This window comes from Hippichthys cyanospilos, chromosome 15, assembly GCF_059441005.1.
Source record: "Hippichthys cyanospilos isolate Australia breed blue-spotted pipefish chromosome 15, RoL_Hcya_1.0, whole genome shotgun sequence".
Taxonomy (NCBI): domain Eukaryota; kingdom Metazoa; phylum Chordata; class Actinopteri; order Syngnathiformes; family Syngnathidae; genus Hippichthys; species Hippichthys cyanospilos.
Window position 1 is genome coordinate 11,550,396 of NC_142383.1, and position 288,358 is coordinate 11,838,753.

A 288,358-nucleotide genomic window follows, 5' to 3' on the forward strand; every position below is an offset into this window, starting at 1 on the left:
TAAAAACGACCATGTAAATATTAAGGCAATATTTTTTTCATAAAAATAACCCAAAGACCTAAGAATACAAACATTTCACAAAAACTAACCACGTATAGTCAAGCTTTATTTATTTATTCATTTTATTTTTTTAAATGTACCACATATAAAAGTGTTATTTCATTGCTAAAAACTATCATGTAAGATGTTTTTTTTTACCAAAAAGGCAGTTTTGTTCCACAAAAAAGTAAGGCATTAAAAAAGGCCATTTATAGTAATTTTTTTTCACAAATACACAAACAAAAAGCCAACCATGTATAGTTAGGTGTTTTTTCACCTCAATTTTATTTTGGTAAAAAACAACCATGAATGTTTTTTTTGTTTTTTTTCAGAAAAAAAATGAAAAGTAAGGCATACTTTTTGGGGAAAAAAAAGACCATTTATAAGAAGGCATTTTTTTCTTTAAAATAAAAGAACCTATTTCAAAAATAAATATCAAGTAAAGTAACATTTTAAAAAATCATTTATATAGTTATTTTTTTCCGTCAAATAAAAATGACTAAATACTTTTCTTTCTTGATAAAACATTAAAAAAAGAAAAAAAATGAAAAATAAATATGATAGATGAAAAGAAACCTGTATTCCCAAAAAAATTACCACATATATAGCATATATTGCTATACATTTTAAGCCATTTTTCTTATAAAAAACGGCATTAAAAATGATTGCAATATTAAATTGCATGTGAGCAGCTGTGGAAAATAGAGCAAATTTTGACAAATGTAATGCAGCGTGTGTAGAAACAAACATTGTTGAACGAGCACAAAACATTACGTATATATGTATTTATACATATAAATTTTTTTAATATTTCACATTATTCAGAAAAAATGACAATAAAATCCACATATTACAGTTTTTGTACAAGTGTACAATGTACAATATAATTCCATTTTACATTTTATATAACATGAACTGAACATACCATCATTGGAAATCAAGGCATTGTCTAGGCAAAAAAAAAAAAAAAAAAGTATATTTTTCCAATTTATTTCTGCTTTGGGCATTTGAATCTTGTGTTTTTATGATTTTTTTTTTTAAAATGAAATTTTACGATATTATGTGCATAACCAGACTATTTTCTAGGGAGCCCCTTGGGTGCCAGGGTATGAGGAAAAAATATATACTTGCATTTTCCTAATGTGAACCCACAGTTTAGTAATCTGCACTCAAGTGTACAAAAACAGGTTACATTGCCATTCATTTTTTTGTTTTTGTTTTAATTATTTTTTTCCAAGATGGTGCTCCTGTTTTGTTTAACAAGGATTCAATGGGTGAATAATTTGGGCAATTTTGGCAGATTTTTTTTTTTTTTTAATTGTCATGCATGAGTTTACAGGATTACCCAATATTTTTTTTGTGTAGAGTGGCCATCTGAAGCCATGACGTTTTGATAATGATCCAGGATCCAAACAAGTCAAACAAAAATAAATAAATAAATAAATATAAACATTCACACACTTTAAATGACAGCATTAGGACAGCATCAACGAACTTTTCTGAAACCAGAAAATGAATTGCTTTTTTTTTCTTAAGAAAATGTGAATACTTAGCTACGAAAACATTAAAAAAAAAAAATGCTAAAATGGTAAATGAGAGGAACATTAAAAATTTAGCATTAGTGTATTTTTTTTTAATTGCACATTTACATTCCGCTTTATTCGTAATTGTTTTCTTTCTTTACGTCAGACCAGTCAAAAATGTTATTCATGTAAAAAAAAAAAAAAATACATTAATGACAATCTCTATAGCAGGTATACCTTGCAATTTTTTTTTATGTTTTTTTTGGTCCTAAGTCGGACCAAAAAAATATATATATGTATTTGTGATGTGTTTTCTCAAAATCAAAGTTCATATCTGTGAAATTATAAATTTTAATTGTAATAATGAAAAGGCAAACTGAGATATTGCTTTCTTCTCTTAATTCCATTTAAAATGACATATTCAAAGTTATTCAAACAATTTCAAAGTTGAAAATCTTTAAATCTTTAAAATTTTGTCACAATCATCTTTCATCTTTACTAATGTATTTTCATATACTTAATCACAATTTGAATCTTTTGGATGCTTGGAAATGAAAGGAGGTTGTTTTTGTTGAAAGCCCAAAATGGACATCTCAGTTGAAAATGTACATTTTTATCAAATACTCTCAAATCAATGTTGCTGGTTTTGTGAAAACACATCACTTAACTTACTGCATGTATTTATTTTTTAGCAAAAGTAACAAAAAAATTAGTAAAAAAGCAATGGGAAAAAAAAACACTATTTACTTTGGATTTCAGATACTGCAGATATTTTTGAGAACATTAACGCAAGCAATAAACGAGGGAACACTGTACATACATTTTTATTGTTGACTTCAGTTTTTTTTCCACACTTGCATTTATTAGTTAAAAACATTTGTTCAAAACATTTGACGTCAGGCCCAAAACATTGCATTTTCCTTGATGTCATATTTTCACTCAAAGCTTTTCCATGTTTCAACAATCATGGACACGTGTCCTATCTTTTAAGAATTGGCCAATATTTTATTCGGACTTGTAAAACGACAGCAATGCAAATGGCTTTAAAATTTCTCCTTTTAAACGTATGTATTTATTTTCAAAAGCAAACTTCAGATTTGTCTTTTTTCTCCCGATTTTCAGTGCTTCACATAAAAGCATGAACAAAGCAACTACAATGTTACATTCAACGCATTTGAACAAACCACTGGCTTATTATTGGCTGAGGACGATCTTGAATCATCCATAGTTATCTATCTACAAGTTCACGTGGCTCTTTCTTCTGTTTTTCTGCCCAACGTGACGTTTTGGGTTGTTTTGCGCCACACCTGACTTGTCCAGTGGATTTTTCGGCAGAGGCGCCCGCTACGGGGCGAGTCAGCGACGTCACGAAAGGCGAGCGCCTCCCCGTTTTTGTGTCTCACCGGAGTTTGGTGTTGCTGTACGTATTGCGCTGGACCGAAATGAGCTTCTCGGTGCAGGCGGTGCGGCCTTCGTGCAAAGAGCCGCTCCGGGCGCTGTCGCCGGGCGCCCGCCCGTCGTCGCTGCGGCAGTAGACGTACGCCATGGTGTCGGTTCGGCTCTGGATGTGCGTGCTGCGCAGGAGGGAGCGGCAGTAGTGGCTGATTTTGTCTACCCTTCGGAGGATCAGTTGGGCTTTCCTGTCACGACGACAAGATTAACAACAATGAATTAAAATGCGGTTTCGTTATCACTCGTCAAAATCCAAAAAGGAAAAGTGCGAAAATGATGTGTTTGTTGTGTCAATAAAAGAAAATGTAAAAGAAAACAATTTTTTGTTCCTCCATCCATCCATCTTCTAGTGCAACTTATCCTCTCAATGGTCACAGGTTTGCTGGCGCCTATCCCAGCTGACTTCAACTGTAGGTGGGGGACACCCTGAACTGGTTGATAGCCAATCGCAGGGGACACAGAGACCAAAAAATCACATCCAAGGACAATTTGGAGTATCAAATACACCTGCTATGTGTGTTTTTAGAATGTGGGAGGAAGCCGGAGTGCCTGGAGAAAAAGCATGCAGGCAAAGGGAGAACATGCAAACTGCACACAGGATGGCCAGAGCAAGCTGGATTAGAATTTGGGACTCTGAACTGTGAGGCAGATGTGCTAACCACATCGCCACCCCTAGTTTTGTTCCAATATATAACAACAAAAAATGCTCAAATGGAAGCCAGGAAAAAAAAAGAGGGGGTGTACTAATACAAAAAAAAATGTATATATATATATATATATATATATATATATATATATATATATATATATATATATATATATATATATATGGAAGCACTTTCCCGCCAGTAAAAGAAAAATAAACAGTTTAAACACACACAAGCACGCATGCACACAACACACACAAAAGTATTTTTTTGTGTCTAATGTCCTTTCAAACAAGGTCTACCAAAAAAACTGTGAAAAAAGGTTTCTGATTATGAAAAATATTGCAAAATATAGGAAATATATGCAAAATAATAATAATAATAATATTTTTCACTGGATGAAACATCCTTCTGAGAGTAATAGAATATATATATATATATATATATATATATATATATATATATATATATATATATATATATATATATATAATTTTATTTTTTTTCTTACTGCAGAGAGATGCGCTGAACATTCCCTGCATGCCAGACATTTGAGTTAACTGTAAATGCACTTGCCACGGGCACTCTTCGGCTGTCAAACTACTGCTGTACACGTATTTACTTAAATCTTAAATGATTAAACCTTATTCAATAACTTTACTATTCTCCTTTTCATGTTCCTTCCCTTGGCTGAAGTCAGGGAACACGGAGTGTACTTTAAGTACTGTCCTCAAAACAAAAACCAAAAAACTGCACTGTCCTCAATTGACTTGCCAGGCAATCCATCAATCAGCTCACAGGCACTCCTGCAAGACACGTGACTGGCTCCCAGCGCAACCATTGACCAATGAGGGCAGGAGTGGCTTTTTTGCGCACCTGTTATGGCCCCTATTAACCGGTCATGTGACATTTGCAAGCTGAGCTACGATTGGTTGTTACCTGCACCTTGAGCAACTGTGCCATCATTTTCATTCGACAGAAACGGCCACTCTTTGAGCTGCATATACAATAGGTGGATTATGCCGAATATTCATATTCCACATGCAATATTAATCAGAATGCTGCATTAAATACATGATATTTATTTTTAATCCACTTCCCCTTCACCAATGTGGTTTTCAACGTTAACCCAAAAGCCACAAAAAACAAACAAAAAACGGCTGCGCAAAAATGAACAAAAATGCTTTTCAAATACTCTTCTGGTGTTGGTGTTGTTGAAAAGCTCACCAACAAGAATGAGATGGAGTCTCCGGACACGCGTGTGCTCTTCTTGCCACTGTTTACGACGCGAAAGCTCAACAGAGGAAAGATGCTTGCCACGCAGAAAAACAAGCGAACACACCTACAGTCGGGTTTCAATTCAAGGTTGTTAAGCTAGTGGGGATTCTAAAATGAGTAAAACACACATGGAGAAGGGGGAAAAATTCCATTTGTTTTGAAAAGCAGTGTCTGCTGAGCATCAACATCTGTCTTTAGTTAAGCAAAAGGAGTACAGACATCCTTTTCACTTATTTGCTGAAAATGGGGGAAACATTTTCTCATTTCCCCCCTTCGAAAATTCTTGCGTCTGACACAACAGAATACCAAACACATAATCAAGAGAGACTCACAAGCGTGTGAACTGGAGACAAATGAAACATTGGGGATGCTGAAACAAACTGAAAAAAATAAAAACACGAGCGAGGAAAAACAAACCGGAGCGACTTTCGAATTGCGGCCCATTCCTTTAACTTTGCCATCGCGTGAAGACTTGCACTTGTGGATTTAAGAAACTCAGAATTGATGCTGAGGATAATGCGACTATAAGTAGAGATGTTAGAATAAAAAAAGGTCAGGAAGCTCCTTGGATTGCTGGAGCCTGCTTGAATGCTGATTGTACTCAGGTTTCATTTGGCCATTCTTCTTTCGGCCTTTCAAAAAAAAAAGAGGCACCACCGATAGAGCATGCTTGTAAATTACTCTCAATGAGGCTCCAAGCCTGCCAACATCAGGCAGTAAATAATCCCAAGAACGTGCCCCCTCCCCCCACATTTTTCCCCCCAATCTCTTTACCACACCCAAGACCACCTCCTCACCAGAGCCCACACACACACACGTATATATATATATATATATATATATATATATATATATATATATATATATATATATATGCATGAGTGATCAGTTGTAATTGATTGTTATTTGTCTTTTTTTCTTTTTTTTATTTTTACTGAAAACTATTATCAATATAATTCATCCCTGGCGGTTGTAGATGTAGGTGAAATTTTTGATTTTTGCTTAATTTGGTGCTATTTTCTTTATTTTTTATTTTCGCTTTTTTGGTGCTATTTTGTTGTTGGTGTTAGTACACAGAGAAAAAAACATGCCGAATAAAACATCCATCCATCCAACCAACCATTCATGAAATCCTGAACTCCAAAGCTCAGGGATAAATGTAAAAGAATATTTTGCAGCATAATATTCGGTTTTATTCTGTATTTCATGCTTCAAAACCGTTACATTTGTGGAACATTTTGTGAAAAATGAACAGACACTGCTTCACTATCTTAGAATTTATCTTTTCACCTAGTGATCCCCTCCGATTGTCCCAAAGCCAAATCAATAATAAGGCTGCTAGAAAACAAGCAAAAACAAAAACAAAAACTAAGTATGTTTGGTATCTAACTGGCAGTCATTTCCAATATTCCAATCCATTTTGGACTACCTTTCAAATAACTTATTTTTCTCGGATTGTGCCTTTTATATCCCCCGTATCCCTATGTTGCCATTTTTTGGTGTGATGTCATCGACAGAACTGGAGACTGGAGAATGTGAAATGATCATTTTCATCCTGCAAGTGCCGGGCAGTTATACTATAGTCATGTACAAATCCTCAGGATGACTGTAACGAATGTGAAAATGCGCGTCACACAAACGTCTAGACCTGAAAACTGTTAGATTACTCAGTCGTCTAAGTGGGCTTTACGTGAAGCCAAATCTTCTCACCTGGGACCCAGCTCGTCCTCGCTGCGCCACACAAAATCACCAAACTTCTCATAGAGGGAATTGTAGTGGTGCTGGACCCGGTAGAGCATCGGAGGAGGGATTTCCATCAGGGTGTTGTACGCCAGCTGCTGTTCCTTGCCGCTGGTGTAGCCGTTGTACAAGTTGTACACCTTATCTGCCAGCTCTTGAAAAACGAAGGAAAACACATTCAGTGTGTGCGCGTGTGGTGGGTTGAAGGGTTCAAAACAGACATTGAGATTTTTTTTTTTTTTTTTTGAATCCTCCGTCTACAACTCAGATTTTTTGAGGTTATGTTGGGTCAGATTTGCGCTGTTTTGTTTTGCTTTTTTTCCCCAAAAAACATTTGGGTAAATTTCTTCATTAGTTTTATTCATTTATTTTCCCACCATCACTTCAGTTCAACACCAAAGGTCGTTTAAGTCAGTGCAATGGCAGGGAAAACAAGTTTGTTGGTTTATGTCCTTCAGATGTGCGGAGCAGCAGACCGACTTCACATGATTTATTAGCATAAATTACAGAACGAAGAAAAACAAAACCACCCGGCATTTGAGAAACTGTAATGAGAAAATTGCTCAGTTGTATAATCAGAGTTTTTCTCCATTTTTCTTCTTTTTATGCTTCCCGAGAAAAAACAAAAAATGGAAGGCAACGATGATTCTGAGAATGTCGGTACCTTCAGCTCGGCTGTCGTCAACCATCGGACAAGACGTCCGTACGGAGACGTAGCTGGAGTCGGAGTGACTACCCCGGCTGTCCACTGCATAGAGTGTGAACCTGGAAAAAACAAACGGATGATGTCGTACTATTACAGGTATTAACACTCAAAGGCAAACATGTGACCAAAAAAAACATCTGCAGGATATTTAAACGTTATTATTTCATGTGTAATCTACTCCCCACCTGTTTATTTTAAGGGATTCTCAAAACCTTGACTGGTACCCTCCTATTTATTTGGCACAAAATCCATTAAAATTGGGCTTTTTTCTGAAATTATATCATAGTCCAACAAATGAATATTTTAAACACCAGGGATGCTAGCGAGTCGATCACGGTGGACCACCTAGCTAATTGTTGGTCACCCGCACGACACTGCCAACATAGAAAAAAATAATCCGAAAAAAGAATGTCAATCTATTTTTCACAGGACACAGTATTGTTTAGATCGAATGCTGCTTCTTCTAGCAGGTAAAGAGTATTGCTGAGCGAGTCTGACTGTCTCTCACTGCAGTTGGACAAATCTACAGACATGAGTGACACAGCCCAGATAAGTATTTTCATTCGCACGGTCTTGGCGATATCAATTTATGATCCCTCCCCACTGTCCAGTAACTAATTTAACAAACTTCCTCCATATGAGGAAAGTTTATGAGTACACTGCCTAGTTGACCTTCATTGACTGATTACTAAAATGCTTTGTCACCTAAAACCTGCACAAAAATCTCCTCTGTGATGACAAATCGCATTTAGTCGAATGGGAATATTCTAAATCATTTCTAATAGAATATTCGCTACGCAATCTGAGTCTGCACAGATTTTGACAGCGCTTTAACAGATTGGAATGAGCTGTATCCTAAACTCTAAACCTATGCTAACTCAGCAGTAATGTGATATCTACAGTAAATAGCTCAATAAAAACATTTCTAGGCCAACGCTATAAATCAATCTATGTAAGTAAGCGCAAATTTATGAATCAAAAAATATATACCAAAGTGTACCATTATGGTACAGTCAGACCAGTTAAGCACTGAAGCAAATGTAGCAGGATAGAAAACATCTTTTAAAAAGCACTCCGTTGCACAATAAGCGCGAGAGCAATTCAAGTGAGGACGTGAACGTCAAAACAAGCAACATGCAGAATATGCAAACTCCATACAAGGAGCCGAGACCAGATCCCCCAAACTCGGAACTGTGAGGCTGACAGCCTAATCACATCATTATATAAAGTCTGGAGTAAAAGAGGGCTTGACTTATCCACCCGTGAACTCTCCAGAGCAAAGTGTTTTCCTCTGGAAATGTCAAACATTACACAATTTTTGGTAGGGCTCAGTGACAGACTTCTGGACCGTTCAGTAGCCTGATCGTAAGGCAAGGGAAACGGTTTGAGATGGTCGAAGATCAGACACAAAGCACATCTCACCTTTAAATGGCCTTTTGCAAATGTCAAAGTGTGTCGCGGTGAATGAAAGGAAGTACGGGAAGAAACGAACCGTGCAGAAGTCACACACATTTAGACGGCAATATCCATTCAAGTGGCAAGGAAAAAACGTTTGCTAGCATAACCACGGAGAATCTTTGTGGTCATTTTCACTCAAAACCACAAATAGACTATCAACATATTGTATGATTTTTTTTTTTCCTTTGGTTTTATTAGAATTTCTGTGGGGAAAAACCATGAGTGAACAACAACTCCCTGAAGTTTCTATTTGTTTTGTCGCACCTGTGTCACCTCGTAATATCTTATATCCCAACGCGAGCGTGCCAAACCTCAGTCTGACCGCGTAGCCCAACAACCGGTATAAGTGAAAGCACCTGCGCAGATCCTCCCATGGAAACTGTTACTGAACGTCTGCTCGTTTATCCCGCGGCTGACTGGGCAGGGCATCTTATATTTTCAGACCATTGCGCTCATAGTTGCGGTTCAATATTTGCTGAAAAATGAACTGTATGCAAAAAACAGTCGGGGGTGGGGGCATGGATCCGCACACACACACAAAAAAACGAATCATCAAAAAAAAAAAAAAATCATTAAAATGCATATCAAAGAAACAGGAATAAAAGAGTGTTGAGCATAAAATAGTAGAGAACATTTAGTTCTAGAATAATGACAATGATGTTGAAATAATAACAATAATACAAATAATAATAAGGGAAAATAATAGGGAAAAATGAAGAAAAACAACATTAAAAAGAAGAAAAAGGTGAAAAGAAAACATACGAACAAGTGGAAAAAGAAAAGGAAGATATAGAAGTAAAAAAGAAAAAGAAAATAAGGAAGACAAGAAAAAAGTAGGAAAAAGGAAAAAAATAGATAACAAGAAGAAAGAAATAGAAGAAGGATTAAAAAAAAAAGGATAAGAACTTTCACATCACAGTTCTCCCACCCTAAGTGGCTTGTCAAGACTATAAATCTACCCAAAAATGATCTGGATTGAGAATATTTTTTTCAGTGTAGGCAAAAATAAACTTCATAATTTAGCTCTGCCGCTCTGGATCCTTGTCTCCTGGGGAGGACTAATCTTTTTTCGATGAATTATAGTAATTGTCGACTGTCAATTCTGTCACTCAAACTAGTTTCAAGGGATACTTTTTTTTGTATATAAGTCATTTGCACTGCAATACAGTTTAAGTTTAAAAAATTTATTTACAAAGCCATCCTTTCAAAAAGCATATATTTCGTGTATAATTGTGTAAAAGTTAGATGTTGTTTAAAAGCTTTATTAGTTCTTTATATGTCATTAACAATACATGGAAAACACATCCATGAGCACAGCCGCAATTGTTTTGAAGAAGCAAATTAATCCATAAGAAATGTTTCAACATTTTTATTCAATTAGTCTTTCTTCACAGAAGTGCCGCTATGAAAACAATCCAGACGACCGCAAAAACACATTGAAAGAGAACAACCAAGCCCAAATTCCAAGTAGTAACCATGCCTCATGCACAAATTCAGAAAACTTAAGAATTGGAATATTTTTATTGCATTTCTTCCGAAACCCATTTGCTATGTTTTAAATTATGTCTGGCGAGGTAGAGTCCAAGCGCTGCTTGTTTTGTTGGTAACGTGACCTGTTTGGGCATTGCTCGCATAGTTTGTCTGATCTTGCGAATGTGGTATTCCCCCAAGAACCTCACACAAGTTTGCATGGGCTTTGGTGGCTCTTCTGCACAGCAATAACAATGTCAGCCTGTGAGACTCACCCGGTATTACATGGAGATGCGCAGATGGCAAATTAGGACAACTAGACTTTTCCGAACTGCCAAAACCATCAAAGGCCCATTTTATTTACCTAGGTCAACCTGTCCCTCCAATGATGATAGTTAATACTGCTAGTTAACTTCCCAAAAGCACAGATACAGATAGACAGACAGACAGACAGACAGACAGACAGACAGACAGACAGACAGACAGACAGACAGACAGACAGACAGACAGACAGACAGACAGAGAGATAGATAGATAGATAGATAGATAGATAGATAGATAGATAGATAGATAGATAGATAGATAGATAGATAGATAGATAGATAGATAGATAGATAGATAGATAGATAGATAGATAGATAGATAGATAGATAGATAGATAGATAGATAGATAGATAGATAGATAGATAGATAGATAGATAGATAGATAGGCCAAACTGAATGACAGCCAATCAGTGACCACGTCAGGCTGATTGACATTTGTTTTTCAACCCCCAACAACTCCAAAACAAAGACACCAGGTGCAGCAAAACGGCTCTAAAAAAGCACAGTTAGAGATTAAAAACGTTGATTAATCAGTCAGTCCTTATTGCAGTTGGAGTGTATTAAAAAGAAGCGTAAAGTTGACACACATGACTTGCCTTTTTGCCTTTGCGGGTCACAACGAATGATGTGGCAGCCAGATTTGGTACCCAGGCCTCCAGTTTGCCACCTGTGACCTAGCACATATAGGCTCATTTTGTTCTATTGTAACAAGGGCAGCATTTTATCAAGGCAACCCGATGTGTATGTTTGCCAACATTTCATAGCCGCGTTTTAAAAGTTGGCTCGGTCTACCCCGACGGCAATTACAAGGTTGTTATGTGCAGTTATAAAATAGTTTCTGCCAGGACGTTAAAACCTCTCCGGGGACTCGACTGTAGATGTTTTTGTTTGCCGGTTTGAGACAAGAGTGGGATAACTGCTCTTTGTGCAAAGACATTAACATATTATGTGGAAATGGAGGGGAAACATTTTTGAGCTTCATTCGCGGATCACTGAAAAGGAACTTTTTTTGGCAGCGACGTTGGGTTTCATTCTTAAGATGCATTGAGAGCCGACACAGGGGGTCGAATAAACAGGGTGTCCGATGATGATAAAGATCGCCTGGGAGCACAAAGAAGCCAAAACGTGGTCTGGCCTGCCACGAGAATGTCAAACATCAAGTATGAAAATTGGCAAGGCACACACGAGCCTCCGTGGCCACCCACTTTCACTTGAGTCCCCCCCCCCCCCCCCCCCGTCTATGTTACATAGACGTAAACATAATCACGTGCGACTAAAAACCAAGCCTAACCTTGACCCCGAAAGGCAGCCGTTTCCTCACTAACAACCGACTTGGCCTTTGTCCCCGATTTAACAAGCTCCCCTGCAAACTAGCTGCTCTTTAGTGCCAAATGTGTCCTTGAAAAAGAGCAAAGTCAGGAACACACACATTCACACGCACACACTTTTAAGAGGCCGCTTGTCTGCTGCAACACTTTGGGTCCCCACGAACCTGTCAGAGCCCGCGGGTATATAAGGCATTCAATTTACCTAACACACACATGCAAGGACACACACATATGACCTTAAGATGCCACTACAAACACTTTGGCCCAGCAAACCTGTTAGACCCCACAAGTATAAAAATAAAATCACACACACACGCATTCTCACAAACATAGTCACACACATCATTTGAATTAACACGCGCTTAAGTAGACACTCGCTGTGTCAAACACTTTGGTCCCAATAAACCTGGATAGTAATTAATCAACCTAATACAAGTGCACACACAAATGACCCTAAAGGAATAGTTTTATTATACTAGTTATTCTAGTTTTTCAAGTACAATCTATAAAACCACATTTTTCTTAGCTAATCGCAAATGGCATCACACGTGTGCAAGGCACGGGTAACGACCATTCGCAGCTTGTAAATATCACATGACCAAATCCAGAAAATTGAGGAGCCAATAATTTTGTTATCATATCAACCACCGTATTTTCCGCACTATAAGGCGCACCCGATTATAAGGTGCACCCTCAATTAATTACATATTTTAAAACTTTTTCCATATATAAGGCGCACCGGATTATAAGGCGCAACCTCAATATAGCAATACTCAAAGTAATAACAATAATAACTCAAAATACTAACTCTAAACTCTCAATAGAATAATAACTCAATGTCAATATGACCAACCTTGTTCAACTATAAACACACAAAAGAAACAGGTAAAGTTTACTTTATCAATTCATTCCCCATTTACGGATCACAATCTCAATATCGATCCACATATAAGCCGCACCTGATTATAAGGTGCACCATCAGCTTTTTAAAAAAAATAAGGCTTTTAGGTGCGCCTTATAGTGCGGGAAATACGGTAATTCCTTGACAGAGACATAAAAAATCTATTACGACTGGACAGCTAAATAAATCAAAACACCTTCTGTACCCACATTCACGAACCGTTGCATGAGGGTAATTCTTTCCACATACACAGAGATTTGGCATCTGGTGTGACCTTGTGCCAAAGTTAGGCGAAAGCTCAGCAAGCAGCAATGCAAGGCAAGTGTCGGATTAGCGTGTAAATGAACTACATTGCCATTAAAGTGAGTAGTTTCCTCGTAATCCGAGCAGACAGTCATGGTATGTACGAACAAGAGATGACAAGACAAGAAAGCCCGAGAGAAAAGGATGCCTGGCACAAAGTGACAGCGAGAGCGAGCGAATCAATTAGGGCAGTATTTTTGGCATGCGGGTGGACACCAGGGCAGGAGGGGACGCCTTTTCCATGACATCAGCACTTTGGACGCACATCAGTGGAGCCAGCCCGCAAATCGAGCCGAGCTGCGTCGAATTGTTTCTCGTCGCCGCAAGAATTTGTGGCAGCTTAGAATATCTGACTGCTTGGAAATCCTCAAATCTTGCAGATCAGCAACAGCATCACGGCCCAGAATAACAGTGACAGCATCTTGACAATCAGCATTCCAAAACGTATCGGGCAGACCCTTGCAGCCTGTTGACTTTCTTCGACTCGAAACCGGGCCCCCGGCTTGGAAACCGGCACCATGCTGCAATCGGCGGGCAATACCTGCTAACTTTTTCGACAAGGCTTTCACATGGCTATCCGCTTATTACGTTTCTGGACAGGGAAGAAGACACTGGAAAGAAAAGAAAGACGGCATAAGGAAATGAAAACACAAGAGAGTTGATGTACTGCCGAGCAGAGCGGGAAAGAGCGCGGACAACATATAATAAACCCGATCCCCCAAATGCTCATGAGTCATTCTTTGGAAAAGTTGTATGGGTCATTTAAGAACTAACAACTGACCTTTTTTTTCGGGAGTCGTCTTGTGCAACAACTGGCGAAGAATATTTGACGAGGTCTCTAACCCGTTTTCTTATACGTGTCTTTTGACGATGGAAAGCAGGTGAAATGCAAGAAAGAAAATTGGCTTTTTTTGGTTTTACCGTTCATAGAACGGGGGTGCCCATGCGGGGTGCATTGATAGGACAGGAGGCGGTTCACCAAGGCCAACAATAAGATGGATGAAGTGGTAAAGGAATTCCAACAAATGGACTGTCTGGTCTGGAGACTGACTTTCGTAGACAATTAGAAGCAGCTGAAGAGTAATCAGGAAGATGTTGGGCAGTTTGCAGGAGATGAGGACATTGTCCAACAATGCACGCAGTCAAAAACAAATGGGACGTACAAAGACATCAATCAATGACACATTTTCGGGGTATGAATGATTCATGATTCAAGAGGCCGTCTGACTTGTGAACATAATAAACTATGGGGCATATAATGAGTTCCGCGGACGGCTGCCTTTTGTTCAGCATCATTGTCAACGAAGGATTAGAGATCCAAATTTATGAGGATTGTCTAAATTCAGCATATTTATTTGGCAACTGTCGTTTAGAAATGAGTTTCCTGTGGGTAGTAATTTTTGTAAAAGACATTTTCCCTCTTCCCTACATAGGATGAATCCTCTTGAGACCCGGCCTATTCAATTGTGCAGACTGTTGTGTCCATTTTGTGTGTCCATTTTTGTCCCGGCAATACAGCAATGGTAACTGCAAGCTACAAAACGAGACACTAGTGGAAAGCCTGTCGATTTGAAGCCTCTTTGCTTGCTTGTCCTTTACTGAGCACAGGAGAACTTAGGAGTTTAGCTACACTAAGCCAGATTTAGACCAAAATGGACTTTCACTCGGCTGGGAAACGACCACTCTCTCTCTCTCTCTCATATATATATATATATATATATATATATATATATATATATATATATATATATATAAGATAAAGATGAGAGAGAGAGAGAGAGAGAGAGAGAGAGAGAGAGAGAGAGAGTGGTCATTTCCCAGCCGAGGGGCATTACCCTAGGTAGAAAAGCGATATATATATATATATATATATATGCATACATATATATACACACACACACACACACACATATACATATAGCGTGTGTGTATAAATAAAATATTATTAATATTGAAACTGAGAGGCAGTAAATGTTCCTTTGCAATAAATATTTAAAAATATTTACGCAAAATTATGCCATAATTATATATTATAATTGGTTTTTATAATTAAATCAAATGACTTGAATGTTTTCAGAAATGAGCACTTCTCTTAATGTGAGTCTGACGTCTCCATTGCAAAAGAAATTCCTGCTGCCATAGCACGTACCTCCAATCCAAGCCCAGTGGAGGTTTTATCTGGCTACTTGATTTAGACAAGTGCATTTGGCCGCAAACAGATGTGAACTCAGACGTAATTTCGACGTAAATTTGCCCTTTATCAGTTCAAAAGAACGCTGAGAAGAATGCATAAACAAAGATAACGTGGCAACAAAGTTTGAAATTAGCCATGTTTTGTAAGATTTCTTTAGATTAATCCAATGGTCATTCCCCAAATATTTTTTATCTACTGATAATACTTTTGGGAAATGCATCATTGTGAAGCCAACATGTTGACTGTAATTCCCGAAATCTTTTTTTTTTTTTGCCTTAAGAAAAAAAAAAGAATGAAAAGCTGTAGTAGAAATAGAAATGTAACTATTCCTTTGATGTCGCATTGATGTCACAATTCAAGACATCATCGTTCCCATCCAATTAAGTCATGTAAACTATTTTTTTGTGTTTGAGGGTAACAATTGAGCTTCCAAAAACAGATCAATACCACAACAAAGCCACAACAACACATAGCCCGTGTCTACTTGAATCTCCAAAAAGCCGTCTTGAAGTCCACCTGAAGCCTCTTTACTTACTTAAATTTGAAAACACTGTAAACGGGACCGATCAGAAACATTATAGACTGCAACCAAACTGGTTTTTGAATCCATAGTATTTGCTTGGGTTCCCCACTGATGGTTTCAAAGACATGGGATTACATTGTTTCCTGTTCCATCCGTCCGTCCGTCCATCCATCCATCCATCCCAATTCCCAATCAAAGCCATGCCTAAACACACGATTGCCAAGATGCCGTCCTTTTTTTAGTTCAAAGGAGAATTCTCGGAGGTGAACGTCTTGGAATCTTGGCATCCAGTACAGCAGATTCCTCTATCATTTCCCAAACGCCCCTATCATTGTCCCCCCGCAGCAGAGTATTCAATATTACCACAAAATTGATTATGTCTGTTCTTGTTTTAGTATCTGGTGCATTTCACAGTATGATGCTCAAGCTTGGTTGTTGACTTTGGAGTTTATGGATAGCCTGCCTTCGTCTGAGAAACCCCACGGTTGTAGGAATCTGATGAAATATTGCTAAGGCAGTGATAAGAGACAGTTGGACCCATCTATTTATTACTACCTCGGAGGTACAGAGGTGAGTCAAACTGAAGCCTGTCCAGTTTGCTCTGATCTTCCGACGTTTGCTTTGGCAAACTTGAGAGCCGCCAAAAAAGTTGTTGAAGATCGTCACTTTCAGTTTGCGTTGCCAAATATCTGTTTTATATCAATGCGCCAGAGCTCTGAATATTGACCTTGTGTCCCTATTTCTGGAATCAATACAGTTACCAATTTCACTCTCAAATAATCCAAATCGCTCAAATTTGGCTAGCTTGGATGAAGATAGTTTTTCTTTGAAAAGACCTTCTTTAGAGTCTCTTAACATTTTGAAACTGGAACAAGAAATGTCAAAAATTCTTGGCTCCTGATGGAAGAACATCATAAACGCCCAACAGATTTGTTCTAAAATTTGGATTTGTTCAACACTGCAAGTGAGTTGACTGTAGCAAAGCCAGGGCCTTGTCAAGATCATCTTCATACTTTGTCCACTGACGTGTCACAGTTATGTCCATACTTCCAAGACTTAAATAATAAATAAATAAAGTCTGAATGACCAAAAATTAAATAAATCAAAACAGAGGAAATCATTTTTTTTCCAGGAAAACTTGTCAAAGAGCATTCAACTTACTTGTAGAGACTGTCAGGTTCCAGGCACTTGAAAACGACGGAGTAAAGCAGCGTGTGAGGATGTTCTCCGCTTCTTTTCCCGGGCACAACGCAGGATGAACCCAATCCCGAGAAGAGATCATCCAACAAGCTCAAAACTTCACCTAGCAGGGAAATGGAATCGGAGAAAAGCTTAATCAAAAGAAAGAATGAAAAGAGCTCCTACCTGAAAGGTTAAACATATTCCACTGTCAGATGTTATGATATAAATTACACATTCACATGTGTGGCATGGTTCCGAATATTTTGGAGGCCTAACTAACATACTAAATTTATATTTTCAACATTAAATGTCCAAGCTTATGGTAATACTTTGCAAATATGCTATAAGAGAGTCAGCACCCCCCCCCCCCCCCCTTTTTTTTTTGTGCGGACCCACATTGCTATTTTCCAGAACCCGAAGGGATGATGGAAAGGTGGGAGCTATCAAAACAGTTGAAAAAGTCTGAAAAGGTTAGATTTCCAACTATTTCTACACACAGGCAAAGGGCAGCTTAGTCGGAGTTTAGAATACAAGCGCCAACTTGTAAATACAAGACTAATCTGGCTGGCAGGCCACAAAGTAAGAAGAGAAGTTCGAGAGGGGACGGAAAAGAAGTCAATGAATGAGTGATTTGACCTTTCTGCTGAAACAAACCTGAGCACACAAAATCATTTCCTAAAAAATGCATCCTTGTGCCATTCCTCTTTCGAAGGTTTAGCCTTTTTAACGCATGCCTCAATCAATTCGTCTATTCCGTAGATTATGTTCATGTTTTCTGCCCTATATTGTTTTATGAATTGAAGTAATTGATCACTTTAGGTAATAATATACTTAAGTGATTACGTTAGGTCCCGATACTTGTAATAAATTACGTCAGTAATTGAGTACTTTAAGGACTAACGTACTGAAAGTAGTTAGTTACTTTAGGTACTATAGCACTAAAGTAATAAATGACTTTAGTCTGCCATTTTTAGACCTTCTGACAAATGACATTATATTTGGAAAAGAACCCAGCGTTAAGATTAATACCTTTAGATTATTATTTTGCTTTAATATGGTTTGTCGTTTCAACCAAACCAAAACCAACCGACCTACCTCGATGCAAACTATGGTCGAAACTTTATTTTAACTGTTGCTTATACTGCTGCCTGCGCTCTACAAAATAATAACTCTCACCACCAAAGTTACTCACGCCAGCGTTTTGTGGAACAGTAATTATCCCACTCAGACCACTTAATTAATCACAGATATAATTGTCAATGATCTATGTACCCCTTCTAAAATAATTTGACTTCATCATGCCTCTGTTTCCCCTTTGGCTAAGTGCAAATTTTAAAGTAAAGTCAACTTTGACAATTGACATCTCAGGGCAGTGTGTACAAAAACTGGCAAGAAAATAAAAACGATCGAAAAGAGGAAGCGAAAAATACGTTGATGAATGATTTCAATCATTGTTTCAATAATTAGAGTCATGCCTGTCTGCATAAGAAAAAGCCACTCAAGTGAGTATACGTCATTACCGCATACTCTTGACCCATATAAATCCAATGATAGGCCTACTGACTCATGTTCCACTTGCGTAAGCCTGTCCATGGCATCTGGTTAATCTGTTTCGAGCAGGATGCAGCTCATTGCTGGTTTGGCTCTGCTCCTTTTGCTTTTATACACTGTATATCATACATTCAGCGTAAACAGTATGTAACACTCAAGAAAAATACACATTTTTCAGAGTGTACTTATTTTGGATATGATTCCCCTAGATCTGTTTAGCATCTAAATTCAAGATTTCAACTGCCTGAAAATGAAATCATATGCATTCACACTTGATAAACTTTGCACTTTTTATCTCTGAGATGAAGACATCATTTCATACTTTTCTTGTTATACAGTACTTAGAAAACAATTTTACATTTGGATATGGGCCGAGGGAAAGTCCTTAACCAAAATTCATCACTCAGAGGTTTGTACTTCAACAGTCCAAAAGTTAAACTTAGCATTTGGGAAACTATTCCTCAAATGCTTAAGATTCAAACTTGGCATTTCAGAAACAGGTTCCTGGAAAGTCTACACCGCCCAACTTTTATTTTCTGAAGGCCAAAAACAAGCTTAATATTTCAGAAACCGTCCTTTGAAAGCTGAAACCATAACCCAAATGTTTCGAAAAAACTGTCCAGAAAAAGTCCAAAGTCCAGTCCTTCTAAACATTATGGAAACCAGCCATCAAATGTCTCCAACCTGAACCTAACCCGAAATAGAGATGGAAGTCCCAAACCCAAACTTGGAATTTGAGAAATCATCTCCTGAAAGTAAATGTTTCAGAAACCATCTCCCCAAAAAACAGAATCCACTCAATAATTGTGAAACTGCCCTTGGACAATGCGAAAACCAGAACCTAACATTTCAGAGACACTCCTAGAATAAGCAAAACCCCCCAAATTAAACCTTGGATGTCTTGAACCAAAACATAAAATTCGAGAAACAAACCCCTGAAAGACAGACACCCATGTTTCATATTAAGGAACCAAATCAAGGATTAAGCGTACTATTACTTGATATGGCAGCACAGCATCAATATAAGGGGTCGAATACTAGGTCCATTTAGTCAAAGGGAGTAAGTGGATGTCATGTGTCATGTGTCTGTAACAGCACGCAGACTTGACAGAATCCAAACAAGGGGCTGACGACGTCTCTCAATGAAGCTTGAAGCGGCTACTGTATTATCATCCATTTAAGCTCTTTATGTTTGTTTAGAATTAAAAGCCCTTACTGACAGAACCAAACCAGAACCAAACCAGCGCATTCCACGGGTCAACAGTTAAAGTATCGGATGTATCACCATGACCACCCTTGAAATGTACTTTTGGCGTTCGGTAAATGCCACTTTGTGACAAGCTAACCAAAATGAGGATAAAATATGGAGATCATTTTACCTTCTGCCTTAATCCTGGACTAAGTGATTTTGTGACTAAAAGACGTCAAATCATTTCCAGTTATATTATTCCAAAACAAAATACAAATGGCCCTTTTTGAAAATGACATTGGCAAACTGCAGCAAACTGTTTGTATAAAGTCTGATCTTGAGCAGCTCATCCAAACATAGGTGATTATTTGTCTTTTAAATCATTAATGAATAAATATAAGATGTTAAGACCTGCATGTTATACTATCAGTCATGTTACGCATCATAGGAAAAATGTACATGAAAAGCTGGATTTTTTTGGAGAATAAGTCTCAATTAAAAGTTGGATTGTTGGGAAATTTCCAAATATATAGTGTTCTACTTTTTTATTATTTTTTTGTGTGTGTTCATGTTTATTTTCCTACATGTTTGAAATAAAGAACTTGAACTGAACTGAATTGAACTGAACTACAGCAAGGGAAAAATCTATTTGACATCCATACAAAAGCCACAACAAATAACAAGGTGCACCATCATTTTTTGAGAATTTTAATGTGCCATAAAGTCTGAAAATGTGCTACCATTGATAGACCCCATGATAAGAAAAAAATCTAATTGACATCTATGCAAAAGCCACAACAAATAACAAGGTGCACCATCATTCTTTGAGAATTTAAGTGTGCCTTAAAGTCTGAAAAATGGGCTATCATTGATACGCCACATAAGAAATTAATCAATTTGACATCCATACAAAAGCCACAACAAATAACAACATGCACCATCATTTTCTGAGAATTTAAGTGTGCCTTACAGTCTAAAAAATGTGCTATCATTGATAGCACATAAGAAAAACATCTAATTGACATCCATACAAAAGCCACAACAAATAACAAGGTGCACCATCATTTTTTGAGAATTTAAGTGTGCCTTAAAGTCTGAAAAAATGTGCTATCATTGATACACCACATGACAAGAAAAAACAGTATTCAAGTACAACGGACATTCAAACTTGACCCATAGGCGGCGTTACTCATCTACAACCTCTCACTCGGTAGGTTGAAATGGCTTACATACCTAAAATTAGCCAAATAGTCAAATTGGGGCAATGTTTTGGTAGAAAAACAAACAAAACTTAACAAAAGTAACCTTAGTGTACCTGCGGTTCACATTTTTTTATCAATACAAAAAAAAAAAGCCAAAACAAACCACAGCTGGCAAAAATTACAGCCCCTGAAATTCTATTACGGTAAAAGCCATTTTGCGTGTTCTCCAGCTTACATGGTGATTACAAAAAGCTGATGCCAAGTGATTTTTTTTTCAAACAAATGATAGCAAATCACAAAGAGGTGCAGAGAGACAGCATGTAAGAAGATGCTCAAATGTATGATGTAATTCCTTTAAATCAACCATACAATATTCGCATCAGAACTTCCTGACCCAGATTGACCCAAATGTTGAAGGAACACTCTGGCAAATGGCCGTAACGGAACACAATATCGCACACAAGATGTATGAGGAGGAAATTCAAGAAGTAAGCCTCAGTTGGACGGTATCGTGCGCACGGGCAGCTGAAAGCAGGAAAGGACCAATTACAAATAATGAGCAGAAAAGCAACACATGTATGTGCAAAGCACATATTTTACCACGCACACTGCGCCCATTTACATGCATTGCGTAAATATTGGAGTGAGTCCCCCTATATTCACACTTTAGGGGCGCTTCTTTTAAGGTGAAGGCAAGTTTGAGTAAAGGTGGGACTTGTAACAGTTTGTGAAAACGTGTGTGTGTGTGTGTGTGTGTGCGAAACTGATGTGTTAATCCTCAAGTTCAATGGGTTGGAACAGTCATTTGAGGGAGTTTAGTAGGAAAAATATTTTGGTTTCACCAACCCCCATATCACATGTTTTGGTTGATGGTATATTCCTTTAAAAAAAAAAAAAATACATATACACTAGATGTGATGATGCATTTTCAAAAAATCTGGTTTATGTCTCAGAAATTAAAATTGAGATAATTATACAATTATAATTCTATTAATTCCCTTTAAACATGATATATAATACATGGAGGTAGCTCAAAAATTGATTATATTACAGATATTTGAATGATGCAGAATTTAAATCTATATCTATCTATCTAGTATGTCGAGCATATCTGTCAAGTGATATATATTTAAGAAATGATGACAAAATTTTCAATAGTAGCTGTGATTAATAGCATTATTTTAACAACTATTTTGTACGACGGTTGATAATAGTGTATACAAAATTAAAATAATGTGTAAATAAGTGTATTTTGTCAAGTATTATTTAATTTTTTTTTCCATTCAGTTTTTTGTAAACAAATGAATCCCCAAATTTGTCATAATAGTTGTGATTTTGTTGTGAAACAATTTTTACCAATTGTTTTTAGAAAGCTTGTAATATATGTACTTGATATTAAACATGGTGAAAACCTAAATTCAGTCCCAGAAACTAGATCAACGATAAATCCAATTTTTGTGTCAAAATGTATGTGTGTGTGCTTTTTGTTTTGCCAAAATGTTGTATTTATGTTTCCTTGGACTGATTTAAACGCACAACTGTGTTGTTTCTGGAAATAAATTCAATTTTTTTTTGGTCTCTGTTTCCTTCTAAATTTTCATGAGAATAACAGGCATGGATTTAAAAAAAAAAAAAAAAAAAAAAAAATCATAAAACACAAATGTGTGAACAGGACGCAACTGACCCCGCCCCCCTCAAAAAAAATAAACAAATCCTTGGACTATTCTTGGCTCTGACTTTTATGTTTATTGCCTGAGTGTGCTGCGTAATATGTAGTGAAAACCTACTACTGATAGGAATTAATTGCTCTTCAAAGGCAGCCAAACACTTCTTTCCCTTTTTCTTTTTTTGGCCAGCACCACAACAGCACCATCGCTCAGCGGCCTGGTTGTCATTATCATTGGTCTTCGCATCACTGTGCTTTTTAAAGAGTAGTCGCAAATATTCCACTCCACTTATCCTCTTGACTGTATTCTTTTCTTCCCCCTCCAAACATGTGCACCACTTGTGCTTGTCTGGATCCCAATCATCACGTAAAGGGGATTATGGAAATTACAATATCAAGAGTGATCATTAGGATTTCATAATAGAGTGATGTATTGCCCCTGGCAAGTATCTGGGTTTCATTTTGTTGTTACTGCACATGCCCTACTGGGTCCCTTTGGACCAGGCAGTGGCGTGGCAAGCTCGACTGATGACTTTAGCTATTCGCTCTCATTGTTAGTGTGGCGGTACCTCAAAGTTCGACCGTGGTGGTGGAACTTCAGCCTTTAGCATTTAGCAAAATTGTCCGAGGTTAAGCAGTGGAATATCATGCACGGTGAAGGGAAGAGGCTCAAATAGACTAAGCCTGATGAAACTGAAAGCAAATAGACAGCTCCAAATGTGTAGTATTAGTCATCAGATTCATTGTACACCATATTTTACCGTATTTGCCCAGATACAGGACACACCTGTGTATGGGATTCACCCTTGATTTTAGGGTCAAAATTTGGTATTATTACCATGCACCAACAAATTGGCCACATTGTAAAAAATCTAAAAATTTTTCATGTTTTCTTGTGTTCATATACACTACATTTTATATATATATATATATATATATATATCTATATATATATATATATATATATATATATATATATATACACACACACATGTAATATCACCTACAGTAGTCGGCTACCATGTGCAATATATAGAAATTGATTTAAATGCCACAATGTGTTTTTTTTTCTTGTTTTTAATACAGTACATTGAAAATAATTCACGCAAAATGGAGTATAGCATCTCGGGTTGTCCCTCGGCAAGAATTCCGTTTTCTCATGTGGCCCCTTTGCAAAATTAATTGTCCACCCCTGTTCTAAAAAATGGAAGGATGGTTTTGACCATAAAAGTGTTTTCATCCGTAATGTAGTGGTTAACATAGCAGAGTGTACAGCTGCAGTGGGATTGATTTACGCTTAACAACACGTTCACATTTTCCCCGCAGTTGACTTGCGACCAGTACAGGGTGTTGGTATTAAAAAGCACCAAGTTTGAATAGCAAGATTTCAGAGTTTAGGAGCATCTGGAATAATGATCAACATGAACTAAGCGTATCCAAGTACTACGTTCTATATTGCATGATGAGGAAGGATTTATCACTCGTGTTTTTGGATAGCACTGTTTCAACTCTGACGACTGCCAAATCTTAAGCATGAAAAAAAAAAGAAGTCATTTTTCTCCTAAATTGCTGCGTTCGAACCAACTTTGATTGAGAATTGAGTCTAGTTGGTAAATTCTTGTATATCATTTCAGCCCAAATATGACTATGAATGTGTTTCGCCATCCATAAACAAAAGTTGGGTCAGATTCGTCATGTTCAAAGATTATTCTTTCATTGCTGTAGCGAACACAACACTGAGCTTGCAAAAGACTGACTCTATATTGTATACCATAAGACAAGCGAGCATTAAAAAAAAAAAAAGGTTGATGAAGTGCCACTAATGACGTGTTTGTGAGGAGGCAAAAATGGAAAAGAATGGGCCGAAAAAAAAGAGAGGGAATGCAGAAACCCCTTGGCCCCCTGCCTGCGATCCGCAATCTGCTGATGGCGAGGCTCGTGATGAGGAGGTGCACAGCATCCATTTTTAGCGATGAGGTCATCTTTAATTAACAAAACAAAGAGAGTCAGCTGTGTCACTCCAATCTGTTATCTGCACCCGTGCTCAAGGACGCCGGTTATCTCCATATAATTCAATCTCTTTGAATAAGGGCTTATCGACGCAATTGTGCATTGACGGCGCGCTTACATAAAGAAGGGAGCGGGATACCTCGTCGGAACATAAGGAAAGGAAAAGAGACGTTCCAAATGTCATGGGCATGTCTGGCTGGAAATGGCAAAAGGAAGGTGCAGGGATCAAACAGTTGGTCGGCTTTTTACAGTGCAAAATTGCAAGTGTGAAATGACATCATCGCCTCTTTTCTCTTGCCCGTTATTCCCGACGGACGGCACGACTTTCCAATGTTTTCAAACAACCGCTTCACACACTTCCTACGATCCCCGCAATCCCTCCATCCTGGCTAGAAAAAAATCAAACTCAAGATCTGCTCTCATTCAGATGTAACACACGCAAAATGGTCCCGCCAGTTTTTAATTAGCATTAAACATGCGCACGTGTGCGGACATAAAAGTGTCGCCTCGGCAGAAGTGTGATTTAGGGACACCGAATTAGCGGCTGACAAAACAACGGCATCGAGGAAAGGTGATGACGGAAACCAGAAGCTTGTCCGCATTTGTCACGTATACGAGGCGCCTTCCACTTAAGCATTTTATTAGACACTTTTCATAACGATTTTGGCACCTTCCCCTTTTTCCTTTTGGGAACTCACCGTGCGAGACAGGAAACACAAACGTCTGACGTTACAGACTAGGTAAGCCGCTAATCATTCCCATGCAGTCAAAACAAAACACGCAATTTAGTGCAAAACAAACCCAAGTGGTAGAAACCATGTGAGGTGCTTTCCTGCATTTCCCAAAGTACCTGCAGAGTATCCCCGGCTTGACCTACATACCACTGTCCGATCAATGCGGCCGAGTCTTAGGAGGTCATATTTGGAAACTGCTGAAGGGTTTCAAGAGCGGGTTCAAAGGCTATGCCTAAAATGTCAATCTAACTATCATTTCCAGGTAAGAGGTTCTCCAGCTAGCATGCTTATAATATGATCACCAATTTGGGCTTGTATCACAGCTGCTTTGACGGGCCATTGTGGACGAACGCCCAAACTGACACTAATGCATCAGAGCTGCTTATTCAATGGCTGCTTGGTGAACGCTGCCCCTGACTTGGTGTGCCATCTAGAGGCCGTCAAAGTAAGACCCCTGTGATTTGGGGTTTTCCCCCCAGAGCAATCTCATGCAAGTATTTCTATGTACACTTAAAATATTTTGAGTGGGTCTGTCAAGAGATTAAAAATAATAATTGAGATCTGTAATTGATTGATCTAATTCATCTCACCTAAAAAAAATTCTGAGAGTAATACTCTACATTTTTCTTTATTTAGATACATTGTGTTATTTGGATCAAAAGACTAATATCCAACAATGGAAAAAGTGGTGTCACTCATTTATTTTCTTTAACAGACTAACAGATAAAATTATAACCTTGCACCTTTAGCCGTATTTGAGACTAGTACCAAATGCCGGCTGCGACCTTAGTTATTGACCATCAGGAGGAATGCTACAGTTTCATTAGCCAATCGGCAAATAATTAGGAAATAACATTATAATAAAAGATCATTCATCTTGTTCGTCGCTGACCTCCTCAAAATGGGCTGTCTAATTTAGTCTGTCAAAGAGTTTTGCTATGTCTCGTTACATTAGCCTCATTGTTGCTCTCATTAGCTGTGGCCCCAGTTGGATCTGGGCGCTTCGCATTTATGTATGAGGCTAAACTTGAGCTGCTTCTGTGGTAAGCGAGCTCCTTTTTGCAAAGAATGCATATCATTCGAAATCAAAAGTACTGTTGGGGCAATGTTTTAAAGTTACATTTTCCATGAATCGGACTGACAACTGTCAAATGCTCTTCCAATTACACAACTTACGCCGGTAAAGTCTAATGCATTTAAGACAAATTTAATTGGTGCACAAAAATTGTAAAGTTAGAGATTAAAAGTTTAGTTAAGGGTATTTAAAAAAATAGGCGCTTCAGTTATGACGATACTTTGCTATTAAGATGTAAATCTGACACCCCTAATTTTTAATGCTGCCATCATGACGATAGGGCACTATACCTCTAATATTGGAAAATAAAATTACGATTAATTTGAAAAGGACGCAATGTTATGCTGATAGGTACTGAGAACCACTGTTATAGAGTATGAAAACTTCAAAATAGTCCACACACACCAGTATATAGTCACACTTTTTTCCCCAAAGTTCAGTAATGTTGAAATAATTTTGCTGCTCATTCAAAGTCAATCTTAATTATCAAGGTATCCCCCACCCCTAAGTAACACAATTCCAATCCCCGAAATGTGTGAAATCCTTTCACATCATTTAAACTGAAAATGAAGGGTTTGTTGTATGATCAGCGTCCTGGAACACACCATGGTCGAACTTTGTAAGCCAGGCCTCAAATGACTTATCTTCCATTCCTTTACACAGGAAGAAACAGGCCGGGGTGACGTTTTTCTTCACTAACCATTTAAACACAGCTCATGTTTGGAGTCTTTTCACTTTTACACAGCCGGCACGCTCACTCCAGACTGCAAGCTGTGAATCAGCGAGTCACAATTTACATGCCAATGGGGATGAGTTATCATATTTGAAGACTATAAATGCCATCACAACTCACCTTTACATTTGCTTTTATTCAGCACTTGGGATGATCGACTGCCATCTGCGGTGACCTCATCTTCACCTGCACTTCATCTTTGTGAGTCAGTGTTCCTTTCGCTACACTTGTGGGAACAGGTGATCCCTCTCTGTCTGCTCCGAATCTACGCCTGGCTCCAGAAGTGTTTTTGTGTTACGTCAGGGTCTGTGTATTTTAATAAAAATGACCTCCGGCGGGCCAGACTAAATTTTGAATAAATACGATGCAACAAATACTTTTTCTTTTGTCAGATAAGATGAACTTGTTATGGTTTTCGGTTTCTTTTATTTTTAGAATCGCATGACAGTCTCTTGCTGCCCATGGGCCGAAGGTTCCCCCAGCCTTGGTCTCCATATCGTGCCTTTCCACATTCCTGAGCATCTGTACTTAATTGCTCAAACACTCACTTTCTTAGTGGTTTAGTGCAAGCAAGATGACTGCCTAGTGTCACACAATGTCCTCACCTTCAACTTTGCTGCAAGGACGGGTCGATTGTTCTTAGCTAAGATAGCTACAGACTCTCCATGGAAAAGCCTCAAAGAAGTGTGGGGGGATAATCGCAGCCGTGGGGTGTTACTTTGTGCAAAATTTGAATTAAGAAGAAACATCTATGTTAGCCATAATTTCATATATATATATATATATATATATATATATATATATATATATATATATATATATATATATATATACACACACACACACACACACACACACACACTGTATATACAGGGTGGCTATATACAGAGGTGCACATAACTGGTACGCTGTGTAACATTGCATCTTTCACGTACCTACCTACTACATTTACTATATTTTCTATAATTAATTGTGATTAATCACATTTTTCAAAAACTGTATTCCATTAATCTTGTAACAGATACTTGCGTAAGATCTTGGAACAAATGTAAAATCATCAAGTCAGCAAAATATTTTATATCAACTGTTGTAATAGCTTTCTTTGATTCTCTAATACTTGGTTTTAACTGAAAAACAACACTACCAAATCTGAATGATCTTTACAAGCAGTTTTTTTTTTCTTATATTACTCTCACAGAAAAATTGAGCTTTGTTTTTGAAACTGAGCAACTTTTTAAAGTAAAACAACGTAAACATATGTTTATGTTGGCTGTCTCTGGAAGCACATGGAATGGATTCATTTATTTTACACTTTAGAATTATATATATATATATATATATATATATATATATATATATATATATATATATATATATATATATATATGAACAGGACATAGTCACATCAGTGGCGTTTTTGGGATACTGCCTTTGGAATACACTGCATTCACAGTCAAGACACCAAAGGACGTGGATGATTGCATTCATTCATGCAGGAAGCTGCACAGATGAAAAAAAAAAAAAAAGAAAAAACACGGGATGAAAGAGAGACTTGTTAAATCATTTGAATCAGTATGGGGGTGAAAATGCATTCCCAAAAGCAAACACCCAATCAGTCAATCACTAAGTTAAAACTATAGACGGCATCTTGTCGACTTGACAGAACTGTATGTACTGGAGGACAGGTATCATTTCCTCCGCCTACTGTAGTCTAGACAACTCTGGCATTCAAAATACGGCTTGAGAATCCACTGAGTCGTTTCTGTGCACATTCCTCAAAGGGTGCACTTTTGACTGTGTGACTCATGCGCTGACGTTTGCATGAAAGTGCGAGTGCAGCTGCCTTCAAATCGCCAACCTCAAACCATTTTTTCCCCTAAATTCAATAAGATAGCAGTCACTGAATGCAGGCACTGCTCTTATTATTGACACTAAACACAGTCAAGCGACATGACCGGTGGTTTTTTGCTTCTATTAAAGAAACAGCAGAAAACACCCTATCGTCTTACACAATGTGAATGAAAGTGAAATAATTAAATTCAAAGTAGTATTTGAGGCACACTGTGGCAACCACTCGGTGAAGGCCTGATAAATCAATATACTTCAGTAGTGGGTGACTACCACACAACTCCTTCATACCTCATTGAAGGGTGAGCAAAAATTTTCTTTTCCACTGCAGACAGGCTGGAGGCTGTCAGTTTTTCCACTTCAAAATTTTACAGCAAGAAATTGCGCAGAATGGGAAATAATCATTGCTTCCACATTAACTTCCTGTTTTATTACACATCAGACGTGTCACAAAAGATTTGTTTGCATGGTCCTTTTTGGGGGAACTCACAGAAGAGGGACGTTAGCAACTCCGAACAGCACATTCAAGGTCTAATTGTGATTGCTGCACTTTGCAGAAATGAGAAATTAACACCAAAAAAATGCTGAATAATACCTGGGTAAAATGATTTTTGGCCCAATTTGGGTCATTTTTGACAAGGGATCTCACAACCAAATATTTCTAGAACTGATTATTCTATCATTTATTTCATCATATTGCATTAATGAATATTGCAAAAAAGAAATGTTTCCCTCAATAACAGTGTATTAACCAAAATCTGTTTATTTAGTATTGTTTTGTGAAAAAAACAACAACGAAATAATAGTTAACGAATGCAAGACAGAGTGATTGATGCTGTTCTCGCCAAACCTTTTGAAACTGATTCAGTTACTGGTTTGAAAATGGTTTTTCCAAGTAAAAGCAGATGTCATATTTGGATGAAACAAAAAAAGCTAATCAGTTTGCTTTCATGAAAGAGAGCACGAGGGGCTGAAATCAGGAGATTTTGACTAATAGTCTAAGTCAATTCATTTGATAATCGAATTCTTGTGGACTAATCGATACCGGTAATTTTGACAGGTCTATTCTTGACGCATTCTTAAGGGTGGAAAGCAATATTCATGAGTCAATTTCTAAGCCCCGCCCCTGCCCTAACCTAATTTCACACTGTTGATGCCCAGTGTCAAACGGGTTTCATAATGTAATGAACAGCAACCCAGAATGAGAATCACTTACCGCCAGGCGCGTTTTTTTTTTCTGGAAGAGACAAAGATGAGGGCATATTCTTTTCCTTAAAGCACATTCAACAACATAATGCATTTTAGAATTGGTAAAAATCCAAAACTGAGACAAAGAAAGCCGCCACTCAAAATAAGCGATGGAAATCACACACATTTTGAGCATTCATGTCTGTGGAGTTTGTGTGTTCCAGTTTTGCATGTGTTACACAGAGAATTACACGCAAAAGTGCAACAATAACGTCAAAGAGTCAGCCCAACTTAAATGCAGCAAATGAGCCAAACCCAAACATCGCGCTGTTTCTTCCAAGTATGAGCCTTGACTAAAGCTTTGGATCAGGATTTTTCCTTAGGATTGTCAAATATGGGTTCCTGTAAATCAGACGACTAATCCTTGAGTGCGTGAGTACCCACCCTTTAGATGTTAGATGTCAGGAAAAGGACCGACTGCTTGAAATCATCACTCAGACTTGGAAAATATGAAGAAGGAAAACGAAGAACTCCAGAAAACCACCAAGATGCCCCTGAGCAAAGAATGTATTCTCAAAAAAGGGGCTTCTCGTGGCCAGCGGTGAAAGCTTGCTTAGCCAAGGAATTTGTGTTCCCGTGTCCGTCAAAGTCCAACATTTCAAGTAGGAAACGGTTGTTCGGGCCTGTGTCCGAAAGGTGGGCAGGGCCCGCTTGGCTCCGGTGGACCCTATCTGGGCTTTCGGTTTCATTGAGCCGTCTTCCATTTTCCTAGGAAGCGCCTTGAAGATTATCCCTAGAGGAGATGCCAAGCAGGAAGATAGCCCAGTACCAATCCAGTAATTTCCAAATAAGTCAGTGTAAAGTGTGAGAAAATTATACATCTCAACACTGCACACCATTATTTGCTGAGTCCAGAGAACAAGATCTCATCATTTTAAGAGGCCCCTATTATTTCATAAATCTTCCCCTGAGATGCCATCCAAGTATGTATCAGCGATCTCTGTCCTGCTCAGGCCGGAGAACAATGGCGACTTTGAGCAAGCTGACGTTTTCAGCGTTTTCCCCTTGCGAGCGGCGCCCACTCGATTTGTTGCCGATAATTCACGGTGGTCAATGCGCATGGAAATTGTCCAAATGAGATGCTCCTCCATGCAAATTCACTCGCAAAACCGACATCATCCGGTCAGTTTTCCGAAGCCGCGGTATTGCACCGTATAACTCACATCCAGTATAAAGAGAAGAAGGGGGTGAAAAGGTAAAAAAATGAAGATAGAGATGTCTAATCTGTATTACACGCTTTGCAAGGACATGATTTATAGTGGTGACTGGCACATCGCAGAATGAGTCACCCACACCATCTGCCCCTTCCAACCACCTTGCTGGGGCCCATGCTTCATCAGCACTCCTCCCAGGGCTGATGGATGGCCTGTCCATACTTCCCAATGACTAAAGCCAACTCCTTCCCACACCAATATTACTCAATTCCTATCAGCCTTCCTCTGACTCACCCTTGGTGCCTTGGAAGCGCCGTGGCTACTTTTACAATTCTGCAGCAAATGAGGGTCAGCAACGTTCCTAGCCCGGATCAAATTTGCGGCATTTATGATTGAAATTCAAGCCACTTAACTCCAATCAGTAAGCATCTCTTTACTAGGACCGAATAGATTTCCAAGTTCATGCCCATCAAAAGTCCTCCTGAGACCCAGCCTCGTCATTTTGTGCACCATAGTGGACATTAGGGTTTGGTCTCCATCTTTTGACTCATTGAAGCTTCCCTACAAAGTCCTACTGTTCTCAGCAGAGGACATCTTGGCCTTGCAAATAAAGTTTCATGTGTGTGGGTGGGCTGCAATTAACATTGCTGTCTTGCTGAGACAAAATGGACACAACTGTGGACAGAATTGAACGCAGTAGGCTGGATTTCAAGAGGATATGCTGTAATTTGAAGAGTGAAGGCATTCATTTATTGAGATCTGCAATTATTTGTAATCAATTAATATCACTAATCTCATTTAAATCTTACCTAAAAGTTTGACTACTTTTGGTCATGAAATTCCAAGATGCACCATGGGCACGGAGTAGAGTCGTGCCCGAACACCTATTGAGGCAAAACGAGGTCTGCCAAAATCTCAAACAGGCCTCTACCATCACCGAATTTAGGATAAAGTGCTTTTTTTAAGCAGTGGACTTTTTGTTAACAAAATGTCAAATGCGCCGGGGAGCGTAGAAAACTAGACTTGCACCTGGGCGATATTGAATATGTGCTGCTATTCACAGTTCATATTATCTATTTAGAGCCCATAATCTCATGGACCCCATGAAGTGTCTTCACATACCTCCAGGCATACATACGCGTTCCTGGGAATTGCTATAATAGGATATTATCGTCTTTACATAACAAAGTTATCATATTGGCACTTGGCGAATTAGAAGCATGGGGCAAGTCTCCACACATCAAATCAATCATTTTATTAATTTAGATGTTGCCGTTTTGTTTAGTAAGTGAATTTTGTGCTCCACCTTCGGTACAGTCTCCATTTAAATGAGGTTGATCCAGTATTATTTCATACCTGTGTAGACCTCGGCCTCGGAGGGGTCCTCCACTCGTTTATGCTGGATGATGTAGTCTGAAACTTTGCAGCCAATCAGGGGCTCCACGTCTAACCACTCCAGGGCTACCATTGTGCTGGATGGCTCCAGGTAAGGAGCTAAGCGCAAGCTGAAGAAAACAAGTAGAACTATGACATGTATTATATAGCAAATGATCAGTAATTATCAGCAATCAACAGTTTTTAACAGAAAATGAAAATGATTTGAATTCCTTTTTTTCGTGTTTATATTTTTTTACATTCATTTTTTTATATTCTACTATAGTTGAACATGAGTTGGAGTGAGTGGATATGACTACTCATGATTCTATACATGAATCTTTTAACACCAAAACTTACAAATGACAAAACTGAGATTGGAGCGCCACATTATACACTAAGAGGTCAATAACTTGCAGTTCCCGGTCTTCTTCTTGACACGCAGGTTGGGCACGTATTGCTCTTGCCTGCCCTACTGGTCAAAATGTGAACACCTAAAAACGTACCATTATAGATGGTTCGCAATGACAGGTTGTATTCTCGGATAATACAGCCTTAGTGCTTTCATTGATTTTGGAAAGCTCCTTATTGTCATTCTTAATTGCCCTAATATTGTCTATAATCTTAATAACTACTAAATATGTAAATATGTAGATGTGGATATTTTTAGCTGACCTAGTTAGAAAATCAATTTACCGGACTTGGTCGACTTTTTTCCCCCCAGCCTTGCTTGAGATGTCGGGCCTCTTTCTATGTGATGTCCTCATGAGACTCAACCTATTCATTTCTTTTCCCTGTAGTGGACACTAGATTTCGGGCTATATCTTTTGACTTTTTCAAGCTACCCTACTAAGTCCTCATGTGTTCGGTAGAAGACAGCCTGGCCTTTCCAATGATGTCTCAAATGTTTGGATGACATGCAATTAACTTTGCTGTCTTGCTGTGACACAACAGTGGACACAAATGGACAGGCCGGATCTCAGGAGGATATTCTACAGGATGTGGAGTAAGTCGTTCATAAAATCACAAGTGTGTCATCCGAACACCTTGAATGGAGGAATGTTCCTGTCAGAGGAAGGGCTGATTGACAGCTATTAGGACTTGGGGAACCGTCCTTGTGTCTGGAACTTTCTCAACTACATGTGCAGCCATCCGTAAAAAGCACTGTGTATGAATGGCTTCAGCTCACACTTACACAGGCTGGCTGAGGGGACTGCAGTTAGGCAGGCCATCTCTGCTGAAGGCACTCAGGTCGCAGCGACACCAGTTATCGATGACGTCACCCTTTCCGGCACACCAGTATGAGCTCATTGTGGCGCTCTTGAAGGCCTGGAAAGGGTAACAGGTGAGAGAAATGCAATTATCTCAGGGAACATGCACTGCCTGTCCATCTAGGTGTAATCCTAACCTGCCCCACAGTCTGAGCACACTCACACACACACCCAGAGGAATCATTATACGTCTTCTGAAGTCATTTCTTTTTGATTGTTACCAAAATGAATCAAATCGAATGTGAGGCCTCAAACTACCTGAAATGTATTTTGGTGTATAAATATTCTCTTTATAAAAAGGTCGATCACTTGGATGGGGCTCACTAAGATAGTATGCACGGTTCACAGTCACACACACGTATACAGAAGAACCTTATCAATTTCATTGCTCCCAATTACCGGAAGCTGGGAAAATCTAACTAACATTGTCGCGCTTGTGATGCGTTATCATAAATGCACTGTGACTTTCATGATGAAGGTGTGCAAGTGCCCCTCCCCCCTACCCACTCTTTCAACGTCTATGTATGTGTGGTCGTCTGTCTACAGAGGCGGCGGAGGGAATCGGTATGTGTGAGGAGATGACATCATCTCTTAGCGTCTCCTTGTACTGCTTCATTAAGAACTGAAAGGAAAAAAAAAAAATCAAACGTAAGAGGCTCAGTCATTTTCTAAAAGGCAGTGAAATGCCAATGGGAGCGTCAAGGCAGTAAAATATAATGTCAGGGCTTCCCTTAAAGCCACAAAAGCGATAGAGGGTGTTCAGGGGTGTTCACAAGCACTCTGGCTCCCCCTGTCAAGCGGTTGGATCAATGGAGCACTCGGTTTATTTATGCACCCTTAACTTAACTTGGGACAAGTGCTTGATCACAGTCTCGAAAATAGGACACTGGAGCCACACAGAAACATTATCGCCGGGTAGCAGGCGCCCAAACAGAAAATAACAAAGAGGAGCCACTCCTTTGTTCACCATGAGGGTCACTTAGCGAAAATGCTTCTTGAAGACCACCGCGATTCTCTTGCATGTCGGCGGATGTACACACGCCAAATTAATTATTGATTTTCACAGCTATTTCATTCAATGGAGCGATGCCAAGGACACATTGGTTCACAGGCTGCTAAGGTAGACAAATGTAATCTACCACAAATGTAATCTCTTAAACTTTAGAACCCTTCAAACTTCATTTGTATTGGTCCACAAAAAAAAAAATATATATATATCAACCTAAAGTGTCCTCTTTTGGATCATAAAAGAAATCTGATGAAAAATAAATATCTAAATTATGAATAAATATTTTTCCGCAAAATATAATCACTACAAAGTGAGTAAAGTGAGTGACTGTTCTCAAAAAATAATAATTATAAATAAATATTTGTCCACAGAAAAATATTAAACATAAAGCATCCTGTTTTGGGATTACAGTAAAGATCTCTTCACAAAAATAAAGCATTAACTCATTCATAAATATTTGTCCGCAGAAAAATAATCAACAAAGTGTCAGACCTGTTCTCAAAAAGAAAAAAATCTGAAAAAATATTTGGCCTCAGAAAAATATTAAACTTAAAGTTTCCTGTTTTGGGATCGTAGTAGAGATATGTTCACAAAAATAAATCATGAACTTGACAGGTAACGAGAGGTGGTACCTGACAAGTTAGGTCGAATCATTCTAGGATGGGGGAGGGGGGATTCGGGTTTTTACAATAATGAAATTGAATAACCTACTGAACATAAAATTTGTTTTATGAGTTTATAATCTTGAAACTTGAAAATTTGTATGGCTCTCGCCACCTTGTGTCAGCAGGAAACTGGCTCCAAAAAGTCAAGAAGAAAAAAAACTGACTTGAATCCTACACAGCCTCACAGACGAAACAAATCGGAGGTATGACCTCAGCTGCTCCAGGGGAAAGAGAACAAGGGCCCACCATGCATTTAGATTCCTCAAGAAAAAAAAAAAAAAACAAGGAGCCCATATGGCTCTGCACGATTTGCTGCATATGTGAAAAATAGACAAAGTGATTACCACTGTGTTTATGTTTGACAAGTAGTGCATGCCAGCGCCACAGGGTAAACAGAGATTAGAATTGTGGTTTTTAGGAAGTTATCTGGCGGGGGTTGATAGTAGGTAAGGTGTCCATGATTTTTTTTTTTTAGTTCGAATAGGAATTTTATATTTCATTTTACATAGCTCTCTCTCATATATATATATATATATATATATATATATATATATATATATATATATATATATATATATATATATATATATATATATATATATATATCACAGTTAGATGATTACCTGGAATTTGGGAGGGTGGCGGAAGAGAGCATATTATAGAGTAATACTATTGTAGTTTTCCGGGTATGCATATAACTAAGTGGTTGGTCCTCCATCACTTTTTAACATAACAATAAATGTTAAGTGATAAGTCGGTTAAAAGGGGTTTGGGTTAGTAATGGAATGCATTGGAAGTGGGGGAAGTGAGTGTGTCCATTGCTGTTACTTGATAAGAGGGTGATATCTTTTACTTTATTGATTATCCATAGATACCTTTCCCAGAACACTATGGAGGCATATACAGTACATTGGGTCTTGGACTAATGGGAAGATAAGAGACAAATCATTATACATCATGTTTCATTTTGGTAAAGGAGGTTTGTGACAGACGCGACTAGATGTCCAGATTTGCTTTCAGTATCAGTTTCTGCCTTTTCCCAAACATACCTCCATTCATCCTCATTGCTCTTATCAATACCAACATGAATTGGGTTGAAATTGTTTCTCTGCATCCGTTGACGATGACTCTTGAGCGTCAGCGACAACTCCGGCGGCAAATTTCCGTGCCTTGACGTCATGTAGCCGCCCCGACAGACTCGCTGGCACCAAAACACTACTTGGACCTTTTCATTTTCATAGAAGCCTGACGTGACTTACAAGAAGGCCACGAAGGCCACCGTGACCTCTTTGATGTATTAATCAGTTTGCCCATGATAAGATGACCATATTACTGTCTACCTTTAGCGGCTAATACGAGAAAACACTGGCCAGCTGGCCTGCAGTATTGATTTATAAAGTGTTCACCAGCGATGGAACAGGGTCAGCTCACGCAGGAGATTGTCAACAGTTTTTGCCCAAACCTGTGTTAATGCGGTCATTCCAATCAATCAGAGTTTACGAGGGATACTTCAAGGAAACGCGTCAGAAGTAGTCTTTCCAAGAAAATGGACATTCCGGTTGGGTTGGTTCAACCAAACGTTGACAATGAGGTTCACAATTAGTCCGAACCTAGCAGCAACTGGCAAGAGAGAAATTCATCTGAAAACCCACAAAACAAGCTGCCTTTCTCATTTTTTGTACAGATAATGTGTCATCAATGTGAAAGAGGAAAACAAATAACAATGGAGCTGCGAGTAGCTCCAAAGTACCATTCGCAGTGTCACCTGTGAGTATCATTAGAGTCCTGGCGTACTGGCAAATGAGACAAGAACTTTCCAAAATACAAAACGTTATACAAGGGATAATGTGTGTGCAATTTTTATGAGTCTGAGCCTAGGTTATGACCGGAGTCCCCAATGACAACCTAATAACCTATGTATGGGTGGCAAATACAGCTCAGTATCAATATAATACATTAATGGCTTTGTTTTTACATTTTGATATTTATTAATTTATTCATAATTTAGTTATTTCTTTTTGACAACATATTTTAAGTTGATTATTTTTTTGTGGACCAATACAAATGATGGTTGAAAGGGTCTAAATTTGAATAAATCAGACACTGATGGCATGTTTTATTTGATTTTTGTTACCCAAAAATGTTTTGAACTAGTTAAGGCGTACTTGGCTAAAAACATATTTCAACGGGGATACGAAAGGTTGGGAACCGCTGGGTTAGATGCTAAAAAATAGCATAATTTTTCCTTGCAAACAGTGTGTCGCCCCGGCAACAGCAGGCAACAAAATAAAAGCTTTCAATAACTTCAATTCAACTATATTAAGGTGAACCACCCAAAATTTAAAGACAGTCAAACAAATCATTTTAGAGGCTAGTCAAATGACAGACTTCCAGTTAGATTTGGTAAATAGGATCGTTAATAAAAAGGATTATTTTGTATGGCTCGGGCGGGTACAGATGCCTCCCAATTTCAATAAATTGTCAAATGTACAAACAGGAATTTTTAGGGGGTGCTATGGGGTCATTTAAAAGAAAAATGCACAAAAAATCTCAATGATGATTTACACTATTGCTGAGTCATGTGGAAAAAGGACAAAAACTCAAACTTCACAAAAAAATGAGATGTATAACTAACTCTTTGGCACATACTTGTTGTTTTGTTTTGACCATTTCTTAGGGCTGCATTTTTGGCATTCCTGTAGTACTTAAAAAAAAAATGGCAACAGGCTTTTTTCTGGGAATTTAATGTGCCAGGCTACCTCGGTATTTCATCAAACACCCTCAGGGTTGGTTTGTGTTTGTATCTTCACGGAGGCAACCTGGGATTTCAAAGTCTTTAGAGCCAATTTTGGACATAAAGGGCACTTTTGCGCATGCGTTGATTGAAATCTTGATTTCGACAGTTCCTCTTTCAGACAGGTCCCTGTACGGGGTGCCACTTGTGTGCAAGCATGACAGCAGCCTTCCTTCACAACGTAGAGCATTATTAGCTGCTAAGCTCACTAGCATTTTATTCAAAAGAATCGCCATAACTCAGTCACGGCAACACGGGGCGACTGGCACGCCATCGCGTATGTTTGCCATGGTGTTTTTCCAAATCTGTCCGAGGATGCTTATTAATGTGCATGCCACAGATTTATGCTAACATTCAAGATCACCATTCCAATAGCGCCTCACTCAATGTTAAGGTCTTGTATTAGCAAGTCCAAGTTGAGATCTGATAAAATGAACAAGATGGAAGTTAGCCTACAATTATAATGTCTGCCTTTCTCATCATCTCCGGTAAAATGACGACCAAGCATATAAGTTTATGTAGTGCTCCAGCAACCTAAAAAGAAGGTGCAATGCCAGATAGCGCTGCTAAAGGAGGCACTACCTGATCCCATTTATCTTTAATGTTCTCTGTACAGTTTATGCACAAGTGCAAAGTAGATCATTTGTGACCTAGCTAAAAAAAAAAAAGGCACTTCAGATAGAAGCCTGTTAAGGGAAATAAAGTTTATTATCACACTAAATGTTCAGCATCGGGTAATTACTTTAAGTTATTGAGCAACTGCCAGAAAATTGCCCTCACTTACATAATTCTTCGTAAAAATACAAGACGTATAGACAAACTATTTTGTATTTTAGACGGAAACGTAGAGCTGCCATTTTTGACTATCAAACCCACTTGGACATTATTTTAAGTATGTTCAAAGATGTTTACTAGTACAGTATATTCAAATGTATTCAAATGTAAGAACTTTCAAACACATTTACAAATGAGTTCACACAAAAATGCATAAACATACTTGCAAGTATGTTTGAATGTATTTGTATGCTAATGCTAAAAGCTTAGCATTTGTTCCCATAATGCACCCTTTAGCATAGAGGGAACAAACACTATTTTTTAGCATTTGGCTTTCAAGTATGCTTGAGAGTATTTGCAAATGTGTTCAAACACATTTATGCAAGTAGGTTCAAACTTATTTGAGAGTATGTTCAAATATACGTATATTTAAATCTACTTGCAAATAAGATCAAATATGCTTGTATTTCCTATGATTTCTTACAGATATGTTCAACTGTACTTGAAAGTACATTTGAATGCACAGAATTTGTTAATATCTTTGAATGTATTTGCAATTACACAATCTTGTAAATATGATAACTATGATCAAATGTACTTGCAAATGTTCAAATAAGTGCATTCAAACATACTTGTAAATGCATTTGAACCTGCCTTCAAATAAAATCACACTTGTAATTGTAGCTATAATTAAACATACCAGCACTTGCAAATATGTTCAAATGTAAAGATGTTTTCAGGGCTTTGAACTTATTTTATATTCTTAAAATGAAGTCAAACAATTGAGAGCATATTTCAAAACTTATGACAAACATCCCCTTCTTATTCACCAGACATTGATTGAGCCTCTGGGAACCATTACCAAAAACTCGAGTGAGGTTCGGGTGCAGTTCAACAGCCTATTACAAGAAAAATCATTCACCTATCAAGTATTTAAAGTTATTCTTATTTATTTATTTACTTATTTTTGTGGGTCAGACTTGCACGTTTTTTGTATATCTCAATGCCATCCTACTACCACGAAAATGAAATTTTATTTGTACTTCAAGTCAGGAGCACCATTTTGTTCCAGACAAAAATGTCGGCTTTGGGCCATAAAAATCCACATTTTCACCCTTTGGAATTTCTTCCAACTGCAATGAAGTTCAAAAGGTTTCTGTTGATTCTGGGAACTTGCACAGAGGAGACTCTTATTTCTCCTCAAATTAGGGTTAGCTTTGTTTTTTTTGTTTTGTTTTTTTTTGGGGGGGGGGTAATGGTTAATGGCCATTGTGACTTTATAAAATGAAAAAAATCCCGAATGAAAAAAGTAAATGATAGGCAGTCATTTCACATCTTGCAGTTATTTGTTGGAATACTTGTCAGTTTTTAGTGTCAGTGCCAGTGATTGGTTGGTTCTGTCAATGATTTTCTTCAGGGCCCTCCTACATGCAAAAACTAACTGCTTGCATTTGTGCAGGATTGGTAAAAATAAATAAATAAATACATGTAATCATCCTGTGCATGACTTCCCTTTGTCTTTAGCACCTACTGTCTTTAAAGGTCAATTTTATATTTAAAAACATGCCTAACATCTCACTATCGATATAGTTTTTGGTCTGTGTACATGTCAGTTATTGCTAACTATTAATGGCTAGGCCAATTAAATCATTTTGCTTCGCTGTTTTTGATGCTCGGATTTGCCTTAAAAGGTGTTAAAGTAGACTTTTATGCTGTACTTCATTCCCATGCCCCCTACGCATCTACAGTTTGTGTCTTACATCATCCTCAGCTCCTGAGCAACTACTCTTCTGTTTTTTTTGTTTTTTTTTTTTGCATGGTTCAGCCAAAAAATAAAAATAAATAAATAAAATGAGAAGAACAAGCTCATCACGGAGAAAGCTTTTGCAACATGGCAGCTGTCTTTTCTGATCGAGGCAGCCAAGTAGAAAGAAGTCTCAAAGGTGTGTTTGTGGTGTGTGTGTGTGTGTGTGTGATGGACACACACACGAACACACAAACAGAATGAGCAGTTGTGTGCTTTTCTGTGGCTTTATTTAATACATGTTATATGTACCTTTTAATGTACCTTTCAGGATAGCAGCTGCTGCACTTGCAGAGGGGCCAAGAACAGAAGCAAAAGGAAGTTAAAAAAAAAAAAAGAAGAAGAAGAGGAGAGTGATGGACTCCCCTCCCTCCCCGGGGGTCGATGACATCAATAAGAAGCTAATAATCCTGCCCGGAGCTTCCTCACAAGAGCAATCCGCTGCAGTCCTCCTCCTTCACATACATCTCACTCTGTACATCCCCACAAGACCATAGCTATAGGCACGGTGATGGTGTGATGGGGGGCGCGGGGGGTAGGAAATAGAGAGAATGGAGACATTTTTGCTCTCCTTCACGTTTAGCTATCGATGAGGCCCACTAGGGATCGTCTGCTATCGACTGTGTTTTTCTTTGGGGCTGCGGCGCTTGTTATGGGAGGCGCACACTTTGCAGGGCTCTGTGTGCATATGCCCTGCTTTGATATTGTTCGGTTGAGATGATTAGATGCTTGATTAGGGCATGCATGAACTATTTGGAAGTACATATACGCAGGCATGAGAAAAGCACCCTGAGGTGCAGTTTTGCGATGATGAATGCAGAATTGAGCAAAAAGGAGTAAACTCATTTCAACGTGACATTTTAACCAGCAAAGCCCCCCCACACTTTCCTTTATTATGTTAAAAGCAAACTCTTATGATTGACTTCCACAGTCTAAACATTTGGCCATTATGCTGATAATATTACATATGGCTGTCCGGGTTTGTTTAGCGGTACGCACAAGCGCAACACACATGTAGAGGCTGTGACGTGCTCACAAAGAGAGAAAACCATGATGTCATCGTTTTTAGCCACTTGGGTTCCTTTACTAATAAAAATGACCATCCAATGCCCTCTAGAGGCGATGGGTTGAAACTGCCGATGATAAGCATAAAGACAAGGTTCATTGACGTATTGGAGTCAAATCAACTTTATAAGTGCTGATGAAGTGATACAGGAATCCGCATCATTCAAATTCCAATCAACCATATGCAAAAAAATAACATAAAAAGTTGTATCACGAATCGTATATCAAGTCTTGTAAATAAATAAATACAAAAATCAAGATTTGAAGACTGCTTGCTTGATGGAATGGCCCAAAAAAACATCTGATTTGTTCTGCTTTTTGAACATGAATTGTATCATTTTGTTGTTCCCTACATCGGATGAAATTTCCTGTCTGTAGCACAGTTGGAAATACATTTAAAGGAAGAAACTATGGCTTGTTCAATATTAATTTCAACTGTCAAGTATATAAATCCCTGCGATAACTGAATTCCGCAAAGTAGGATTTGTCTTTTTTTTTTTGCACAAACTAATTTTTCTGTTTCAACAAAACAAGAGTTACAGCTATCTCTCCACAAGTCTCATCCTCTCATGCATCTGCTCACATCTCACCCCCCTCCCCCACATGCGCAGCCAGTCCTTCTTAAATAGTGGGGCGACTCCCCCAAGGAAACCGGCTATGCTTTTGTACTGTGTAGTGTAATTCCACATCCATGGCACCAGGTGGTGCTGTGGTGCCTTTCATTGTCAAAGTCGGTTAAGAACTTTTTAAATTGCTGTCAACATTTTTTTTTAATAAATATCAATTAATGATTAATCTGACGAAAAAATATCTGCACACTTTTATATACCTTTTTTCAGGTTAAAAATATTTAAGATATTGGTTACCGTTCCAGATTAATTTACATTCATTATTATTGATTTTGTTTTTTTCATCATTAAAAAGTGCAGTTCTTCAACCATGGTACTAGTTTGAATAATGATATAATAATGATATTTTTTTTTAATTTCAGGCACTTTAAGCTATTTAGTTTTTTCAGATTTAGAATATGCTTCAAGCCAGTGGTTCTCAAACTCCAGGGGGTACTTAAGATTTCAAATAAAACAAACAAACATGCAAATATCCTTTAAATAGTTATTGAATTATTTACATGTTTCAGGAAAATAAGTTCATATAACACATATTATCTTCAGTAGGTTATTCAATTTTTTTTAAAAGCCAATTTTCTACCAGGCCTGAAGGGTTCGACCCAACTTGTCACTTGCCACGTCTCGTTTCCTGTCAAGTTAATAATTTACTTTTGTAAAAAATATAATAAATGGTGCAATGATGCAATGTTTTATTTATTTATTTACCCCAAAATGCTTTGCACTGGTCAAGGGTTACTTCCACTGGCGTACATCACTGAAAAAAGTTAAGAACCACTGTTTTAAGCTATATCGAACCCCTCTAAAAGGTAAAGTTAAAATTTGTTGAAAACGGTTTTAAAATGATTTTTTTTTCTATTGTTAATGTTAAAAAGGATACAATTTTAGGTATCCTTATACAATTTTCTTAAACAATCATTCGTATTCATCGCGGGAGGGGGAGAATGTTTTCTCTTTCCTTGAGAGGGCTTTGCAAAAAAACTAATTGAGAAGCACTGATCTAAGCACAGCTCTCTGTACATTGGGTTGTCGCAGCTGTAAAATATTGGTCTTTTGAAAAAAAAAAAAAAACCTAAAAAGAATTGAAGTGGCAAAAAGTGAAGCGCAAAGTGGAACACTTTGGGGAACACTGTTTATACACAGTAGTCTCACCTCTTTGGTGATGTTATCCTGGACCAAACTGTAGAGAGGCACCACCCGACTGACTTCCAACAGGACAGGAACAGGCGAGGGCTGCTCGCCGCCCCTGCCGCGGCCCCTCGCCGCCATGCCCCCCGCCGCCCCATTCTGGTGGTGGCACAGGTTACAGCTGAGTGGGCAAATGCCCTTCTCCTCACAACGGATCTCAACGCCGCTAACTGCGTCGTCAGACAGCAGTTGGCTCTTCTGCAATGCCGTCAGGTAGCTAATGAAGGGCACCGATTTGAGTTCATGACGCCCGCCGCCGCCAAGACTTTGCTCCGTTGCCTCTGGAAGAGGAAAAAAAAGAGCATGTCATAACAAATGGACATCCGGATTGTTTTTCTCGCTCAAAAAGAAAAACCTAGGGGAGTATTGCGAAAAATCCTGATGCATTTTCATAGGAGCTTGCCACATTCGTCATCAGCATAATTCTCATCATTTCTCTTTCACACATAACCTTTGGCACTCATCCGTGCTTGTCTTATGCAACAGTTGTCTGTCGATGTTCAGGTAGACATACACACGCAGACAAGAAGAATGGTGCCAATTTTCCCAGCCATTGATCTCACACCAGCTTGTGAATTAAAATGTCGTTGTTGGTTGAGGTATAATTACTCAACTGGGACACAACCCCAGTGGGTGGCTGGGGTTGCGTTGCCCGGGGCAACAGCAGACGAGGTGGCGAATATGTTCCATAGCAATGGAACACATATGTTGAGAGGTATGGATATGCATTTAAACGCTTGACTGTAATGGATATGCCACAGTCACGTATGTCATTTGTCATGAATTGTTTATGGTTACTGTTAATAATGTAATGCAATTTTCATTTAATTGATCTAATAAATCCATAGTATGAATAATGTTTATAATGTTTAATTTGTTTACTTTATCCATACAATATTATGTTATAATTAAGATCCACTATACCAATTACGCCATCGTAAAATATTTTGTATAATAATTAAGCGTGTTTGATAGCAAAGCTGACTACAACAAGAAAAAAAAAATCATTTTCCGCTGTTCTGTTACTTACTTTACTGTCGTTTACACAGTACGGTCATGCCGGATGAGCCATTTATATTAGAAGACTTATTCTGACATCTAGTGGACATTCACTGTAATTACTATCTTGGCCCCAAAAAAGATGACGTCACTTGTGCCGTCGTTCTCTCTCCCACGCGCAACCATGAATAAGAAATAGGTGGCATTGAAAAGGTTTGCCATTTGCAAACGAAGTAACATGTTGTTATTACAACATCTATAAAAATATGCTGCACAAAAACACGCTCGTGATTCATAAATTAAGCTTTGGGCACAAAAAAATATGTTTATTATTATTATTATTATTATTCCGATGTTAGTACTCTGTTTTATTTAATGATGTAAGCGTTGTAAGTGTGCGTGTGCTCATTCATCACTGTTACAGTGTACCACAGTGCGTCACGATTGCAGAATAATTTAGCTAAAGTAAAAATGAGACTTAAATTAGAAAATAAACGGTATGACAGTAGTAACACAACTATTACTGATAATAAATGAATACTACTACTACTACTACTTCTGATAATTAAAAAAAATAAAAATAATAATAATAATAGTTAAAAAGATGATCACTTGAATGATTGCAATAATAAATAAAATAGTAAAATAAATACAAACAGCAAAAATTTTGTGAAAGGCGGCATTTGCGTTTGGCGTGCCGACAAGTTATCGGCCAATCACGACAGACGCTTATGGCTACGCAATTACGTAGGCACGTATCCTTGCGTACGTGACGTAATCGTCACTGCAGTCTGACAGCGGACGCAGTAACTGAAATCGAAGCAAAGCGCGTCTGTCTCAGCACATCTTCATTTGACACCAGTGAGCCAGTTTACGAAGGTAATTTTTTTTACACAACGTTATGTTAGGAGAGCACAGTTTGCGTGTGCAATAATAAGAAATAGCCATTTTGTATGCGAGATTTGAGTGTCGTTTGCTCTAAAGGGAGACCTTTCGCTCTGGTGGCCTGTTTTGTTATTAGCCAAACATTATGAAGGTTGCTAAATAATTAGCTTTGATGCTTGTTCACACTGTCTGCACGCTTTTTCCTAACCCCCAAATAAAGAAAAAAAAATACGAAAGAACCGGCTAACTCCCTTTTGAGATAGGCTTGGCTCGTAAAATGTTGACGTCGAAACTCTCGAACATGCTTCGTACTGCAGAAAAATGCTCGTATTAATAGATATTATGAACTCTTATTGTAACCCGAGTAAATTATAAGAGGTAAGCATTCACATCACAGGACATGTACTAAATTCTTCTTTCAGGTTTGTGGTCCTCAATGTCATCCATCCATCCCTACCGAAATAACAGCATGCAAACAATAAACTGACTTGCATAATGTTATTCTTTAGTTATGTTTGTCCTCCTTTTTATCGAGCAGACAAAGAAAAAAGCATTTTGTATTCCTCCTGTTGAGCTGCAGTTATTGAGTACAGTATTTTGATATTTGCAAACAAACCTATAAATTATTTTGGCTTGGTGAAAAACAAATATAAACGCAGAAGACCTTGTAACACGTTTACATTTAATTATAAATGCCCACTTTTTATATATTTTTGACAATTCTTAGTTTTACATAGTTTGAAACTGACAACTCTTTAAACCATAGATAATGGTCAATGAAACCAAGTGACTACTACAGACATATTTGAGTCAGCCTGGGCTGTGAAAAAGTGATCAGTATGAATGGCAACAATGAGGATGTCAGGATCAAAGCCAGTAACTGGCATCTATTAACCTGCCTCTAAAAATATCCAGACTGCTCTCAGGAGCAGTTGAGCCATGCTAGCTAGTGGTTAATTATGCTAAACGCTGCCAACAGGTACCATACAACATATCATAAGTGTGGTTAAGTTTGTTTGTTTTTTTGTTTTTGTTTTTTGCATCCTGCATTACCAGTTGGACATGTCATTGTTAGTCATTGTCTTGACACACCTCTGGGAAAAACTTCAAAATAAAAACATTCATATCATATTTGGTCTGGTAAGGTTTATTTTGAAGTTTTCATCAGGCATTTTACTGTCATGTAGAGCATTAACTGTCAAGCACATTTGCCTGTATGCCCCACGTTAAAAAAAACAAACAAAAAAAATCTTGTGCTGTGCAGGGCCTAGAAATCTTTTAGCGTACTAATCTGACGAGATCTTGTCCCATCCCTTGTTGCCACGTGTAAACAATGTTCCAGCAACATTCTTCATGCCAAAGTAACTTGTGAGGGTTTTCTTCCTTTCAGGCAAAAAGCCATAATGGCCACAGCATCTTACCCACTCGATCCAGATCTAATGAGGGAGGTCCTTGAATGTCCCATCTGCCTGGAGACCTTCAACGAGGACCAAATGAGACCCAAACTTCTCCAGTGCGGTCACACCGTGTGCCGCCATTGCTTGGAGAGGCTGTTGGCCAACACCATCAATGGCGTGCGCTGCCCGTTCTGCAGCAAGGTCTCACGCATGAGCAGCATCTCACAATTGGCCGACAATCTCACGGTACTCAAGATCCTCGACTGCGCAACGTCGTGCGGAGCAGCCACCGCCGCGCTCATGTGCGGGTCTTGCTGCAGCCGCCTGCCGAGACAGTACTGCCACGACTGCGCCGTTGTCCTTTGCGAACTCTGCAAAGGCGAAAACCACCTACACCGCGGTCATATCGTTCAGCCCGTTCGGATAGCTGCCGAGCAACGTCGGAAAGACCTGGGCGGCAAGCTTTCCGGCCTGCGTGACATCATGGGCGAAATCCAAAAGAAAAAGACAGCTATTGAAAACGTCAGCAAACTGTTAAGAGCAAAATACCGAGCGGTGCAGCAGGATTACTCTGCGGCCGAGTTTCAGTTTCAAGAGGAGCTGAGTCGATCTCGGCGGACATTCAACGCGTCGATGGCAGAGGTGCAAAAGCTGAACGGGCAGGTTCTTGAGGAACAGACGTACCTCCTGAACATTGCTGAGGTGAAGGTGGTCTCCTGCTGTGACTATCTGACCATGCGGGTCAGGCAGAGCGACATCAGCCTGCTCCGGGATGATGGAGGCGGCTGTGAGGACGAGGAGCTCAATCTGAGGAGCAGCTTGCCCACCGTTTTTCAGCTTCACCAACCGGAGTTGATCCGACCGGAACACTCCAAACCGGCAGAAGTGGGGCAACTGACCACAAGCATGTACACGGTCAATACAGACAATTCGGAATGTGCTTTGGATGGTGCGCTCGAGGGCGACGTTCAGGGTCTAGAAGGGGCTGTAGGCGGCGCCAAGGAGCCTCCTATGGATCTTTATCGGGACGTTGACATGGTGGCAGCAGTAGATGACACTTTAAGTAGCTCACCTAGCACCTTTAAGTCAAAGTCGATGGATGCAGGGGGGGAATCGCAGGGAGGCGCCTGTGCAAGTCCCCCGGCGTGCCAATTTGTGAAGAAGATGGGCTGCAAAGGAGCTCTTCCGGGTTCTTTCAATTTACCAGTTAGCATCTGCGTAAGCCAGCAGGGCGAGGTCCTCGTGGCCGACCGTGGCAACTACCGAATCCAGATCTTCAACCGCAAAGGATTCCAACGGGAAATCCGCCGAAACGCCAGCAGCATTGACAATTTTGTCCTGAGCTTCCTTGGCGCCGACCTGCCCAATCTCATGCCCTTATCCATCGCCGTTACTTCGCAGGGCCTGATCGGCGTCACCGATAACTACGACAACTCGGTCAAAGTATACACCATGGACGGGCAGTGTGTGGCCTGCCACAAGAACCAGCTCATCAAGCCCTGGGGTATCACCGCAATGCCGTCGGGTCAGTTCGTAGTGTCCGACGTGGAGGGCGGCAAACTGTGGTGCCTCGCCGTCGACCGCAACGTCGGCGTGGTGAGCTACAGCCGGCTGTGCTCGGCGGTGCGCCCCAAGTTTGTAACGTGCGACGCCGCCGGAACCGTCTACTTCACCCAAGGCCTGGCGCTCAACTTCGAGAAACGCCACAACGAGCCCCACCTGGAAGGCGGCTTCTCAATCGGCTCGGTGGGCACCGACGGCCAGCTCGGCAAGCAGCTCAGCCATTTTTTCTCCGAGTCGGAGGACTTCTGCTGCATCACCGGCATGTGCGTCGACGCCAACGGGGATCTGCTGGTGACCGACAGTGGCAGGAAGGAAATCCTGCAGTTTCCCAAAGAAGGGGGGTTCAAAATTCTCATCCAGGAGGGATTAAACTGCCCTGTGGGCGTGGCCACCACACCTAAAGGCCAGCTATTGGTGCTGGACTGCTGGGACCACTGTGTCAAAGTCTACACGTACATTCAAAGAAGGCACTCGTCCACCTCCTAGAGGCGTGAACCGCAAAAAGGAAAGCGTAGCTTTGTTTTGCTCGGTGGTTGCAAAAGGTGCTGTGAGGACGAGGAAATTAACTTTCCAACAATTAGGTGCAACGATTAAGTTCCTATACCGCTTAGGGGCAACCGTTGGCAATTTTCGTCAAAGTTAGGGCCTCTCGATCTTGTTGGGATTCCTTCAAGTCGGAAAACGTTTGCCAATCATTTGCTAGATGTTTGCTTGTATTTCTCGTCGCTTTGTAACAAGAACAAACACTAAAACTTGACAAACATTTGGGACCTTGAACGGATCCTGACTAACCCCTCGCAACGCCAACACTCACGCTCACAACGTTCGCCCCTGAGAAAGGGACTCAAATCAATAATTAAATCTATCGCTTAGTATATATGATAATTGATCGTTTAGAGACTTAAAATAGTCTAAATTCTTAGAATTTCAGCCTCTTGACTGTATCATTTCTTTAGTCCTTGATGGAACAGACTGATTACCATGGTGTTAAATCAAAATAAAACATTTACAAACATCCGATTTTATTTTGGGAAACATTTTTGCCTATTTTCTGAGATAATGGACCAAAGTGAATTATTTATTTAAAAAAGCTAATAGCGATGCATCAAATTCTGGGCTGAGGCAAAAAATGCATATTTGGATTACCGCTGAAATACTATTAACATAGACACAATACATTTGAAAACGGATGTGACGACGCAAAAACCAAAGTGTCTGTCTGAATTACAACTTCTTTCCTGGGACTACAGGCAAGAAAAAAAATCTACAATGAAAGATCATTGTATCATAATCCAAAGACATGGACGTCAATGCGTAGCCGTGATTTTATGTAAATATGTTAGTGAGTTGTTTAGTTGAAGTCCTCCCTCCTCCATTTTTGTTGCTGTCACATCACAAAGCTACCGATCGCAATTTGCTGGCTTTGAACCCCCCCCAAAACATATTAAGGACTAAAACTGCTCATCAATTATGTTATTGTTTGATACGGCACAAGTTTCCAGCGTTAGACGCGGACAATGTATGTGGCGCATTCAAATGCAGTTTGACATTTTAAACTCAGACAAAAAAGGTCTGTCAATGCATTAATATTTAATTTCCACAAATGTCAAAATAATTCGGGCGTCCTATCACTCTAGAAAAGCTGACTTTAATCAAGAATAATAATTGGTTGTTGGTGTTAAAACACCAAACAAGAATAATATTCAGCGCCTTTGAGGTTTATTTCTTCTTCATAAATCATTTACAGACCGTGCTTGATGTCGATTGGCTGCCACAAGGGGATGTCATTTTTTTGCACTGTCAATTTTAAAAATGACCTATTATTTAATTGAGGTAAAAATTGAAAATACCTTTATTGAAATTTGATGTATCGATTACTTGAAAAAATGATTGACATTAAAGATCCATCTTTATTGAGCTGATAAATCCTAAATTAACTCATTCAATCCCAACGACATATTTTTATGTTTTTTTTAAGAGTCTAAATAGATACTAAATCCCAGGTACTTTTAAATATAAAAATTGTTTTTTGTCATAATTTTCTCAAATGTTTGGGTATAAATTGTTGAATTACTACAAGTAAAAAATTTGTAATCAATTTCATAAAGTAGTCAAGTATCAAAGTAGCCTATTACTTTAGGTACTAAGTAATTAAAATGATTGATTTCATGTAGGTATTAAGTAATTCATGAACATGTCATTGACTAGTAGTAAAGTCATTGAAAAGTTTAATATTTAATCAATTTAATTCAATCAGTTTAATATTCAACCAGTCATTTTTCGACAATGTAGCTAAAAACTTGAGGAGAAAAAAAAATCAAAAAGAGTACAATGCATGGGACTGAATGGACTCTAAAAAAAAACATAAATACACATCTTTGGGGTTTCATTTGATATAATTTAAGTTTAATTCAATGAGTTAATCTGGTTTAAAAAAACAAAAATCACTCGTTGCAGCCTCGCAAAAATTTGCATTGGAGATCAGAAATTCAAATTGCGTCAGCTCAAAATAACACAACAAAGCAGTCTTTAGTATTACTTAATGATCAGTCAATAATCTCTATATTATTATAATATAATTAGGCACAGTCTGTCATCAAAACAGGTTTGTCCTTTCATTATCGGTTATTTCTGATCCATAAACAGCAATGCGAGATGAACTAGGGTAAATCTCTGGGCTTCGAGCCCGTCAAGCACTTTATCGTGGACTCTTTTAATCGCACGTTGACAGCTTTAACGTTTTACTGTGCAGTTAGCGACCGAGTCAATGATTTTGGTAAACTGCATCCAGTAACATTCAGGGAGCGTGCACTTAATATGCTGTGTTAAACGCACTAATGGCTGTGGGAAAAGAAAAAACAAATCTGAAATTTGACACTAGTTGGTGTGGTTTTGTGGGTTTTCGTTTACACTGGCATAGGCAATGAAATTGATAGGAGCGATATAACTTGTGCACTTTTGTTTAGCAGAGTGGAAACGTGATAGAAATGTGACTGTAAAATGGTAACCGATGCTATGTGATTCAGAGGGCATTAATACTCAAATATTGTTTCCATAGCCAATTGAATTTATGGGGGTGACGCATCATTTCCTCGTCGGATCTTTTTGAAAATTGACTATAATTTCATATGACGGCGTATTTAGAAAACTAGGAATTCCTCCTGTACGTTTCATGCAAAATGGATGAAATCTAGTTTGTGATTTATGACTAAAATATTTAAGATTTAACAAAAATATGCTGCTTTGTCCATGTATTGGTGTTAAAAGTCTTATTTGTTATCACAAATGGCATACACTACAAAAAGCTACACACACAAGTTTCTGGTTCTTATCTTTTAAAGCATTCGTAGGCTATAGGATATTTATGTCTTCTCAATTCACCCGACATAAATGCATAGTAACTCTAATTGCATTTTTTTTTTCAGCAAAACTAAAAAATAGATTGCACACCTTATTAAATGAGCAATATGTTTCTTATTGTGGTTGTACCTTAGTATCTTTAGTTTAATAAAGAAAACATTAAAGGGATAACGTGTAACATTTAGACCGGTTTTCATTACGGACAGCAGGAGGTGCTGCATTTATCGTTGTCCGTAGCTATTACAAACATGGCCGCCTCCAGAGGAGTGCCACCCCTCATGTAATTTCATTTAATGATAACTAGACCTACAATACATTTAAAACATACTGTTGGTCCTCAAGAATGCATTTATTTGCAAGTTTCTGTAAATGTACAATAATTTAATGTATTTCTTTTTAATAAAAAACGGTCTAAAATTTACACATTGTTCCTTTAAACAAGAGTTCTATTACGATGGTGTATTACATCCACAATATATTTTTTGAAGTGTGCATAATTATTTTTGTAAAAAATACTAATGTTTTTGTTTGAACATAAATAGGTCATTTTTGTGGGGATATTTTTTTTCTTTTTTAATGGAGTATACATGTTGCTTACTTTTGTTTTATCCCCACAAAAAAAAAAAACAACACTATGTGGCACAAACAGCCATAACGATATGAATTATTTATCTCTTTTTTATTCATGTGTTTTTTTATTTTAATTTTGAGAACCAAAACCTAGTTCTTGTATAGGAAATACGCCTGACAATATGCACCTTCCAGCCCAGGTTGTGTTCGTAAGAGCACATTGTTTGAGCCTTAAAAATGAATGCACTTACAATAAATTGCTACATACCCTTAGAATAGATAGTGCACATTTTCCAATGAAGTGAATAGGAGATGAAAATAACTACATTCAAGCCATTGTGTGCTTTTTGAAATGTTTTCTATTTCCATTAGAACACTATAGCTTCATCCAAGTGGAAAGTATCTGTCGCCAGGCAGAAAAGTTTATAAATATAAAAGAAGAAAAAAAAAGCAAGTGTCCTTGTGTCAGTGTGCTGAATGTCGGTGTGTGTGTGTCACTTTCTTTTGACATTTCCTCCTGCAATTGTTATTGTTAAAAAACATTTACATTATGGTCCTTGAACTAAACTCCTTCCTCCCTGTTTCTCAGGTGCTCTGAGCATGTGAATTTTACAATGTTGAAAACATGGATTTAAAAAAAAAAACAATGTTGTTGTCCAAACTTGTGTTTGTATTGTTGACTCTCGAGTGCAATAAACATTTCTGAATTAAATCTACCTTAACATTGTCACAATATTATTTGAATGTGTTTCCTTTTTTTTTTTTTTGGGGGGGGGGGGGGGGGGGGGGGGGGGGCAGATACCTGATTTGAAAAGATGAAAAAATATCTAGTATTGCCGAACCCCCTCAGCTAAGAGAAAACACTCTTTGCCTGATTTTTTTTTGAGTAGCCTCAGTAAATTCATGATTAAAAATTCACCATTTATGTTACTTCTGATATTTAAATTTTACTGATGATCTTTGAGAAGTGGAAAACTATGCAAAACAAAACAACTAAAAAAAAAATGGCAGGTAATGTTTATCAGCACAGTTTTAAACTGTAACACTAATTAACAAGCGTTACTAGACAACATGGTAATGAAGAAAAAATAAAATTTTCAAGTACTACCGGTAATCCAGTTCAGTGTGACTTGTGAGATGTCATAAAATGATTAACTAATCAGTAAATCGCTAAAATATTGAGTAGATATCAGAAATCATGTCAGGAAAATGTTACTATACAAATAAAGAAAATGTATCTCTCAGCACCTCAGGAACAGTTAAACCGATTTGAAAAATAAATGAATTATAAACTTGTTTTCTGTTGAGTTCCTCCACAATTTTTATGCTCTGTATAATTTTCAAAGCGGTTTGTGTATTTAATTCATCTCACCTTTCTGGTACTGGAGCCAGAGCTGCTGCTGGGCCTTCTTGCTGGGAAAGTAGATGTTGCAGCTGAGTTCGGAACCGTACAGCGCTTCTGACACATAATGGCTGCCATATTGCCTGAGGAATTCCAGCAACTCCTCACGCGTGCTCTCGCCTGACAGCGTCTTTAGAACCTTGGCGAAACCTAAAGGATCAAAAACCGAAAAATAAACACAAGCGCCAAACTACAGTGGACTCTCGCCATATGCAATTAATCCGTTCCGGGATTGGAATCGTAAGGCGAAATTGTCATATGGCGGGCAACGGAAACTTATGGTAATTAGCTAGCGTTAAAAGCCCAGGTAAAAACATCAAAATTGTATATACACATTAAAAATTGAAAACAAAGTATAGTAAGCGCTACATATATGTAATTTACATGTACGCAATTATATAATATCAAATAAGAAAACATATAAAGGAAAAATGACATTTTATTTACCTTTGAGTGATGTTGACAAGCTACTTACGACCATAATTCTTATCGAGGGTAGCCTAGCCTAGCCTTTGTCATATTTCTTGATTATCTACAGCTTTATTTCCATACTAATTATCTTCTTACTTCTACCTTCAACACCACCAGCCATCTTGGGACCATGGTTAACCATTTCAACTTTGAATTAGGCGCTAAAACTCACAATAATTCAATATTGTAAGCACCCACACAAGATCAAATCTTTAGCAAGTCAGCACCTTAGTGACACCGTCATGCTGACCAATAGCAGACCAGCATCTTAGTGATGCGTTGCAGCGCAGGCAGTTTGACGCCAGCAGAAAATAAGAGCAATTATCTAAAAACGCCTGAAGAGGGAGGAAAAACAATATCAACACAGCCAACCCCACAGGTCATGACAGTTATTGATGCCGTAAAGCGGGAAAAATGCCGCAAAGACGGGATGAAAAAACGTAGTATTCCACTTTGTAACATGAAAAAAACGTAAGCCAGGGATGCTGTAACCTGGGGTTCCACTGTATTTTAGTGCTACAAATAGTTATAGTTAGTTAAACAAAATGACTGCTATACTACATGAGATTTCAAATTGTATTTTCAAACTGGAAGAAAAAGGCTCGTTATGGAGAAACACAGTCCAAAGGGAAAAACTTAAACTACGAAGCAGTAAAAGAGTGTTGGCGCTCCAGGTTAAAGAATGACTGATAATAATCACAAGAGATGAAAACAGAGTTGAACTGATGCACTTTCGCTGCAGTATTGCTTTTAAGCTGACCTGAAGCCAGAGTGATGGAACTGAGCTTGACTTTGTACAAATTGCTGCGCACTCGCCACTGTTGAACCATGGGGTAGCCTGACGCCTCGTTGAACTTGGCATCGCCTGAAAACAATGCACAATTTAAGACCAGAGATTTTTCAGGAAATACTGTCGGTATGCTTCAAGTGAAAATAACCAGGAAAAAAGGGAACACTTTAAATAAAGGTATTGATAGTGTGCGTTATAGAATGTGCTTGGTGAAAATGGCTTGGGAGGTTTTTGCATCTTTAATTCTATTGAAAGCGAATATCCGCATAAAAATATAGATTTTCTACTTTCAATATATTTAATTGAAGCGCTATAGAGTAGAATTCAATTCAACATTTGTATGTCGCTTGAATGTGTTTAATATTGAATTGCAGTAATTTGATGAATATTGCATTGGTGGAACAGTATCTAGATCATTCCATTCATTTTCATCAATTTCAGAAAAAAAAAAGCCCCTCCGTCTTTCCAACACCCTCTGCTGGCGATTGCAAAAGTCATGTGACAATACCAAAAAATTATTGTTGAATACAATAATAATATAATCGTGAATTAACATATGTCTGACAGATGCCCTTTAAGATACAGTTTTTTACAATATATGTATTGTAATATTTAAAAAAGTAATAGAAATGTGTATTAATTTTGTATAATCTTGACTCATTCAATCTCAAAGACATAATATATTTTAATAATCTCAGGTATATCAGTTATATTTTTTCTTTTTTTTTATTGGCAAAAGGAAGGTCTAACAGTGAGAAACGCAATTGTGATTCCTTTGTATGTTAAGCACATGTGAAGAAAATGACAATAAACTTGACTTTGACTAACAATGGCTTGCACTAAAGGAATTAATTAGTTTGCCTCACTAATTTCTAAAGTAAACACTTAAGTAAGTAAGCACTGAAGTAATTAAATACTTTAGTAATTCAAGTAATTAGATTTCTTTAGTACGTGATTTCGTAAAGTAATCGATTTCTTGATATATCTGTCTTTGGGATTGAACGAGGTAATGGAAAACGTTAAAATAAGAAATACACGTTTTTCTTAAAAAAAATGTTCTATCATTGTTTTGTTTTTCATTTATGTATCACAAGCATAATTAGCATCGTAACTTGTTAGCGGTAATTGTGAAATTGAGTGGACTGCTTGCAATGGTGCAAGGCTGAAGAAAAGTAGTATCTACTCGACTCAATAGGTTTAAAACACTTTTTTTTTTTAACCAATCATTATGCTTCCTTCACACTTTACTTTAAAAATGCATTTTTTTTTAAATGCCTACATGCAGCGTTGGTACTCCCGACACATCCACTTACCTGTGAGGAGGTCCACGTTTGGCAGCGGTTCTGACAAAACGCCTCTGCATTGTTCCTCAACTGGCAGGGGGAGAACCATAAGGCCGTCGGCTAGCTGGGGGAAGTCCTTAACGAAGTTGTTATCTCTGCGGGGAGGAACAAGGAAGATTAACCCACATCAACCTGTGCCGCATGCTAATTTACTCAAAAGTGGAGCTTTGGCAGAGGCAAGGGGGATAAAAAAAAAAAAATTCTCTAAGGAAGAAATCTCAAACAGAAGCGAGACTCAGTGCGGGGGCCAGACATGTTCTACTAAATTAATTATAGCGGATGTATGATGTGTTGTTGCAGCTCTGGCGCTGACTAGTGGGGGAAAAAGCAAAAATGAGTTTAGCAGCAGTGTTGTTTGTGGGCAGTTGCTCAGCAAAACACATTAACGGATGCTCCGAAAATACGGGGATGGGAATCGACCGTGTAGAGCGCTCTCTATAACAAACCGGGGGAACATCATCAATGCAAAACTGCTTCCGTTATGTTATGTTAGCCCCATGAAATATGAGCGAGGCCACATCTGGAAATAAACGGCGGTCATGGACTGTGTGTTTGTGTGCGGTACGCGCTACGCTTTTGTCCGATGGATAAACAACTTTGGGCTTTTTATGGTCTAAGCGAAGGCAGCTCAGTTTCATTTCCTCCGCAAAAAAAAAACGAGTCGTCCCACTGCATTGGGCGAGCGGCAGCTGCAGCAAACTCTTTGCCGTAATAATCCACTTTTATGGAAGTGAGCACGGGAGCTAAAACGTGTGCCATGGAGGCTTCAGGGACTGTGATTCACTCTTCGGGTATCAATTTTTCATCCTCTCTCATTGCCTTATCTAGCGCCAAGCCTTGCGAGTCTCACAATGAAGTCTTGATTGACTTCAAGGCAAGCAAAGTGAGGAGCAAAAAGTGCTTTGAGGAGATTACAGCGGTTTCATGCTCACATATAAAACACCAGTTGTAGAAAACATGGATGGTACTGCCTCTCTTGTCTCAGGAGTATTTTTTTCAGGGGCTTTTCCAGGATTTTTCACCTGCTGCAATTCAGCAGTTAATGACCGCTTTCTACTTACTGTACCTTTTCAAGTATGAGTCTTTTTTTTTCTTGTAAGTTTCAACCCCCAATCAGGGGGTAGACTTACAATCACGTAACTTGAAGACCAGACCAATTTTTGCCACACCTGTGAAATAACTCATATGGCAACCAATACAGCTCAGCACCCATATATTCAATTTATAGCTCCACTTTTGCAGTGATATCAGTAAACAGCATACGAATGAAAATATACTCACATGTCGATGGATTGGTCCAACTGCAGAGTCTGACTCACTCAGCATACTTAAAAACTCGTCACTTCTCATGTCAAGCAGGGAAAAATAAAATGACCCAGGCAGGATAGACACATTTAACTATGGGACAAGATCTGTTTTTTTTTTTGTTTGTTTGTATGTTTTTTTGGAGCCAGAAGTGCAACAAGACACACAGGAGAATGAACTGCATGTCAGGACATTGTATTATAGTAAAACAGCCAATGCTTCAAAATGAACTGTACCATAGGTAGTAATTTATAACACATATAGGACTCTTTTATTTTGAAAATCCTCTCAAAAGCATGCTTGGGACAACGGTCCACCTAAATCTTTTTTTTTTTTTTTTTTTTTGGTTTGACATTTTTTTGGCTGACTTTTTATGTTGAACTATTAAAGTTAGAATTTTTATAAAAATTCATCCAGAATGCAGTAAAATTGAGATTTGACATACTCAAGAGCGACTAATTGAAAATGTATGGTAATTCAAATTCCATAAACACAATAAAAATCAGAATGCTTGGTTTAGACTAGTGGGGAGTATAGAACATATAATAGAATAGAAATAGAATAGAATGCCATTATTGCTATTGCACAGTTGGTATATGAACAATGAAATTGAGAGCGCTACTCTGATTGGTGCGTATTGAATAAATATGAAGAATAAATACAATACATAAAATTGATTGTGTATTCAACTATACTATATTCATTTGAACTATAAAATAACATAATACTCAATAAGAAGACCCCAAAGCCAGCATTCTTTAACCTTTATAGATCCGTGGCACATAATCTACATGTCTTTCAAAAAAAAAAAAAAAAAGGGATGATGACAGTCTATTTTTTTCCAGCCTGAATTCTGGTGTGTGAATGCCAACAGGTGGCTTGATGATATCGGCAACGATCCATTCAATCTGCCATCTAGAGGAAGAATTGAATTGTTGTCTTGGCGCTACACAATGCTGACATGCATGAAGAAAGACAAATTATTTGGAGATAATGCACAATTTTCAGACCAATTAAGCAAGCTAGCACACCGCGCTGCCTCGATAAGACACCTTTGACAACAGGCAGCTGACAAAAGCTTCAGCATGTTTCATTCAGGACCCATGTGTGTTCATTAGAACCCCGGCTTTCTCCTCTAACAAACAATGTGGTCACTCAGTACAGCTAATTAAAGCTGTATGAATAATATTCTAGGACACAAATCCTATTTGCATTTGTATCTCCGTCTGATGAGGACGAGGTATCTTCAAGTTTACACACTCGTTATTCCTCCCTTGATGGAGTGTGAGAATGAGATGCTCAATGCTGTCCCCGGCCGCATCACAGCGCCGTCTTCATGCTCTATTTAATGCTTCTCAATAGCGTCCGGCATCAACAGGTCGGCACGCCTCGCCTGGCCTGGCGCAGTGTTTCAATGACGGCCGCGTCTCGGTGAAATGAATAGGTCTGCTTAACAATGCCAACACTGTAAGCCATCTCGGATCCATGTGTAGCGAGCGGTTTTCAAGGCTCCCTAATCCTTCCCCGCAGTCGCCCGAGTACTGAATACAAATCCTAAGCACGGGGCACCACAAAGGACTCATTGTCAAGTGTTTCAAATAGGCAACGGCACTCCAATTCCGCTGAGTGGCATTCACGATTGATCATGTAGCATTTACCTTGATGTGAATGTAAAGGGAGAAAAAAAACCACAAACAAAAGTCGGTATCTGTTAATAATGTTGTAATATACAAAAAATCAAATGTTATGCGTATTGGGCTGGGATTTTTTTTAACCCTTTCATCGAGCGCACATCAAAAAAGAAGTTATCAGTATACTATACCAACTCAATATATCTAATAGTTTTTTTTTTTACTTTATATATAATAAAAAGGACCAACTCAATATTTGCATCAATTTGACCAAACCATTATATATGACAGCTATTTTTAATGTATTTATTTACGTTCATATGTTTATTCTATTGGTCAGTGTGGATGTTATCTAATTATATATTTATTTTTTGTGATTGGCTGACCTCTCAATGCAATTGTAAAACAAATTTGACAATTGTGGACTCTCCTGAAAAGTGAAAATATTACATAAGATTCTTCAATATCCCCAAAATACATTCATTCAAGCATTTATAAAATATAGTTGTAAGTAAATCATTGATTTTTTTGCATTGAAATATGTATACTTCCAATTATCAAAACTGGCAGCAATGATAGAGAAAAGACAATAATAGATGTCACCACTAGAGGTCACTCTTTCTCTGTATCAAAAGAAAAGCTACATGCTTCCAAGAAGAATACACAAATGTGATCAGCTTTTTGTCTCTGCTTTGTACAAGACTGCAGCACATTCTGTTTTCTTTGATTAGGATGAACTGTTATACATCAAACATTTTCATGTGTGCGTAAAATCACGTGTAAATGACGGTGGTTGGGGGTGACAAGAACGGTAGCAGGATCAGAGGCCATTTGCTGCACAGAGGAGGAGTTCTGGAGGTGGTTAGGAAGTGATTATGTTTCCAACAGAGTTGGGAAAGATGACACCATGTGATTCCCAGACAAGAAGCCAAAAGGTCCTTCTAGGAAGTCGGGGATGTGGCAAGACGACGGCCGCTTTGCAGCAACGAACGAGGAACTGCTGAGTCTAAGCGTGGACAAAGCAGATCTCTCAGAAGGAGAGTGGGCGTCTGACGTGCCCTTGGTGGCTTCCTGAAATAATGATAGTGTTTTTAAAGTGTGCTCCAGACGCCACTGGGTGCCAGTGCAGTGCAGGTCAGAGGGATGTTATGAATAGTGGCTGAAGGATGCTGAAAGGGCTGTGGCATCACTGATAAGCAGTACGGATGCTTGAAAGAGTCTTTGCTCTGGGAGTAAATAAAGATACTTCACTATCAAGTCCATGTAACTCCAATGTGACGACAGTTATTCATTTTATTTACAAGCGACGGTACGTGCAACAGAAATACTTGGCCAGCTAACACCTAAGGTGTTGGCCAAGTAACACCATACTAGCACTAAACAGGAGTTTTCAAAGTTGGTCGCCGGACTCACAGTCATAACTATTGACTAAGATTGCCGCTCTGATAGTCGAACTTGGGGGAAGCGAAGCTTCCAGTGGCTATTTTATGCTGCCACTAGCAGAGCTGGCCTAACATGAATACATTAACAATGTCGCTATTGCCATTTTTTTTTATAGATTATTCCATCAAATGATCATAGTTGAATGGATGGTTGGAGTGGATATAACTACTCATTTTTGAAGTATCTTTTATGTATATAAATTTTCAGACATCAAAACTTGCCTATAGCAACCGAATAGCAATTGCGATTAGCATTAGCAAGACCAGTATGTGGTGTATGGTTATATTAAATTGTTTGGGAGAACCACTACATGCACATTAGCGGCTGAATTGGCCATCTAGCAAACAGGGCAGTTGCCTGGTGGGTCAACATGTTTTCAGGCCGATGGGATTATTTTTCTCAATTTTAGCCCCAAAAACCCACCTACAATTTAATGAATCATCCAATTAATCCATGTACAATATAGAAAATTAAAAAAGCTAAACTACGTAAGTGGTTCAGCTAAACGGTAAGTGGCAACATAATATGGCTAACATCTGCCTTTAACTGCCAAGGACCAATCATAAATCCATTCATAGACTTTGGGTATGCGTCCGTGGCAGCTAGCTTGGCGCTACCAAGGATGAGGCTGTTAGCAATGTATGGATTCATTATGGGACCAAAGACAAAACATCTGCAAGTGCATGAGGGTTGTTACAATACCAGTAAGGATCTCAGATATGGGTCACTGGAAAGTAATAGTCAAGAAAAAAACCAATCAGATAAAGTCACTAATTTGTAAGCGGGTATGAAAACCCGCAGTGACAACGCGGCCTAAGGCAAAGAGTGTCTCCAGATGATTCATATCTTGCTACATCTTCTTCGTGACGTGAAAACAATCCCCGTTCTTGCAAGGATTTGATCGTTTTTAAAAGATAAGTGGTAGATTTAGCAGCTGCGGGCAGATTATCATAATTGTGCTTTTTGCATGTCTCGGCGTAAAGAAGTCATCTCGCAATCTTCTCTTTCCAGGCATCCAGAGGTAGAAAAAAATAAATAAGACGAGCCACAAAACATCCAAAGCGCAGCATGCCGGCAATTTCTGCGACTGTCTCGCTGTTTGGATTCAACAATGAATGGGGTAATTAGCTGGTGAGTCAAAGAAAGACACTAACAAAAGAAAAAATGAACATATTCACAAAAAACAGCAGTTAAAGTTGCGCAAAGAGGTCATTAGTTCCTATCGGCAATTTTTCTAGACAATAGCATTTGTGTGAGTTGTCTATTTTTTTCCTATTCACAGAGCGTTGATGATTTGTAAATGTGAACAAATTTGGTCATTTTTGCGTCGTTTTAGAATGAACGTGAACAAAATGTTACACTCCACAAAAATGTTCATATTTTCCAGTTACATGCCAAGAGTCCATTGAAATGAAACTCTTCGGTTCAGGTTAGCAGGTGACCCTTACTGAACCTGAGTATTTGCGGATTTTTGGGGGGGAAATATCTGCTTGTTCTTTTGTTGAAAAACTTAATCATTGGAGGTTTTTGCACATAGGTCAAAGTCTAAATAGGGTGCTATAAAAGTTTAAATTGTAAAAAAATTATTTATAACTGAAATGCAGGTAAAAATTGAAAATTTTACATTGTGATTAATTTATTTTTTCGTCCCCTAAATATGTAGCAATTTATAAGGCGGCTAAATTATAAGATGCACTGTCAGCTTTTGAGAAAATTTGAACGCTTTTAGGCACGCTTTATAGAGTGGAAAATACAGTAATAATAATATAAGTATTTAAATAATGACACCAGGGGGTTACCTGTTTTAGTTTGAGTACATAAAGGTAAAAAGTTAAAATAATTGTCAAATATATACTATCTGGCCAATGATTTTTGGAAGATCTTTGGAGGGTCAATTAATCGGTCAAGCTCTACTTAAGTGAGTGGAATTGTTGTATTTTTACAAAGGTAGCCCTTTGCAGCCAAAGTGCGGTATTTATTGATAATAAAGTTACACACATCACAAAAATCCAGTTAAAAAGTATTAAATAGGGATTTGGTGCCCAAAAGCAAAAGACTAACAGTATTTCTCGTTACTGTTCTTTTTTCAAACAATGTTACAGCATTATACAAACAAATGACATCCCTCCCATGAATTGTATATACAAGTGAAAGGCAATGTAAATATGCATTCTTTATCCTGCCACATTGGCGGCTGCCTGCCTTTTTTCACAGTGTGGAAATGAACTCCAGTGGCCTGGAGCATTACCATAGAGATTGCGCTCCTGAATGCTGAGTGAGGAACGGAGGGGAGAGGAGCACACAAGGCAGCTAGCTGCGCAGCTAATTGGGAGACATTACATTTTTTTTTTTTTTTTTAAAGCTTCTTTCATGTTGGCATTGCAGAGAAAATCACAGAAGTAGAAATTGATGCATCGTCTGGCCAGTATGCATATTAAATGTATTTGCTCTGATCGGGTTTAGTTTCTGTTTAAGTGGCCAAAAGCAAGGAGCAGTTGCATTCAGCAAGGAGTTTGCTACGCACATTGCTGAAGCAACAATGTTTTTTCATCGTAATTCATAAATCTTTCCATTTTTTTTCGTCATCATTCAATGCAATCTGTGGATGGTCTCTCTCACTTTTAAGGACTTATTCATTTGATTCCATAAGCTATCATTTTAATCTTTCGGCAACAATGGCCAACCAGATACCGCGCTCATTTTTGATTGGATCGGCACAATTTATGCAGGGTACTAATTTGTGTTTCAAAACGGAGATTGTCCCAGAAAGGTAACTGATGTTCCTGTCTAAATATTAACTCGCCGGCGTTAATACGGGAACCTAATATTTGCAAGCATTTATAAATGAACGCATGGTGTCATTTTGAACGTTTATCTCAGGGGTCGGCAACCTGCGGCTCCGGAGCGGCATTTGGCTCTTTCATTCTTATGTTGTGATTCTCCATGGATTGGGAAAATACATAATGGTTTGTTCAGCTCAACTACGTGGACAGCTTAAACAGGTGACGCATCTGAATTGCACTCATTGCTATTTGAGATATGACTGCAACGGCAAAATGCTATCTTGGTATCATAAAGGTTTCTTTTTCTGCTGTTTGGAACATTGCCTCACTCAAAAGTAATGTATTGTAACATTTAATGAGATGTTTTTGAAGCACTTGGAATAATTTTCATGTAAAACACGACTCATAATATGACAAAGATCACGTCACGAAGGCCACTCTGGAGCGGATTGATGTTTCTTTGAAGCCCCCCCCCCCCGATTAGATCTTGGAGCAAAAAACGTTTGGGCACGGTCCCCACTTACTGTAAACTCAAAAATGACATCACATGTCCTCAAAGAGACGACTAATCGCGGCTCAGCTTGCGAACATCACATGACCAAACCCAGAATTTAGGTGTGCTGCGATTTTATTATTTGAGTCTTCAGCACCTGGTGTCATTTTCAGTTGACGGCAAATGTGAACAAGTATTTTTAAAGCTATATATTGTATGAGAACAATAATGTAGTTATCAAATGAATTCTAAACAAAAGATTAACCTTTTACTGCTGACAATGGCTAATTGAGGTAAGTATCGCTTCAATCTGTTGTCGGAGGGAAAATTATTTGAATTTATGCTACAGAGTGGGTTTATACTATTTGGTGACCCCTTAGATACAGGCGTTACCCAAAAGGAAGTTCCTTTTGGGTCCCAATAACAATAGGGCATGTATATCTGTTAAAAAAGAAAAAAAACAACAACATCTGTTTAATTAGTAAAGCCAATGTCTCATTAATCATTTCCAACTTTAGCGACATTAAAAAAAACCTTCCTGACTTGTTTGTCCATTATCCACAAAGCATCGTTGTTGAGGGCACTGCAGCAAACAATCTATTCTATCAATGAGTAATTAAGAATAGACATGAGGGACATTAAGGAACAATTAGCCGTCATTATGTTATCTGTCAACCCGCCAGTCAATGTCAAACTACCAAAGGCGATCATATCACAAAATAAGTCATTTGCCATTTCGCCTCTGCTGAGGTGTCTGAATACTAAATGCTGCCAACTTCATAAAGTTGGCTGAAAATGAGAAAATAATATATATATTATGAATAATGTATGAAAGGTACATGTTGGAAAAGTAGGATGAAAGGACGGAGACAGATAGCAGACCGGAGGGGGAAGTGAAATTGCAAACGGCGCCACAGAGAAGTTCACCGCCTCGCCAGGAGTTCATTAATCAATACTAAAACTATCCAGCTTCTAATTCCTTACTTTTTCAGCCCAAGTCCAAAAACAACTCCTCACAGGTCTTTTTTCTTCATTAAAACCTAGCATGCAGCTGAAGGCATCTATCAATGCCAAGCATTGTTAGCTACCTCCTGTGAGGCAACTCCATCAAATGTTGACGCTTTGATGCCTTATGCTGAATATTCTCATTTGTCACCCCGCGGTCCGCCGCTGGTTGGACTGACAGCTCCGCGAGGTGATTTTGACTGTGCACAGTCTAGAACGGGCACAATCGCTGCTTTTAGGATTGGATTGTTTACCGCGAATGGATGTTCAGTGAAACAATAAGAGTAAAATAAAAAAAAATAAAAAATCACTCTCACACTATCTTAATTTTATATCCCACATAGAGACACATTGAGCCCGAGTCTGCCATGGTATACTGTTAGATATTACTGTTCTCTATATTGTCAAGAAGAAAGTCTTTTTCACCCTTGTCTATTAACACTAGGGCTGCAGCTTTTGAGTATCCAACGCTACTTCAGGATACGTAAGTCCCAGTTTACAAAAAAAAAACAAAATCAATATACTGTACAAAACAACATCCAAAAAATGTTTTGACCCATAATACGAATTAAAAATTGAGGTACAAAATTTGAAATGTTGGGGTGCCACCAATTGTAGTGTAGAATGTTCCCGCCGACAATCTTAAATGTATTTTGTTAGTGTGATCATTTGTGTTACCAGAGACTATAAGATGCAGATAGTTGTAGATAGAGTGGGCTGATTGCAAATAATTGATTTCCTCGTGTGATTTTGTGCATACAAGGTGGGTGGGGCTCTATTTAAGCACGTCAGTGTCTAGCTGCAAGCGGCCACCTAATTCAAAGTTGGAACCGAGATGAACTGACGGTTTGGAATCTACTACTGATGCTGCTATTTGTTGCTTTTGCAAAACTGCTTCAACTAAACACATTAGTTTAACTAAAACTGGACCTTTAGACTTATTTCTGTCCTCCTGTTCTCTCATTGGTAAGCTCTTACCATGATGCTAGTTTTTTAGGTTCCAGTGACGTATGTGATTCCAGGTTTGTAATTGTGATTCAGATACCCTACAGAATTTTTTAATTGAGTATAGATTATTCGGTTATTTGCTTAGCAGCACACTATCCTCCCCACCCATACATTTTAGTCTTTCAAGAATGTGGCCGCATTTTCTTAAAATGTGATCAGTGGGAACGGCAACCGTGTCAGGCGGTCAATGAAGTATGCAGAGTCATTTAGCCAGGCTTTCTGGGGAACTCAAGCATCGCTAGCTAGCAGCTAATTTAAGTTGGATGCAGCTATAAGAGAGCCCGAGCAACCGTTAAACACTGGCAACAGATGGTCTATCTCAAGATCAGTAAAATTATGTTGATTGTTAGCACCATGAACAAATTGAAAGTGGTTTCAGAAAAATATTGTGTTGTTTGCATCATGAGTCAGCACCGGAAGTTGCAGTATAGAAAGACTATTCACATTGTTATGCTATGACATGTTGACAGGAAAAAAATACAAATAAAAGTAAACAGAAGCATTTGTGCCTGTACATACTCTTTGGTAAACAAAGGTTTATTTTAAGTGGGCCTTCTCCCAATTTTTCCAGCATATTTTACTGTCAAGAAGAACAGTACCAATTGTTGCTGTGATTGGTTTGACAGTTTTTTTTCTTTTTTTTCTGCCTTGTACACGAATAAGTAGTTATCCAGGAAAAGAAAAAAAGACCTTGAGCAGTTTTTTGAAGCAAGGTACTTAAATTACTCAAAGGCTCATTTCAGCCATTCTGCACGCCATTTTCGAACATATTGACATTTAAGACCTGCTAGATAGTGTTCAATGATTCACCGACACCGTATGCACCGAATGAAAGACAGCAATCTTTTCACCAGAAAAGTGTTGTACTCTACCTTTTTTCATTCTTTTATAATCAGCAGAAGGTTGCGAAACATTAACTTGTGAATTCACAAATTGTGTTTTCATCTAAAGCAGAGCTCCCCAACCACCGGTCCGCGACCCGATTCCTGTCCGTGGATTACTTGATTCCCTTGGAATCATTTTGGTCACTTGAGTGCCAACATTTCACTCACAAAGAAGTTTAATGAGTAAACAGAAATCTTTGGGAAGGAAAAAAGATCCAGTCAAGAGACAGGTGACGAGCCTACAACTTTGAAGAAAAATAGAGCTTTAAATAGCCAACCCACCAGGAGTCCTACTTAAAATAAGAAAATATGATTTCTCGCAGAAAGGAATTCGAGCTTCGTAGCCTTCGTAGCCATAAAAGACCCACAAACTGACAAGGAACGGATTCTCTACTTTATTATTGAACAAAATGAGCTTGCAAATCAAATCACTCGTTTTTCTGAATTTGCTCATCTGAGATTTACAAGCTGAGCTGTGATTGGTTGTTACCTGAGCAACCGTGATATCGTTTTCCGTCATCAGTAAATGGTAAAATGTCACCCTCTGATACTGCGTTTAAACAACTTGACTTCTAATTCTGAAAAATCACTAAAATTTCAATGAAATATTCAGAATAACAAAGAAAACCACCTCCCCTCAAACAGTCTCTGCATTTTCAGAAAGTTTCTCCTCAAACTTTTCACTCTTCATTCTGTTTCTGTTTCTTTTTTAAGTTGCTCTTTATTTCCAACTACACCCTTATCGCGGCCTCCTTTTTCCCTGCGGTCAAACTGGCTGTGAGTTTGCGGTAAGCCTCTTTGGCAACAGCTGTTATTAAGCCTGGTTTGCTTTAGGCATCGCCCAGCCTCATACAAGCTATTGACCAACGAACGAATGCCTCGGGAATGAACGCGAGTTCACACAAGGACAAAACATATCCACCTACCCAACGTTGTGTCAGTTCATCCAAACTGCAGGATTGACCGACACTCTCATCACGTAAGCAGAAAACATGTTGTGAAATAACATCTCTCTGTGAAATCGATATCTAAAATCGAGAATGTTAAGTTGTGATAAGGGATAGACTGACATGAAGTACATTTTACTTTAAAATGCATCTCCAAATTTCATCATGGTCTTTGGACAATATTGAGATTTGTGCTAGTGGAGTGGTTCTCAAATGGGGGTACTAGTACGCCAGGGGGTACTTAAAGGAACTTCAGGGGGTAGGAGATTCTAAATAAAACAAACATGCAAAAATCCTTTAAAAATAATAAAGGTCAAAATTAAGAGGTAGGTGATATTCACAACTAAAAATGGTCTCTGAGAATAAAATTTTATATCTTTGTACTTATCGAATGAAAAACTGCACTTTTTCCTTCTATTTTTTAATAATTTATCTGGAAGGAAAAGCAGGACTGCACACTTTTTTGTTTTCACAAACAGTAAAGATAAAATAAATAAATTAAAAAAGGGGACAGGTAATAACACCAAAATTAAAGTATTGGCACTTTCTTTGAAGATGAAAAGTAAATGATGAATAGTGTATAAACTGTGGCTTGGGGGCAATTTGTGGCCCACCATTCACATTTTCGCAGCCTGAAGAATAAAGGTTTCTTCAAGGCAATGTTCACTTAACACACTTCTTCACAATTTTGTTTTGCAAAGCCCCCCTCCCTCATGAAAGCGAAAACATTCCCACCCCCACTTGCTGCAGTGACTGTAAATAAGGTCACTATGTATAAAAAAAACCCCATTATACCTCACCTTAAACAAAAAGCCTTTAAATGAGTAGACTTTTAAAATAAAATTACATATATATATATATATATATATATATATATATATATATATATATATATATATATATATATATGTACACACGCACATACACACAATGTGTACTTTTTTGTTTGATTGATTTTTACCATGTTTAAGAAGGTAAAGTGCATCTTATGTCTTTATATTATTCTGTAGAGGAGTCAGTTCGGAGTCAGTCAACATAAATATATGAATTTCCAGCATGAATTTCAGATAAAAACAAATGCTTGGGCTCCTAAGTATTGTGTATGCAGCTATATGTTTGAAAAGCATCAAGATGGAAGAAAACATCTCTCTCTGCACTAAGCCACTTGCTCCTTGACATGATCGTGCTGTCATGTATGACATATTGACAAAATGATTACTGCTCTGGGAAGTGCTTGACAAGAGCTTCGAGATGAAGTATGACTTGATTTGGTTTGTGGCCATTGATTTTTTTCGAATGGGGGCAATTTTAACCTTGGATGGCTCCACTCAAGGTATTCACTTATGGAAAGTTGGCACAGAAGGTTTCAAATGAGTGTTATACAACAGCGGTTCTAGATGTTTCCCCTTGAGAGCAATCAGAAAACGCCAGCGCCATAATGAATTGTGAGCTAAAAAAAAACAACTTTCTTGTCACATTTGAGCAGTTCAGCGATCCTGTCTTGTCTCATGGCTACTTAATAAGGAAAGAAAAGAAATGACCATACAGTTTCCCGACTTGCTAATAATTACGACAAGAACATATGAGAAGCGATATTAAACAATTATTCCATGTTATGTGCCACCCTATAGAATTGTGCATGTGGACAAACCAACACGGACATCGCCTTTGTGCAATCGAACGTGCCCAAATGACAATGAGCGAAAATGAGATTCATGCACAGTGAATTTGTTTAGAGGCAGATTGAACACATATGCACCAAACGTTGATTTGAAAGATTATTCAAGCAAATATTTTCATGAAAAAGTCAGACTATAAACACCGTATTTATTTATTTTTTTAGAAAAATCATTCTAATTTTCATTTCAGCTTTTGAATACTCCACAGAAAAATTGACTTAAAATAATCATTGCCAGAGATTAACTTTTAATGATCATATCTTGAGTAAAACAGTAAAAGGAAAAAAAAATACACATTTCAGACTGCCTGATAAAGACTGAAATGTTCAAGCTTGTACATTGTGAATCAATCAAGACCTGAAAAATTAATCGGCCGATTTTTGTCCAAAATAAATCAGTGAACTGATTGATATTGGCTTATTATTTAAACTTTTTACTTTTACTTTCTCTGAAAATGTGCATCAGTTGTATACACGTAACTCTGGTGTCCTTAATAAAGTCACAATTTTGCGGATCTATCACTGAAAAGGACACAAATCATAACTTTTACAAGCAATGATTAGATGAGAAATTCAAGGAATTCTTACAAAGAATACTAAAAATTGAAAACAAGCTAAAAGACATATCAGCTGGTCCCTATTAAAATATAGAATGTCTTAACAATAATATTAGTAATAATAAATAAAAAAATGAAAGACAAATAAATTATTGTTTCAAATTTGTTGGGGACAGTTGCAAAGAATAGAACAACATTAATTGGACTTGAAATCACAAGTGATAAACATACTGAAGGCCGTAATTGAAGTATATTTTTCACTAATATAATTTTCAACAATAAGTGATTTTAACTGCAGTTAATGTAGAAAATGTTTTTCAACTACAGTAGATGTATTCTTGTTTTTCTTTTGACATACGGTAGTACGTTTAATTTTTCTCCTGTCATATGCTTCTACAAGTTTAATTCTTCTTGTCCTTCTTCTGACAAACGCTAATACACGCGACACATTTAATTGTTCTTCATACTCTGATACATATGCTTAATTTTTCTTCTACTGGTATTAAGACGCAATTTATACTTTTTCTTCCTCTACATTTGATACATTCTGTTTATTTATTTTCAATAAAAAATATCCATAATGGCCGATCAGTCAAGTGCATTATACTCTCTCTTTTTGATGTAAATTTAATGTAAATTTGATGAACCAAATGGTTCCTTCAAAGTCAGAAATAAAAAGTTTAACAAGTGATTTTCAAATAGAAATGAAATGTAAGATATGGACCGATTCATCACACATAAGTTTGCATCATAAGCTTCTGACTGATGAGTTTAGAAAACGTATTGAGCGTGACAAATCCCAAACAGGGTGTTTTATTACCAGTGAATATGTTATAAAATGGCAACTGACGATATTTTCTGTGTTTGGTCGGCATATTGTCGTCTTCCAAGTCCTCCTGCCTTCATTCAAGGTGTAATGGAATTGCGCTCAACCGTAACATTTACATTAACACGTGCAACTTTATCACATTCCTGGAATACGACGTATGGTAATGTTTTGTAATTCCATAACTGCAAAATTCATTCCTGGGGCCTGCTTGCAAGACACAAACTGAGATCAATTTGAGACAAAATGTATGCAATAGTTATAAATCATCGAGAGTTTTTTTTTATGTTTTTACATACAGCGCGGTGCCTGAGAGGCTATGACTGGAAAAGTCATAGGATTCATCTCCATCATCTAATATTTCACTTTGCATTGCCAAAGGCCGCTATGCTGATGTGGGAAACAGCGAAAAGAGGAAGTTGAAGGCTGTGGGATATGACGCTCATCTGCATATCAAAGTGCAACAAAGGGTGAGAAGGGGAGGGGGAATTAGGTGAATAATAACCTGCATTTACATATTGCTATTAAAAAAAACATATATATATATATATATATATATATATATATATATATTTTTTTTTAATGAGGGCATGTGCTCTGAGAGCAAGTGAGTCATACGACAAAGCTTTTGTTCCTTTAACAAAAAAGTCGCAGTGGATTTGATAAGCGGCATAAATGCTGTAGTGAGCTGACACACGGTAATACACATGTTTAATTAGCGAGGAGTGGGTGGTGATATTACACTCGTGTGCTCCGCTTATCTAGTTGGACTGGCAGGTATGAAAAAGTAAAAGAAAAAAAAAAATGATGGCAACTCAAGAGGGATTTGATAGAAAAAAAAAAAAAATAAGCAGTAACAAAGACACATGAAAAACATTGAATACTTAGAGGGCCATATTATCCATCCCAACAACTGTATTACAATGAACTTGATTACATTCTTACAGGTTCCAAATATATTTATAATAGAAAAAAGATGCTTACTTACATGCTTTAAAAACTATTATATACTAATATGGAATAAGGGTGTTGAAATACAATATTGTTGCAGTATTTAACTAGACAAATGGCGTTTCACTAGTGAGTTAATTTTCTTTCCATGCAGCAAAGCACAATGTATTCTCATATATATATATATATATATATATATATATATATATATATATATATGGATGTACATGATTCACCTTATTAATGGAATGATTGTACACAACAGTCATTCAGTTAATAAGGTGAATTTTTCAGTATAAGAATTTCTATTTCAGGCACAGATAGATTTAATTTGTTTTGCAGATTAAAAAGAAATAAATAAATTGAGAGTTAAAGCGTCATGAAATATTAACCACAGTGAAGCTATGTAAACATTTGTCTTTGTGGCGGTGACTCACCTCTCACTTAGCCGAACAGCTTCCACTTGCTGTAAATTTAATTGAGTTGACCAAGTTACATTTTTTGAATTTTTATAAAATTCAATTAAAAATATTCTTTATTTAACTTTGACCACCCTTATATATATATATATATATATATATATATATATATATATATATATATATATATATATATATACATATATATATATATATATATATACATATATATATATATATATATATACATATATATATATATATATATATATATACATATATATATATATATATATATATATATATATATACATATATATATATATATATATATATATATATTTGTGTATGCTGCTTTTCTCATTTAAAGTGAATTTGATGTAATGTAGACAGAGCAGGCAGTAATCAGAGGCTTCTCTAATTGGCCGCTTAAGTGCGCCGTCATCCCAGAGGTATTTTGTAAGGATAAGATGCAGACACAATTATGTTTCCGTGGCGAGTCAAACTACTGTTTGAAGTAATTTATATTGTTAACATTAAGTGATTCATTATTAAAAAGTTCAGGAGATCAGGGCTACTTGGATTTTTTCTTTAAAACTGTACAAACAGGAAAAAAAAAAAATGCAGCATTGAGAGTATCAGCCCAGAGCAGGGGGCACTAAAAGACAAAAACAATGGGAAGTGTCTGCTATATTTATATCAATTGAAAAGGAGCTATATTTTATCCTAGAGAGTGAGGTATTATGGAGCAAACAGGAATACTGCAGCATCCAAGCCTGAGATACATTTGCCTATGTGTTTGTTTTCACCTTTTCAAGATGTATCCATATGCACTAGATATTCATATTCTAATAAAGCTACAATCGCAAAGATGCTCATCCAATGAGGGACCAGCAGTGGTTTGTGTACACAACACAAGTATTTTAACCTAATTATATGGGTTATAGTACTCAACAAGTGGCAAATCTTCACCGAGGACCAAATAATAACATCAGAGGTAATAGAAACAGGGCAGAAAAAAATAAATTATACATCCATGTCATGACAATTCCACTATGGTACTTTAGGTGGCACCGATGCATGTTTCAAAGTCGTTAACAAATGCAAAGCAGCTTAAGGGGAACAGACAATGGTTAAATTACTTTTTAATTGATTGGATACAAAGAATTGGTCTCATGAAGTGCCTGACCACACATTCAGTGGGAAATTACACAGTCAAGTAAATCAATTGCGCAGGAAATGTGTGTATACGTGAACATGCACACACGGCAAAGATTCTCTGTAGCTTCAACGAACAAGCCAAGTTTTGCTACCCCTGACATACAATGCTTGTCTCTCAGTCAGGATATACTATGCCACCTTCATTCCTTTAAACCATTATATGACTTTTCTATATTAGAATGGATTTTGACGCCGAGGAAGCACTGTTAAGAGTCGGCGATACAGTTTTAAACAGCAGTCGCTGAATCAGTTCTATGTTCTTGAGGAAAAAAAGAAAAAAAAAAACAAAAGGCAGGGGAAATAAGACCCTCCATATCCTGGTCACTGCGTCTTCCGGCCCATACCCTCAATTAGCCCCCTATCAAACCATGCACATTAAAACCAGCTGACATTCAAACTAGAGCTGAAATGCAGTCCTCGAAAAAGGCTTAGGCCATTTTATTTCTTGCCAAGATTACCTGCTTATTGGATACACCTCATGTTAAGTAAATTGACGCAGAAATTGTTAATGTACTGCAGCACAGTAAAACATGCCGGAAACTTGGTAAGAAGGCCAACTTCACAAACATCCTAAATGTGCTTGTTAATATATACATGCATATATAACAAATTCCTTGGTTAAACTTATTTTGAAGTGGAACAGCTTGACGGCAACTGTTGCTCCTAACTCCAAATACAAACAAAACAACGTTGTGCTAAAATCAAGTGTGTGCTAACAAACAACTTTAATTATATTGACATTGAAACTGACATCCGTTGCCAGTGTTTACCGGTGGCTTGGGCTCCATTAGAGCTGTGCCTGACATCGATTAGCTGCTAGCTAGCAGCGTTCAAGTGCTTCACATAGGCTGGCATCAAAGACGGAAATGACTCTGCACACTTTGATGCCGACAGCTCAACAAAGTTGCCGTTTCTACTGATCACAAACCCTGCTGAGTCATATGAAGTGTTTCAGCTGGCACAATTGTCTCATAGGCCAACATTAATGGGGAGAAATTTGTCTTAAAAGTCATATTTCTAGAGAACTAAGCACAATTAAAAAAAAAATCTTGATAGAAAAATTATACTTGGTTATTCCTAATTAATTGGAAATGTGTTATTTTTAGCGCTGTAGAGGTCATTATCGTTTTATTATTATTTGTGTCTAGTAAAAATAAGACATTTGTTCAACAGGTTAGCGAAACAGTCTATTCAAAAACGATAACCAAACCAGTAATTGAATAAGTTTAAAATTTGGTTTATCAGTCCCTCTCGTGCATGCAGCATTGCTGAATTTGTTTTTTCCACAAAAAAATACTAAATAAACAGTAACCATTTAATAAACAGTAATTGGAGAGAAATTATTTGCAAGTTTAATGGCAAACGTTTTCTTTTCCAAATACTCAATAATTGAATACAATTTTCTGCAGGATATGCACATGCCAAAAATACACAATAGCTTGCACGTTTCTTCGTCATCAAAACGTGAACCATAGATAAGTCTGGGATTATTATACCCTGGTAATGTGCGGGGAAAAATGCAAATAATGTAACTTTAGGCTGGTTCATGAGATAAAGGTGCACATATGACCATCATGAATGTTTCAAACAACCCTGAATCATATCGTTGCATGACCAGAAAGCCTGAGGGTGTGTTTAGTCAAGCACAACTATCGTGACGTGGGAGGGCCGCTGATGCAGGGAGGACAACCCGCTGATGCTGTGTCCTTGAAAAGCATCAATGTAGTGTGCATGCGAATGAGTAAATAGACGGCAGTAGGAGAGAGAGTGCGATACGGGCCAGGCGGACTTCTGGATGGATTCTCTTATCACCGACTCGGGCATGCGATTACAAGAGCGCTTTCAGCACCTGATTCATCAATGCACCACACCTTGGAGAAGGAATATCTTCCCGGGACCCAGCCCATTCCTTTGTGTCCACTTTTGTCAAGACAGCAAAGTTAATTGTATCCCACCTAAACACATGAGAAATCATTGCAAAGACCAGGATGTCCTCTACTGAGCACACTAGGACTTATTGTTGGGTAGATCCAATCAGCCAGAAGATATAGAGCAACAAAAAATGAATAGGTTGCGTCTCAGGAGGATTTGACCTTTTTTACTTGGGGGATTCACCACAAGTGGTGTACGCACGTGCACAAAACTCTCCACGGCGAGACCGATTGTGAGACGTTGGGCCACTTTTCTCTCGGCTGAATCTTTAAGACTGATAAAAGGCGGCCGTTGCCTCCTGATAACGTCTCTTCAGAGACCTAGGGATAAACACCAACGATGTGAAGCAAGGCTCAAGGGAGGATCGTATACTCAATATACACCAGGACATGAATCTGACAAAGTAATGAGGAGCAATAGAATGCCCTGCGAGGTCTTACAAAATGGAACTTGATAAAAATGTGCCTCCAGTCTAAAGCCTAAAAGATAGTAACGCTAATGGAGTTCAGGTATATTGCAGGAAGACATCATTTTGAATACATGTCCCCAGAAGTGATGAAAGCAATAAATAGACTTGTGCATAGACACAATCTCTCCATTCGTATCTACTGCGGGGACATTTGTTTCTTTTTCTTAACTGTTTGAATCATTCAAGCTAACCTACCATGTCCTAGTGTGCTCATTAGAGGACATCCTGGCTTTTCCAATTATATTTCATGTCTTAGGGTGGGACGCAACTTCGCCGTATTGCTGAGACAAAAAGGAGACGACGGTGGATGCACAAAATTAGACTGGGCCTCACAAGTATATAACAGAAAGAAATTTTTTAACGTATGCCCACTACAATTCGGACGTGTGCGTGATATATTAAAACATATTAAAATACTATTATTATTAATAATATTAGTAATATTTGATAAAAAAAAATAAATAAATAAGGATCTAATTACCGGAAAGTCATCTGGAAGATCTGTCCAAGGTTGACCTGCTGACTTTTGTTGTCATATCCATGCAGCATCTCACCGAACAAGGTCACATTGAAGTGGACGGCCTGCCGCGGACATTTCGGACCCTCGCAGTTTTCGGACAGCAGCAGGCACGAGCGCCCATCTGCCGCCAGTTTATACTCCTGCACACACCTGAGGAAGCGATGGGGGGGGACAGATGTGTCAGCGTGACATGCATACATTGATGGGATAACAATATTTCACAGACATGAGAACGGCGCTTTGCGAAGCTTCGTGGCTGTCCCTCCGTTAGGGAATAAAGGAAGCTAATGTTGTGTGACGCCATCCCCAAAGCGAAGACCCGCTGGAGGAGGATTAGAATATCCTTCGCCTGTCATTTCCTTACTTTTTGCTGAGCCCCAAGCAGGTTTACAGTATGAGTTATGCAAATGGGCAGCAGATGGCCATCACCACATTATCCTGCCCATTTGAAGTGAGTAGAAACCGTCCAAACGATGACAGCCAATTAAAGGACTTTTCCACAAACTTAATTAACAGTCGCCATTAACGTACAGATCTCTGTCGGATGTCACGAACTGTGGCATTTATATCACGCTTGCATTGATTCATTCTACCTGGCTAATAGAGCAATTGTCAAAAATGACCGTCGCAGTGACAGAATCAAAAATGAATCAATTCACGTGTTGTTAAAGGGGGCCTATCATGGAGATTTGACTTTTGAATTGCTTATTTAACAGCTACAATTCATCACAAGTGATTGGGCGAGGGGCGAATTAAACCTCGGACCGTGTACGAATGAAAACCTATGGACAATCCTGAAGTTTTTTTACTGTACGCAACAATTCGATGGCTGAGTAGCTCTGAAATCAAAAGTAAAGCATAAGAGTTCGTTGAGTTATTGTTGACGTTACTGTGACAAAACAAACCTCAAAATGTTGCAAAATCTCAACTTTGTTAATTTTTGGAACTGGGTTGTGCAAAGGTAAAGAAGATATACATGTTTTGCTTTTGGGGGCCACGTAAAATGGTGTGGCAGGCTGGATTTTGCCCCCGGGCCTTCAGTTTGACACCAGTGACCTAAAGTAATGAATTACTTTAGAACTTCATTCATTCACAAATATGACCAACATGACACTTCAATCAGGAAAAAAAAAAAAAAAAATTGTCTGTAATTGTTTGTTCTGACTTGATTGCTTACTTATAGTCCTTAGTAATTAATTAATTTAGTACTTCATCATCTTCACCGCCTTTCTTGTGTGGATAATTTATTGTTCTAGTACTAGAATACCTAAAGTAATCGATTACTGTAGTACTTCATTCATTCAGTATCGGCTACAATTTAAGACAACCATTTGAAAAAAAAGAAACCACCATAAATAAGTACCTGAAATATACAGTCTGGATTTTAAAATCTATACATTTTAACAGTAAGTCATTCATATTGACTTTGACACAGGAGACCGTAGTATATTGGACATGAGAACAGAGGATAAAAAAGCTTTTAAAGCCTAATTTTGTGCAGGGAAATTCTCAATGGCTGAATGTTATACATATTTTTATAAAACAGGGAAAACCAATTTGAAATCCTCAGAAAGTCAAGGTTCAACTACTTAACAATAACCTGTTTTTTTCTGGAACTTTTTTCTTTTTCTTTTTGTGGGGAGGGGCCCAGTAAAACCACTCGGCGGTTCTTTTATTCTCACCCGCAATACATGAGCACATTGGTAGACCCGGGCTCGTCTTCGAAGGGCACGAGCTGCTGGTGACAAAGCTGCTCGCATCCTCCGTTAAAGCCGTCCGTGCAGTCGATGCCCCTGGAGTAGTCATAGCAACCGGAGCCATCCTTCATTGGCCTCAGCCCATTAGGACACTGCACGGAAGACACAGGCGAAGAAAAGGAGGAGGAGGAAGAGAAAGGAGAGGGGTGATAAGGGAGGCAGAAGAAGCGAGGAAGGCGCACAGGTCAGCGCATGCATTTTAATCAGGCGCCACTGAGGAGGCGCAGGTAGCGGCAGAGATCAGAGTGGAGGAGTGAGCAGCCAATGTCAAGAGTGGGAATCAAACAAGTCAAAAAAAGAAATGATACTAAAGTTGCGCACTTGAAAGCTGCTTTATATGGTAACAGAGCTCCATGTATTGTCGTTTTCTTTGATTTACATTCATGAAAGAGAGATCCATCGAACAAAATGAGATTCTGCAACAAAGAATAACTTTTTTTTTATTGCAAACGTGATTTAACTAAGAGACAAAATTCACATAGGCAGGTAATCACATAACAATAATCTCACCAAAATCGTCCCCCTTTTAGATCTAAGTCAGCAAAATCCCGATTGTGGGATACCTCTGAAAGATTACCTAAGGAATTGATTACTTTGGTACTTTAGTATCTTAGGGAATCAATTACTTTAGGACTTTAGTCCTCAAAGTAATTGCCTTCAGTACTTTTGCTTTAGTAATTTTTGAAAGGAATTGATTGCTTAATTCATTCATTTAGTACCAGTCATTTTTAGAATGTTGTTTACCAGAACACTTATGAAAAATTCTAAAATGACTGGTAATTAATTACCTAATATACTAAAGTACCTAAGTAATCAATCACTTTTGATACCTAAGTACTAAATTAATCAATTGCTATAGGTATGTAAGTAACCAAACAATTAATTTACTGTTGAATTACTTAAAGTACATGATTATTTTTTTGGTTTAGGACCTAAATTAATCAATTCTTTTAGTACTTTAAGTAATTGGTTACCCTAGTACTAAAAGTGATCAATCACATTCGGTCTAAATGCATTTAGTACCAGCCGTTTTACAACCTTTTTAAGCTTAACACTTGAAAGTAATTGGGAAAATTGCCTTTTATTTCATATGTGGAATCTCTTCGCTAGTGAATGAATGAATGAATGAATGAATTAATTCATAATAGATCATTGGATATAGATTAATTAGTAATGCATTTGAATGCAACACATGCACAACACAAAATGTCAACACGCTCATTAGCGGTTAGCCCCCAAAACTTGTGCTGTATCCTACATCGATGGTGTAATCTAATTATATGTATGCAGTTAATGCAGTCAGCACATGGTATGATCGAAATATAAGGCACACTGGACTATAAGGCGCACCGTCAGCTTTTATAAAAATGCAGGGCTTTTAGGCGCGCCTTATAGTGCGGAAATTACGGTACTCAACTATGTTGATTTTTATTTTACCCATACTTTGGGTACTTGTTTTCAATCTGACGGTATTTAGAGCGTTTGTTGAATACGAGTTAAACCGTTAAGTCCAACCATTCATTTTTGTCGAAGGGGATGGCCATTTTACCACCTGCTGTTGACTGAAAATGATTTCTCAAGGGCTATCGCAGCTAACCTGTTTTATGATTGGTATGGTGATGTTCGGAAAGTGTGCCTTGATTGTGACTGATGTCATTTTCAGTCTAAAGCAGATGGCAAAATGGCCGCCCCTTGAGATGGATTAAAAACCAGGTGGATTTTGTGGTTTAATTTACACCCCGGAACATTAATCAGAATGCTGCTTTTCCACTAGTGGAACAAGCATTGAAAAAAAAAGGACTTGACTTCCCTTTGAAACATGTTTCATATTTATCTTGGCAAATGTATAGACATCAAGTTGTGCTGACGCACAGATTTTGACATTTAATGTAACCATAGACAATCAGAAAGCAAGTTTAAGCTTGTGCCGTTGCCGGACTCAAAGAGAAAAGCAACTCTTTGTCCACAGCCAAGACATCTGATTTGGAGGAGGACACTTGCAATTTATATCGGAATATGTGTGAAACTCGGTGCTGGTCATCTGGAGTACACCTCCAGACTTCTTCCTCACCATGTGTACAGGTTCACATATTAAAAAACAAACAAACAGTTAAGAAGTTTGCGCTTGCTACGTATTTTTAACTCTACCACTTTGTAGTCACTAACACCTATTAAGTTCCACCAGAATAAACACCTTACCCAAGTTGGGGGGCGGGGGGGGGGGGGGGGGGGGGATGTTGACAGGGACATTTGGGTGCGGGCACATAGGTGGGGACCACTTGGTGAGAAGGCAAATTTTACATGGGAACAATAAAAGATCATCGCCAGGTGGACCCACCACGAATTCATTGACAGTGAACCAGTTTCCCTTAATTTTTTCACGCTATTTGACGAAATTCACTCATTTGAAAGATGAAAAACATAAAACTGAATTAACACTGCAAAAACATGTTTTATTTATTATTATAATTATTTATTCTTTTTTTTTTCCAAAATGGGGATGCTCAGAGCGATGAGTCCAAAAATTTGCAGGAAAAAAAAAACAAAGTGAGGTTTTGACCTAGCTCATTGTTTCTTTCTGTATTTATAACTAAAAAGAATAAATAAAAATTACACCAATCAAAAATTTAAGCAGGTGGCCTCATTCTTTTGGCCCATACCCAATTATGGACTACTATAGCAACTAAATAAGTAGTCTGACTCAAAATGTTCTACCAATAAATTAATTTAGCATAGAAATGCAAAGAAAATTTCTAAATCATATTCATGAAGCTTCTCTTTTTTAACTTTTTTCTTTTTTCCAGAGTAGGTGGCATCATTCTGACATTTGTCACATTGAACTTGCCTCGAGTCCATCATGCATGAGCACACATATAAAGTTACACAAGTAGAAACAAGGCAAGATTACACCAGGATTTCAACATCTTTACGTGTGTGTGTGTGTGTGTGTGTGTGTGTGTGTGGGGGGGGGGGGGGGGGGGGGGGCAAAGTGACTCAGATTCATTTTGTTTAATGTAATATCAACTGGGTTGCTCATCACGACGGGCTGTGTAATTTTGGGATTGTCCTGTGGGTTTTCTCCAATTGAATGAGATAAGTTAAAGTCAGTAAGTAATCATCCATTCTGCCTTACAAGCTCCTTTTTTTTCTTCTCCATCTTACATATGCCGATCTGTTCTCTGCAGCAACTCAACATATGCAGCAGGGAGAAGAGGCAAGATTTCGTGACGAGAGTCATTAACTGAGATCTTATGACTAATATTGAAGGAGCTGATGTCTAATTAAAGGGGTCTTATCATGGAAAATTGACTTTTTAATGACAATGACTTAATCCAGAATGGTTGCCATTAAATCAAGTTCATGCTTTAAATGAGTACGGTTAAGTAACCCAAATTTCGCACTGCGATGGAGTGCACACAGGTATATCTTGTCTAAATAAAGAGAGCTTTGCAAACACAAGAAATAAAACCCCATAGAAAAACCTTTGTTTACACCCTTGGCTGGCACTTCATGAGTTAATACAGTTTGATTAAATGATTACCACCTCCTTATACAGTGGACCCCCATGTTACAGCATTCCTGCCTTACGGTTTTTTTCATGTTGTGATGTGGAATACTGAGTTTTTTCGTCCCCACTTCACAGTATTATCCCGGCTTTGCGAAAAAAACAACTGTCATGACCCCCGATGTTGGCTGTATTTGTGTTTTGTCTCCATCTGCTGGCTTTTTTAGGTTATTGCACTTACCGTCAACCTGCTTCCACGCAACGCGTCACAACAATGCTGGTCTGCTATTGGTCGGCCTCACTCGTTTCAAAATGGTGGAATGGTAAAGCTTTGCTCAATTGTGAAGGGTTATAAAACCCTATTTATAGTGTATTTTACTGCTTAATTCAAAGTTGAACCGTTTAGCCATGGGTCTTGAAGATTACTAGTAATGATTTATAAAGGAAAACAAAGCTGGAGATAATCAAGAAATACGAATTAGGCTACCCTTACTAGGGAATATGGGCATAGCCAGCGCCACTCAAAGGTAAATAAATCCTTTCTATATTTTTTATTTATAAAGTTTTCTGATTGTATACATGTATGTTGTATATATGTAGTACGTACTATGCTGTTTTGGTACCAATTTTTAATATGTATGTACAATTTTGATGTTTTTACGTGGGGTTGTAAACGCATTGCCCGCCATACGGGCACCTTACGAGCCAAACCATGGAACTTATTAATCTCGTAGCACGGGGGCCCACTGTACTTCCATAACATTTCTCCCGAGTTAATATTCCAATGTAATTGGAACACACATTGCAATATATGTTGAAATTACACTTTACAATAACAGTGTGATTATAATGGCGAAAAAATAATCAGTTTTCCTATTAAAAGTTTTAAAATAGATTCCCGTAGACCCTGGAAACCAAGTCTGAGTGTTGTCATAAAGCAAACTTGGTAAGATGTTTACTATGCATACACTCTCTCGCAGGGCAATTACAAATGAGACGTTCACTACACCGATAATTACCGGCGAAATGATGTTTCACTCCTGAGTACACTTGAGGGGATTATAGAAAAAACACACACACTAATTAACTTTAGAAAAATGGAGCAATTTAAAGCAAAGCACACATTGAAAACAACCAAATGCACAGCAGATTCACGCCAACAAAAGTTTAGACGTCATTGCTGCTTACTGTAAATGCCATTAGGGAATTTAGATAAATCTCTTTGCTCATTTTTTGCTTAATTATAAAGTAATTCTCAGTTTTAATTGTAAGATGGAGTCAAATCTATAGAAAAGTCTACCAATGATCTTGTTAACAGGAGTTAGTACCCCTTTGAAGCCGTAAACCCGTTTCTGACCCATAATCTCGGCTCAAGTTCATCTCAAAGTTTGCCGGCCGAGGTTTTTATGACTCATCCAATCGACACAGAGGAACCGCCCAAGTTGCATTTAACAGAATGTCTTGCATTCTTGCGAGAGAAATAAAAAAATCTGAAAATGAGACACCAGCCACTCCGCCTAGCATGTTTTTCCTTGGCAAAATATATAGAAACAAGGGCCGGGAAACAAATAGAATTAATTAGATGAATTTGCCATTTGAGAAATCGACGTCATAACGTTTAAAAGCATGTTGTCTGAACAATTTGCACAGGATTTATTTAAAACAAGCAAACGTGTTGCCTTTGTTAATCGATGAAATCAATTCAAATTGATTGAAATTGTAACAGTCCACATTTTTTTGCGTCTTATCTTCCAGTCGTAGAAGAGACAAAATAACAAAACAAAACGGAACACTAACAAAGAACATACAAACACAATATGTATGCAAAAACATCACCATATGTTTTATCTTGATAGTAATGTAGTGAAATGTGTGAGGTTAATCTTTGACAGATCATTGCCATATTACGGTTGCAACTAATTATTTGAATCATCAATTGATCAATTGTTTTCTCAATTAATCTGAGAAAAAAAAAAGAAAAACAACAAATGACTTGAAACTACTTCAAGAATAGAACCTTATTTCAAAATGAGGTTAACAAATGGACAAAACTAAATAGTTTTTTTTCAGTGACTGATTTGACTCAAAATGTCAGAAAAAGGCACATTGTATGAAAATGTTTCATTTTATTTAAAACAAAATGATCAGTTTGCTTTCAAAGAGATTAATTCTGTTTTGCTTTAGTTTTTACATTGTTGTGAAAGTGTTGCGGCGTCTTATACACGGTAACAAATAAATCACCAGAATTTGACCCCAAAAATAAGGGTGCATCTTATATTTGGGTAATGACGATATACATGAAGATGGGGTTCTTTTTTGATGTCTTGAACATACATGTTAGGTTACCCAAAAGACGTGAAAAGAATCTTCTGCTAGTCACTTGGGCTCAAATGTTTTCAATAATCGAAGTTGGGATTTGAACTTAAGAATTGTGAGGCAAAAGGGCTAACCCTGAGTTCACAGAGTTGCCAGATAAAAAATCCATTACCCCCTCCAGGAAAACTGACTTGACGCAATACTGTAGCATATAGAATTGTATTTGGGGTAAAGCATTTCCCCAAGCCTCCTTTGCGAGTTAATACAAGTTAAATTAAGGCGCGGCGGCTTTTCTAATCGGACGAGGGCGCGAGACAGGAAGTCTCGACCCGGCGGTTGATTACACAAAATGGTGTTAACGCTTCTTTTTTTTTTCAACGTGCTGTGAAAGCACCGCCAAAGCTGATGGTGCTACTTTGCCCTTAAGGAGAGCGGGACTAGCTATTTCGACCCTCCGTGAGGATGACATGCTTACGAAAAGCAACGCTACATTTCATTGAGGAAGAAAAAAAAAAAGGATCACTTTGTCAGATTTCTCACAAACAAGCTGACTTCATCTTCATGTCTGTGCTCGTGGGAGTGACAATGCCCACTTGTCAGACGCATATATTTTAAGAAGGGACAAGATAACAAGAACAATTTGCGCATATGTACACTTAGCTAATGGCTCCATTTTGCAATCCCCCCCGCTCGCCGCCGCCACTTCATTGTGTGCCCTGAGGAGAGCGGCCGGGGCTTAAATAACGCCTCGGCTACACTCTGCTCTCTCCACCGGCGACAACCTAACAAATGAGGACTGAAGGTTGCTTTGTCCCGAAACTCCATCACTCTGTAGCTCAGCTTGATGGCTAAAGGTATTTAAAAGCTGCTTTCTCCGAAAAGGCAGACACAAAGCAAACAAAGAGAGCAAAAAGTGCTTTTGTTGTGCGATTTACAGTACAAATCCACTAAAATCTTCCAAGGTCAAACTCGCAATGCTCAAAGAATCAACGCCAGAGTGCATGACATCATTAAAACAACATATATTGTACACAGACTATCCAAAACATTACATATATGCGCACAATGTAATGAGGTCCAACACAAGAGCCTCCTCAAAAAATTTAGAGTTTTGATTGATATTTTAACCAAACATATGTTTCGAGTACGTTCTTTTGGATGACTAATTAGAACAAATGACAAGCAGCACTTTCAGTAATTGGGTAATCAGTGACTGTAGAAATGATGCCGCACTCCAGACTGCTGGTAGTCAGAAATGACATCCCTGCAAAAAAGTGGCAGGTTGAGTTTATTTACACAGCAGCGGATGAAGATGGAATTGAAAATATATTGTAAAAACATGTTTTGGAAACATTTAAACTGCAACAGATGATTAATTAATCAGATATGAAAAATAAAGAAGTCGTTCAATGAGTGTAGTTGGGCTTATGTGTATGATGTCCTCATACTACAACATTCAGATGCCGAAGCAGAGTAAAAATGACTCTTTGACGTCTGTAGCCGTCTGTGGCAGTGAATGCGTAAAATGTATGGGTGTGAATCTCTTGAATAGCCGGCATTTCAAAATGTAGGTAGAAAATAGGGCCAAAACTACATCTAATGTTTTTGACCAAATGTAGGTTTTCAGCAGAAAATAAACATGGATTACTGATTAATCAGTCAATTAAAATTAATGAGCTTCATTTATTTTTTTTTTTTGAATGACAGCAGTGTTTAAAGGGCCATAACTGGCAGATCTAAACGGCCTACCGAAGAATCGGTCAGCCCCTAGTACAACTCATTCACTACAAGCACTATATGAAATTGGTTCTGGTACTAGTTTGGTCTATGACATAAAAAAGGGGCAAACCTTGATATTTAAAAAAAAAAAAAAGAGGCTGTTTTTTGTTTGTGTGCATTTTGATTCAATACAAATATGAAACTACAAAGCATTTTTTTTCCTATGACATTAAATAAGGAGATGATTTCACTGTTTTATCACAAACGTTTGTCAAAGAACATTTGGCCAAAAGTGCAGATGCAAAGACAATGAAATACGTTATATGATGTATTTTATTTTAAGCGGAAAACTTTTGAATTTCAAAATAGCAGTGAAGGGAAAAAGAAAAGTGCATTGCAGCACAGCAGTCATAAACATACTGATGCTGTCAGATGCGCACAGGGGATTTTGGGTAATAGGTGATGACAAAACTTGTCATGAGGGAGGAATTGCGATTCATCCTCCCTGCTGAGTCTTTATGCAAACCGGATGCAGCCAAGCAAGTTTTGGGCCCCACGCTGTTCTCCTCGCAATTCTTTGTACAAACTATTTGGTCTTGTTGCACATTTTGAAAACTGGGGGAGTGCAGAAGCTGCAAAATGCAAAATGAGAAATTGCCTAAAAACAAGTCAAAATGATGGATTTGAAACCAGGGCTAAACAACTGTAGCTGAGCTGTCCCATAGGGTACACCGACTGATGAGGGATGCGCCATTAATATCACACCATCTGCTTCGGCATCTGAATGTTGTAGCATGAAGACACCTATGACAGCTGACTACAGCATAAACAAAAACAAGAGCCCAACTACACTCAGCTACATATACATATCAAGGCTCAAAATATTTTTATTTTGGAGAGCAGTTTTGTGAATCATTGGCTTGATTTGAGGAGCAATTTTCTAATTTTGTAGAGCAATTTTTTACAGATTTAGCCCAGAGAACTAAAGCAACTTTTTTTTAATTAAAAACTAAAATCAATTATTATTTCTATTATTACAGTTATTAATATTTATTGAATTGATATCCTTTTATTTTATATATAAGTCAAATGTTCAACAGGATTTGAATCCGCCATAGGTCTCATCCTCACATCAGCAGCTAGAAGGTCATTGGATGTGTCAAGGTAATTGGAACATAACCGGCGTTGTGAGGAAAACTTCAAAATAAAAGCATGATGAGGCATTTGGCTTTTAAATTTTGAAATTGGCATAATTCACGGGTTGGTTGCGTATTATGTTATGTCGCTCTGGCACTTGACATGACTACTTCTAGTCCTTCTCCTTGTTCTCTGACAGCCATGATACTGATTGTTGACTATTTTAAACCAGTTTAGCAGGTGTGTGGGTTTACGGCACGAAGTCCAAAATTTAAAAAGCAAACAGTGAAGCAAAACCGCTCATTTATACACACACACACACACACACACACACACACACACACACACACATACACTGCACTACAGATTTTAAACACAGAAAATAATACCAGCAACTGTTTTACAAAAATATAATGAGCAGCTCTCGTCCTTTGACAGAAACGACAACAGCTATTTAATAAACTCCACAGTCAACTTGGAAAGTTGATGCGAAAACTCTGACAAAAAAAAATAGGGCAAATCCTCCGGGAGCTTCATCTACTTTACTTGAGTTGTGTATTTGAAATGAAATATATCAAAGTAAATAATTATTTATTTTCCTTGTTTACTATTCAGTGTATTATTTAAGATTTGATGAGAAGAAGAGTTTCAAGCAAGAATCTAAATAACAGCAGCAACAATGTACTGTGGGGTCTGAGATCTGTGTGTAAACCCCCCCCCCGCTTGCTAAAACTTTGGACATTATATAAGGAGTACTGAAGATCACCAAGCAATCAACGGTTTTAAATGCTAACCTAAAACTATCAAGTCTTCTAGTTAAACGAATACAGCATAAGCTTGAACAAGAACAAAATACCTTGAAAACTTCTGCACCTTCTCCAACAAGAATTTAATTCCGGCAAATGGATTCCAAATGTCTTGAGAGCTGAAGACAGCCTTGAAGGACTCCCATAATGGATTTTAAGCCCTCCGTGTGCCATAATCACGGCTCTTCGAGCATCCACTCTGACAAGGGTGGTTGAAATAACACCCACCCAAACGAGTTTGGGAAAAAGAGAGGATGAGGAAAAAAAAATAACGCTGTGTGTCTGTCTGATTTTCTAAGTTAATCTTTGAAGACTGGCGCGCTTTGCCATTCGTTTTTTTTTTTTTTTTTTTTTTTTTGGTGAGGTTGTTTGGAAGTATTTCAACTTGACGGAGCCTTTCAAAAGTTAGTGTACTTGAAATTTTAACCTGATAGGATCAAGTGTTCAAGGCTTTTCTTCCCCTCATGAATGATGTTCAAAGAGAGCTTTAAATCTTTGGAAGCCATAAATTCATGTTTGCACCTTGTTTATGTCTACTATTTGCTCCCTGCTGGTCCTTGAGATTTGTATTCAGATGCAGATGGACAACATAGGATTAGATTTATCTATTTATCCATTGATCCAGTTCATTTTGTCCAAGGTTTGTGCCACATATCTCTATTTTTTTTTTTTTTAAGTCTGCTATGCTAATAATTATCCTACTACAGTACCAATCTGATAACCACAACTAGCAGTTAACGGATCGAGCAACGAGTTTTAGGGCCTCTACAATTGATCATTTCCATCAGTAAGGATTCTATTTATTTTGATTCATTGTTGACAACAGATAACCAAGTTACCTAAGATAAGGTCAGTTCATCATATAAATCAAAACTTAGTTAATATATATGGCAGAGAATAGCGTCAGAATTATTCACACACACTATTTTTACTTGTTTTGAAGATTCACTCACGTATTTACGGTTTTCACACGTGTTTGTCAGAGCCATAAATATATTCACTTGTTTTTCAGCATCACAAATACTTCTGCGATGTTCATGTTGGTTAATGCTGTGATTTCATTTATCATGACATTCAATTTGTAAATGCTCAGTTCCACTTGTGAGTTGTCCAATGCGCGTCTGTGAATCAGTGGCCATGTATGTACATTTTTGAGAAAAAAACATGTTTTTGGAAGACATGCACTCATGCAGGTTCTCAGATGTTTACTTGTGTCTTAAAGGGACTGTTCTTCCTCCGTCCACCAGGGGGCAGTGTTGCTCCCTCCATCGAACGAGAATCCCATTTCGCATTTAACCCATTATAGGGTTTTGTCCATTCCTTTCGTTTTGACATCAAAGGCATTTCATATCAAAGGGAAAGCATTAAAAAAAAATACATTAGGGAGCTGAAATTTCACACAGATGGCGACAACATGTCCACTTAGTTATTGCACTTCCAGGAGTGTGCCACCCCCTGGTTAAAATACTGTGAGTAGAATGTGGAAAAAAAATGACAGGAAAAAAAAATGTACAAGGGATTAAAACTGGAAAATAAAAGACGAAAAATGGGCATTTTTACGTTTTATACAATTTAAGAAATAAAATACCCAAATTTGTTTCCCTGGAGCTTACACTGCTTTGACAAGAAGACATTCTTCTTCTATTGTTAATGTTTCCTTTTCTGGACCACCAACGCAGCAGCGGTCAATAGAAGATTGTATTCCGCGGTAAAACAAAACATGAAAATAAGCTTGAGGGAAACAAATGAGGGTCATATTTTCTTTCCCGACTTGCATTAAATAACCACATAAGAGAAGGCCAGATAAAGGCTTGTTCCCTGCTTTTCAATTTCCATTTTTAAACGAGAAATATATTTGTGGATCTGAAAAACACATGAAAATTGCAGCTCTGTGCGTGAATAATTTGGACACAAATCTCTCCCAGTAAATATAGCTCTGTTTCTACCAAGCTGAATAATTTGTTTTAGTTCTGAAAACATATTTGGAGTTTCATTGGGAAGGGTCCCTAAACACCTCATTACCAATTGCTATTCTACACCCATTGATTGGGGGGGGCGGTTGCTGATGTCTTGTATTGCTTCTTTATGGACTAGAACATACTGTAGTAGATTAAATAAATCTTTTGAATTTCGTGTAGCAACGTTCATTGTCACTCACGGCTGGAGTGAATCAGCAATGTTTTTATTAGCCTTCAAATCCTGAAAATGTAATAATAAAAAAACCACAAATAATTTCTGCTCACCATGCAGCCAGATGAGTCCAACTGCCGGTCTGACACACACTTGAAATTCTTTTTGCAGCCACCGTTGTCTTTGGAGCAGTCGCGGACGGGCCCAAAAGATGCTAGCAAGTCCTCAACGGTCTCGAAATATGTGGACATCATGGCTTCGTCCCTGGATTTAAATATAAAAAAAATAATAAATTAAGAAATGCCTTATGATTTTTTTTTTAAAGTATAAATGACAAAGGGAAGGGAACGCTTAAGTAGCTGAACATAATCCCCAACCGTCTGGAAAGTTGTTTTTTTTTTCCCCGAACCTTGCAGTTTCTGGTGCAATTAAGATGTGAGTCATACAGCTTTGTTTCATGAAAAAAAAAGAACTTTTAATTTTTGGGAGAAAAAAAATAAATAAAAAAACATGACAACCACAAGAAAAGATATGCACAGACTTGTCTTTTAAAATGACAGCAGAGCTTTTCCCTTAAGCCATTTCTTTAGTTAGTCAATAAGAGGCACTGCTGTCGTTGACACACTTTAGGATAGATCATTACAGCAAGAACCTTTTTCAAACTTGAAGAAAGTTTTTTGGATAAGTATAGAATGTGTTATGCTACCTTTCAGATGATTTTCATTTAAAGTTAACCTAATTGTACACAATGGCTCAAGATGGCAAAACGCATGCTAACATTAGCTTGTTGCTAGGCCTGGAGAATTTTACACAAGTCTTCATTTTGCAGAGTGGCAGATTTTCTTGTTTCTCTTAGTCTTTTTTTTTTCAGAAAAACGGTTCTTTCTGAAAATACATGTTTTCAAAAACATGTTTGGTTTCCTTCAATGTTTGTTAGCTTGTCTCATCCTGATGAATGATTCACTGCCACTTAAATGTGGCCATATTATGAAGCCACCCTAATCACTGGCACGCTAAGTTAGCCGGGTGAAAAAACAGAGACAAAGCAAGAACCAATCATATCTAAGAGGTTTTGTAAATTCTACCCAAGAAAACGTCATTTTGACGGTGACTGTCTGCTTTCGCTTGCGTATTCACCACAACCCTCCATGGCGGCTGTCAGAGTGAATGACGGGGTAAGCGACCCCTGCATGTTTTATTTGAAAAGAAACAACAAATAATAGCGCAACAGAGACCGCCCAGTGTCCTCAGAGTGACTTGACTTCATAAACAGCTACGACATCGTAAATGATGACGAGACGGACGCACTGCTGAGTAGGGATGATTTCATGGTCTTCTGTCATATAATTTTATTGCCGTTAATTTGTCCAAAACAGTTAAGTTGTAAACATATCCACTGCATAATAAGAGTTTTCAAACAACACTTTAAACAAACTCTTGTGAGCAATTATTTGACAGTAGTGGCAAGTAACATACTTCAACAACAATACAAATTTATTGGGCTGAAGTAGATTTTTTCCAAGGTAATCAGTACATCGCTTGAGTATTTATTTTCGTCCACTTTTTTGCATTTTCTTGGAACGAGAAATCTGGACTTCCAACACATGTCAAATTATGCTTGTTATTTTTTCTCAATTCAGAATTGGGTATGGGGCGAGATTTCTCATTCCTGCCCAGCGTGATATACTTTTCTTTTGGCTGCTGTTTACCAATGGAGTACACAGAAGAATTTAAAAGCTTATTACTGCTCTGACAAGAAAACGCCAGCAATTGTGGTGAAACTTACCATACCGAATAATTTATGGGCACAAACGACGTAAATGGATCAAGCTTTTTACTCTTGAAAATGCACACCTGTGAACGGAAAGTCATTCCAGGTCAAGTTCTTTTACATGACAAAGCTAACTGAGATATATGATTATCAATTAAAAACGGTCGACTGTTCAAAATGTGCCGACTTTGAAATTAAATGATAAATAACATAATTTGTTTTGGGTAACATATATTTTGTTTGTTAAATCAAAATCCACTTTAAATCAATTTTAAATGAATTTAAAAAAAGTCTACTGTTCAAAATGTGCCGACTTTGAATTTAAATGATAAAAAACAGTTTGTTTTGGGTAACATTTATTTTGTTTGTTAAATCATTCAATCAATATTTATTAATATTGATGATGAGGTAAGAATAATTGGAAAAAAACTTAATTTGAGCTTGACTACAATTTCTCGACCGATACTGCAAATCGTTACACACACACACACACATTTATATATATATATATATATATATATATATATATATATATATATATATATATATAAATATACACACACACACATACACACACTGGATGGGAATGCTTCACCAGTTTGTGTGTAATCCTGTTATTCAGCAATTTGAAGGTTTCCGTGACCTCTCCAATAAATGTTTTTTTTTTTTTTGTTGGATCATGTACTTGCTTGATTCAGGTCCCTAATCCCTACACAAAGTCCCAAATATACATACCAGCTCCTGCTTACAATGTCGTTTGATTGCCTGAGGAAGTCAGTGCGCCAGACCCATATCATCATCCATGGCACCCCGAGGCCACATAAAGAGTATCTCAGTACCAGGTTGAGAACTGACCTTTCAGCCTGGTGGAACATATCTCAAAGCTACAGAACGTATATTTTGTATGGTACATCCCCACGGGATACTGTTGTGTGATGCCGTGAGGACTGATGGCCTTGGAGTTGGCCTTTACTAGCTGAATAAAATGAAAAGGCTTGGAAAAGGAAAATAAATAAATAAATAATACCAACTTTGGCAAATAGACATGTCTACTGCAACACCTGCTGTATCTGGAAAAAAAATAAAAAGCAAAAGAAATTAAATAAGATCGAACCACCTTAAAATCCGTCTTGGTATAGTGGTAATTTATGCCAATTGAACACACCTCCAAGATTATCAGGTAGGTTTTTTTCGTTTCTGGTTTGCTTCCCTAGCTCGGCATGAAGTTCATTATCTCTTTGGCACGATTATTATCTGGTAACAAGTTAGTGAGGTACTGTTTCAAACGCTTCACGGTGTGTTATGTGAAAGCCAGACTCCTTTTTTTAATTCTTCTTCGCAGCAAGTTCCCAGTAACACAACAGCGTTACTATCAGCTGCTAACAGGATGAAGCTAAGTGTCATTGATATGCTCCGACTAAGATGGAAAATCAATACGGTGATGTAACTAGCAAACAGATTGGACAGTTGACATCTTGCATGTTAGCAGAATTTCTTGACAAAAGCTCCAGTTTGTATTTTTGTTGCCTTATGTTTTTATCACTTGATTTTTTTGTTGCTATGACAAATAAGCGCACATCATGTGGTTTGTTGTATTTTCTGACTCTAATGCACACATAAAATTATTAAATTTTCTCAAAAATCTACAGTGTGCCTTATAATCAGGTGTGGCTAAAGTATGAATCTGACTGCATCAAAGCAGTATAGAAATTAAATAGTAGGTCCAGAGAGATTTGAAAATCTAATCAGATATGGATCTCCATTATGGATAATGACTTTGGGTTTGTGCGTTCTTCAAAGGAGACATTATGCATTTTAATTAAAATAGTTCCCAGGTGACTTAATGAAATGTCTGACACGTTTCAGTTTGAATGCCCCAAGGATCATGAATTACAACACACTTGTCTTTGAACAGCCATCTCGAAATGGTTTTGCTGTCTACACTGTTTTAATTTCACACAAATTTTACAGACAATGGCCTGGCATGTACTCCAGAGAATCGAAGATTTGAAAATAAACCCTTAAGCGGTCAGTTTTCCTTAAGATGCCCCCGTTAAGATATTGTTTTTGTTTGTTTTTCAATAGACTGTAAAAAAATAAATAAATAAAAAAAATAAAAAAAACTAATCGAATCGTAAAAACAACATGTTGCAGATTCTTGAGTGGTTGATTTTTAGAGTCCTTGCTGTAATGGTTGTTAATAAGGACCAAGAGGGCTGAAAAATCACCATGTTGCACTAATTGGAAGTCTTACTGTAGGTTGCTTTCTCAGTGCAGGCTATTTCTACCTTACGAGTCGACAACACATTTTGCAATGCTAAGGATAGAGAGTTTTGAAGCTAAATCCAATACAGTTTTTTTTTAACAAGTGTGCAAAGCCTTAATTCAATCTCCAAGCGCCCCGCAGTCTCTTTCACCAAGAACATCTCATTACTTTGTGACAAGTACTATGTCCACTTTCTCTCTTTCGCAACAAAACAAATATACGTGCAGCAGGAAGATGGTGCAAAGTTGCCTCTTGAAACACTTCTGTGTTGTTAATTGTGTACCAAACATGCATTTTTTGATTTACTTGCGTTTATTCATAGACAATGACCTAAAAATCTCTTGCTGGGTCAAGCCTATCTATGCTTAGCACAGCTAAAAAAAAAAAAAAAAAAAAAAAAAGAAAGCTTATGTAACCGACACAGCAGCCAAGTTGCATTCTCTGCTTTTGTGCCACTTCACCTTGTCCTTTTTGTTGGACTTCTCAATAGTTGCAAATTCAAAAAGGCAATATGTGACATCCATTCTTTATGCCAGGACCTCCCAGTGCTGACAAATGACTCCTTAATATAGAGGAAAAATGCCGGGTAGCGAAAGTGTGGCAGGCCAAAAAATAATGACTTTGGCTCAGCTGCGAGGTGCATGCTAACTGCATTTCTGCATGGTGACTCGAAGATAAAAACAATCAATCAGGATGCCTGTTAGAAGACAGTCCAAACGAAACATCTGAGCTGGGATTTTATTTGGTTATCTTAGCACGTCACGTAATACCTCAATCGGTCCGAAAACTATGTTGACTTAATGAATAAAGGCCTTAAAGACATTTATTTAACCTTAGACAGAGAACACACACAGTATAGGGAAACATCATCTATGGTGGGCCCAATTTGCATGATGGGAACCTTAGGGACATCAGTAAAATCACACTACATACATAAACGCTCCGATATGCACTTTGTATCATTCGAATAATATCATTCATTCAAATAACTGTCGGGATTCGGGATAGAAGCAACTGAAATGAGTCTCTCGGCGATAGGGCGAGAAGCTCTGTCATGTGGGAGAGGCTCAGAGTTGTTGAGGGGAGCCAGCTGAGGTGGCTAGGGTATCTTGTTACATTGCGGCCTAGACACCTCTCTGGTGAGGTGTGCCAGTGATTTACCACCAGGAGGAGGCCTGAGAGACAAATGTGTCTCAGCTGGTCAGGGAACGCTTAAGGATCCACCCGGAAGAGTTGGAAGAAGTGGCTGGGGAGATGGAAGTCAGGGAGTCCAAGCTTGACCACAGATATGTGGTAGATCATGGATGGAAGTAACTCACTCACTTTACTGATTGCTTGTTTGAAAACTTGAAAACTGATTACTTGATTTTAAAAGTCACAAAGGTAGATTACAAATTCCTTAGTAACCACACTGAAACTTCATTCCATTATACAGGAATATTAATTTGAGCATCCCTGCACTTTCTACTCATGAAAATTAACATTGTGTGCTTGCATGGCATTAGAAAATCAGGTTTGTTTGTTTGTTTGTGTGGGAGACACAACAATGTGGTGTTAGTTAACCTTTGAAATGATTAAAATAATCACGGCAGTATTTTAAACATGTATAATGATATCACAGTCAAATATATGCATTTAAATAATTAATTCTTACCTTTGGCACACTCACAAATCAATTTCTTATGAATTTTTTTTTTTTGTTTTGTTTCGTTTTGTTTTTGGTAGTGACCTTTCTAACTAGAAAGTGAAATACCTTGTTGACTGAAAGCACACCTATCAATGTGTGGCTGCCACGCCCCCTTCATGGAATTTTACTCAGAAATTCAATCTCAGGTACTTATTATTTTGTCAAATATTTCCAAGTGTTATTGTAAAGCAGTGCGTGAAAACGTGTGGTACAAAAAGAGTTAATTATACAAAAAATCCTAACTCTTTACAGTTACATTGGCTAAATCAGTGGACTATCCCTTTGAATCCCACAATTAAGCTTTTAGTACCTAATTGTAAATGTGTCTTAAGTGGTCCCCACTCTCGTGTCCCACGGTATTTCGTGATTGCTGTAAATAATAAAGGTATTCAATTTATTTGGAATAAAGGTTTTTCAAAACATAAGATATTTCAGACTGAGATAATACATTAAATGGAAATACAGTGGGCCCCCGGGTTACGAACTTAATCCGTTCAGCGGCTACGCTCGTATCTCGAATTGCTCGTATAGCGGGCAATCCAGACCCATGTTAATTCGTGAATGCGTGCAACGCGCGCAGAAGCCTTAGGTAAAATCATCACGCTGTATACATATATTAATATTAAGTGACACAATCTACTGTACAGTTGCATTAAATAACAAATACAAAGGAAAAATGACTTTTACCTTTGGAAAAACGTGACTTGTGCTGAGATAAGCAGAGATGAGCAGAGATGAATGCTCGAAGTCAATACGGTAAGTCAGATATGCTATTGGTCTTACAGTGTCAAAGTAACTTTTTCAGTCAGGGTTTTCTCTACTTCCTTCCATCCCAACCAGCTGTGCCATCAAGCTAGATAAAGGCGTTCGGCCAATAGCATATCGGCACTTCTGTGATTGACGTGTGACGCCGGCCAATAGCATCTCCGTGAGTGAGACCAGGTGACCTTAATCGACCAATAGCATATTGGCGTCTCCTTGACTGACTGATAATTATTCGCACTTTTTTTTTAAACGGTTGGAATGTATTGACATCTTATTGATAAACACATTTAAACCTGTGACGATTTTTTGTCCTGCAATCGGCACACTTAATTTCATGTCAGCTGTTTTTCCCGACGTGAATTGAGCTGGGTGGAGGCGGAGGGGAGGTTGTGTGTGTTGTATTTCCTAGGCACCACACTTGAGGCTTGTTCGAGCGTCAGTTCACCGTTGGTTACAACTCACAGAATTGCGAGATTGGCGCTGTCCCAAAGCATGTCGGGAGGTCGCCGACTAACATGACATGCAGTTTTGTCAAGCAACCATTATGTGGCACTGCAATAACAGCAGTAACAGGGTGCAGAGATTAACCTCTTGAGTTAATACGGCAACGCATATAGGCTATTGGTCTTACAGTGTTACAGTAACTCTTTCAGTCATGGTGCAAATCACGGAGATACTAAAACATCATCCTCTTATTTCTTCCTTTACCGCTGCTAGTAATTTTAGAAGCTATGTCTAACAGATAAAGTTTGCAAAGTCTTCAAAACATTCCGTTTTTCACTCATTTTGTCTACTTCCTTCCATCCTGTCCCATCAAGCTAGATAAAGGCGTTCGGCCAATAGCATATCGGCATTTCTGTGATTGACGTGTGACGCCGGCCAATAGCATCTCCGTGAGTGAGACCGGGTGACCTTAATCGACCAATAGCATATTGGCGTCTCCTTGACTGACTGATAATTATTCGCACTTTTTTTTAAACGGTTGGAATGTATTGACAATTAATTAAAAAAAAACACACATTTAAACCAATGACAATTCTTTGTCCTGCAATCGGCACATTTAATTTCATGTCAGCTGTTTTTCCCTTTAGCTGTACAAACACTACACTTAAATGGTAATATATTTAGACACCGTGAGTGAGACAGTCAGTGTGAGATTGTAAGACCAATAGCGTTCACATTACCGCCATAAGTACCTGTTGATGATTGTAGATGACGCAACTGCTGAATATGTTGACGCAGTTAGGCGAGGACATTTCTACATACACAATGGCTGGTTTGTCGGAATGCTCGCAAGACGAGAGGTTTGCTCGTAAGCGGAGGACAAAAATCTCCCTGATCCACGCTCGTAAGGCAAATTGTTCGCAAATCAGGATGCTCGTAAGCCGGGGGCTGACTGTAATTATTTTGTGCGTGCAGTTGATTCATTGAAAGTGTTTGGGGATCCCAGTTTTAACCCACTCATGAAGCATTTCACCATTGAGCTAATTTTAAAATCTTTGCTTTTTAAAATGTTGAATTAATCAAATTAACTTGAATTATGAACATGCCCTTGATAGTATCCCGTCAATTCCGCAGATTCAGGCCCAAAATGTACTTTACGCACTTACCAAATAGACTAAGACTTATTGCGGGTGGGCTTTCAAAATGGTGGCTAAACTGAGATCATTTCCATTGGAACTCTGTTGACCTCAAAGCATATTCACTGCATCTAAACAGTGACTAATGTACTACTGCCATAAATCTCCGTGCGTGCCTCTTGCTTGTGCAGATGATGAACGAGCGAAGGGCACTGCCCAAAGTTAGAGCGGTGCACCGGCATGATTACAGAGTGTGTTATTGGTGTGCCCCCTGCACTTGATTAATGCTCCAAGCAAATATGCTGACTGGTGTTGAATATTGCACATTTTCTTAAGAACTACGGGAAAAAAAAAAAAAAAACACCACCACCAAAATCTCATTGGCATTGAGGGTAAAAGCGGCAGATGAAAAACAGCAGTGAGATTGCGGTGATAAAATAAAGGAATGCACATTTTTGAGATTCGGCGGGGAAGATTTATGTATTTGTTTCTGGTGTCACTCACACTGACTAATGGCACATTTTGATGTCTCGCTTGATCGCACTGAGTGAAGTCATTCATCACACGATGCCACGCGGCTTTGGCCACTCTGGGGTATCTCTTTCAACTGACAAAAAAATAAATATACATGCTAGAGATGTCAAAAACACCTGAATCACAGGGGTGTTTGGTTCAGGAGGATGAAAGAGATGAGACACAGTGATTGATTGTTATGTTCTGTCATTATATAAGGTAAACAGGGAAAAAAAAGCAACTTTGGTGAGAGTCTGGATTGAAATTACCTTGCAAAGTTTTCAAACAACATTTGTCACATTTGACACGCCATTTGCAACGTTCACTTGCTTCTTTAGAGTTAATCTTCGACTGATGCACAAAACAATTTTGCAAACTTTAGAAGACAACACAAATGGGGGCATGGGGGAAATGAAAAGAAAATGTTTGATTCCCTTTAAAAGGGGAAGTCGAACAAAATCCATGTATTTATCATATGTTCTCTGCAAGCCTACTAGTTGTAACATGACATGATCAATAAAGCGTTTGCAGAATATGAATTAAGAAGCTCATTTTGCATTCTTATCCATCTCAGAGGGTGGCCAGTTTACCACTTAATGTCGACTAAAAATGACATCATCGTTGCTCAGGGCTTAAGTAGTGAGCAGTTACTTTTTTTTTGTGATATTTGCAAGCTGAGTCATGATTGGTCATTACCTGAGCAACTGTGATGTCATTAGTCGACAGCAAGGCAGAATGATTGCCCAATGAGAGAGAGAGAAAAGCTGGATTTTGCTACTTTATATTTCACAAAGACAATATTAATCATAATATCGTGTTTAGACATGAGGTTGAATAGAATCTGGTACTGTAAAATCAAATTAAAAAAAAAAAAAATCTGTGTAAAATTAAAGATCGGTTTTGTTAAGGGAAAAACAACAGGTATCCTGTCTAAATATGTTTACAAATAAGAAAATTCCCAATTTACGATGAATTCCATCATAATAAACTCATATAATATGCCCAGGCAAAACCTGTCTCAAGAAGTTGCTGCAAGAGCACAACTGGCCAATTTCAACATCAACATATTTATCATGTCAAAAGTAACATCAGTGTCTGTGTCAAATCCACACAAGCTCCAAAAATCGAAACACTCCCACAGGCCATAAATACCTTGAATGATGAGATGCAACTGCATTATTCATGAAAGTCTGACTGACTGATCTCATTTACAGATACTAATCACAAGGTGGTGCTACCTTAAATAAGTTTTTAATAAGCCATGAAAAAGCTGTTTGAACATATTTGTGTGTTGTCTGGAGGTTTCTTAATTTCTCATAATTTTAGTCACCTTAATAAGTCTATGCTGTAAGGCTGGTTAAAAAAAAAAAAAGCCATGGCATAACTTCAATAAACACCAAGCATTGATAAAAGTCTTTACCTTAATGTTCTTATTTGAACTCATCTCCAACTACATTTAAACAAGAGAATACGGTACATCAAACCCAACTTGATCTTCAACTACAATGTGCCTTGGCCGAATAAATACGACGATTTGACCTTACGGTCCCAAATCCGGAACCGATTATTGCCGTATGACGGGGGTCCACCCTATTCCCATGAAAAACATTTTCAGTCATTACTGTTGAAGATGAATGTTCTATGACGGCAAGATGACAAAAACAAGCCCATTCCGACTCACCTGACCTCTCCCGGGTCTTCGGTCACCAGCACGTCCGTCTTACAGCTGGCGATGGGGTTGATGGACAGCTCCACCGGAGGCACCACGAAGCTCTTGCTGACAGGCAGCCACAAGCCTTGGCCCAGACTATAGAGTGATCTGCGTTAGCAAAATCACGAGACGTACATTTCAAGCAAAAAAAGAAACAAATAAAAAGAAAAAAAACCCTTGACCGTGCAATAACACCAAGTTTAACAACAAGCATCCCAAAAAAATGCAGGCCATTTACAATACAGTGACAGATTGCATGCAGCAAAGTCATAAAGTCAGAACTCAGTTTTGCTGGTTGTGATAAATCCAAATGCCCTTAAACTGGTAAAATGTAGGATTAAATCAGACTGGTGTTGGGTATTTGAGACCATGTTTGACAAGAAGGAGCACTGAATGTAGACACAAGCTGCTATGTTCGCTCTAGCAATAGCCTCCTAATGAACCACTTAATTTATGGTTATATTTTATGAAAGTGTTAAAATTTTGCTTTAAATGACACCTATCCAGAGATTCCCGCAATTATAACAAAGATACAACCTTACACCACCATCATAAACTAGATTTGTGACAACAAGCCACATTCTATCACTTACACGGACTACCACAATAATAAGGTCATAACTAGAAATTTGCAATTTCTGGATGAACTGCATGTAAAGGCTGACAGACTGAGAAAAAAGTAGAATGATTTTTAATGCAGGATATTAAAAAAAAAAAAGAATTTTGGAGGATTTGGTAAAATGATATTCCATGTGCCATCTTTAACCCTTGTGCATTCATCTAGAAACAATCAACCTCGAGTTTATTGGACCAATGTGGTACCAAAAAAAAAAAAACTTACATTTTTAATGAATCCTTTTATTTCTTTAAAGCCATCAAAATGTTCATGTGTAGTTTTAGCTCATTGGGAAAGCATGGACAATTTTTCTCACCTAATTTGCGATGGTGAATTTGGAATGGAAATAAAGTGAATCTGTTTACCTGAATATGTCATTGAAAATAAAAAAAAAAATATTATAATTTTTTTGTGGGAACTGAAAAAAAAAATTCAATGTTCAGTAAATCAAAATTGTTGTTTTTCATTTTGGGGAACAATGCATATATGGCTTGTTGAAAAGGCCATTGGGATTGTTTTAGGACTTTTTACGGAAACGATAATTTTGTCAAAGTTTTGAGCAAGTTGCAAATTCTCAAGATGAATTGAATGAGCTAAATTATTTAAAATTCAAATGGGAAACGTATAAACGTCCTAAGTGGAAAGTGCCATCGGGAATGAATAATCATAGAAGCTGAGGAAAATTCCTCCTCATGAATGAATGAATGGGAACATGAGGAAAATTAGGATGTGTGAATGAGATTAATTATAATGCAAGTCAAAAAAGTGCATGGGCAGATAAAAAAAAAAAAAAGGAATAGCATTATGTTTTCACACAAATACCGTAATGTCCATAGGATATCTATGACATGAATATATAACAATCAAAAGAAAAAATATAAATACTGCTTGAAGTGAGCGTGCCTTCTTGTCTTGTGTATTTCCTCAATATGGGGGACCGTCATAAATTGTTAACTTGATGCATTTTTCATAAAATTCTATTAGTGTGGTGAAAGAAGACCAAATCAAGGAATTTTTACATATTTAAATGAGAAGGATGTTGTTTGCTTTTTCTGGGGGGGAAAAAAAAAACAAAAAAAAACATGAGGTGATCCAAAAATTATAATCCGCAGGAGTCCAACATGCAGGAGGAAGGAAACAAGATGAGCCCTCTCCATAGCACTGGGCATGACTAGACTGTTCATCATGTGCTGTTTGATGTCTATTAGCAGGTGGGAGACAAACACTTGAAAAAAGAAAAAAAAAAAAAAACATCAGCTCAGATGTTTCATCCAAAAACCTTGGAAGATATATTTAATTAAAATCTTCTCAGGTCACTGCCACATTATCACACAGCGTTATCATAATGTGCAGCTTCAAAGATGCCCCACTTGCCAAAAACGTCTTCTTAGATGCCAAATCTATGCAACTCAGTAGCATCGGGAAAACTACCGACCCCAAACATACTTCAATAATTCCTGGTTAATTTTCCACGGTGCTATTTTTCCATCCTTATACCCCAATGGGGGAAAGCACTGCTGGTTTCCTCCAAGGCTTCCTATCTATAAAGCTAAATCCCTGCTGAGATTAAACTATTCTTTTCAATCGCGTAGGGATTGAAGAGCAGGGAGGGTTTCCACGCCCTCATCTTAACATGCACTATACAAACAAACACATCGATCGATGGTTTCATCAAAGGGGAGTTGTAGCAAGCGCACCTAGTTCATACTAAATTTTCAATGCTGTTATGATATCAATTGCTTTGGGTATTTTTTCACAAATTGGTCATGTATCTGTCACCTTGATCATTTTTATGTATGTCACCTTTGATAAATAAATAGGGTCCTGCGTTTACTGTTGTGACTGGTGGTGACAGATTTTTGTCTTGATGCGTAAACTGGTACACATTTGCTAGGGTTCTTTAGTGTGCTTTGTTATGTTATGTAGGATTGCTGTCAGAGTAGTTAAGCTCCAAGTTCTCAGTGACATATTGTCAGAACATCTGTCATGTTCTGTTCATATTTGTTTTTGTTGTGGGTTAGTGTCAGGATTTTCTGTTCTTTTCTGTTGTGGGTTTTGGTGGGATTTTATTTTATGCCCCCCCTCCAATCAGTGTGATTGTGTCCACCTGTCTGCATTTACCTGCTTTCCTTGTGTTGGCCAATCAGCTGACTCTTACAATTGCTTCTTGTCCAGGTGTTTCATGTTGTCTTGTTAGATGTGAGTGTATTTAGTTTCCAGTTTCCTTTCAGTTCTTGTAGGGTCAAGCTGTCACTTTCAAAATATTGTTAGTACCTGTGCGTTTTTAGTTTTTGTCCCTGAAGTCTTTTCTAATCATTTGTAGCCACTTTATTTCCGAGTGTTGGTTTGTTACTTTTTATTCAGTTGACGACTTTTTTTTTTTAATTATCATCATAATTGTATACATACATTTTTCAGAGTGCAACCAGCTTCCCTGTATCTCCACATATTCGCATCCCCATACCTCTCTCCACCATGTCACAACAACGTAACGACATCAATCTCTCAAGCCGTTATGTCAAGCTGTTTTCCTACTTTCTTTTGTCTGGTTTTTTTTTAGTCTAGTTTCTCGAGTCTAGTTTCCCGAGTCTAGTTTTTGATGCTTACTGTGGTTACAATACGTATCCGCTTCTGCGACGTGTCCTCCTCCAGTGACAAATTCAGTTTTGTGTTTGGAATGTTCAAAAATTTTACTTTATTACAGTGTATTACAGTGACAAATGAAATTAGGGTTTATGTTTAGCATATGAATAGGGTATAAAATGTGGAAAAACAGTAAGATTGACAAATAAGTCTCCAAAATTATATTCACATGAGAGCTAGCTTATGCGTGGGTAAGTAAAAATGAACAACTGTGACAATGTTGCAGGCACTCCATCTTCTAATTGGGGATATGGCTGCATTCTGTAATAATCAATCACATTCAAACTCATTTTAAAGGGGAGTGGGCACACACCTGCCACTATGTAACATGCCTTTGATTAACTCCTAATTAGGTTTTGTTTATGTTGTAAGCTTTGGTGCCATTTTTGTTATCTGATCTTACAGCTCAAGCCATGGACAAAAAAAAAAAAAAAAAAAAAAAGCTTCCACAGCTTCAGACGGATCTCATTTTCAAAGGTATTGGCCGGAAGAAGGACACAAAAGAATTTCAAAGGCATTAAATGTACCAAGGAACACAGTGAAGACTGTAATCATCAAATGGAGAAAATATGGCACAACACTGACCTTACCAAGAAATGGATGTCCCTCTGAAATTGATGAAAAGATTACAAGGAAACCGGTCAAGGAGGCTGTGAAGAGGCTGACAGCAACGTTAAAGTAGCCGCAGGATATTCTGGCAAGTACCGGCTGTATTTTTGTATGTGTGACAAAAATCCCCTGTTTTCTTCATAAATCTGAGCTATGAGGTAGGACGGTTAAGTTGGAGGGAAAAACAGTCTCAACTTTTAAACAGCAGTTAGCGTTAGCCTGAAATCTTCAAGGTTCTGCTCGAAAAGCATTTTTTATCTGCTAAATTAAAAACGTGCTTTAATCTGACTAATTCTGAACACAGTCACTTCTCCAGTTCAAAAAGAGTGAAGAGTGCGCACACTTGTGGCACAACATTATTCATTCAAGGTTAGAAGGTTTTGAACCACAAAGTGAATCGATAGAAATCTTCAGGCATCTGCTATTAGACAAAAAAAGTGTTATGTAAAACCTACTACAAGGGCTGGATTTCATTTTGGGTACGATACAACTTATTTTAAATCGTGGCCTGTGTCGAGTGACACTAATTTGACCTGCTAAATTTCCAGTTTTAAGAGTATGGGTACGCATGTGCAACCACGCCATTCATTCAAAGTTACAAGGGTTTTGAACGTTGCACGATGAACGAGTTTGTGTATGTGGCGCAAGGATAATATATTAGTTTTATATTTATAGCCTAGAATAGTGGCTCTCAAATTGGGGCATGTGAAGGCCCTTCAGGGGGTACTGGAGATGTTAAAAGGGTTTCTGCAGATAGCAAATTTAATTTGATGGTTTTAATGCGGGGACAGAACCCGCAAATCTTATTTTCGAGTTAAGAGAAAATGAACCGGAAAATGCAGCAACTTATTGCAAAACAGCATTACGGCGAGTCATTTGCAAAACGTTGCATGCTTTTATAATGAAGTTGCTAAATAGAATATGCCTAAAGAGGACACAACAAATCTAGTACCAATGTATTATACAGACATGGGTGGCAGTGTTTTGTCTTTTGTTTTTTTGTTTTTTTAATGGAAGAATGCTTTGAGTTGATTTGCAATCAGGTATACCTGGCTGAAGAAGTCTTAAATTATGTTAGTGGCATAAAACAGACAAATTAACTCAATTTTACATCGCCGCTGTATGAATGGAACTCTGGGTGGGAAGCCAAGCAAAAATGATAGTCCCAAAAAATTTGAATGGACCCATTCAGTACCAGCCCTGAGGCAGTTTCGCCAGAGCAGAGGGCCCATGGTGGAAGTAGGACTACATTGCATTATCGTGTCCAGCCAGCTGTGTCTGTTCCTCTGCAGGCATCTTTATGCTCCATCACCCTCACAAACACAAGCTCAAAAACAACATACTCACAAGATGGCCAACGGAGGTCATGCACTCGTGAGACGTTCCACAACTCACCTGAAGATTCTCTCCGGGGCTTGTTCGCCCGTAACCAAGTCGTAGCCTTTCTCAAGGTTAGCGTACGGCCAAGGCCTTTGTAGAAGGAGGAGAAGGGTCGATGTCACCAAACAACTTACAACAAAATTACTGGAGCAGATGGAACGTGCATTGTGGCGCCTACGTAAATAAAACAGACGCGTCAAAAGATGTGTTTCCATGTGGCTAAAACTACAATCTTTCAGCCGGCCTTTTGACAAAACGGATGATGGGAATTCGATCCGTGGTCGGATGTCGGGCAGAGGTGAATGGCAATGTGAAACTGCGTGGCCCATTTCACTTGCTTTTTTTTTTTTTTTTTTTAACTCATTTGCTGGGTTCACATATGCTTTCCTAGGTTAGATTTGAGAATATATTTTAAACTTTTCGAAGATAATACAAGATTTCCAAATATTTGAAATTGCTGCTTATACTTTTTCCCTATTGACAAACAGTATATAGAAGAATTTTTAGTTACATAAAAAAACACACTCGTTAAAGAATAAACAAAAAATCTAAATGAATCAATTTGGTTGACTACTCTTGCTTATTGAGAGAGCGAGAGAGAGAAAGAAAGTGAGATAGCAGGCTGGAGAGTCAGCTAAAGTGGGAGAGAAAGAGAAAGAAGGCAAGATGACAGTGTGAGAGAAAGAGCAGAGCAAGAAAGATAAAGTTTGAGCAATAAAGATAGAGAGAGAGAGAGAGAGAGAGAAGGGTGAGAGAAAGAAAGAAAGACAGAGAAAGATAGAGCTAGAGTGAGCGAGCCAGAGTGAGCGAGAGAGAGACAGAAACTGAGCAAGCAAGTCGGAGAGCGACAGAAAGAGTGCAAGAGAGAAAGAGAGAGAGTGAGAGAGAGCTAGAGTAAGACACACAGAGAGACAGAGAGACAAGAGACAGAAAGTGAGAGAGAGAGAGAGTTAGAGTGGGAGAGAAACAGAAAGAAAGCAAGCGAGAGAGAGTGAGAAAGAAAGAGTAGAGCAAGAGAGAGAGAGGAGAGAGAGAGAGAGAGAGAGAGAGAGAGAGAGAGAGAGAGAGAGAGAGAGAGAGAGAGAGAGAGAGAGAGCCAGCAAAAGCAACCTGTATGCAAGGTAATGAGTTGCATTTCCATGTGCAGGCGGTGCTTACCCTTCATTCTGACCCCAGTCGCTGCGAACACAGAGGTGTTTATGGACAAGATCCGGGGAATAGCCATCGTGACAGCTGCATTCTCCTGAGATGGGAAGAAGAAAAAAAAAAGAGGCAGAAGATATTTGTTTGTTGTCAGCAGTTGAATAAATTACCATTTAGAACAGTAGAATTTAATTTCCCAGCTTCAGTTTTCCACAACAGAAACAATTACAAGAGCTGAGTTGATGTAATTTACCATATTCGGGAGAAATTATTGATATTTGCAAACAATGGTGATCCTAAACAAAGAACAATTATCTGCAGTAGTATAATCTATGAATTAAATGTCTTAGCTTGTATCAATCCATAATGGATCCCTTGCAGTATGTGTGTATATATATATATATATATATATATATATATATATATATATATGTGTGTGTGTGTGTGTGTGTGTACTTCCTGTAAGGTTTATAATGCATTATTGTGCTGGCTGTTACTATGTTTGGCTATGTAGTGGGTGGAAGGGCAGGAGGAAGACATGAAAATGGAAGAGCAAGCACAATTGTCGGTCCAACAAATGGTGAATTTAAATTTAAAAAATGCCTTAACCGCATTTAATAGAGGTAAAGTGATGTGCATATGCAAGAATTTAACGTTTTTTAAAGATTATTTTAAAGTTTAACATACCGCATAAATGCGAAGCACCCAGCTGCGACTGCTTCCACAGCTAACCATAGCAACATTAAGCCATAGTAAAACTCAACATAATTAAATCTAATATTTTAAAATCTCTTAATGAGAACAAAGCTTGAAATGTCAGTAAAATATTTCAAACTTAAGGCCCTGTGGCCAAAGCTGGCCCACTGCATAATATTAAATGGCCCACGAAAGCAACTGAAACATTTCAACTTTGATATTGCTTGCTGAAATTAGCACAAAAAATGTCAAATGTTCAAAGCTAATTAATAATGTATAGATAGATAGATGGTTAGGGACTGTGGATTGTCCAGATCTGTTATCCGAGGTATTAGGTATCATTTCGGGTGAGCAAATATGTGCTTAGGATATTTTTTGTTTGTTTTTACGTTTCCGAATTAAAGTTAAAATAAAACTGCCATCACTGTTCTTTATATGTTTAGAATTTTATATTTTATATATTATATGAATTTATATGAATTTTATATGTTACAGAATTTTATTCTATGAAATGCTATAGAGAACATATGGCATTTTGTTTTACTTCACCATGGCTGTAAATAAAAAATGATACATAAGATTCATGATGCCTTTCAGAAGGATGGCATTTGTGGAGTCTTAGGTCAGATTTCGCGAAACCCTTGACTGTTCTCGAAATAAATGGCGATTGCCGCACGCGCTCGGCCCGCTTTTGGAGGCACAACGGTGGAAAAATGCGTAATGGCCACGCGGGCAACACCATTCACATTTTATCACCTGCTGTTTAATAATTTACTGGCTGAGTTTATAGGCTCGCCGCTCGCTTGAGGGGAGACGTGGCAGCCATATAGGATGCAGTTAAAGAGCGGCAACAAATATTCCGATTGCCCTTTGTCTGGTAAATGATGCCTTGCTGAAAAGCAACATAAGCCGCAATAAAGTTTGGAGAAGGCAGGATAATAGTTGCACCCAAGACAGCATTCCATCCGATGAATAAAAGCTGCCGGGTGCGAAGCGTCAGTCTTATTTTTATCATCTGGGGATGGAATGCTGCCGCTAGCTTGAAAAAAATGCCAATGCAGATTTGTGGGAGAAAATAACACAGGTTACTGAATAATTAGTCGATTGATTTAAAAGGATGATTAAAAAAAATGGATGGCAGGATGGATGGCAATAATGCACAATAAATAGCAGAATACTAAATTTATAGCATTCTGGGTTCGCAGAATGCATTAAATGGCACAATTAATAAAGTTATAAGGGCATTAATAATTACGTGTTCCTTCCTAGTACAGTAGTTGAATGGGTGTCGTAATTGTCACATATATGCTTAATTTATGTAGCACCAACAAACAGCAACTTGTGTAAAGATTTGCTTTGTTTTGCAGACTTTGTCAACAAATTCTCTTATATACTGTATATAAAGGTAAACAATTATTGTTGGCTGATGTTTGAATGGTCATAATCACCTAATTAAAGCAACATTACTATTAACTGGTATAGCACTATTTTTTTTTCTGGCTCTATATGAGAAAAGAAAATGACACGCTGCTGTTAGAGCAAATACATTAATAAAGAAATAAAACACTATAGAAGAGCAAACATTACCATTTTTAGTTCATTGTGACATGCTTTTGTCAAAATGCGTCCTCAAAAAACAAAAAAAAAAAACAAACTGCGCCATGTTTGAAGCCTGTTTTGCGGAGGCATGTCTGTCAGTGATTCACTTCGGAGCAAGTGAAGAGATGGAAATATCATTTCTAATTAGGAAAACAAAGGAAGCAAGGAGGTTCACGGGTCTTTTTACAAGGATACTTATGATGATCGATGCTGCAATATATTCTTCCTTAGTAGGGCGTTTAACTGTGCGACAGAATGAATTGGCCAATAATGGGGACAGCTCATCGTAATAAAATGATAACTGGAGTCATCACATTATTAAGTCGACATTGTCGGTGTAAAGCACATGGAGATCCGTATTTAATTGCTGGCGCCCGCTCTGGGATGATTGCATGTAATTGTATGTAGCAAGTGATGACTGTATGTAGTGAATAGGCATGCGGAATTTTCAGAATTGAGCGCTATTATGTGATTACATAACGAACCAAAGTTACATCTGTCAGAGGGCAAAACATTTACACTTACTAGGGTTGTTTCGTATCTCTATGTCTGTCCCCAGAGTTCAACATTTCGCCAGTTACTATTTTAAATACAAACCGACTTGAGAGTTAATTCGTTGAGGGAATTTCATGTCTGTTGAGGACCAAAACAGCCACGACGACACAGATAAACAAGCTCAAAGATTACATTGTGAAAGTCACTTATGCATTCTTTGATAGGACCTTGCTACCACGGATGTCGTTTAAGTTTAGCTTACCACATAAATGCAAAGCACCAAGTCCAACAGCCGCCGCAAACAATGCCAGCAGCAGATGCTGTAGCAGCCTCAGCTTGGCTCTTTGCTAAACTCCAGACCACCATGTGTTCAAGCAAATTTGCAACAAACATGAGTGTTGTCCCATTTTAATATTATTTTCTAATTATTTGGTGAAAAAACAGCATGGGCACATCTGATGGTCGAAACTAAAGTTTCCAGCACGTAGAACTAATTTCAAATGCAGCAGAAGATAAATGCTTAGAACTGCATCTATTAAAGAGAAATAAATGACTGAAGCCACTGTTTTGTTACATATCAATCTTTTCATCTGCCACGATAGTGCGATGAGTACACATTTTTGGGCCAGAATAAAAAGCGATTAAATAGATCACTTCTTTACAGATCTTAATCCCTTATTTTTCATCTTTTGACAACACTATGTTGCCATGTGCTCCATGACTTGGTTTCGCCCAGCCTCTCATTTTAAGCTATGCTAACTCCACAGAATTTCCACAGGGATTCCCAACGCAAAACGATCGTTCATTTACACCACAGTCTTCACAGTATCCTTTAAACAAGTATCACTGACAAAATAAAGTCAAAGTCCAGTCCCTATGGAACCTAATTTCAACACGCATCGTTAGCTTATCTACCATTTAACATTTCCACCATCTGTTTGGCTCAGATCGAGAGTTACCCACGTCTCCGGAAACGGGCGGGTGTGCGTTTATCATTGTTTTGCTCTGATTGTGCGAAATGCTACAATGCGGTGCTGGCAGAGGACACTGATTGAAATAGAACACTCTTGTGAAGAGCACCTTTAATTTTCGCTAGTGGACAGATTAGGTCGTTCCCCCAAGGAGACGCAGCATACTTGAGGGCAATCACTCATCAAATAATCTTGCCGCCGAAAAAGGACAGATGAAAGGGGAAGTAAATTGGGAGAGACAAGGAGAGCGGGTGAGACAAGAAGCATTAATACAAGGAGAAACTCTGAATGTACCAAGCCTTGATAGAGTAAACAACTTCTAAATTGAATTAGAGTGATTACGGTGCTGGCTATGTATAAATACAAAAGATGAGCGCAATCCACAAACTCAATCGTTGGAATCTTGATGCATAAGGATGGAGGTGAATATCTGTTGCTCTAATCCATTATGCATCAGCCTTCAACATGTCCTTGACCACAGCGACATTATTTCACATACATTACAGATGTAATCCATTCTAATGAGCTTATTCTTGATGTAGTGGGGCCGAGACACCGGCAGGAGTTACGCTGCTCAAGCGACAACATGACACTTTGCACTCAAAGCTTTGCTTAAAGTCCTTTTAATGTCAGCGCAAATATGCTCAGAAATGTTTGACTTGCAAAAGTGTGTGATCAGGAACCGGGGACTTTTTTTTTTTTTAACCCAAGTGTGGAGGTTTTTTTTTTTCTCCATACCCTTTAAACCGTGTACCTTTTCATATGCCGATGCCTTAATAACCTTAACATTGGATTTTTTAGTCACACATTAACCTTTATTTCTTTCTATTTCTTTGTTTCCTATTTTTTTTCCCAAATCCAAAACCATTGCACCATTTTTATACTCTAAGGGTCGGCGTTGGGAGGTCTGAAATCGCTGTGAATCAGAATTCGTCGCGGGGCGTGGGAAATGGTTTTGGGGCCAATTCAGCGTGTTGAATCGGGCCGGGGCTGTTTAAATAGGTAATCAGAGAACAAGACAAGAACCGGAAGTAATAAACGGCTAAAAAAAAAAAAAAAAGAAGTGGGACGAAAACCGAAACCATTATAATGCACACCTACATCAAGAACGCCATCATTTCTTCTCTCTTTTTTTTTCTCCACATAACAACTTCGGTGTTTGATGTAATGGCTACCTGAGCAGAACATCGCGGGGAGTGAAAATGAAAAGCGGACTGTTTATTTGCGTGTAAATACTGCCATATTCGTAAAATACGTTTATGCGGGTAACAGCTTAGTCTAAAACAGCAAAAAATAAGTGCATCAAAGTGCCTGAAACTTACAAAAAATGATGACAATACTTATTTTATTGCCCCACTGTTTGAGAAGCACTTCACCAAAGCAAGTATTCCAAATCACGTTTGCCTTGACTAACCTGTGTCCTGGTCACAAATCTGTTCACAGGGGTCCGTAGTCCTCTGTCCACAGTAGTCTTGGACCCACTGCGTCGACGAATTGGTCTGATAGTACAGGATGAGCTTGGCCGGGTTGAGCCAGTTGGAAACATCCAGGAAACTGCCCATACCCACGACGAAACTACTTCCTGTGTAAGAAAGTCGTAAAAAGTTAGACAATTCATTGATTGCAATCTCCACGAGTTGTTTAACTCACGATCTCCCTTTATTTTCAAGGCGCATTGAAACTCCCTCATGTCCAGACCGTATTCAGATGAGAGCCCTATAATGTGTGTATTTATGAGACCTCCTTGATAATAGCAATAGAGAGACCGTGCTCATTGGCACGGCGTTACCTTTCTTTCTTATTGCTCCCGGGCCAATCATTAAACTCTGATCACTGAACAAGATTATCCTTAATTGATGCCAACGACTTTTACTTTCAATGAGGGCGCTGAGGGGGATCGTGCCGAACATAAAGATTCTTTTACAGCGACGTATCGCTGTCAGTCGGCGGCGGTGAAGGAAGGAGGGCTGGCAGAGGCATTCGAGAGGGAGTGCACATTGCTGTGTAAAGGTCAATTTAAAACCTATTCTAGCACCCCAGTTGGACTCAAAGGTAGCGATCCCATTAGCATTCTCTTTCAACATGGAAGGATGAATACAGAGGCACTAAAACAGTCACTTGAATTGAAATGTTTAAAAAAAAAATGCACGAAAAGTTCCGGGCTTGTGTTTTTATCTGCTAAACACATTTCGACATAACATTAACAGGCTTGCTGTGTTGCCTTCACTTTTGCTTGTAGCAATTATTCCGACGTGGGTGAACACTCGCTGTGTACCGCTGAAAAAAGTAAACAAAACTATGAAGGGAATATTTTGCCATGTAAATACCACCTGTCAAATAGAATATTATATAACTAAAATGATACTTGAGCTTGGACTGATAATAAAAGTGCAGTACAATGGTTTGTATTGAAATCGCAACACAGGGCTCCAACCTGCAACTGGCATTTTGCACCTAAAATTTGAGACGGTACAAACATAATTTTCATCTTTGGCAGCTGTGCCAGACAATTTTTATTTTTATTTATCGTCATCCCCCAGAGATAAGACACACCTGTATTTAGGACACACCCTTAAATCTGGGGTAAAATTCTGGTTTAATCTATGTTACGCACCTTCACTTTAGCAAGAATGTAAAAATCCTAAAACTTTCATATTTTCTTGTGTTCATATCCGTAAATTATATATTTTGTGCACGTTAAATGTAAACACATATTTATTAAAAACTTTTGCAAAATGTTCTCAAAACAATATGTATCCAGATTTTAACTAATTAATTCACAATGTGAAGTAAGATTTTTTGACTTTGTCATTCAATCTGAAAACTACGAAGTCCAACAGGGAACATCACGGTAATGTTTACGATTGCACTAAATACGTTTGCAATAAAGCATATTATAAAACAATACTATTTGCATTTTCTTAAAAAGTTTTACAATATAACGCAATAGCATTGCATGAAATTGCAAAAAAAATTGCTTTACATTTTTCTCAAACGAGCTATGAGTTCAAAAATAAAAAAAACAAATCAGATTTCAAATTTGGATTTTCGACGTATTGTTTATAAATACAAAAAAAAAAAGCAAAATAGGAAATTTCACCGTGGTCTGATTTTATTTGCCTGTACCCAAATAATGTTTTGATATTGGCAGCCTGATGAGAAAACAGTCTTTTTTTTGGTAAAAAAAAAAACAAAAAAAAAAAACTATGAATTCAATGCCAAAAAAAATGTATTGCCAAAATTAGTATCACATTCCAGTTCATCAAAATTTACACATATTAACAATAGATGACTTGGTTTTGCACAGTTTTTTTGGCAAATATGCTGCACCCCCCAGAAGTATCAGGGTAGTAGAAATTCTAATTAACATAATATTGTTAAAAAAAAAAAACAACTAACAAATAATGATTGAGGCATTTGTAGACCTTTTTTTGTGGTTGTGTGCATGTGATTGATTATTTTCATATGCATTGACTGTGTTTTCGTAATAATTTTTTGTTGCACTTTTTGCTGTAATGTTTTTTTTTTTTTTTAATGAAAAAGATCATTCATATTATACCTCTACTTTCAGCATGCATGTGGGCTAGCCTGAAGGAACATCGTTTTGTGAAATAGTGTAGCCATAAAGGCTAGTTGTAGTAGTAATGGCTGTTGATGTAAAAAGGCAACGGTTCGGGTAACAAAACTGACATTTGTTGTGAATTTACTGAGTGCTGTATCACATAACATTTACGTAGTGGCCATTGAGCGAGCCACTTTTCCAGGAGGAATAAAGAAAATTAATTGCCCAGTCGACAGAGACTTAAGCTAAGGCCGGCAACGCCGTTTTCAAAAAGGCAACTGAACCAAACAAGGTACAGTGACAGCTATCGAAAATGATGTTGACTTTTTCTGGAATAAATGCGAAAAAAAGGCTTCACATTTTCTACTACGGAAAAAGGTGAGAAATGTTATTATTTCAGTTCCTAAATGTTATTTTTCACATGCAGACTGAGTTGTCACATATTGTCATTGTCACAGATTTTTATTATGTTCACGTGTACAACAATAAAAGATACGGTCAAAAGGTATGGTTGTTACTTTTTGATAGACATCTGTAATTTATGCCTACCAGACATAAAAACAACAAGGTTTCCGAAGAGGCAATAATGAGATATGCTTTTGATTTGAAATAGCATCCATCTATTTTCTATAGCCGTCGCAGTAGCCCTTACGAATAGCATTTAGAACAAAAACGCTCATTCCCCTCACTTTTTTTTTTCCACTTTCACACCGTGTCTTTTTTGTTCTTTTGTTGTCATTCTCCAGCCTGCGATGCCGTCGCGGTCCATTAGTCACTCCTGTCGAGGTTTGTTGTTTATACCGATACACATCCTTATCACTTGTCTCCTAGCTACCTTCCATCACTCATTATTTCCCCGCTATAAAGAATCTCCTGAAGGTGGCTCAGATGTTTGGTAGCTGCGGAGCTGTGGTCTATCGCCCCACACTCCACCCCCTGCCAAATAAACAAGCACGCATTCCACCAGAATCTTCATTGGGATTTGGTGAGTTTGTTTTGTTTTGCCTTTTTTTTTGGTTTGTTAACTTGTCTGCCTGTCCGTTCCCTCACCCGCTGACATCCGAAAGCCTTTCAAAGAGCTGCGTTGCTCGGCTTCAGCTGCATACTAAAGCTGTGCGAGGAAAGAGCCACAATACAAATCGAAAAATCATGTTCAGGGCAACTTCGGATTTCCTTTTTTTTGTATGTGTGTATTCATTCTTTTATTCAGAGGTGGGAAGGCAGTCTGTACTGACAAACTGTCCAACGAGTAGCTGAGGTTGCAAGTGAAAAGCCTTAATACAGTGGACCCCCGTGTTACAATGTCCCTTACTTACGTTATTTCAATGTTGTGACGTGGAATGCGTGAAGTTTTTTCATCCCCTCTTTATGATATTTTACCGGTTTTGTAACTGTCATGACCCTAGGGGCTTGGCTGTATTTTTGTTGTTTCATCTCCATCTGCAGGGGTTTTTAGGTTAATACACCTATTTTCGCATCACTACAATTCTGCTCATCTCCTCACAGAGATGCTGGTCTGCTATTGGTCGGCCTCACTTGTTTCAAAATGGTGGAACGGTAACGCTTAGGTCGATTGTAAGTGGCTACAAAACCTTATTTATAGTGCATTTTACTGTTTAATAGAAATAAAAATAGCTGGATATGGCTGGGAAGTCAATGTATGCACTGTGTTGCAGAGTCATGGTTTCTTGAATTTAACTGCATACTGGATAAAATCTTGTTCAGCAACCTTTAACATTTAAAAAGCCATTTGACCCGGTTTCCACACAAAAGACAACAAAGGGAGCTGAAAAAACATCTGAAATGAAGATGTAGATAGATAGATAGATAGATAGATAGATAGATAGATATAGAAAGATAGATAGATAGATAGATAGATAGATAGGATAGATAGATAGATAGAGATAGATAGATAGGATAGATAGATAGATAGAGATAGATAGATAGGATAGATAGATAGGATAGATAGATAGAGATAGATAGATTAGGATAGATAGATAGATAGATAGATAGATAGATAGATAGATAGATAGATAGATAGATAGATAGATAGATAGATAGATAGATAGATAGATAGATAGATAGATAGAGCTAATGATTGCATGGATGGATGGACGGATAGACGGATAGACAGCTAGACAGATAGATAGATAAGGCTAGATGGATGGACGGACGGACGGACGGACACAGACAGACAGACAGACAGACAGACAGACAGACAGACAGACAGACAGACAGACAGACAGACAGACAGATAGATAGATAGATAGATAGATAGATAGATAGATAGATAGATAGATAGATAGATAGATAGATAGATAGATAGATAGATAGATAGATAGATAGATAGATAGATAGATAGATAGATGGATAAAGTTTATTTGGTCTTAAGCTTGTCTACATCAAGTGCATGGTTGAGTTTACATGAAGACTGTAAAGTTTAATTTTGCCTTTTGTTTAACGCCAAGCAGCACTATTTACTAGTACTTTTTTCAGAGGATTAATTATTTTTCTGTTTTAGTAGGCTGATGGAGGTTTATTTATTCTTTATTTCTTTGGGGGGGTGAAGATGACGGAGTGAGTGACAGATTGACAACCAACAATTACCAAGTTGGGCTTGAAATAATGGCGGGCAGACAGAGAGGGGGTGGGGCACTGAAGAATGACAGCACGAAAAAAAAAAGCTAACCCGCTGCTTTTATTAATTAATTTATTCATTGATTTTTTTTAGATTAAATTTTACAACTATTATTTTTATTACTACTACTATCTAATTCATAGTGCATATTGATGCTCTCATATGTAGTGGGCTTTGCCTGAGAATTTGACAATTAACATAACATTTTTTGACAGCTAAATGCTAACGCTTAGCAGTTTAATCAACGGCACTATGCAGGGTATCTGTGCAATAAAAAGGAAAATCCAAAAAACAAATTGGGTTGAAAATGTTACTTTTGTTTCTGGCGGTAAAAATACATCCGATTTCCAAAAAGGGCCCTGAGCCATTGGTTTGTTATTATTTTTTGTCTTTTTTGTCTAGTGTTGGCACTGACACTGAATGACACTTGAAAAGATAGAAGAGAATTGCGACATCCTATTTTTAAACAGAAGGCAGCTGTAGTTCATAAACACATTTTCATACTTGAAAGACAGTGTGTATGTGTGTATATACATATATATATATATATATATATATATATATATATATATATATATATATATATATCTGGCCTCCAAGCATTGCGTGTGCATGTTCTTCCTGAGCCTGCGTAGTGTATTGGTCATAATAAATTGGCCCTAGGTGTGATTGAATGTGAGACTGGTTGTTCGTCTCTGTGTGCCTCCAAAAATGTACCTAGTATGATGATTGACTGATTGTTTGACATGAATGGCAATATGTCGAGCTACAGATTAACTGTACATTATATGAACAAAGACATTTGAAGAAAAAAAAAGACTGTTCAAGGAAAACCAGTGGTTTGGACTCACTGCATAGTGTGTGCATCCACTGGGTGTTTTTATTCCTAATTTTCTTGTCCACCAAATCTAATGAGTGTGTTGTACTTACCATCTGCGACAAAGTGCTCCGGCACATGGAGCGTGACCTTGACAGTGAGTGGGCAAGAATCTTGCGTGGCGAAGACAATGGCGACGACGCAGGTGCTGATGGTAATCAGCGTCAGGGTGACCTTGTTTAGAGGGCTGTGTGGGTGGCCTGGAAGTAAACAAAGAGAAACAAGGTTAAATAGGTAGGTAGTGCTCATTTTGCATCGATCCACAGCTTCAACAGAAGTGGAATCATGCCACATCAACACTGAAACAAAGGTTTCAATACCAACAATGAAACCCGAAATCATCAGGAGTTCACAGCATTGGAGCAGAGAGAGAGAAAAAAAATACAAATCCTGATACAGGAAACAAGCAAGCTTAAGAATGACTTCATCAAAATTCACAATATTCAAAAGGTTGCAGATATCTTGACGCATTTCAAGTCCTCAACTCTACTGAACTATGAATGGTAGTAAACATGAAATTGGTATTATTTTAAAGCCAAATTCATTTTATTTTTGTCAGTCCCAGTAATGGCATTTAATCAACCAGAAATTGCGTTTTGCGTCCTTGAGTGTATTTGAATGTGTGCCGTGTGAACAAACGTTTTCCCGCTGAACATTTTTTAACATACCATGTATAACCTGAAATTAAATGTTTTCAGAATGTCAGGCGTGTTGCTGTATGCTTGATAGATTTTGAGATATTCAATGTCAGACTTTTACCCTGCATATCTAAGGTGTCGGTGATGGATTTTTGTGTAGTAAACATCAATGACATCAGTGTTACTTGAATACAAATTCTATAAATGATTAGAGTAAGAAAGGTTAAAACTTTAAACTGATCAGCAAATATCAGCCATTTTTTGGGACACTATATTTTTGAGGGACCATAATTGTTGTTTTTTTTTTAAACATTCGCCACTCATATGATATTATCCTTCTCAAATCGTTGGGGCATGCCCCCTTGAGGTGATGCGAGGCCATGCAGATGAGCCCAGGGAAAAAGGCTATGCTTTTGCCGTGAGGAATCTGTATAAACTATTTTATTTTGTTAATATTAAAAATGATATAGTTTTAGGTGTATTTATAAAGATATTTTAGATAAGCATATTATTTATAGTCTGTAGGGTGAGTGAGGGGATGCGAACAATTTTTTTCTTCTTCTTCTCTGGGGGGGGGGGGGGGGGGGGGGGGGGGGGGGGTTTGAAAGCCATAATTGAGATGCACTGCTTTTGGAATATATATATTATATATATATATATATATATATATATATATATATATATATATATACACACACACATACACACATAAATGTTCTTGGGACTATAAAATGCCCAAATTTGCAATCAGTTTTCATCCCCTGCCAAGAGCAAGACATTACTGTATTCCAGTGTGTATAAAGGTGTCATTGTTAGGTGAATTTTGATGATATTCGAGTTACAAAGACACATTGCAACTGAAACCTGATGAAGATCAAAATCCAATCTGTCTTCTGACATGATGCATATCTAGGTTAATAGCTTGGTGCAAAAAATAAAACAAATGCAATTGGGTCACTTTGCCTTCCGATGTGATTTATGGTTTTATTCCCAATGACAACCTTCCAAATTGGTTATTTTAGTTGCCCTTTGGCTCAGTCACGTCTCCCATTTCGCAAAGTGGGTTTACGGGCAATGGAATTACCAACCCTACCTCACACGCTGGGTGTTTTTCAGCGTGTATAATAAAACAAAACAGCAAAAAATAGAGGATTATTGGGTTGAGTGGTTTTGAAGTTTTACAAATACATCTTACGCTCCTTCTAAAGCATGGCAGAAGTTTGAAAATAGTGCAATACATCTGAAGGTCAGAAACAAGGGAGGCAGAGCGAGGACAATGAATTACCCTTATTGAATCACGTGTCTATCACAGTCACAATTCGGAGAAGGGGTAGAAAGTGTTCAGTCTGCAGGGAAAGTGCTGGGCCAGCTAATCCCTTTGGGGTGTGGGTGGTGTCACCGGCCTCGCGAATGGGGTCTCTCAATTACTATAAAAGCCTACTGAGTAGACAAAAGCATGTGCACTCACGCTAGCAAACATTTGCTATATGGCCACCAACCCCACGCACTTCAGTGTTTGTATACGGGTGCAGCGACAGCGAATGTGTGTTCGGGCTTAAGAGCTTGACGTGTGTTTATCTTTAAATTCCTTTCGCATCTTTTCCATTTGACGGCGAGCGCGAGGCGGCTCGCTTCTCACCTTTGCTACGTCGTCGTCCTCTGTGTTGCTCGGTGTAAAACTTCATCTGGTTGTCGTCCTCGGGCTCTGACCCTGATTCTCCTTGAGGACCAAACATGCCTGCGGCTGCTTGAGAAGATAAGATGAAGATTGGGGTGGGGAGTGGGTAGGAGGGAATCCAATGAGGATCAATCATTTGATGGCAAGTGATGTAGTAGTTATGGAAAGTCATTAATTTATATACATCGGAAAGACATTTAACAATTTAGTACGTTTGTCGATACGGGACAAAGCGGCATGCGATTCATCCAAAGATTTTCTTGGACATAATGATCTGAGTAATTGCAAAAAAAATATCATTTGGGCCCGACCAATTATTTGGCCAGCCGATTAAATCGGCCTATTATGGCCCTTCAAATATTGGTTGAAAATAATGATTTTAACCTTTTACATGTGAGTACTCTAAGCATTTTTAGTAGTTGTATACAAATTACACTAGTCATTATTTAATACACATAAATCAATGTCAAAACATTTTATTCTTAAATACATATCATGAAATGTTGCTGCTCAATCTGCAGACCTGTCATTCAAAACGAAACGAATCCTCATTTTTGAACGCAGTGATTATGTGACCAATTCAAGGACCTGGGTGTCAATATTTTGCACACAACCTAAAATCACAGCTTCATTAAAAAGAAAAACAGTGCAACATAATTTAAGCATAAGTGTGTGTCCCATATATAAATATGACTCCCATTCAACTTCATTAATTGTACCATGAAATGCATTTTGTGAACCCAAAAGGATTTTTTTCTTCTATTTATTTTTTGTTTTATTATTTACAAAGCATTGATACCAGGCTGGGTCCTGAAAATCTACACACAAATGACATATTAAAATGCAATGGTCAAGACTGAGGAATTATGAGGTAAATACTAATTTTTCTATCCTGTATTATAATATTGCAACAAAGGTTTGTTAAGGTAGTTCACTTCTTTAACCATATTCACCAATAAAAAACAAACAAATAAAATACGTCTGTAGTTAATGAGTAAATGATTTTCATGTTGAGTTAATACCTTTAAAAACACATTCAACTGTGCACAATGTTTGGGGAATGCTCCACCTTTGATCATGTGACATTCACAGGATGAGTCATGATGTCATTTTCAGTTGACACCTGGAAAAATGTGTCTTTGAAGGTATTAATTATACATGAAAAAAATATTTATCAAATTCAGTTCAAAGTTCTGTTTTACTGCTGAAAATAAGAGGACTATCTTGCACACATTCACATCATTGAACTTAATATGCATGTTGTTGCAATGTGAGGAAGGAATAGAATATCCAGAGAAAACATGCAAGCACAAGACAGGTGAACTTTCCAAAATAAACACACAGGAAGGCTCGAGCTGAGATTGAAAACCCAAACCTTCACCACTGACAACTCCCCCACTTTGCCCCTCCCCCTGTGTAATTTTACCAATAAACGTTTAATTATGATGTGCTATCTCTTAAAGCAAGAGCAGCATCGTGGATTTCATTATTATGGGAATCAGGAGCAATTTAGTCAGTTCCATTTAGTTTGCAGAGGCTGAATGATTGCCATTGGAAAAAAAAAAAAAACACTCAATATCCAATGAACTGATTAAAAGCGTCAACGTTTCTTCCATTTCCCTCAAATTTTGTAGCGTTAGAATGACTGTTCTTAGGCCGCTATCTCGATCATATTACTCCAAGTAAGCTGGATTGAATATGAATAGTCTCTGAATTTCCTAGTGTACCCATAAATTGTTTATCAGTGATCAAAACTGTAAATAGAACCTGTATTCTGCACTACACATAGCTACTAACGCCTGCCAGTTCAAATGTTAAAAAAGACTCCACGAATTGTGAGTACACTCAATAAACGAACCTTTCTCGGGGTTACAAATACAAGCAATGATGATGAAACGAACAAGGGAGAAAATAAAACCTTGAGAAAGAGCCATCGTGAATTAGCAAGGGGAAGCAATTTCCCCAGTGCATTAGCAGCTCACCGAACATCAAAATCAATTTCAGGTTTATTAACAACACAGTCACAACTCCCTTTGCAGTTTCCGTTTGTTATCATAAAATAGTCAAATATAACATTCCCTTTATTACTCACCCTTTAGGTGTGTAAGTGGTTTTCTGTAGTGCTCAATAAGTTTCATTCCCCAAGCACTATTATCAGTCAGGAAAAAGGACACTTTTTGGAATTAAGCAAATTACGTATAGACCTGGATAATGTATACATTACTTGCTGTTGTATATTCGGAGTCTGATATTTCAAAAGTGCTACACTAGAACAAGTGCATACCTCCAATAAGATAAAATAATAGACACGTTAATGAATAGATATTGCATTAATTTTGTAATAGTACATACACACACACATTATATATATATATATATATATATATATATATATATATATATATATATATATATATATATATATATACACACACACACACACACACTCTCTCTCTAGATAGTGATATATTAGGGATGTTCAGTGCTACTTTTTGGACCGATATCATTTTTTTTTTCTACATGAAAATTGTCATCTGTTGCACTTAATGTCTTTGCCATTCCATTTTAGCCTCTTGTTATTATTCATGTCAACTGATGAACCCCTTGTAATCTTCCTGTAACAATTGATACTTCCTGGGCTGCAGAATAGCCCCACTTCTTCAAATACTTTCTTTTCCATTAGAACGTATAATGGCCGTTTAAGGGTGTTGTGTTGATAATATCTGGCGGGGCTTCAGATTCCATGCTTGCGTGTGTGTGCGTGGGTGTGGGTGTGTGTGTGTAACAGAGAGAGAGACAGGCCATGCAATTGTGCTTCCAGGCTACCTCAGCGTTCTGATAAATATAATAGAGTAGACCATACATTGGAGATCACGCTGAACAAAAAAAAAAAATGTTTTGTACAGTATTTTCCCATCTTCCCTTTTAGCAGTGCTCTTGAAGTTCATTTCCTTCTATTTTTTTCATCTTTCATGCTCCCTCTGTGTTGATACCCTCAAAGCATGTCTCTTAGCGAAGCATCTACTTCAACCGCATGGTGGTAAACACGGCGTGACAGTGATGCAATATTATATTCGTACATGCAAAAAGGCATATTCGGCTCCGGGATACAATGGCTGTTGAACATTGAGCACTTTCAATATCAGTACATGTATGTTGTGGAAGTGGCAAATCAACAATATAAACCTTCAAACATTATGGTGGTACTAACAATTAATGTGATCAGGTGACAGAACTAATGTATAGTTTAGCGAGGTTTCATATAACCAATAATGTCAACCAATACATACTTCCTAACAAGGGACTCACATTGTGGAACGAACAGAAATATACAGCTTTATTTGACACAGTTATCTATCCATGGATTTTTTTTTTTTTAATTTGCATGTATAATACTTGGTTAATCCGAGAGGCATTATTTTATCAATCCACAGCATCCTAAAATTGTCTCACCAATGACAAAGTGAACAGAGTAAAACTTGACGAAATAGACTTACAGCATTTTGCAAAGGTGCCTTACCACAATTTAGTGATGTTGTTCGGTAAGTATTAGTCGAGTGAGTCAGCTCCTGTCCATAAAAAATAGATTTGACCAGATTTTTATTATTTATTACTGTTAATATTATTTTAAAATTCTCTTCCATGGCACTGAATGAGTTAAATGTTCCAAATAATTTGCTCTTAATTAAAAAAAAAAAAGTCACTGCATTCAAAAACCTTAAAGGCACATTGTGTAAGATTTGGAACATTTTTTTTATTACAGATCATTGTCCATAGCTATAACAGACATGGCAGCCTTCAGAGTGCAACCCCCCATTTAATATCATTTAATGATAACTAGACCTACAATTATTTTTAAAACATACTATTTGGTCATCAAGAACACATTTATTTGCAATGTTTTGAAATTTATAATAACTGAATGTATTCATTTTAAATGAAAAACGGTCTAAATCTTACACATTGTCCCTTTAAATTAAATTTGCGGATAACTGCAGGGACAATTTTTGCCTTTTGTATCCTGAATTTTTATTCGTAATAAGAGATAATATTTTTCCAAAGAGGCGTTTCTTAACCTGAATTTTTCATAACAAGAGATGTTCACAAGTAGAGGTACCACCGTTCTTGTCTTGCAGGCAAAGAGGTCTCTAGGAGACCATATGATTATGGATCAATAAAAATGTCTAAAGGGATGATAGCTGCAAGATAACACCCGCACATTTTTATTTACATAAGCTCAATATGCTCATTTTATATTTGCCTCAGGGAGTTTTATAAACAGGTAGACACATATAGTTTCCGCTATCCTTGGAGCAGGCAGGTGAGAGTGCAATATTTATGTGTGTGTGTCTGAGTGTGTGGAGGCTGAGGGGGAAAAAATGTGCAAAATAGGAGGGATGAGCATCTTTTTCATTTTTGCAACTACTGAAATGTATTTTGCATTCAGATGCTCTCGAGTTTATAAATACTGCACTTGCATGCGAGTCTCGCGCACAAGAACATGCCAAGTTGGACATGACCTCAGTGACGCTTTCAACTTTTTTCTAAAAACCGTAAATGTTGGATTTACGGAGAGCAAGTGTCAACTTGCATCTGTTTTCGCATGCGTTTTAGTCACGCCGAGCGCGAGAGTGCGCAACTGGGGACAGCGCGAGCGAGTAAATGAAGCTGACAGCCGCGGCGGTCCTCACATGGCTATAATCACATTAAGGCGACATCTCAGCCTCTGTGACACCAGCTAAATATGTCGCAGTCAAACTCAATGCGAGACAGCATGTACAATGACGTACAAAAGGGGTCTATGCAGATTAGCCTGTTCTAAAGTACAACATGGCATCCGAGAGACCGCTAAAGCTAATCGGCGGAGTCTGCAAAATGCTTCTTGGTCAATGTGAAACAGCATCAGTGTTAAATTGCTTGAGTAAACAGTGCTTCTTTGAACCCTGAAGACATTCTCGCGACATGATGTACCTTCACTCCCCTGTCGCTCTACTGGCTGTGTCAAATGACCATTTGTCATTACAGTATTTTTTTAGACGATAAGCCGCACCTATATAAAATGTAGGCAGATCATTGATAGGCCAGATGTTGGAACATCATATATTTATGCAGAATGATGTTTTTTTTTTTTTAAACATTTTTTAAACTTGTATTTTAATTGCCTGCTTACAGCCAAGACTGAAAAAGCCTGCATGTTTTGCATTAACATGTTTTAACATGTTTTGCAAAACAAGTTGATTATTTTAGTGAGACCATAAACTTGTTGGACTTAATTCATATATAAAATCATACATATATATATATATATATACATATATATATATATATATATATACATATATATATATATATATATATATATATATATATTATATTATATTATATATATATATATATATATATATATATATATATATATATATATATATATATATATATATACACACACACACAAATATACATATACACACACGCACGCGCACACACACACATACACCATATTTCCGTACTATAAGGCGCACCTAAAAGCCTATTTTTTTTTTTTTTTAAACATGGTGCGCCTTATAATCAGGTGCACCTTATATATGGATCAATATTGAGACTGGGATTCGGAGATGGGGAATGAACTGATAAAGCAAGTTTTACCTATTTTCTTTTTGTGTTTACAGCTGAACAAGGTTGGTCATATTGACTGAGTTATGATGCTATTCAGTTTAGAGTTATTATTTGAGTTATTGTTATTACTGTATTACTATATTGTGATTGAAAAAGTTTTAAAATATGTCATTAATTGAGGGTGCACCTTATAATCCGGTGCGCCTTATATATAGAAAAAGTTTTAAAATATGTCGTTAATTATGGGTGCGCCTTATAATCCTGTGCGCCTTATAGTGTGGAAAATACGGTATATATATATGATTTTAGGACCTAGCCTTCAATTTTTGAGAATATAATTTCATGTATCAAATGTATCAGTGACATCTGTACCTAATATTGGAGACTACTTCATTATTGATGTTTATCAAGCATATTTATTTAGGATCTTTAAAGTTTGAGCTTCCTGTTTGTTAAATCTGAAGAGAATCTGGTGAGACTGATATCATTCCCAAACACATGCTGTTAAGGAGCATTTGCAGGGCTTCCGGTCCACAAAAGGGGATTAAGTGTGGAACCAGTGTTTACATTTTGCTGTGTTTGTCCCAGGTGTTGTGCTGTTCCGCATATCTGTGCTTGCGTAATGCCCAAAGGTATGTCACAGTGGCCGCCCACTCGCAATTCTCCACTGCAGTGGCTTATTCAAAACAAACTGCTGTCAATTCTACAATTTCCCACTGTTGCTAAGACCAAGTGATGCTGAACATTTGAGCAAACATCACTGATATATTTCATCATTCAGATTTTGGAGTTGTTGAATGTTATGCGGAAAGCTCGAGGGCTGAGCAAACTGACTGCGTTTGCCGCATTATTCTGTAGTTATTTTCTTTTCCTTCTTTTCCAACTGCAAAACTGAGTCAATTTGACGAATATTAGGAATAGTTTAAGCATTCACTCACCAGAAAACCTAATTAAATAATATTAAAATGTAAATGCATATTTAAAGCTAGTTACAGCTGAGTTTATTTAAAGTTAACTTAAAAGGTCTTTTGTAATGTGAAAAAATAGAAACAGGATTATGTCAATTTCCTGGAATGTATGTAAAGATAGACATTCTTACACATATGCTGGAAAAAGGGGCGCGTTCAATTTTTGGCACATTGTTCTTTCAATGGTGTGCACCATCAAGTAGTCCATTATTTTCATACACTAAGATTTCAATTTGAAGCCTGCATTTGTGAAATCACATTACATTTACTATTAACACTGGCTTATTCGCAATATACTTGATCTCATTTCCATGGTGTATTTATTTACACAACACTGGCCGCTTGCTAATTTTTTTCATTATTTATCATCTAACGTGATCATTGCAAATGCAGGCGATGACTGCATTGCAGCATTGGGAATTTTCTCAGTTTACAATGAAAAGCCTAAAGTCTCCCTTATTTCTGATTCATTGTTGATTCAGGGTAGACACTCACTTTAAATCTATGTGCTTTTCCACACTGTTGGTGTGGATTAAGTACACAACAATCAAACCACAGCAATAGCGGCTTGGACACAAATTGGTGGTGAGTAGTCAGCTGACCATTGATAACAAATGGCAAATCGGAATTGTTCCATCCTACGATTCATTGCATCGTAGGATATTGTCATCAAGGAGGGTTGTTTGGATAGCAACGCATGTGTCCTATAAGGGGCGTGCACAGAGACTTGTGAAGTGCACACTCAAAGACAAGCCACCCGGTTTGTGAATGTTTAGTTTAGTGCTAGCACAAAGGGAGCTAGCAAAGCTAGACATTTGTTAGCTTGGCCATAGCTAGCTAGTAGGACAAACATGTCAATGATGGATTTAAAACTTTATTAAAAGTGACAACCCACCCTGACTTCTGCCATTGGCCAGTGTACGGCGTGAAATAAGTGATCTCAAATTAAAAATGAAAGCCTTTATAAAGGTTTACATAACAACATTAGCACGTTTGCTAAAGTTGGTACACTTCAAATACAGTGTTTCCACAGAGTGACTATGACTGCTTGGCGAAGCACTTAAGGCAACATATGGTGTAGCTCAGGGGTCGGCGACCTATGGGTGTTTTGCGCCGCCCTAGCGGCTCCCTGGAGCATTTTGAAAAATTAAACAAAATTGAAAAAGATTAAGGGGATATATTTTTGTTTTAATACTGTTTACAAACACGCTAACACCTATTCTGAACATGTTCCAGTATTGTAAAAATGTTTAAAAGATACAGTATATAAAGTAACGACATTTCTGTCGAGATTTGCGTCAGCCTACGGCGCATGTTTCTTTTAGGTCAGTGTGGTGCCAGGCAGGTGGCTGTTGCAAAAAATAAAAAAAAAATAAAAAAAAGTGGGTGTGCGATCTGAGCCATGAATCTCAAAGGTCTGCTAGCTGAGGACATGAGCTGTAAGTCTTGCACCACATAAGCAATCCACTTTGTTGTTTTATTGAGTCCTCAAACCAAAAACGACAACAAAAATTGTTCTTCTGTTATCTTTTTCTTGCATTTAACCAATACAATGAAACATACTGCATTCATATTGAAATGGAAGTTAAACACAAAGCACAACTGAACAACACTAAAAAAAAAGAAAAGAGAAGCGGCATTGACTTGAGAGTAAACTTTTACAAGGACTCTTTGAGCAAAATGTAATTTATTAAAAAAAAAGGGTGCTCAAGGGTTAAGGAGAAAACATCAACCTCGTTGTTGTGAGAGGGCCACTCTTCCACCTGAGCCTCTCCGCTTTTACTGTGTGCTAGTATTTTGCTAGTGTCTGCAAAAGGAGACAAAAAACACAATGGCTCCTTTTGGTGATGTGAGGATTCCATCTGACACCAGCAATATAATAAGGCAGCAGGAGCTGCATGTCTCAGGTGGTGAAATGGCCGTCTTCCAACCTGAAGACGGTGGGTTATGTATTCATGTATTTCATTACTTAAATTTGCCTAGAATTTCTGGGAGAAAAAGCTTTTTTTTTTTCCCCAAATGTATCAAAGTCCACAGGTTCCCAAAAATTGTTGGCTCCTTGGAACACAGATGTGAAGCACCTACCGTATCGATCCCATTATTGGGGACGGGTAAGTACAGATATCAAGTATCGGTATCAGGTCGATACCTGGCCTTATTTCAAGGTATCTTATGATGGGTGGCCCTTAAGTGTAATTGGTTGTGTGAATGGTTGTTGTCCCTGTGTGCCCTGCAATTGGTTGGCAACCAGTTCAGGGTGTCCCCTGCCTACTATTATTTATTTATATAATTTATTATATAGTAATTAATTTATTTTAATTTTATTATTATTATCATTTGTAAGTATCAAGCCTTGAAACCTTGTTTATATACTGCTTGTTTAAAAGGGCAATAAATAGACACGTTTGACCAAACATGATGAATAATCGTGATTTCAATACTGACCAAAATAAACATAATTATTACTTGGGCCATAATCGTGCAGGATGCTGCTCTAGAAAATTGATAAATGAATGGAACACTCATGATGGCGGCCCATATGCATCTTAGCAGCTCTCTTATTAGGTGAATTAGATGAAAGGAAAAGAATTAGATGAATAAAACATTGCCAGGAAAATGCTCTTTTGGAGTAGGGAGGTCTTTATGACTATCTTTCATTTTTTAGGGGACAATCTGTGTATCAAAAGTATTAGAGGTAAGGATGCTTTGAATCAGGTTCTGCTCAAGAAAAAAAAATGGTATCAAACATCCCTACTGATTATGAATGCTCATTATGTATGCATTATGTATAGTCATTATCAAAGTTATCAGAGGTAAAGATACTTTGTATCAGTTTCTGCTCAAGGCCCGTAATAGTATCAAAAACACTTTTATCAAACATCCCTACTCAATATGTTGGCATCAAAGAGTGTAACTCAGGGTATTTTTTAATTTTTTTTTTTGATTCATGACTGCATATGCGCCTTTCCCCAAATGGGTTATCAAATCCAAAGACTGTAATGTCGCTGTTGAGTTTAGAAGTCTAGGTAAAAAATGGAACATCAAGAAACTGGGGTAGCATCTGCTGACAAAGAAGTGTGAATTTGTATCCGGAAGCACAACTCCGAAGCAGAGTTTTAATTGCACCAGAGGAAGGGCAGACTAACACCTGCAGAGCTAAGCTGAGCAGACAAAACCGCTGCCTGAGTTTTCCAGCTGAGCGACTGTTGAGACATGCTGTCCTACTAATGCATACATTACACCTGCTTAGCTTGGTCCTTTGCTATGTGAGGGGAATTAGACTGAAGCGGCGCACCTTCAGCTGATAAAATTCCCCAGTTACTACTCTGAAGCATAACAACAGAAATTACCTGCTCGTTGTGCAAACAGCCATTGGGCCAAATGAAGGCCATTAGTGACACAAATAACAGTTTATGGTGTCAGTCTGGTTACTGACCTGGCCTAACTCCCCCGCGCATCATATGCGCACAATAGCGCCGGCTTTTCCACCCACTCGAATGCTGAGGATGTAAGCATTTCTCCTGTGCAGATTGCCCCATTATTTATTGTGTCCTTGTTTTCTGTGATGTGTAATGGAAATGCACTCTAATACAAAAAAGGCAGCTTTTGGAACCTAGTTGTATTTATAAATTAAGTTGTTCCTGGCAAAACGTATTATTGAGTTCATCAAACCTACGTAATTACATTCATCAATTGAATATGATGCTTAAGTGTTTCTATACTGCATGCAATGTAAATCCAATGGGAAATGTGATTTAAATATACTCGGTGCTTCAGTGGATTTTTGTGACAGAGGAAAAAAAAAATCTATTCTGCTGTTTTAAAATACCATATTAATTTAAAGAAGATAAACCATCCCAAAGTAAGATCCATAGTTTAGGAGAAGAAAATAGCTCTATTTGGTGATGAGGGATTTATTTATTTATTTTTTTGTATATATTTTATTTATGTCTGCCTTTGTGAGGATGAGTAGTGAAGAAGATTATTTATTTTGCTATTCATTCATTTATTTATGTACTTATGTATTCATAGACGAACAGCAGTATTGAAATGCATGGACTAAAGTGAACTATTTTTAAATTGAAGAGACTAAAACTTAATATTTGGGTCTGAGCCAAAAGAATCACTTTGTGCAATTTTCAATTTTTTTTTTTTAAGTATTTTGTTTTGTTTATTTTTGTTTGTTGCTGTCTTGTTTTGTTTGTTGTACAGGGAAGCAATATCCCTAAAACCTGAGGTTGAAATCTCGTTTTGGTTTTTGTCCCCTCCTATTGGCCTGCACCCATTTAGCTTGCAATGATTGAAATTTTGTCATGACCAAAATTTTTACTACCCATTCTTTGACTGCTAATAATTCAAAACACAAAACTAGGCTTATGTGGTTGGAAATAAAAATGGAGATATATTCTAATTTTCCACTAAAGTCCCTTTAAAATTATGTAGCTACGAGCTGACAGCAATTTGGACGCTACAAGTTAAAAACCATAGTTTTGAGAAAACACACACACACACACACACACATTTAATATATTTACCATGTTCAACTGTTAATGGAGCAGAGACATTAAGGAGGTTGTTTTTGAAGAAATCCCAAAATGGACATCTTTGTTGAAAATGTGTAGTTTCATCAACAACGCAAAACTAAACTCAAGGAGATAAAAATATGAAGACCTTCTATCACCAAAAGAAGTAATTGTCAGTCTTGGCAGCGGAGGTTGTCTGGTGTCCCCCCACATGGGAGGTACGCTTCACACATTTAACACATTTACCATCTATTCCAATTTTCCAGGGTAGAAAAAAAAAAAAATACCGGTAGTTAGATAACCACATGCCCTACCTCTGGTGTGGCTGGGGACACGCCGGCGGCCGGTGGACGAGCTGTGGATGACGTGTTGGTAGCGAGAAATGTCTGGCGGGGTTTTGGGAACACGAAAGCTGTCCTGGAACCGCTGCATCAAATCTTCCACAGTCTCTCTGTCCGGGTCAACGGCTGCAAGCAGAGGATGACAAAAGAGAAAACGTCAGAGGCATCATCACCCTCACCAGTGAAAATGTTTTTTTTTAAGAAAAGTGTGGGAATACTCCGCAAGTGCATTCTAGGGAATTCTCAAAATAACTTGTCTTCGGACATATTTGGAATGGAAGCATCATACTGTATGCATCACGTGAAAATAGCCTGGCCCATTTAAGGAAAAAGAAAATGGAGCTTTCAAAGGATTCCATCAATTCAATATTGCTTCATCTTTCTACAGGGATCCTGCCAACGCTTCCTCTTGTGGCTCGGTCTCAGTCATTCTGATTGATGACTCCAGAACACCTCGCTTTGGGCAAAGTGACAGTATAGCGGGGAGGGAGAGAAAAAAGCAGCTCTGCTCACTTTCCTTTAAAGTAGAAAAGATAAAAAGGGACGGTATAAAAGTCAAGCGCCATACCGCAATGATCTTACAAAGAATAATGGCGAGACCTTTGTGGCGTTCGACATCCAAACAGGCTGGCAATCCTGACGACACTGCACTTCATGCGGTTTTTTGCTTACTTTGGAATTTCGTGGTATGACACGTAAAGTATTACAAAGAAGATAAAACATCATCTCAAACGGCCGTGTCTCTCATAGAGGCATTCCCCAATTACACGCTGGGTGCACGATTCAATAAAACCAAAACAATTGCCAGCATCCAAGAAGCCTCTTCTTTTCCAGTACAAAAAATGGTAATGAATTAAAATGAGGAAAAAAAAGGACGACCACTACGAATAATAATAATAATGACAAAATCATAAAAAATAATGATAGCAACAAAAATATCAAAATACTTATTAAAATAGTTCCAAGCACAGTAGGAACATTCAAAATTTTGTGATTTTTTTCTTCAAACTTTCGAAATCGATAACACACTGATCTGGACTAAGAGCTTTAAAGAACAACCACTAAAAGACTCTTTAAATCATTCCCCAAAATTTTATAATCAGTGCAGTGTGAGCTATCTTGCTGCTTTCTGGCAGCAAAGTTCTGAAGTAGCTCTGATGATAAAATATTTTTCATCTGAAGACTAGGACAGATGGTCTAAAAGTAGGGCCTGACCGATATGGATTTTTAGAGACTGATGGTGGAGGGAAAAAGGAATAAAAAAGTACAGATTCAGTTAAATATCCATCCATCTTCTACAGCCACCTATTCTCACAAGGGTCACGGGCTTGCTGGTGCCTATCCCATCTGACTTCTAGCATTAGGCGGAGGAAACCCTGAACACAGGGACAAACAACCATTTATGCACCCTAAGTAAAATATTTCTACTGCAAATATATTTTCTGCAAATAGCAGGAATCAAGTGTAAATAAAGTGTTAAAAAAATGACCCTGCTCTCACAAGAAAGAAATCATGAGCAAGTGGGTATGGGGATGACACAGACCATTTGCAGCACACCTGTTCATTTTATCGAGCACGGCCCATCAATCTGTTTGGCATGAGCTGAGATACCAGTTTGCCTCTGCTCCATTTCGTCTGGAAAAAAGTCAACTCTGAGAGTTGAAAACTTAGTTGTCGATACAAAGTTGATGACAGTCGAGTCGACATTGACTATGTCAACTTGCAACCCGCACTAACTGGATGCAGATCTGCATTTAGCCTCTAGTACAAGCGCACTCTCCCCGACATTTACTCTAAAACAGTTTGGTCCGAATTAAATCAAATTGGGTCAAAAATTTAGAGACTGTCAAAGCAGTCAGGCTTTTTGTGGGGGTACAGTACCCCTCCAAATATGGCTCTGAAAGAAAATGACCATTTTGGGCTCCTTACTTCAAGGCCACTGGGCCATGTGGGAAACAGTTTTTCACCCAAATAATAGTCACCTTTCATCAACGGTTTGAGGCCCCAAAAATGTTAATTCAACTTCTTAACTATAAACTAAATATTTTCATGTAGTACTTTTTCTGAACATATTTTCAAAAAATACGTTTTTTTTTTTTTTTTTTTTACTGTATTGTTTATTTTTCTGGAAGTAAAACACATAATTGAATACAGATTAAAACAATGATGTAATAAATGTTAACCCTACGTACACTGTACATAATATTGACAGCACATTGCTAAGCCTGGTGATCAGTGATGGACTGGGAAATGGTTAAACTACATTTTGGGAGTTGTTTCGTTTTTATAGTGCAGACATGCTCATGCTTAACGAGTACCATGGCTCAAGTAGCCATCTGGTAGTTATCTCTGCTTTAGTAGCGATAGCCAGACTCAGCGTCGGCCCAACAGTCCAACGGGACACGATGGGACTGTCTCATTTGCATGAGAAAATATGCCCTCTACAAAATAGGCAAATTGCAGGTCCCCGCCCCCAAAAAATTGATGTAAATATTAATCAGTTGGGTGGATTAGGGTCAAGTTTTATTTGACAAAAACAAGCCACAAAAACCTTAGAAGTTTTATAGCTGAATGGAATGCTGCTTTAAATGACTTCAAGGAGTGTCTGCACATCTATTTTTGCATGTGATTTTTTTTTAAATACTTAGTGACAAAAACAAATTAGTCTAATTTATATTGTGTGCTGGGTGTTGCGCATTCAAAACAACATCACTCATCAACACTTTGCCGACCCCCCTCAGCTATCATCAACAGTTTTTGATCTTTGCATCTGACAAAGGGGGGTCCTCTCCAGGAATACTGCTGGTGTCATTTGGATCACAATCAAGTGTTCAAATAAGAAGGCAAAGGCAAAGGTAAGAGGGAGGTAAAGTGGGTCAAACGTCCCACCATGACACTCAACTAAAATTATTGGTTCCATATTAGGAGACTTTCATGTCATCAAAATGATTACAAACTTTTTACAGAGTTTGACATTTGGAATGTTTCATGACACGTGGTTTACTACCATCATTTTTTCAGTTAAGCAGATACAAACCCATTATGTCAAGTTAAATACTCCTACTACATTTGCATATGCATTCCATTATTAATAAGCGCATAATTGTCCAAATTACGGCGCTGGGATACTTTGTGGCCCGGCATGCATTTTCCAGTGGACTGTTAACAAAAGAGAAAAAATTGAATCACTAAAATTTACATTTAAACTTGTTAGCCAGGCTATTTAAAATAAATTAATGGCAGTGTGGCAAAATGGCAAAAAGTTGAACAATAAGTACGATAAATAGCAGTGAAAATTTTAAAAGCTTTTCTAGATGCACAAGGAAACAAATAATCTACGACGAAAATATGGGTTTACTAAATCTGATGGTGAATTAAGATCATTCATTTTCAGAACAAAATTGTGGATCTGGTACAGAGCAGTACAAAAAATAACAGTTTGGATAAGCTGACTAAGCAGAAGAGACCTTCAGAATTTCAACAGGTCAAAAGTCAAACAACTTGGGTAAAAAACACGCTTAAAAGTCAAACAAGAATCTCAGACCAAGCAAAGCTAGTTTTATACTTGACAATAACTCACTTTGCTGACAATTAGCAATCAATTCTGATCTTAAAACTTGCAGGGACCCCAAAAACCCTCCCCCAACTAAAAAAAAAAAATATAAATATGAAAGAATATAACATGAATTCCAACTTCCTTTGGTGTAATGTACCACTGTTCATTGCTGGAGAAAAACTGTCTTCCTGCGTTCACTCCATGGGGAGACATGTTTCTTTCCCAAGCTTAATGGCAAAAAGAGAACACAAGAAAAAAACTGAAAATGTTACAGCCTGTTTGTGTGTGTGTGTGTGTGTGTGTGTGGTGTTGTTTATTTTTTTATTTTTCTGCTTCTGGCGGTGTTGTAAACTGAAGTGCGTGTATAGCACTACCTGGGTTACAAGTAAGGGTTAGCCATGTGGCACAGAGGAGCACTTGGTAACAAAGGACACGGGAACTTTTGCTTGTAGTTTCTGGTCCAAATATAGAATCCAAGAATCCAAGGGATTTCCACTCATCAAAGCGCCTCAGATTCAAAAAGCCTATTGCTGCCAAGAGAGTGTCTCTCTCAAGACAGTCATCATTTTTACTTAGTGTATATGAAGGCTGTGTTGAAACCCATGTCGCCCTATGGGAAAACGTTTGACCTGAACAAATAAATAAATAAAAATAAAACATGGGAGGCTGCTAGCAAACTGAAGTTTCCTCGCTAATAGATGCAGGCGAAATGAAGGTCACTACATTTGGCAGCTTGTATACCGCAAAGCATGAGTGGGAAATGTGTAAGGTTCAAAAACGCCTTTTGATGCAATCTGTTACTCAGTACATCCCTCAATGCATTCCAGAACATCTAAAGTGTTTACACGACTTCCTTTATGTTGTTGACAAAATTCAAGCTGATTTTTTTTTTTTTTTTTATAGATTAATCTTTCATATCCAGATCCATGGATAGAAATAAGCTACAATGAACGAATGGGCCGCTTTATTTGTAGATAAAATACATAAAGTGGTTTACAAAGTGTTTTACGGTTTTCAATTTGAATACCGTATTTTCCGCATTATATATCCTAACTGGATTATAAGATAATAAATGGCCTATCTTGAAACTGCTTTCATTTATTGGGAGCACTGCATTATAACGTGCATAGAATAGAAGCTACAGTAGTGGCTGTGTTTTCCTTATGCATCCACTAGATGGAACTGGGCTAAAGAGACTCTAAACAAAATTATCAGAGAAGTCAGTCAGGCTTTATAAAGCAGTGTCTCACAACTTCGTTGACCCCCAAAATGAATAAAGAGCTGTTTTATTTTATTTTTTAAGTACTATCTGAAGAATGGGGAAAAAAAATACATCTTGATTACACTAAAAGACTGTTTGGATAAATGCCAAGACAAATCAAGAGTATAAAACAAAATAGTAATTATGATTTAATATGAAACTTAAACTTGTTCATCAATTGCAACCAAAAACTATAAATATGTTGTTCTGTAGATTGGAAAAGGCTTTCTAGATTTATTTTATAAAAATTGTGCTTGCTGTTTTGCGCCTTGTCTCCTTATAAATTGCTTCAAAATTAGGAGCATATTTAGTATATCAAATTTTCAAACAGGGTGTTACAAAAATTTTAATTGTAAAAAATACATCTGGAATGGAGAGGTAAAATTTGAATAATTTGCAATAATTTATTTTATTTTTTCAAACCTAAAAATGAAAACTCACCCAATGTTTAAGACGCATTGGTTTATAAGGCACAATGTCAGCATTTGACAAAATTGAAGGCTTTTTGATTATTTCCTGATCCTTAAAAACTTTTGAGGACTGTTATTTTCCCTAATATAATGTGTACTATATTACTGTTTAGTCAATACATTGTTCTTTATACCAAAACAGCTACCGATGGGACCAACTTTCACTTTTTGTACATTTATTATTCATACATAATATTGTTTAATATACAATATTTATTAAATTTAACAACCAGAATGTTGGCCATATTTACTTCGACCCTATCATATCAGTTTCCTTTGTTCTCCTGATGCTACGGTTTGTTGCCGCAACACCATTCAAGCAGCATCTGTGCATTCATCCATCTACCCATATCCACCCATCAATCATCAATAATGCTTATCCTGTGCAGGGTTTCAGGGGGGCTGGAGCCAATTTCCAGCCTACATGTCAGTGACTGACGGATATGGTTTCCATGGTTCTTCCTCCCAGCAGAGTGCACGAAAATCACCTTCATGGCAATATTAATATCCGTTAAATGCTGCCTTTGCCATTGTATTCAATTATGTACTTGAATCTTCGGTATTTGCTGCCTTATACTAGTATTCACCTCTTAAAAAAATAGCAGGGGTCTGAAAGAACGCTAGTGCAAAGAATCAAGTGTTATTACTTTTACACCATAAATCCATGCTTTCATAGTTAGAGAAAAAGCAGCCACAGCTCCTGGAAGTGTTACTCGATTTGATAAAAGAAAAAGACCCACGAACAAGCTGCCCCACGAAAGAACATAATGAACAAGACTCTGAGAATGATTCCACCGAATCGCTAATGCAGCCGAAGGGAATTGCTGCCTACAGAAACTCAAACCTTTGCCCGTGTCTCTTTGTCTCTCTTTCTCTCTCGCTTTCCATTAATAGTACTTGACCCTTATTTCTCTCCGACTCGGAAAGGAATATTTCCACTCCGCCGAATGTCAGCGAGACAAAGTAACAATCGGAAGTCCTCCCACCAAACCCAGGGCCCCTCGGGCATGATGAAGTAGTAAACAGTGTGGCTCCAATCTGGATGACTGCTCCAAACCCACTCGTCTGCAGGTAGATATTAGAAGGAGCAAGAGCTGTCTCGTAAATTCTACCCGTAATTTTACATGTTCTCCGCTGTTAAAATTAATCAAGCCTTAGCCAAAAATCTGTGAAAACTTGTTTTACATGGCATGTTTGAACAACAATTTGCTGCAAGGATTGCTCTTATAATATAATACATACGCTTCAGACAACACCAATGCGCTTAAGAAAAAAGACGATCATAGTCACACATTGACAGTCTGAGTGCCTACAACTTTGGATAATAATAATAATTTTTCGGACTATAAATCGTGATTTTTTCCTCATGATTTGAGCCCTGCCGCTTATAGTCCAATGCGGATTATCTGTTTTTTTGCTGTTTTGTTTTTTGTTTTTTTCCCTAGCAACCAGGAGATAATCCACCAGTCAAACAAATGTGTGTATCTGTTGAGTTTTAAAAACTAAAACATTAAAAATATTAAAAAGTATGTCTACATTGAAATTAGAAGTAAGGTATGTGTGAATTTAAATATTTATGATTATATGTATGAATTATCTGCAATGTGTTTATATGTTCACTAAAATAATCTAGCAATTAAACATTGGGAGAAAGAAGATGCTATCGAAGAATTGATTTAGAGTTTGAACAGCTATTTAACTCTGCAGTTTTCTGTCGACGTTATGTTGAAAATAATCCATCCATTTTTGCATAAATATGTTGGTGCTAAATATGCAGGCATGTTGAGTATGTTAAAGAGAGGATGTTGCTGTTGGCAGGCAATTACATTTTTTTAAAAATAACTATAAAAAAAAAGAACTTCCATATAACATCTTTTTACGTAAATATCTGATGTTATGACCTGCGACTTATAGTCCAATGCGGCTTATACGTGACAAAAATTGTTTTTTGCTCAAAATTTACTGCTGTGACTTAAATACCAGTGCAGTTTATAGCCCGTGAAATGAGTTTAACTCCTCCATTAATGCAGAAAATATTCGGGTTAAGGTCAGGTAATGTCAAAATTTGGGTTTGATACGATAAGTGATTAGTCGTCAGTAATTAGATGGATTTTTATTTAGATTTTGCACATCATTCATTCTTTTCCCCATGAATCATCAATTTAGATTTGGCTATAATCGTGTTTATAGTTTACTCATAAAGCCTGTGACCCTCTCCCGCCTGTGACAAGCTCCAGATGACGTGACCCTGACATGACCCTAATGACAATCGGCACTTCAGCAAATGGATCGCTGCACCAGGTTTTTCAAAGACTTTATCAGGCTCCGCATATTCAGTGTCCATTGTGAGCCATGGACGAGGAGCCATGTTCATATAAAACCGCGAATCACCTGTCTAAATGACACCTGAAACAAACAGAAAAAAGGAAGATGATTGGAAATTTTGGGTAACCCTGCATCACTACCCTCGAAGTCACAAAGAAAAACATGATTTTTTTTACTCTCACATATGAAAAGCTCACTTAAAGCCGGAGAACATCAAAGTAAATGTCGGCGTGTCATTTATGCCTGAATGCCATTTTAATGGCAACTCTTTTCCACATGCATACTTGTCTTGTTCTTATTCATTTTGACTGGCAGATGCGCACCATTTGTATTCACGCAAGCAGATGCAGCCACAAGGGAAATGACGAAGAAGGTTTCTGAAGATCATTGGGCTCCTGCTGTTTTAATTTGGGGGAAAAAAAAAATCTGCAGGGTGGGGGGAAAGACGAACCTGAGAAATTACATCCTCACAAATTTCTTCTTTTAGTATTGCCTGGCTTTCTGGCATGCAAACGTACTGTAGCTCAAGCAAAGCAATCAAGTTGCATCAGCGTTGCCTTGTTTTTGTCTTCCCCTTCACGCCTTGGAGAGCAAATGATGGTGTAGCCAATCAATAAGGATGAAATGCGGGGCTTTCAAGCTAAAGCGTTTGATTCCCTAGGTGATTTATCCAACATGTCATTGTTCCAAAAAGAGAAGTCGAGTATAGCAATCCGAGGAAGCGTTGACGCCGCCGCTTCCACAGTTGTGACAACGACATGAAAACGGGCTAAGCTGTGAGACAGGTGCAAAGACAAAGACAAAACTGTTGGGAAGACAAAGGATGCATGATGAATGGGGAGTGTCTATGAGAGACGAGAGACAAGAGATTAGGGCCAAGCGGTGTCAAGATGAGACAGCGCAAGTGTTGGCACAAGCACGGAAATTCAGTCAGTCTTGCAAAATATATGTGGAGATTTGAATTATTTATAATCCACTATCGAGTTAGTGAGTCCTGTAGCGTTTTGACCACATCTGTTGGAGAGAATTGGCCTGAACCCTAACTTCTATCAGTCACCCATAACTGGTCCTGACACTCAAACCTTCCAACTAATTCTATCAATAAATGAATAATCTTTTTAAAAACAAAAATTAAAAAAATATAACCTACAGTTGTCCTGATTGGTACTTTGAAATTTATAGTTGCTGTATAAGCTCATTAAATGATAATCACAATAATATGCCAACAAGGAAAATTAGAAATCGGAGCCGCCATTCCAAATCCTACATCCTAACTAGAGACAGACGGATATGTTTATTTCAAAACCAGCACCAATACTGAGTATTAGCAGTCAAGGAGGGCAGTAACTGATATTTGGAGCGAGATTCATTTTTAGTAAAAGCAAAAAACACAGGTGTCTAAATAAATGAATGAATAGTTTGTTTTACTGTATAAAGTGCAAGATTCAAATAGGTTCTCATCAATGGGATTGCGAATTGTTACGTTTAGAGGGTATACTGCAATTTTTTTGCAAACATTCTGTACATCTAAATAAAATATTAAGTGATATAAATGTGCCATTCTTTCTGAAATCCCTTTTGAATAAAATATGGGTCAAAAATCTTGATATATTTCAACGTAAAATGACACATTTCTAACATATGAACTACAAACACATAGGCATCATTGGAGAGGTCAAGATGTCCTTTTCTGAGCACACTGGGATTTAGTACATTAACTGAAATGAGTTGGACACAAATTAATTGGCTGGGTGTTAGGTGAATGGCATATATACTGTAGGAAAATGGTCAACCCGTACACTCTGAACCCCTAACCTCTGCCTAACCTAGTCCATAACTCGCAAAACGAGAAGCTTAGACCACAACCTAAAACTGTACCTTTAACTCTTAAATGATAAAAAAAAAATCCTTACAGGGATTTATATGGATCCTGTCTATATTTGGTACACACAGCATCCACTTCAACCTGTTTGCCTGGAAGGGGGCTCCTCCCACCTGAGGTCCCTTCTGAAGGTTTCAGATTTTCCCAAAATTGGGGTTTTTGAGTTTTTCCATCCCCTTCTGGAAGCTTTCAGCAGGCGATGCTGTTGTGTATCTATCACGAAGAGATGTCTCTGACTTCAAAAGTCTCGACATGACCTCTTTTGACTTGTGAAGCTCTTTGTGACTGGTGATTCAGGGTTATACAAATAAAATTTGATTGATTGAATGATTGAGGGATTGATCCTGCACAAAGAGAAGTTGGTTCAATTGAGTGTTTTTTTTTTATAACTATGAATTGGCATTAAGGAAATCAAAAAGAAATGCTAGCAGATACCATTGTAAGAATAAATTACAAAAAGGAAAACAAAAATGCTTGGGGAAAAAAAAAGGGCCCTACCACACTGCATAAAATAGCATAGCAACCCAGGAAGGCAAAGCATATATAGAACTCCCATGAGCTGTGGCTAGAATAAAGAATTTGAAAAAAAATAGAATGTGTTTGCTTCAAATTGCTCACTGTCAAAGAAAGAATTCAAAGAAAGGACTGCAGACAGCCCAGTCCCAATCATGCCGTACAACAAAGCAATACTCATGTCTGGAATTCTCTCGCTGACCTCTACGTCTAATATTTTTATGGGTTGTAAACCGGAAAGCGACATGCTCCAAGGCATCCCAATGCTTTTTGGTGCCACTGGGGAAAAGAAGGAAGATGATGGAGAGGATGGTCTATAGCCATGCCGGCACTCTCTTCCTCCTCTTTTATGGGCAGACAGCTCGCCCCGCCACTCCCGAGGCAACTTTCACAATGATGACTGCTCACACATCACACGTCGGAGAAATGCTGCTTTCAAACAGTACTTTGAGGAGCTGTAAAGGCACTGTTCTCTGCATTGAAAGATAGAAAGCATTTGGTGTCCTTTAAAACATCTAGTTGACAAATTGAGGTAGCATCAGGGTCCGATTTTGCTTTATTCACCTTGACATGGCCAGGAATTTGTGTTTATTTTTTTACAAAAGCTCTCTAACACAAATTCAGTTTATCCAAGCAACCAGCTTAAGAAAGAGGCAAGGTTTTCCAACAATGTCTAGCATTTAATGATTATTAAGGACAAGCAGCTCTGGAGAAAATGGAATCCAGATAGCTGCTGTACAAGCTAAGCTCTTCAACTGAACAAAGCGGGGTCTTCTATATTTACTTCTCACATTTAGCAGCTGGCCTCTTAAAGGAGAATAATTTCCCCCCTGTCTGAGGGCTGCAAGAAAATCAAGTACTGCAGAAAAGTGCACACTGCAGACCGAAGCATCAATTTATCCTGCTATAGTTCTGAACATCCAATTAAGACATGGCTAGCGTCAATTGCAAGAGCGATAAAATGACCATGGTCATTGTTACGCACAAGGGCACTTCTTTGCAAGTGATTTTCAGAAATACTTTTTAAAGGGGCAGTCAAAAAAAACAACAGCTTTACATGATCCTCTTGAGACCCTGCATATTCATTTGTGTCCAACTCGTGTGTCTCAGCAAGACAGCATAATTCATTGTGTTGCACCCAAACATATGAGATATCATTGGAAAGCCCAGGATGTCCTCAACTGAGCACACAAGGACTTAGTAGGGTAGCTCAAATGAGTCAAAACATATCAAAAACAAATGTGCACTACAGCGGACACAAATGAATAGGCGGGATATGCACCCCCTGTTTTCGTATTAATATTGTATTTGTGGAATATGTCTTTAAGAGGGAAGCCATTTTGCCTTGTACTCCGACTTACTGTCGACTGAAAATGATATCACAGTAGCTAAGAGCTCAGCCTGCGAACGTCACATAATAAATATACATTGTCAAAATGTGTGTGTGTGTGTTTTTTTCATGGACTATTTTCCATTAAATATATATTTAGGGATGGGGCCCAAACATGTAATACTCAGATGATCAGAAGCATTCAAATATTGCCAGAAGAAATCACTGTATGTATATCAATATATGTACATTTTATACAACATTACAACATGATCAGACATAGTGATAGCTAGCATAGCCTGGACTGTTCTGGTCATTGTTGCGTAAAGCTAACACGAAGCTAGCATGATATAACAATGAGAAGGACTGCAACATGGGAATATTGTAACGTGAAATTGAACCAATTTAGGACACCATTTCAAAAGCTGATGTCTCAACCCAAAAAAAAAAAAAAAAAAAGATTTACATGTTTTTTATGTTGTTTCAACCACTGCTCTACAAATAAAAAAGATGTCACGGTGGGATAATTTTGTTGGGGGAAGAAAAAACACAAAACCAAAAAAGGTTCTAACATAAAATATATAGTTGTGAAACTGGATTGGTACTTGGAATTAATTCTCAAAATCAGGCACTTTAAACTTTGACTACGGTGCAAAAGACATGATCAGAACATCCGTATTTACATTTATGAATACTATTATTCTTCCTTCCTTTATTACTATTCCTTTTGTTAGAGCGGCATCGATAATTTTGCCCACATTTGTATATCCCAAGAGAGATTTAAACACATCAGCTCTCATCTTTGTCATTCCTTGGCCACTACCTCTCTGTGTCAGCTCATGACTCCACTAGGATGTCTTAAGGGTCTTGCGGCTGTTTATGTCACATAGATCCCTTGCTATCTATAGCTCGCTTCTCTCGCCACGGGGCCACAATGATATATGGATGCATCCCTTGACACTTAATTCACGCCAAAGAGATAGAACCAAACGCTGACCTGCTCCAGACAGGCGGAATCTTCAAAGTGATAAACACAAATTCTCTTAGCTCATTAGACTCTGAGTACGATAAAGGCTGATGCGGAACGACCCTCCAGAGGAGCTAACGCTTGAAATTATTCTGACAGGCCAAGCTAATCATGCAGGAGTTTTCCCTCCCTTGTTTGTTTGTATTTATGGGTTTGGTTTATTGTATTTGTCATGAATTTTGTGGTGGTAAAGGTAGGGAATGTGCCACTCAAATAAATTAGTCACATAACATGCAAAGATGCATGCAAACAGGTGATTTTTTTTTTTTCTAAAGGGCAGTTTTCCCAGTTGTGGATGTGTACATTGCACTTTCCAAATTAATTTAAATGTCTCCTCTGATTTTATTGAAAAGTGCCACACTTAGACCTCACATGTGGAAAAATACAAAGCAATTGTGCGGAACCGGATCATGGTCACTGCTCTTCTTAAACCAGTGGAGTCATTAAATACTGGATGAGCAGGTGAAAACCTATGACAGATTAATTATGCCCATGGACCTCATGTATTTTATGCATTACAACCTTGCACTTCCAGGGAGGAAATTTAGAAACTATAAAATAAGACATTTAATGGATTGCCTTTCACAATTGATTTGCCTATCGTTGTCATATTTATGAAAGAAATATGACACATGAAAATAGTTTCAAATTTCATTGAGGCTGACATTAAACCAAATCATGGTAGACCAGATGTGCCACAATGTAGTAACTTTATACCGGCTTTCTGCCGTGAAATATTCATTATGCAAGGCATATATTCAAGGTTGCAACCTCGCTACGGTGGAACGCCCAGCACAACACAGAGAGTTGTGCCAAATTGGCAAAGAGATTCAACAAGCCTTGTGCCTGCACGACAATCAGGATAAACCTGCATTTTTACGTGCGGTACTTACAAAACTAAAGAAACAAATCAAGTATGAATTATTTTCAGGCAACATTTAGTGTGGCATGTCTACCATATATGTACTGTATTCATTTATCGATATTTACAATTTGCTACAAAACTGATATGAGCACATGGTCTTTATGTAAATATATATGAAGTCAATATGGCTTTTTCAAAATTGCCTTAAGCTTGAACTTAACTATGCATGTGCTTAATGTCACATTACGCCAATGTCTAAGCAGAGCCCCTCTGGGCTAATAAAGTTAATCAATTAACAAGTGAAAGTCCATCTTGGTCTGCAGGGAGGTTTTCTGCTGATGCCAATGGATGAAGGGAAAGAAGCCAAGCATAAAGCACAAATGTTCAGTCTTGGACTAAATCGGCATGCAATTTTGATGGCCTTTTTAAGTGGCGCAGTGCTTTTTGAAAAGTTAAGGGGATCAAATGGACACGTGCCGCTCTCATATATATGCAGACGTCTGCAGTATGTTGAGCGCAGACCCGTGACTAGATGTCGAGTATGTGCGGACTTAACACCGCTGAGCTCATTTGAAATCCGTATGCAGCCCAAACAACAGCATGTAGACAGTCTCACAGTTCTGGCGATGATGGTGTGTTGGGTGGAGACTAGCATTCCAGGAGAAAATAACATGGTCACTCCGCAATGTTTAGCGCACCTATGCTTATTGATGACAAAGCCCCGCTCATTCAAGAATTGTTGAGGGTTGAAAAGATACGTAGTCCAATGTAATTCATGATCTTTGGGTCACATTATAACCCCTGTTGCTGATTATTTTGGGGAAAAATATCCTTATTTAATGACATCCCTACCTGAATGTAGAGTGATTTAGTCTTAAGCAAAAATGCCTATTAGACAGGGGTCGATAACTGTAATTGCAATATAATGCGATTTTGAAGTCATGTTTATTTAAAACCGTCCAAATCACCCCCGTCCTGCCCAAAAATAGAAAATACTTTTTATTTTGTCCCCTCCCACATTGTCTACCTCCTCTCAATGTGACTCAGTCTTTTGCTGCCGCAGCCAATCACGTCCACTTCCTAGTTAGTCGGCTTCAGTAGCGCTCTAAGTTAGCTAATGCAGCTAACTACCGCGGCTCACATGTTTATGCTACTTTTACAAAGCGTTTCATGTGATATGCATACAGTAGTAATGGAATGATTGATTCAATGCATATGATTAAAGTATTGATTTGAATTTTTGTTATATTATTGTGCATCATTAATGTTTGTTATGATAACAAATGTTGTTTTATATATTTTGTTTAAAAATAAAACCTTTTCCAGATCTAGAAAAATGTCTACCAAACAAAGATATCAAAATTATATATTTTAGAGCCGTATTTTCAATACAGAGACACTGTGATACATACAATGCTAAAAACCTTCAACTACCTTTTCATTCAATGATTTTTTCGACGAAAACTATTGACAGTTGAGTACTATTCATTTAATTTTGAATTTTCATAAGATTCTTCAGAGAAAATTATGAGACGGTTATTTCAAAGGCATTTGATGAAATAACGTGGAATGAATATGCTAAAAGCATGTCGAAGAATTGTGGAAAATAAGACAAAGCGTGATAACTCTCGCAAAAATATGTTTTTCATATAAAATAACTTTGCTTAATATTATTTAAAAATCCTCCCATTAGAATGTATGTATAGTGAGAGAAAAGACATTCAACCGTACTGTTAGTGGTTAATTTTTTTCCCTCTCTCTTTAGAGAAAAAAAAAAACACGAGTGGAATTTCTACGAGCCAACAGTAGTCAACAACACTTTCTCTTCAGCCTTTGTATGCATAATTTCCAATCCATGTAAAACCATTAGAGGTTTTTTATTGTTTGTGAATTAATTGCTCCATGGTCCTCTGAGCTCTATAAAATAACATTGCCCGGGGGGGGAAACACTGAAATATGACTTGGTGGGCATTTGAAAGATTCCAAAGTCAACAAGAAATGTTGTTAGTGGGGAACTTCTCAGAGCAGGTTGCAGCGGAAATGGAGCGAGGAGACATTATGCAAATATAATTACAATACGGTGCCAATTCATCGCAAACCCAAGATGATTCATCACACCCAGAGACAATTAAGTTAATTTAATACACTGCGAGGCAACATCAGTCTCCCTGGAATCACATGTTGACCAATAGCAGGTTGCAAGGAACTAACATTCATGATTCATCCACAGGGCATCTTTTATTTTGAAAAACGATGGTGAGCGAATGCAGTATTTACACGCTAGCGAAAAATGTAAGTAATATTTAAATACTTTGAATGCAGCAGCTGGGCTGTTGATCGTTTACCCCTGCCTGCACTGACCATTTGTTTTAAATGATATTAACATAAATAGATCACGTCTATGCGTGTGTCTGTGTGGGTGTGTGTGTGTGTGTGTGTGTGTGTGTCCTCCCTCTCCTCCTGTCCAAGGTTGACCTGTCCCTGATTGCATTTTCACACACCTGTGCCATATCATTCTTGATTACAGAATATATTTAGCTGTGTGTCTCATTGCCAGTTCCAGAGTTAAAACATTTGAATTTCCAAATGTCAAGCAAAATAGCAAGCAAAATTGGCAGACGTCATTTAATTTAATTAATATTTTCAGAATCCGCGGTGTTGTATGGCTTGAAGTAAACTTTGAAACCATAATCCACATAGGTTGCGCCTGTCATGCGAGCTAGCATAGTGTTAGGCTTACAAAGGAGGGATTCTATCGTTTAGCATCCAACTTTGCCTACAGTGAAGTAACAAAAAGATGACAAATTGTTATTCTGTGTTAGTTTCGAATCGCCAATTTGAGTGAGCATATATATATATTTATATATTTATATATATATATATTTATATATATATATATATATATATATATATATATATATATATATATATATATATATATATATATGTATATATATGACGGGGGCTTCCTCAAATGGAATCTTTGCCTTCTCCCCCCGCCAACGGCTTGCTTTTTGACTCCCTCCCCTGACATAAAGTTTGAATTTGTGGACTGTGAGACTAATACTTGCCCTGTGGCCAGATTCTCCCAAATGAGCTGTGGATCTCAGAGTTTCTCCAGCGTTATCATGGGCCTTTTGTACGCTTCTGTGATCAATACTCTCCATGCCCAGCCTGCCAGTTTGTGTGGTGGCCATTTGTTTGGAGGTTTGCAGCTGTGCCATGCTGTATAGATTTTCGGATGATGGATTGACCAGGTCTCACTGAAACATAAAAAGCGTTTTGAACGATTGGACGCTACATTTCAACTTTATCCCTGACCGAGCTAGTTTATTAACTGTTAACAAAAATGTGCTTAACAGTGTCAGTATGTGCAATATGTGTTCCTGCCATTTAATATTCAATAAAAAATAAATACATACATGAACAATTGACATTCCTGAATCATTTCCAAACTGTAATCTTTAAAATGCATGGCTCTTTTGTGTTCAGTAAAAGATACTTTTTAAGACAAGATAAAGGATCTTGCAGTCAGCTTGCATACATTACATTGATCTGTGGTAAACCCATTTGTCCTGGAAGGGATTTTTTATTTTTGTATTTTTGTTCGTCCTGAACAACGTACATTTGATGTTAGATCGGATTACTGTAAAGTCTTCATTTCTCAGCACAATACTTGGACTTCCTGTCAACTCGCCCTTGATCGACCCTTAAATTATTCCCGTCCTTCCTCCTCCAAATGACCGCATCAGATGCTCCACTGTGCATGAGGAGGTTTGTTCATTATGTTCTCCGTCACAGCTTCTAGAGAACACAATGTGGTACGAAAAATTGATGAAACTCATACAGTTGGTTTTCAAACAGGAGCGCCCAGCAAGAAAGAAAGATAGGCTTTTTTTTTTTCTTTTTTTTATGAGCCACTGTTTAAAGATGAAAATTTCGATCCGAGTATTTCCACTTTACAAGCTCATTTTTCATACTGCCAATATATTTGATTACGTGTTGGCCTGAGTTCTTTTAAGTGTGCTGATTTTGCAGACAATAAGAAATAAATTAACACAATTTGTGCAGCTTTCTGGTACAATAAAAATCTTAAACTCCTTTTTTTTTTTCCAGTTGCCCACTCAATGAACTTGTTTTATCTTTCCCAATTTGGCCCTCAGGACAGACAGGAAGGAAATGCAGCAGTTCTTGAATTCTGCAGGGAAATGTGAGCTCTTGTGTGAAGTGGGCACAAAGGGGGGTGTTGTATTTAAAAGGCCACTGCACAAGCAAGTGATCGAGCTGCGCGTGCATTCATCTTCTATACAACTCTCCAGGCTTTGTCTGTGTTTACATTATAAAACAAACGCGGGACTCCATGTCATTTATTGTCAGCATTACTTAACGTCGGCTTTCGTGAAGATACCTTGCCTATTATTGAAGGGGAAAAGTCACGATTCCCAATGCTACAAGATAAGCTTTGATCTGGCGCTATTGTCCGCAAACTTATTTAAAATATATGGTCATGCACAGAAGACACTGTAGCATGAAAAGAAGTGATGATAGAGAAACTGAAATATTTCCAAAATGAGCGAAACAGTAGTCTGAATCCTAAATAAAGGAAATGGCAAGGAAAATGTGTGTAATTCGATTATGGGGTCTAGTTTTGTACTAACCCATGCATAGGGCGCATTGTGTTAAAAAGTGCATGCTCAAACATATGAGTGGCAATAAACGGAATATATATGATTGCTCCTAGCATGCAAAATGCAAGTAATCCATAAAATTCTTTGATTGTTTTTTCGCTGCCAGTTTACATGCTGTACAATTTACATAATGGTCTCATGGGTTTATTGCTGCCAGCCAGCGTACACACGTGTTTCTTTCCTTATGTTCCCGTGTCAGTCAGTCACTCAAGTGGAGGGCTTACCAAAGTCACGCAATATTTTTTTTTACCAATTTCGGGAGTCAGTGCATAGACAAGGCACACTAGGACGCACATTTGATTTTGAGAAAATCAAAGGCTTTTATTTGCGCCTTATGGTATGATAATACGATATGCTAGTAACTTCTGGAAGCTCCACTTGACTGTACAATTAATTTTATTACCAGCCACGTACATTTAAGTTTTTTTTTTTTCCCCAGTGTGCCATGGTTTTCACAGTCTCCTGCAGTACAATTTTCAAGTGTAAAACCACATTGGGGTAAAATGAAGATAATAATCGCACATGTTTTAATTATCGCTGCATGAATAAACACTAGTTGCACAGAGCTGAAAGGCCTCTAAACCTTTGCTATATAACAAGCATTGAATCCCACTGCTACAGTTAAACCCAGTGACTCCAGGGCACGTGATCATTGTGATTGTAGAAGACACTTTGCCGTTTAGTAGGGAGGCAGCTTGCAGGAGCAATCTGGGTGCGAAATGGGTGATGGGCGGATGCTGGAAGTGTGACCGTGGTAAGTGTTACAACAATTTTTAACTACTGAAATCCAACATCTCCAACGCCCAAATCTATCACCCCATGGTAGAGTCTGTGTACAATATTTGAAAATGTTGAAATGAAATAAAAAGCAAATAAAGAAAAAGTCCCTTTAGCCACTGTCTGAATCTGTTAAAAATAATATGATTGGATTCGAATTTACATTGCAGGAATGACAGTTGAAAAAAGGCAGCCTGGTATTTAAAAGCTAGCGTCTGACTTGCCTTGTGGTGTAGATCAGCCGCTGGGACACAAGTTAATTGCCCCCTTACTCAAATGCCACCCCCTTCACGCAGAGTGCAGATAGGGAAGCGGAGGCATCAAATTAAAATGCTTTGTGTTTCGTCCCTTGGAAAATGCCAAACTGTGCATAAGGGATCCAAGACATACTATTTAAGATGTGTCAGAAAAGTGGGAGCCTGCACACAAATTAGCCCCTTTAAGCAACTTAATGCAATGAAGCCATGGAGTCACATGCAGATCGTTTGATCCGTACCATCTTAAATTTGCGGAAAGGTATACCATAATTCTAGACATTGTGGTCAGTGTTGTCAGATTTTTTTATTTTTTTTTAATGTAAGTTTGCACTTGCTGCAAGACCCAGCTGATCTTTCTTATTAAGCTAGTTTCCTCTGTTAACCAAATTTTCTGGTATGAGCTGGTATGTTAAAAGAATGAAGCTTTGTTTCAAAGACCTCCAGCTTGGTCTTACCCTTTGGAATAACCCAGGCCACGATTGAGAGAAGACCTAAAGACACATGCCAAGAACCGGGCTATGTGCATATGAAAAGTTTAAACCAACTGAAACAAATCAGAATTTTGTATACTCATTTGTACTGCTTGGTGCAAACATGACCATCAAAAAAAGTTTAGTCTTCTATTTTTGTTCATTTTATTTGAATATTCTTACCAAGCTGACACCTTCAAGTGAAAAAATGAGTACCATAATACATATAGCCAATTCACCTTGAGCTGGAATCATAATGACGAGGGAAAAAAAGATCAGCTAATCAACTTATAAGAGTTTTATTCTTGTGGAGTAGCTTGTTGATAGAATGATTCAATCAAGATTCAGAATTCTGTTAGAAATTCGCAAATTAATACACAATGCCTTTTGGATAGCTATCCTCTTAGAAAACTTGTCAAGTGTTTTATTCTAAAGCATTTCATACTCCCATTATGTAGAGTTGAAGTATGAGTTAAAAAAAATTGAAGTTTCATCAATGATGGTCAAAGGTGACTAAAATGCATAATTTCTTCCATACAGACATATTTTCATTAGTTTATTCATAATAAGGCTAGCTCAAACTCTATAATGATGGTCTAATTACACTAATTAAAAAAAACAAAAAACTTGCATGTGTTTTTTTCTTTATTTCTGTCTTTTTATGAGTAGTGAGATGTAATCCCATTAATTAATTAATTAATTAATTAGTATTAGTATTAAATTGTGAATATCTAACAGAATTCTGAATCTTGATTGAATCATTCTAATTAATTAATTAATTAATTAATCTGTCTATTTCAAGTGTTTGGCTAAAGGAGGGTTTAAAAAAAATTAATGAAGTATTAAAGTAATCATTTTAAGTAATTAAGTACTAAAGCAATGTTTTACTTAAGGTAACACATAGTCAAGTAATTAATTGATTTCAGTAATCAGTTACTAGAGTAATATACATTAGTTAATCAAATACTGAAGGAACCAATTCCTATAGGGAATTAAGTACGGATGTAATTGATATATTTTGTAGTTCAGTACCTAATGTAATACACCCCTTAAGTGATTGATTACTTAAAGTATTAAAGTTAACAATTACTCAAATACGTATCTGGCATTGAACATCCGGAGACAAACAAACAAAACAAAAAAACAGAAATATGTACTTTGGATTGAATGATTTAAAAACATTTCCGGTAACACCTGGCTCACAAAAAATTCATTTAGTGACACTGATACAAAGCAAACATGATTGAATCGGATTTTTCGAAACCAAAAACATCAAAATTGATGATGCTAAATTGGTTACGCAAAATAACCGCATGAACAAAAAGGATATTTCCTAAAGCATCGCCAATGCATGATTCAGAATGTCAAAAATAACCTGGGCTCCCTCCAACTCTGTCAGCATACCACTTCAATTATTCAAGTTCAAATATGGAGAGAAGTGCCCCAGTTTCAACAGGATATCAACAGATGCCACAAACACAAACACGCTATAAACTGCAGTGAAACATTTTCACCTCTGCTTTAAATAAACGGCCAGTTTGAATCGTGCTAGTGGTCAAGAAGCAACAGCTACAAAAGAATTGCTCACTTGACATAATTGCAGCACAAAAGAAAAAAAACAATGAATGTGTTTTTTGAATGGGAAATCAATCAATAAAATATTTCATATTTTGGGCATTTGTGGTATAAAAATTAAGCAGTAAAATCTACACATTTGATCAATCTCTGGAGGAGCTCATTTTGTCACTTGTTGAAGATGAGTTTTTTCATGTGAGTTTTCATTAGTTGATTCATTAGTTGAAGTTAGATTTTGCTTCATGAGAGAGCATAAGGTACTTTTAAAATGTCATTTCTTTTTCTTGTCTTTTTTTTCTTGTTTTTTGTATGCTAATAATGCAAAAGTTGCTATGGCTAAGCAAATGTTCGGGAACCCTACAGTCATGTTGTTTTTTTTTTTTTTTTTTTTTCGCTTTTGAATGGGACAGGAACCTAAATAAAAACACAGCAGCAATAGCAAACCACACATTAAACCACAACTATCGCCACCTTCTATAAGATTATATTAAAAAAAAAAAAAAAAGTATATACGACTAGGAGTTAATGTGGCCTAAGTGTGAGTAGGTTTTTAGTGTGGCGTCAGGGCTAAACAGCATGACCAAATGTGTGCAGTACATGCTGTGCTAGCAGTAAACGGGGGTGGTCTTGATCAGAGCCAAAGTTAAGCATTCAGGCTGGGCCATCTGGGAGCTGGCACCACTCAAGTACAAATCACGCCCACGAAAAGGACCAAAAAAAAAAAAATAAAAAATAATATATATATATTAGTGTTGATCCCCAATAATATTACTAGTGGCAAAAGATGATTAAAAAAGAAAAAAAATATAGTCTTGCACTTACCACGTTTATCAAAAGATTGCATGAGGTCATCCTCCCTAATGTCAGTGTGGCCCCCGTAACCAATTCCGACTCCGTAGTCGTCCCGGATGGTTCCGTCGCTCACTTTGTCGTGTAACTGGTTGGGGGTGGAGTTGAGGGAGCGTCCCACCGGGTCGTCGTCGTCGCAGTCGTAATCGTCGAGGATGGGCGTCTCTCGGATGGGCGCGCCAATGACGGAGCCGCCGTGCTGGTGGGCGGTCCGCGAGCCCCGATAGCTGTCCCGGCCCTGGGGTCCGAGCAATACTGAGGGGATGTAGTGGATTTCGTGGGTGGCCTCAGTGCTGGCGCTCTTCTGGGGGATCCTGCGGCGCTTGCACCAGCGGTGGCGGGTGTACAAGACCAGGGTGAAAAGGAGAATGAGTAGTAGCAGGGCGATGAGGCCTCCCTGAGAAAAAAGCCAAGGTAAATATTTTATACAGGAAAAAAAAAAGGTCAATAGCAACACCGGGTGTGCCTCTAGGGATTTCCATGGTGATCTATCTATCTATCTATCTATCTATTATATGATCTTTTAGCATATGATCGATAAACCGATCTATTGATCATTTGATCCATCATATGATCCATCCATCCACACATCGATCATATGATCAATAGATTTCACAATACAGTACAGTAAAAAACAGCAGTATAAAACAGACAGAAAATCATTTCAGTGTGCTTTCCATTCCAATATGGAAAGTATCCACTCCATACAACATCATAAATACACATATCACATAGCATAGCGTTGGTTCAGCACTTTCCACCAGCTCAAGCCCAAAATGAATCCATAAATGAGAAATGCGCTGCAGTATCGCATCGCTTTGTAGCGCAGGTGTGCCTTGCAGTCATTTCTAATGCAGATTTGTTCTGTGCAGTAGGCCTCCTATATTTAGTCATGCAATCAAAGAGCTGGGGGTTTTAGTCTTTATGTTAACTTGTTTTTATTTTCTGAGCCGGTTTTGTGTCTTCACTCGCTATTTAAATAAGGGAGTGTTTCCTTGTTTTGTTTACATATAGTACTTACATCAGCTCATGTTCAAACAGAGCAGTAAAAAAAAAAAAAAAACATAGAAGGAACATCTTGGTGATATACACCAGTTTGTGATTCAGCAGCATCCCAAGCCAAATGACATTTGTTTGTAACGGGAGAGAAAATGCAACATCAGCAATTTAGCGGGTTCCTGAATTGTGATGTGCACCGCAGTGTACATGCATGGAGTAGGGAAGAGAACTGTGAATAAAAAGCCCACATCGGGAGGTCATTCGTCACACATTTAAAAACATTTAAAATTCAATCTACATGAGGAAAAAACAACAACACTTCCCTTCCCGCTTCCCACTCATGTGCATGTGAATGTCCATAAATCACGCGCCGCCGATAGGGGAGGCGGCCCTAGGACGACTGATGGCGCACAAAAACGTGCTCATTAATCTCCTTGTGGATGGCAGCTTTGAAAAAAAAAAAAAGCCGCATGACTCCCCACTAAGTCACATGTCCATATGTTTCGAAGAGCAACAACATATAATTATGGAAGCGTCGCCATAGCAGCTGCATGCTAATGAAACGAAACAAAAAATACCACATTAAACACTCAAAAAAATAAAAATTAAACACATCAAATGAAAACAATGTGTTTGTTCCAAGAACCTGAGGGGTAAAATGACACGTTGGAAACGGATGGCTTTAAGTAAGACACAGCACTCGCTAGCAATGGTTTAATTTTAGCTGTCATTCTGTCAGAGCACAGATGAGTAATGAGTTTTGCGCTCGCTCATAACTTACTTCCAGCGCAATTTCCTGTTCAGCTTTTAATTCATTTATTTGTTTTGCTTTCATTACTGATGAATATGGGACACGTGTTTTTCCGAGACGAGTGTCTCAGGGAAAGTCGAGTTAAGGAACAACAGTTTTGTTAGTCCAACTTCCGGGATCTCTTCGCAATTTTGTAATGTAAATGCAAATTAGAATTTATATGTACTTAACATACATCTTGAAATACAGACTATATGATTTTTTTTTTCGAGTTTAACTGTAACATTAACAATATTGCTAATGCTAATACCATTCCAAATGTGTTCATGCTGGTCCAGTAATATTCGTGTTTGCAAGGGATTACTTACATTCTTAAAATGAAGAGCTGATTCTTGTGAACCAATTAATATCAATACCCAGAGTTACATTTATTCGATTTATATCTGATTATGTTAGTAGTATTAAGATATTTATCTGGGTCGAGACTGATGATGTTTATGATTTCTCAAAGGAGTAAACAAACAGATGTGAAACAATGTATTTACAGTAAATCAATCTTCAAATGATAACATTTTTAAATGAACAATACTACAACTTACCCCTGGTAAATGCAATATAAATTTGGAGACATTTTGGATATTTTTTTAATTGAATTGAGGTTAAAATACAGTATTTCCCTTACGCCAATGCTTTAGCTTAGTGAGAATTGTGGGAATGGCGATTCGAAGGAAGACGTCTCAAATGTGAGGTTGAAGTCATACAACAATGACTTTATGAAGGAAGAATTTAGTTTTTCTTCATCAGAAAAAAAAGACTGATTTCGAATAGTAATTTTGTTTTTCCATTATTAGATTTTACATTATGACATTAAGCACAAAATGTATTTATTCATGTAACTTGTAACGACTACTTTGGTCCTATGACAATTCACAAACTATTTGAGATAAAAACCTAGGTACTGCCAAGTAGCGTGATCTTATTTGGGCTTCAATACCCAATTACGCGATTCCACAAAATCATCAGATTTCACATTCAAGAACTAATCGTATGCCAACAAATGTTCACACCAATTTTAATGCGATTTTTTTTTTTGCTACAAAACCCACACTTTTATTTGTAATCAAAGTAATCAGTCAAAAACTGTAATCAATTGCTAACATATAATATATATAATAATCAACAACAGTTTTAAGCGATAACTGAAATAAATATTGCTATGACCAATCCTTTCAACCCACACACATAGAACAATCAAAAGAAAAACGGTAAGTACGGCAATAACTGACATGTCTTCATGACCTTACATTCCAGCACACAAACTAGTTCATTGTGCAGCTTTTGTCACCTTGAAACATAATACGTCTCTGTTATAAATGATGGACTCCTTTTACAAAGTAATGAAATAGAAACGGCCATCGCTGATTGGGAAGAACAGGACTTCTATGGCTGCAATACGTCTTGCTTCTTCGCATTGTGTCGTTCTTTATACGCCTTGTGGAGATGAATTTTCCCGCAGCTGCGTTGGCAACAGCGGTAAGCGATCGATGTGTTGAAAGAACACCAGAAGAGGAAGCAGCAGGACTGCTCTTTGCAAACGCTCTTGTCACGCTTTAATTCACACCATGGGACCGTATTGCTTTGTTGCCCAGGAGCTCAGAGTAAACAAGTGACGGTAGAGCTGTATCAACGGTCACATTCTGCCATCCCTTTGTATATAAGCTTCAAAATCGGGTGAGTAAACGTCAAACGCTGTAGAAAATGTTCATGGTGTAAATTATTCTTAAAAACAACAAAATATGACTCAATTTGTAAATATATTTACATTTCCAGGAAAACAAAAAACAAAACAAAAAAACAGTAATCGCTAACATCTTCAGTGACAGTCAAAATTTACACTTGGGTTAAATTTAGATTTTTCGTCGCTTTTTTAACTTCGGACGGATGCTAGGATAATAGGAATGAAAAGAATATTGAATGGATAGCATGTAAATTCAAAGTGGTTAGTACAATGTTCAAAAACAATTATGTTTTTGTTTTCAAGTTAAATTTGACACCTATGTTTTTAACACATTGTTATTGTTTTTACTATTCAAGGATCAAGACTGGGTTGCATTTTGCTCTTCTAAGATTGTCCGTTTGACTTGGTAGCCCGTTTTCTCTTTAAATTTTATGCCTTTCAATTTTTGTCCATGCCTCATGGCTAAAAATTAATTGATAGCATTTTTTTTTCAGAACAATACAGTACAATAACTCAACTCTTGAATCATCACTGATATTGATAGGGACCAATAACACCAGTATGATTAAAATAAAATTACCCCTGCCAAAATACAATAGCATATAATAATGTCACATATTTTTCAATATAGAATGTTTATTCTTAAAATGTCATCACATTAATCACAATGTTCAATTCTTCTTCTAAAATTTATACTAGTGTTGGTCTACATTGTGAAGATTGATACCTTGAAAAAAGACCAGTTATGGCCAAATCGTGATTCTTTGAATCAGTACTCGCCCGTCACTACTTAAAATGATATGATGTATGCCAAAATAGTAGGAAGACGCTCATATTAAAAGCCCATCTGAATCAAGCTGACACAAATGTGTGAATTGTACAGCCAAATTCAGCACAGTGGAAAAAAAATAAAATAACGTAATTGGGTGCTGATCCAAATTGGGATTGCAAAGCACGAGGTGTTAATTGCTATGGAGAAACTTTTTTTTTTGGGTGGGGGGATGGGTCTCAAAATCAATCAAACAGATTGAAGAGAACACATTTCGATCACACTCTTAAGCGTATAATTGCTTGGAATTTAAATGCTCACGAAGTATATTGATTGCATCCTACCCTTTCTTAATTGATCTCCGCGGGAGAAAACTTGACTTTTATACACGTAGAACTGCTTTTCCCTCATGATATGCCCTCTTTTTATGCAGCATTGCTAGTCAAAACACAACTCATGCTGTGTGGTTCGGTGACCATCTGTGCACAATGAAGATTCCCAGCCAGCATCTGCCCTCCTGCTTTAGAGGGAGATTGCACTGGCATCATTACCACCACCACCACCACCGAGGTTCTGCCTATTTATTTGTTTTTGTTCTAAGTGACATTTTTTGAACACACTTTTCATATGACTTATTATTTTCTCAAAGCTCAAGAAAATCCCAAACATTCTATCCTGCCATGTAGAGTGACCTGAAACTGGAATTGAATTGAGTTGGCGACACCTATGAAGGGTCAGATCCTCTACCACCAAACCAGATTGTAGTACGTTGTATGAATATGGATGGTGCCCTTTGATTGACTGGTGTGCGGTACAGGGTTCAGTTTTCCAAAAGACAGATGAGATCTGTTCCACCAAATAGAAAGATGAAAAACAGAGTCTAGAAAATGTTTGTATATAGAAACAGAAGAAGGAGAGTGTCGGCGGCAACTTAAAGTGGACTTGTACACAAGTCTGAATGCTAAAATATGCTAAAACAATATCATTGCAACATATATTTGCATAAAAAACACACAGACCGCAACTATGAACCAAACTGATTGAAAATAGTACAAGTAGATGTGTTGGTTACAGCTATTTCTTGAGGTAGCTCAGCTCATAATTAAGCATACTTAACTCTTCAAAAGAACAAACTAAGTGTGACATATACGAAAACACAGTTCTGTGTTTTTTTTAAACCACATTTTTGCTTTTTTTTCCCTCCTCATTCATTGTGTCCATCACTTCAGGCAGTCATTCTTGTATAATTTATTCATCTGAAACTGGTTTTATGTGCTTCCCAAATCCATGCTGGTCTCGTATGAATGTGACAAGAATCCTGCCTGGTGCTCGATATGACGGTTTAGGTACTTTTATGTTTTATGCTCCTTTCTCTGAACTTTGAGGAAATGTCTTTTCATTTCCTGAGGTTTGTCTAATAATAAGGAAAGGGGAACCCATGACAGCTAAAGTCTACTGACATATCACACAGATTCGTCTTGTTCTGGCTGCAGGAAGAGTGCGTGCAACTTTCTCAGTTCATTCATATATCTGTATACACATACACATAAAAACCCAAAAGCCTTTTCTACTTCTCTGTGCCATTGCAATCGAAACAAAAAGAGCAAACGCATTCATCCTATTAATTTGCTCTGTAATGTGTGTACAAATAATATATTACTGTTTGTGTCAAGATTCTATCAATTCACTTAAAAGTTAAAACGCACCCTATGCAAATGAAGCATGTGTAACAAATTATTTAGTATGTATAGTGTTTTCATTTATTTACAATTGTTTTCTGTTTTGAATGAATATGTGTCACTAGTTTGCGCGTTTGATTGATGTGCATGCAAGATAGAGATTTGGGTGCGGCAGAGCGAGAGTCAAGCTGAAAGAAAAAAAGAGATTTGAACACAAGCTGTCGTTTTGTGCTTTTTTAGCAGTAAGTCCGTAGAACTCGGCATTCCCGACTTAACCGTGACTTCACTTTTCAACTTCCACTTGGGTCAAAGGTAATCGCTTCAGCACTCAATAGGCTGCATGATTAAGAATATTCCTGGTCATTAGTGTCATCCATCCATTCATTAAAAAAAAAAAAAACGTGTGGACAAAAATTCACGTCGATGGCAAATACGTATTTTATATGATGAGAATGATTGTCTATGGCAAGGAAAGAGTTAAGCTAAGTACATAAAATTCTCAAACTGTAAATGATGCAATTCGAGTCCGGTTTCTGTGTTGATTCTCCATGTCTAGTTTCCGAGTCCACTTTCTAATGCTTGCTATCTTTACCTAACATTTTGTGTTCAAAGACTTTATAATTTTTTATTTCCATGTCCAGTCTATTTCTGGGACTAAATTTTGCTCCTCACATGACAAATGCCTCCTTTTCAAGGCCAAGAATATAATTCACATAATCCCTCAAATCAGACTGATACTTGCAAGGTGAGCAGGATTGAAAAGGGGAAAATGGGTACTGTAATTACTGATTATTGTTTTTTTTTTTTTGAAAGATCAAGTCACACGTAATATGAAAAATTACAGAGAACTATTTAAAAGTGTGGGGACAAAACAAACTTTTTAGTTAGCTGTTTGACAACTACCTTATTTCTTCAAGTACAAGTCGAGTTCACCCCCCCCCCCCCCCCCATTTTCAAACCCCATATTATGGAGGTCGACTTTTTTCCACATATCTGTGCTTGAATAACAGTAATTTGAATGCAAAATGATAAACATTCTGTTATTTAAAAGGTTTAAAATGATTTTATATACATCTGTAATTCGGTTTAGCATTCATTCATTTTAGAGTGTTTGCACAGAATATCCCAAAAATGCAAATTTTTCAAGTGCTGCCTAATTGGCGTGCCAGATTGTTTTGATAAGTTTTAGGGCTGTCAGACAAATTAATATTCAGCTGTGTCAAAAATATAAAATATTGAAATGTTTAATCGTTTTGTTGTTGCAACATCAGTGTTGGCATTTGCATCTATATGCACAGGTACATTATCTCGCACTGATCTCGCCCCCCCTCCTGCCCCCCACCATAACTGCAGCAGTATGATGCTTGATAAACAATGTAGAAATCCCTCTAAAAGTACCATAAATTTGTCATTTTTAATAACACACACCATGTGTTTTAATTGTACAGCCATGGTCTATGTAACCACTAAAGTCAGGGGTGGACCAATCCTCGCATTTTTGAAAAATTAATTCAAATTGAAGTAAAAAAGAGGGGTCGACGTCCAAGCGAGGTCGACTTTTACTACGACTTGAGAAATACGGTACTTGGTACAGCACCAAAAAAAAAGTCACTTTACAAATTGGCCAACGCCGACCCCGTGAAGCTAAATATGTCATACAGAACATATACACAAGATTTTTTTTTATTTAAGTTTGAAATTGGTTTCTCCAGTACCTCACGGCAGTTAGTTGGAGTGACAGGTGCCCCAACGTCTGCTCTCCTCCCTGTGTCCAACTGAAATGACAAGCTTTGGCTCTCTGGCCGAGTGTTTTCGCTCTGCCAAATCACCTTGGGGAAAACAAGGCTGTCCATCACCTGGACTCTGAGGATGGTAGTAGAGATGTGGACAGGGTTTTTTTTTTGGAAGTTTTGCTCAGTTTGTTCAGGCATTAAATGAGGGATTGCGATTTAAAGAAAAGATTATACTTCATTGAAGTATTATATCGGTATTTGTAAGGTAAAGATTCGTGATGGGAGTTAAACGAGCTATCCTGGAGGGACAGAGAGGCTGGGCTATGCAAATCACTGGAGAAATTACATTGAACAAAAAGCCGGCGCCTAATCACAAAATCTGATTAAGGCGCAATAGAAAAACGGAATGTAAATCTCCCCCAAGCTTAACGACACAGCAATGGTTCAACCTTTCCATTTTGTTACTCCCGCTGAAAGGAAGTCATGAACATTTCCATCATCCCTGCCCCTCCCTAAGTCCCTATCAGCCATTACTTCATCTTTCACGCACCGCACTGCTCTATATCAGAAGAATCCAAAATGGGAGGTCAGATAATGCTGTCTTGAAGCCCCATCCTTGTCGATTACAACAGGGAATTGGGGCTGATATGTGTGGGATAAGTGAGTGGCAAGGATACAATGGCACACAATACGTCTGGATCAGGACATCCAGGCTATTAAGTCCATTTCACAAAATAGAGAATAATAATAAAGTCCCATTTGAAAAGCTACCTTTTTTTGTGTGTGTACATAAACTGACACATCATTCATTTTAGTCTTACTCATGCTTTCTATCAGCGAGCCTAGTTAATTTTTTTGATAGGTGCTGCTGTTTTGTTGGTAACCAGTAGCCTCAGCAGTTTACTCTTTAATGTCTGCATGGGAATGATAGTATTAGTGAACTGAGGTAATAATCATATTTTTCTTTTTCTACAGAAAAAATTGAAGGCATCCATTTTAGGAGAAACATACAGTACTGTATTTGATCAAGGCACCCCGGCGACATGTTGATATGCAGCATCTGTTTGAAAAGGGGCCATTATTTGGGAAAATGAGGCAAAGTCATGTTCGTTTTGCTATGCTTCTATAAAAATAACGCAATCTTCCATTAAAGTCTACGTACAATATTTACTTAATGGTCATCATTATTATAGGATTATTATTATTGGTTATGTTTTTTTAATGTAGTTTTTATGTTATTTAATTTTTTAAATAAAAGCAATATGTGTTTTGTTAAGAAGTCTACACCGCATAGGAGCTGAATGTGTTCAATTTAGAGTTATCACAAAATGCAGGAAAAGAAATATTTAACATTTGGATCCAATTTGTCTTTAAATGAAAAATGATCCACACAAATTAAGTTGAGGATGAATAATTAAAGTGAGTATGAGCACTTGCAGCGTGAGTAAACGGCTGTATATGGATGGCATTCACATAATGTAATATAAGAAACCTTGACATTTAAGATAATGCCTTGCATGGAGCCGGGCTCGATTCTCCAAGTATAATGACATTCCATAACGCTCTCCATTAGCAACATAACAACCGTAATAGCCAGTTGACCTTGCATCACTGTGTTATCTAGAAAAAGAGACAGTATACTGTTAAAATAATACGTTTCTGATATACTGTTTTTTGTCTAGCCGTGTGCATAGAAAGCATCTGTGGACAAAAAATTGAAATTAAAACGTAAAGTATGAGACAAAGGAATTCTCAGAGATTTTGAAAAGTCAGTTCAGTGACAATTACGTTTCAAATAGGGGCATATGCGGCAAGTTTGGATTTTATATTTTCGCAATGATATCAGCTGTCTGGTGGAGTGATGTTTTCTAAAGTTAAACTGCAGATTATTCACAGAGTAAGGACTTGTGTTTGGATGACATTTGCGTTTTGTAGTACAACTACTTTGTCAGATTTGATTTTGAATCAAACTAATTGGTATGTAGTTTAGAACAGAAGTCCATAAATAAAAACACCATAATTCATGGAGTCATTATTTGTTGGGGGAATCGCGAGAGAAAAATTAGTAGTTCATCAAAAAATGCCAAATATATCATAGGATGTAGAACTTTTGAGGCCACAGAGGACCTTGCCTGTCTGAGACACAGCATTGAAGGAGAATTTCCCCAATTTGCATTTTAAGTCCTTTTTTACTTGCCAGACTGGCACACCCAGCACTCGCAAGATTTGAATGGATGCAGAAACACCAAAGAAGTACAATTCACTGACAGCGTGGCCTGCATTGAAATCATAGAAACTTTTTTTTTTTCCGCAAGACTTATGAATGTCATTGAAATCCGAAAAAGTGAATAGCCAAACTTTAAATATGAAAATGTCGTACCCCAGTGTATATGTAGTTAGCAAGCCCTGGCAAATTTTGATTTTTGTATTTATTCTGCATGAAATAACAAAAGCAATTACATCGGACTACAGTGCTCGCGATTGGTCGGCCTGGACCAATGAGAAAAATTCAACGCCAACTTCCCATTTTTTTCTTGACAATAATTTCAATGCACTCTCAATAATTCAAATATGTGACTGATTTCCTGCAGTCACATATTCAAACTAATGAATTAATATGCGACTGCAAAAACCAAGTATCAAAATCAAAATCAAGTATCAAAATACATCTGTTTTTATCCAACTCAGGGGACGGCCATTTTGGTCAACTGAAAATGACATCACTGTTGCTCAGGGCCCTGGTTGCAACTTATCGTCGCCCATCTTGCGAATGTCACATGAGCAACTCAGTAAACAGGTTGTTAAGTGAGCGCTGAGAAACTGTCATTTCCATTTGGCAGCCACTGACAAAATGGCGTCCCCTGAGCTGGGGGGGTGCTGGGGTGCATGATTTATATTTTACAATGTTACATTTTTATATTTTTAAAATTTTATATTTTATAATGTCCACCCTGGACTGGCCAGTAGTCATAAATATATATATATATATATATATATATATATATATATATATATATATACATACATTGCCCAAGTAAGCTTAATATTAGCAGCACTGGCAGGTGACTACAATAGCCATAAAACATACTATTGACACAACATTGTCTGACAAAATTATTTTCATATTGCGATAACTGCCAGTGCGCTCGTCGGTGACATTTCACAGAAAGCCATGATTAGAAGGGCAAAGTCAATATTTATAGCAGTGTCACAACGGGCCAGTGCTCAAGCATGTTGATAACAAGGCAATAAGAGAGCCTGGACAATGAGCCCCTTGGGGTGACTTTGATTGAGAAAAGCAAAGGGCAGCGTTTGTTATTGCAACAATACCAAATCTGGAGGAAGAAGAAATGTCCTCACCTTAAACGGCGTAGGCGCAATGGCACAACATGTGATTAACAATTCCAATCCGTGACGGCCCTTCTATGCAATGACTGAATGGGATTAATGGAATCGCTTCTGCGTTTGGTTTGGTTTGGGATTCGCAGCCTATTCATATTATCACATCCATTCGAGGACAAGCGTGGCTGCTTATTATTTAACACGTTTGAAGTCGCCATGGAAAATACACCAAAAATGGCTGGGATGTATCAGTTCAAGTTTTAGTACGTGGTGAGGCAGAAAGCTAATTTCTCTAGTCACTCACAATAGTAATAAACAATTTATAGTATAGATGCTCAACACCACTTTGTTACAATACTACTAGTACAACTTCTCAACTCTTAACTATTCTATGTAAAAGAATATTTGATCAAAAATATTTCCCTAAAACCACAGAAAGATCATTTTAAAGAGCCGTACATTTTTCCTCTAAATTGCATGAAATTAAAGGTAATTTTATATTTTTCTAATACATATGTAATTTCTTGTTCCTGTACCAGCTACTGTTGTGTCATTTTTCTGACTGTTTACACCGCATTCTGTACCCCTGTTGTACGCACTGCTTTTCTTACAAGGAAAACACAACTCAGTTTCCACATGAAGCACCGTGCTGTCTCCACTTTGCTTCATTTATTTGTTTGTGTCCCGTGGCACTATTTTCAAAACTGACCGAACCAATCAGAGGCAAATACAGACAATCTACAAAACAGCAGCATACAAACAAATGAACATTTCAAGTCTGTCGGGAATGAGGTAAGTAATAAATGATGCTGCTTTTGTTTCGCTATGCACAACTGGTTTACACAGGTCAGAATGAAGCCTCCAACCCCAAACGAAAGTGCACAGATGTTCCCATTTGGCACTTGACACATTAATGTCTGCTAGTGGAGCACATCTGCCATCGTTAGCTCATAGGGGAGGAGAAAACAACACTTTTTAAATAGATGTTGTTTTTCCTTTTTTTTCTCCAAATTTATGCTTAGGTTTTTAATCACTGCTGTGGCAGGGGTGCTTAAACGGCAGTAATTGAGAAGAATTAAATAGTGAGATGGAGCACTGAATGGGATTGTGATCTCACAAATGTTGGTAGTTTATATGAAAAGGCTTAGATGCCTTCCTCTCCCAATATTTATTAAAATAATCATATCAATGCCAGTGAAAGTATTTTATTTCCCCTGAGACATACCTTAAAACAAAGTTTTCCCTGTCTTATTTTCGACAAGATGATGAGAAAAATCTAATGACGCACGAAAAATGTCACTAAAAATATACATGATGAAATAATGATGATACTTAAGTATTTATTTACTCAGTTTGAAATTCGGGCCTCTTTAATTGGACACAAGCTGATAGACAGACAGACTCACACAGTTATGTTAAATGTTTCTGGACCAATTAAAAGAAAATGAATAATTAAAAAAATATATGTACCATCGTGCAGTGGTTGGCAATCACTACTCTAATTGCCAGCGCGGCCCAAATCACCAATTTGCCCCCCCCTCCCCCAGAAAAAAAAGAAAACAGACTATATATATATAATATATAAAAACAGCTTCTGGACATTTGGTTGTTCCAAACTGTTATACAATGCTAATATTGCTGTCTGGCTCTGTTCTTGCCATTTCCAAAACATAATAGCACTTTCATTTTCAAATAAAGTGTAACATGCAAGTAATATTGCTTCATATTCAAATGTGGAGTGAATAAACATGTCTGGATGCAGAAATCCATAAGTACATAATGTTAATATACTGTATTATGTAATCATATCTTCCCAGAGCCCATATTGTTCACTGCAATAATTGTTTTGTTTTCATTTTCCCATTAGCAGCAATTAAGGGTGCATATACCATCTAACCTAACCTAACATTGTGCTATGCAGCAGAAGCAGATACTGTATGAGGCAAAAGGCAATAAAATTACTGTATGGTGAATAAAGAAAAGCAACAAATACACATTCAAAAATCATTTGCACAATGGATTATAAAGAAGTTAAGGACACACAGAGTTAAATAACACAATAGGCGAGTATTAAGGTCATTTTGAAAAAAACCTGACATTAACCTATTAATTCCACAGAGTTGTTTATTCTAAAGAAATGTATATTCATTTGATGGAAAATGCACATTGGTATTTATTCAGACTGCGGTAAAGTATTGGAATGCTGAGTGTATGCTTGTTTAAGTCAAAGCGTGCACAGAGAACTGAGCGAGTTTATGCGAGTGAAAGTTCAATCGGTTGTGTTGAATTACTTGCGTAGGTGGATTTCTTTTTCTAAAATTATAAAAGACACCCTGCTTGAGAGTAACTACAAGCCAAGAGAATGGTTTGGTCGGAAAGAGCAAAAACTCTTATACTTTATAAAAAGACAAGTTTTATCTCAGATTGTGGTCTTTGCCTTCAGTCTCTTTAATTGACACTGCTGAATATTTCCATGCTATGTTTTTTTGTAAATAAATTTATGATTACATGAAAATGGCAAAAATAAAATCTACTACACTATTACACCTGTAAGATTAAAATAAATATCAAGATAATTTATTGATTTCAACATATCAATTATTCAGCTGTTCTTTTTTTGTTTGTTTTTTCAAATCACAAATCAACACCAATCATCAGTCATTGGTAGATAAACAGCAGTCCAGAAAAAATATTATAAATGAATATTCACACAACTAAAAAAAGCTAGTAGTAATACTAGTAGTAGTTTATTATTATTAGCAGTAGTTGTAATTGTATAGTAATTATATATATATATATATATATATATATATATATATATATATATATATATATATATATATATATATATATAAGAATATACATGCTACTAGCATTTTAGTTGGTATGTGAATTTATTAATTGAAATTGGAATTATTTTGAAAAATACTTTATTTTGGGATTTGATTTTTCGACTAATTATGATTTTGTTCTTGTACTTTGCATGACACCTAAGAAGACAAATAGGTCAGCAACTAAACCGGGAACTATAATTGATTTACTGTTTTTTGTTTTTTGTTTTTTTTATTCGGCCTGTCCTTTTTAAACTAGTGTACGTGTTTTATGTAAAACAATTAAACTCAAGAAATGAGGGTCAGCACCGCAGCTGTTTTAACAAATATTTGCACAATTGTCTGCTGTGCTGTGGACAACTGTCTAACAGCAATTCCTTGTACAAATATTGTAGGGATATGATTACACAGAGAAACAAACTGAAAATGGGTCAGGTATTAAATGGATGTTATTGCTGCAGCATCAGTTGTCCCTGAGAACCATAAAAGCTTATCCCACATTTCTGAACCCTGAAGTCACAATAGTGTTCAAGATTTTTTTTCAAAGACTTGCCTGTTCCTTTCAATATCATATTTTTGCTTTATTCCATTAATTTGTTGACTTCATGTTTTGCTTCCTTCAATGGCCTATTTTGTTCTTTAACTCATCGATATAATAGTTTGGGACTTAATATTCAATAATATGGTGTTTTCATTCTCAGTTCTATAGATAGATGCTTAATGTATCTCTTTTTTTTTCTATTTCTTTCAGGTCAACTCATCAAACTTAAATTGGAAACCATATATTGTACATCAGAGATTTCAAAATTTCCGCCTGGGGAGAAAATGTGGTCCGTGTTCAAATTTCCACTAGCCAGCAGCCTCTGACATTAAAACTAATATTGTGTGGCTCATCAGACTGTCGTTCGGAGTAGAAATACACATGTACAAAGTAAAGTAATGTTTTGTCATGCAGAAGTTATTTCTAATACTGTAACATGACAATGATGATATCAAAGCAATTTTAATATTGCAATATTGCAGTTATTATGCAGTTATATCCCTACCAGCGGAGTTCCAACATGGTCGCGTGCAAAAAAAAAAAAAAAAAAAGCCCTTAGATGCCCTGCCCTATTGAAACCTTATTGCCCTGCCCTAAAGACATGCTACTTTTCAGCAAGAATTTGTGCAGGCCTCAAACCTTAATATATTGTTATTTTCATGTTAAATATTAAAAATAGCACAAAATACTGTTATGGTTCCAACATATTACAGTATACATGCAAAAAAGATCATTAAAGCACCAAAACATTTTTTTTTTTTTACAAGTGCTTCTTCATATAGAATAAAATCCCACTACTCGCCCTTATTAAGAAAAAGATCCAATTACCATGTCATTTCGTGTGGCTTGTTCTCAACAAAGTCATCTTACGATGCTTGTCAGGCCCAAAGCCTTTGCTCTTCTATTCTCAACAGAGAAAATAGCCAGTCCGCTGAGGTGTTCTTATCCCATGCCGCTCCTCAAAAGAATCTTTATCAGGTGACTAACACAACCTTAGTCGCGGGAGTTTGATGCCTGCCTAGTGTCCGTGCAGTATTTCTCAGAAAAGGACATGGTTCCATTTTTTTTTTTTTTTTTTGTCTCTGGGAAATTGTTTAGTGGGTTTATATGGCTATTACATAGCTTTTTGCTGTAGCGTCAGGAGGCTGAGTAAAATAGTCCTCTGTGGACAAAAAACTTCCTCTGACAAGTTCACTTGTGGGCATAGCCAAATAGGCATTCCCTGAGGCTGTGCAGGTGGCGGGGATAACAACTTTTGACCACCTGGATAAACGGGTTATGTAATTGCTCTACGGCACCAACATTCAATCGCTATCCACATTTCTTTTTTCAAATCATGGATCGTCATCGAGACTCATTGTGACTGACAGAGACCAAGGTCAAATGATCAGACGAGATCATTTTCACTTTTTCATTTTTATTTTGTTCACCTTTGTTTTTTACACAGCCATTGGCCCCGATGCAACTCACTGCTGATATTTATGCCTCTAGCAGATATAAGTTGCAAACTACAACAACATGAATGGAAACTATAACTAAAGCAATTGAAAGCTGAGTGGTCGGTCCTCATGCTTTTTCACCAGAAAGAATCTGGTCAATGCCAGATTTGGCCAGATTTCACCAGATTTGCAAAATGTTTGGACACCCCCTGATATGCACTAATATGATGATATTGTATAATGGTTCTCACTAGGGTTGCACAATCAATCGAAATTTAATCGTGATGACGATATTGGCTTCCATGACTAATTAAGCTGATCCTCAGCAATATTAACATTTAAAAAGCCAGCAACCTATATGTCAAACAAAGCACTTAGTCCCACATGTATGCATGACAAAAGCCTTTGCTTATTTCACCCTATACTATTTATCAGTATGAAATAGCATTGAGTTTCTCACCTGATTCTTAATATATACAGTGCTAGCTGTCAATTGAGACATTTGGAAAAATCAGTCTGGCAAAAAATTGGAATAAATTTAGTTTGAAATGACCGAAAATGACCTTTTGACTGCCAATTGATTAAATTTGCTTCAAAGTAAATAAAGTGCTGGTAAGTTAAGTTCTCTGTGTGCCATTTTTTGCCAGGTTTTCTGTGAAAGTATTTCATTATTTACTTTATTTTAGTTTATAACTTATTTGTAAGTATCAAGCTTTGAAGCCTTATCTACTGCTTGTTTAAAAAAAAAAAAAAGGTCAATAAATAGACACATTTGACCAAACATAACAATAATCATGACTGGTAATTGTGATTATCATGCTGCCCATAATCATGCAGCCCTAGTTCTCACATTTTTTTTACATTTTTTGATGCACCTCTGTGAAATATCCCTGAAACTAGTGGAGGACATGTTTTGGTTCTTGCGGGTCTACTATGAGTAAAGTATGAAACTTTGAAAATTTGAAAGAAAAAAAGAAACCTACTATTCTTGGCAAGGCAATGAAATCATTCAATCAGATTTAATGATTATGCAGAAAACTCATAAAACCTCATGTACCCACTAAAACGCTATCAACTACCCCCCATTTGAGAAACCCTAATTCATGTACATCCTCTCTCCTTTTACATGGTGCCCAAAGTGTTAAGTCTAAGAGAAATGCATTTAAATTAATGATATGAGTTTACCCCAGTTAACATCACCATAACATGTTTCTTGTAACCGAAGAATTAGAACAATATATATCTTTACATCCAACAGCGCTCCACCTACATGTACTGCATAATTTTCTCGATGTCAACCTCTTGTATAATTCAAGCGAGTCATCGAAAACCGTGGGTGTTAAAACAATCTAATAGACTCTGTAAACACAACGGAAGAAAGTCAAGGACTCTGTAACCACTTAATAATGTGTCCTTCGTTTCCAGAGAATAAACACAAATAAAGTACCATGCACTATTAAATGTAGCACTCAGTAAAACACATCTCTCCATGAGCCAAGTTAGTAAGTTACTTTGGCACTTCACATATTAGGTTCGTCATAGTCACCCCCCCTCTCCCCGCGGGAGCCGAGCCACTGCAACAGCGGCACAGTCCTTGAAGCCATATCAATGCGCCAAATCATGTGATGAGCGCCTTCTTAACTCAGGAATCACAGCGGCTGCGAATGGGAATACAAGGAACGTGTGCCAGCGAGCATCTGCAGGATGTACTGTAGTTCCAACTCCCCTTGCCCCCGTTTTAACCGCTACTATAAGGAGAACCAGAATAACAACACGTGAAGAATATCTTGACATAAGCACATGGTGTCATTTAGAGGGAGGCGAATGGTGCTCTGTAACATGATGAGTGTCCTCCTTGTGGACTAATGAAGGAAATTAGGCTCTCACTGCTGCCCCAAGTGTCCTATTGTCCTCATATCAATGCTCAGTGGAAAGAAAAATGCGGTAACTGTGCTGTGAAATGACACAGCTGCTGCATGGAAAGGCAGGCTCATTATAATATGAATATTCCAAACAAAGCCTGATTCCCATTCAAATTGAAGGTTATACTCATCGAACCAAAAGTTTATGTCCATTCCTGCAGCATTACAACTTAGAGGGTATTTTGATGCTGCTATAATGCATGTTGTAATTTCAAATCAGTTAGGAAGTTAGGAGTTGCGAAAGCGAAACAAACGCTCAGTTGATATTTAAATTCCTGAATAAAGACATACAAATCATTAACCATTCAAATGATATATTATTAATGAATTGTTTATCCACAGTGTAGGGAATAAGGGCTAGAACTAGATAAATTTTGTACTTCTTCCTAGTTCCCTTGAACATATAATGTGTGCTAAATTATGATTTTACATATACTTCTGATTGATTATTTTGATGGAATGTGTGTTTATATGTTCACCCCCACAAAAAAATGACAACAAAATAAATTCATTGCAATTGTTTCATACGTTTATTTGATGGATTTAGCACTATAATTCTAGCTCCAGACCAGGCACACAATACCGGGTAGTGCCACATGCCTGGCATGTTTTGTTTGTTTGTGTGTTTCAAGCAAAAGAGGGGATCCTCCAACGGAAAATCTAGAAAGTCTGATGGTGTTATTACTTTAGTTATTAATAAATGCCATCTTGGTTGAAAAATAAACAGATGTAAACAAGTCAATGCACACACCCATTGATTCATAAGGCACCCTGGTTTACAAAGTGCCCCAAAGAGTTTTAAGAAAATTAGGATTATGTCTTAAACTCTGAGAGCAAGACAAGCAATCTCTGAAATGACATGCGATAATCATCAAATATGTGAAGACAAGGATGTTGATGTAAAGAGATATTCAGGAGAAAGACGGGCTAAGACCCAGATGGCTTTGATGATGAGAAGACGAATTGTCTTTTTCCAAATAGCCAATGTGACTTCCAAGAGGAGTCCAAGGAGAAGGCGCTTCTACAACGAGGCACATTTGGTGTCCCAGTGGATGAGAGGTTCGCTGTGAGGTCACACATTCTATTGAAGGAAGGACAGCACATTAAGTGCTGCTTTGTATCAGAAGCTCAAAGAAGACCAAAGACTAACATCAGTTCATCACAGTTGAGATCTTTTAACTTGAAAAAGATGCCTTGAAAACAATGAATTATGTTTTGCATATACTATTTTCTCAATTATAAAAAATATATATAAAATAAAGAATGAAGATAAATAATACGTCCATACTAGTGACAGACAAAGCTTCATGAAGCACTTGTGGTATTTTTTATCACTGCTCTAGATGGCAGTCTTGGTTAAAAGAGGCATGGGAAAATCCAATACAATTCAAATGTTTCAAGCGCACTAGAATAGATTCACCCCGGTAGTAAGAAACGGCAGAATTTAATCTCCACATTGAGAAGACAAAGCAGAACATTCAGTGTTAAAATGCCCTTGACACGAAGCAGAAAATGGAGCGAACAAATTCTGAGACGCATCTCTACAAATACCCGATTGGCGGGAAATAAGGAAGTGAGGGATGATAACTAGTTTCTTCTTTTTCCTTTTATTGTAACTTATGACTATTTGAAATTGGAGTAGTATGATGTCGACAAAACAACATGGTGCCGGCCAAAGTTTGGACTAGCCATGGGCTGATAAGTTAAAAACTCATGGTTTCAATCATCGCTAATATAATTTATCACTGGTACGAGTGCTTTTCTTTCTTGATCTCACAAAAAGGGAGGGTAAACAAGGGATACATGATTGGCTAGTACAGATGAATCAAAAGAATATTTTTTCACCTTCTTGGCATGCAAGGAGGATAAGAAGGAGTATTGTGTCTTAACCTCTTCAGACCTAGGCTTCATGCTGGAAGATATGAGTGCATTCAAGAGTGCAGTAAGACAGCATCAAGGTGAAGCAAACTCGGAAGAAGAGCATGTTCCCAGTTCCTTTCATCACTTGGTGGAGTGATTCGGAAAGCAACTATTCAAGTCTGTCAGGATGTGTTGACAGATTGGCGCCAGTAATCACAAGTGGACTAACCATGACCGCTGTGAGTGTTGACGAGAAATCCTCAAGAGTTGCGCTAGCTAAGTAAAGGTGACTGCTTTTGGGGCTATCGCTCAAGCAAAAAGCTTCCACTGCAAGCGGATGATTAAACCCAATAGCAATTTAACAAGTGCAAGTGAGATTGATGGCATAAACAATAGCACGTCATAGTCACAGGGCCTTTATGAGAGCTGCAAAAACTTTAATCGTAACTCATATAACGCTACTTAGGCAGTGTAAATAATGATCCTGCCAGGCCATTAAAAGTAAAAGCGCAATAGTTCCTATGCATATGACAACCACAAAACACCACTGATAGATTGCCCAGTAACGACAATGGTACCGAAGTCAAGGTAAAGTGAAAGTCAAAGCAAACCTGTGGGGCAAAAAAATAAGCATTTCATATAAACCCCATCTCTGATTGGCTGACATGTTGCTGTTTAAATTATCCACTGAATGTTCGGTGCAGGCAAAACTCCTGAGTCGTCGATATGTTGAAAATAGCACAATATTTCCAAATGGAATAAAGGGACTTTCTTCATTGTTTGTGCAATGGCTAATTGATTTTTAATTTCCTGCAGTTTCACTTTGGTTTGCATGTGAGTTACTCCTCTAAACCATAAATACTGCCAAAAATCCAGTACTGAGCATCAACAAGTACTTACGACAAAACATTTGATGCCAAATCTGAAAGTTTTTAGTTTACACCAATTAAATGTACAGTGGCATGCCTGTCATGTAGCAGCAAACCTTGACAAAGACGTTGAAGAAACTTATTTGTGTGTCCACTAAAAGCTTCTAATCGTCATATTGAGCCACTGACTTGATCCACTTAAACCCAGTGGGTCAAAATGAAAGCGTCTCTCGAACAAAGAGCGCATTAACGTGCCATATTAGAACAATAAGCGCAAATCACATGTCCAATAATTCTTTATCTAGAAGCTTTAATGTCAGCCTGACGCAAAGGGGCCAACGTGCACTTTTAATTAAACGTATGGTGCAATAAACTGCATGTGTACAGAGGTGACTGAAACAATTAAAGCTTGGTGCAATTAAAAAAGTAGCACGGCGAACATTCATCTCTTCAGTCCGCCGATTCCACAGTTTTCTTCTTCCTCGATGACCGGACGGCCATACATCACCCGTGACTGTTTAATTATAGGAAGGCCGTTTCAGCTGTGTAGGACGTGCTTGGCTGAGAATAGTCTCTCATCCTTACATACTGCGCACGCTTGAAAGTAAAACACGACTGAGGGTCTAAAGCCAGCTGGAACAAATGAGGCAGGATGATTTAAAAAGTCTTCCCGTTGTCAACTATGCTTTTGTCCAGGGGTAGGCAACTAAAATTACAAAGTGAAAATTTGGCTTAAGATAACATGTTGATTATGTTAACTAGCTAACTATGTTCCCAGCGGCCACGACAGCGTTGCTTGGCCAAAACACAGGTTGCCTTTGGCCATTTTTTCCTCCATATTTAAGTCCAGCTACATTTTCAGTTTTTTCACGGTCAATCCATGACGAACGCTGGCGCAGGGCAGCTGCTGCGGAGTCCTGGAGGCTCAGAGGCCCACTACAGTTTGGCACACCATCTACCACCGATGTCACCTTGTGATCAAGTTCGACCACGGTTTTCACATTCTATCAAATATAAATGAATAAATAAATAAAAACCTGGCCGTTGGAAAGGTTGGTGCATGTTTGCATCCAGGGAACAAAAAGAAAGTGTGAAAGCTGTATAATTGGTTGAAGCTAATTTTGATGTGCCTGGCAGCCATGGCAGCCACATTTATACAAATAAACAGAAAGCTAACAAGTCCAGAAAGGTAATTTCACTTGCTGTCAAAGTGATATATATTCAATAGCATGATGTATAGTACTAGATTTTGTATTTCAATTTATCTTATTTAATAATAATAATAATATTCATAGTATTATGTTACAATCCAGCCTTGAGAGTTGAGCTCCACAAAGGGAACAGGTTTTTCCACAAACAAATGTAATCATCAACTGAATATGCTAAATATGGATGTTTTATTTCTTTCTATGGATTATTTTATTTCTTGATTAGAAATAGGGCCCAATCACACAATTTTCAGCTGATCAGGGGAAAGATCAGGATTTAATTTGTCAGTTAGTTAAATTGTTAGTTATTTAGTAGCGCTACAAAACAAGAATATAATACAAAAGGTACACGGACTACCAAAAAAAATCATACTCTAAAACATAACGTAACCAGCATTAGAGAAAGTAAACGCAGCCGATGCTGGCGAATGATTAGTAAGGGATTATTTCAATGTGCAAATTGGCGATTTGCAATGTGTGCAAATTAAGCATTGGCATGTTGGAAAGGATAAAGCAGCAAATTTACCATACGTCGCTTGAAAAAGATGCTGTGCCGCAGCCCGCCACCCTCCTCAATACATTGCTGAGTTGATCGGATTGAGACTCGGCAGATCCTCTAAATCTCCTGGCTCGGACTCAGATTTGGGTGCAAAAAAATACGATCAGGATATTCCGTATCTTAAATGTAATTTAATAATAATAATAAAACTGGTCCACAAGAAAAGTGTGGGATCACATTTTTTTACTGTCCGCGTTTGGCTAATCTGTGTTTAGTGGGTAGTGGAAGTAGAGTCTAAAAACAAAACCTCAGAAGAACTGTTAAGAGGTAATTGACTCCGTTAGTGCATCTGTCCTCCCAGTGAACTCTAAACCTCCTCGCACACAGCTGCCCGATTGGCTTCATAATCCAAATTTTTGAAAGATGAAATACAATTAACTGTCAACTGAACATTATTTATTTGTTTGGTTAAATTCTCTCCGTGGGCATTAGTTCCCTTAATCAAACGTGCAGGTATGACTTTCTTCCAGAGGTGAACTGACTGTTCTCACTTGTTATTAATCCCATGAATTACATTACTTTTCCTTCACTGCTATCCGTCGATGCGTGAAATGACTCAAATGTTATCAATCATGTCCTACGTTTACAGACAAATGGCATGAGGTATAGAATGCTAATTTGTAAATTCTGCAAAAACACTGTGGGGCTCAGCACATCCTTCAAATTAGGAAGCCAGTTCAGGCAAGAATAAATTATTAACAATGCACACCTGATGATTTCCTGCTATGAAAGGGTAATTGGCATTCTGTAAATTCTGTTGGGGATAAATAAAACCAAGTAAATGTTTTAATTATCATTACTTGTATATGTCTTATTACTTACTCAGTGTTCATTTATCGCAGGGTTTTGCCTTTATGAAATTACCTGGAGAGATTGAACTTTTTGTTTTTCTTCAATGTTTAGATTGCTTCTTTATGTAAAAAAAAAAAAAAAAAAATGTTTTTGTGCAGTCCAACTTTGAAAGGGAAAAATATCAAGAAAAATAAGGGGTTAAACCTGCAATAGACACGGTCATAGTTCTAATAAAAATGTATGATTTTTTTTTTAATGCTCTTTTTGAACTGGTTTGATTTCAAAGAAAGAATATTGCAAGACAAATAGTGAGGTCATTCTGCAATAGAAAAGGTATTCTTAGATGAAAATGTGCAACAGAAACACTATGTAGTAAATTGCCATTCTAACTCAAAAACTTATGACGGCATGTTCGGCCAAGTTACACCAAGTTGGAAACACGCAGAGGAATACCACAAGCTACGGGCTTGATTTACGGCCGGTACCAAACAAAGATAGGTTGTGTTGGAAAGGTCTTGACGCATAACAGCGTAAATACGATGCCAAACAAATCATGTGTGACTCGCTGTGATGACCCCCTGATGGAACAAGCCAAAGGTCACAACAACATGTCACAGAGGTTTGATAATGAGTATCGGTAAATATAATGTACTTGTTAGCTGCCGCAGTCTATCAGAAGGTAAATTTACATCCAATCCTTCATCCCCTTATTGTCTTATCTTGACGTATAACGCAATTTTCAATTAGGCTATGGTTAACAAATAAATAAATAAATAAATAGTATTTGTTTTCCACACAAAACAATTCTAGGAATGTCACTTAATATTCATAGGGTCTGATTCATACACGAGAGCTGGCAATGTTCAATTGTTTTTTCCTTGAAAACACATTTGTTTTACCTTCTAATGAATTCCAGCGCAATGGAAGCTCTCAAATATACTTAGCTAAAAGAAAAAGACCAACAGATTTTTTCCTTTTTATAAGTGGCACTTCAAGCATATAAAATCGTAAAATTAAAGAAAGGAAGAAAAAATAGCCCCGAGAGTTCTGGGCTGTGCTGGATGCGAAAAAAAAGTTAGGAAGACACTGAGCAAGAAAATGATGAGCCTGACATAAGTAGTTTGCGAAAAATGTAAAAATACAGTATGTGGTCAACAGACTAAGAGTAACAACCTACCTTCTGTTTTTTTTTCATCTGATTATTTTAAATGCAAGTATTTTTATTTTTTTTTTAAATAAAACAATTCACTGTAAAAGTGACAACTACTGCATTAGCATAAACCAGTGATAGATTATGGAATTTTCTAGTATTAAGCCTCGGCTGTGAAAACAGGAATCTATTGTGAAAAGATGTCTCGGAAAGTTGGATAAATTCCACATCCTGACCACAAATAATATACACGAGTGTTATCTGTGCACCGGAATGAAGTCGCTGAGGAAATCGAAATAAGTGATTCAAAACCCTAGTCCCCTAAAACATGTCTCGTCTAAAGAGCAGAACTGTTTCAGTGTGTCAGAATTTCAATGCAGGAGTAAAGGGGCTGAAACCCATTGAAGAATCAGCCAGCGCCAGCCGGCATGGTAAAGTGCGGCTGTTTGGCCTAGCAGCCTGAAGGTGTCCTCTGGCTATTCCAGTGAACATCATTATGTCTGCTACTGTCAGTTCAAGGCCAGACTGCAGTGTGAGGACTCTATTCAGCTAGCCAGTCAACTGTCAGTCAGGTAATCTTTCTCCCCGACGCTCTTCCTTCACTCCCGCCTTCCTCTTGTTCCTCACACTTTGTCCCGTCCCCACGTCACGCTACAGGGCCAGCCTGGACATGCGACAAAGTGACAACATAATGCGCTATCAAGTAGCGGGTTGTGACAACTTGAGGTAACCGTTTGTGACTGAAAAAGGACTAAACCTTAAAAGGCATCAACGTTTATCATAATCATTTCTATTTTAATGTTTTATAAGAAAACAATCAAAGGAATAGTGGAAAGGTAGAATGCAAGGAAAATATTGGTATTATGTTGTACAATGGTAGTAGTAGAAGTCGCTGTATTAATAGTACAGACACCATGTCGACCGTCACAACTCAACACCTCTGTTTTTTCCTGAATTGTGACCACAATGCGTTCTGCATGCTGCAGATGTGCTTAAGCAGCACATCTGGCTGCTAGTTAGCCAGGTTTGCATCAGCCCCCTACTTATCATAGTATTCATAGTAGTCGTAGTTGTAATAGTCTACGTAGTTAGATGTAGTAGTCATAATAGTGGTAATAGTGGTCAGTCTGATGCTTTAGGCCAGTAAAAGTAGTATTATTATTAGTACTAGTCTACTAGTAGTAGTAGTAGTAGTTCTGTAGTACGAACTACTACTACTACTACTACTACTAGTCTACTAGTATAATAATAATAATAATAAGAGTTGTAGTCATATTAATTTTATCAGTATTTTTGTATGTCTGACAGTTTAGGGTACAGAAAGCAACATTTTTCAGAAGTAGGAGTGGTAGTAGTAGTAATGGCAACAGCAGGAGCATCCCTACAATATTTGACTGAATTATTCTAGCATGAGAAACATTTTCATTTTTATCAATATTTGTTAATCGCAATAGAGCAACGTGTCCACCATGCAATACATCTGCTGTCCACAACCGAAGTTTGATTCGGTGGATGCTCATGAAGTGCTGCCTCCCCGAATGAAAATTCTATTTACAGCTTTATTGTCTTAAAATGGACTTTGGCATATTTTGAAAATACAAACACCTACCTTATAACCATAAAAAGGGAGCCTGAGAAAGATGACTGTCCTCTGCTCAAACATATACTTAAAAAAGGTGCACGAACGACAGTGTATAATGATCAAATCAAATAGGTTTGCTGTAAAAACTGCTGAACCAAAAACATGTTAATCACTTAAAGCACAAAAGGTATTTTGATCACTAAAACATCCAGATAAAATTTTCCGTATTTGTAAAACCAGATAGCATTGACAAACAATTTTTCCAAGGATTTCTTTTGTCTGTTTCTTCCTGATCATCAAGATTTCTGAAAGTGTATAGAATATGTAACTTTTTCCTACTTACCATAACTGAGATGTGCAGTAGATGCATGTGTTCATGCATGATGTGCACAGGCTCTCGCGCCGAGGCCTGCGTGGTCTGCGCCACAGCCTCTGACTCTGTCATGGACACGTGAAAGTAAAGTGTCCCGTTGTCCAACCACTGCTGCTTCCAGTGTACCTGGGAAATGTCTTCTCCCGTTCCTGACATCTCTGCGAGGCAAAAAAACCCAAAACAAAATGGAGGAGTTTAGAATTCGATTAAATACAATTTCATTGATTGGGCTCATGAAGAGCGCACAAGGGTTTTTTTTTCTAGTGTCAGCATTGTGAAAGCTACTTTCCAACTCCGTACATCAATGTCAGTCGAACAATCTTTGCATAATCTGATTTGAGCCGCCATAACTTTGGTTCAGGAGCATTTACGGCTGAACGTTAACCTCAATAAAGATGCCAGAGTCATTATTGGAGACTTGTCTGTGTTGGAGTAAATTAAAAGAGGTTTAAGCATGAACCAAATACATAATATATGAATCACGTTTTTCTTCATATCATATCTGATGTTTTTGTCGATGGAAGAATATCCCCTAATGGGAAGACAATGGCCGTATCAAGAGCAATTAATTGCCTGTCTGCGGCACTTGCAGACACGCCATCTCTCCATAAAGTCGTGTTGTCTAATCTGCATTAATCACAGAGCAACTGAAGTCAATATAAAAATGCGTAAGCTTTGGGCCAGAATTACGCAGACGTCAGAGAAGTGAAAGGTTTTAAAAGGGATAGTAGAAGTCAAGACACACTTGTGAAAGTCACTGCCTAAGCAGAACCTTGTCACTTTTTATCCCACGGTAAAAAAAACAGACAAAGAAGTTTCCACAGAGGCAAAAAAAAAAAAAAAAAGAGGGTTTGTTGACAAAGCTCTGCCGAAAATATTAAATTTGAATTCATTGCAAATTAGATCATGGGTTGATTTTGAGTGAACATTGGCATTCTCGATTTGGATGCGGAACCACAAAGAGATGGAGAAGTAGAGTCTGTATACTCAATCAAACATAACTATAGCCAGCATCAGAAACAAGAACAAGACTCAGACATGGAAACCTGGAAGACTCGTAAACTTGATTCAAAAACAAGACTTGGGAAAATGGCTTAGAAAATTGCTTCACAAAAACTTGGAAGACAGCTTGAGAGGTTGTCAAGGTTCTAACAATGAGCCAAAAATTATTTAGAGCTTAAACACTAGAAGATATCAATCCTGTATGTCAGAATAAAGCAAAATAAATAATCATAGCAACTTCTTGGCAACTGATTCATCAACTCAACACCGGTTCTCATGGCTGGCTATCCTGCATAGATTCAATGTATGTTATATCTCTTCCTTATTACACCTGATTCAAATGACAGCGATTTTTATCAGGCTTCTGCGGAGCTTACTGATGAGCTGATTATTTTAATGGGTATGTTGGAGGTGAGAGACATCAAAATGTAGAATAGCGGCTCTCAAAGACCGGAGTTGTCGAAATTCACAATAGACATAAGATAAAATTCAAATGTCACTTCAAGAGAGATATTTACTTTTAAGAATATACTGACTGAATTTTTTTGTCCATTTTTTAATCATTAGATCATCATATGAAGGCAAATTTGTAACCCAATTCAAAAAAAGGAAAACTTTGACCAAGCTCTTCATTTTGTGTTGCTCAATAACCTTTATTAAATAATTCCCTTAGAGAGTTTTTTGTTTGGCTTTGTCTTATTTTGTTCCCTCTGAAATGTTATGCTCATCTGTGTGAATATTATAAGCAAAATATGTGCTTTCATCAAACTCAAGACACAAGAAGTAAAGTTGATATTCTAAAGCCATCTTGAACACCGTCAACTTTCACAGTTCTCTCTGTCCTGGAACAAAGCCGTTCTGTGATACAAGAAACACTCAGAACCAGCTCCAAGTGCTCCTCGATCTGTCAAAAAAATAAAAGTCGAAGAGGTCTTCTGGCCCAGTTGAATTCCAGTCATGCTGTCCAAAGTGAGTCACAAAAGGTTCTGAGGTAAACGTATCTTATAGTTTTCACTTTAGCTAGATAATAAATCGAATCATAAAACAGACGCCCAGACTCCGACAAAGGCAGAATCAACAGCTAATCTCACTCAGAATTTCTAAAAAGCCAAAGAGCTCAAGGTGGGAAACACGTGATGCGGCGGTTTGCGATGCAGTATTTTGCCGCACGGGTGACAAGATAGCAGACATCTGTGATATCCATCAGCGGGACAGGTGGCAAATGGCGTAAAATGTGGTTGGTTATTAACCTACTGACTGTAGGCTATGGCATCAGGGGTGGCTAAGTCGAGCGCTGCCTTGAGGCGCAAAGCAGGGTACATGGAGGGAGTCTGTCAGAAAATGACCGCGCCCTTCTATTAAAATCAGAAAGACAGAAGTCAGTTTTGTGGCTGTACGGTTTCTTGAAGCTGCATTTTTCCACTCGGCAAAATACTGAAATTGAAACTTCCAGAGCCAATTACACAACCCTTTCTGTCAACGTATGACGCATAATACCGACATGGAACCAGAAATGTCTGTTGTGATGTATAATCTAATTGTTGAAATGAAAAAAATTATAAAAGGGCAGGAAAGTAGGGTGTTAGGCCTTCGGGGATAACTTCACCCCACATTTTGTGTCAGTGCCATTAATGGAGAACAGCGATGCGTAAAAAGAAAAATAGGCAGAAAAATTACATTACCGGCAGGGTAAAACAGACGGCTGATCAGACCACTGAAGGGGGAAAATTTCAGAGAAACATATATAGCACATAACATCGATACAGGCAGAAAATTGTGGTAAAATTCGAGAGTCAACTTTGCATATTGATCCTCATCATAGAATATGTTGCATTGTGATATCATTTTTTAATCAAAGATTGTAAGAGTCAAGGATTACAAGTTTCAATGGAATATTTGGGCGACTTATTCTTATTCAACTGAATGGGCTAGCGAGACCAGACTAATCATACATTTTTACAGATGCATGTTTATTTTACCTATATACCCTACTATTATTGTGTATGTTATAAAAAGCCAATAACAAGCAACAGTCGTTAATGAAAAATGTTTAACAAAAAAATCTTAAAAAAGGTATAAAAACTGGTGCTTAATTGAAGTGAAAATGTGTTATATTATTTGTAATACTAAAACATTCAACTCAAACTTTCTGTGGAATATCATAATATTAAAAATACAATAGCTGCAGCCCCATATGATATATTTAATCTCCATAACCACCATTCCATGTCTTTGCTTATTTATTTTTATTTTTTATTTTTTTTTTTATATTTATGTGTATATATGTTTGATGCATTTAACAAAAACAGAATTATGTCACGATAATTCAGTGCCGCATGATGAAAAGGGGAAAAAGGCTTGTTTTCACAGGAAGCAGGCTTTCGGTGTAGAGGCCATACTTCTCCCCTTGTAGATTTTATGCCCTTCCTTCGGTAAATTCATCAATTATACAGAATCGCCATAAAAAACTGTTGCAAGACGTCAGCTTTTACAGGTAGTTTAATACCAGTTGGCTTGCTTCTGACAATATCTTCAAATGTGAAAATATTCTGATCAAATTTAACCTCCAAATACTTGATCTTGAACCTGCTTCTATAACCTTTTTTTTTTTTTTTTTGAAACTTGCAATACCTCCAAAGACAAAGTAACAGCTTCAGATGGCTTCAACATCAAAATAATATGAGAAGCCTTATGGGTTTCCAGGACAGTTATTTTACTAATAAATCACTCTTTACTCCCAGTAACGCTCAGAAGGTGAATTTTCTTCATCGTAATAAACCTACTAGACCTTCCCCACTTTTGCTGACTACAGCATATGATAAAATTTTGTGGTGTGTGAAGATGTAAAAACCCAAATCCACCATTGGCAAAGCTGCTATTTTCTGCTCGATTCAATTGGCGGGATTGGTGGTCCACCCCACTTTAAATAAGCAGTTCATGCTAGTGAGATGTGCCTAAGCCTTATAACTATAACACCTGTCATGCCGCTGTGGAATGTTGCTCAGATGGTTTTAAATAACGTGTCACTTTGATCTAAATTAAAGATAATTTGCCGGTGTAGAAAAAAAAAGGTGTCGAAAAAAAAATATATCAAAGTCCAAAGAACCAAATGTCTAGCTCTGTAATATATCTTGGTTTATACATGTACATGGAGGAAGTTCATCAAGAGTGCCATTTAAAGACGAAAATAAGTGCGTGTGTGTGAGGGTGTGCTTGTATTTCTTAGTCCTGTTACTGGGCTGTGAGCCAAATATCAATGAGATAAAAGGTGTGTGGCCTAGAGGCTTGTAATTCATTAGGAGGGCCATCATTAATGTGTATATGTGCATCACTGCGTGTGTGTGTGCACGTGTGTGAGTGAGTAAGCCAGATTGAGTCCAAGGACAAGCAACAGAAATGCATTAGCGAACTTTTCTTGGAATACTTGGTCGGCATGTCGATCATTGATAATTCATGCTTTGTCAGAGAAGAGTGGGTCAGCATGCATGCCTAATGGTCACGAGATCTGGGTTTAAAACTCTAGTCGCTTAAGTTTGACAAGCACTATAACAAACGTGTGGATTGATCATCAGAGAATATATGTCATGAAAACTATAGGAAAAAAGATGCCCCTCAATGAGAGGAGCCGCAATCAAACTAATAAAAATAACTAATATGAATAGGAAATTAGTGCAGTTTATCATTTTAAAATCAGATCATAGTTTATGCATATTTTTGTCATTGTTCTGACCTGAGAGTTTTTGTTTTAAACCCTTCAAAAGGAAAAGTCCAGCTGTGCAAGTCCAAAAGTTCTGCTCAATTGATGTGTGAACAGCTTTGTCTTGTGGTGCACATCTCCTCCCACATGCACCAAAATAACAACACAGATGGCTGCATTAAAAAAAACAAAAGAAAACAAAAAACCAAAAACAAAAAAGAAAAAACAACACATGATCGCTACATCATTCCTGCCTTTACGAAAAGGACAAACTAGTAGCTATGGACCACAATGCCACTCATAAACATTGCTTTTATATATATATACACAGTGGTACCTCGGTACTCGACCGCCTCTATACTCGACCAAATCGGTGCTCGACCAAAAAATTCAAGTAGATAATGCATCGGACCTCAAACAGATTTTCGGTGCTCGACTAGCCGAGCCGAGCCGAGCCGAGCCGAGCCGAGCCGACCCGAACGCGCTCCTCGGCCCTTCTCGGCCAGCGGGTAAGCGCCAGTTCAACTCAGACCGCCAGCGGAGTAAGACGTTTGTTCGAGTATTTCTTCCCGGATTTAAACTTTTTCGTGTTGCTCTAGCCCTTAATAATGGGTCCAAAGAAAGACAGTGATAAGGGGAAGGCAAAGAGGAAAACAATGAGGACCACTATTGAACCGAAGAAGGAAATTATAGCAAAATATGAACGCGGTGTACCTCGCGTCGCAGTTAGCTAGCGTCATCATGGAAGGAGTAACTCCCTCCCGTCCTCTCCACATCCATTCCTGTATGCCATCAACCACTCTCCAAAACGTAAGTAAATTATACAAAATGGTTTATAATGCTTTATTCATCTTTATCTTTATCATGTACTGCTTGTGCACATTTACTTGTGCACACATACTTTCCATTATTTCTTATGGGAAAATTGCTTTCGGTGTTCAAACAAATCGGTGCTCGACCACCACCTCAGAACGGATTATGGTCGAGTACCGAGGTACCACTGTGTATATATATATATATATATATATATATATATATATATATATATATATATATATATATATTCAAATGCGCCAACAAGCAAACTGAAAGAGAATAAAGCCAGGTTGTTGCAGCCATGTTGTCAGTTTCAATTAATCGATTTCAATTTCAAAACTGATCGATACTTAACGATCGATGAATCCATTACTATGCATATCCCAACATTGTGCAGAGGGCATCAAGATATAGAGAAATCCTCTGGCAACTCTGACGGGTTGCAACTTCAAACCAAGGTCAGTTTTCATTAAACCTAGTGGAGCGGAGTTGCTGAAGTCTTTTATTTCACATTGACCTTGCTAAGTGCCCTTCTCCTGTTCTCACTGGGATGGGGAGGGTTTCAAATTTAGAGCATTTACTACACATTTCTGCTAGGATCAAGTCAGAGATCAGCAGGGATTGTCAGGTATAATCAGAGGGCATGTTGAAAAATCGCGGCGGCGCCGGCTCAAGTGTTCGGCATCAGCTCCCGACAAGACGAATCGCTGCGGTTTGTATGCATGCGTGCATAACAACTTGCCCGCCCACACGCGACGACACGGGTTCCCAATGGGCCGACGTTCCTCTGCGTAAAAGGTGATCATAGTACTGACGATCGCCGATTGTTCGAGACCGACAGCTCTGTGACAGTTTGTCAGCTCGGCAACAAGCCCGCGTCATCGACGTTTACCGGGATGAAGGCTGGTACCCCGAGGGCGCTCGGTGGCGTGTCATCACATACGTGGCATAGCGTGTTTTTGCAGGTTGAGTCTGCCTATAGCGCTGACTCCTGACAGCACAGAAAGCAAGTGAAGTTTCAATAATTCATTTGAGGGGGAGGCAAAGTGACGGATTCATCAAGAATACAGGGACGGTGACAGAGAGGTCGCAAAAAGGGGAGAGAGAAGTATAAAACAAGAGTACAAACTATTGGGGATTTCATCCTGGCTTTGTATTGCCAATTCTCGGAATGTCAGTCACTTGTGACGGGCGTATTGTGGATCCACAAAACACAAAATAAAACTGCAAATTCGCCACCGTGGGGTTCATACATTCTCATCGTTGGATTACCAACATGGATTGATTGGTGAGATTAGAGCCCAAACGATGTAGATTTTTTTTGAGACTGATGAGGCTTATTTTAGACAAGAAAAATGCCCAATTACTGATCAGTCGACTGATTACCGGAATTCCTCAAATATGAGACACACCTGTGTATAAGACGCACCCTTAATTTCGGCGTCAAATTCTGGTATTTTACAATGTATAAAATGCACCGATATTCTGGCAACAATGTAAAAACTAGAGCAAAAGAGATTGTCATCTTTTGTAAACATCATATTTTCTTGAGTTCATATACACGAGATATATTATTTTGTGCTTTAAGTTGAGCGTGCTTCATATTTCCCACATTGTGAGCAGTCAGTGAATACATCACCAGTGTAAAGTTTTTATTTTTGTCTGATGTTTGACGGGCCATTAGACGATTAATAGATGTGGCCCTAGTAGACAAAAAGCTATGTTTTTTTTCTGTTTGTTTATATCAAGTCGAGTCCGATTAATTATATTTGGAGCCAAAAAAAAAATGTAGAATACAGGGGGAAAAAAAAATGGAAATATTGGTGTAACAGTGGCATAATGATAGGTTTTTATGTTTTGTTTTGTTCTAATATACAAACATATCTTTGTTGTAAAAACAAACGGCTATCCAGAACGTAAACCGTATAGTGGATATAAACTGTAGAAGAAAGATACAATTGTTGGATATAATTGTATTTTTTATCGAGTATTTCGCTCCACAAGTTTACAATATGTACATTTTAATTATTTTAGCTTTTACAGCGGGTATTCAGAAGATAAAGGTCTGGTGCCTGATGCAGTACAGGAAAAAAAAAAAGGGAGTGGAAAGAACTCCATAACAATCCCCTTCTGCTTGTGGATTCTTTAATTTCTGCTAACCAGAGGCCACTCCCGCCTTATCAGGGAGGCCCACTCCCAATCCCCAGCGCAGCACCTACTGTGGCCAATCTAAGCAGCAGCTGCTCTGCTGCAGAACCGAGCGCCTCTGACAGAAAAGCAATCATATTTTCAGACAGTGACTCACCATTTTACAAACGTCACATGAGATGTGGCAGTAGCTGTGGGTGCCGTAAAAAAGGCAAATATTCCACACCATCTACCTAGCAAATTTCCTGAAAATTAGTCAAAAGCGAGAAGGACAAGTGCTGCATTGTGCATTTTTTTACGTACTAAATCGTGTAAAATAGTTTTTGAAAAATCAGTTCAAATCACAAGGTATCATTGATCTGAACTGGTAAAGACAAACAAATCAAATAAAAACGAATAAAAATATGTGCTTGTGAATGGAGGATACATGTGAACATGACTGGGAAATGGGAAAGTAAATACTGAAATTTTTCAAAAGCTATTCCACTTCTAGTGTGTGAGTGAATGTGGATGAGTTTGCCCTTGATTTTTTGGGGGGTGAAGTGATGCCAGTGGGGCCATGGATGACCTCAGGGTCAAAGGTTTGTTTTTGCCATGTGAAGTGTAATTTTGATAAATTAATGATTGGCATCTTTCTTTTTGTTTTTTATTTAGGGACTATGATGCACTTGGGTATTTTCTGCTCATAATAACCTTTAACCTGTCTGTATAGATGCCTTAAAAACAAAGTTCACAGTTGTTGTACATCGGTTTATGTTGCATATTCATTTTGTCACTGTTAAAAAGGATAAGGTTTTAGGTATACTTATACAATTTTTAACTATAATATTCTTGTTTACGGTTGGCGTAGTGAGTGGGGGTACCAAATGTTTTCTCTATTGTAGGGGGGCTTTGCAAAAAAATAATTGAGAAACACTGTGTTAGGGTAAGGATTATATTTAGTCAAGCTGCTGTGATGTTTAAGGAAAGGTTGAGGGGTTTGGAATATTAAAAAAAAAAAAAAAAATCAATGGGATGTCCCCACTACAATAGCAAAAAAAAAAAAGTGTGTGTGTGCACAAGCATGTGTGCATCCTTTTGAGTGAAGATGACTACAGTAACAAGGCAAGAGAGTGAATATTGAGCAACACAAGCAAACACACAGACAAAAGACAATTTATGGATCCCAATATATATATATATATATATATATATATATATAATCTCAGACAGTTATTACAGCTTAGCAAACATACATTCAACTCTTAAAAGGAGTCTTTGTATCAAGGCAGGATTAAGATATTGGATGTAAAAGTATATCTGGTGAAAAGGGAAATTCCTGATGCATTAATGTGACGACAAACAGCCCTGTTGACAAAGAATTTTGACTGTTGGAGGGCAACTCTATAAAAGATGAGTTATCAAATAATTATTTAAACAAACAAAAAAAACACACATAAAGTGGGTATTTGATTACAGCGCAGAGGGAAAAAAATGCATTGGCAAGTTCCAAACAAACAGTTGGTTGCTTTTCAGCCAGACCTGAAAAGTCTCTCGTTAACATGTAAAAGACACTGACTTGCAGTTGTTTATGTGCACGTGCGCCCATTGTTCAAGGTCATTTTCCATCATTAAAATTCCGCACACATACATAGGCCATAGCTGCCCCACCGTACCTTGTGATATGCAATTAATTCAGAACATAATGCTGGTTTACTACAGGTAATGAGCATCATTAACGAATGTTAGGAAAAACTGTTATAGAGTAAATTATGCGCAAATCTATACCCACGTGGGTTCCGGTGCTTTTGTGGATTAGCAAGGCAACGTGCCAAAGCCTACTACTCCTAATGTATTTAAAGTGACATATTAACGGAATAAACAATCCCCTTATCCGCCGAGTGCATTGATGTCGTCGAAGAGACAACAATCCCATTAACAAGACCTCGTCTGATTCCACATCTTTCTCAGTGACTCTTAGGATAAAGTAAAGCTTGTCAGCAGATGAGGGGAGGCGTTCGTCCGCCAGTGCCGACGTGGGTGGATACGCTGTAGTAAAACATACATTAGTAAAGGCTAATCCTTTGCTTTGGCTACTTCTGTGGAAATATTGCTCATATGGAAAAAGTTGAGTGCACTGGAACCGCAAAAATTAAATGAGTTGAGAGGAAGCCTGCTCATTTTTTTTTTTTAAGGGTAAATCGAGTATTTACAGTAGTCTCAATCGTCAAACGTGGCATTCAGATTGATATGGTGAAATATGGATTAAAAAGCAAAATCCGCCCATTTTTAATCATCATACTTGTGGACATTTTACTACTGAAAAACATCACAGTTGCTCCAATAACTTTTTGTCAAGCAGTATCAGACAATAACATTTGCAAGCTAAGCTTGGCTGTTACTGAGTATCTGTGAGCAAAGTTTTTTTTGTTTGTTTTTTTTTCCAATAAAATCTTTGATGTGACCCCCAACTCGTCTATACATAGCCTTCTTATCGTGATTTCATTTGTTATATGAATGAAATGTCAAAACTGCTTATTTAAAAAAAATAAAAATAAAACATCTCTAGGGGCAGCCATTTTGTCACTGGCAGTCACCCAAAATTGAATGCATAGTTGTTCAAATAAAACCGATCATGACTGTTCTCTCAATTAGGGCATGTGACCTACGTTACTGGGTGTTACCTGAGCAACAAAATGGCCGCCCCGGAGATATATTAAAATGGGCCAATTTTTTTATTCTACAAATGCAACATCACCGTATTTTCTGCACCATACGGTGCACTGTGTTATTACACACAGTCTCGATGATGCGGTTTATTGCTGCAGTTATTAAAAGTCTCAAACACGCGGTCGAAAAAACAAGGGAATTCTTCTCTGAATGTTTTTTCTCTTATTTTTACAAATTTTTGGATCAAAGGATTGATGGGTGCGCTGTGGATTTTTGAGAAGATTAAAGGCTTTTATTTTCACCTTATGATGGGGAAAATATGGTTACTATAATTAATTATTGTTAACTAATTAGAATTAGAATATAGTTTTAGACTCGTGCCAGCGAAAAGAACATAGTAAAAAAAAAAAAAACAATCTTTAACCTATGTTTTTTTTTTATGTTGCCGTTTATTTATAGACCTGTCACTATATTAATGAAAATGTCTTTTTTTTTTTCTTTACAGACAGTAATTCTACTAGATGAGTGTTCACGAAAGCATATCACGGCCATGCGCTGCATAGGTAGACGCTATCCAATAGGTAATTACCTGCATCATTGTACTTTTATAGAGGAACTAAAACTCGTCAGGGAGTTTCAATCATGTAAACAGAACAAATACTTGCTGTGTTTGTTCCTGCTGGTCCACAGTGAGATCCGAATTGTCTGTCATTAATAATGCCAGCTGCTACCTTAGCTAACTGGAGTAACTGCTAAAAGGTTATAGCTATACATTGGGGTGACACTTGTGCGTCAAAAATAGAAAATGATTCTTTGGTATCTTGTTTGTTGGAAGGGATAAATACAAGCAAAATTATCATATATTTGGAAATCCTCTTCCAAAAGGTTTGAAAATGTTCTCAAATTTGGACTTGTTTAGAATATGTCTTTCATATTTAATCATGGATCACTTTGATAAATGAGACTAATAGTTTTGTTGAAATATAAAGTAATTTGTTGCTTGTGTTTGCTTTTCATCAAAAAATTGCAATGAGAATTGTTCGGCCCTCCCAGTGACCCTGGTGAGGATAAGAAGTACAGAGAAGATGAAATGACAATTATAGCAATATTATAGAACAAGATTTCATGTAAAGCTAAAATGAGCTCTGTGCACATTCAAAGCAAGACTACTTACATATTTAACCCTCCAGGTCGATATTGAATATATGTTTGCGTGAAAAGTGTTTCTTTTATGGGAAAACATGCTTCTTTAATGAGATTTTTTTATTGTTTTTTTTTCCTTTCTTAAAGATCAGCAACATAAACCGTGAGTTCGTCGTCCCTTACAGTAGCACCAGGGTGACAACCCCCCCCTCCCATGTTACATATGCGTCTTAGGTGATCTACTTTTCAAGATTTACCACTCAAACCTCTGACCTGCAGTTTAGCATTGCACTTCAGCTGGGTACATTCAGTTGATTTATCCAAATCAATAGCCTCACAAATATCAAACAACGGTCCCACAAAGAACACAATAAAAAGCCCTTTTTTTTTTTGAGTCTATGGCGCAAATGCATCAAAATTATAGAAACATAAAAGGCAACCAAAGAAGAAGACGACGAGGTGACTTTTAGCTTTTTTCTGTCAGAAGTCACCACGGTGAGTCACTCGTATGATATGTTTGGACAGAGGAAGAGAGAAAGACCGCAGCTTTGTGAAGCTGGCGGCTGAGAGCATTACCTCGCTCGCCGGGGAGCCGAGTGGTGAAAAAGACAGAAAGAGACGGGCAGGCTGAGCTTCAACCGTCGTTGATTCTTTGTTGTCATGGTGAAATTGTCTTGCCAAATGAATAAACCTTCAAACTCCTATGTAGCGCTAGCTCAACTGGTACATGTATTCAAGTAAGAATGTTGACACACCACAGTCCCAACTTGATATTTGCACTTCGAAAAGTATCAGCTTCTCACTATTGAATATAGGGATCAATCGGGTAGTCAACTGTTCAATTAAATGTTCGATTATGGCCCTTCAAACATCAACCCATTAACACATTTATTGCGTGAGGTCATTTTTCCTTCGAAGGTGTCAAAGTAGCTTGAATCAAGGAAATACTGAAACAATGTAGGCCACCGCACCTTTTGACCGTAAATCCCGCTATCCCAATTAAAATAGTCCTTTGACATCTAGTGCAGTGAATGAGTTAATATTCTGCTCCACACACAGTATAAAAAAAAAGTATAACCAATGTGAGTGCTTCATCCCAGGTGGATTACATGATGCATTTAAACCTAATCCTTATCCATGACGAGGCCGAATCAGACACGATTCGGGGATGGGGTAAATTCCTTACGTAAATTGATTTAGTAGATAAAATGTTAGCCTGACTGCCTGACCAGCTTATGGAGTCGAATGACCTTTTGTCATCAATACCTTTTCAATCAATCAATCAATTCATCAAACCATGTCGTGTCATAAATGATCAATTAGCGAAGTTTTTAACTTTTATAAAACTTCACTTTCCGTTACAGTCCAATCAGGGACCTTTGGATAATTTTGCACCGAGAACCAGAGTTAGAACCCCCCCACCCCCCGAATTATGCCTTTTAAGTAATGTGTCAATGTTGATTTTAAATAGTTAATTCGTTTTCGGTAGCCATGGCTGTGTCCTGTCTGATTAATGGCACTGATGCCGCCGGCGTGCTGAGTCGGGTCGCTTGTCGCTGGAGATAAATCAGTGACGCACTGTAAAGCGTCATGCTCCAGCTGTGGCCAACACGCTCCTCTTTTTAAACGGCTATCTGACCAACGAGAGGGTTGAGGCCAGGGGCCAGAGGCGGGTGACAGCAGAACTGCGTGACCTTGCGTTAACTTAACTGTCACTCAGATGAGATTGTTTTTCTTTTCCATATGGAAGGCCACTACAACAAGCAACGAATAGCTGAGCATTTGGAAAATTTTGTGTGTCATTTCAAAGGGAATAGTGGTCTCACATGTTTACACTCTATTTCATTGCTTGAAACTCTGCATTGACACACAATGGTCATTCTATATTCATTCAAATCCACAGAGCCTCCTCAAGGACAGCTCTCCAAAATCTGTATCCTATTAGTGCCTTGCGATGTCAAATGAAAGAATCCAAAGTTTCAGCTCAAACAGTTTTCAATTGATGCTCTTCAAATTAAGGGTGCTAAGCCTACTTTTGGAAGCCAATAATCAAGCACTGAATGTGGGTGCTCTTATATTTTGCTGTCAGGTAGGTATTGACCTGTAAACTGTGCACTTGTGTATTCTAACCTTGTCTGCACTCAAAACTTTCATATGCGTACTTTTTGACTCTAAAAGTGGATTTTTGAATGACACCTTTTAGTTATTTTATTTTTTATATATTTTTTTTAATTTTGGGGGTCCGTATTTTGGAAATGCTTCGTGTTGGTGAAATGTCAATTGATTTGCCTTCATATTTGGAAACTTGTCTATGACAGAATGAGTCAAAATAAGAAAATTCCTAGAACACAAAATACCTACCTGAGACTTGTGTCTTTCATTTAGTAAGCACTGCTTGTATATCATGCCTGAGTCTAAGGTGAGTCAAAGGTGTGAGATCATACCCAAAATGTAAAAGAAACACAAAGGCATACAAATAATGAAAAAAAATAAATAAATAAATCTTAAAGTGACTCAATAATGATGGGTGAGTCCCAAAGAGGAAAATAGCGGAGCTAATGAGGTAGGCTGATAAAAAGGACTTATAAAAGACTTGGAAAGATCTGATTGTAAACAAAAACAATAATAATAAAACTTATTGATAAGGAGTAAGTTGCAAGAAGAAATTATGTCCCTTTGAAAAAGAGCTTCTTGATACCACAGAGGTGAGAACCTGGAAGAATGGACTTCGCAAGTTCAGGTCAAGTGAACAATTGTTGACAACAGGAGTGTGCATCATGGAATTGCAAGCAAAACCAATTTCACACCAGAGGCGCTTTGACCATTCCTGGCGATATGCCGAGTTTCACTAGGGACAGCAAACAGTTCCAAGAGAAGCTAGAAAAGTATAACTTTTCAAACTTTCGGAAGCACAACATAGACACACAAGGCAACATCAAAACACCTGCTCAAAAATTTATCCATCTATTGATTCTTTTTTTTTTCCCCTCCTATCACGCTCATCCTGCTACACTAGATCACGAGTAAACTTGAGCCCATCTCAGCAGATTTTTGGTGAGGATATGGGATATACTCAGGAACACAAATGCCACATATATTTTGACCCATCACACCATCCATCCATTCATTTTGTGTAACACTTTTTCCTGAGGATTGTGGGTGAGCCATGGACCTCGAAACCATGGAAGTGGTTTCAGTCAATCTAAAACCGCATATTGATTAAACGCCTCTCAAAATTAAATTCAGACCTTGTCAATTAACCACTGATGAATGTTATTGGGACATGGAAGAAGTGGAAGTATCTAGAGAAAACCATGCTGCACAGCATATGCACCAGTGATCCTTAATGATTTTTTTTGCAAAGCCGCCCTAGAAAAGAGAAAACATTTTACCCCTCTCACTTGCCACAGTGACTGTAAATAAGATCATTATCTATTTAAAAAAAAAAAAGATGATAACTAAAATATCGTCATTAACAGAAGAAAAAAAAGCAACACATAAACTTTCAACAAATGTTAACTTTTATGCTTTTTTTTTCAAGCCTGCCCCTTGGGGTCATACAGCACCCCACTTGGCATGGCCTCGCACCAACCCAAGGGGATGTACCCCACTATTTGAGAAGGACTGATATAAGTTAACAGGCGAAATAAAGAGGGATTAATGCTGTGTAAACTCAGAAGGACTTGAGCAGTCACAGGAAGGATTCTAACATACATTCAAGTTTTCTGGGAGCTGAAGAAAGTCAACAGCAAAAACAAAAGTGCAAGAGAATCAAACTTAATACATCTTATAATGATGTCTAAGATTGTGTTTGAATTGGGCAATATTTTCTTTTTTTTTCACCTGAAACTTGCACAGGGACCTACTTTTGTATTTCCCCTGTGGGGATCAATAAAGGATTATTTTATCTTATCTTGGTACTTAGTACAAACTGGGCAAGGTTATTTGAAATCCAATAAAATGTTTGTGAAAAATGTGTTTCCATTAGTGGCTGTGCTATCAAAGTAATAGGAAGAGTTGGAATTTGCGCTTGATGGTGTAGGTTCCGAGTGAATTAAAAAAAGAAAAAAAAATCAATATATATAAAAGGAGCTGGCTATGAAATGATGAAGACTTTCAATCATATATGACGTCTGGCAAGGGATGTTTTGGGGAAAAAAGAAAAAAAAAATCTCAATGTTATGACCTAGATTGAAAACCAAAGCACTTCAATATTTTCCTTTTCATTTTAGCCTTCATTGCCATGGAGAAAGAACACTCCTAGCTAATGTTCTGCAGAATTCTGCTGTCTGAAACACAACAAAGAGGTTGGACGCGGTGGATGGGTTTAGCACAAATTACACTGATCCCGCTTTGTACCCGCTAACAAACTGAAACATGAAACGATCTGTGTTTTGACATTGAAATAAAAACAAATGCTAATATATTTTTAATTAGGGGGAAAAAAAAGGCCTGATTACAAGATCCACCACCAATGTTAGTCACAACTGTTTTCATTCATTGAACGTACAGTATTCTAACCATCGTTAAGGTACGGGATAATGCGTCCAGCGTGTCTACGGCCATAGGTCATGACTAATAAAATATAATCATAAGGTTTTATGAAGGAGAGAGGAAACTTAATAGCCCTATTCACACTTTGTTTCTTGCCGCATTGCTGAGTTGAGTGAAAAAAAAAAAAAAAAACAACAACAACAAGGAGTTGAAGTCAACTGAGATACAATGGCCAGTTCATCCACATCAATCTAAATGTCCCCTAAGTCTTGAAAACCATGTCAATTCCCTTAGCTAGAATTAAAAAAAAAAAAAAAAGACTAAACTAATAACACTCCAAAGACTGTAATCCCACTCCCTTAATGCCCCATTGTTGTTATTCTCCCCATTGTCACTAAACAATACGAGGGGCTGGGTACACAAGTCAACTTGGCGTGAGAGTGTATTTACCTAAGAGGCTTATCGTCAGTGTACAAACCCAATTTCACCGCCAACGCATACTATAAGACATCATGCACAGATAGTGGGAAAAAAATGACAATGAAAATGAAAAGTAGATTTGCAAAAAAGCTGTTGAGAACCTTGATGATTTTGTGGCTTGGTAGAAAAATGGCTGCACAAGAGGCTGTTAAAAACAAAAAAATAGCATTGTGTGGTTGCTGTGGTAAGAATATATTTGTGGTGATTTGGTCAACACTGACATATTCACTGCTAGCCTTGTTAATATGAATTTTTTATGTCTATAGTAGTCAATTGTAGTGAATGAAAATCACCCAATTACCCATAGTTACCAACTATGTTAGTCCTTAATTCAGGACCAGCCGTTTTTAGAAACATCTTTCATCAAACACTTGAAGAAAAAAAAGAAAGACATATAAATATGTACCTGGGATTGATTGGGAAAAAATGTAAAAGTATAGCTTTCATGAATGAGGTCAATTCTGAACATTCTTGCCTGTATAGGACTTAAAAATAGAAAAATGTGTGCCTAATAAAGGCCGTTTTTGCATGTTTAGACTATCGGACAAAAGGGTCCAAGTAAAGGGTAAAATGTTCACTCCTTTTTATCAAATATCAATTAGGACAGGCAGGAGTTAATCTACCTCACCTGTTTTTAAAAAGTGATGACAATAGTTGCACATGACATCACCAGTCATTCTCAGACTAACGACAGGACTCCTTTCCGAGTATGCTGTCTTAATTCATCAACAGTGGATAAGCCAAGTCAATCTTAGCGCTTTACGTAGGCTATGAACTATGGCACGGAATGCTTCCCCAGCCAAAGACAAGCAATGAATTTAAATTGATGTTGTACAACAGAAACCCCAATCATTTATATTCATCTAATGCTTTTTTGGAGCAGACAGAAAGCAATGCTTCAAAATCTTATGCTCGTTTGATGTCAGCTTGCTATTCCTTTTTCTTTTTTTTTTATGGCATCAACCTGTCTTTTGCCCAATTTATTGCAACTCATTAGCCCACCGAATCGATCATTATTCATCGGGCCCTTAAGTAAGTGAGCATCTATGAAATCCAATTTAGCTTTACAGGGTGGGAAAATCGTAATAAGATCTGTGAGGCTATTCCTTTGAGTTTTCATTATTTTTGGCTTCTTGGATTCATTTTACTGTCAAATATCAAATCTAATTTCGCATCTACAGCTCTTGTCGATTGATTTTCTATAGGAGTTTTACAACTATTTTTAAAGGTTTACTCATTCAATTTTCTTCTCCCAAAGTGATGATGCCCCCTGCATGAATAATTCTGGTGAGGATTAAAAGGTTCCGATATAATAAAACCGATTTAAATCTGCAGAGCGAAGCAATGATGATAAAGTACACTGTTATTTATTTTATAGATCACAAGACATTTACTTGTGATTTGTGCTTTGGTCTACAAAATACAATGGCAACACATTCTGCTCCCTACATAACTGAATGGGTAAATCAGCATGAGATAATTTAAAAGTGATATTTTATTAAGGTTGCCTTTTCAATTGCTCATACAAAGTTCCATCACTAGATCACGGTCCGGTTATTGTGGCTTTACTACATCGAAGATTTTCATTTATAACCATAACTTTTTCTACTGCAGGTTCATGTCGCTACTTTTCTTACAATTTTTCTTACTTTCAAGTCCGACCAGTCAACAAATACAATTCATGTAAATATAAACTGCATGGGTTCATATTTATGAATACAGGTACACCAAATTTTACTGATATTTTTCCTCCTTTCAAATCAAACTACAGTAGATTCCTTTTGCATGTATTTATTTTTTTTTACAAAAAGAAAAAAAAAAACTTAAAAATAGCGTTGTTATTCTTGATTCTCTGGGTATTTTATCACCAGATGCAGTTAGACACCTAGGTAGTGTTAAAATGTATTATGTCACCTCAACAGATAAACTGATTGCTACTTTTTCCTCTTATTTTTAATAAACCTGTAATCTATATGAACAAAAACTACTGAACAGGATATGGCAAATGGTGGAAACCAATCCACCGTTTGCCCTTTTACAGTATCATGAATAGAAGTGCTGGGGAAAAAAAAAAAAAAAAAAAAAACAGGGGTATTTCAGATTCCAAAAAGGAAAAGGGAAGTGAGAAAGAAATATACTATTTAAGGGAAATGAGTTTCTAAAAATAGACTCTCAGTAATAGGACATTTTTCAAAGGTGTCAAGTTACAGTTTGACCACCAATGTCTCCGTCATGCTGCCTAATATGAGATATTATTCTGTAACTCGCACAATCCGGTGACCATCGTATTCATTTTTGCTAAATCTGCCTATGAACGCAACAATGGCGGCACAGACACTTGAAATTGAGCAGCTTGATTGCAGGGAGGCATCCTTGCCAGAGCTTGCTCTCATCCTGCTTGCCATGCAGAGAGGTTAAATCCATGCCAACGCAGTAGGAAGTCAGCGTTGCTGTTTGTCTGTACGACTGCCAAATCGTCTATATTTTTGGGGTGAACCATCATAATCACAAAAGTGGGATGAACTACCACTGCTAAAGTCTGAGTATGAATGCAGTGTAATGCTAACATTTGAAAGTGTTTGGGGGAATAATCTTCCTTAAACACAGCTATTCATCAATATATATATATATATATATATATATATATATATATATATATATGTTTCATCAACAAAAAGTCAATTAGGGAACTGAATGGTTAGTCTGAAATCAAGATACGTACAGAATGAACCTTAACTTTGGCAAACTGTATTGTTTCAGACCTACTGGTGCCACGTCAAATGCATCAGCTGTGGCAACGATCCACTCATAACAGATCAGCTGCATCCCATTCTCTTACCCTGACCACATAGCGAGGCGTCACTTTGTGTTAGCACGCCAGTGTGCACTTTGCTTAGCGCCAACAGGGAGCCTCCCGCAGTGAAGCACATATTCAGCAAGCTTCATTTTTTTTTCTACTATTCCCAAAGTTGTCTCCTCATCTCTCTGCATTATTATTTGAAGCCGTCCCCCATGTGTTTTACTCTCCGACAATCAGGTTCATAGTTCTCAAAGTGGATTTCCATCTCCATCACATACACTTGACTGGCGCATTGATTCAAATCTGTATGCGGATAAGTGCGTTTTGTGTTTGAGGATACAATCAACAACAGCAATGCAATAAATAAAACCTGAATTTTCCATTTTGTCTTCATATTAACGTAATATATATATATATATATATGGTGTCAGAATCTTTTATATATATATATATATATATATATATATATATATGGTGTCAGAATCTTTTAGCTCATTTTATAGCACATTCCTTTTTTTTTTTTAATAAAGGCCTCTTTGTACATGCTTAGGAAAACAGAAGATATAATTCGAGTGAGTTTTAAATGGTGTGGGTTGTAGCAATAAATGCATGTATATTTTCAACGACAATCTTGAATTGATGATCAGACTTGACCATCATGCTTCTCCCAAAATTAGATCATGTCTGTCTGATGCCTGATTCTGACTGGAGGAACATTTGATTGAATTCCTGAATTCTGTTTTTATCAAACTATAAGTCATAAAACTGCCTTCATACAACTGAGTGGCCAACGCGTTTTATGTTGAAGAATGAAAGTTTGGGTGATGTCTTCATTTACTCTCTCAAGTGTTACTGATGAGTACATTTTCAGGCATCATTTTTCATTAGCAATTCTATTCTGAAGTGATCTTGTGAGTTTTCCCCCTTTGATGTCCGAGCTTCAAAATATTTGCAGACATTTTCCATTTTGTTGTTAATGGAGAAGCAATGTTGTTGATGACCTCCAGCTTTACAGGAACAAAAAGATGATCAAATATGTTGCATGTGCTGTAAAACTGTCTCTGCAACCGGCATCATTGAGGCCTTCATTCAAAATATAGCCTTTGAGAACCAGTCCATTCGATGCCCACGTTGACCTGTAAATTTCCATTTTGCACTTCATGACATAGCCAGTAGCCAGTGTGAAAAGAAGAGTGAACAACATCCATACAGATTTTTGAACAAACTGTGGAACATACCAGAAATTCCATGAAATTTGAGATATTTTCCACCCCCTGGTATTTTCCTGTAAAGGCTATAAGGCCTTTTTGAAGTGAATAAAGTTCATCTTGAGCCACATTCTCCCATGAAGAAGTGAGAGCAGAATTTGTTTAGCTTTTTGCTTTAGCAAAACAAAAGGCCGCTTGAACTCATTAAAAACTTAAGTGTTAGATTAACATACAAAACGCTCCTCTGGGTGTTTTTTTTTTTTGTTTTGTTTTTTTTTACATCTCGGTAAGTGTTTGAAAGGCACAATCTATCATCTTTAGCTGATATGCGGATTGCGGCAAAACATATTAAGCTCCCACAGGCAGAGCAAATAGCTGGTTTGACAAAGGGGGAAAAAAAAACAAAAGGGGAATAAGAAGAGTATAATAAACCTTCCTTGTCACAACCTCACAACTCAAAAGTGGTCGGCACTCCACATTGCTAAAATATGCAACAGCCCTCCAGCCATGAGGGAAAATACACACAAACCTGACATTGCAAAGGGAGACAACGGAGTATTGCAGTCTGTTGAGCAGCCATCACCAATATCAAGCAAAAACAAGCAAAACAATTGCAATTGTTTTTGTTAACTCTCTGTTTGTCTGGCCGCAACTTTGGCCCAAATGTGAAGAATTTGTTATTGTTCACTGGAACCAAGGTTTAACCTTTTGGCCAATAATTCCAAAATGTATGTTTGAAATTAACAACAACTGGTCATCACCAAAAGAAAACCACACTTACAATGAAGAATGGTGGTGACGGCATTATTTCAAATATATGTGAGATTTCTCAGAGGCACTTTAAATGATGACAAGTATATCCTGACTCCCACTCTAAGTGCAAGTGAGTTTGAATGTGATTATCTCATAGCATGGCCACATTGCCAGTCATGAGAGGGTGTGCACGCTTGTGCAACTACATTATTTAAACTTGCTTCTTTTTGCTTCCCATCTCGACCGGAATTTAAAAAAAAAAAGTTGTGCAATATCATTTCGGTCACACAAAATTCATTTTGCTTTGTCAAAAACAATTTTAAGCACAGGAGATCAAATAACACGTAAAACAATGCATTTCCATTTCATTATGAATCACCAACCTTAAAAAATGTTTGAAGAGCAACATTTTTTTAACTTAAATTTCCACTATGCTTTTGCAGCCCACTGCTTTCCTCTCCAGAAACATTGCATTTTCACCAAATTCTTCCCCATAAATGTTGCTCAATGAGACACATTTGCACACTGGAAAAACATATTTGAGTCAGCACGGTTAGTTAAAATGTGATCAGTACGCATGATAATCGGGTCAAGCTGTCAGCCTCAAAATGTGCGTCTATCGCGACAGTCTATATGGAGCACGCAAGCGCTACAAGAGTGATTTAGGCAGCTACAACAATGCTAAAGCCACAGGGGAACACTGGCAACAAGTGCCGTATGCTAATGTCAACGTCAGCCTCATTAAATGGTGTGTTTGAGAGGCATGAAACATAATTGAATTTGATTTCAGTATGAGACGTCAAGAGCAGGAGTTAGTAAAAAGACAAGTGAAGTTGTTACGCTATGTAACATTGAAAAAACATAATTCCAAAATAAAAGCGCACAAAGGTATGTGTGACTGTTTATTTGGTGATCTAAGGTTTGTATTGAATTTGGTTGTATTATCCAAAGCATTAACATTTGTTGCTGTGGTCGTTTTGACATTTCTTTTTTGATGTGTACTCGAATAAGCGGGTATCCGGTATGCCTTAAGCATTTTTATTGAACCAAGATACTTGCATTATTCGAGGACTTGTTTTACCTCAAGTTAAGGGCATGATTTTATGGGAAATATTTGGGTTTTATACATCAGTGAAAATATTCTTAACATCAAATATGGAGAATGTGACCTTCATAGTATTTAGGATGTCTCATCATACTTAATGACGATAATGAGCTTGGGAAAGTATCATCGTCTTTTGGTTGATTACATGATCCTCCCAAGCTACAAAAAGGAACCGAACAGCAGTCTTCTGTGGCTATAATTCCAATTAGCCTGATTGGAAAGCACGAGTGTTATTAAGTTCACACAATATGCCGTAAATTGAAAATTGGGGGAACCCACTGAGCGTGTTTGAAGAAGATTTGAGCTGGAAAACAGTGGATTCCTGAAAACGAAAATCAGCTCAGTCAAGCGGAACTGCAATCGTTATTGTATTAAATTGGGGCCATGCATCCAGTCACCCGAGCATTGACTCTTAATTCTATTTAATTCAAGCGGATAGTGGCGGAAGCAGACAAAAAAAAGTCGTCGGCGAATGTTGACATCTTGTTTCATTGCAATCAATCGAGAACTTCAAGGCTATAACATCACTTCCCCCAATTTGTGTAACTTTTGATGTGCCATTGAGTGCGGAAAAATCATTATCAGAGAGTGACACATTGCTCACCAACCCCATTGATTGTTTATTTGTAAATCTAGTCAGTCCCGAAATAGCAATCCAGAAGCTGCATGAATCCAAGATGTAAAAAAAGATGTTTTTGACGTCACGAAGCAGCAATTATAGGTGAGACGATCTCAGATTTGACGGCGTTAATTGCTCACACAACCAGACAGAGATAAAATGTCACTATCGTGAAACTGCGGACATTTACAAGCGCCTTCAAACAGGGTGACTGCGCCTCACTGACAGCTTATTACAACAGCCAAGGCCGATACCCATGGGAAGAGTCAATAATTGCACACACAACACATCATTAAGAGGCCGGCTGACCTTAAGCAACAAATGCACCCTCGTGCATCACATGGCTGCCGCCCGTCGAACAAACTCAGCGGCCTTTTTTGATTCCACCGCAACAGAGATGCAAAACAACAAGTGGATCAATTCAAATTAGTCTATGGACAATTATCACAATAATGGAGAGCTGTTGCGAATGCACAGATTACACTGGGAAACACCATAAATCAATTGTTTTCCCAACTTTCTAAAGCCTTACTTTTGTCGTCAATACATATTAATTCAAGTAACGATTCTGGCAGTTTTTGACAATGTCTGACTCGAGATCAGGAGGTACATGGCCAAAGGCAGATGCCACTTGCCACAGTTTTTAAAAGACTTTCCGAAAAACTGATTATTTTTCAAAAGGCCTCAGTTTAAATCCTGGCCCAGGTCTTCCTGTGTGGTTTTCAAAGTCTTCTCGTAGTTTTAATGGTCACAGTTTTCTTGTTACCTAGAAACTTTGAAAATGTTACACGCTCAATTACACAATTACACGCTCTACAGATTTGTGCTTTCAATTAAAAATGATGCGGAACACGGTAGGCCATGGTTTGTGGCACAACAATTATCTAAATAAAATACAGTAATTACACAACAGTCTCAACTCTGGTGAAGTTTTTTCCTATTTTTGAGTGATTTTCTTCCATTTCATTCTCAAAGGATTTTAGCCAAGGGATGGCACTACACTCCTGGTAGTCTGATAACTAAGTGGTCATGGCATGTTAAACTTCGACATGTTCTTGTCGTCTGGGTGAAATTTCAGCTCCCTAGAGTAATCTTTTAATGTTTTCCCTATGATGTGAAATGCCTTTGATGTAAAGATCAAAGGATTGGACAAAATACTGCATAAGGGTTAAGTAGACATACAATGAACCTGCTGTATAACTACTAAGATGAAGCTACTTTTTAAAGTGTAATTCATTACTAGTCTCAACTGAATTCTTTGAAAACCACTGAGCTCAATGATGCAAATTACTTTTGGACATTAAAGCAATTAAACTTAATTTGTAATGTCGAAACACATTAAACGTTATTTTTATGGTATATTTCAATGTAGGGCTGGGTGATATGGCCAATGAATAGAAACAATTTGTTTTTCTGTCCTTTTGCATGATTATCATGTTTTTATTTTAAACTAAAACCTAACAAACATCCAATTGAAGATTAGAATTATTAATAATCCTGTTCATAATGTTCACATCCACTCACTGCATGTGTCTCCGCTTAGTAATTATTGTAAACTCATCATGTAATCCACCCATCCAGCATTCTGCCATTTTTACAGAATGTTGATTATTAAAATGGCAAATTAATCAAATTAGTTAGATTTACTTCACAGCCTGACTTCAATGTAATTTCAGCAGTTAACATTTAGTACTAGCACACAAATCTAAGTCAAAAAAGGAAGACAGAATATTGGCTACCACACTTAAAATGTGAGCTGGACTTCCAACGAAGCCTGGGTTAAATCAAATGGTATTAAATGGGAAAAAAAAAGGGTGTCAAGAGTGACATAATCAACCTTAGACCCACTGTAAAAATCAAGACACGTGGTTTTTGTGACTTAAATCACTCGACAGCATACTCCATATTCAGAGATATATTTCAGCTCAGTTCAAAGGACAAAGACGGAAGATGACAGAATATGGTACTAAAGCAGAAGCATCTCACTTCCAACCGTATTTCATCTAGACGGCAAAAGAAAAATCAATGTACTTAAAATGGGTTTGTTTTGATCCTCGTATATGAGATGTTGACTTTCTTAAGCTATGTAACCTTTAACAGGCAGCCGATCAATAGGTTGGAAACTAAGAAGCATTTCAAATCCACTGACGGTTAGCATTAAGTAGTCAAAGCAAGTGCCAATCTCGGAGACAGCACAAAAACACTTGCGGCATGGGTAGCGGGAAAACCGGGAAAAAAAAAGGAACGTCATATCAATTAGGTCAAAAGAGGAGAGCGCCTTCCCACAAGCAGATATCATCCATTAAGGAACTCTATTAATGACACATAAATGCAATTAATTTGATGGATGAGTTGCAGCATCCCTACCACCAGTTGCTTACTTCATCACAGTAGGCAGGGAGGCAGATCCCGTTAGATGAGCAGGAGTGAGAGTGCAGAGGAAATCTTCTATTATTGTGTTGTCAGATTTCACTGAGTCAAATACTGTACAAACATTTTTATTTAGTCTTGAGTATCAAATATTGAGTTGCCCTCCCTTTCAAAGTCAAAAGTTCTAAAAATGCTAATGGGGAAATTGGCACCGAGGGAATGAAATGTACTTCAGGATTAAGTGAGGCTAAAAAAAAAAAAAAAAAATAGCATCATCTCCAAAAAGTGTAACTAACCTTAAGGTTAGCCAAATATACTAAGAGTTTCACTGTGGAAAAGGGACGTGCCGAACGAAATGTCAACTCAGGCTTTGTGAGCAATTTGAAGTCTTGCTGGCATGCTCTCAGGACAAGAGTTACTGAATATCCCGATAATCCTCTAGAACCGCTTTCCATGATCTTTACTTTGACGTTTTTCAAGGGGACATTAACCCCAAAGTTTGCTTTGATTTTCCCCTGATAAAATGTTCTACAGGATCAAAATAGTCTGGAGACTGTTTATAAATACTGTTGTCTTTGTGGACTATATATTAGGGACTAAACCCTGTGTTGTTTTTTTTCCCGCCCATCTCAGGGGGCGACCATTTTGTCTGTCACCCGAAAATGACATCAGAATTGCTCAGGAGGCAACCACTCACGACTCACCTGTTTTCGGAGTGAAGTTCATGCCATTTGAACAAGCTGAGCCCTGATTGGTTATCTGAGCTCTGATCAACTGTGATGTCGTATTCGGTTGAGAGCAGATGTTTTTTTTTAAAAAATGGATTAAAATGGCAGTATTACTCAGAATGCTTTGTTTGGACTATTGAGGTAGCATCAAACACATTTTTGCATAGAATTTTTGAGGGGGGGGGGGGGGGGGGGGATTAAATTCCCCTCTAGGCTTCCCAAGCCGAGCTGGGCACTGAATAATTGAACTGTGATGTCATTTTTAGTAGACAGCAAGTAGCAAAATGGATGCGTGGATTTTGCTTCTTATTTCATAATCCAAAAATACAATATTAATCAGAACAGTGCATTTAGATTTGTGGAGCTGCTTCAAACATATTATTGGAGAGAAAATCTTTGGGATGACTTCCGCTTAAAGCAGCTTATCATAGATCATGATTTGAGTAGAATCTCACATCGTAGCCAAAATGCGATTTGGAAATTGTCGTTGTGCAAACCCAAAGCTAGTTGCCAGGAATATGATTTTGTTTTCTTTTTCTTTATATTTTTGATCTGGGCTAAAATTAATACTTAAAAGAATGTTATAAAAGATTTAATGCAATACATTTTGTGATTAAAGTTCAGTTTATACGCAAGTAGTGAAAGTTACTATTTGGATTACATGTCTTGAATGAATGGTGTAAATTAGCAAAGAAGCTTTTAGATAATGAAAACCTTTAAATAGCTGCGTATTCCGTCGATGTATGAGTCAATAAATTAAACAAATTAGGAAGCGTCGCACAAATGTTACCGTAGCGATGGGCTTTGAGGGACAAAGTTAAGAATTGCACAGATCTATTTTGAATCTCCTTCACTAATTCACCTGAGATTAAATGGTCGCCATCTGATACTGGCGGCCATATTTACGTGACTAAAACCTAATCGCTGATTACTTAAAAGCGCCTCTCTGAATGAACCCATTAATACTGTTTGTTGAGCTGTCTCATTATGGAGTTAATTGTGCATTTGTCCCGATCGCGGTTATGTTACGGAACAGCGATCCTGCAATTGGCCTAATGGGTGGAAGGCGCACACAGCAAACACACACACCACTTTATTATGATCTGTTAAGTTTCCTGAAATCATCAAATCATCCGTGAATGGCGCTGAATCTTAGGGTGGGATGGATGCGGCTGTTCCAGAAAAACATTGGCTCTATTTTCTATTACTTAATCAATTTACGTAATTTAAAAAAAGGTTTCAGGCTCATAACAAAAAAAGTCAAACTTCTACAGATCCAATTGTGAGTGAAAGTTTAGGCATTATTCTGTATACGATTTTATTCATCCATTATCTTGACCACTTATATACAGTAAGGTATCATATTATCCATAATATAGTTGATGATTTCATTTATTTCAGTTATCGGATTAAAAAAAAGTTTGTATCACGCTTACACTGATGATAAAACTGGCAAAACGAGAAACGGTTAATTCAATTTCCAATGTCCTGGCTTGTGTGTGTATCAGTGTTCAGCAGGACATGTTGTGCGAGGCCAGAACAACTGCAGTTACAAACTGTTTTATTTCCTTTATTTTATATATTTATTTGTAGGCAACAAGTCATCGGATCAGAGTCAAGGCCACTATTTGATAAAAAATTCCACAAAGCAAAACACTCGACGACCTGTCAATCCGTCACCTACTCGAGCAATTTCAAGGTTTGTTACACCTCAGAAAAGTAAGCGCCCCAGAAGTAAAACCTCAAATGTTCCTGGCCGCTACTTTATCAAAGCAACTAGCCGCTTTTTGGGCAAAACACACAAACAACATCCTCCTTTTCTCCGCAAATCTCCCATTGTCAAAGTCAAATCTAATTTATTCTCTCTAGCCATCCTTAAATATGCATAACGATCTGAACCATCTGCTTCATAAATACCTGTGGCAACATAATGGGCTGCAAATCCACTGCTCACCTTGGGCCTTTAACCAGTCTAAAGACGGATCAGCGAGCCGCAACCTCGGGGAGGCAACGCGCGGCTGTGTTCTTACTTCTAAGGGTAATTGCTGACAGATCAGAGCTTAATCCACCGCCAGACAAAACACCTGGAAAAAAAATGTGTGTGTGTGTGTTGCGCGTCTTCAAACGCAAAGACGGGGTAAGATGGGGGATAAAGCTGCGTCATAACAATGAGTATGCGACTTGTGAGGCAAAAATCCTCGCTCCGGGCTTGCTGGAAATGCTCGTCTTCGGCTTACTCAAAATGATTTGAAGTGGTTAATGTGATTGCAATCTTATACATCAGTTTGACGAACAAGCGCGAGAAGCGTTTGCATGGCGGAATCAGGTGAGAAATGGTTAAAAACAAGATTTTCTTCTGGTATATCAGCACAATGCAGTTGTTATGTATGCTTTTTACTGGCGCTCACCAACCACACACGGCGACGGAAATGCCATGGATTTGAATGGGACTGTTATTATTCTACTGACTAATGGGCAGGCTACAAAGAAGACTTATGGAGCGCGTGTCCCTCTGCAGATAAAACCAACTCGGAAAAATGTGCAAATGTAAGGACGCGGGGGGAAACAAAATGTTTGTCACAAAAGCGCATGTGTCACTGCACAATTCAAAACCGAACGAGGCGTCTGGGATGCGCAAAGGCTGGAACGCTTCCAGGGTGCAGAGGAAATCCAGGCGGGAATCGAATTTAATGGGTCTTAAATGCCATTGTGATCGGCTTACACAAACAAAGACTCCCCATTTTTTTCCTTTTCATGTCGTTCGTCACGTGTGCAATTATGATAGCGATATGATTTGGGTAATTCTTTTAGTCTTGACGACTCGGGAGAATTGCCACAATGGTGGATGATGCGCCCTCTCTTTTAAGATTATCCTTAAAGTGTTTTAAATTAAAAGCCTATGATGTCGGATAATTCCGGAAAATGTTGCCACTAAAAATGAGTCTAGCTTGAACATTTGTCATGCATTAGGTGAAACTTTAGATTGGTACGCATTTATTGTATATAGGAATGCTCCTTACTATTTTTAAGACCGATATCAGTAAGCATTATAAACTCCTGTACTGTACCTGATCCTAAGTAACCAAGACCACTGGTATTTTGATGACTAAAACTATCTATAAATCTATTAAAACAATGACAGAACATTTCAGAGACACATTTATTTCTGAAAAACGGCAGAGTAATCACGCATTAGAATATAAATAGCCAAGTCCAAAAAAAGGCCAACTAACTCTGATTTTATGATTCATTGGTAAAAATGGTAAATATGGCATTGGTGTATTTCTCACTGTATTCAAGGGCAGTACATTCTCATGGTTGAGGTTGAATTGATGTAGACCAAATAAGTGGAATAAATGGGTCGTATTTCTCCATACCTACAATTGATGATCAATGTTTATAAACTATAATATTACAGTAGAACCTCTCTACAACAAAATCATTTTTGCAGCCAGAAATTTTTCACAACAGGGGACTTTTCACTATAGCAAATTTATGTCTTGGACGTAAACATAAAAAATGTGTTGTGCAATCTACAATCTGACTTAAAAACCAAAACATCCCAATTTGAAAAAAGAAATTGCCAAATCTACAATAACCATGCAGGTTATGTATAGAGGACTTTTACCGTATATATATATTATACAGTTCTATTGGTACACCTAAGTAGACACACATTCTATAATATACCCTAGTACATAAAAGTACTACAACCACTATTAATATTTGTTTTCATCTTATACTCATGCTGCTTTTACATTTCTCACCTTCTAGTCCTTGGGGACAAATAGGCAATGGGGTCCATTTTCATTTAACTAAAATACTTGTATTTGTAAAATGCTGCATGTTTATAAATGAAAAGTGCAGTACAAAGAAAGTTAGATTTGATTAAATTAAGCAACACTACTGCCAGCGAGCCGACTCGTTTCTTTCGTAAAAAGATACAATACTGTATCCCGCTCTGTTTGTGTGCGCATCTTGATGGGACGCCAGCCAAACAGTATCCCTAACGTGCTGCAGGTGAGTTAAGAGACACATTACACATTATTTGCCACTTGGGGTGTTCCATTATATAGCCGGGACACATTAGAGGGTCTGGCAGTGGAAAAAGAGCAACTCAACTGAATTGCCCTCATAAATCAGTGTCACATTACATATTCAATGCACACACACACCAGGGAGTGTATACTGTACATGTAAGTAACTTTATGAATTTTGATTGGGAGCTTGGAGCTCTAAGATCCTACACCCCAAAACACAACATTTTCAGCAGTGAAGGCACAGTTTTTGTCTTATATCCCAGCAGCTTTTCATCTCCAGTGTCTTGAAAATATTGTTTCCATTTATATTCTGACAAGTAAACATGTGACATGGGAATGAGAGAGTGAGAAAGACGGCTCCTGACGTTCCAGACAGAAGAACGTGTGGTAAAAGTGTGATGTTGTAAAAGACTTCAGCAAAGAGCAAAGGTGAAAATTTGGAGGACAACGAAATGTTTGATGGAGGAAATATGTTTTGAAATGTTTTAAATCAAAAAATCAAATCAAGAAAGGTAATCACCTGGAAATAAAAAATGGATTTGTGTCGTAAAGCTCTGGCAAGTAGTTTGTGCATCGTTTTATATCATTTCTTGCTTCTCTTTTGCCTGTTCACTATCAACGTGACAAACAAACAACTTATATCATAAAATTTCAGATACTGTAGAATTTTTGGGGTTTAGCCAATATCTGGAGGTATTTTTATCCGGGAGAAATAAAAAGAAAATATAAATTTATTCGATGGTCAAATAAATTGTACTTTTTTATGATTTTTTTAAATTATTTTTTTTACACAGGAAAGACATTTACTAACATTGGATTAAAGATTAAAAAATGCAGTGATTTCCAGTGTTGTACATATATGACTGAAACCAAGAAGATCAACAACAACAACAACATGTATCACTTGTGGTAAATGGGTACCCTCTAGCAATTCAAGAAGAAACATTACATTTCACGCATGACGGCTCCTTTTATGACCGCTATGCTTGTGAAAGAGTGAGATTACCTGACGGAACTCAAGTTTGTGAAATGCTCACTTAAGATGTGTTTGTTTGATCAATAACTTGTCATTATTAACATTTTTAAATTCAGTCTGGCCAAGTCAGATTTATTTAATATGTACTTATCTATGTAATCATAAATGAGTGTCAAGCATCCAGTGTCAGCATCTACTGGTCTAAAGCTTTTTTTTTTTTTTCTTATCTAAACCAACATAATTCTCTAATTTTTCTTGATCATAAAAACAATTTTATTTTTAAACAAAATATATAAAACCGATTTTTTTTCACTAACGTTTAGCTTGCAAAATGAAAATAAATACATAAATAAAAGTAAATTAAAAAACAGCTCTCTCGCTCGCTCTAAAACAAAATACAAGACTGCGTTTTAGGAATACCAATTATAAAATGTTTTTTTACAATGATTCATAAATCAAGTGAGCCCTTGTTTATAGTTTAGCATACAGTATCTGTCGCAAACGCCTTGCTATCTTTCCACACAGCTCCTCTCCATTATTTTCAGAGAACAAGCTTTGTTAAAATTATACAGCCTGCCGAGTTTTATCTCATGTTGCTCCCTCTGTGTGCAATTATGCGGCACTTAGAGAGAAAAAACGAATCTGAAAAAATATGAATCAACACTACCAAAGTGCCTAAATGCACCATTTGGGCGTGGCAGTCCAAATAGACCGAGTGCCTTACATGCATGATAACAAGGAAAGAAGAATGAAAGGTGGGGGGAGCCCAATATCTTTCTTCAACACAGTTCATCCATTTTCCGAGACACTTGTGGTCATAAATCAAAGCAGAGCAGACAGACCACAACAGGAAGAGTACTCGCGGTCCCTACTCAACCGTTCAATTCTTCCCTCAACCTCGATGGTAGCTTCAATAATGGAGGAGATGCAAGACAACACTTTTCTTGTGGTTTACGCAGCATTTGGCTAATAAGCACCGACCTCAAAATGATACAGTATACCGCAACCTCTTAAAAACGTAACGACATTTCTGTAAACTTAGAACGCCCTTCTTGGCCAAAGGCTAGTATTTTTCCGACAATTGCGCCGATACCACAAGACCACATGTCAAGGTCCAGTCCTCGAAGGTCAGAGTCCTTTGTGTTTTCCAGATTCCTCTCTCCAGAACACCTGATTCAAATGATTAGCTCATCAGCAAGCTCTGCAGGAGCTTGAAAAATAGCCTAATCATTTGGTCTAGCCGGAAGCATCAAAAACATCCTCGAGGAATGGACTTTGACATCTTGCAATAGAAGCTAACGGGAGAGCATGGGCCACTGTAAAGGCTTCATCGATGGTCACCTGGGAAAAAAAAGGTGTAACTGTGGTGCTGAGAGGGATGTATAGCATATGGTTTATCAAGAAGAATTGCATCCAAAAGGAGCAGCACTAACACGCAAAATATTCCTTCAACTGCAGCTTGAAGTACTACACGTAAAATAGCAGACTTCAAATGTGGAAAAAACAAAACAAAAAAACATATACTGTCATGTTAATAATATCAATGGGAAAACAATTTCTTACTTGATAGACATCTATTTGTAGGTCCCAATTTTTCCATTGCATGTAAAAATGGGAACATGTTGACAATGCTGTGAATGTGTTTTTGTTTTTTTTTCTTCCATTAAGCTATATCACATCTCAAAAAGAATATTTTTTGTACTACTCAAAGCTCCTCAAACTGATGTTGACGACCTGGCATGCTCCCAGAAAAAGACATTAATAGAGTGAATATGGCTCCTTGGCATCTGCACATAAACACTCATGAACACGTACATAAAGTTTTTGTGGGGTTTTAAAGTGCATTAGGTGCAAAGCAGCTAAAGATGTGATGAGAGCTGTGTGTTTGTGTCAGAGTAGTGTTCAAAGGCCGTATTTCAGAGAAAGTAAGATTAAAAATGAATTTACAAGATGATAACCAAGGCAATATAAATATTTAGTAGCAGTTAGCATGGTAAAATTAATTACAGTAGTCCTAGTTGCTATCTGTATAGATCAGATGTGTCATATGTACGGCCTGCAGACCAGATATGGCCTGCAAGAAGATTTAATCCGGCGTGCAAAATGATTTTCTGAAATATTAAAAATAATAACAACACTAGGCCAGGGCACCATCTGGGCTATAACCAGAGAATGTATTATATTATGATATACAATAAACCGTCTTACAATTATTTTTAAAATTTCTTCAACTACAGCTCAGCAGTTAGCACACGGCGCATCCGTATTTAATGTGACATCATGACTTCTTCGTGAATTCGCAATTTGCACAACCACACATTTTGATCAGGGCATTTGCCTTTCGCCGAATGTGTCTTTTGTTATATTATTTATTTATTAGTTCATCTTATTTTGAGTTCCATACAAAATATGTAATCATGAATAGATGAGAAAAAAAGAATATGTAGATAATTATAAAAAAGCCCTTTCAATAAATCTAAGAAAAAAACATATTGGGATATACAGGGGAGCAAAAAGAAAATGACATTATCTTTCTTTTTTATATAAATATCTAACAACAATATATTTGCAAATGATCGCTGCTATTCACTGGCGGAAAGTGGTGGCATGTATAGCAAAAATTCTATGTATAAGTGACACTAATTCTTTTAAGGTTATATACTGTAGCATTACTTTACAAGTCTGGCCCACTCGAGAACACATTTTTCTCTGAGGTCCCTGAGCTGAAATTAGTTTGACACTCATGGGATACATGAATGATGCATGGATCAATGGAGATAGATCGCCAATGTCACAATTTATGGTAGCCAGCTAGATAGAAGAAGAAGAAGCTAACTTAACCTATAGCTTCATCCTTGGATCTCATCAGTTGCTATCTAATCAATAGATGGTTGTATGTTTGGATGGATGGGAGGCTAAGCTAACATAGCAGCAAGCTAACATATGTTGTATTCACTCACTACACAGAAGGTAATTGCATAAAAACTATATACATTTTAAGGTGTCCTAAATAGCGAAAGAACTACTGAATTGTATTTTTATTGATTATTTTGTATTAATATGTATAAATTGAAAGATGACTGGAAAGATACAAAGATGCTGTAATGTAGCAGTTGTAGCGTTCTTCTCAGTGACCTAAATAACGCTGTTCTACTTCTTATCAAAGGAAACTTGCTGTAAACGCAGGCCGACTTAAGTATGAAGGCATTTGACATTTGGAGGTATCACTGTTTTTCAGTACTTAGCCATTGATGAATGGACGGATGCTAGGCTAATCTAGCAGACCCACTTGAGCTGTAAATTTGCTAGCTGGCTGCCTGAGAGCACAGAGAAGCGCCTCTTCTTCACTAGCCGATGAGAACAGAAAAGTAATTTACTATCTTAGCGCTTACAGCCCTTCACCATCCTGCCTGCCTTTTAGCTTCCCTGCAGCAGCTCTGAAGGAAAATTAAGACCAAGGGAAGAGATTAAAATAACATAGCAGGCTAAATATAGTCTTTAAAAAAAAGTTCAATTTTAAAGCCATGGTGTTCTCAGAGCAGCCTCTATTTATTTGAGCCGCTTTTCACCATCAAGTGGTGAGATGTCATATTCTGTTGTGTGATTGTGTTGAAGTCACATAATTAAAAGTCATACAATACTAACCAAGGCTAAAACATATTCAGCCTTAGGATTTGTTCTTCACTGACAAAATGAGCAAAATGTGACAGGAGCTCTTCAGTAAGGACTTGGGCTTTGGAATCATAGGGTCACGGTTGGAGTACCACTGCAGGGCAGGCAAATGTAAATGCCAACTAGGTGTTGGAGATGCTAGCCCTGTCTAAGCTCTCTACAAAGTAAAGCGGACATCGTTTGAATAGTAAATTCGAAATGCTCCTTGAGAGATAAATCAATTAACATTGCGCTACAGAACAGAACTTGCTTTGTATCTGGCTAAGGTTTTCCCACTTACTTACAATCCAAGTAAAAGCTAACACCATGCTATCTAACAATTTTACTGGAATACACAAATGTATTCCTGTGAGCTCTCGTTTCCTTGGAGGAAATAAACAATAAAGACCCCGCCCCCATTCCCTCCAAGCAAAACTGTTGTTAGACAGCAGAGCTCTGTCTTCCCCGCTAGATCCTCTAATATGAGGATAACTCAGCGAATCTTTACACCCAAGATCATTTTAAAAGTGGAACACCTCCACAACCTGTCAACCGAGGTGTAGGGTGCCGTTTACATTCGTTCCCTCAGCTCTGCATGTGTGTTTTTTCTTATTGCTTGACAGTGATGCAAACTTGTGCTAAGCATCTTTTTGAGTGGAAGTAACACCAGCCATTGTACCATGTGTATGCGTGTACTGGTATGAGAGTAAAATATCAATTTCATGCATATTTGCAGGACCAAATTGCATCCCTTGATTGGGGCACAGAGAGGGCGAGAGTGTGCGTGAAATGTAATCGTATTCCAGCTACAACATGTGGAGAGCAGCACAGAGGAAGAAAAAATGAGATTGTAACTTAAAACGCGTCTAGTGAGGGAAATCACTTTTCATTGGATTTGGAGTTGAGGAAAAAGCAAAATTTGTGTTGTCTTAGCATCAAAACAGTATGGTGACAACTCTGGAATGACATTGTTAATGATAAAAAGAGAATAATCTCTTAAAATTTCAAGAATAATGTTAAGAAGGAGTTGGCGATGTGAGAATAAACATAGACTTCATATTGAACACAACATGAAGGTTTTAATCTGTCGTAAGCAAAATTTCTCCAGAAAACATTATTTTCTGTTAAAAATGCATAAAATTTGTTTCATTAGCTTTTTACAATTGGAAGAAAATTACTGGGGTCTGCCCATATCTGGGTAATAAGGTTTAATTAACGTAACACCTTTTTTTCTGTGCAAGGACCGAAAGTAATGACAAAATATAAAATATGAAGTAGGGAACAGCAAAAAGAGATGTCAGAGTTGCTGATATGCTTAAGTAGCATTGGTTGCATTTCCATTACACTACAGTACATAATTTTCGATGTGGTACGAAGGAAATGAAAAACAGGAGAAAAAAAGTGTGTCCCAACTCCCGTGGCTAAATATTTACTTTCTATCTCTAGTAGGCAAATTGACATCAAAAAACAATTAGGATTTTTTATTCTACAGAACCATAGAAGACGTTTTGTTAAATATACAGAAATGGGAGATAATGTTCATTGTGGTTTAAAAATAATCTCTAAGGCGTTGTTAGAAGAGCTTAATTTTTACTAAATTCTGTGCCAAATCCCAAAACAAGAGGAAAATTAGTTAAGTGATTTATCACGGATTAAACCAGATGGGGTCACATGACTAATGAAAAAAAAGTGTACTAGTTTTTTGTGAAAAGCTTATTTTTTGGACAGGTCTCTAAAACCACCTCAAAACAATGTTTACAGTATTTGAAAGATGTGTGTGTTTCCATTACCAGTTTACTTTTGCACAAATCAAATTCTGTGCAAATCTGAGGGAAATGGAAATGTGTCATTGCCCAACTTCCAAAAAAAAAACAAAAGTTACACAGCAGCTTTATTGTAGGACCGTTTCCCAGGTGGAAATGGTGGCTCGAAAACTGTAGTGACAAGATTATTTGGTTATCTTACTAGTATGTTTTTTCAGAATCAAAACATACTAATTTATCTTTGTAAGATTGCTTGTTTTTCAGATGTTATGACAATGTTCTTGTAACATACGGGTATTTTATTTTCAACATCCCCTAAACATTGTTCCCTGGTTCATAAAGGGGGTTACGTTCTCAAAAAATAAAACATGACGCTGTAATGGAAATCCACAAAAGTAGTGATAGAACTTTTTTTTTTTTTGCTAGTTTTTTTCTGCTAACAAATGCATAAAATCAATTATCTTGGGGTAGTCTGAGTTCATGAAATAAAAATATAAAATAATGAAAAATACCAAGGTAAAGATGTAATAGATATGGTCATTTTTGAACATCCACGTCGTAGTGTTTGACACACGCAATAACGCGCAAGAATGAAGCCGCAATAATCCAAGCACGATGTAGCGAGGGAACACTGTACAGTCCTACTATTACAAATTTAAAATCGAAACAAACGAAAACGAGCTTTTCTCAACTTGAAATTTGACGATGACGGTTCACATTTTTAATCAAGCCATGCACACACCTGAGTGAATCTCCTGCATATCATGATGTTTATCGTTAATAAAACCTTGGCAAGGTAATAGCGAGAACTGACAAATTGCACTTTTTATAGAATGAGGGAAGAGTAATGTGAGACGAATCACAATAGTGGCTTTGGACGCTGCATTTGTGTCATTTATGCAAAAGTCAATAAGTGCATCCAGGTAACAACAGCAAAACAACACCAGAGTGGTTCTTACCCAGCGCGAAGTAAGGCAGAGCCGTGTTGTCGAGATCATCCATTACGGAAATCCGCCCAGGTAGATCCGTCCTGACGAATAGCAGGAGCCGCGATTCCCCACCTCCTCCTGCCGGTCCTCCTCCAGCGGCGCCACCTGCTCCGGCGGTGGCGCCCCCTCCTCCGACCGAGCTTCCGGAGGCTCCCACGCCGGTGAAGCTGAACTCGTTCTCCCGGAGCACCGGCAGCGTGGAGACCGTGACGCTCTTGAGTTCGCACGGAGTCCCCGCGGAGCGAGCTTCTCCGCCGCCGGGCGCCCCCTCGTCGGCGGCGCCCGCGGTGGTCGGCGCGAGCCCCGCGAGGAGCACGCGGAAGAGCAGCAGCAGCAGCGGCGCGGTGCTCGCCATTTGGCCCACCCCCCCGGCTCCTTGTGCGCGGTTGTGCGGCTTTGACAGCGCCTCGCCGAGTGGCCGTGCGCTTATGAGAGGGAGCGAAGTGCCAGACGCGAGCTCGCTTTGCACACGGCGATGCGCGGCCGTCCAGGAGGCGGCAGCACAGGTGAGATGGAGAGGTGGGGGACGAATCATCATAACCTCCTGCCGCCTCCTTGGCACGTCACCCGGGCTTTGTTGTCACTACCGACCGTCGAAACCGGAAATCATTTGAAAAAGTTTCAACCCTAATAAATTCGAGCGTGAAGTCTTGCTGCTCCTTTGAATTAACACTACACCAGGGGTCTTCAGTCATGGTCCTCAAGGGACGGTGTCCAGCATGGTTTCCAGATTGCTTGCCTGGACGCACCTGATCCAAATGATCAGCTCATCGCAAGATCAGCAGAAGCCTGGTAACCATACCGATCATTTAAATCAGGTGTGTGGGGGCAAGAAACTTGGAAAACATGGAAGATACTGACCCTTGAAGACCAAGTTTGGGCACGCGTGTCCTAGGTTTTGCATGTCTCCTGTCTGCAACTGATCAGACTATCAGCAAGGTCTGCAGAAAACGGAACAATCCTTATCTTTTGCATTAAAATGAAATTTATTTGATTGATTTATTTATTTATTCATTCATTCATTCATTTGATTAATTCGGCTTCCTGGCGGCAATAATACATAGCCAACCTCGGCTCTCCATGAGAATACAGCCAAGGGATGGAAACAAGAAGGGATAACAGTTCAGTTATTGTATGAGGTTTAACGACTTAAGATTTGAGAAATTATGTGTACTGCAGTAATATGTGTCTTAAATATGTAAAGTATAAATACTTTTCACATTACCAAAAAAATCAGATACCCACACGCACATGCATTTATTTACTATTATTATTATTATTATCATTATTATCATTATTATTATCATTATTATTTGCATTATTCCCTTTTCGCGAGGGGTTTTTGGTCCTTATTAACGACCAAAGAAAGGGATTACTGTATTGCATTATCATGTGAAATGTAATTGCTCTCATTGTCAAAGAGTGCCGGAGTTATAAATCTTTTGAATTGCTGTCAACATTTTTTTTCTAAATCACATTAAATTGTAATTGATAATGTATTTGTGGAGTGTGGATTTGGCAGCAAAATTATTATCTGTTTCCGCGGGCCACCATTTTGCTACTTGCTGTCGACTGAAAAGGACATTACAGTTGTTCATGGGTCAGGTAATGACCGATCACAGCTCAACTTGTAAATGTCACATGACCATATTCTGAACCTAATGACAGAGAAGACAACGTTTTACCTCGCTGCCAAAAATGTAATTATAGTGTACAGATGGAATCAACGTTGATGACAATCTGCAACAAAATTACCTACCTAATTACCCAATCCCCCCAAATATTGACAATTTTATTGTAGAGGGACGGCATTGATGGGCTTGTTCTTTGTTAAAATGTTGACATTTTTCTACAGGTGTGACAGTTGTGAATATTAAAACGTTACCTTTATATCACCTTCAGTCAAACAACAATTTTTGTGTAGATTCAACACAACGCTCCTCAAACTTTTTGGACGAGCATGAAAGTTAAATTAATCCCGCTGTTGCAACTCAAAATGTTTCACCTGAGAGATCCCAGTTGCAATTACGGAATATTCACTCCACCGAGGAGTAATTCACTTTGGCTGACTGCACCAGTGAATGAGAATGAGACAATCTATAAAAGCATCATCATCGTCACCCTCATCTCTCTTGGAACAACACAATGTGATGTGCGTGCATTTTAAAGGCAATTGCAAGCGATGTAAGCCTCTGGAATTCATTTTAAAAATACGTCTCGCAGTTTTTGTTCGTTTTTTTTGTTTCACGGCATGACATCGCTATGTTGCCTGCTCACAAACAACCTTTTTATAAACGTGTTCATCATATTTGTTACGTCTCTAGTCTAGTGCGAACATACTATCCACTCCAAAGGTGTCAGGAAAAACACGTTTTACGGAAAGCTATTTCTTTCACGTCTTTCACTTTATACGGAATAATTGATGCAACAGCTACCGCCCACTGGGAAACGGCAAGAGTCGTATTTCTAGTTCATTCCATGAGAGACATGAGCAGACACACAGAGTGCTGTACACAAAGTATTGTGATTAACATGGCAGCTGCCGTCACGTATATTCATACGATTGAGCCGCCACATACAAGAACAAACAACCACATGCTGCTTCATCAAGTCTAGTGCTCTAATGATTTGACTGTGCGTAGGAGCTCGTTCTGTTTACACTACACTAAACTAGCTCAGTGAATCGGAAACATGTTCACTGACAGGCACTTTCTTCCAGTTTTTTGTCACTGTACCACTACCTGTGAGAGGAGCGTGGTGCTGAAGAGCACCCCAGAAAATACTGAGAACCAGAAGGAGAAATAAGTGAAGATACACTTAAACGTCGGTTATTTGGCAACAATGTTAAAAACTTAACAGAATCACATCTGTTGATATCTTAATGTAGAAAACCAAAACAAAGAAAGTCTGAGGACAGCATTTTCAGAAGGGGCGTAAAGGGGTTCTTATTTGCGTCAATCCAAGACTAGGGATGCGACTTAGCTCGGCTTTGTTAGGGGTTTGGCTTCGCTTGGTAGCTAACGATGAGCTAAAGTTGTTTTTTTTTTTTCCTTTCTGTCTGGCAGCAAAGGCCGTTGAGTATGTAAAATGAAAACTGGTGAAAATACGATTAATGATTATATTGTTTATTTTTGCCTGTTTTGGTACTAAAGCCATGTAAAGTCATAATGAAAAATATAACAGATGTTGGAAATTGCTTAGTTTGGTGGTTTGTAGACTAGTTTTGTGTGTGTGTGTGTGTGTGTGTGTGTGTGTGTGTGGGGGGGGGGGGGGGGGGGGGGGGGGGGGCAAGCTGGTCAATGCAATACAGCGAAAGCGTCAAAAGTTGACATTCCAGTTCAGGTAACAATGTTTCTAAACTGTCGACACCCTCACACTTGCAGAACAACAAAGGAAATATGTTGTGTATAAACAACAAAAAAAAAAAAAAAGCTCAAAGTTATCAACATGAGAGACTGGAGACAAAGAACCTAAGTCAAGTCAAAACTTGTCTTTTGCAAGGAGAGAAAGGTATTGGCTTTCAGACCAACCTGTTGTAAAAAGAGCCTCTCCATGGGCTTTATCGGCTTTCTCAAGCAAAGTGTGGTTTTCAAACTTACAAAATCAAGATGACAGCAAACAATTAACTCAACATTACCAACTGGTTGGGGACATTCCACCCACCTGACTGGTCAGGGATCTTCCTCTCTCTAAACAGTACTGCTTCAACCAGTTCATTCCTTATCTTCTTGTATCTTCAGATGTCTCCTCTTCCAACAAAAATACATTCAAGATTACGGTTCCTTCTTATCACACCCTGAGCAAACACCGACTGTTAAATAATTACAAAACATCTTTCAGAACAAATGAAGAAAGTGAGGAATAATATGACACCTATTTATGAAGCTTAATGTTGTGTGCCTTAGTTTGAGCGGCAGAATGTTCCCTCCCTCGCCTACCTCGGGTTGGCCGAATGCCCCCCCTCACTGACTGTAATGTTATAAAATGACTATAAAATTAAACTCCACATTGTGTGACTTACTTCTTGGTACTGATCACTCCTTTCTATGAAAATGCTACATAAACACAGTAGTATGTCCCCGTTTTTGGAAAAGAAGAAGGATGCAGCCGTAAGCAACAGTTTGAACTGCGTGAATTATTATGCTATAATAACAGCATTGACATTAGTTATTGCTTTGGCTTGGTCTGAAGAGCCTGGGAGAGGCTGTTTAAATGCAGCTGGAAGCAGAGAAAGCATGCGTGGCTCGACTGCAAGGCGGTTACACTTCCTGTTCCTTTCTCAATGTGTTCCATGTGGGGTAATACAAACACAGGTATCTTTAAATCGCCAATAATAAAGTGTAATGTATTAAACTTGGGATATTTTTTCATTTGAAACACTGGTATCTGTTTGTGTTTTATAAATGATGCACTTTCGTTTTATGTAATTGTTGTTGATTGTGACAAAATAATGCGGACATATATTTTAACAGCGCTTTTGTTGTATGTTTGTCATTATAACAGAAAATAATCATTTTTTTAAAGATGAAATTTAAAAAAATAGCACTTTTAAGAGACTAAACGGTACTAGGGCTCGTTCATCGTTGTTTTTTTTTAATAGTCTACCAAGATTGAACATGAGTTGGATTGAAGATATGCCATTAGGCCACTAGAGGGTGCACCAAGACAAAAAATCAGGGCAATTTAGCATTATTTCTGTCTCTCTTTTTTACTTGAAAAATATTATTATTAATTAACTTGTGATAATCACTGTTTTTCGGTGAGTCCTTCTCTCTTGCCGCCATTGCAACATCGTGTACGTCTGCAAGAAAGGTCTGTGTAGAAAACGGTGGTGCAAATGCAGTTTATGTAGAGCTTGAAGGCAAATATAAATTGAGGATTATTAGTGCACTGACCCAACTTGGTCAACTTTTACCCCCCAGCCCAAATCTGCCCACTACACATTGTGTGTTGAGGTTTTGCTGCTGTTTCAACAAACTTCAACCGAAATGCACACAGCTCATCTTAATGATGCCCTCTGCCCGTAAAGTATGTGGTCAGCATGTTTGCGGTTATCGTCGACACTCTAAATCGTCACCCTGACATTTATTTACCTTCCGCGGTATTTGAAATGCTTCAGCGATTCGCTAATGGAGCAACTAGCTTCAAAGATTAGCCTAAAGGGCAAAAGTTTTGTTGCTGTTTCCGCTTGAAGATCCCCAGGAAGTGCTGACACTGGCCACCGTCTGAAAGTGGATGCCACAGTTTGGCTGATAGATTTCATTGAGCTGCGTCTCTCTCTCTCTCTCGCTCTCTTGAATGGCCAAACAGTAACAAGACATCATCACGTGGGATCAATGGCTGTCGGCAAGCTGCAACTAAAACAAGGGAGCAAAACGAGGAAGAGCTGCATTTTTATTAGCTGACTGAGAGCTTTTTAAAAAGGTTCCTTACTTGGTTATTTGAGATTTATGGCTGTGGAAATTGCTTTGACCCAAACGAGACGGCGGCGGCGGCTTTCCAAATGTGTCCAAATTGATTTTGAGGGACAACAAGCTTCACCTGAGACGGAGATGTTAAACAGATTTTCAGCAGCGCAGCGACTGAGGGGGATGACCTTTAGCTTCTTTCAGGGGAAAGTCTTATCAGGTATCATTGTTGTGAAATTATCTGATAGCACTTCATCCTAGCCAAACACTGCTATTGTTTTGACGGTAATTTGCTTTTTATGGTTTGACTGACCGTTGTGTGTGTGTGTGTGTATATATATATAGGTCTTTTAACGTTTAAGCATTTACTCATCCACTTCAGTGATTTACTTACATTTTCTAAAGTATTTTAAAAAAACAGGAACTCATTAAATGCGTTCATTCACATAAATCAAAACATTTTAAAGACATTTTAATGGTTCAACACAGTTATGTCTTGGTGTTTTTTTATATACTGTACTTTGATTGAAATCTGAGCTGTGTGGCTGCTGGGAAATTAAAGGTGAGGCCTTAAAGAGGTTCTTTTTGTATAAATCCAAAAAATGTGTATTTCTGGAAAAAAAAACATATTTTTGTCAATTACTCAAACTAATATCCCCGACATATGCCTCATTTCATCAAAATACATCACAGCTATTGAATATAAGGGATATTATATCAACATTTACATAAACTTGACTTGACATTTTACATACATACATCACACCCATAATTGCATGAGTATTGTAGGCCTATGTGTTATCCGTTTTTAAAAAAACATAGGCCCACCGTAGGCTATATATGTTGTCTCTGGAGAGCTGTACCGAGAAACCGCTTTCGTAACCGACGAATGCATTTCCTCTGGTTGTTAAAATGCTATGAAAATAATGTAACTTTATGGTCATGAACCTTAGTTAGAAATGGGGAGATAAGAGAAGTGAAGACCTTTCATTTATGTACAGTAAAATTGTTTTGTTGTTGACAGTCACAATAAAAAATGGAGTCTTACATCATCCTCCACATACCAGAATTTGATGATAATATTTAAGGGTAAGAAATAAACCTACAGGTATGCAACCTTGTTTAAACTGCAGGTTTTGAATTATTGACCATAATAAAAAATCTTTGAAATATTTCCTCTATTTTCCCTTATTTACTTGGCCTGTGTGTAGCTATGTAATCTCTCTTTTGGCAATTATATCAAGATGTAAGAACTGCACATACAAAAATGGTTTGTTCCTCCAACAACAAATAAGAAGAAATCAGTTTTTTATTTTTGATCATTCACTGTTTCAAAACTATACAACAATAATCATTTATAATAGCAAACTGTATTGTATTGGGTTCAAGGCAGGTCAGAATTTGTATTTTCACAATTCAGGAGGCAAGGAACATGTTTATGGCCGCCGCAGCGGCGCCGTGAATCAGATTTACGGCACGACGGTGTCACGGACTGTTGTCATCCAAGGCCACGCTGCTCGTCATTGATAGTGACGCCGAATGGAACAAGATCTACCTCTGGGTGACCCTCCCCTCCCCCCGCTTGGACCCCTCTGCTCGCCATATCTTCCGTCATCCTCTTGTCAAGCCAGGTTTAGCGTGCGCATCCTGGCCCGCTGAGCCGGCCATCCGTTAGTCCTGTCGGCGACAGAAGGTAGCACCGGGACAGCCGGGCAAGGTCAGGAGTATGCGGCCTTATTCTCATCACTCTGGCCTTGCTCTTCGCGTTATGTTCAAATTATATGTGTGTGTGCGATATATATATTCTAGTGCCAGTGCCATCTCGGGCGGCTTCCACACTGGGAAACGTCTGTCTGTTCTGGTCTCTTGGGTGGCGGTGTTCTCTGTGCTGACACCTCTCGGGGCGGTTGACCTCCCCATGGGAGGCCTTCCCTCATGTGGTTCATTAGCGCCCTGCCATATCACTATTTTGCCATGCTATCGTTTTATTTAATCTTCTGTATGAGGGGACATAACAACATACGTTCTATTTATTTTACTTATTTTTCTGTTCCAAATTTTTTATTCTGTGAAGGTTTTAATTGCATTTTCAATGCATAAAAACTGCTATGTGGTATTTTGGACACCACTGCCCCCCCCCCCCCCCCCCCCCCCCCCCCCCCCCCATGATCAGACTTCTGAGGTAGAATCATGATGTGTTTGAAAGATTCTGTATAGCGAGGCAACACCTAAAATATTTACTGGATTGAAGCAAGAAGCAATTTCCACACTTTGCTTTTAATACGCTTGATTATGTGTCTACTGTAACTGTACTTATTTAGAGTGCATTTAATGGTAGCTGGAAGTCTTTTCCAACCTGTATGCGTAACCAGTAAATATGGCTCCAGACGCCCATTTTACTGCAATCTTAAGCTTATAGGTTCCTCATGTGTTATTAGCGCAAGTGTCAGCGTAATTTTGACCTATAGGAGATATTAATGAAATAAAAAGGTCTGAAATGAGTCATTATAATTGCGGCACAGATTATTGGAAAAGCTAGCATATCGCTTTATTTCGGTCACGGAGCACGCCCATCAAGCCTCCCCCTTCATCGACCCCCACCGCCGACGCCTCATCAGCGCGACCCGGGCTCTCATTTGCAGCTCTCGATGACACCGTCCTCCCACACACTGACCGCTGTAGAACGAAGGCCAACTAATTATGTGGATGGCCGTTGCAATTAAAGCAACTGATAATGCAGCAACTTAATAAGTCGACTGCACATTTATTTTCCCATCCCAGCATCAGATAAACACAATCTGATTATTGTGAATTTATATTAAGAAAGGTGACTTCATTAACTTAATCGTGAACGAGGTTATTAAAACACTTTGGTCCAATAGTGAAGCATTATACAATATAGAAAGATTTGTAGCAGTGGGGGGAAGTAAGAGACAAATACTTGAGTAGATTTATTCAGGTATCATTACTTTACCTGAGAATGTATTTTTCTGATTACATTTTTCAGCCTCCATGGACAGTACTAACCATACTTGAATTCTTGATTGATAAAAAGTGGTCACTAGTGAAGATCTTTGGTAAATGCATAGTTTTGTGCCAGCCCAAAAAAACCAACAAAACACCAGCTTCTGGCATGCTCTTCATTAGATCTAGAAAAAAAACAAACAAAAAACATAACAGGAAGGGTGCACTTTCTCTTTTGTTATTATTAGATAAATAGTGGGAAACTATTTTGTGTGCAGGTATTTTTTTCTTTCACTGTTCCATGTTTCAAAATAGAGTACAGTATTTTATAACAGTGACAACACATTATGTCCCAACCCGAGAACCAGAAAAAAAAAAAAAACAAAACAACATTTTTGGTTGTGGAAAAAAAAATAAAATTAAAGAACCACCTTAGTAGTGGTATCTCAGGGGGTATTTTTATGCAACTGTGTAAAACTTAACAAAATGATGGCAAACTTTTTGCAAAGTAATCACATTATAACAGTATAGCATTACGTTGATTAACGCTCCAGTAAACTTGCTCTTAATTTGAAAAGAAAAAAGTACCTATCCTGTCACGACAAATTAACTGTGCTGATAGCTGCAGAAACCCTGTTAAAATCTCAGGTACCCTCCTAAGTACCTTAATGTTCCCCCAGAGCTTCTTGTACTATCATTTCAGAACAACTGTCCTAATATCCCTGGCTCCAACTTAGCTCTAACGAGCTGTTTTATCAGCGGGTTTCCAAGGCACTTGTTCACGCCAGCCATGCTGGACAACGATGACGCCCATCTGGGACACGCCCACCAAGGCACAAACAGGGAGCCTCCACAACAAAAATTTTAAACTGATGTAGGCTTTTGGATGAAATCAGTACTTTGATTTAAATAGTGTGAGTGCTCAAGACACCTCTGAGATGTTGTTACATATAATATTAATGCAAAGAGGTCAGCCTCATTTTCATTGCCGTTACGGTTGCCCTCAGGACAGTTAGGACTGTGAAATAATACATGAATTTTAAGGGTCCCGAAGAGGACTCTCTCAAAACTTTTCCTCTGCATTCTCATCCACAAAGTTCCATCCCCATTTTCACCCATCATCATTGTCAAGTTTGTTGGACATATTTATCATAACAGGCTGCGTGAAAATGACTTCAAGACCTAATGTCTGAGAATTTTTGTTTAAATCAGCCATTTTCAATGAATTGTACTTTTACCAAACCCTACTTTGGAATTTACCCAAATTAAATCAATGTGGAAATAACAATAACTTGGCTCCAAAGTTCAATCATGTTGGGTTGATGTTCTTTGAAATATGAGGGGAAAAAAAGCACCAATTCCCAGCATCACGGACTATTATATGGCTTTGCATGAGAAGTCTCCATTGAAGGAAATTTGGAACTCTGTCCACGGCAGATTGGAGACACAAAATTCCTCTAAGCTATTTAATGTTGTCCAAGCATTTAATCAAAGTGTGCACATTTTGAGGATTCTCCCCCAGAAATTGCCCACAATATAAACATGTCTATCTTAACAGAGCACACAAAAAAGTTCAAGGACGGAAAACCAAGCATTTTTCTTTGTTGTTGCTTTTTTTCCATGACGGGACAACAATGTAACTGAAGTCAGAGCATGTTTCACTAATACAACCATAATTACATTAAGTAAATATTTGAATTTGAGAAAAAACATTGAAATTACTGCAGATAGCTAACTAGATGAGGGACTGTATGCCAACACAGCAATGACCAAAATATTACCACTGCCCCAAAACAATTCTGACTTTGAATCAGCAATGATTCAATGACAATAAAACTTGGCTATGCTTGCCAAAGCTTTTGTGCCTTAGAGACCCTGGACCCTCATTGCTTTATATGCTCTAAAACACATAGTTCAAATGAATGACTCATTATCAGTCACATGCAGAGCAAAACTTTTCATTTCAGTCATGCATGTAAGGGACTACTGGATGTATACTATACAAAGGCTTTTTAATCAGCAACTCTATTACACACAAACAGTGCTAAATACTGTATGTGTGCTCTCTGAACTTTTATGTAATCTTTGCATGATGTTTTATGAAATGAAAAATCATATTAACATGTTACAAACATAAATATTTTTTTTATCTTGCGGACAAATACATGATTTTTTTTATCTATACATATTTAAATGTGTTTGCTATTTATTATTCAATCATATATGTATATGTATACTTTAATGATCTTATATTAATACAGTATATATGTATACATATATATGTGCATATATACATTAGGGCTGGCAATATTAGTCCACTAATCATGACCAAAATTGTAAACTTACTAGTTGAAGAGTGGTCCCCGTAGGTTCAGACATCCAGCTACTTTTGGAGGCCTTTAAACTGAAAACAAAATGAACAAGAACATCAATTTAATTACCACACATCATGGAACATACAAAAAAATGAAAATGTGACAAGATATGAATGATTTTGGGGGAAAAAAAAAAAAAAAAAAAAAAAAAAAAAAAAAAAATATATATATATATATATATATATATATATATATATATATATATATATATATATATATATATATATATATATATATATATTTATATATATATATATATATATATATATATATATATATAGGGGATTCTGTTCTTTTTTTTTACAGCAAAAATCCCTTGTCTTTTCTTATTTTCCCTTCTGGATGAGTAATTCATTTGTCTATCTGTCTATCAACAGTATCTGTAAAGCATATACCTGCGTGGTGCTGCAGTGGAAAAGGGGCGGGGGGCCGTTCCACCTCATTGATTGGTCTCAGCGACGCCCCTGCTCGTAATAGAAAGTCTACCTCCAGGTGACCCCATCCCCTGCTCTTATCCCCCCCTCCATCATTGGGCTGTGATCTGCTGGGTCAGCTGTCACCCGCTGACAGCCTCAGCAAAGCAAAGCAATATTCTGCTTGACTGCGTTCAGGCCGACTGCACAAGGCCTCTTCAAACGCAGACAAGGGGTGCTTTCCAGAATGAGCCTCAGCAGCCAACCTCTCTTGGCCATGCTGGGGCAGTTTTTTTTAAACTCTGTTCTCATAAGTTACCAACAGGGGGCAACGTTGTTCTGCATTTAAAACCATCACTGCAAGGCAGACTTCAGTGGAGCGTGTTTACTTGTGAAGAAGGTCGCTGAACAAAAGAGAGAGAGAGAAAAATACAGCAAAACAGGAGGAGATAAGTCTGACTGGAGCCAAATGACTCGAGGCAGCTTCATTTGAACCCGCCAAATTGGATATCATGTTGAAAATGTTCAATCATTATAATAATAACAAAGAGGCGATCTTAAATGTCAGAGCAAATGTATCGACACACCAACGTTCGGGTTCAGGATGCCCGTGCACGCGACAAGTGCAGGACGCGCTCTGCACTGTTTCCTCTGACATCATTTCACTGCAACCTAGCAACATATTTTATTCATGTGCATATATGAAAACGGATCAATGCTAGACTGCCAGAAAAAGAACAAAAAAGTCGCCTGGAATTTTGACATTTATTTGGTCATTTTCTTCCACATTATTCTTGCAAAGTATTAGCTGAGGGATGGCACACTCCTGATAGTGTGATAATCAAAGTGGTTGTAACATGTTGAACTTTAACTTGTTGTCACCATCTGGGTGAAATTTCAGCTCCCTACTGTCTTCTGTTAATGCTCTTCCTTTAATGTTTGGTTAAATATTTCATACATTATTCCTGACCACTTCTGGGTACCACGATGATCTGCCACCGATGTTTATTGTTTCAGTTATCAGTCTATATTATAAATGAATTAATAGGCTGGTCCCTCAAAATTTTGCACAGCATTGGCCCCAAATGGGTCAACCCAAATAGCATCTGTCTTTTACCTTCATAATGTCACGGCTATTTCAGCATGACAAAATTGGAACTCTCTCAGCTAGCCTCACAAGCCATTCCATGTCATTCAACTACGGCAGAGCGAATGTGAAAACAGGTTAAATGAATTGAATGATGCTTTTAGCCTTCTACCACTGTTCATATTGCCATTGCTAAGATGATAAATTGATTTCAAGGGAGGCAGAATGTCAGCCACAATTTACATTTCAACAAATAAACTGATTAATTGAAAGAGCGGCCAATTGATTGACTTTTCTGTTTCTCGGCTTAATGGAACTGACAAACTGTTCTTTTGTGAGTGAAACTGACAGCACGCTGTTGAGCTGGCATAAGCTAGTAGACTAGTCATTCTCTTTTACTAAATTACTCAATGACAACCCAATCAAACACTTTATACATGCCTTCCCGATGATGGTGATATGGTTGCATGCTACTACTAGGAATTAGAATCGATCCAAAAATTTGTTATTCCGATTCCATTATTGATACTGATTATTGATCAGTTTCTTACGCACATTTCTTGGGCACTTTCAAGGTGCCCTGATTGTCCTGTGTATCTTAAATCTTGATGTGAGGTGATTTATTGAAATTATATTTCCTGCTCTGGCAAAAGGATCCACAAGTCGGTGGATAACGTTTTGCGCAAATGACAAATATTGAGCGTATGGACAAAAATATTGATTTTAAGATTTCTCTAAAAATACCCTGCTTAAGGTCTCTATTTTATTTCCAAGAAGCCATAAGGTTATAATTGAAGTCAAAGAGTATTAAAAAACAGTAAATGATGTACTGCTAGCATGTTTTTACTCGACTAGCTAGCTAGCATGTCCTGTTAAGCTGTTGCCAAATAAGCCTAAAACATAATTACACAAATGCTACACATAAATGCATATAGCAACTAATAAAGGTCCAAAATACACTATATTGTTACCCTAAAAAAATCAAACAGTTTACTAAAATGTTAAAATGTGTAAAACGAGCAATGCATTTCCTGTTTCTTTTTACAGCCAAATGCAATTATGATAAAATTGCTGTGATAAAGCATAGATATTGCATAGTCATTGGCCACTCCAAATGGCAAATAATGGTAAGACACTAAAGTCTAAAAACAAATATCCCATTGAGATAATATGACTAACCCTAACCTTTCATGTACAACACTCGCATAAGTAGCAATTATAGAACAAGCCATTTTTGGCAGATGATGCCTCAAAAGATCAATTATAAGCTTAAAGGGATTTTCAAAGTTGAACATTTTTTCCAACTTCATCTGCTGAGAGGTCATCTTTCCTCAGTTTTTAAAGGCTGAAAATCTCAGAAAATGTAATTACCTTCTATTGGAATTTACTCTCCAGTTTTCTTTCACAAATTCCAGAATGTTTGAAGACAATGTCTCTTTTTTTAAGTTACTGGTTGCTACGGAAATTTTAAAGCTGCGTGGTATGTGCAGAAACTTTAAATGGGTTTTTCTCAAAAGTAAGGATTTCAATGCAGCAACATTCAAAATACTAGAACTCATTTGAGATACCTCCGTGTATTATATAACATTTTCAAGGGAATCAAGTATACATCTACAAAATGCGAATAATTTTCTTTTTTTGACACCAGCTGGCCATATTTATATGTTTGTCCATCTTGGACCTGTGACAAAATTTCTCCTCTAAGCGTCATTGTTCCATATCAAAGCAATAAATTAAAACATATTTGCTGCCATCTCTCCATGGGCTACAAATAATTAGCAATATTTGTCATATTAAATGCAGACAACCCTGCAGCATGTTATTTGCAAAACGTATCAGACAATATTGAAACAATATTTTTCTCCGTTATCAAGGAGCCCGGTACAGATATGACAGCTCTCGGCCGATGAAAGCGGGTACGACAAGAATAAAAGCTTTGACAATGGCTGGTACATGGCAGGAATAGCTAACAATCAAAAAGTCCAGGTTCAGAGGGGAGTGACTTGCTTTATAAGTTATCTCTCACCAGACAATTTCTTTAAAAGAAGACGACGTTGGGAATACTGGACCATTGCATGTTCATCTCCCTGGTGGAAGACACGAGTGCATACTGTTTTTATCCGTTTGTGTATGAACCTAAGGTTCTTTTGCACGAGCCAAAGAATAGGCAGGGCTGATTTGCATATGAATGGTCCCTCAGAGAGCTGACAAAACAATATGATTTTGCTCTTTAATACCCAGTGATACACCTGAGAATAATACATTGTCGTGTGCTGTGATATTGCACAATTCAATTGTGACAGATTCCTCAGTTGGGCGAGGGTCACTGATAAATATTTACGATGATTTCAAAGAAAATTCAAAGCTGGAGTATCGGGGGATTTTTGAATTAAGTGAAGACTTTGTTCCACCATTGGGCAGAAAATGGGTTTATATCACAGGTTTAAGACAAAAGCATTAAAAGAGCAGAATATTTTATAAATATGGGAATATAATTTTAAATTAAAACTGAAAGTAGTATTTAACAGGCGCTTACACACTGTTTTTGATGACCTATCCTGATGATCATTCATCTTTGACCCCACATTATCAATTCAGTAGGGCTGAACTCATAACCCAAGTCTACACTCCCTATTTACTTGACATTAAAAAACTGAACCCTGAAAATTTTACTGAAAAGCTCATCTTAGACAACAAATCGGCAATCCAATTTCATCATGATTAAAAAAGGGGTGCACTTTATCTGTACTATATTTTTGTTTAAAGCACTTCACCAAGCCATCACACTCAACTTTTGGAAATCTACGTAGTGTACAAAGACCGAACAACTAACGCTCGAACATAATCACATCGACCTATAGAAAGGGTTTAATTTTTAATTTATAACCACTTACTTTAATCTCCAACACTCCTCGACATACACAAACTAATGCCAGTGTTTTTTTTTTTTTTTTTTTTTGCTTTTAGTAACCTCTTAAAACAATCCGTCTCACCCATGTCATTTTAGCGAGCTAGCGCTAAACTTACAAATGAGGTTTTCTCCGGTAGAGTATCCAAATTTGCAAACTCTTAAGCACAGCATAAGAGGCCGACAGCTAACTAACGTCGAAGGCGTTGATAAACTGCCTGGATGGCCTTCATTGAGTAATTACTTAACCATTTAAAATCAATCATTGCTAGCAGGCTAAAACATGCACAAACAATTCCTCCCTGACATCAATATGTTATGATATCACTTGAGTTGGTATACATATATATATATATATATATATATATATATATATATATATATATATATATATATATATATATATATATATATATATATATATATATATATATATATATATATATATATATATAGATAGACATTTCTTGGTGTTTTTTTATATACTGTACTTCGATTGAAATCTGAGCTGTGTGGCTGCTGGGAAATTAAAGGTGAGGCCTTAAAGAGGTTCTTTTTGTATAAATCCAAAAAATGTGTATTTCTGGAAAAAAAACATATTTTTGTCAATTACTCAAACTAATATCCCGACATATGCCTCATTTCATCAAAATACATCACAGCTATTGAATATAAGGGATATTATATCTACATTTAGTGTGTATGTATTACTCCCATATGTTCTGCCCTATCCCACCCGAGTGTATGCAGAGGTGACTAAATGCGTTTTATATTCTTTTTTCATGCAGCACCTTATCTAAGGCTACAAATAGATTTGAATTGTCCGGGAAACACAAGGGGTTCATTTTCCATGCCTCTCGACGGTAGTCCTCGTGGTCAAACTTGGTCACACTCGTGAAGATTGATAGAGTACAGTCCAGATCAATAGCTCTCTGGGAGATTGTGTCCAAACCGTGTTGTGCTTGGAATAGTAAAAAGGCCAAACGTGGTGGTTCGGCAGCAGTTTGCCTTTGTTGGGATTGGGGGGGTATGGTTGTGATTGTGTGTGTGCTGAGTATGTGCTCACAGGGAACATTTTGAAATGGCATTTGTGAAAGTCAGACGTGAGGCACACTTTATTTTTTATAGCTTAAAAAGCAAAACTAATTTGAGATCATTCACGTGCACTTAATTTAACCTTCAGTTACGGTATAGTAGTTTACTGTGTGGTGTCGAATATAGTACACAGACAAATGTTAAGGGTAATTTGACCTATGACATTTGACTGTTTCAAATTACATAAAACATTGTCAATTATTATAGTTCCCTAAGTAGTAGGCCAGAGAGCTGTTTTCAACAAAATAAAAGAGGAACAAAACCCACTGCTGTCCATTGATGGACCGATTTTTGACATTAAAAGTTGCCTTTTATAGTTTTATAGCAATTCCAGGGAAATAATACAATTTCCACTCATAAGTAACACAGTATCACTTATGATAAGGGATACATGAGTATTGATATTCACCTGATACCAGGCCTTATTTCAAGGTACGGAATCCGATACTTGAACGGGTCACAGTTTTATTATCATTGTCTGAAAAAGATGAATCAGAAGGAAAATACATATCATTAATTTAATGAAATTTTCAGGAAAATGCTTTATAGAAACCAGTAGGTCTTTCTTTAAAGTGATCATTCATCAAAGTATACAGATTTAAATGTTTATTTTCTTCGCTGTGACACATTCCATAGTCCCCAGTTTTCTAAACATGCCTTTCTGATTATTATTGTGTTGGCCATTCTCATCCATGTATGATTTAGTAACTTAGGGTTTATTTTGAAGTTTGCCTTCTCTACGCAATTCCAGCATGTTTTACTGTCACGCAGGGCATTAACAGTTTTTTGCCTAAGCATATTGTTTTAGACATGAAGAATATTAAGCGGGTATTTTGGTCAAGAAAAAAATGTTGAGAGCTTTGATGGTGCCATAGCAGAGGTCTTTCAGAGTTTCTATATTGGAGTGATTTAACCTACTATCTCTTTTAAAAGCCATAACTATCCGTAAATTCTCTCAAAAGGAAAAATTCCTGAAGAGAGAGATGTAATTGTTTGTCAGTGATGTCAGCTTGCTTGCACATCGCTTTTTTTTTTGGCCTTGGTAAAAACATTGATGCTCTTCCAAACGTCCTATTCTGTGAACGAGATTGTTGGGAAGAAGCTCCAATTCCAAAGCAATTATTGCTTTTCCTCTCTCGATCAACTCCATTATCCAATTAATTTTAGCGTATCTTTTCATTAGAGCTGCATGTAAGTGAGGGACAAAATGTCAGTCCGAATGAAAGTAGTTTCAAATTGAAGACGTAATTGGACTTGGACATGGCAATCTTGTTTTGAATGGCTGAGAGTGCCATACAAATGGAATGGAAACCACTTCAAATAATTAACAACTGCATTAGTCCTGTGTTGGGAGTCAGACGGGTCTTTCTATGTCCGGGATATTATGTGAAGTAGTAAATACGAGAACTGACACTCACGGTATTTTACAGCCTTGTAGCTCGGCTTGTGAACGTCACATGACCGAAAATCAGGTGAGCCGTGATTGGGCGTCACCTGCGCCCAGAGCGACTGTGATGTCGTTTTCAGTAAGTAAGTAAAAAGGGGTGGATTTTGCGGCTTAAACAAACCTTTGCAGCTTAACTCATATTTCACAAACACAATATTATTCAGAAAACCATGTTTAGAAAAGTGGGAACTATTGAACAAATTACAGCAAAGAAAAAACGTGACTTGACTTGCACTTTAGCATATGCCCCCCATGTTCAAAGCATCTGCGAGAACATTGTGTCTGATTAGCCAATTGGAAAGAAAAGTACACTATATGAAAAAGGGTAATTATCATTCATTAGCTTCAGTAGACTGGCGCTTATACTGTGCCTTGTGACGCTTCTCTGAGACATTTTACGTCTGAAATTGTGCTATTTTGGGCGTTATACAATATATACTTGCGTGGAGTGTTGTGTCCGTACTTAATGTGCTTCTGCAATATGCAAGGCTTGTTTAAGAAGTCTTAAGCCTGTACTTGCAGCACTTACGCGTTTCTTCATTGCCGGCACTTGAGGTGCCTTTTGCTTTGATCTGACGTTTGTGTGACGCATGATACAATACGAATCGACCTGCTTTATGCAAGCAAAAGTAGCCAGTGTAAGAGTTTAACAAATTTGTCGAGAAAAGGTAAACAACACAATAACCTGAGAAAAAAAAGCCACGATACCTGCAACCAAATGTGTAAATTAGAGTTGCTGCAACTAATGGACATCTGATTGATTAACAAATCGATAAATTATTTTTATAGGGCTGACCATTATGGATTTTTTTTCAGGGCGATGCCCATGATTTCTTGGGGAAAAAATATTGATTGCCTTTAATTGATTTAAAAATCTATAATGACTGAGCAACATTTGTTTTTTCAATAGCTGTAAATTGTATGCAAATTTCCTGCGAAAAGAAGAAAGCAACAATTAATATGTTGTTAAATAAATAAAAATAAAAAACAACATTTTTTTTCAGTACACAGAATGCATATAGTGGCTCAATTAAAGCAGTTATTTTGTTAATTCTTATCATAAATGTTAGTGTTTCTTGCAGTTGAAGAGGTGTCACATTTAACACATTTTTGCTTAATTTATGAATGTAATTTCTTCTTTTCTATTTTTTTTCAAACAAACTATGACTTTAGGTGGAGCGTACAATGACATCCAGGTCAATTTGCACAACTTCCTTGCATTGCATGTAAACATTTGTTGTTGCTTTGTTTTGATTGACTGGGCCACAGAATGCCATCGTCAACAAATTACATCATTTATAAATATAAGATTACAACATGGATTTTTTGGTAAAAAATGATGACACCAGTGTTATGTATCATACTACGACGGAAACGGTTAAAATTTGAGTAAATAAAGGGAAAAAGTGCAAATGTGAAAATGTTGGTCATGATCAGCAGAGTTAATCAGTTTAGTTACATTTTTTTATTTACATTTGAAGCTGTCCAAATGCTCAGAATTTTAGCTTCTCAATGGTGAATATGACATTTCTGCATTGCTGTTTCTGCATGGACTTTGAAAGGAGAATTGTTGAATACAATACTTGAAAATGCATGCAGTTACCAAAAATAATGTCATACAGTATTTGCAAAACACCACTCAGCTGAAAAAAATGGTTTTAAAAAGTCTCCACCTTACACCAGCAATTATAGCAAAGCAGTAGCGCAACAGCTAGTTGAAATTTGGGAACAGGTAGCAGAAGGCAGCAGATGGCCCAGATCGCAATGACTTTCTCTTTTGTTCAAGCAAAATTTTGCGCTTGACGTCACACTGCGATACAGATGGCTGGGAGTCACGCCGGTGATTGACTCAATCACTCGGTGGACTCATTTCAATTGGAAATGCGTATTAGAACGAGGCTATGTCATCAGAATGAAACGACTGGGGGATAATTGTAACAAAACAAGGATGGCCCTTGTACATCCTTCATTTTATATGAACAATGAAAAAGACATTGCGCAGACAGCTTACAGTAGGGGGGAAGATGGTGGTTTTATTTATTTTTAATTATTGTTTATGGGTTTCTTTTTGCTTGGGAGTTCTTAAATAGCAAGCCATTCACACCAAAAGAATTTGTCACCATGCCGCCAATGAAAACTCAGAACAGATGTTTTGCGGCTTTTCTGATAAATAAGCAAAACCTGGGTTGAAATGACATACATATTTTATTGCTATTTTTGAGGGGGGAAACAAGAAATCACAAGATTTGTTAGTTAATGGGTTTACACACAAAAAAATCTGAAACTTTTGCTTGACCACAAATGAGTCGAATTAACCCAGGACTACTGCTGAGAAATAAGTGTAACACAAGTCTACACATTTATAAGTTCCTTGTTATTTTGTGAGTGAGTTTACAAACAAAAAGGTTTTTGACAGTTTGGGATAATTAATCATGCCTCCGGGTCATATTGCCTTATTGCTGTTTGTTTGTTTGTTTGTTTGTTTTTTAACTGCCTACTTAATTGTTTGCTCAATTATGGAATGTAGTCTGCTGGGAAAGTGAACAGAATAAGAATTTCTTTGTGTGGTATTACGATGACTAAAAAATCGAACGCAACACTGGTTAGAATAACATTGGATTGCGGACATGTTTGGGTGACTAAATCCACCTCAGATTTAAAGTCACCCAAGGACGTTTTTGCTGTCAACAATTTCCGGATGTACTGTATATTCCAAAAAGAATTCTATTGTACTCAACACTTGTGCAGTATTTTGATCATTTTTGCGTCATTTTCCTTCATGTAATTCTCGCAGTATTTTAGCCCAGGTAAGACACACTGCTAATAGTGTGATAGCTAAACGGTTGTGCCATGTTGAACTTTGACATGGTGTCATCATCTGGGTGAAATTTCAGCTCGCTAGTGTCTTCCTTCAACGCTTTTCCTTTGGTGTAAAATATTTTTGATGAGGTATGGACAAAATATATTTTTTTTTCTATCTGCTTTTGGCTATTAGATTGCTTGAGTTTTGTGTGAAACCTGTAAACTTCTCCCTTTTCTGTATGTGTTATTGTTGAGTGGCAAAGTCAGTTCAACTTCTTCTAGTGCTCCATAGCCTTGATGTATATAAGTCTAAACAGGAATGTACCAACTTTGAAATGAACGAACAAACCTTGCCTTTAGCCACTGTAACAATTGCAAAAACGACACATTTATTTATTTCTTTTTACTCCTACAGACTCTCCAGTATATGAGTGCTGACAATCTACAAGACCCTAAGCCGCCCGCACTTGTGAGGGGTATCGATCCGCATACCCCCCGCACCTCTCGCAGCGTGAATCCAGAAGAGTGTCGGAAAACAATCCTGTCTATCTCTGTCAAAAGGTGTGATGGCTTTACTGTGCTGCAGGGACCTCTGGCAAAACTCTTTAGCCGAGAGAGTAAGAAACGGAGGGCGCAGTGGGTGTGTGGATGGACAGTGTGGGCGGATGTGCATGAAAGCGTGTCTGTTGAATCCCAATGGGGGTTAGTTCTGACGTCAAGAAGCAAACTAAGGGACTGTATGTCTTCGGTCAAACCATTTGCAGTTCAATTTTTCAATGTTTGTGGTCCTTCGGAAACTTAAAAAGATACCATAAACTCTGTTTTGAGCTAAATAGTGCAGGAATCTGTTTCAAGAAAGTATGTTGAAATGAAAAAAAAACAAGCTTCATATTTGGGAGATATATATATATATATATATATATATATATATATATATATATATATATATATATATATAGATAGATAGATAGATAGATAGATAGATAGATAGATAGATAGATAGATAGATAGATAGATAGATAGATAGATAGATAGATAGATAGATATAGATATATCTCCTGGCTTATGTTATTTTCATGTTGCGAAATGGAATATGGATTTTTCGCCCCCTCTTTGAAGCATTTTCTCTGCTTTGCGACAAAAACAACTGTCATGACCCTAGGGGGTTTGCTGTTTGTGTTGTTTTGTCTCCATCTGCAGGTGTTTTTAGGTAATTGCACTTATTTTCTGTTGCCATCCCTGCAACGTGAGACTACAATGCTGGTCTGCTATTGGTCGGCGTCTCCTCATGAGGAGCTGGTCTGCTACTGGTCAGCCTCACTGGTTTCAAAATGGCGGAATGGTAAAGCTTTGTTCTATCGCGAGTGGTTACAAAACCATATTTATAGGCAAAAGAGGCCAGTGCATTTCACAATTTCAATGTTAATATTCAAATTCAAGCTCAGCTGGCTAGGTTAGAGACATATGTTTCAAAAATAGATGGTTTAAGTGGGGCTAACATTAGCAGCTAGCCCACATCATTGTTAATGTTTAATGTACTGGCTAACATGAGTTTTGTATGCTTCATCTATGCTTCCAGATTTTTTTTTCACATAAAACAAAACTGAGAGTAATCTTAAATCCTAGGTACTGATAAAGCAAAGGGATGTAAGTGCATATAGTTAATTAACGTTAAAATAGATGATGTTAAAGTGACTAGATGTTTCATCCAGAATGAACATTTCCAACAATTAGCCTTGGAGACAGATCACTAATGTGCCAACATGTTAATGCTAAAGTGAGGAACCCAAAGTGAATGCTAAGGCTCACCCCCATCTGCATGCAGCCAAGTTATGAAAAAAAAGATGATCAAATTAGGCTAATGAGTTGGCAAATTGAGCACAGTTTGTTAGGCTGCATGCTTTTATGCCTGGCGCCACTCCAAAATGCCTCATAATGGCTATGATTGAAGCATCAGTATTCCGACAATATTTAGCCTCTGCACCCTTAGTACAATTGATCGACATTATTGTCTGTTGAGAGCGATTCCGAATCAAATAGCCTTGGCTTGTGTTTATAGTCATGGTCAGCTTTGGATACTAAGAAATAATTACGAGTCAAATAAGCGAGCCGGAGAGTTTGAGCCATAGGGCTTGACCTCGTGTGAACATGCTTTTGTGTAGGAAAATAATGAGCAAAGGCAACAATATGTTGGCAATGGTTCATTCATTATTAATTTGCTCTAGTTTTAATACATTTCATTTTCTCGTGTTATAATCAACATTTTTGTTTGTTTGATCAAAGCACTATCATATGAGCTTGGATGAATTTCAGAACAAGAGCTATCGCAATGATAAGAAATTGATTATCAAATTAATGAACAACTATTTTGATAATCGAGTAATTGGTTAGCGTAATCCTTGAAATTAAAGTTGTCCAAATCTTATGGTTTCAGCCTCTCAATAGAATTTAAACTAACTTCTGAATTTTTTTTGGAGGCTGACTTATAATCTTTTATGTCTACTCAAAGTACAACATTGACAAACATTTGCTTGTACTTAAAAAAAAAAAAAAAAACGTTTGATGAATACATCAACTATTCTTGTGACTTTGCTTAATTGTTGTTTAGTGTGTTAAGTTGTTGTTTTTTGCACGAAATAATGCCAAAATGAAATTTAACTTCATTAATCAATGAAATAATCGATAATCAACTGTAAAATTTTTTGAAAGTGAATAACCCCTTTCACTTTTGATGTCCCCTCCAGAAACAATATATATATATATATATATATATATATATATATATATATATATATATATATATATATATATATATATATATATATATATATATATATATAATATATATATATATATATATATATATATGTATATATATGTATATATATATATATATATATATATATATATATATATATATATATATATATATATATATATATATATAAAACAATTGCATATATACAAACATATAGACATAATAAATTATAAATACTAAGATTATCAATTACTTGAGATTATACTCAAGTACTTAATTACCTAGTTTATTTTCTGCCATTTTCGACTCTACTTGAACTTTAACCTCAAGTTAAGCGATGACTTTGCATTGAAAAAATCTCAACAGCTTTTTCTGTATAAGGCACACATGCATACCCACTTTCGATTTGTTTATTCATTTCAGTTTGTGCTTACAGTAAAAATGTATTTCGGGTTGATTTTCCGTTGCTTTGATTTAATGTCAACAGCGGTCTATTGCAAGGTATTAACCCACAGAACATCCAACTTTTATATTTATTTTATATTTGTTGTAGCTTTAACAGCTGTAAATACAAGAGTCACTCTTATTTTTTTTACATGCAAAATCAATGCAAGAGGTTCAGCTCTCTCTTTAATCACTAACGACACTTTTTATGAAGCAATCTCACTTTATTCATAAAGGATAACAGCGCGGCTCCATTAAGGTGTCACGCTATTTATCTTTGTTATAACCTGCCCATGGCATTACAAAAATGCCTCCATGCAGCCCGTGCTCCTCTCCATTCCGCTTGTCCCTTTGCCCTCCTTCACATATAAAATAATTGGAAATACATGGAGGCAATAACAAGGTGGGCAGTTTACCGGCGATAACAAGAAGGCAGTGAAAGGGGAAATGTCTTCAATTGTTAAGAGTGTGCGTGCGAGCAGGCCGTGCGCGCCACTTGAATTAAAAAGGGGGCCGTAACGCACTTATCTTTAATGGTCCGAGGTAAAATGATTAGCCGGGGTGGAAAATTTAGAGCGACACAAGTCACCGTGATCGTGTTTTGGAAGTGGAAGTGCACTGAATGGAAAAAGTCGGATTCTAGCCACAACTATTTGTGGGGTAGAATCCATGCTCCTAAAAAAAAAAAAAAAATGGAGACCCCCTTTGCCTCGAGATGCCCTCAATACTGGTTAAATGATAAAAAATGCATTACGTGATTTATTACTCAAAAGATAAGGAAGGCATGTTTTATGAATGTCCAGCTCGGGAGGATTTGATGAACTGTCGGTTTGATCTTTTGCACAGACTGCATCTGGTATCGCTAGAACGTGCATGCCGGCTCCTGGAGGCACCATCCCAATCTTGGGTGAGCAACTCGTTTTTGACATACAGTGTAATGGAAAACATGCCCTAACCAAATTTGAGATAATGTTGAACTTCCTTTTTTGTACTCCTCTCAGCTTATTCTAGTTGTAATTTACCAAAAAAATCAATAAAATAAAAGGCTGGAGCACATGAGTTTTTTGATGTTCCAGTTAATTTGCTCTTAATTTGTAAAGCCACATGTAGTGTTCCTATCACCAATATCAAACAAGTATATGCAGTTGGATTGAATTTGTTTTAAGTTGCATTGAAAGCATACAATTAAATCTTCTGAAACTTGTAGAAACTCTGTTTAAATCTCACATGCGGACTCAAGGGCCCGTAACAAATCCAAGAGAATCCGGCGAGTTTTCAAAATAAAAGGTTTTAAAGCATAAAATTAAAACTTCTGAAACTTGTAGAAACTCTGTTAAAATCTCACATGTTGATTCAAGTCCCCCTAACAAATCCAAGAGTATCTGGCGAGTTTTCAAAAACGTTTTTTTTCTAAATAAAATAGCTTTCTGATTCGGATAACACATAAAACGGTACCAGTTGATCTACGGGCCAGTACCGGTGTTTAGAGACCTCTGGGGCTTCTTGAAGGCAGGTTCCTGAGAGTTTAAAATATTTTTAAAAAGGAGCTTCAATTGGAAAAAATTAACAGCTTGATCACAGGACAAAAAGATTGTCGTTGAAAAAGCAAAACATCGTCTCGTGTCCCTTTAAGTTCCGCGCACAATTCAAATGAAACATTGTGAAATCATGGATGTTAATATGCATCAGCTGACTTTTCTTGCTCACGTTATTCAAATAAGCACGGGCTACCAGTTAACATTCTCATCAACACATTGCTGGCATCGCTCCTCAACTTTTGTATATCTTACCTCAACTTCCATTACTGCCGCAATATTCCTGGTGCCATTTCATGCTCGCTTTGCCTGTTTATTCTTCCTTTAATCTTGCATCTGCCACGCACGACTGGCCTTATTCTCCTCGCCATGACCTCTTTTATTTTGCCATATGGGCGCCTGTTCATCAGCCACGAGTCAAGCCTCTTTTCATGCAGGTCATTTATTTTTGTTTTTTTTTTGTTTTGGTCCTGTGCTTTGTTATCGAAGTACTTTGTCTTTTTCTTACTTTAGTTGAGTTTTGTTTGCAGGATATGCGTTTAGCAGTTATGTTTAGGTGATGGGCATGACAATGAATTCATTAGCTGCAAAATTTTGTTGATTATTAGGAATGCACTGCTGAATATTTTCAAGTAAAAAATAGAGTGGACTATTTTGATGCAATTAGGGCACTGTTAATTGTTGATTAAGTTCATGCCTGGTGAGGCATTAATATCAGTCATGTTTTAAAACTTATGAGCCAAATAGCATGGTGAATTTGCAATTAAAACAGCAGTCAGGAAAAAAAAAATCTGTTTGTCCTTAATGTTCCTCCCAGCAATTTAATGCTAATTAGTCATTCCACATTTTTGTTTATTAAAAATGCTATTCATTTAATTACTACTCGAGAGGAAAAAAAAACATTTAGGTGTCATGGTTTCACGAAATAAAATGCATACTGCACACAAACTTGCTCAACACATTCATTGTACGAGCCTAAATTAAGTAGTAAGAGTTCCATGTGTTATTTTGCTTTTCAAATATGATTTAAATAAATCACTTTTACATAGATGATCAAAGCATTCTGGGATGCGCTCTGGAATGGGCAAATAGGTGAAAAATAGGAATTCCAGTAACCCAATGGGCACCTCACAAAGTGGCAATCTGACTCTGATTGGCTCTAAACAAGGCATTTCATAAACACCCACTATATGAAGAATTAAAATTTTGTATGAAAAAAATTATCAAAATAATCGATTGATGCATTCACCTGAAATTCACCATTCCAAGACCAATTGAAAACATTCTAAAAAGGTTTCAAAAAATTCCTGCACGTCACATTTTCCCATGAGAACTTTCCTAAATAAATGGAGCTGTTTTGTAAAGACCTTTCAAACACATTCAATATGGCCTACATTTCAATTACAACATTTGAGTGCAGCATCAGCTCTCCGCATACAATTTCTAGCTCCTTATGTTATTCACCCTATCCCATTAACGAGACTCATCTCGGTGATATGCTGTCACAGTCCATTTAAAACCAATCAAGGCTCACCCTTGACACCGTCCCTCACATGATCAGCCCCCTGAGGAGCGCTTGTTTCAGAGAAGATATCAAAGGGACAACTACATATAACACAGCTCCTTCTTTCTATCTCTCGCTTGTATCTCCGTGTTGCTTTTTCATTAAATCCAGCCCGTCCAGTTGGATAAGAGTGGACTGTGATACCGGCAGATTAAATAAAAGAAATAGACAACAGGAGCTCCTCAAATAAGATCATCGAGCTATGACTCTTTCGTCACAATCGACGGCATATCGGGCGGCTCTCTACCTTCGAGTTATGACATTAGTGAGCTGCCTTTGCGCGATCAAGGTTTTATCTGCTGCCACAGATGTTGAAAATATCGTAATAAGTTTCCAGGGCAATATTTGAGGCGTGGGAGTTGCATCTTGCAGCTGTCAGCGAGGAGCTATTGAATTGATAACCTGAAAAAAAAAACAATCAAGAAAGCGCACGCTTTTATTGTCTGTCGCATGTGCGTGCAATGGCGCATTCCAATAAAGTCGCTTTTTGTAGTAAGCGCTTTACAGCAAAAAAATATTTCAAAACAGACTTCACAGTGTGCCCCTTTGTTCTCACGCTACATTTGTCAGCAGAAGGTCTGTAAATCCCCCATCCCAGTGGTCAGCCCAACTCAGCGCGTCGAAAGCTGAAGGGCTTAACAGCTTTGTAATTATTTTAAAGGTTTATCTCGCGTGATTTGCGTCTACATCTGCAAATTAAAACGTAAGGCCTTCGGTGTATTCCGGGGAGACGACGCAATTTGTTTATGCAGCGAAGCAAAGGGTGGATTACGAGAGCAGCGTATGCTTCGCCTCATTAGACAGTTAGAGAGGTAACTGTGTTTATTATCTAAAGCAGGATAAACAGAGATTTTTATCTCATGTGAGACCCCTCACATGGCGGGGGTGGGGTCTAATACCTCAATTAGCAATACAGCAGTGAGTCCGGTTTCAATTGCTAGTGAGTTTAACATTGATAAAGTTAGCTTATTAGCTCATTTTTGGAGCAAAAAAATACAGTGCACATACAGCAGCCGTCCCCGCAAAAGTTTGTTTGGTCATCCTGAATTCAATTTGTATGTTCGCAGTGAGATGGAAAATTCTGCCCTTTTACACTTTACTGGGCACAGCGGCTGCTTTCGGCCGAAAGTTTAAAGGGACAAAAACGGCCTTTATTAGTCAAGTGTTTTTCTAGTTTTGAGTCTGAAACAAACAAGGCTTTTTAGATTTTCATTAGAATTTCAGCAATGACTGTTACAGAGGCTTTTAGACATTTTGCCTGTTTATTCAAAGTGGCAGCTGTGGCCAGAAAAGGGTTAATGAAATTAAAAAAAAAAAGAAAAACTACATATATAAAAACATTAGAAACGTTAGGGTGAGGATAGAAAATTAGAGAGCAAACTAAAATGCATGAAAATCTCACTATTTATTCATTTATGTCATTCAGGGTTTTCCCTCATTCAGATTCTTTAAATCGCCATTTATGCCAAACATAGAGGAAAGTGTTTCAACATTACCAGAAAAACAAAACTTTAGAATAAGCAATCAACAGTTTGATGAGATGTAATAATGGTGGTTGAGTATGATGAGATGGAATGAAATTAAAAGATCCAACACGCTTCAAGGGTTAACCGTCTTAACAGGACGCATGGCTTTAGGTCTCTGAGTCATTCCCAGTGAAATCATTATTGCATATTTGTAATACTTGTTGTCCCGACAGACTGCCCACCCCTGATTAACAGAGTAGATGCTGTTTTTCAAAACAAAAAGAAATAGTTTTACTCAGCCTTTTTGACAATCCCTGACAGGAACGTAACGGGGAACGTGTTTGGCTCTTGATATTGTCAACTTCTCAAGTTATACAGAGCAGCCAATGCTTTCCCTTTGCACGGTACATTTAATTTCCTGTGCTATGATTATCATCATTCGTGTCCTTGTGGGTATCATTCTTCTTTTTTTTTGTAAACGGATCGAACACCAAAAAGGCAAAAGAAAAAGCAAACCACACTGATGGTGTCCTTCAGCAGTCTTGTCATGACAGTGAAATCACAACCAGATTATGTTTTGTACATTCACTGATATATAAGGGTGTGGCACAAGTACAAGGGTGGATGGATGGATGAGTAGATAGAGAGTGAGAGAGAGAGAGAGAGAGAGAGAGAGAGAGAGAGAGAGAGAGAGAGATAGCCTGTATTATCATTGGACCTGCACAAGTATAAAGTATGAAATTTTGACTTGAAAAAACGAGCTTGAACTGTCTAAGAAACACACAGGTGACTGACAAGGGGAAACAGATTGCAAGACCCATTTTGGTGTGTGCTAAGGCAGAGCATTCAAAGACCTTACTGGAGATAAGTTTATATGGTTGGGATGATGAAGGAGAAAAAAATAAAAACAGTCTTTGGTCATGCCCCAAACAAAGGGCATGGCTCAAGTCTGGAAAAAAATCTGGGGTGTCCATCTCTCCATCGCTTCTGATCTCATCAATAGATCATTTTCAATTTGTCTCTATTACCACTAATCAGGAATTGTAATATTTCTATGTGGTATACCCCATGGATCTATGCTTGTCCCTCTCTTTTTTTAATTTATACATGCTCCTACTTGGTTCCATTGTGTAACAGCATAACATCCCTCTTGCTATGACACACAATTACGAGTATCTGTTTCTGCTGACCAACCTAACCCCGTTTGAGAATTTTATTCAGTGTACAGTATTCACAATGTCCCTGGATGACAGAGAGTTTTCACCAACGCAATGAGCAAAACACGGAATTGCAGTTGATAATGGGATTTGCCAGCGTTGACCGCTTTCTCGGTAAAACCCAGTGAGCACATTAAAATGTAATTTTTGTCAAGGAGCTCAAACCAAAAAAAGCTTTTTGGAACTCTTCTTCTCCAACACTACATTCCTTTACACTAAGTGTAATACTGGCTATCTTTTCTCACTATAAATCAGGGGCATAGCCAGAAATGTTTATGGGTTTGACAGTATCCCACAACACCCCAATGAGTGGCCAGAGTTGACACGCACAGTTAAGCTTCTATGAAATTAATTAATTTGATTTTCATATATGAAAACAAATGTAAGTAAGTGGCTAGTATAAATAATAGGCAGGCATCAATAAGTCTAGGAATACTGCATGCATGAAAAAAATGACAGAAAAATCACAGGTATTGAAAAAAATCCTTCTATGTGTGGGTTGTAAAATAACAAGCAACTCCTGGCCCTTATGCAGCTCCGCCCCTGCTTTTGTTTATTTTTGATGTATGCTTGCATAATCTAATAATTGTATGAACATGCAATTCCCATTGTAATTTCATCAAGCTTGTTGCCTTGAAACACATTCACTCGATGCTTTCTATTTGAAATATGCTTCTTTATTTTACTAATATTGGACACATTGTTTAACAGATGCCCTGTATTGGGTTATTATAATGTCATTGACACTCGATTTGGACACGTTGACTAAGCATGTAATTCCTTTTTGTCCTCTGGGTGGCAGCAGAGGTCCATGCACACACAGCCCCTCCGGAGTGGCTTCCTGAGCGCCTCTGCAGCACACATTCAAAGTGAGTGAGTCACAGTTGACCATAGAGAAGAGAAACAGTACTGTAATGCAAAGAAGACAAAAGGGGGAAGGAAAGAAAGAACGCGCGAAAAGACTGGAAGACCTTTTGATTGGAGCTGATATACACTGGGAGCTTTCAGTGGATGTCCTCGTCTTTACACCTGCTCCTCCTGCTCGTCATTCTTTTTTACCCTCTCTTATCTCCTGCCCTTTTTCATTGCTCTCACCTCCATCCGATTCAAAGTCAACCTCCTCACTGAAGGCCCCATTTATTGAAATGATGCAAGAACACTTTTCTGCGGGTCGTCGGCGAGAGATGCTGCGGTACGAAAAAGGCCGGCTCAACCAAAAGAAGGTGCAGACCTCCCTAGTAGAATCACTTCTGCTAAATTTATGCTACATATAAAAAAAAAAAGGGGGGTAAATAAAGAGATCACTTAGATCCATGCAGAGCAGACTAAAATAGCTAAATAGCTAAATAACTAAAATAGCAAATGAATACATTCATAATCCAAGTACACTTAGAATTCATATACATGCCTACAGTATACACTAAAAAAAAATTCTAGAGGAATACCTAATGTGGAAAAGAGCATTAGCTAAGTGTGAAAAAACAAGCACTCTGTTGTAATAGTTGCTATGCAGTTGCTATGATTGTGTATTTACCACCTTTTTCATAGTAGTCATCTGTCACCTTTGACATTTTTATATATTTTTCACTGTTGGCGTACTGTATAGGGATGTTTATTTACTGTTGTGACTGGTTTGTTCCTTGATGTATCTGTTGGAACGCAGTTGCTGAGCTCCTTTAGTTTGCTTTACTGTCATATAGGACTAACGTCGAACAGTATTTAAACGCTAGGTTCTCGTTCCACATTGTCAGAATGTCAAGTCTTCAAGCTGTCGTGTCCAACTGTCTTCTCTATTTTGCTTCAGAGTCTAGTATCTGAGTGCAGTTTCTGAGTCTAGTTTCTGGGTCCAGCTTCCAAGTCCACCTTCCGAGTCTAGTTTTAAGATGAGGTATGTTTTAGGATTTGGATCTAGGATTATGTTAGGATTTTTGTTTGGAAAGACTTTTTACTTTTCTACTCCGGTGTCCTTTCTGCTTTTGGGTCCAAATTCACCTCTGCACTTGAAACTGCCTACTGCTATAGATCAGCGGTTCTCAAGTGGGGTCTGTGGCCTGACTGCAGGGGGTCCGTGAAATAATTTGAATGTTTTGGAATTGATTTAGTTGATCTTTTCCTAGTTACAGATTTGTACCTTGTTTGACTTTGCCTTTGTTTTTTGCACTGCTTCTGGCCGCTGTTGATAGTGCATTGATGCCATTGTAACATCTAGAAAGGACAGAACGTTGGGTTAGGAATTATATATATATAATATATATATATATATATATATATATATATATATATATATATATATATATATATATATATATATATATATATATATATATATATATATATATATGTGTGTGTGTGTGTGTGTGTGTGTTATATATATATATATATATATATATATATATATATATATATATATATATATATATATATATATATATATATATATATATATATATATATATATATATATATATGTATTAACTTGTGAAAGTGTTCATGACTTATTGAGTTTAATATATTTTAAAAGATGTAATCATTTTTAAATTTGTCAAAGTGTGTTTTGTGTCGACAATTGCTTGCTAATGAGGTGATGAAGCCAGTAAAGATAATGCTTTTTTTTTTTTTCTTTTACTAATTAATTGGTTGCAACCTTTCGGGAGAAAAGTGAGCCGGTTTGTTTTGTTATAAGCTATAAGCATATAAGTTATAAGTTATAAGCAATTTGTAATTTTTTATTTTCTAAACTTTGTACCGCAGTACAGATCAGTAACAAATATACTTGATGTCAAATTGAATACGTTGCTGAATAAAAAGGACTCTTATGTTTGGCTGGACCGTTTTTTTTGTGCTTTTGCAAACATTTGCAATGGGGGTAGGTGGAAAATTTACTTTCTAAAAGGGGTCAATGAAAAGTTTGAGAACAACTGCCTACCTACATAGTTGTTCAACATAGTTGATGAGATTACAAAGAGTAATATGTGCTGATTATAATAATATCAAAAACACAACAATGATTTGAAACTATTTTTAGTTCATGCCATTGCAAGTACTTTAAACTGAACTAGTTAATCTTTTTACCTAAAATATGAGTGATTGAAGATTGCCATTCACATGTGAATGACTGTAGCTGGAGCTTTAGCCAACACAAAATTCGGAGGTGCATGTGGGTGAAAAATAGTCACCATTTTTACTGACATTTCCCATGCTGTGTAATGGCACCATCACGCAAATTCACTCATTACATCTCTGTGACTCAAACGAGCTTTTGCGAGACTTAGTATTAAAGAAAAGTTTTATTGCCACATAACAGTCTCTCTTGCTACCTTTTCAAATAATTCCTTTCATTTGCTTCATGTCCTGCTGCCAGAAGCACAAAAAAAAAAAAAAAAACAGGTGATAATTTTCACTCGGCAGGCCGCACAGCTTTCCCATTATGCTACGGGGTTCCAAAAGTTCAGGGCGGCATATTGCGGAGCAAATTGCAGGCAAAAGCATGATGGGAGTGAGCGGAATCAATTACAGGGTGTACAACACACATCAAAAGGATGAGGCAAGCACGCTCTATTTATTAGAAATTTTTTTTTAAAAAAGAACGAGAGAAATGTCACATCTGAACCCACATTCTTGGAAGCTCGCTCCAGGATATTGATAACCCCCTCCTCGCATTTTTCAGTTAATCTGGCCAGGTGAAGATTTGATTTTTCACAGTACTGTAGGTGTCCTTAGCATTGAGGGGAACTTAACTGAATGTGTCATAAAGAAGTGGTCACCCAGCACGGAGCCATATTACCATAGTTACTATGTAGTGAAGGTAGTGTATAAAAGAGTGCTACAACCAGGGATATACATTTTTTAGTACTAGCCAATTCAAACTCTGTACTATCGAATTTTCTCATTTTAAAAATTTACAGCACCGAGTCAATTGATTATTCATATATGATTATGTGTTAGCGTGAAGCTAGCTGGTGGGGGTAACTGTCTTTGTTTTGCTTTGCACATTATTTGAGAGTGATATTCAACATACTGCACTATGGAGTGTTTAGTTTCAATTAATCAAGGCATAGCATCCAAAACATATTTTATGTTCCTTCCATGAATAAGAAATAATGTAGTCAAAAACCAGAGCAGAAGCATCTTCAATTCAAAAGCTTCTATTATCCTTTGCTACTCTTCAAACATTTACTGAACCTTTTCCTTTATTTTTTTTTCTTCCAGTCTCTATTTAACGAAATCACAGCCACTTTAGAGAAATCACCCAAGATGATAAAAGTTTTTCTTGTTGTGAAACAAGTGTGGTAACTACATCATCAAAAACCTGCTTTCCGTCTTGCTTTTTTTTTTTTAAATTTTACTGTACCTAGAAAGGAGTAATCGTTCCTGGAAATGATGTAGTTTTGACAAACAGTACATTCACCCAGAAAAAGCTTTCAAGACAATTAACTTCCTTGACGTTCCGATATTTTTACTATTCATTATTTTTTTTTAAAAAGGTGCTCCTTCCACCATTTACTTAAAAGTCCCCGCTATTGAAAGGCACTATGTTAGATGACCTGCGACTGCAAATGTGTCCTCTGGTGCAAAGCATAAACTTTAGATAGAGCTGATGTCTGGAGATGGTGCTGATTTTATATTATTTTCTTTCCTGCAGACAGCTGCTGATGTTTTTTTTTTCTGACAATGGTTCCTAATATATATATATATATATATATATATATATATATATATATATATATATATATATATATATATATATATATATATATATATATATATATATTTATATATATATATATATATATATATATTTGTATTCTTTAGGTTTTCTCTTTTTTGATATAAATTCTGTGACCAATATTTAAAACCAGTATTTAAAATGTTGGAACATTATGCAAAGAATGTGAATGGTTGTGTGTCTTGCTTTCAAAGAAACCTGCAGTAATAGTTATGACAGATCTTTTCAACTATGCAGTTTTGTTGAAATGTTAGGCAGAATTTACCTGCTACACTGAAATTGATTGCTATAAACAAGCATTTTTCCCCTCAACAATAGAGGAACTTGAAATTAACTGCAAGTTAACACAAGAATAATGGTCAGCATGAAACATATGCATCTATTATTTTTCAGTTTTTTTCTCATCTTGGACTCATTGTATAAAAATTCATGGTGCTGACCAATCAAAAGGAAAATGTTAGATGTTAGCGAGTAAAAGTGCCTTCTGCAAAGCAAAAGTAGCAAACAATAACCAGACAAAGAAATCCAGACTCTGTTGGCGCCTCCTGTGGTGTCTGTGCTTTTAATGCAAAAGCAACCAGTGTACCATCAAAGGAAAAGCAGAATATCGTACAACATTAACGTGGGTCTCATTTATAACAAAGGATCAGTCTCAATTGGAGCTTGTGTATGTTTCCCGTTCGCTCAATTGGCCCAATTTTCATGTACAAAGCGCAGCTTACCTCCATGGAGTTTTCTACCTTTCGGTATTTTCCTTGACATGGTAGAATTTGGTGGGACGGCGTGAGAATCCCTCCTTCGCATTAAAGAGGAAGGCGTGCATAACCTGTGCTCATATGAGTAAACTTTAGCATCTTGTGGAAAATGTTGGCAGGTGCAATTGGAGAGCACTTTGCAAACATGACCATACTGTGCGAGATAAATGTGTGCTGATGCCTCAGTCAAAAACATGTCAACGTCATGCAAGAATGGATCCATATATGGAACCATGGTCATGCTAGGTCCAGAGGTCACGTTCGAAAACACCTGCCGAAAATATACTGCTACACTCCGACCGTGCAAAGAATAACCACGTTGCCGTTGAAATTCTGAGCGAAAGCACTCCAAATCCAAATACTAGCGTATCAAACAGTAAAACAAACTACAGCTTAGGGAAACCAAGTGAGCGGATTCCTCTTGAGACCAAACACAAGAGTTCTCAAACAACAACAAACCTAAATAGTTGTGATGTGTTTGGTAACATGTCATAGATGCATTGTTCTCCCGTATTGGTTCTGGACAACGCTTGTTACCATAGCTATCCCCTCATAAATGACGGGATAAGTGCCATATTTTCCGCACTATAAGACGCAACGGATTATCAGTCGCACCCTCAATTAATGACATATTTTAAAACTTTTTCCATATATATGGCGCACAGGATTATAAGGCGCACCCTCAATTAATGACATATTTTAAAACTTTTTCTATCACAATATAGTAATACTCAAATTAATAAAAATAGTAACTGAAATAATAACTCTAAACTCTCAGTATAATAACTCAACGTCAATATGACCAACCTTGTTCAACTGTAAACACACACAAGAATCAGGTAAAGCTTACTTTATCACTTCATTCCCCATCTACGAATCCCAATCTCAATATTGATCATATATAAGGCGCACTTGATTATAAGGTGCCCCATCATCTTTTAAAAAAAATTAAGGCTTTTAGGTGCGCCTTATTGTGCGGAAAATACGGTACTCAGAAGCATATTACCGGTTCTCGCGTATATTTAAAAATGGTTGGATATCATCAAGGCTGCTCAGGGAGTTTGTGCGAATACTCAGACGCATTGAAAATTAGAAGGTACCTTGTTCATGACCCTATCTAATGCAGCTTTACCTCACTATTTTTCTTGATATACAGTATATCTCCTCTTAAATCAAAACCTAAAAAAACGTTTTTAGATATGAACCAGATTGAAAAACCACATCAAACATGAATATGTTGATTTTTTTTTTTTTTTTTTTTAATTTTTGTTTTTTATTTTGCAGTGTACTGAGTGTCAGGGATGTTTTTGCAGTCGGTCGGCTGGTTTCCAAGTTAGCCACTGGGCATGCGGCGACACAGCAAGCTGTGCTCCTCAGAGAGCTGGTAATAGATTGCGGCGATTCTTCGTGGACATGCTGGTGAGCAGGTGGCGCCTTAGCTGGCGCAACACACATCAGTGCATTTACCATTTTCTGGCCCACCATCTGACTATAAATCACACAGACTCGGGACACATTTCTAATAAGCGGAGATGCGACTAAATGAATTTAGTTCAGTTGGAGGCGACCGTCTTTGCAGGTTATTTTTCACAGTAAAGTAATAGATACTTCCTGCACAGAGATTCTTACCAGATTTATTTTTTTTTTATTCCACATCTATGAAAGTCCAACAGAAATTGCTGGATTATACTCCAGAGTGCCCATTATGCAGCAATGATCTTCTCAGCCTTTACTTCATAAAACTTCTCTTTTGTTGTTCTTCGTTTAACCATCTTAATCGATTCAATGTATTCATGGTTGCTTGGTTTTGTAATCAAAAACAAGTAATCAATAACCTTAGGTATTTATGATTAAAATATTTCATTCGCTACTAAAGTAATCGATCAGCACATAAAGTGATTGATTAGTACTTTATTACCCAAACTAAGTACCTAAATAATAAAGTAAATAATTGCTTATGTTAGTAAAGTAATCGATTACTTCATTTAGTACCACACATTTTTAGACAATCTTTCAAATTAATGCAAAAATGCATCAATAAGTACCTGGAATTAAATGTCTGGATGCTTGAAAAATGTGAAAATCTGTCTTTGGAATTGAAAGAATACTTTTTTTTTCGCTTATAAAATCCATATGTTAATAATAAATCATAAATGAAACATTATTTACCCTTGATCTATATTTATTACTACCACTTATTTTTATTTATGATTGCTTTGTATTTAACCCACAGGTCTAATGAAACATGTGCAGTACTGTAATGCAAAGAAGACAAAAGGGGGAAGGAAGTATGTTTCAGCGTTTGTAAATAGTTTCAAACATATTCATCCAAACACACTTAAATGTTTTAAATACAGCCAAACATATTTGCAAGTCAGTCGAAACAATTTTGGCAGAGTATTTTTTTTAAACTCCACATTGGCAGCTCCATGCTTCCGTATTTTAGAGCATAGTGTGTTTTGTTACATATCAGGAATGTGCAACATTTTATAGAAGCGATATTTGAAAATAACCTAATTGAAAAAAAAAAACAATGACAGGGATAATTAAAAGAAAATGGAGTGTTATTCTAGTTACAGTGTAGCAGATGGTGCATTTTGCCACTCGAAACGTCCCATATGCGAAGAGCATGTCATGTTTGGTCCCTGCAGTATTTGTTTGCAGGTAAAAGCGCCCACAGCGAGAACCACCTGTTCTCTCTTGTCCCACTCAGTCCCAACCCATCTCGGGTGGTAAATCTCTCTTGGAGCTGAGACGGTCAGCTGCACCGGTCATATTTTCCCAGCCTGTCTGACAGTGAAGCATGGAGGTCATTAGCTTTGGGAGCTTTGGCCGTACCACGGTAAACCCACAGAAGGTTTAAAACGCACAGACCGTGATTGGACACATTATTCCACAGCATTCCTTAAAGTTTTCATCCTTCTTCTGTTTCCTATTAGTCCTTGTCCAACTTCGAGAGGTTCCGTGTTTATAGTGAGAATCCTAATTCTTTATGTATTCTAGGTACGTTTTTTGCATATCAAGGCAAGACATCATGAGTGAGTGATGTCTTTTATTTCCCATTATCTCCATCGTCATATCCAGTATTTTAAACAACATTCCATACGTTCCGCAGTATTATAATGCTAGTGTTATTTTTACATGCATTACCCAAGAGAAAACAAAGAGTTAGAAACAAATTTTGCAAATGAATTCATGCTGTCGCAACATTTACGTATAAGCGGTTACGTAATAATGCTTTATGTTAACAGACGCACACACAAACAAGAAAGAAGGAAAATCAGCGGCCGCTGAGATGGAAAAAGTTGCATCTTCAACTCAACAGAGGCAGAGTCCCAAGAGGCTGCACTGCAAACGAGTAGTCAGCAGCTAGCTTAGCAACAAGCCTCGGCTCCCATTAATAACCCTAATTCCAATGAAGTTAGGACATGTATAAAATGATAATAAAAACAGAAAACAAAGATTTGCAAAAATTCTTCATTCTATATGCAGTTCAATTGATACATTTTATCATTTATTTGTTTTTGCAAAGATTCACTTGTTTGGAATTCGCGCAGCTCATTAAAATGAATTTGGGACAGGAGCATATTCACCTCTGTGTTACATCATCTTTCCTACTGGGAACGCTCAATAAGTGTTTGTGAACTGAGGACACCAATTGTTGAGGATTTCTCATTGGAATTATTTCCCATTCCTGCTTGATCTACAATTTCAGTTCTTCACATCTCCGTTGTCATATTTTGGGGTTCATGAAGCGCCACGCATTCTCAACGGAGGGCAGATTTCAAAAACTATTTGAAATGAGGACTCATCAGACCACAGCACACGTTTCCACTTTGCCTTGGTCCATTTCAAATGACTTCGGGCTTAAAGAAGGCGTCGGCGTTTTTGGTTGTCGATGTATGGCTTTTGCTTCGCATAATATTTGTAATTTTCAGAAAATGGTTTTTTGGAGGTGTTTCTGAGCTCACGTATATACTTTACATATTGATGTTGGTTTTTAATGCAGTGCCGCCTGAAAGATAGAAGGTGATTCATTGTTGCTTTTCAGCCTTGATTTTTTCAATCTTCTGAATATAATATGGACTGTGGAAGATGGGATCCTGCATTCTACACAATCAAACAGCGAGAAACATTCTTCTTAAAATGTTATACTATTATTTTTCCATGCAGTCACTCAAAAAGTGGCAAACCTTACGAAATCAGTAAGTCCTTGGGTGACTGAGTACGCTTCACGCTGGAAACCCGTTAATGTGGAGCATATCAACATTTAAACAGTAAAATAGCAGGAAATGTAATAAATGCTTAGAGAGAAAATGGTACAAAATAATGCTACACACAGCTAATTGGGAAATGATTGTTTCGGCGTCCTCTGTCAGCTGACAGAAGTGGTCGACGCGATAAAAGTGCATTAATATTGAGGAGGAGTGATTCACAAAATGGATGGAGGTAGTAAATTGAATGCTAATGTGATTCGTTTTCACAATATAGTCTTGAGTTTGACTTTTCAGATCACAATTATGTTCTCAAAATGAAATTCTGGTAGCCCTCATCTTTATTTATTTATTTATTAAATAGTTTGTTAATTTATTTATTTAATCAATTTGTCTGGACTGTGATTTTCATGCCTCTGATTTTAGTTTTCTACATTAGTGCTTTTTATGCCTCTGATTTTAGATTTTCTACATTTGTGCAAAAAATACCATATGTTGACCGCTGCACATACTGTATTTTTCTTCTTAACATTTGATGATCTTTATATAGCCAAACTACTTGATGCATTTCCTATTTCATACAGGTTTGTTTATGGTTATGTGTAAATAGAGTGAAAAACATGCAAGCAATCAGTGTGTTGACTATTTTTACAATAAAGTGAAAATATCTTGTGGTACATTCATTATCATGGCATAAAATTACCTCTTTCTTGATCAAAGATTTTTTTAAATCCATATCGCCAAGCATACGAAAATGGCTTCATAGAAAAAAACAAACCACTGCACAAACCTATAACAAAAATGAAATAATAACAATTTTAATAATAAAAGCAGATGGGTATTGCTTTTCATTTACAGTCATTTATTATTTAAATCAAATAGTTTCATGTCAAATTGTTAAATACCTTTATAATGTTAAATATGTGTGGGTTTTTTTTTCAGTTCTCAGATTTTATTGTCAATTTTCATGAACAAATTCAGACATTTGGAAGACTGTTATCTTTTAAGATGTGGATCCCAAGTAGGATTAAATGATATTATTCAGGTTCGGTGTGGTTCTTTTAGGGTCAAAAAGTAAATTAAAATTAATTACGGTTGGAATGAATCATCGCAGTTGGAGGTGTTACCCTCCATATTTTTGTCTGTCATTAGGATTTCTTAGCAAACATTCTGTTAATTGCTCAAGCCAATATGTCATGTAATTACTAATCGGTATTTTTGTTCTTTATCAAGAGACATCAGTGCACTAACACAAGAGTTTCAGTCAGGGAGAGAAGTTCTTTGGTTCATCTTGGATGCCATCCACCATAATTAGTTGCTAAACAAAGTGGCTGCATCCTCAGGCTTAATGGGGAGCAATCAATGCCAACATAAATTGTGTGTTTGTTTTTTGTGTTTGCGCATCCCTACGATTGTTGTTTGTTGGGTGACATTGCCGATTTCTGCATCGGCTGTGCTTATGAAAATACCCAGCAGATCGAAAGCTTCTTGCACACCACACACAAACATCTACAGTATTTGTTTGTCGCACGCACACTGCTTCAGCAATTGGATGGATATACACAGTACTTTTTTTTTTCAGTTTCTTCGCTCAAGTCAAGGGTGAGATGTAAAATTTAGCTTACAGCACTTGCACATCTCAAAAATATTCCACCTACACGTGCTTTGAAAATCTCATTTATTTTCGACGGCCATCCGTAAGCACTCTACAGTGAACTCTGTGAACTGAATGAATCATTTTTGTGTTGGTAGGCTTCTTTGACTTTTGCTCTGCAATATTGGTTTTCTCAAATGAACATATTTATTAAAATGTACAGTGACATTAAAACAATTTGCTGGGTGATTTAAAAATCTGGAAGGGCAAGGTTGTGTAGTCTGAGACCATAGACTGTCTGTGAATACTAATGCATAGGGTTAAATAGAAAATGAATTCACCCTTTATATGTCAGGAGTTGAAGTGTTTTTGCTGCATTATAATGGAGTCTGAAAAAAAATAAACACCATTGTTGACCTCCACAACATGGGGGGAAAAAAAAACAACATTAACATTTAATGTGCTTTCATTAGTATCCACATAAACCTTACAAATTACACTGACCTGAACAACTTGTACTGAATGCAATTACTGCCTGCACATAATATGCAAAATATACATCTATTACAAATTAAATGACTTTGGTAAAAGGGAAAAGTAACCAAAACTGCAGTCTAGACGCTCCCAGTCCATTTAATGCTCTTAGTGATAGGCATATATGTTCTTTCAAGTATACTAAAATGTTCGATTCAAAGCATTTAAAAGGATTATAAAAAATTCCCTACCGAATCCTTCATGACCCTGTCTTCAGCCAAATTTGATTGTTGTACTTGGATAATCACGAAGATTCCTTTGACTCTTCTCATGTAATGACTCTCATCCGTTTTTGTTGATGTAATCAGAAAGCTAAAAGCTCCAATCTACCTCGGTCTCCCTGTTGTGTGGCTCTCCAAATAGTCTGGGTCCCTCGTCATAAATCTTGAATAAGGGAACATCTGTTGAACAATATTGCAGAATGAGATGTTACTCTCAGTGGGCTATTTGAGGGAGATTGAGTGTGTCTGTCTTCCCCCTTGTTAGAAGAATGCCAAAATGCTTACCTTGTTAACTACAAAGGAAAAGAGGCAGGTTAAAGCCCTTAACCCAACGTGGGTGGCCAACGTTGGCGAGTGTCTGCTCGGGATTTTTCCCTACGTTTTTCCAATGTTTGTGACCTTAGAAGAACCCCGAGGAGTCAAAAGAGTTGTTTCCTTCTCGGACACTCGCCAACACACACACTCAGTGGGACAGGGGTTTAAGAGTGAGGATATGGAGAGGTTTTATTCTTATTTTTTGATGATATTCTTTCAACAACTAAATCAAGGAAAGGGAACGCTAGTTCCTCAAGAGCCATATCCCGGCTATTTTTTATTTCTCCCGCTAACAAGAACCTAGGTTTGCAAGATCAGCTCAGCAGCAAGTTCTGTGGAAGCCTAATAACTTGAATCTGATGTTGATGTGAGGGAGACATCAAAAACAGACAGGATGCGGCTCATGGGAAATCAACGCATGAACTAGAGTTGACTGCTGAAGTTGATCCTTCCATCCATTATACACCACACAGGGGCAGCAGCTCAAGCAGGAGAGCCCAGAATTCCTTGTCCCCTAGCCACTTCATCCATTTCCTTCAGGGTTTCCCTAAGTGCTCCCATCTTACTGTTCCCCTGTGGCCCCAGTGGGACATGCTAGGGACATCTCCAGGAGGTAGCTTAACCAGATGCTTGCTCTATAGGGACAAGAATGCTGATGTTGTATGCGTGTTAAAATATCTTAATCTGTCTGACATTCTCAGGCACACCACATACAATTTTAAATGAGTATTATTTTGTTTTAATGTATCTTGTGTAATTCGCTTAACAAAGATTGAAAATAATTATCAAATTCAATTTTTGTTCATTTACATTTTACCCAACCTCTACAGAATTGGAATGTGTGTACATATAACTGGATTTGGATTAAGACCATGTAAAATAAACAAATCCAAATTTGTACTGATAATTCAGTTTATCCAGTAGCCAACTGTTCTTCTACGGCTTGTGGACGTTAGGTGCTGATTACGCTTAATTACATTTCCAAATGAATCGCAACGAGACAGTGCACACGTTAATTCTCTACAGACGTGCTCAATAATTTGTGATCCTTTCGCAGGGCCAAGTAGGGCCCCGCTTCCGAAGACCTTGCCAGTGCCATATTTTCCACACTTGAACACACACCGCTACGCAAGAGTACGGTGTCAGCTTAATTAAAATGCATGACTACCCACGCAGTTGCACCTTGTGTATGCCCAAATTAACATGAATGATTTTGCTCTGCATTGTCCTCATTAAGGACCTTACATGACAGTATAGTTAGCTCGCCACCATTACTTTGTTTCCAGACCTGAGAAACAGATGTGCATTGTGTAAGATGGTTCCGGAACAAAATTCTAATCCAGTTTTCAAACTGATTAAAGTTTTAAAAGCAAGTTCACAAGAAATGCTATTCTCCTTACAGTATATCTGAGGTTTTTTAGCTTGGCCTTGATTTGCAGACATGATTGAGAAAGATAGTAGAACTTTCGCTGTTTCCATTTAAATACAGATCAGAGCTGATTCCGATGCAGATCATCAGTCACATTTTATTAATCACAGCGGGGACGTTTTACTCTCTATTGGACTTGCCGCCAGAAAGACGACCAACTAGGGACACGGGACCCTCTTTCTGGGAGGCCAATTTGTCTTCGGAGAACCTCATTTGCATTTGCAGTTAGCAGAGTGGAGGCTTTAATCGGTTCCTACTGCTTCCGACATTTGAGATGGAGTGGCCAATGGCTTTTGTGTGCAATGGAATGAAACTATTTTTTGATGGACAGCCTGGAACATTTTACCAACACTTTTCCATGTTTTCTCAGAGTGCAATCCTTGTACTGCTTTTTATACGAACCTAGAAACTGGTCTATTGATTCTGAACGGCTTACATTTTTAGAAAGTAAATTTCTAAGAAAACAAAGATTTGGTTCCAAATTTCCGAGATGGTTAAAAATGGAAAATAAGCGCTATATAAATTTAACCCTTGTGTACTATTTGCACCATTTTTGGGTAATTTTCTTCCACATCATTCTTGCAGTATTTTATCCAAGGGATGGTACACTCCTAAGAATTATAACAAGTGGGTGTGCTACATTGAACTTGGACATTTTGGCACCATCTGGGTGAAATTTCAGCTCCCTGGTGTTTTCTTTCTTTGATGCAAATATCAAACGATTGGTCATAATACTGCACACGAGTTAAATTCAAAGAATAGTCAGGAATCTCACTTTCAAGTCTGAATTTTGAGGATCGGAATTTTGACTTCACGATCAATTTTGAGGATAAAAGTGAGAAATGATCCATTTTTTTTCCTTCACTGGACCTCATTCACACCATTAGTATACCTCCAAAATTGTTCATCACTTGCCTAAAGTATGTCAGCAGACAGACTTACCTTAAAACCACGGGGTGCTGCTCAGTGGGACTGACCTCACTCAGCAGTCGAAAAAGCGTATACACCATTCTGACATCATTAGCACAGCTTGGCATCCGTCACTATTTTCACCCATTGAGGTCTACAGGCACAACATCGATCAGACAGTAGTTTTGTTCTCAGAATGTCTCAGGTAGCAGATCCGTATTCTATAAGGCCTATTACATACAGGAATGATCCCTAAATAATCTACAGTATGAAAGTAGTACTTTATTATACCACCAAGTGAGAGAGGTTCTTTTCTGAAAATATGGAAGCTAACTTTTGACTCTTGATGGCAGGTATACAACTCGTCATCCAAAGCAAGTTCACCCAGAGGAAGGGGCGGAAGTTTCAGATTTGTATCGGACTCAACCGTGAATCAGAACCTTAGAGCAATACCTGAGGGATCCTGTTCAGTGATTCCCTTTAAACTTTTTGTCATGCGAAATGGGTACTAACGAGATGTCAAGCATAGCATTTACAGAAGACGCATTGAGATTTAATGGCTTGAAAAAGAGCTTGCATTGAGGAACCGCCATCATTATGCATCTTCATTAAGCACAGGCCCATGAGAATACGGGACAGATGGAATCAATCCCCTTGGGCTCAAGTAACGGTGGTGGAATGCAGCCAGGCTCCTATGGATATAAAAGGTGTCTTGCTCGATTGTAGATCTAATAGGTGCGATGATGGAGGAAGTTGAATGGTAGGAAAAGCCTCAGGGTACCTAAAACCAACAGAGAACACACCGGTCAGCTATTGTGATGCCAGCATTTTCAAATGAAAAGACTTTTCAATGCCTGGGCAAACATAAATGGTGAAGGATCCAAGGAAGGATTTCTCAGGAGAAAGAGGGGACTGAAGTTACCCCAGATAAGAAAAGGACCCTCTCAATATTAATATGAGCAAAAGACAATCTGTAGACTACCACCCGTTTTCCAGATTTTACTTTACATGTACATAAAAGCATTCCTATAATCTAATAACAGTAAATTGATGAATGAGCTTTGCAGAGTTTTTCTTAAAAAAAAAAATGGTTGGCTGAGCTTTGCAGCTAAAATCCAACCCCAAACGTAAATAATTCATTCTGGCTAACATTGTTCCAGCCCGATAAAAAGCTTTGAAAAGAAGAAGAAACGTCGGCGTCTGCATTTTTGTTTGTCGTGCTGTTGTCCTCGCCATTCAGGTGGAGCATTCTGCTGAGCTTGCATTTCAACACTTGAACAATTGAGCGGCCTATTTAAGCTGTCAGAGTCCCCGCTCGCTTTTCTGCTTCTGCATTCTTTTCACTGTCTGCAGATTAAATTTACACGCTACCCTTACATTCCGCGTGGTTATTGTCTTGCCGATAAAACATGTGTTAATTGGCGTCATAGATTAAGCTGTACAGTAGCGTTATTACGGCAAATAACCTTCGGCGAGAAACCGTTTCATTTTCTCGCTGGGGTTCTCAAACTGTGGATGTGGGCTCAATTGTGTTCCTGTTCAGTTTTTATCGGGTCACCAACAATTGCTTTATTTTTGTTTGCATTGATGTTTTGTAAATGTTTTTTTTTTAATGGAAATATGAGTAAAGGAGGGGACCAATTGGTGAAAATGCTTATTTTACAGGGGGAGGAAGAAAAGGATGAAAAAACAAAAATGGAGAAGAGTGAATGAAAGAATAAAAACAATTATTAAGCAAGAGTTTGTTTTGTGTTTTTCTCATAATGGGGTTTCCCGGAGATATAGAGTTAAAAATATCTGAAAAAAAACTCAATGAGATTTCGACCTCGGGTTTTCTGCACATTGTTTCTCTATATGCAACGAAGAAAATATCTACAAAAATGTTTTAAAAAAATCCACAAGGAGATTCGAATCTATTGGCCTGTAAAATTTACAAATTAATGTCTTTTGTAATTTTAAGATATGCTTCCAAATTCATTAGAACAGTTAGTGATGTCCACCTATTCATTTTGTGCTTCTTTTTTTTTTTAACTAGCCTTTAAATTAACATCGAAAGCATGACAGGATGGGCTCATAGCTCAAGTAGGAAGAATTGGTTGGAGCTTCAGATGGTCACTGAAGTGAGTTCTCATGAGCTTTTCTGACGTCACACATTCATTTCACTTTTGAGGCATTTATTTTTTTTTTTTTAATCCCAATTTGGATTACTTTTTAAGATATTCCATTTTAGGAGGTTTCCTTGCCATACTGAATAATTAATTAAGTAAAGCTGAGCAGCAAACATAAGTAAGCATTTTTTTTTCTTTTTTTTTTTGACGGTGTTAGACGACGTTGTTAAATTTATGACATCATTTGTCTTTTGAGTGGCTAAAAGGACCCGCCCACAGGGATGGGCAACAGAGGAAAGAGAAAGTGCTGCCGCATCCTAGAAATAGTTCACAATGATGGACGATACGCTCATATCTAAACATCACATTAATTCTCCCTCCCCAGCGCCATGTCGGCCCCAAGGACGCCCCGAGCGCGGATTAAAAAGTAAAGAATAAAAAAAACACAGGGGCAGATCTTGAAGAGGAGGACACAACAGTTACTAAACGCAGAGGAGCCAGATTGGCTGGTGTAGCTCCAGGAAATGAAGAGCTGAGAGCTGAAGAGGGAGGCAGAAGAGACCAGTGGAGCGAGAAGAGCACGAGAGGACGTGCATTAAGGAGAGCAGAGGGGGAGGACAAACCTGAGACAGAGAGCCTCTGGAGTGGAGGAAAAGAAAAAAAACATGATTCACGGGGTGGATCAAGAGCAGACTGACAATACAATGATAAGTGTGTGTTTGTGTATGAACAAAAAAAATAATAAAGTTGGAAAAAATAACTTGACCTTGTAGTGTTTTCAACTGATTGTGATCTGTTTTTATTTACCTTCGACACAACACACCAACTTCATTGCAACTGAGGTTTCTACTCTCATGTGGACCAGAAGCTCAGCACCTTGAATTATGAAAGGAGAAACTATTTACAGTATACACAAACATCAAACATAACTACAGCGTAGACATTAGAAAACAGATCTGGATAACTAGACTCAGAAAATTAGACTCGGAAACTAGATTCCAAAAAACAAAAGACGACATAACATTTAAATAAAATTTAAATAAAACCATATCAAAAATATATATTCAAGTGAACTAAGCACCATAATGCATAAAATTTCAACACATTTCACATTTACAATAACAAAAATCTGTACTGTGAGGCATGGGGCCCCTGTATAAATATTTCACTTGGTGGCTGCGAGTAATAATAAATAAACAAAAGATGGTTGGCCACCATTTTTGTCCCATTCCTTTGTCTGTTCACCTGCATTTCAGAAATTCCAACTTCCCTATTTTCTGCACTGCAGCATCCATTAAAAATAAATACAAATAGCGTTATACCTCATCACCTGCTTATTTTGAAAGCCATTTCACAAATAAATGTATTTATTACCACATCATTGACTTCACTATGGCCCCACATTACAGATGTTACATTTTTCACACAGGCAACCTGATTATCCAATCATAACCAGCACCTGGATCTTTTTTTTTGTGTGTTTTTTTTTTTTTTTAGTGCATCACACGGCTCATTTACCTGCAGGGGCATGTGATTATGACGTAAGGGCAGAAACCCTCTTTTACAAATTCAAGTTCACAAAGAAAGGAAATTAAAGTAAAAAAAAATGGCAAACGTCCTGAAAAAAGGTAATGAATCTTCATAATACACAAATGTGTACAAAAAAATTAGTTCTGCAACTAAAGATTATTTGAATACTGTACATAAAAATAAACTGATTCTTTGAACTTGGAGGGACTGCTTGCTCACTTAAAATCTAATCACATTCAGAAAGTTGTCACAATGACACTAACTTACTATTGCAGACCCATTTAGAAAGAAAAAAAAACAGGATAGAAAAATCAATTCTGTGCTATTTAATTAAAGGCCAAAGCTTGTATTACGTCAAGCTGGTCTCCACGTGTGCCGCAAACCCCATGCGTTGAGTCGAGTGTTTACGTATGGGGAAATTCTTTGGCATTGTTGGCCTTTATTTGGATGAGTGACCTTTTTAACATGCTTGCAATCGGAAGCCATCGTGTTTTCTGAAAGACAAAAAAAGCGGAAAGGTTTTGTGAAAATGCCACACGACGGCACAGTTATTATGGGAGTGTAATAGGGGAGTCATTAGCAATGTCTCCGAAAAACTGACGTGCATGGAAAATAAAAGGTGTGCCGATGAGGAGGGCCCACAATGAGAATTAAAGAAAATATAGTCCATGTATTAACCTTTTTGCCTCTTGTTAGCCTTGCTCCAAGATGATCATAGTCTACTTTCAGTCACCAAATTGTCAGGTGCGTCCAAGATGTGTAAAATTCCCAACAGACGTGCCAAATGGCCATACAAACTTCCTAATTTATCAGGAGAAACGATGAAGGATGTATATTAATAAATTTGCCACTGCTTTTCTGGGTAATGGAGCATGTATTCAATGTCAAATACATTGCACATCATGTGCTACCATCACAAAACACACACTACTAGAATTGGAGGTATAATTGTACGCATTTTAATTACATTTGCACTTCTTGGCTGTATCATTTCCCGTCGGCTCAAATGATTGAAGTCTTAGTTTGATCCTCTTTGTCTTTGTACTGCATGTCTCAATTGAATCTCAATGACAAAATGGTATTCACTTGAAGTGCGTCGAGGTGCACATCTTTTTTTGATGTATTGAGCGTTATTAAATTTTATCCACAGGTGCCGTTCTGACAGGAGGCTCTTGGCTCGTCTATATAAAATAATACGCATATTGCATGTATCATTACAAAGGCACAACCAGAGAAGTGAGCTAAAAGAATATTAATGGTGGATTACTGTAATTAGTACAATCAATATTTCTAACTACCTGGGAGAACGCTCAGTCCTCAAAATCCACATTTGTATTGTGTGCATGCACGGAGACAAGATGAATGTTAACGCTGAACATTTAGTGATTAGCTTTGAGTGATAACGCTGCGTCTGTGGAACTTCAGACTTCTGTCTGGAACTTAGGATGACTAAGATTCAGCATAATAATACATAATTTACTCAATCAATGGGCACATCACAAAGTGTATGGGGTGACGCTCTCTACAGTAAAATTCCTCTACAACGAAATCTGCATGAGCATTTTTTTTTTTTTTTAACTTCAGTCAGCTTGTAGATTGCACAAAACATTTTATGTTTACAACCGAGACATAGATTTGCTATCATGAAAAGTCCCCTGTTGGGAAAAATTTCTGTCTGCAAATATGATTTTGTTGTAAAGGAGTTCTACTGTAGCTCTTGGTCAGGAAATGCAATTTACAAGTACATACATTGTAAAGAAAAGAACATTATATAGTAAATTAAACTCAGCAAAACCTTGGTTTTACTTGAGTGTATGTGAGAGGAAATATGTGCTCACATGTGCATTTAATGGTATGTTTCCATTACTGTAAATGGCATTTAAAGAAAAAAAAAATCAGAATTCATCTGAGAGAGGGCTGCTTAAACCAGAATTATTTTTCTGCTCCTTAGTGGGCATGATTACTTATTGCAGTCGAGTGCCTAGGCTATACGTTGTACTAATATACAGCTTAGATTCTGTTGCCCGTACGCTAGGCATTGTGGTGTGGATTTAGTTTATATTATGAGCTTGTCATTTAAGTTATGAAGTGAAGACTTTAAGGTTTGGCCTTTTGCTTTTGTTTTAGACCAAGCTATAGTGAGTACGGTTTAGGTTATTTTAAATTGGATGGCAGGGGTATAAATGTTTTTTCGAGAGGGGTGGGGGGTGGCGAAAGTGATGGTGGAGGTTGCATTTTTTGGCAGAGAGTGATGGAAGTGATCATGGACGTGTCAATAAGATTTAGTGGAAGGAGCGGCCGGACTGCACTTATGACTAGTTTTTTAGGGTTTTTTAAATATTAGTGTGAACGGACTGACGACGATGAAAGAGGTCCACGGTAAATGACAGACTAGCAAAAATACTGAAAAATTACACCACAGTTGTTCAAGGCTAGGGTAAAAAAAAAATCATGTTTTCCGCTTTGATCTCAAGATGTTCAAGCTGAGCTGTCTCTCAAGTTTGATAGGTCACGTTTCGTTTGTGGGCGGTGGTCATAGATTAGCAAAAGTTTGTTTGAGGACTACATATGACTAACAAAAAGGCATCTGGGAAAATAAATTGGAAATTTGTATTTGGTCTCTGATAACAGAATAAAATGGCTCCATTGAACGCAGTCATGTTCATCCGTGCATTGGCTGATGTGACTTTCCACCCTCTGGATGCAAACACTGACTCATTCTCATTTTTTTTTTCTTTTTAATGGAAGTTGGGTGTTGACACGAGACACCCAGGGGTGCTCCGCATGCTGCCATAAGTGTGAAAATTCCCATTACTCACTTCCATTCTTCTTTTTTTTTGTGCATTTGTCCAATCAATAGTGCAGGGCCCACACCTCTTCTGCAACAACCACACTAGTGAGATCAGCAAACTGAGGTGATTTTTTATTGTGTTGCTGTGCTTTGCAAAGCCAGCTCCAAAAGGCATGCTCCCAATTTTAGGATTCTGTTTGCTTTGCAAAAAAGTCAAATGAATTCTTCAGTTGAATCGTTGCTTTGTTAGCGACCACAGTTAATGACTAAACACTAAATTATGCTACACAATAATTTGGACATCACTTTTAATAAAAAATAATCACAATTATTTTACAATTTCATAAGCTTGTTTATTGGTTTTACACAATTCATGGCATCATGGAAGAGTTTCCAAAATGCATTTGTGAGAATGTGGAATCACTATAACAATATCAATCGTGTGTAATCTGATACAAGTGCTTTAAATATATATATATATATATATATATATATATATATATATATATATATATATATATATATATATATATATATATATATATATATATATATATATATATATATTTATCCCTTCAAAACCTTTTCCTTTAAGATAAAAAGTCAAAGTAGTTCATAGTTCATTAGATTTTCAATTTCGATACAAATACTGAAAGGAATTCCATTTTAATGGGCATCTGTATCTAATATAGGTACTATCCCTAGTTAATACTAATAATAATAACAATAACATTAATTCTAGTTTATTTTGTATTTGATAAATTATTGAGGATGCCTTGGTGTTGTCTTGCTTTTTGCGCTCATTTTTTGGTAACACCGTTCACCTCTTAATAAAAAATACTTTCTTTACACTGTCGTCAACATCCTCGTTTGTATTGTGTACGAGGAAATTGCGTATGTAGTTCACCTTCAGAGTTTGTTTCCAAGAACGTATTCACATTTTTCATATTATTTGGAGGTCACCTAGCAATGCTGCATTTGTTAAATGGTATTTTACACCGTTCTACCATACATCATTACATTTTGAATGCGGTTTCTTATGTCATGGTCAAAGTTATCTCTTCTCAAAGCCCATCTATTATAATCGTAAATTAATAAAGTAATACATAATGGTGCCTGCATTTCTTATTTATGCTATTTTTCTCACTGTATTTCAATGACAGCACAGCTTGTTGAGCCAAGCTCTGTTTACTTATTGATTCTTATTGCACCGCAAGGCCTCTGTTGCATCATTTATTTCAATACATTTGCGTAAAGAACCAGTAAGTCACAACAGTCCCAACAGGTAGACGGCAACTTTTTCAGACAACAAATATTCATCATTTAGTTTACACGGGGGAGTTACCGTAGCGTAGTAATTAAGACAACGGGGTCAGAACCGCTGCTGTCAGCATCAAATTCGACTCATCTCTGGCGACCTCTAGCTCTCAACATGTGCTCACTAAAAATAAAAATTAAAAAAAAAAAAAAAAAACAACTTTTGAGAGGGTTAGATATGATAAGCATTAAAGTTTTTGCTTTGATAGCACACCGAGAATGACTGTCACCGGGTGGGATGCTAAACTTGCCGTTGATCAAAAGATTTTTACTTGCTGGGCAGTATTGATCTGACATGAGAAGATAAAATCATGAAATGTACACTGTCATACTTTTTAAAGGTACGGAAATATGAGCTTCAAAGATGGTTTTCCTTTAGATTTTTTTTTAACTCCTGTGTGTAATTGCGCCTTTTAAAACGACCCCTTTTCAGCTATATCTGCATAAAAGACTGATAATTCCCTAACATGCATGCCAGTTTAGTTTTTGATGTCACCTGCACATTTGATGTACCAGCGATACTCCAGAACTAGACAATTCATATGGCGTAATGACTTTGCGGAGAAATGTTCTGTTGATTTGCATTCTGATGATATGGTTGAAACCGTAAGAAACTGTTTTTCATGGTATGTACACTCTAAAAACCGTTGGGTGAAAAATAAGGATTTAGTGATTTATTTGAATTAGCTTGGGTTAAGTAAATAACTCAAAGATTAGTCAATCCCCTTTTGACCCAGTACTCTAAAAACGATTGATTGAAAATGACCCAACTATGTGCCAAAAGGGCCAATTTGACACAAAGAATGGGTTGTTTTCTAATAAAGAACTGCAAAATGTGGGATGTTTTGTAGGAAGTTGTGTCAAATGGACCTGTTGTTTTGTTGATCCAATAACATTTGGTCATTTTTAACAATGGGCTAATTTTGATCGATATTATTCATTTGAATCAGCATTCGGGGTTAAATTAATAACTGCGATTTGAGCCAGTCCTTTTTTGACCCAAATGAGCTTTAAATCCAGTTGGGTTAAAATTGAAACCATTGTGGATCAAAAACAAAACAACCTAATTTTAGGATTCATTTGCCTTAATATTTTGGGATGTTTTGCACGAAGCAATAAATAAATAAATAACCCAAAAACCTATTTGACAAGCACTGAGTTAAATAAATTAAAAAGCTGGTTCAGTCTCTTTTATAACCAATTCATTTTTGACCCCTGTGTTTCTTAGAGTATATTTTTCAGTCTTTAAAAAATATACTTCTACATCCCCTCTAACCCTTCCCACACTCGACTGTAAAAACACGTTTAAACCTAGTAAACATACTTTTTAGAGTCATTGTAAACCAAAAAATGCATGAAGAAAGAACCTAAAATATAAAATACATGAGAAAAAGAATCTTTGTCAAATCGGACTAGAAAGAGATCCAGTCAGAAGCCCACACTGAATAATTTTGATGTACTGTATATAAATTGTACTGTTTGCATTTACTGGTTGAAAATAATCAGGAGTTCAGTACACAATAATAATGCACAATAATCAGTACATTGTGCATTCTTTTCTCGGCTGAGGGAGTGGTTGCTTACCCCTGGGAGCTTGTGGAGATTGCTAGCTGCGAGGTGAGGCTCCATGCAGGTTGGTTCTAGCCTGGTGACGATCACTTGCTGCTTTTTAATGTTCTGCTCGTCCCCCTGCAGCATACATGTGCCATGTCTAATAACACCTTCTACTGAACAGTGTGATCATTTGTCTGGCATCCAACCTATTTTGGTAGTCCTGAAGACACGCAGTGAACAGTGTTGGCCAACTATCTCAAGTAATTAATAACAGTAGAAAAGTAATACTGGCTTCCACACATTTTGATCAGGAGCAGTGGATGAATTAAGATTTTTTTTTTTTTCTCCAGTGTACATCTGTGTGATGTAGGTGGTTAGCGGTTTGCATGATAATGTTGGTGTTGATTAACAAACTGAATAAAAAGATTAAGAAAAAAATACTCAATTTTTTACTAATGAAATTGCACTGAAACAAATATATATTAGAAAAAAAACAACAACAATATGCTAATTGTAACTCCCAGGATCACCTTTAGGGCCATTAAAATGGTCGCTGTTGTTCGAGAATTAACTCCAGTTTTAAATTGTTTCTACCTGGTATTTGCATAAACATGAGGTGAGAATTGTGCCGTATGGTGAATTTTCTACATCCTGAAACTTCCGAACAAAAACATCAACCGTACAGCTTGGCCTTCCATTTTCATTTTCATGAATAATGAAACACATTGCCGTGCTCGCTGTTGTAAGTTTGCAGTTCTTCATTCACATACACGCTCAATAGGACATTATTATGACATTGTGCTAGATAACTTGGGAATTTATTGATACTCTATATCTGTACAGCCTCATTCTAATTTTGTATGCTCAATCCGTTAACTATATTGTTGAATAGAGACACCCTCATGCAGTGCCTTTATGAATATACTGTAGTCCCTACAGAGTCATAACGCAAATTGCATCATCCAACAAACATTCTGAGCGGCATACGATGATGGGGAAAAAAAAAAAATACAAAAATTGGGCCCGGCAAGGGTGAAATCAAGTGTGGTGTTTTAACCGCTATCCCACAGATGGACATTTGCGTGTCGATAAAGGCATCTAATTTAAGCGACATTTTGAACAGCTTGAAAATTGTCTTGCTACGCGAAAAAAAATCTTGTTGGTGAATATTTGATGAACATTTGAACAAACTTGCATGTACATTTAATCATGTTTACAAATGTTTAATGTATTTTTAAATATATTCAAAGCTACTTGGAAAACTACAAATGAAAACATTCTTTTAAAGCGAAATTCTAAAAAAAAAAAGCATAATTACCTTTTATGCTAAAAGGGGGTTGATGAGCATACCCCAGTCTTTATGTTCTTTTATGTATGTTCAATTATTTTTTTTTGCAAACATCTTCAAATGGATTTGTAAGTATGATCATTTTTTAAAATATTTTAATATTTTGCCAGTATTTTCCAATGTATTTTATATAAGTTTGAATATATTTTCAAATACATACTAACGTACTTAAAAATTTATTTGAACATACCTGCAAATACATTCAAACATATTTGCAAATACATTCAAACATATTCGCAAATACATCCCAACAGAACTGTAAATACATACAAACCTACTTACAAATACACCCAAATGTAAATGTTGGCTCAATGCTAAAAACAACATTTTTTTTTTTCCCAAAGATGCTACAGAGTGATGAGCATACCATTGTTGTAACATTTTAAAAATATATTCAAATGCATCTTAAGTACATTTTAATGTTTTCACGTTATAAGTACAATATAGGCACATATGAATGTACTTGCAAATACGTTTGAATATACTTGTACCTCCGAAAATACTTGCAATTACATCTTACACATGCTCTCTAAGGTTGTTCATGTCAAACTTCATTTTTTGGATTTTATAATAAAGCAGCTAGTGGCTGTAAGCTCTCATAACTGCCCCCCCCCCCACCGCCCACCCCCACCCCCCCGCTCAATGTTGCTATGCTTTGGAAGTAAAGTGTGCTAATCCTCCACCAGCAAGGGCAAATAAAATCAAAGTTTAAGTAGCACTCAAAGCCAAAGTAAAAAGTCTGGTGCTACTTAGATTTTTTTGGGGGGCCGGAGGTGGCATCTCTAATTCCGACAATGGCTTCTCAGTTACCACAATAAATAAACAAAATTACCGTCTGTAGAAGTCAATCAGGATTACACCTCAGGACACAGATTTTGCATTGTGGTTCCCTCCCAACAAGTGCAAACATGATTAAGCGGCACGGGATGACTTAATTCCCTGTGATTGGCATTGAATTTAAGGCAGTGCGGCTGCAACATGCCTACAAATGTTCACTTTATAAGCATTGTTGTTGCACCTTAGTGGTATGTGTTTCTATACAGACCAACAGCATTCTACATCCTTTTTTGATTCATTTCACAACATGTCAGTTCCATAAGTAAATTATGCACACCCACATGCAGTATACAAACGTGGCAAATTGGTTGTGTCGCATCTTTGTAATTAAATTTGTGCTCGGATTTGTCAAATCAGCCCAACTTGCCAACAAGCAGCTTATTAAATTCAGCCAGTGAGTATGTAAATGAAGCCGTATAGACTTCTAGTTATGGATTGCAGAAAAGCATATACAATGTAGAGTACATGCACTATGATTGGAATACCAATAGTCAACCTAAATCATACAAAAATAAAGTAATACGCAATATGGAGGTCCACCGCTCAAATTATAGATGTCATGTCCAAGCCACTTAAGGAAAATAAAATCCTTCTGTAAATTGATGCCTCCCTCTTCCTATCTGTTAACAAAGAAAAATAATAGCGACTGCAATTACCTCTGTCAACTTAGTTGCTATTGTTCAATAGCAGGCAAAGCAAATGGATTTACATTATGTTGCTAACCAAAACAGCAGTGCACACAGTGTTTCATCAAATGAAGTCTTATTGGATCACCTTAGACTGATTTGATTTTATTCATATATATATATATATATATATATATATATATATATATATATATATAAATTAAATGTCACATTTATATAGGATCTTGTTCAATTGCGACTTATTTTTTATGTTTTTAATACTATATTTTTAAACTTATTTTTGAGCACAGCCATTGATTCATATATTCGTTCTATTTCATAGTTATTGCATAAATTGACATATTGAACATACATACACATTTGCTTTACCAGTGAATTGTCTCCTGTTGGCTGACACAGTACAAACAAAAAAAAAACCTGCAGGGATCAAATCATGAGAAAAAAGTTGCAGCTTAGGTCCAAAAAATACAGTATATGTCTAGGGGATGAATTTTGAATTATTGACGAAAATATGACTTTTCGGAATTAGAACAACAACCTCCTTAAGGTCTTGGCTTTCATTTCCCAGCAGCCAAAGCTTCTAATTGGGATTTAAATCTTGGCAACATTCAAATAACTTCATCATGTTTTTAGCTACCTCCATGTAATGAATGGCATTTTAAAGGGATTTCAGATTTAGAATATATCAATATTTAAATGATCATTTTCAGAGACATAAGCCTGATTTTGTGAAAACGTATATAGCACATACACATATGCACACACTGGATATTTTGTAGATACAACTGAGCGTGAGAGAGCAGGTCAGGTCAAACATTGTACTCAAAGGTTTGCAAAAACTGGGCACAGGCAGATCTCATTATGACCCTTGGAGGTGCATTTAATCTAGTTTCTGCAACTACAAGGTGAAGAAGTATTGATCCTCGGACACGGCAAGTGTGTTGAATGAGCAGTAATGAAAGCAGCAATGAAGGCTGAGGCTGTGTATTGCATCAAGGCTTTGGTCTGTAGGCCCCCATAAAGTGTATTGTTTTGTACAAAAGGCTAATTAAAGATCCCCAAACCTTGTTTTATTGCTGCCGCCAAGGTCATTTTTTACTTGTTACATCTCTGCTTGTTAGTTCGCATGCATTTTATCGAAAAGGTAAGCATTTTTTTTTTTTTCCCCGGACTATTTTTTTTATTTCTTACAAAACAGTCCTGCTCACTTGAAATATGAAACATGATGTTATTACAATGCTCTCATCAACTGTATTTAACCACCAATCATGTTTCATTAATGGTGTTAATAAACCTGCTAATTTGCATTTTGTGCTAAATGTTTTGCTGCATAACCCCCTGCGAAGGACTATCGCAATCATCAAATCGGATTAGCAGCACAAACACCCTTGTGCGGTATTTGTCCGATCCTTTCATCTTTACATCAAATGCATTTCACATCAAAGGGAAAGCATTGAAAGAAGACACTCGGGAGCTGAAATTTCACCCAGAGGGAGGCAGCATGTCAACGTTGAACATGGTTTAGTTATCACATGAGCAAGTGTGTGCTATTCCTTGACACATTTTGGGAATCTATATATAGATCAGGGGCTTCCAAACTCGGTCCTCGAGGGCCTCCAACACACCTGATTCAAATGATCAGCTCAGAAGAAGCGTGACACTTATCCTAATCAATTGAATCAGGTGTCCTGGAGGACGTAACTAGCGAAAATATGCAGTATAGCGACCCTTGAGGACCGGGTATGGACAACCATGAGATAGACTGAGAGATGATTCTCGAAAACTATGTACTGTAAAATGCAATGCTAGTGTTAACCACTAGATGGCAGAAATCGTTCAGCAGCGCCTCTAACATCGAGGCTGGAATTGTGAGGAAGAACGTGTTGGAATTTGTCTTTGCAACAGAGATCTTTGCGGGTGGGTGACTGGTTAGAGAAATCACGGTAGGTTGTTATTTTGTGTTAGGCAAAATATTTTTCCTTTGGGCCTCTTCTGTACATTGGGTCTGTATGCACATATTTTAATCATGTTAACTCATTCAATCTCAAGACATATTTCGATAATCTTATACATTCAGTCCTGTATAATTAATTTATTAATATATAGCTTTGTTTATCCATCTATTTAATTATACGGAAAGCTATTTTACTGAATTTAAGAAAAAAATTGCAAATTAGTATCTCCGATTGAAATTCTGGACTAAAAAGACATGTAAATACGTCTTTGGGATCGAATGAGTTAAAGTGACATTTTTGTCATTCATATTGCTAAAAAGTATTATGTCCCAGTCGTGCTGTTAAACAACTGTCTCCCGCTCTATCATTCGAGTTACTCGATTCCAGCTAATATACCGCATTACGTCACTTTACCTGAGTTTGAAATGTTTCGTTTCACTGGCAGCAAACTCTGGAGGACAAAGCCTTAGCAGATGTCACAATATTGCAATTTCTCTGAGTATTCCGATGGATGCTCCTATAAATTCTGTAAATCCATGTAACAAGTATATCTTTTTGTACTGATCAAATGCCTGCTCCATCTTTCATGTCCTGCTGGCATGCCACTTAGAAACTACATCAGAGGACATAGAGAATTTGCATCAAATCATTATAAAATATCCAATTGATGTGCTTAACACCTTGATGTCGCACGCCACTGCCTCAGAGGAATACCAGATGTTGGACTAATCCAGCTAATTGTTACGAGCTCGGAAGCATCAGCGGTAAATAGGATGCTACATTTGTGGACAAAGTTGGAGGAAGCTGGAAAAATGGTGCATTGATGCCTTTGGATGAAAATTATTTATAGCACAGCATCAGCCAGATGTCTTGTCTGACGATGTCATCAATCAACAGATTGACTTTATAGCATGAAGAAACTGGAACGCTATCTTGGGAAAATAACTTAGCATATGTGTTGATTACGGATGCCACTGACATTTTTTTTTCTTTAACGCAAACAAGTTGGTGCTCTTTCAAGGTCATGGTTTTGGTATTGTTTGGTAAGATTCACCACGCTTTGATTTTGTCTTTGTGCCAACTAACCTGTTAACCAGGAATGATACAAATAAATCTACTCGCCATCACTGCCAAACATTATTGCTTGGTCTCAACACTGAAATATTATATTCCTCATTATTCTCCTCACAAATCAGGGTACATTACAGCTCCTATACCAGTTAATGTGCTTGTTTATGGGCCAGTTCTCCACATTTTGGTAGATTTTGGTAGATCACATGACATCGAACAAAATGGAATGGAAGTGTCAGAGAATGTGCATGTGTGTATGACGTCACCATGCAATCGTCCACCACAGCATGTACACAAACGTACATTATAAAGATAAAAGGAATACATACATAAAAATTGTCATTTTAATCCTAATAGTAACAGAAAAGCTTTGGGTGAAATATAGGATGCATCTGTGTATAGGACCTACCCTTAACTTTAGGGTCAAATTCAGGTAGTTTTTATGTTATCGTGTATAGGACGCACCAACAGTTTGGTGACAATGTAAAAACTATAGCAAAAGAGAATGAATCTCATCATTGTCAATTCTTCATATTTCTTGTCTTCATATCTGTAAATTGTACATTTATTGCTTGCTAAATTAAATGAGTTTCAAATTTTCCGCTGTGAGCAGGGAGTGAATGCACTATAACACTGAATGCACTCAAAGCAGTTGTTTGTTTTCCACAAGATGTAGCTCGAGTTCATTTTGCTATAAATACTCGAAGTTGCGCACCATCCATGTTCCACCACGTTAATGATTGTGAGTATACGCCAAAGTACTACAATCAATAAACAAGTCAAATGAAATACCTTTCTGTGTACTTTAACCGGTGCACACAGCTTGCCACTCTAAATTGAATCAGCTAGAGACATCATAACCTTTAAATGATCCTCTCCATTTTGGTAATATTACTGTGTGTGAAAGGATGGACTCGGACGTTGGTTCGGGTTGCTCGCTTCTCTTTTTGAAAATAATGCCATAAGAAACTCAGCTAACAGAGCTGCTGTTAGATCCAACACACATTGGCTGCTAACAGCCAACTTTTGCCCTCTAGATTGTCCCGTTATAGTAATTATTGTAGGTTAGAATACGGCCGATATAAAATTATATATCTGCGGGTCAAAAGTTGGTGGCTGACTATGTGGCTAATAGATCAACCTTCCTCAAATGATGTTAAACAAGCAAACAAACAAAAAAAAACAAATTTTAAATTGACCGTTCATAGGATGCATCCATACTTTTGACCTGTTACACATGTGAATCTGCAGTTAGCTTATAGCATCTTGTTGTGTTATCTTGAGATACATAAATTGTTCAAATTGGCAGCAATTTCAAATGACCGAATGTATGAAGCATGCCCTCGAAAACCTAATTCTCACAACCGAAGCTTGGTGAGATTTCCAATTTCCAAGTACCTACCAAGCGTAGTAAAACAGGAAGACAAGTAAACCTTCACATAAACGAGGTCTAAAAAGGTTTTTTATGAACAAAGCGTGGTCAATTGCACTCAATTGAAAATGGATGGCTTGCCAGCAAATGACGGCCGTTAATTTTGACCTTGACGCAACCCAAAATGCTGATGCTGTCTCATCATTAAGACCATCATTTTTCTCAGTCATCACTCGCCCGACGGTTTGCGAATGCCGAGCTAAACGAGGTTAAACCGCGCATCCTTTAACTCCACTTTAACAAAAATAAGAGAAATATTAAGTTTCTACCAAAAGTTCATGAAATGACAGCTCTTGGAAGTCTGTGCTTTATCTTCCCCCGAGAGACGTTTCTGGCACAAATAAAAAACATCGTCGAAAATTAAAGTTTAAGGCATAAGACAAATGAGTAATCTTGCTGCCAAAAATTAGAGCCAACAAACACTGCCGCTGCCGCCACCACTGCTGCAATAACCGCTCGGCTCCAAAACAATGCACGTTGCCCTTGGCGTAGCAATCTCACAAATTACGCCTTCAAATGAGAAAATGCCGCCACTCGATGTTTATGTGTGAGAATGTGTCCACTGTTGTGTTTGAGGTCGCTAAAAGCGCACAGAGAACATATTGAACGCCGGACATAATGCTTCGCCAAACAACATACACGGCACAGCGGCTATGAAAATTACAGTGGCTGCATCACCTTCCTGACAAGCACTATAAATATTTAAGATATTTCCACCCTCTGTGCGATGGAACTAAAATTAGTTTACATCTACTGAAAGTTTTTTTTTTTTTTTTTTGCTCTCTCAAAGTGCTGATTAATCTCAAGGATCTAAATTATACACTCGGTTACAGAAATTCCTCGAGAAGTTTTTCAACTTATGACAGCTTTGTAAATTAAGAACAATTTATGATTATTCAAGCTGTTGTTTCTTCTTTAAACAAGATGTGAAAATGGTGCAGTTATAAAAGAGTGGTCTTAAATCTTAAAGTAGAAGGACAACAGATTGTTCTTTAAATGGTTATTTAGGGCAGTGGTTCTCAAATGGGGGTACTCGAACCCTTGGGGGTACTTTAAGGAACTTCAGACGGTACTCAAGATTTTAAATAAAACATTCAAAAATCCATTGAAAAATAATTATTGTTTTTTTTCTATGTTTTATGTATAATAATATGTTCAGTAGGTAATTCAATTCCACTATTGTAAAAACTGTGATCTCCCCACCCCCTGTACTAGAATGGTTCGCCCCAAATGTTTCTGTGCCACCTCTCGTTACCTGTCAAATTAATGATTTGGTCACAGACATTTCAATGACCATAATTGCCAATCTATAGACATTTTCTATTTACATACCATGATTTCAAGATTGGCAGTGACTCATGATATTATATTTGCCAAATACTTTTCTATTACAAGAACTCTCTCCAAAAAGCAGCGGCTGGAAATGATTGTATTTAACCTTGAAAGAAAGACATTGGAGAAACTTTTTTTTTTTTTGCTTTTATGTGAACATTAATTTTTTGTTCAACACAACGGAGCCAGCTCTTACTATGCGATGGTCTTTTAATGCAGCGTTTCCCAACCAGGAATACGCCGTATCAAATTGGTCAAATTGAAGTCAGTCACTTTGGACTCCATGTAATATTATTGTGGAAATGAACAAATTAACATGAAATTAATAAATTCAAAAAGCTACTGAAATCCAAATGTAATAATGTGCTTGCATATCTTGTACTGATTGACTGATAAAACAGCTTATAGAAGTGAGTTATAACAGCTTTTATACATATTGATTGATTAATAACAGCTTTATAAAAAATGTAAACAAGCTGAAGTCACAAGAGTTGTGCAAACCATCAGCACTAACGTAAGAGACTTTAAGACTATGAAAGATACTGACTTTGGAATCAGTTTTAGCTTCAATGAAAATTAAAGCAGCTCTAATTAAATCATTGTAAATAAGACAGGAAAAAGCCAGCACCATTTAACATTCTTATCTAGCTTTGAGAAATGCTACTAGCATTGCTCTGTGCAGACTAACAACGGCGGAATGTGATAAAGGTCCTCTCCCTTCTATTTGTAACATTGTTCGATTTAACTCCGCAATAAAACAATCACAAAGTAAATGGGTTGCTCCCTCCTCCTACAAGATGGAAGAGTGTTGCAGTTAGAGAGCAAATTAGCTCGAAAAAAGCAAATTACATGAGCTACAAGTTGAAAAATAATTTCTGAACCATCATTACTGTTTGATTCTTTTATATTGTAACAAATAAGAAATAGCGGTTACAATATTACTTCAATAAGGCTTGCCTCTAATACCCATCTCAAAATCTAATGAAACCGAACTGACCCTAACCTTAACCAAGCCTAATCCTCAACCAAATCCCTAACCTTACCGAACCCCAACTGCGTGACTGACCATGTTTTTCCATGACATAAAAGTGTTTCCATTTACGTCTCCTGTATGCTGCAGTGATGAGTGCAGCGCCCAACATGTGGCCATAAACAAGCCCAACTAAGCATCCAACAAGCCGGCCAGCAGCTCTGCGGGACCGCGCTTAGGCGCAGCATTCATTTATTGCATTCCTCGGGGCACCACGGGTATCTGGACTCATCAGCGAAGGCCATCTATCTCGACTTTGCCGAGATATTTCAGTCATAACAGAAAGGGTTTACAGGCTGAAACGACTGACGGGCTGTGCTATTCATATAGAAATAAATGTAGAATGTCAATTCGAACGTGAGTCTATGTTTAAAAATCCTGTTTCTATGTAAGGGTTTGCCAACAGACTCGGGGGTAATGTAACAGTGACTTCAAGAACATCTGCTTGGCAGAATTTGGTTTGTTTGTTTCTTAATGACTTGGGAGACAAGTGAGGACGAATTTGTAAAGAAAACCCTAATGTAACATCATCAAATAAACATGGCCTTCCTTAGAGGCTAGCAGTCGTGTTTCTTCATGCAAATGTTTCCAATCATGATGCTGTGTTGCCATGCTAACTCCAAACGGGATCTCGGCTATTGGTGAACATGCTTAGTAAAGGAAATGTCCTTCTGTTCTTTGTGAAATTTTCTGGTTTTGTTTTTTGGTGCTTGTTAGACATAGAGAAACAATGTGACAAAAACCCAAGGTTGAAATCTTGTTTTGTGTTTTGTTTTTTATGGATAGCACCATTTTGAGAAAAATGCAAAACACACTTTCACAACATAATATTCGGGCCTTGTCGACACGTAACTGGTACTCCTCCAAACTGGCAATAAATGTGGAGACATTTATTGCCAGTTTGTCCTATTCGCTATACATGGCCAGGCTTTTTTTCTAATTGATTTTTTTTTTTTCTCCCATCAAAGCCGAATGTTTTAAAACCTCCGGCCAAAGTGGAAATTTGCCCAAGCCTCCAGTTTCGGGGTTGTGTGTAGCCAGCTTAATCCAATGATTTTCATCATCGCACCACTCTTTTTTTTTCCAAACCAAAGATGCGGGTATTGGTGACGTCAGAGGTGGAAGTTCTTTCTGATTGGACACGTCAGAGGCGGAACATGTATCTGATTGGACAGAAGTTGGCGACACGACTCGAATTTGCTGCCTAGCGACTTGGCATGCTTTTGCGAGTGAATGAAACCACACTGTGCTGGATTCCTATAGACGCAATTTCCTTAAATAAACAAACAGCAATTTCCTTAAATAAACAAAAAACAACAACGAGGGGGAGACTTTTCAGGTTTAAATAAGTCGGTTACATACTCAATTCAGCCTCAATTTCAGTCTGTAGTTCACGCTTGAAAACCATGAATGAAAAATGAACCAACACCAATTAGCATTAGCATGTTATATAACACAAGACACGACTGTATATTACTGCATGTTTGCATAGGTTTCTTAGAAAATGAACAATTACATACAAACAAATATCTTTTTGCATGAACATGCTATAAAATTTGTAATGTGACGTTCACAAACTCTTTTGAACGGCTCTCCACTGTGGACGGTGGGAACGTAGTCTTTATAAGGGGCCATTCAACTTTTCCATATGTCAAAATGAAACAAGCTTTGTCACCATTATCAGCATGGCTAACGTACGACCTTTGACATTAATTCAGCCATAAAAAGGAGCCATCAAAAAAAAACCTCTCTAAAAGAGCCATTTTTTTACTGACTATTTTTAGTGAACTCCAGAATGAATGAATGGAGCCTAAAGTCTCATAACTATATAAACTGTGAAACAATTAAAAAAGCTCAAGAAATTCATCTGTTCGAATGATATCTTTTACTTTACCACATTTTTGTTTATTCAGTTAATTAAACATATAAAATCTGTGGCTCAATCTTGTCAGCCAGGCTTTTATTTTCATAAGTAGAAGATTTGTCTAAGTTTGGATTCCTCTTAAAAAGCCTAATGCTATGCCTGGGAGTCTGAAAAGAGCAAACCAAGAATGACAAGGCTTTCCTTAACACAATTAGGTTCATTCTTTGCAACTTTAACTGTCGTGTTCAGTTTCTGTGTGACATGCTTATCGAGGTCACCAGGCAGGTACTTTTCACCGGGACCATAGCAATTAGCGCTTATTAACCGTCCAATCCGACCACTCAGTTTTGAGTAGTTTCCATTGCATTGGAATGCCAGATTACAATTAATGTTGAATTCAAAAGTGAAATATTGGATATATTGATGTATTCAAGAGTCACATTCATCTAAGAAGTAATTCATGTCGTAACGCATAACCATATGTATGCTGTCGGGAAGGCGTACCATAGTAGTGTAGTACTTGTCATTTAACCCTCACCGGGGCAATGCGGATATGTTGTCAAAGTTTAGTTAACAAGCCACCAAACCATTAACAACAACTATGAGGAGGTCCCTCCTCACGGCACCTGTCTCCTATTTGTCAATCGTGAGTCTGTACAATTTGTGTCTGAGTGTGTGTTAGTGTGCCTGTGTGTCATGATCCACAGCAGCTGCCCCTGCAGCACAATAACAAGAAGACGCTTTGTGTAAATTGGAATACAATCAAATCTGGAAGCCAAAGCCTATTACTTTTTTTTTTCCAATTTCACTCCCGACAATAGTTGTTCCAAATCACGTTACCCAAGTTGATTAGCATAAATAATTTTCTTTTTGAATTTAAATGTTGTTTGTTCTTAAAATGACATTCAGGGGAGTAGGTTTGTGATAAAATTCCCTTTATTAAACTGATGTCCATTGTATCTCATTGGCATTTCATTACACATTTCCCAAAAGGAGGACAGTGTGGGTCTCGTGGCCGTTGAGCACAAATGTTAAAATAGCGGTCCATGGTGACGGGAATTGGTAGAAGTCTCTCCGATCCAACGTTCATCCGGAGAGAATATGCTTCACAAAGGAGGTGTAGTTGATGCACCCGTTGGCGTCTTCCTGCCCGGCCATGAGTCTGTCCACTTCGTCTTCCGTCATCCTCTCCCCGAGCGTCGCCAGGACGTGGCGTAGCTCGGCGCCCATGATGGTACCGTTGCCCTCCTTGTCGAAGACTCTGAGGCCTTCCACGAAGTCTTCGAAGTTGCCTTGGTCTTTGGCGCGGGAAATGTGCTGCAGCATGGGCAGGAAGGTCTCAAAGTCCACCATTTTGACGCTCATCTCCTCCGGTCGTGGCTTCCCCAGCACCTTGAGCACGTCGGCGTTGGTCGGGTTCTGACCGAGCGCGCGCATCACGTCCCCGCACTGGGCGTACGTGATCTTCATCTCACCCTTTGGCGTCCGGTCGAATAGGGTGAACGCCTCCTTGAACTCCTCGATTTGATCGGCCGTGAACTCAAGGGTGATGCTCTTGGGATCGAAGTCCGGTTCCTTGGGTTTCTCCGGCAGCAGCTCGGTACTCGGACCCAGCTTAGAAGTCGGGGCGGCCTTGGGCTCTGGCTTTTTGGGCTCAGGTTTTTTCGGTTCTATCTTCTTGGGTGCCATGATTTACAGGGGCTGAGCGGTGATCTGAGTAACAATAACGTTTGAAGGGATTGGCAAGGGTCTACAGAGCACAGAGGCCCACCTCGCATCAGCCCTCTTTTATAAGCCTCTCATCCAAGGGAGCCACAGCACAATTTTCACCAGTGCACTATAAAAGGAAGAAACCCAAAATAGATCCCCATAGCAAGTGATGTCAACATTAAGTATTGTTCTCAGCTGTTGTCATCTGGCCGGCGGTGCTATTTGCTGTCATTCGAAGGGTCCAGTTGCATTAGGCCAAAAATGTTTTGTCTCTCTGATGGACAAAGGGATCAGAGTACAGATAATATATCAAACCACCAGGGAGAGCGACTAAAATAGCTCTTCTCGGCAACTGTTAAAAGTCTGGGAATCTGTGCGTTCTTCGGGAACACCTTTTTTTTTTTAACTTCTTTGGTTGGTTACATCCTGTATAAGCTCTTCCGTTGTAGCTTCCTGTCTACATTAACCTTTAAATTTACACATTTTTTTCTCACACATTATAATAATCAACTGCTAATATCTTTGTTCGGTGATTGGACGGTGCTTTTTTTTTTAAATGTACTGTACTATTTAAAGCATGATTCCTACCAAGTTGGAATTTACCATTATTCCAAATTATTCAAATAGGAATACAAAAATATATATTTTTTATATGGTTGAATGATTAACTCTGCCATACACATCAGTTTTACAAATACAAATGGTCCTCTACATATTTTTTTTTTTAAACGAAAATAGGTGCCTGTAAGTTTGTATTTAGCATCTTTTTTTCTGCCGCTGATAGCAAAGCTCAGCGCTACGATCATAAACAAACGTTCCACCGAGCATTACTCTCCTCTGGCCATTTCATTGTGTGTTACCCGAGTATTTGGCCGTTGTCGGTTTGGTTCATTAAGTACAGTACAGGTATTTAGTGTTGTTTAGTACAGTACAAACTCAAATAGGCAGGGATGCACATAAATAGTACACAGGTAGGCATGCGCTACAGAAATCACTGATGTGTTACGTTGCAAGCTTCACGTCGCATATTTGGGTATCCTCCCTAACTTTCACTCATGACAACAACCGAGCCTGAGCTGAACAAAGCAACTTATGAACAAATTCACCATAAGAATGGCTGTTTGGAACGTAACTCAGTCGTAAGTGAGTTGTGGTATATAAACTGTCATTGCAAAATATTTGAGGGAAACACGGGATATTGAAGGCATATTTTTACGTGCAATGTTTAATTATTCAAAACGGATGACAAATCTGCTGATTCATTGAACCATGGCGTCTGTACCAGTAGATGCCCCAAAACACATCATCACATCTACAATGAACACCCTGCTAAAAAAAAAATGACAAACACCACTTTTCCCAGAAACCCCCAACCATTGATAAAACCTTGCTTCATGGTTCGGCATTATTCTGCTCACTTATTTGAGCCTTTTTACATCTGCAAACATATCGCCACAAGATGCCACTTACTGAAGCAAGTAGTCCACTAAATAACATTTCTGTCACACAAGCACAGCTCATCCAGTTATGTGGTCACATCGACAGATGAACACAGTCGCCGACCCTGCTGGAGGAAACCCAAGATTTGTCCTAGAATGGCCTGTGTATGCTCCAGCTACATCAGTTGCCCGGCAACAGCCTCGGCCTCATCATGTATGCCCAACCTGACGCGATGATTTGTGGCGGACCTGCAAATGCGACATTTACGGTCAACAGGCAACACCGGGCTCTGACTTCTTTCTTTTTAGCGACAAGCATATTCCAGGGATGAAATGTGAAAATCACAATTTGACAGCCCAGCAGAAATATCAGAATGTCGATGATTTGAAGAGTGAACGTTAATTAAATGAGGCTGCCTGAGGGTGTTTGTTTCCTCTCTAGCATCATTGTGTGCAGGTCATCATATAGTGCATTTTCAGAAAGTTGTCTACAAGAACTTCTAGAAGTGTTTTGATTGTGGGAACTATTGTACATATAAATTAGTCCTTTGTTTTTTTTATTGTGGGTAAAATAAAGAGAGTGACATCTCCAGGAACCTTTGATGAGGGTTCTGCAGAACCGACTTGGATTTAAATTGTTATGCTAAAGTTAAAGTTTCTGTTTGGGCACAAAGCAAAAGCCGGTAAAGGCAAAATGTTATGACCCGGTTCTCGCTGTTTTTTTTTCTTTTTTTGAAGCATCACTCATTGTATTCTTGTTTTTTTGCATCGGAACACATATTCCCTTACATGCTATGGGTTCACGGAGGCTCGCTTTGTGCAGTGGATTAAACACGCAGTGGAGAGCAGATGCAAAAGTTTGGAGTCTGCATTTTCTCGGGTAGAAATGAGCCTCCAAAGGCATGTTTGGTCCACTTTCTCGAGGATTAAGTGTCTGAATTAAACATACTGGCATTCCAGCTGAGAAATACACCTGGTAAGCTCCAAGGAAAACATCTTCTAAGCCTGTGTGCTGCTGGGATAAACAGGTAAAAGCCATTCGGAGACACGCGCCAAAACAGCATCACAGACGCATCAGAAATAGACCGGTCCGGCTGAACGGGAGAGGATTGGACCACCAAGCCAAGTACTCCAAAGAGAATCGAGGAGTATGAATAGCCTGGAAACTTCTCTAATCTCTCTGTCAGAATTCCAAGTCGAGCTTGGGAGAAATGGGCATAGTGCTCATTCATAGCCTGAGAGATGAGACAATTGTGTTGTGCGATCTTTCAGCTATTGTCTGACTCACAGCAGACATGGCTACCTCAAAGAAGCCATGCCAAAAGCGAAAAGACAAAAAGTTGATGGTGCGCAAAGGTTCATAAAGTCCATTTCGGCAAGCAGTCCCTGGGGACTTTCTCTTCATATCCATAACAACAATTGAACAAAATAAAATGGAATCAAAGACATATTGTACCGTAATGTAATAACGCTAATCCCAGTGTTCAGGTAATTAATTCATTGTTGCTTGAATTGATGCTTATGATATGAGTTTGTATTGTAGTGTGGTTTTACCTCATGAGTGCCTTTGATTTTAAGACAGGTTAGTATCAATGTTTGAGTTTGTTTTTAACAGACATTCCTCCAAATAGAAAACTGTATTAAAATCATGGATGGCATGAATTATTAGCCTACCAGAGGCAATAATCTAATTCTGAATAATTCAAACAACAACCAAAAAAAAAACCTCACAGACTTTGTGATTATTACTGTTTTTTCGAACAGTATAAAAACTCTAACTTCTATTGTTAGAGCTAATCATGAAAAGTCTTGCATTGAAAGCAGATTTTTTTCTTAATTAATTATTTAAACATTTATATAATGGGGACCGCGTGAGAGGTTTGAGTAGTGTGGGTATTTTCAAGACACAGTCATCACTCCACTCCAAAACAAAAATCATTAAAATGAATGATGATTTATTGACTTACCAAAGGCAGTATTATAATCATCTCAATGTTTCACGGGGAAGTTGGGGGAAAATACATGTTGTGCTGATTGATATTCATTTATGAAAATACACTGATCATGTTCCTGATTTCTTTTAGGCCGAGAAGCAGACAGGACATGGAAGGTGGGAAGTAGGATTCTTTAAACAATTCAGCCACAACTTGGAAAAACTTGACTTGAAAATTAAGCCGAGGAACTAATCTTGGGAAACTTGACTCGGAAAATTGACTCGAGAAAGTGACTACTTGAGAACTTGACTTGACGTTCTGACATGTGTCTGAGTCTAATTACCGCCAGACACCAATCCTTTGGCATAATGAAGCAAACTAAAGAAGTTATACATCAAGAAATGAATATCACAACAGTAAAATAAATAAAAATAATCCAAAGTGTATTAGTGAAGCAGTACTGTGGCTAAGATGTCAAGTTACTTGAGTAGACATTTAGTAAATGCCATTCATGAAAGAGGTTCTTAAATCCTTATCCACACGTTTTACAAACGTGGCTTTTCTTGTTGACGTGAACTTACACACCTGAGTTTAGTCATCTACTGTTTATTGTCCCCTTTCTTGTCTTCACTTGATTGTAAATTTTCCTGTTGTGGGTTTTCTATATTGAACTGTGGAAGCAAAAGGGAAGATGACAAGGATGTGAGGAGTGGGTGAGGGCAAAGAGAAAAGACCAGAAAACATGGATGTCTGCTGTAATTAAGCAAGTGAAGTATTGGAACAGACTGCCTTTGCCAGCTGTAATTCTTCAAACATGGTCTTGATTAAACTGTTTACAAAGTTGCGTGTGCAAAGAGCTTCCTGGAAGAGTCATCCCATTATAACAATTCAATAGCATTACTGGTCATTTAGACCATTTCTTTTTAAGTTAATTTAAGCATTTGTCCTGATTACTAAGTTATCTGCTGTTGATATTGCTGCTGATAGAAACTAATGGTAAATGTTGCTGGATTCAAACTGTTTACTCAGATTTTTACATTCTATGTATATTATTATTTTCTTTGAACAGATTGTAAGTTTTCCTGGAATTTATGGTTTATGTTTGAATTACCTCACAGATATTCAATATTTTTTCACTTGAAATTTTTGGTTTATTTTAGTATTGACTTATTTTGCATTTGATCACCTACTTGTTTTCATTTCCATGATTTTTGAGGTGTAAGTTCCCAGGGGAAAGCAATGGAATAATAACTCCTCCCTGTCAAAAATAAATAAATTGAATCTTGATGGCTGACCTTTTAGGGCTTTTC

The 288,358-nt window shown here is 37.6% G+C and overlaps 3 protein-coding genes and 1 long non-coding RNA gene across 6 annotated transcripts; 2 read left to right on the forward strand and 2 right to left on the reverse strand.

Annotated features, from left to right (window-relative positions):
* Positions 1-295: 295 nt before the first annotated feature.
* Positions 296-217,378, reverse strand: astn2 (astrotactin 2). Of its 3 annotated transcripts, none has more exons than XM_088435029.1 (23): positions 216,940-217,378; positions 179,509-179,696; positions 153,375-153,798; positions 131,530-131,682; positions 120,070-120,174; positions 117,846-117,992; positions 112,130-112,297; positions 106,970-107,054; positions 105,827-105,901; positions 100,534-100,671; positions 90,384-90,534; positions 78,583-78,749; positions 76,862-77,050; positions 56,799-56,923; positions 55,456-55,560; positions 54,195-54,374; positions 44,013-44,329; positions 34,048-34,181; positions 32,835-32,983; positions 17,048-17,189; positions 7,344-7,444; positions 6,650-6,833; positions 296-3,202 (listed from the first exon to the last, which is right to left on the reverse strand). In XM_088435029.1, the coding sequence occupies exons 1-23, from the start codon at positions 217,322-217,324 to the stop codon at positions 2,962-2,964; spliced, it is 4,053 nt and encodes a 1,350-aa protein (XP_088291155.1). In that variant the 5' UTR covers positions 217,325-217,378; the 3' UTR covers positions 296-2,961. The 3 variants fall into 3 exon arrangements, with proteins under 3 accessions (XP_088291155.1, XP_088291156.1, XP_088291153.1); XM_088435030.1 differs by having other exon boundaries at positions 100,534-100,659; positions 120,070-120,177; XM_088435027.1 differs by having other exon boundaries at positions 120,070-120,177.
* trim32 (tripartite motif containing 32) lies at positions 45,841-53,538 on the forward strand. The gene is made up of 2 exons (XM_088435031.1): positions 45,841-45,926; positions 47,323-53,538. The coding sequence occupies exon 2, from the start codon at positions 47,336-47,338 to the stop codon at positions 49,376-49,378; it is 2,043 nt and encodes a 680-aa protein (XP_088291157.1). The 5' UTR covers positions 45,841-45,926; positions 47,323-47,335; the 3' UTR covers positions 49,379-53,538.
* A 29,988-nt stretch (positions 217,379-247,366) lies between the features above and the next one.
* Positions 247,367-255,352, forward strand: LOC148411712 (uncharacterized). Its single transcript, XR_015868041.1, has 4 exons — positions 247,367-247,675; positions 253,218-253,352; positions 254,167-254,221; positions 255,185-255,352. It is a non-coding gene; the product is annotated as an uncharacterized LOC148411712 (long non-coding RNA).
* Positions 255,353-282,883: 27,531 nt separating this feature from the next.
* LOC148411713 (myosin light chain 3) lies at positions 282,884-283,720 on the reverse strand. Its single transcript, XM_088434836.1, has one exon. The coding sequence runs from the start codon at positions 283,652-283,654 to the stop codon at positions 283,052-283,054; it is 603 nt and encodes a 200-aa protein (XP_088290962.1). The 5' UTR covers positions 283,655-283,720; the 3' UTR covers positions 282,884-283,051.
* Between the last annotated feature and the right edge of the window lie 4,638 nt (positions 283,721-288,358).

Excerpts from the sequence above, each read along its gene's own strand:
- trim32 (XM_088435031.1), top strand. The coding sequence starts at position 47,336 with ATGGCCACAGCATCTTACCCACTCGATCCAGATCTAATGAGGGAGGTC.
- LOC148411713 (XM_088434836.1), bottom strand. The coding sequence starts at position 283,654 with ATGGCACCCAAGAAGATAGAACCGAAAAAACCTGAGCCCAAAAAGCCA.
- astn2 (XM_088435027.1), bottom strand. The coding sequence starts at position 217,324 with ATGGCGAGCACCGCGCCGCTGCTGCTGCTGCTCTTCCGCGTGCTCCTC. Across the intron at positions 117,993-120,069 it reads AGGACGACGACGTAGCAAAG|GCCACCCACACAGCCCTCTA; the intron begins GTGAGAAGCGAG and ends GTTTACTTCCAG. Across the intron at positions 3,203-6,649 it reads GAGGACGAGCTGGGTCCCAG|GAAAGCCCAACTGATCCTCC; the intron begins GTGAGAAGATTT and ends TCGTCGTGACAG.